Raw genomic sequence first — 288358 nt, 5'->3', positions numbered from 1 at the left:
TCAAAGACTTATTGTGCAAAGGTCTTGTATTTGCTAATATTAACAAACTGATACTCTGCCCCCTTCTGGGAGGCAGACTGCAAAAATAGACCAATATGTATGTTAGATTTTTTCTTTTCTTTTTTTAGCTGGAGACACAAATACAAGCAGTAGCACTAAGTTAGCTGAGCACTTCCATTTGCACTTACTAGGGTTCTGGAGGGAAGTTAACCTGAGATTTCTGTGTGAATTTGGGCTAGAGGTAGCTAATAACATGAAAGGAGTTAACAGCCCTGGACAGGACAGCTCATGTATGGAGAAACCACAGAGGCTTGGAGAGCCTGCAACCACCAGGCTCTTGGTGACAATGAAAGTAAACTTGTGTTTAAGGTGAAATACTGTAGAGCTAGAAATGTTCTAAAGCTTAATTCCACAGAGAATAAGAAAACTGTAATGTCTGTCTCTAGCAACAAGGAATCAGCATGAGCCTTCAGCAGCTCCTCACCAGAAGTGTGAAAAATAATTGTGTAGCTGGAATCAGCCTCTCCTGGAAGCTGAAAGTAAACAGATGCCAAAATAAACAGTTCTATAGTACAAAATGTTGAAAAACTCTCAACCTGAGAGTGAACAGCCTGTATAGAGATCAGTCACTCTAATGTCTTTTTGCTGGATGTGGGGATTAAGTGCATGTATAACATGGTGGGTTGGGGGATTGGAAAGCAATATGATGGGAAAGGAATTCTGTATCTTGGGGGATACATGGGGGAACTCATACCAAAGACCTGGGGCAGCATCAAGATACCTTTAAGGCATTTCTTCTCTGAAGGCACCTCTCTTGTGCTTCCCTTCCACATATTAAAAAATGAAAACTTGGAGTCTTACAGCAGTGACCCTGACAGCTCAGTGATCTTCCTCATAGCATCTCACCAGGACAGGTTCTGCCAGGAACAGCATACAAACAAGCCTGTCACTTCAGTACTGAAAATACTCTTGACTACTGTAAAAAGAATGTCATGTTAATGTAATAGTCAGCAGATAGTGATAAGATACAGCATCTTACTCCCAAACCATCAAAACACAGGGGAACTCTACTCGAAGAAGCTAGAAAATCTTGCATATTAACAACTTGCTAGTTTGAAGTGGTGTTGCCTAGTTTGAATCTGCAGTAAATGGCACTGCTGTAGCTGTAGTAATGCTTGACTTCCCCCCCCTCCCCCCCTTCAAGTTTGGTGATCAGCAGCTATGTTACTGCTGCAAGTCTGAAGAGGGATGCAAGTAACTGTAAAGGAATCCTGTCTGCAGAGGTGGAGAAATGTATTTACTCTTTAATGTGTACGGTAACATTTTTCTGAATGTAGTCTGTTGCTGAGGACAGATGGCAGAACTAAAGCTAACCTTGGAGGAGCTAACAAGGATCCTTCATTCTTGCCTTACACAAGCATTTCATCTTAGAACTGCTCTTGCTACTCCTGAAGCAGCTAGTGCATACATCTTGTCTGTCATGGAAAGCTTTTTGTTTTAGATCATATTAATACTGTATATGATTTGCTTTTTGAGATGGGAGTGGGGAGCAGGTAGTAAGACTTCATACTGGCAGAACTTAAGATCGTATCCTGAGGCTTCTGCACACAGCAGGTTCCTCCAGCTGTGGTCCAAAAAGACTTCAGTTTTGGGGAAATCTCTTCTGCTGCTGCCTGTGCTGTCCCAGAAGAAAGCTTTGACTGCCCAACAGTCCAAAGAAACATTGTCCAGCACTTAATCCATACAAAGGACTGAACTCTGTGGGTGGCTACCCCTACAAAACTGAGGGAAGCATTTGACTTAAGTTTACAGTATTTCCCTTCTTTCCACTTAAACACTGTAAAATACAATGCGAGCAATGGCAGAACAAAGCAGCAAAACAGACTCTCTCCCTTGGGGACTTGTGGGGAAAGTTTGCTTTTTCTGACTTTTGACAGGAGTTTCAGTTCTGTTTTGCATATGCTTTCCTGGTTCTTTCCCTCTTGCTCTGAATTCCTAGCTGGCTTGTTTCTTTCCTTGGTTGACAAAGATATTTCTTCATTCTGTATTTAAACCTTTCCTTAGATAAAGGCATCTTTTGGGTCACTGCGGAAACCACTGAGGTGGGTTTGGAACATGAAGCAGTGAGTGTTAAGAAGCCAAGCCTGGGATCTTCGCCAAAAATCAATCTACTGGAGCATGATTTTGAAGAGTCTCTGCCTTGCTTGCAGAAGCAAGAGTTAAGACTTCTAAATGGCATGTCTTTGAGAGTTGTCATTTGACTTCTAACAAAGCTGAGTCTCTGAAACTGCCTATCTGCAAATTGGACATGGGTGACTTTAGTGTCCAATACCTGCATGTGTGATTAGACTGAACATCACTGCTGAAGTGTTTCATAGGGGGAGGGAAGAGGACCTCAGAGCTATTAACTGAGCATCTAATACTTTTGCTAATGAGAACACATGTTTACTGTTGCCTCTTAATCCACAGGCTTAAAGTCCAGGGGTGATAAGACAGCCTCTAAGATCTTAGAAAAGAGTCTAAGAAAACCTTTAAGAGCTCTGGAATAAGGCTGGCCTTAAATGTGAGAAACCTGCTGTTATCATAGTATTGGCCAGATCAGCTACTCCCTATTTAACATGGGAGCATGATATTCTGTATGAGCAAGATGAACTTCCTGTCTTTTTGTTCAGTTTCACTGTTTTTGACATTTTAGAGGAATAACTGTAAATGAGGACAACCTCCTTTTGTTACTCTGTCTAGCTGATGGGGCCAGGATCCAACTCCAAGTAGCTCTCTGGAAATGCCAGGGTAGACTTTTTTTATAGAAGGAGATGTGTCAATATGGTTAATGTCCCCCAGACCAAAGTAGTAATAAATCTTCAGAAGCTTTAAAAAACTGAAGTGTTGATGACGGTATGTATGACATAAAATAGAATGTGGAGAACAACCTGCTACTCTGAGCAGCCACCTCTCACCCAGAGTTATCTTTGGTTAAGGATGATGTGAGGGTAAGCTTACAGTTAAGAAAGGTGAACTCTTTAATGTTCATAGTACCCTCCTTTTTTCAATATCCCTTCTGTGCAATGGAATTTTAGTCTTGGCATTCTATTAGTGTACCTCTACTGATGGGCGGTCAGCCCTTGTTTGGTTTTCAAGTAATGAGCTCAGTTATTTCTAATACCTGCTTCTTGGTTCTGCTGTTGGCAGCATCAGCAACAACCATAATGAAGGTTAGGTGCCAGCTTCAATGTGAATGCCTCTTTCAGCTTTTCAGAAGAATTGATTTAAGAAGGACTGAATTTGTAGGGCTATGGAGTTTTAATGGGTGGCATTTTCCTACCTGGAAGATCTACAATCTCAAAATATTTGAGCTCTGTATAAGCAGGAGTGCCCCTTAGATAGCTATATTTCCATTGGAGCTCAACGCTGAAGACAATTTGGCCCCCTTTAACCATGGTTGCAAGTTACCTGTTTAATCTTTACCTCTCCTTGTGTGATGATCTCCTAGCAGAGAAGGCAGCAGAGGGCTACCAGAGATGGTAGTCATCTTCACATATCTACCTTGTTCACAGTAATAGCATCTTGTACCTGTGGCCAATAACTGAAGTGATGCCCTGGACCGTGGGGAGAGGCTAGAGTGGAAGAATCATGGAAGGGAAGAGCAAAGTACTTTGAGGTTTTTGAAAGGAAGACAGCTCTTTCAAGGGGCTCTTGCAGAGTTAATGTCAGGTGATGAAGCCAATTTTTTTAGTGCTTTTGCATTTAAAGGGGAGACTCTTATAGCTATCAGGCTACTGACTTTCTTCAGGTAGGCTGGAAAATGGAAACTTAACTGAACTTGTACTTCATCCAACAGGCCATTCTTTGAAGAATGCTTTAACCAAACTTATTTGTAGTTGGACATGCTTGTAGTCAACATGTAGCTTCATATTGCATAACAGACTCATGTAAGAACTTCATTTAGAATACTCTTCTGTCCTTTGAAAGAAGATGTCATGCTGTTCAGTACAGCATGTTAAAAACTACTAGTGTAATGCTGGCAACTTCCCATTAATAGAAGCTGTGAGACAAATTCAGGGAAGGGTCTTTATTGTTGCTTTAGAGCAACAATAGTAATTCCCCTAGAGCTGGTGGGACCTAGGAAGTAAATACAGAAGGAGGGGAGGATGATGGTAGATCACACAGCTGGATCTAAAGTGGATTTCCATCTTCTGTCACTTCAAGAGCCTAGAACTGAGGGCCCCTCAACTTGCCCATTCTGTCTGCAGTACTCCAAGCTCTCACAAATATGGAAGAGACTTACAGAGGCTGACCTCACAGCCAATCCTAGAGTTAGCATTGGGGGGGGGGGGAAGGGGACCAAGAAAATGTTTTCATAGCCACTTTCTGTAAGTGGCTAAACTTTGCATGTGAGTGCACATAACTCTGCAGAGCCTGGAGTTGATGTTTAGTTATTTATACAGTGGAAGATGAGAAAGCAGGTTTTTAAATCTCTACCATGTTTCAAGGGAGTCAGGGGCGAGCGGATTTGCTCCAGATTGTGGAGAATATATGCAATGGCTTAAAGAACTCATGAACATGAGAACCTTTGTGTAGAGATAAGGAACACTTTTTCCCAGAAATCTTGCTGGAGATATTTGCCTTTATTAAAGTATACACCTGAAAATACAGCAACCCTGCTGTTTTCTTGAGAGCTATTTTTTGAGAGAATATATTCCATTACAGCGAGATAGCTGACTTTTCACCCTCTAGTGACAGCATGAAGTGTGATCCCTCTACAGTTTCTAGAAAAGAACATCCTCAGCTATCATTATGAAAAACTAAAGTAAGGAATATGATTACCCAGAAGAGACTAATTTGGCATGAGTTATACAGGATGATATTTTGAACTCTTTTCTTTTGAGTTATGCTGAATAAGCAGAGGACTCCCTAAACCAGAAGGACTGGATCAGGTTATTAAACAATACAGCTTCTTAGAGACAAGATTCTACCTTTATGGCAATGGAAGTTTTGCTGTGGTTTCCTTTGGGACGAGGAATTCACTGCCTGACTATGCAAACATCTATTTTCTATCTGGTTCAACACATATAGTAGCAAAGCTAATGAGAAGAAGTAGTCCAAGTTAAACATGCCTTCTCTTGGCAATGTGTTTGACAAACTAAATTAAATCTCAAATTTGTTCAAGGCTTGCATGTCATCTTGGCTGCAAAAATAATCTTTTGACTAGGAAAATTGAGCTTTGACAGAAGCTGAAGTATTGTTATTTCAAAGGAATTAAATCAGTCTCCATGTCAATATTGCTGAACTTACTAGAATGGTTTAGAAGATTTGTGTTAGAAATATGACTTTAGCTGGGACTTCTGTTTTGTGTTTAAAGCTTTGGTTTTTTCCATGGTTCAGTTGATCAGCATACTGATCTATGGTACAATTTACATGATGCTTAGACAAGCTGTATGTTATAAATTTGAAGTGACTTTTATAAAGGTGATATTAGTAAGTAGAATAAAAATCCTGTGAAAGAAGGGATTGTTTGTTTGGAGAGAAAAACAAAAATCTTTGTGCTTGATGTCTGTTTGTCATTTTTCTTCTTACAAGTCAACCGTAGTTAAACACTTGTACCTGTTGCATAAACTTACATAAAAGCAGTAGAGATATCATTTCACAGGCTCATTCACTCACTGTAATGGCTTTTTCTTGTTCTGAAGAAAATCAGCAGAGCTTCTCTGAGACTAGGTTAAATTCTAACAACTCTTCCTGAACCATTTGTTTTAGTTCAGGTGGGCTCCTCAAATAGGTCCTTAGGCAACTTTGTTGGATCTAGTACTTCATCTTCTAAAATCAGAGTATCCATCATATTTGAGGATCAGTTTGTGAAGAAAAACACAAATTACTTTGTAGCTAGAAGTCAGTTAGCAGATGAAGCACAATAGTTGAGCACTCTCCTCCCTTGGGATGGTTTATATAAAAGATTAAGGGAGAGCAGGAGGGGAAGGAGAATCACCATAGAAAAACAAGGTTTCTAGCCTGTAAGGGGAGAAACTTGTCTTGAATTGAACTCAAATACATAAATATGATTTGTCTGCTTTGTGGTATGGTCCCATACATTTGCCCAGCCTCCTCCATCCTCAAGCACAGGCTGCATGCTTTGAACCCATTCTTGTTTGCACAGCTGGGGGCCTGGAGTTGAAACATAAGTGGTGCTTTAACTGAAGCAAGAGTCTTCACTTTCCAGGTGTGATGACTCAAGGAATGAAAGCATTGCAATATCCTTTCCACAAGACCCTCCAATCTGGGGACAGAGATGAGCCCTTCTAAAATTTGTTTGGAAAAACTTAAGTCTAGGTATAAAACTGTAGGATGCTAGAAAACACCTAGGCAAGGACTGGAACTAGCTAAGATGCAGGCCTTTGAGCAACTTCACTTTAAAACTGCTTCCTGTCCAGGTGTGAATGAAATATAAACTTATGAAAGTTTCCTAAAAGGGAATATTGAAATAAATCACCCTTCCCCCCTGTCCCCCCACCCCCCAACCTCCTTCCCACACACAACATGCTTCCTAGAAAGCTAGCCCTGAATTTGTGTTTTTTTTGGGAGTGGTTCTGGCTGGCTGATATTTATCTGCATGTGGGAGACTGCAAGCTCTAATAGACCCATCTCTGCCAGAGTTTCTAAGGTTTTCAGACTTCTTTCTGCATTTACAGAAGCCTAGCATTTCAGGTCTCTGGCTAAGAGCAGTGTCTTTGACACTTTTGAAGACTGCTATGCCTCTGATTCCATGGCAGGAAACTTGGCTGCAGTCCTGAACCTATGGCTGAAGCTGAAGTTCTTGGGCTTTGTAGGCTCCCTGCCATTGGGCTGTGAGTCTAGCCATGATTAAACTGGGCCTCAGCTCTAGCTCTCTTGCAGAGCACCTGGAACCTCCAGTGTGGCTGGTTGCACCCATTTGGAATCTGAAAGCAAGGCAGAAGTCAGCAAGATTAAAACTAGGAAACGTGAAATGTTGCTTTCCAATAACAATGAAAACATCCAGAAGTTTATACTCTCTTCTAACATAAAAAATGGTACAGCTTTCCTGCGGAGAATATTTGTACTCAAGCTAGGCTAGTCTGAGAGCTTAGACAAGTGAGTGGGTGAACTGTGTGACATGAACATACCTAGGTTGATTTTTTTTTTTTTTTAAGATATATTCTAAGCGCCTTTAAATTAAAAGGCTGTTATATATTGGAATGAGGCATTGTGCTTGCTGTTCCCTCCCTGGTTTTGTTAGGCAGCAGCTTGTGCTACTAATCTGAAGTGAAGCTGTAAAATAGCTGAGGCACCTCTGTTGTGATCTGTGGTGGACCCCTGTCTTTTAGTTTTGTTTCTTAATTGACTTCTTCCAATTTCTCACATTCATGTCACTTGTGTCCCTCACTCCCTCTTTCCCCTGAAGTTTTGCCAAAGCACTTTGGAACTGCAGTGCCTTGGCCATTTCTTGTTGCCCTCATCACAAAGAGCTGTGCAGTTGTGTTTGTGCCTATAATGTACCCAGATGGTGAGTAGAATGAATGACCACCAAGCTCATTTTCACTTGTGGGGTCAGACCTTTCTCTGCTAAATAATACAAGTGTTCCCAGCTGCTGTGCAGCTGCAGGGAGTCTGCTTTCCTTCACAGGCATTAAAAACCCTTTAATCAGTGTTTGTCGTTTGTCAGCAGTGGTGTTGAGGTGTGGAGAAAAAGAACAGATATGCTTTGTTGGCAAAATTAACTTTATTCTGACCTCTTATCTTTCCTTTTTCTTTTCAAGTCTGAAGAAGCAAAAAGTAGTTTGGGAAGCAGGTACTGCAAGCACCTGTGTAAATGTATTTACTAAAGGAGGGGGCTTATATTCTTATACAGATACAGAGTTTGACATGAAGGGATGCTCTGAGAGCTGCATTAGACTGGATGCTCTTTAGGGCAGGGACACTTAAACTGATTGGTGTAGGAGTTGTGCAGGGTACCTTAATATACCTTCTACTGTAGTACAAATTCTACTATAATACAGATATTCTTTGAGACTTGTGTTACACTCAGTATTTGGTCTATGTTTAACAGATACCATTTGCAATCTGGTCAATTCTAACATTTCCCTGAAAAACTGGTTCTGATATCTTTGTGACAGTTTTTGTAGATGACTTTTTTTTTTATAGTTCTGCTTTTAACAGTTCTCCCTTAGAGTAAGAGGAGGAGAAAAGGACTGATAAGCGAGTGTCACCATTTCCAGTCTCATTGTTTTAGATGCAGTTTGCTCTGAAGGAAATGAGAATACAGATATCAAGAAGAGACTTCAAGATATCTTAGAGCTAAGAAAATGATTTCTCTTATTTCTAGATAAAGCTTGGAAACCCGCTGCTGCTATCCACATGCTTGCAGGGTTACTTTTACCCTGAGTCCAGAACTGTCACATTGTGTATTTGTTTGTACAGCACCAAGCGCTTCTCCACAAATGTTGATTTTGTTAGCACAGTCTGTGTGTGAGTCTTGAGGTTCTTAGGACATCAAGCTTTGATTCTAGCTTCAAGGGTCATCATGATGGGACATTCTGTGTTAAAGGCAAAAAACTTTCTTGTGCTCCTCTTCCACCTAGTACTAAAGGGACAAGAGAATCATGTTACTACTTTGGCTGTGTTTGGTGAAGGTCAATAGCCGGGCTTCAGGGCGCCCCATGCACATCACTCACAACCATCTGCCTGGGCCAGCAGTGACTCCTGCGAACTCCTGTGACTGGTGAGGTGCTCTTTCAGAACAGGGTTACGCTTCTGCTTGGAAAAGAAGTGCCTGCTTGTTAGAGATTGGAATAGAGAACTGGGAACAAGTAACTCCTGAATTGTAGTCCTGGCTGTTACAATGATGGATTCAGTTGCTCTTATCCCTCTCTGACTTGTTTCTTTCCCCAAATGAGCAGGAATATAGTTCAGCATTCATCCAGTGTATTACTCTTTACATTGCTGAGGCTACAGCAAAGGAGAATAGTTGTTGCACTTTTGGAGAGGCAAAATGCTAGCAAGAGAACTTTTTGCACTGGGCAGGAGTGGATAGATGCTTAAGATAGCTAGTATGTTAAATGTCTGAGGATGGTCTGTGTTGATGATTGCTTCTGTAGTGTGAACATTTATCAGCTAGAAAATGGATAAAGAATGACCATTTTATTATCTGAAAGCTGTCAGGGCTGCCAAGCAAAGATGAGGGCTCTGGACCGCAGCGGAGTGCGTATCTTGTAAGGGAGAGTTTTTGAAGCCCTTCAGTAATATCTCCAGGAGATCCAGTCTTTCTGGCAGTGCTGTCTGGTCACATGAAAAGAACCTTGATTAGACAGGCATGATCCTGGATCCTTCTGGAAATTAATGCACGCTTTTACAGTTATAATATAGTTGAACAAAACAAGCACCATCTTGTGCAACTATGTAAACTATAAACTTTTTTGGCAAAGCAGATGTGGCATCTTCAGTGCCTGGAAAGCACCTAACATGCTGTGTGGGCTCACTACTGTAATCCAAATTACAAATGCTAAAAAGGCTTTTTTTTTTTTTTTTTTTTTTTTTTTTTTTAATAAAGTGGTTCTTGGCTTAATTTGGGTAGGCAAGAACTTCACAGACTGCATTGGGGCACTCTACGTGTTTCCTCAGGCCCTCATAATTAATCAATGTCAAGCTGTTCCTCTCTATCCCTCTGTGAGGAGGCACCTAAAGAAAGCTGTTCTGTAGCTTTAGTTTTAGCTCTTTAGTATCAGCTGCCTGAGAGAGGCTTTCTGTTCTTCATGTATTCTCTTTCTGGGAGGAGGGGCTTTCCTGCCCCTTAAGGTCCTATCTGTACTCAGTATTTTGGTGCAGGCCACAGAAGGCTTGGGTGAGTTTGTGCGATACAAGCTGAGTTTTCAATAAGTTCATAATATGATTTGATGCTGGAAACCAGTATTCTAGCTTTTTAGGTGGTCCTCTGGATATCTCTGGTATGTAGAACTGAGTTTCTGACACAAGGAATTTGCAAAAACGAAGTTTCATGCCAGTAGTTCAAGCCCTCAAAGTTGTGATAAATGGTAAATGCAACCGTTCCTTCTAAAATGGAATGTTTAACTACTATAGGTATGCCATCCTGTACTATCAGGCAGGTCTGCTTTTAAAGAGTGTTTATATAGACAGTTGAAAAGTCTTACCAGTCTTTCAGGTTCTCTGACATCACATGTTGGGAGGAGTCTTCAGCATCTTCAGTCTGTTCCTTCTTGGTATATGTTTACAGTCACTGGTGAGCTTTGCACTTTGGGTGCTAAAAAAGACATTACTGCATCTAGAGCAATTTCAAGCAAACTTGTGATAGCCTGACCCCTGACAAGAACTGGGCAAAAATCAGGTCCAGCTTTACAATGTTTTTACAGTCTGGTCCAGGTCGCTATAAAACATTAAAAATTGCCTTCAGGTTTAAATTTTCCAGTTTCCCATTTCAAACAGGTGTTGCCAGATTATAGAAAGTGTAGCAGAAAAGAAACAAAAACATTAAAAAAACCTCTGTGCTGTTGCAAATTTTGGCAAGTCTCTGACATATGAGACTTAATAAAAGGTTTGCCCCACCCGAACTAAAACAAGTGCAGACTTTGCTTGCTTTTCCCAGCTGTCATGGGTTTTTAGTAATGCAAGAGTCCTCAGAAGATCCAGCAGTACAGAGCTAATATGTTTTTATATGAAAATATTGAACTTCTCAATTGTTTTTCATCTCATTTAGTTGGGGGTAAAAAAAGGGGATGGAGATTTTTTTTTTAATGTCAAAAAACAAATTTCAGGGATGCCTGTTTCTGGAGTGGTTAAAAACCAACACAAACTAGGCTTCAGGCAATGTTTTTTCAACAGCTTTAACCTCAAAGCATAGAACAGACAGCTTTGTAGGCAACTGTAACACTAAGGTGATTATGGCAATGACTCACACTTCCCTGTAAGGCATCCAGCCATCAACACGCTTGGAGAGCTATGGCTTTGTGCATGCAAGCAGGGTGTCAGTCAGTGCCCACTTGCCAGCCAGCTCTGAACTGCTGAGCTTGTAAGTGCTCTGGCAGCAAGCTGGGATGTTGGTGTGTTAGAGAGGAACTTGGATTCCCTCAGGCTCAAGAGAGGCTTAAGGGAGAGGAGCTTGGGAAGGGGAAGTATGAGATGGCTTTAACTTCCCTCCTTTTCCTTGCTTAATCCTCATGGGACTCATTTCAAGAGTCCCCTGAAATCTTCCTTTGAACAGGTGTTTGGATTTGGGTAGTAATTAAAGGCCTGACTAACTGCTAAGCAAGGTAGAATGGGGAGTGAGTGGAAAAGTGAAAGGTGCTGCTACTATAATGTCCTGCTGAAACTCTAATCCAGTGGTTATGGCAGAGGGATTTGTAGTCAGGGTTCCTGGGCAGAGAGTATGAACTTGAAAAAGAGATCCGGGTATCCCTGTGGGCAACTTAGAGTACAGCTGAGGGTTTAACAATAGGCCACCGTGGGATGTTGTCATTTGCAGGGAACAAGCTGACAGAAAATGGAGACCATCAAAACTCAGTGACTCACTTGTGTGGTGTTGGTTGCCCCATCTCCAAAAGATAAGGCAGAAGCCCAACTGACTTCAGGGAATGGAAACAGCAGTGATAGTGGTATGGAGAATATCTTCTGAGGGAAGAATGGAAAGATTGGGATTGTTTGCCCTGAGAGAGACTGACAAGAAAGGACAGGGTATGTGTATACAAAATAATGAGCCACATCTGAATTGAATACTCAAGAAGAGGAGACATTCAGAAAGATGGCAAATTCAAAACTTATAAAAGAAAATAGTTTTTCACATAGTGTTGGATTGTGGGATGGATGGAATGCAACTGTCAGCTCAGCAGGATGTCATCAGGAGGGAACGAAATGTGGCTTTGGGAGGGTGCAGGTATGCCGAGGCAGGTGGTATCCAGAGATGATACAAAGAATGCTTTAAAAACAAGCAACTGGGAATATAAAGCTGCATCTGTACTCAACTACCAGGGCCAATCTTGATAGGTTGTTTGGGTTCCTCCAGCCTCAGTGATAAGTTTCTTGCACCACTGACTAAAATGCCTGGTACTGGTTACTGTTTGTGGCAGGGCACTGGGCAAGCTAGGCTGATATGACTCAGTATTGCCCTTCCCGAGTGAGTTGTGTTTGGCTTTGCACATCTTATGTTTTCAGAGGTGAGACAGAGTGAGTAATGTTTCCATTCCATTAAAGAAAATGGAATGGCAAAGACCCTTAATTTTTTTTTTTTTAAAGACATACGTGTTTCATTTTAAGTTCCTTTCAGGCAAAGTTGACTTTGGTAGTCAGCTTAAACAGCATTATAGACCACGTTGCTATTGTCATAAAAACAAAATACACTATGCTTTGCTTTGAGAAACTAAACAAAACCAGTGTTTTTTTTGTCTCCCTCCCTCCCTTTTTCACTTCCTTCAGTTTTTAATAAGTGACCGTGATAGAGACCCTCAATGTAACCTGCACTGCTCCAGGTCCCAGTCCAAGCCCCTCTGTGCCTCTGATGGCAGAACATACGAGTCGATGTGTGACTACCAGAGAGCTAAGTGCCGGGAATCAAGTCTGAGCGTGACACATCGTGGCCGGTGCAAAGGTAGGTGGTTTTCAAATGCCTTTTTGGGGAGGAATGGGAGTCCTACCTAATAACAGACTGGATTCGCAGACCCTTGAGTTTAGTGCCATGCTTTGTGAATAATCTGATTAAAATTGTGCATTCATGTGAGAATGGGTATCTGAGTCTGGGGTTTAGATGGCAAGAGTAAGAACTGACTGGATTATAATGGAAAAAGGCCAAAGAGCCAGAGACATCACTGAAAAAGGGCCCAAACATGTCTATGGATCAAAAGGAGTTGGCTGCATGGAAATGCAAAATCAAATCATGAAAGAAGAGATCTTCTCACTACCTTCTGCAGTGTCTAACTGAGATACCTGTGAACGGTAGGAATGTGGAATAGGGAAGAAAGTGTGTGCACACAAGATGTATATGTCTGGGAAAGGACTAGGCAGCCTTTTTGTGCTGAGCTAATTAAGAAGACAAAATGCTTGCAAGCCTTTACACGGCCTCTTTTTTTTTTTTTTTTTTGCTTGTCCACTGTTACAGCTGCACTTAGAAATAAGAATACTATTTCCTTGTCATCTCAGCTTTTCTTAAGCATAGTCTGAAGATGAAGTTGCAACTTTTCTTAGGAATGTTGGTTTCTTGTCACATAAATGATTTGCTTCTTCAGTGAAGTGAAAAATCAAGTTGAGTGCATTTCCTGAGAGCACAGTTGGCTCAGAGGGCAGATGGCACAGATGTTTTTAGCAATTGGTTAAAGTGACAGGAGAAACTTGTTAAAATCCCTATGGAAGGATAAATGGACATGTGTTTAAACTTGACTACTTCTTTTTTTTTTTTTTAAGGATTTTTGTTATTATAAAAATGCATTTTTAAATCTTTGTCAGAATTGCTTGGTCTAAAATACAGATTCCATTTGAATGTAGAAATGAGCTTTATAGTTTAGGTGAAATATAAGCATGACCTCAAATACTGCCATTTTTTAAAATGATTTCTCATTGGAAGGAAGCTTACTTGTATGATTTTTCTCATCACTGCTGGATGGATCTGTGGCAACTTTTCCCATATAACATAGGAAAGGGCCTTTGAATCATGCTGCTTTCTGAATACTGGAAGCCCAGAATCTTGCTCCCAGGAGCCCCAGAAATAGTGTGCCTATTCATGTAACTGACACACTTCTGAGTATCACAGTAAGAAGCAGTAGGGTGGGAGTTCTGTCTTTGCTATCATCACTTGAGCACAGTGGCTTAGCTAAGAAACTCCATGACTGATATTGGCACATGAACTGGCACTCTTCAGTCACTTAAAACATGAGCCTTACACAGAAGAGTCCGCTTCTGGAAGTGGAGATGATGTTGATTGTGAAGCTGCACAGCCTGTTGTATATCATGATTGCAGAGTCCCAAAGAAGTAACTAACTTTTTTTTTCTTAAGCAGAGGTAAAATATATTTTTCCTTTCAGCTTTGTCAAATACAACTGAAATGTTTAGCTGAAACCACTCACATTCTCCTTTCCCTTTTCCCTGTGTTACTGTAATAGCCTGGAGGTGTTTGACTACTGCATGTCCTGCTCTTAACTCGCTATCTAATGCTTCAACTAATTCCTGGGAAATGGGAATATACTTTTAACCATCACATTCAAATTTAACTTTGCTGGTAACTTCCATGTGTGCTGCTATGGAAAAGTATTTTGTTTTTCTAGTCACATTAGAAATATGGCTTCTAGTTGAGTGTAAAGATCACTGTTCTTGGCAAATACAGACAGTTGCAAGACAGGTGTGTGTGACTACAGGTAGTTGGCCAGGTTTGTCTGTATCTTATACTCTCAGAAAGGAAGGTATCACCAGCAGTTTTTGAGCACCTTCTACCACGGCAGCAGGGCACCTGGTTCACACTGAACAGCCTTCATTATTTCTGCCTGACAAAGACACTCTGCAGGGGATGTCTCATAGAACTGGAGAGGATCCTGTGGGCCATTAAGCCATGTCAGCAATAATTGTGATAGACACCCTACCCAATAACTTGTAAAATGAGCAATTTTAGCTTGTGCTTCTCTCTCTGAGGAACAAAAAATGTTGGGTAATTAAAATAAGGAGAAGAGGAAGCATATTGTGGACAGCAAGGCATAGTTCTGTACCCCAGGCTACCATAGTTTTTCAATTTCATGTGCTGATAACTCAAGCTATACTTGTATCAAGACAAGCAGGATGGTTTCCATAGTGAGAACAGAACCTTTTGATTCAGTTTAGCTCTCTGCTCTCTCTCAAGAAATTAAGGACCTTTAAAAATGAAATCTTGCGAGCCCCTTGGGAACTATAACTCTTACTTAGCTCTTGCTCCTTGCTAGCTTCCTTAGGTACTTTTCAATGAAATTGTTCCAGCACTAAATTATCCATCTCCTCCCCACTTCACAAAGGGTTAAAAGTTGGGAGTAGCTTAAAACAATCAAACTTAGGGCATCCATGACAAATGCAGCCTCACTGATGAGATTCCAGAGAATAGTTCCAGATGGCATAGCTGTGAATAAAATAGGCACCCAAGCAATAATAGCTGGATCTTTTGTCAGCAGACATCTTATGATCTTATGTTAAATAACAGAATTCTGCCTCAGAACTTTGCAGTTATGAAGGACAAATACTTGTTAAATGAAACTTGGCAAACTGTCACAATTATGCAGTGGCTGTAAGAGTGTATTGGATATCTGTATATTAAAACACACTTAAATTTTGTGTTAACTGTTGGGTTTCTAGAAACATGCTTGGCCTATTTAAAAAAAGGGAGGTGGGGATGTTCTGAAAGTTGTTCCAATAGATTTATAGTAGATGGGTTTGAAACTCAGTTGGTTACAGAGCTTGTTCTTAGATCAGAAGTCACATATGTAGAATGAACCTATCTGTAAGTCACTGCTGGGAATTGTAACAGGAGTCTTCAGCCCATGCTTCTGGGACACTTGACTGCACACAAGATTTGGCTGATGTACTGAGGGGGAAAGTCTCATTATGACTAATGACGGGTTTATTTGAAGGTAATCTTTCTCCTCTATCTTCTGTTCTTGTTGGGAGATGAGATATTGAAATCACACTTTCTTAGTCTGCTTGCTAGGTCCATGTATTTTGTCTTTGAACTTTCTTATTCCTGGTCAAGGGAGAGGAAAATGGGTCCCTCATTGGTAGCATACTAGGCAATAAATCTGAAATGAAGCCTTCAATTACTTTGCCAATTTAAGCATGTTTTTAGATATGCTCCAAGTTGGTTAGAACTCTGTAATAGCAGTGGTGGCTGTGTATCAAAGAGGGAACAAAGTGTGTCAGCATGAAAAGAAAAAAGTTGGAGATCGCTGGTGTGGGACTTCTGAGAAGTGAAGTGGAAAACAAAGGGGAGAATGGAGAATGATCGATAGACCTTGTGGGACAGACTGGCACATTTTTGTAGTTTGCTCAGCTTCCATTTTTGCCTGTTGTATGCAAAGGCCACAGATCATTGGCTGGAGTACATGGATATGAATCAGCTGACTTCAGTGTAACTGGACTGCTTCATGCCTGATTGGGATCTGGCCTGTATGTGAGACAGTTACCTAATGTAACTATAAATAGTTCAAAAACTGTGTAGATCAATTTTTGCCCTTTGAGCTTTTGGTAAAAACAAAGTAGAAAACTAAATAGCTAGATTTTTGTGGTTACATATTATAAGCTTGCTGCTGGCGTAATGTAGGTGTCTGGAGATGTTTTACTTTGTATTACTAGGATAGTTTGGATCTTTACACCACTATGTTGTGTGGTGTCAAATTGCCACTACCTGGTGAAGAGAGTATGCTGGAATTCCTGGGACCTATTCATAGGTGCGCTATGTATATTATGAGGGACATGGTGGTCTCATTTGAATAAGCTTGGTGACTGTTCACGGAAAAGATCAATCATGCTGACTTCATTGCAAAATCCAAAATTATGTACACCTGAATTTTGCAGATTAGGCCCCATGTGTTGAGAGCACCACTCAATTTCCTAGTTGCCAGATACCAACTTCAGAACAACACATTTTCTTTAAAAGGCGGTTTTCTGAGCAGCAGTAATTTTGTCCTAAGTTTCAAGGTGTTTAAAGTCAAATTATTAAACAACGGAACTTTAGAAAAGTCATCTTGTTTTTTTCTTTTTCACCTTATGCAAGGGAGAGGAGGAGGTCTTATTTAGACTCAGTCTGGATAATGAAACTGGAATGCATTAATGCCATTCTGTTTTTGTTTGCTAGTTCAGTGAACATTTTTAAGAAAAGGAAAGGAAAAGTGTTAAAACACTCGGTGAAACACTCAAAACGTAGAGTAAGGTATGTGAACCCTTAGCATCAGGCTTTAGTAAAGTTTGTAATGCATCTTAAATTTGGGGTAAGCTATTTGGCAGCTACTCTTTAATCCTTGGCACTTATGTCATATTTTACATTTTCTAATTAACAAAGCAAAAATAGCAAGGTGAAGTCATCCCACTGAAATCACATGTTGATGCAAACATTATAAAAATACCAGTCTGTGGAGTGGGGAGAAGAAGGAATTTGACAGTCCTTTTAAAAACAAACTGATAAATGTTGATATTAAAGGCACTGTTTTTACTGGAACTGAATTGTGAAACTACAGACAAAAAAGATAACAGTATGCATACACCTCTCCAGCCACTGCGGTGTAGATGGCTGTTCCAAGTCAAGGCTGTAAAAGGACTAACATGACCTTTGTAGACCAATGAGGAAGAATGGGAGAAATAATTAGTGCTGAGTCTTCAGGAAATTTTATTTTTTTTCTCTGCACTTCAACAGCAATTTCTGGAATGACACCACTTGAGCCAAGGGTTGAAATGAGAGAGAGGATGTTGCAAGAAAAATGAGCTCTTAAACTTTGTGGTGTAGTGATAGTACGTAAGTGTAGTCTACTGAGTGCTAGTAGTTAGCTTGGTCTATAAAGGCCAGTTAAAATTTCCAGGAGGGACATTGTCACCTTAGCAATAATATGTTTATATTGTCTTCTCCTTCTAGTAAGACCTTGATTTGCGTGCATATTTGCATGCTCATTAGACAAATTGGACAAAGATCTGAGTTAGACTCCCTTCTGGCTGGACTCCAAACATCTCTGTGCTACAGGTGATACTACAAAATGTTGGTTCCTACCAACTGTGCGGTGAAGCATCCAGCCTCAGTCATGTAGGTACTACTGTGTATGAATGTTGTGAGTGCACTAGCACTGAAGTAGACACTCTGAGGAAATGCTTTATGCTTCTGCTTTATATTCAGAAGAGAGAAGAAAATATTGCATCTGAATAATGCAATTTTAACTAGACATCCTTGTCTGCAGTCCTGTGTCCTGAAGACTGGAAACCGCATGTGAATCTGTGCTTTGATTGTCATGTGAGAGACTTGTCACTCCTTCCTCTCCTTTTATACTTGCAGATCTGTATGATCTATGCAGGTTTTTGCTTCTTAGTTGTGTCCTGTGAAGCAGAGCTTGAAAGCCTCTCTTAGTCAGACAGCTATAAAACAGAAGGTGCAGCCACATCGTCTGGTTTTGTAATAATGTCCTATCTCATGCCAAGCAAGGTTATACTCTTAAGCTTGAACAGGAGATTTGCAGGTGAGAGTTAAGTGTTCCAGTTAGCAATATTGCTAGTGCTGCCTTTTCATCACAAAACTAGAATGTATTTAAATGGACAGTGCTGCTGACAGAACCATCATTAGTGGCTGTGTGCAAACATTTTCTGATAATATGGTCCCTTATGCAAGTGAAAAAAAGAAATTCCATCATATAGGTTATATCAAGGCTCATTTAATCAGAAGAAAAATAATGCTCCTCTAAATTCAGTGCAAGTTTAATTCATGAAAGTCTTTTTGCTCTGTGAGTAACAATCTCTGTTTGTGCTGAGCCCATGGTAGGCCCATCCGAGATCAAAGCCCCAAGTGCTAAGGGCGTTGTGCAAACACATACCCCACAAACAACTTATAATCTAAATATGAGAGTGACATAGGATCAGAAGGGGCACAAGGCCATGGGGAGGCTAAATAAATGACTCATATTCACTCAGCAAATGGGTCAATGGCAGAATCAGTATAGGTACTCTGGCTTTGTAACCCAGTGCCTAAGTGATCCATATCTGTGCTGAGTAGTAGTGTTGCTGTTAATATTAACTTTTTCCAAACAGGAAGGGGGTTGATTTACATAATTTCAGAGGACCTGTGAAATACTGCTTAGAGAGTACATTAATATGATACATTTAAAATGAACCTGCATAGTCAGTGTTAGCAAACCTGAAACTTGGTCTTTTAAGTCATTGGTTGCATAAATGAAGTACTTGGCTTGAAAGCTTTAGTGTGTATCTTTATCAAAACTGACTATTTACAGCATTGTTGTTTGTTTCTGCATCTAGTTATGCTTAGATGGAAATCACTTCTCATGCCATGCAGTGCAAATTCAATAGATCTGAGAATCCAGGTTGGCTTTCTAATTCAGTGCTAGTATTAATGATTCTGTTGTTGAAGTTCAAGTGATGTATGGAACAGAATATGGGATCTTCAGGGATCCAGTAGAGAACTGTTTGGTAACCAATGTGATGGAGTACCTGGCAGAATGGGGATTCAACCTTGATTATTCTTTATGGTGCTGCTGAAGGATCGGATGATCAGATTTTGCAGTTTCTGCACTGAAAATCTTCCAGTCAGTGGAGTGGTTTCGTGGGAAAAGGAGGAGGGATGCTAGTCCAGGTGTCAGAATCCCATAGAAACAGATGCTTACTATTTTTCTACTCTTTCCAGACTGAACAGCAGTACTCTTGGGCATTGTGTTTTTAAGTGTAAATACTGAGTGTATGCTGTATCTCTGCAGAACAGAACTTTCCTTTTGACCCATAGGTAATCATTGTAAGCCTTACCTGGGTCTATGTTCTGTAACAGTTAGCTGGACCTGGAAGGGGTTTAAGGTCATGTTAGATGCTAGCATCATCTGAAATGGATGCAGAGCTGAGATCTTAACCCCTTCAAGGTCTGCTCACAGAGCAAATGTTTTTCCTTGGCAGCAAAGTGAGTAACTGATATAAGGAAGTGTAGTGTATGTCTGGCCCTATCCATCGGGGCTAGACATGGGAGCTGGGGTTTCAGGAAAGGTGACTCACAGACAGTGTCACATCTACCTTGTGAAGGTGGAAGTTCAGGGGGGTGACTAGTTATGTTAGCATCTTACTGGGAGACTTCCTTAGGGAAGAAACTTTGTTTAGGGACTCCTGCTTCCATATTGCTCACTTCTGGGCCTGAATTAGTGGGCTGATGCTCAACCATCTGGTTTCAGACTGTTAATACCTAGCACTAACGTAACTCCCTCCAGGAAGACCTTTCACTGCGTGGAGCTTGTGCTCCTGCACTTGCTGGAAGAAACCTCCAGAGCCTTTGGATGACCTAGCCAGCTCTTCATTGAACTAGCTCATAGCTTGATTGACAGTCCCAAAAACAAACATGAACCCAGGCAGTGCTAACTCACAGCTGCCTTTTTAATGTGCAGGTAATGGTCCTTGATGCCTTGCATTTCTTTGTTTTTTTTTTCCCAGCTGCACAGTGCATCTGGTAGCTTTTGAAGAGGCCAAATTGTATTTGCAATCTGAGCGTGTTTTGCTTCTGTCTTTGTAGATGCTGGCCAAAGCAAGTGTCGATTAGAGAGAGCTCAAGCACTGGAACAGGCAAAGAAGCCCCAGGAAGCAGTCTTCATCCCAGAATGCAATGAGGATGGATCATTCACACAGGTAAAATGTCTATTGGCCTCTATCAGCCAGGTTCTCAGTGGCTGCAAGAGATTTGCTGTTAAGGGGTAAGCTCAGTGAGGATAGTAGTGCAGGTACACACTCAGGTTCACTTACTGAGGTGAAGGTGTTGCAAACTGAGGACTGTTTAATCAAGTGGAAATTTTGATTTAGTCACAATATGTACCTTAAAAGACACATATGCATGTGTATTGGCATCCACCTCCAGCATAGCATAGAAAATGTGTCATCTTTGCTAGAAGTTGCAGGGGAAGCCAAGTGTTTTCTGGAGATGAGCTGCAAACAGCATTGTGGCTCACAGAGAACAGGCTGGCTTCCACTGCTGTTACCTGTGCTTCATCTATCCCAGCAAAAGAGAGCTTCTCCCTAGAGCTGTCTTTTGAGCCTCTTACCTCTGCACAGCACTTGTTAGTGACAGACTCTTGCTTCCTGTGCTATTCCCCGTTATGCTTTGGGAGCCTGAAATGGAGATGATAAGACTGGTCATGAGATTTCTTTGGGTTTTTGATTCTGTAGTATTCACTTGCTGGAACTAAATGATATTCTGGGATTGTAGACTGTTTCATAATGCTGCTTCTCCTGAGAAACAGTTACTTCAGGCAGGGATAGCAGAGGAAGCATATATGTTTCTCATGGTTTGTTGGCCTTTAAGATTTATGTAAAATGAATAGTCAGTCATGGCCACTGAGCAGCCTTCATGAGTTGGGAGCAGTCCTACAGAATTCCAAAGAAGTTTAAGTAGTTGTGGCAAAAGGAAAGCAATCATGAAGGAGATTTTGGGAGGAAGAGTAATTTGTCAAGACAGGGTAGAAATGAATATTGATACTTGGCTGTCTTACTACAAACATACTGAATAGTGTCAAGTGGCCCATGTGCAGTTACCTAGCAGGTAAGAGGTATGTTGTCTGTTCAATTGGTGCAAGTCTCGAAAGCCAAAATCTGGCATCCCCTGTAACCTCAGATTTGTGGGCTTGGGTAAATCATGCAACCTCTTGGCTTTAGTTTCCATAGGCTTCCATATATCTAACACTGTTTTAGAGATCTTGTGCCTCAGAGAAATTTGAGGATTCATTAGTTGTTGTTTGCAAATTCTTTTGAAGGTTAAAAAAGAAAATCCAAAATATAATCAATATTGCTTCAAAAAGATGAGAAAGACTAGAAGCTTTGGGGCTTGTTCAAATGCTTTGTGATGCCTGGGGGAAGAGGAGAGGAAAGTGTGTGTTATTTTTTTTTTATTTTATTTTTTTGTGATAACCCACCAAAAATCTTTATTCTCCCCAGCTTTACCCTGCCATTATCATCTGGTGTGTAGGAGTGTTTTTGTTTTGTTTTTTTGTTTTTTATAGTGAGGTGGGAAAAGTTTTATCTGTCCTGCCAACTTCTTTGCATACTACTTTGGAGCAGCATCCTATTTGTGTACAGTGTGGACCATCTTGGGAAAGTGGGGGGTAAGAGAGGAGGTAAGTGTTCTGTGTTGAGCTTTATAGTTCAAGGAGAAAAGGGGAAGGAAAGCTGACACTTCAATATGTCTCCTGTCAGCAGTCCATCACATGTTGGAGGGTAAAGTATAGGGTGCAAGTGAAACTTTTATACTAATAAGCTGGAATGAGAGTGCAGCTGATGAAACTGAAAGAAAGCTTTATTTGGTAGGTTGGTGCTAGTGTCTGGGTTGTTGAGCAGTTGATGGGCTGCTTTTCTGCACATTCCCTGGCTGATATGGGTTGCCAGTGTTTTCAGTGAAGGAGCAGCATGAAAGCGCTTACAAAACTTGTGTGTTCTGAGCTGGAAGCCAAGCGATATTTCACATTCTTCCTACATTCGGTCCTTTTTAAAACAGATCTATGAACACCAAAATGCTTTTGTTTTACCTGGCATAAGGAAGGAAGCCTGCAATTCCTTTGTAAATGGCATTAACTGAAGTTCATATCATTCCCTGGATGATAATGAGCGTGTTCCACATACCTCAGGAACCAGTTTCATCATTTGTATTGCAGCATTTAAGGTCGTTGTCCCCACGTAACATGTGAATGGAAAACAGTGTCTGAGGAAGATAACAGGTTTCAACCTGTGTTTGAGACAAATGTTTCTTTTAGCTTCTGGTCTAAATTAATTTAACTTTGATTTGAAAGGGTGATTAAAAATCAGAATGTTGGTGAACAGTCTAAACTAGTTTTGCTTCCAGCAACTTAGATCTGGTCTGGCGGGGGTCATCTGGGTGCTGCATCTCCTGTCCAGAGAATTTGTCTGAGCATGAGTAAAAACTTCTTTACTGTGAGTGTACTGGAACAGGTTACCCAGAGAGGTTGTGGAGTCTCCTTCCTTGGAGATATTCAAAAGCTGTCTGGACAGAACCTGGGCAATGTACTCTAGGTGATCCTGCTTGAGCAGGGGGGTTGGACTAGATGATCTCCAGAGGTCCCTTCCAACATCAACCATTTTGTCATTCTGTGATTCTGCGAATTGGCACCTCCAGGTTCTCTTCTGCAGAGAAGCCACCTAGGCCAGTTTTGTGAAATGTCTGAGGCCTTGCTGAAGTCAGCTCTGTGCTGTTACCAGTTTATTCTGGTTTGATACCTGGAGAGTAGCTCCATGCAGAATCTAAAATCCCTATTGGGAGTCCAGAACAGAGCAACATCTCTGGACAAAGTTTCTAGGAGCAATACCCACCATGCTTTTCAACTTTGAATCCCCATCTCAACAAAAATCTAAGCAGACCCACCCATTTCAGAATATACCCTGTACTTAGAATTGGTTAGGGACGTTTTTTCAACAACTCATCCCTTCCTCTCCACCCTCATGCAGATTTATAGAAACATTCTGAGCAAATTTTATTTTGGAGAAGTCTTTTGGGTAAAAGAAAAATTCTGATCAGAGAGGAAAGAGAGAGAAAGATGTATGCACACATGTAGAGTATCAAATGTCTGAATTGTTATAGCACTAACCTAGAATGTGGATGACCTATCTTGAGCTGACCTGGGTCCAAAGCTAAGCCTCTGTTGTAGATGCATACACAGTAGGTTATAGGGCCCAAATAATCTTCCTTCTCATCAGACTTCAAAAGGTCTGGGGTTTCGTCTCATAATTATTGGAAATTCTTGAATTTTTCAGGAGTGAAAAGCATGAACAGTGCTCGTTTGGAAACTGCATTTGGTAGTGTAACAGTCTCTTCACAGAATCTGGTTGATCTTGACCAGATTGGACTGTTGATTTTGTGTTTTGTCATCATCCTGTCAATTAGAAGCCAATTGCAATCACGTGTGTAAGCATTAAGTGAGGCTGTTCCTCTAAGATGCTCAGGTCTGTTCTTACCACCTCTTAGAATTGCGTGCAGTACAAAACTGCATGAGTTTTGGGGCTGAATCCACCATTGACTGGAGAGGACTGATGGCTTGTGAACACAACATAGCTACTCTGCTGTTCTGTGACATGTACTGCATTGCGGGTAGCAAATGAGGGGAGACCATAATCACCTTATTTCCTCCTGCTTCCCTGCAGTAAAACCAACTCTGAGACCGGACAGTTAGATGTGTTAACAATGGTAAAAGTAAAAGGGAGGATGGCCTGAGGGCAAAGACCTTAGTTTGGTTTGCATTTAAACCCTGCTTAGAGGTATTGCGTATGTCTTGAGCACACGTATAATCTCTCTTTTCATAGTCTGCAAATCTAGAACAAAAAAAAGTGTTCCACTGGCTCTCTTGCTTGGATTGCCAATTTTCCTAGGCAGGGCTAGTCATAATGGGTTTTGTGTACTGCATCAAGGGGAACAGGCACCTGTCAAATTAGCGTTTTCCATTACTGTTTTTATGCACCACATCAGCTGCTTGCTTTATTCTAGGAGTTCATGTATTGCAAAGATCTCTTCAAATCCCCTTTTGATACTGCTTGTACATCTAAAAATGTAGCATGGATTTGCAGCATAGAAGAGGTGGTGGCATGGCAGGCATGACGGGATGACAGTAAGTGAGAGCAGACCTGATGAACTGTTCTAGAAAATGGAGCAGGGCTATTTCTTTGCATTTCAGTCCTGTGTGGGGAATACAACTTCCTATAAGAAAGGCTGTCTGCACTTATCTGCATGGTTATATTACTGTGGGTTAAAATGCAAGTTATTCACAACATAAGAGTGCTTGTTTGATATAAGTAATTTGATTAATCGTATATAACTGAGGTCGCATACTGTTGTGCAGAATTGTACATTGCTAAAACCAGTTTCTGTATCCAAGACTCACTCTCTCCTTTTTGTTATTATGCTGTATTTTGCATAAATGCCATTCCCTTTCCATGCTGCACTTAACCTGCTGTGATCTGTTCTTCATAAACAACAGGCTGTATTGGGTAATCTGCACACTTTCTTTTGCTGCTTAGTGCCATTGAGTTTGTTGCCATGGGCTGAGAGACTTGCATTCTTCACAGTTTTCCCCCAAGGAGTTTTTTAGAAAAGGTTGTTGAGCTTTTAAACAGCATCAGTTTCAGACAGATGATTATGAACATGTATAATCTCAACCCTTCTTTGGCAATGTAGTCTTGTGTGGCTTTTTGTGGTGTGTCTTGCTTTTTGCCACCTCCTTCCACTTGTCTAGCTTTGGTTTCTTTTCTTTGCAAGTTCACATGCAAGTAGCTGAGATCAATATTCTCCTTGGAGAGTTTCTTTGAGTTTAGGACTCTGTGTTGCAGTGATGCAGTTGTTATGCAGCACTGAGATTTCTCTTACAGCGAGTGCATCAGTCACACTTGTCTTCTGATGATGGGGTCAGTAGCTGTTTTTCATCATCAGACAGAAATCAGACAGCTTTCAGAACACTCTAACATCTGACAATGTAAGTCTGGTTGGAGAGAGTAATGTGTATCATGGCCTATAGCAATAGTTTCATTCTGTGATGCACTAATCCTTGTACAAGGTACCGTCAGTCCTACTTTCTCCTAAGCCCCACAGACAGACATCTTTCTGCAAAAGTGGGAGACACTCTGTTAGCATTCAGTGCCGTTTCACAATCTAAGTCTGTCTCTCTGCATGGGTTACAATAGCATGATGCTGAACAGACTTAGAAACTCATTCCTTAATGCAGTGGAGTGCTGCGTGGCATTGTGTAGACATGTCCCACATTCCCTGGAAGCTGTATATTATTCCATTATTCAGTGCTTGTACTCTAGCAATATTAAGCTCTCAAGGACTTACCTCTCCTTTTGGAAGGGAGGAGCACACTCACTCAATTAAAGAAACTGTTCCTTCATAAGGAATCTGGACTTCAATCAGTAGATAGTTCTGGCTTTTTTGATTATGGGAAGACATCCCTTCTGTAAAAGACAATAGCTGGAACTCTTTGTAAATACCAGAATTTGCCTGCTAGTTGTGAACTCACCTTCTTCCTCCAGATTTCATTTTGCCTTCCATCTGTACATTGAACTAAAGATAACCCATGGTAAGGAGGTGGCAACTCAAATTATATACAGTATTTCTTCAAGGAAGTACCAGTCAAGAGAGCAAAGGAAGAGACTCTTAAAACGAGAATGGGCATCCTTTATGGAATGGGACAAGGTAAGATCATTCCTTTCTAATTTTAAGGGTCATTTTCTGCACCTGAAGCAGAGGTCCCATGTGCATTTAGCTCAGGAGTCCCTTTTCTGAGTTAAAAATGGTATCTGTGCCAAAATGTTTGTGTTGGGAATACCCTAGAACATGGCTAGGATTCTTTCACCACAAATCACTTCTGTCCCTGGTTATAGTAATAGTGAAAAATTTCTGTGGAGCAAGCATTTCTTGACTGGTGCATAGGTGTGAGGAAGGTGGGTGCTGTGCCCTCACAGGAATATTTGTGTCTGTACAATGTCATTGGGAAGAATTAAATGTGAGCAGAGAACATTTAAAAAAAAAAAAAAAGTGACAAGAAGGATTTCAGGTTTTAAAAGCAATTCTGAGGGAGCTCGAACTTAAGATGCAGACTGATTGATAGTTTCCTAAAATTGTCTATAGAGGAAAGGCAGGCTTCTGATGATAGTTGGCTAACTTTTGATGTAGCAGAAAGAGTACAACAAGATCCAGGGTCTGTGTGGTACAGCAAGACATTTAAACTAGAACAGAGGTGTCACCGCTTAGAGAAGGATAAATAGCCATCAGGCCAGTGTGCAGATTATCTGCCACTAATTTGGGACTAGAGGACATTCTAGATGAGCCTCAATAGCTTGAAAAATAAAAGGCATGATTAAAGAGTTCTCATGTGAATCTCTGTTGCTCCTGCTGTCTGCCAGAGGACCTACTGGTTTTTGATAATTTATTTAGTCGTTTTTACAGTATTTACAAGTAGAAACTGAATGCAAATAGGCTTTGGTGCCTGCCACACACCCTGTGAGTGCAGGCAGTGGCTTGGCTGTGTGCCCTCACCCTCAGCAGCCTCCTTCCAAAACTGAAAATGTTTTCTTTTTCTCCTCTGAAATATTGTTTTGAATGCAGAAGGAGTGTTTTTCTTCTTCCCTTCTCCTCTCCACCCTCCATTATTAAAGAAGCCAGGAAACATTTGTTTTTCTCTGAGCTGCCATTGGATAGGAATCCTTTATCAAACTCTTTGTCTGAACAGCATTTACAGAATAGTCTGAATGTTGTTGTTATTGTGTTCAGCGCAGTGCTTGTCCAAGACCCCATCAAGCCTCTTACAGCAAGCTCCAGCTTTCTATAACCATAGAGACTGGTTTCAGCCATCACAGAATTACTGTTTTACCCCTGCTATCTCCTTCATACATGTTCATACAACTTTTCTCCCACTTCCAGTTTTCTTTTTTTTGGAAACGAGCCCAAATGTCAAATGGCTGTAAACGGATGATCCAACTAGCTTGTTGAGAAGTTTTGGACTACTGTGGAATCTGATTCTGGCATTGACAGCGAGATATTGAAGAAATCCCAACAATGGCAGCCTCTTCTCTCAAGAATTAAGAGGCAGAGGAGCCTGCCAGTGACTGTAGTTTTAATGTTTTCATATTTTAATGAATGTGATGAGGAAAGAGGTTCATTCAGTTGGTAGCATGTTAGCTGCTGTTTGATTTCACACGTTGTAATGCGGGGAACAGAGGAGCAGCTGTCACGCTCTTAATTTGGGCAATGGTGACAGAGCAATTTTTGTTGGATATGTCCCTCATGCTTTTCATCCTTCAGTTGTGGCATAATTGAGAGGATATATCCCTTACTCCTAAAAAGTAGAAATTGTCTTCCTGCGTCTTCCTGCATAATCACAGATTCGGGTGCTACAGGACTTCAAACTACACTTTGATTTTTGAAAGTGTAGCTGTTAATGGGGAATCAGTCAAAAACCCACAATGCTTTGCAGGTTTTATTTCTTTGATTCCGTGTTATAACTTAAAATGTTCAGCTGTTTGACAGCCGTATGTTAATTGGAGATGTCAAGCTATATCTGTGGTGTGCCTTTCCACCAGTAGCAAGGATTCTGTACCTGAAACTCACTTAGCGATCAAGTTTATTTTGTTTGAAGAATTGATAATGCCTTTCCCTGACACAATACTTAGCTTTGTGAGGCTAATGAGAGCAGACAAGGAGGAGCTGAACTCACTTTTGTTTAAAGAAAGAAAGAAAAAAAGCCTTTTGGAAAATCCCAAATAAGAAACCAAATAGCTAAGAATTAGATTTGTGCAGTAAATTGGCGTCACTTTCACATGATCACTCTTCTGACTATAGCAGTATTTAATAATTTTGCTACTCTGGGAGTAGGATAAGAAAGAGGTTGAATTTCAGGCAGAAAATGTAAATGCGGATTTAGCATAATAAAACCTAAATCCAAGTTCACTGGAAATAGTAAAAAGTCGTGATTTTTCAAGATTCCTTGCTACAGGAGCTGTGGAAGATGTTAGTCTCTGAGGAATAGCTGACACTGTAAACGCTCTGTGTAGTTTTAGAAATGATACTGAATCAGCTGGTATCTTCAACTTTTTCCAAGCCATAGCAGAGCTATGGAATTGATTAAAAAAAATACACCAGGTCCTTTTTTCAGTCTTAATGCTGCAAACTCCCTAGACTGTAAGCATCTCCCAACATGAAGACATTCAGGAAAGTCAACTGCAATGGTTTTTGAGGTTTCTGAAGTGTCTGTTCTTTGTGGGTAGTTGCCTAGTCTTTAGGAATGAAAGAGTAAGGGCTGAGTCCACATCAGCTACTGTTATCCACAGTAGGAAAGTTCTTTTGTGCTGCAATAGAACATTTGGTTGATGTGAAAGTGCTGGCAATCTGAGACTTATTGCTTGTTTTTTATGATGGGGTGGGGAGGGAAGAAGGGGCCATGGGATATCTGTCCATGGAAGACCAGACTTCATTAGTTTCATTGCTCACAAAATTACTTAGATTTTATGAGTGTGATGGGCTTGAGTTACATAATTGAATGGTATGTAGTTGGCAGCTCTCCCTTGGGATGAGCTGCATAACTTGCTCTTGGCTAATGCGTCTATCCTAAACTTATGTCGATATATTTCTTGGAGCACTTTGTCATGAAATTTGTACTTTGTTGTTTTCTGAAGGTTTGGCTGAAGGGCTATCATGACCTGGGTACACCAGGTGTTCCAAAAGTAGGTGATGCATGTATGTTTTTACATATTACTGCATAGAAAGAGTGCAAATATATAATTAAACAAGTGCACTTTGTATTTTTTTGTAAAACATTTGTGCCCAAATGCTGGGGTGTATAATGGCTTTTTTCTGAAAAAGTGGTGCAAAATACAGACAAATACTTTTCTGTAAAGTAACATGGAATGGTCTTGCCCTATGAGTTCCTGTCCTGGAATATAGTTTAACCTGTGGGTAAGATTTTTACAGTTGATGCTTTGGACATGAAGACAACTTCTTGTGCTCTTGAGTATGCAACAATGTGCATGTGATCAGCAAAAATAAACACTAAACACAAAAACCCAAACAGTTCCATCACACTTGTTTTGAATGTTCCATTGATTAGACTGAGCAATAAGAAATATTTTGCAGCTTGATTAATCACTAATTATATTCATGGTGCTTTTGAGTAATTTGCAATCAATTTTGTGGTGTATTGAGAGAATAAAAGTGAAAGTGTTCGGATAGCAGTGACAGTGACTCTAGAAACATGAGTACATGAGATTATTGTTGGTTTTGGCAACTAAATGTGAACTTGGCTCGAGGCAAAATGATTGCTTTGCAGGTTAGTAAAACCCAAGATAAACACGTGATGCTGTGTTATATTTGCTCTTAGATCACGTCTTAGGTGATATTCAGAGCCTTTAAAAAGACCATCATAAAGCCTCTGAACAAGCTCTGCTGCCTTTGGGAATTGGAGCCAGCTGTCAGCAAGGGGGAATACCTGGTCTAGCTCTGAAGGATCCGAAATGAAGGGAATAGGACAAACACCTCATCGCTCTTCTGTGTGGAAAAGATTGGAATGGGAAGTCAGCTTCAGTGAACTTGCTCAGAAAAAATCAGAGAATGGGCAGAATCCAATTTGAAAGTAAAATAAAAAGGTAGTTTCTGAAATGATCTTACTTCATGACTCTTTTGAAAACTGAGTAGATGGAGCCAGCTCTAGTTTTTAGTAATGTAGGCATTTCTATACTATTTCAAGATCCTGGAAGTCCTGCGTGCAGACTCGGTCATAGCTGAAGGTATGTTTGCTGGAAAGTGTTTCTGAAACTGTTAGTGTTTATACAGATATCTGTATCATGATTGTTTACTTTTGTCTTAAGGGAAGTCAGAAGGCATCCTGAATTTCACCCAAATGCTGATCATTTTGTGAAAGCTGAGGCAAAGGCTATGGTTAGAGGATTTATTAAACTGGATGGAACTATAATGCCACTGAAATAGTATCTGCATGGGCATGACTAAGAAGAGTCTGCTAGATCAGGATCCGTCTTTTCTTACTTTAGAGGTCCACAGTTGAACTACTCCCTGTGGTTTCCCTTCATGGTGATGGAAAGAACTGGGCAATTCTAGACATCTCGTTCAGATGCAGAGCTTTAAAGTTAAGCAAGATTAATCTTATGCTGTGTATTTTTGGCTTCTTATGGCCTTCATCAAATGTTCTTAAGTCCTTATCAATATGTGAAGAGCAAGCATGTTGGATCTTGCTCCTGCTGCCTGAGTTGACGTGGGGCCGGGAGAACTCAGATCTATCTGGAGAAGGTATGTTATCATAATAAGGCAGTGTTCCATTTTTTCTGCCATGTTCACTGAACAAAATGTTCTCAAAATGCCCACAGAATGCTCTTCTCAAACGCTGGTTGTGGAATCAGGGGCTGGGGTGGCCTTTCCTCAGCCCAGCTGGGATGCACTGGGAATCCAAGGAGAAATTTTTTAATGGTGAATAGTAAATAGGATCTAGAAAATGGTGGAAAAAGATGAAACACAGCTGCTGCAAACTCAAACTGAAGTGTTCTCAGCTGATTATCTGTAACTACTTTTGTATCCTGAGTTGGAAAGCAGCTAATGGGGTTGGAGTAGAAGAAATAATCTTTCTGTGTGTGTGTGTGTGTGTGTGTAGGAAGAAAGTCTGTTAAAACCACATCTACCTAAGTCAAAGATGCTCTTTTGCATGACCTTCTCACTCTGAAGCATTTGTTTGTGATGATTCTGAGCTGGGATTTCCACCAAGATGCTGGGTTACAATAGAAATAGTGGGTGATAGAGCAAGAAATGAAATGCCTTGCTCTTTGTTTTATCAAACAGGTGCAGTGCCATACCTACACTGGATACTGCTGGTGTGTGACACCTGATGGGAAGCCTATTAGTGGCTCTTCTGTACAGAACAAAACTCCTGTATGTTCAGGTACTGTGGGAGTGGCTTCAACAAACACTTATTTGGTAATGGAAGGGGAATGGAGAGAATGTGTCCTGTTCTGAGGGCTTAATCTTTTCAGGTGACCTAGCAGTTTACCCAGTTTAAAATTGCAGTTGTGCTTGTATTTCCCTGTTTGCTTGCCTGCATTTGAACCCTGCAAGGAAGCTTGGTCTGTGTCCCCTGTATCATTGCATCCTGCGGTTAGGCTACAGACGCTCCTGCAAGGCTGACTGGGAAAAAATCACTAAGAAAACAAAGTGGAACCACAACTTACAGTAGCTAAGCCAGAATAGCAGTATTGCCATATATATAAATCAAGAGGTTCCCATAAAAGTTGGGGTAACTTTAATCCTTTTCCATGAGCTGTATCAAGTGGACCATGAAATCATGTTGCCTTGCTTAGTGACTTCAGTTGAAACTTCGGTAAGGCTGTTCTGTGAGAAACTGGAAATTGTTGCTAGCCCCCAAATTTGGGGTCCTGCTGTTATAATGGATTTGAGTCTTCTAGTTATGCTGCTCAGTTCCAGGATTCCCCTGTTTGTGTTGTGGGGCTGGACAGCACTGGACTCGCGCTACAGCTCACATGAGGGAGGTGCAGAGGCAGGACAGGAAGGTTGTGAGACTATTAGGTCATTGGTTTTGTAACGCGAGATGCCTCAGTGCTCTCAGTCTGACACTGCTTTCTGTAGCTCTATGGTTTACTGAACTGTCAGCATTGCACTCGGGTATTCTAAATCCATCCTCTTCTGTACTTGAAGCAGGCTGATGTTGGGCATCCCTTTTTCTCTTTTTCTCCCCCCCCCCCCCCCAATTCACTGTGGCAGCCCAGGGCCCAAATGGGATGAGTTTGGGGTGGAATGCAAGCTCTAGACTTTCTGTATGGCCCTGATTCCTAGTGTAGCTTTTAGCTCTATGAGCTGCTGTGAGCAGAGCTGCTGTGGCAGTAGCACACTAGACACAAGGAAGGATGGGAACCTGTTTCGTGATGTTTGGCAGAACTCAGGTGCAGCACTGGCATTTTGCGCCCCCAGTGCCTCTCCCCTCCCCTGCCCCCCAAAAGAAAAAAAAGAAAGAGAGTGGGCATAGGAGTGTGTGTCAAACACATTCAGTTATGCCATGTAGGGACTGCTGCTGCCTCTGGCTTCATGCTTGCAGTGTGCACTCCCAGGGTATTTAATGCATTTCTCCTTTCACACCTTGCACCATTTGTCCTTTAGACTGCTGCCACACTCCCATCTAACTTTTTTCTTTTCTTTCTTTAATCCTCCTTGCCTTATTTGGAGAGCTCTTGGCTGTATTCATGATAATGAGCAAAAATAGTGACTTGAAGGAGGGTTCATGAGTTGAGCTGGAGAACTATCAAGGACCAGTGGGTCAAATACTGTAGTTTCAGGGGGCACTAGATGTTTCAGTGGTACATGGAAGGAAACTTAAAACTAATATCCTGTTTTTCCACAAGGCAAAATGCTACATTAATTTGGCTTAAGCCTTAGAATATGACTTTTCTCCACTGTTCCCTGTGTATAGTTTTGGTAGGGCATGTTTTAGGGTGTATTTTCCTGATTTGTTCTTTTAATCTTTGAGCCTTTTATAAACCTGTGTTACTAGGAAACTATTGTGGTTGGTTGGTTTGTTTTGTAGGACACACAGGTTTTAGACTTATGACTTATTGAAATAGTGTATGTGCTTATGCACTTCCTACTTTTAATTCAGCTGTAGATCTGTGATCAACTGATCTGCAAGTGAAAGAGCCTAGGAAATAGAGTTTTAGGATAGGGTTTGTCTGGACCAGACTAGTAGGCCTGTCAAAGCTGCCTCCTTTGGAACTGACTTGATCCACATATCCTGACAGATCAGTCATTGTAATTCACTAGCACAGCTTACTAAGGGTGCAAGGAAGAATCAGTTTCTGGGGAATAAAGCTATTCCAAAAAAAAAAAAAGTTTGTCATAAACTTTCACACTTCCATAATGGATTTGTTCAAATAGCCTTTATTATCTACTCTGCTTTTAATGGAAAACTGCTTGACAAAGCCCTGAAGCAAACTGCAGAAACAAATGCAGACTGTTAGTTGTATGAAGATTTAAGTGCATATTAAGAAACAGCAGATATGTCCTATTCAAGTACCTGCTGGATCTTATCCTATGTTCCTTTTCAAACAGCTGGGGATGTTCAGGGGTTAGTTGAAATTCATTTTCTGGAAACTCTGTCCCACTTAATCCCTTGCCTTTAGAATTCTGCCCCTTGCATGGCCTGCACAAACTCTCCCCACGTGGTTTTGATCTTCCTGACATTTGCAAATGGAAGAAGTGACTCTCTTTTATTTTTCCTTCTTGCTCTTGAATTTATTCCATGTTTCTTACTAATGCACTGCTCTGAGCTCTTTCAAATCACTGGATCCATCTACTAAAGATTTCTTGTTTGCTCTGACCCTATCCTTAGTGCGTAAAATGTCCTTATGCTATCCTAGCTGGTTGAAGCTACAGGATTTCTGAATCCTAAAATGAGTTGTTGGCAAGTAAAACGGACACTTTGTGTGTTGAAATTTTGATTGTGTTCATATGATTGCATGTCTTGTGTGATCATGCAGCACCTTAAAAGATCTCTCTTTTTTTTTTTTTCCTTTAGGTTCTGTAACTGATAAACCATCAAGTCAGGTTAACTCAGGAAGGAAAGGTGAGTGGAGTCCTGTGCTCCAGCAAGTTGTTTTGTAATAACAGTTGCCCTGCCAAGTCCCTTGAGATAACTCTAGAACTTGGGTTTCTAAACAGCTCTATGTGTGGGAGGCTTACGTGCCTCTAGACCTCCCCCATCAGCAGAAGAAAGAAGATGAAAGTCTGTTTATGCATCACCCTGTGGAGTACAAAACTATGTGCTCTGCTCTGCGCTCAACAGCTGAGATGAAGTATATGAAAGCAGAGCCTCCCAAAGGAATGGCTGATACAAGACATCTTTGCTTGTTGACCTTGATGTTAAGTACTGAGCATTGCTCAGTAAAATCCCTAGAGAGTAGGGAGGCCAGCAGTATGATTAGTATGTTACTGGGAGTCAGGAGTGCCAATGTCATGATTGTGGCCTTAGATGCACTGAAAGATTTTTTGTGTGTGTGTATGTATGTATGTGTGTGTATGTGTTGCATAAAATCCTCTGGACAGCTGGAGCAGAGTCAAAGCCTGGGTGCTTCCCAAAATCTCACCCTTTTGTGCATTAGGCATTGGTCCTCCTTCATTTTTCACTCTCTTTTTCAGTCCTTGCCTTTCCTGAGCAAGGCACTAGATGTGTTGCTCCCCTTTTCCGGTATGTATGTGTAGCCCTTCCCTTTGTCCTCTGATCTGCATTCATTGAAGTCTTGAGAGAGGTGACTGCTGGAGTATACACTGAGGAGTCAAGTTTGTCTTTAGGCCTTCTCCACACCCTAATTTCCACCGTGTCCTCCCCCTTCTCCCCCTCCACTGTCAACTTTTCAGTTTGTCTCCTTACTGCAGGAAAACTACATTGAGTGCATTCTCACTCCTCCCAGGAAACAGCCTTCACTCACACCAGCAGAAGTTCCTGTTTTGGTATCTGAAGCAGGATTTTTACTGTTAACTCTCTAAACCTCCTCCTGGCACTTCAAGTGCTCCTGGCACTTTGAAATGCATGAAAATGCCTACCTTGATGCCTAATCTTAATTTGAAAAACATATTCCATGCTGGGACTGTCAATCAAGTCCTGAAAACACTTAAAAGGAATTGTAGATTGTTGAGCTCAGGGCAGTGCTGTATTTTGAACGTATTTCCATGTCTGCTCTCCAGTCAATTGTTCGTGTGTGGTAGCTTAGGAAAAAGTAGGGAGAAGAAAGATACAAGGAAAAATACTTAGTTAAGACTGAACACTGAAACCTGTTTCTTATTTTAGGTAAGGACATGTCTCTGTAAACCTGTAATTATGTGTTAAACCTGACAACCTGTATAATTGGAACTTGAATGCATCATTATCATTCTATTAATACAATCCTTGCTAGTCTAGCCTGAAGTACAGGCAAATCAAGTAGCTCATGCAATCTGCATTATTTTTGAGTGGGGGTTGTTTGCAGGCTTCTTACCTGAGTTGTTCTGGTCTGTTCTGCTAGAATGAAAAGCAACTGACCCTGGATTCCATACAGAACAGGAGCAAAGGGTAGAATTTATAAGCTTGGTCTTTCCGTTTCACTCCTTTTATTAACTAAGAGGTTGGGATATACAGAAAAAGAGAACTGTAAATGGATGAAATTAGTCTAAAATTTGTAATATAAACTGACTCTCCTTGGTGTTGCCTCTGGCATCCTGTCTTGAGAATGGTGTGCTTGGCCACATGGCCACAGAAACATCCTATGCAGTAGCTGTCAGGAAAAGGAAAATATTTCCCTTTGGGCTAGCATTCTTCAAGCAAATCATGTAAACTTCCCATTATCTCCAATTCTGGCTCTGTTCCTGTCTGTTGGAAGCCTCCACACAAGCCACTTCAGCCTTTCTCCATCGTGTTGGAAAAAATCTGTGTGTGTGATTATTAAATAGTCTGTACATGTCTAAATGCCTTTTAAAATAGTGTTTTTTAGAAGCTGAAATAAAATCTGGTTTAAAATCTGAGGAAGCTAACGTTACTACTTCAGCTGCTGATGAATATCTAATCTAAAAACGGATTTGACTTCCTTGTCAGTGCTTTTTCTTGACTTACATTCCCTCGATTCAAAACTCCAGTATTGTGTCAGCCAGCCTGGCTACTTTGAAGGGTTTTTCTGGAGGTCTGGCTTCTATGAAGGCTGGTGGCTAGATAGCGTGGATATAACTGTCCATTCTAGCTGAGTGTCCAGGCTCTTTCTGCAAAGATTGCTCTTTGCGAGAAGATGAAAAAAGGTTGGAAGAGGAGGGATACAGCAGGAACTGGGTCAGTGATGACCTTTTCGTTGTACAGGCATATTTTGGAAGCTTCTGATATCACTTTGGACACCTGCCATATGACTTAGGAGCTTTTGGACTTTTCCCTGCACAGCAGACTCCTCTTTCCACCCCTGAATGAGCATCTCTGGGACAAGTAGCATTATCTGGCACAGAAAGGCTCTCTCAGGAGGAAAAGGAGTAGCTAAGACTCTCAAAAGTGATTTCCTTTGTCCTATTCATACAGAAATATAAAATATGAAGCTAATATACTTTGTGTGATGTTGGTGCCTTTCAAGTCTTTAGGGCAAAACAGCTCTTTGGACAGAGGCTGCTGTACCTAGGAAGCAGTACAGATGGGTAGGCTTAAGCTATTATATAAGAAATGAAAGGGAAGATTTTGCTAGCATATCTCCTACAGCAGTGACAAATTAATGCTGGAAGGAGAAAAGGGCTGGTTGTCAGTAATAACTGTCTTTCTCCAAATGTTTAGCCTCTTTTCCATCCTGTGTAGGCCTAGCTTCTGGAGGTCAATGGTTATGGTCACTAGATGGTGTGAAGTAACATGCACTTGCCTTTCATAGGCTTTCTCACTACTGATGAAAAGAAAATGAAATGGCTTTTTTGGTCACGTGGCTTGGCATGTAGTTCCAAAAGTGGCTCAGTGAAACCTTCTGCAGAGAACAGGCAAGAGTGCTGGCAAGAAATGCTTTTTATTTTTAAATCCCGTGCTCTGGTTGTCCAGAGCTCTGCTGCTATTACCATAAGATGCAATGCCAGTTACTCATACTGTTTGCCCTGTAAGGAAAATTTAAATCAAATCAAATTGGCACCAAACTTAAAACTTCAAAATAGCAAGTATTGGTTTATTCTGTGTCTGAGAAATGCTCTGCTGTTGGAATGCAGAGCAGACCTGTGCCTGGAAAGGAGGAGGTACATTCTTATGTAGTAGAATGGAAGCCCAGGTTGTCCATTATATACTTGGTGCATGAACTTGTAGTTCAGACATTTACTGCTGTTCCTCTTATGCTGAATTCAGCCTGGTTGAAGTTTATATAAACTAAGTGTTTGCAGGTTGGTCCCTCTTGCCCCAATTCTGTTAGGCTTGGGGGAGTGGGACGACGAGTGTGGAAAAATGCGACTACGTCAAGAATGCTGCTAGTAGTGAAGGGTATATTTGAAATTCTGCCTTGCGCAGGCAGAGCCAGAAAATGCTAACTGATAAATTAAATATTAAAATTTCATCATCACTTTTTTTTCCATGGACAAAAGCTGATTCAAAATCCTTTGGACCTTCTGCTCTTTATTTGATACTCTTAAAAGAATTCTAGTCTAGATCTGTTGTGCTTCATCCTTTGCTAAGGAATATCCTGTTGCTTTGCTTTTGCCTATTCAGTATTCAGATGTCTGTTCCAGCCCATTTGTCTCCTGAAAAGTGGCTGACACTACCTCTTCAGTCAAATTATTTTGGCATTGGCATTCTGTTTGCTTCTCGTATTGGAATAAAGGAGATAAGTTCAAATGTGTTGTTGTGGCAGCACTGGAGTCTGACCGTATAAGGCATCTCACCCTTTTCATCTCCAAGATTTTGTGCCCTAATGCAACACACGTCAATGTCAAATGTTTGTCCCAGGCTACAGTTTGTCAGATAGATGAATTGAAGCTTGGTAAGGTCTTTGTCCTTCCCGTGTCATTGCCCTCTCCTCGAACCCTTTAGAGCAGGCTCTAACTCTCTACTTCTCCCCTTTCTTGCATGGTGCCCATCACTGTGCTGTAGTAAGGACTAAGTTTTCCAAAGACCTCAGTCCATACCTTAGCAAGGTGGGGAGTGATGAGGGAATATTGCCTATTTTCCCCTCCCACCTTCCCAAGCTACAGTGTCTGTGCCACTGTGTTAATTCCTGTTGGGCTGACCTTGAAGTTTGCAGGTACCATGCATCACTGTTCTTAAGCAGGTGGAGGCTCAAGGAGAATGCATCAGCATGCAGGCTCTTTCCTGCTCTACAAACTTCAGGAAAAGGACCTGCTTGCAGCAGGTGTTGGCCTCTGTGTGGTGACTTGAGGGGGTGGGAGGACAGGGGAGGTGAAAGTCTTTGTGGTAAGCCTATGAGGCTCCAAACCATCTTAATACTACTAGCTGTGCTTGGATTGACACTGCTCAGCATCCTGCGTTTCTCCAGCACCCTCTGTCCTGGCATCCTTACCCGAAGAGTGCTGGCCAACTTGGGAGCACAGTGGTGCAGGAACAGCAGCTTATGGGCTGTTGCTGAATAGCCAGTCAGCAGGCGATGTCTGGCTGGCAGCTGAGCAGCCCTTCATACTGATTATGTTCTGTGCAGCTAGCCTTATGATGCAAATGGGCCACTCAGCTGATTGCTATGTTACATGAGAAGAGTGAAACACTGAACAAATGACTTTGCTTGTTCACGATATTAAGTTAATGTACTATAAACCCTTTCTGTTAAATTGGTTGGTTTCCCCTTCAAGGAGGACTGAGTAATCCTTTAAGTGAAAATGAGGAAGAGCACTCTTTATCTAGGAGATAAGGTAGCACAGCCAGGCTGACACACACTGCTTCTTCTTCAGCCTGGTGCAGAACAAGTTCCCAGGACCTTTTTCAGAGAATACAGTTATTGTTGTGTGGGATTAGAATATCCATAACCTGCAGGTTTCTGTTGCTATTTGTTCCTTATTCTTGCTTGTGTCTTGTACAATCCTGTCTCATAAGGAGCTTCTTGTGCTAATTTACTCCAGCTGCTGCTTAGTTTGAAAGGCCTGAGAGACTTGGAAGACGCACACTGTCCCCTAGAGTGCTGGATCTCTCCCCCTCTCTCCCACTGGGAAGTTGTTAATGTTTTAAGAAGCACTGAAAGGCATCCTTGGAGCCAGCGTGACTGGATTTCTTCCCTGCCTAGAGAATGCAGAATGCTGCTTTTGAGCCAGAGGGAAATTGTGCCACAGGTTTGAAACAAAACAAGCAAACGTGAAACAAAATAAAACTTTTTTTTTTCCTGTGGTATGTTGGGGCTTTAAGAGCTCAAAGCTGCAGATTTGGCATATTGCAGCCATGAGCAGCATCTTTCACAGTCACTAAACAGGCTTTAAAAATAGGTTGGTAAGGAGAAAGAGATGTAAAAAGCAGTCATGTTATTGATCTCCTTAAAATCACTCAGTCGTCTTGCTTAAAACTGGAAACTGAGTGAATTAGAAGTGGGGAGAGGGATTAGAGGAGGGATGAGTGAAGAAGATCTAAGCTGGGATGGTGGTTTGTTAGTGGTTGTTAACTGTTCTGGACATTGTGCAAAAGGTGTTTAGACCATTTTAAATCAATTGAGTGAAGGAAGCAGGAAAGGAGGCCCAATTCTATAATCAGGGATTAAAAGAATGCAACAAAAGGGCTGGATAGATTGTCAGTGTCAGTCAATATAAACTGTCAGTCAATATAGGGAGTCTTGAATAGTACAAACTCCCTTTTTCCTTCATAAGTTCTCTTACCAGAGTATAGTGTTCCAGGCCTGTTTTGACTAGCTTTGTTTCCCTGTTGGAATAGCTGGCAATAGAATTTTCAATTCCCTGAACCTGGGGCAGGTACAGTGATGTTAGTGGAATGTATGCTGTGGCCCCAGCAAAGGCAAAGCTGGGGATGAAATTGTTTTATGCTTACTATCTTATATGCAGACATTGAATTCAGTACTGTGGCACTTGTACAGAGTTATGAAAGGCTTTGGCCAGTAAGTTTGCAGTCTACAAGAAAATACTGAAGCAATTTGAGGAACCTAAGATGAATAACTTAAAATTCCTGTTAATTAAACATCTCGAATTGGATTCCTTTTTGTGGGTTTAACGTTAAGAAATGGACTTAAAGAGAACTTGGATGTGGGAAAAATCTCAGCTGCACTCATGGGCAAGTTGGCCCGTTCCATGGCTTTTTTCCTGCTGGTTTCCAAGGGTCTTGCCTCTAGAAAATGTTAATAGACTAGTTGCGCAGCCAGTAGACTGAGCAATTTGAATCGGTAATGAGCCATTTGTCTGAGTCAGTAATTAGGCTGAGCAGTAAAGGGTGAGTGCTCTCCTCAGGCAGTCTGAAGTGGAGGACAGCTTGTGCTAATGTAAATAAATGGAATCGTTTGTACATGGAGACCTGGAAGCTTCGTCTGCTGGTGGTAAGAAAGCAGGTGCAGCTGACACTTATTCACCTGCTGTCTGCTCACAGGGACAGTAGTGCTCTGCCTCCATGGTGGTTAGTGTGTCTCAGAAGTACTGACAGATAATATCTTGACAAGAACAAAAGTGTCCCAGTCTGTAGACAGGGCTATCAAGTAGAAATGTGACCAAAACTTGAACCTGAGACTTTGGTCCTTATGGTCTCCTGTACTTCTTGGATTCAACAAGGTAGTGATCGAATCTGAAACAAAACTGTGCTATTGCAAAAGCCAAGCTGCAAATGCTCAATTATTCCTGCCTCTCTGACCTGATAAATAATGGCAAAATGCTTTGTGATATCTTTAATGGCTTACGGTAGCTCCAAGAAACATAGACAAATATCTTATGGCCCACAACAGCAAGGTGAAAGAAATGCAAGTTTACTGGTTCAGTATGAAGTCAGGTGATGGTTCTAACTGGTGGACACCATCTTACAATGAAGTTCTTGCAGAACATTAGCAGATACTAAATTTGCAGTGCTGCCTGCACAATTCATCTGGATTGCTTGTATTATTCATTTATTTTTAAATAGATAACATCCAGGTCCTGGTCTATAAGTCTTGATGGTGTTTGTAGCACATAAGATTTTGATTAGTTCATAATTATATTTCCAAGCAACCTTTGGGGCAGAATTGAAGTTTGACTTCTCTGTTATAAAAATAGTTCTATAAAATTGTATTACTTTAATCAATAGTCTTTCCTGTTGGTAGATATTCATCTTATTGCTGTCCCTGTATTGCACCTATCTACAAAATTGTTGATTAAATTCCAGTTAAATATAATTGTAGAAAGCAAGTGAATTTCACAGGTATAATAGATTATAGTGTATCTTACAAAATCTGTAATATTGGTAGAGAGAGAACCCAGCTTTTAACAGAGGCTCCCAATTGATTTTTGTGAGAACAGAGGAATGTAATCTTACAGTATCATGTATCATGGATTGCTTTTCTAGAGTAGAGCAGTATTTTAAGTGTTTGATTTATGAGATGTTAAAATCTAAAAGAAAAATTTAACTTCAAATTAGTTACATGAAGAGTAGAATTAAAAACAATCCTTTTGGGTCCCCACATCCGTGACTCATCTGAATTATTTGGTTTTCATCAAGACATTTTTTGTGGGCCTCGGAACACGTGTATCAAATTTGAGGCTGAAGAGGGTTTCATTGGTAGGTTTAAGCAGAAGACAGTTGTTTTTAAAGTATATTTTGTTTGGTAGAATGCAAGAATTCTGCTTTCATCTATTACGCAAGAGTTCTAATCTCCAGGTTAGTCTATATAATATGATTTAATAAAATTGTAGCTTACAAGGTTTGTTATAGTAATCTACAGACTACTCATGTCTGTAATGTCTTAAGCACAGCCGTAAAAGTTTTAAAATGATTAAGTCATGGTATTGAGCAGCCTGCTGAGTAGATCTAATAAGCAGACTAACAATTGATTAGGCAAGGTATTATTAACTATTTATATGCTATACACAGATTTCTGGTGTCTGACCAGTTACAGATTGTGGAGAAATAGAATAGTTCTAGGGATTGTGGGTTGTTTTTGTCTTCATAGCTACCTGGTCTTAAAACCTTTTCTTATTTAAAGAGCTGTTAAACAAATTCCTCCCATGCTCTTTCAGTGTCTGGATGAGCATGCCGAGATACTATGCTATTAAAGGTTCTGCACAGATGCATAGCAAAACCCAGCATCATTTTAACTTTGAAATTAATAGTACTAGAGTTCTTGTTTTTTGTAGATGTTGTTTCTTAAAAATTAGAGAATAAGTTGGAGGAACTGATGGGTTTGCAGATAACTGAAGCTAGGAGTTGTTTTTTTGTACAACCATAACCTGACCTTGTACTGCTTGAGTATTTGTGTCCTGCAGAAGAATCTAGACAACTAAATGTTCATGCTGTGTGGTTTTTTTGTTTTGTTTTGTTTTTTTCAAATCAGAATAATGCAATGGGTAAAGGATTTTAAGTCTTGGGTGCAGGGATTCAGTTAGATGTGACTGGAAGTATTTTCCTTTCAGTTCCTTTACCCATGAGCTCTGTCAACGTTTCTCTATAAGGGAGATAAATCACAAAATTGTGATGGGAGAGCTTGAATGCACACAGAGCATGTGTGCCTGTAAAGAAGGTGCAAGGAAGCTGGAGAGGCAACTAGAATGCTTGTTCAATTTCCAGAGATGGCCTCTATGGGAATTAAGGCACCTTTGGAACAGATATAGCTGGAATAATAGTTTCCCTCTATGTGCTCATCTGGATCTTTGTTTTATATTGACAGCAAGGGAGCTGTATTGCAAAATGCTTGGATAGATGTTAGGGATGGAAGAGGTTGTCTTCTTGCTAGATTGAATTTCCCTGGGCTGGATCCATACATTTTATTACATGTTACTGTGCTAATCTCAGTGCTCAGATCCTGACAGGACCTTTAGATGTTGCAGCAAGACAACTCTTAAGTGTAAGGACTCAACAGATTTAATATGACATGCTCAGCTGATCACAGAAAAGCCTTCAGATAATGGTGGTTCTTGAGCTCTGTTGTCTTGGGCTAGTTTTGAAAAGTCAATGTATAGATGACTGGCTGTACTGTAACTTAGTGGAATGACCTTCTTCCTCTTAAAATGCAAAGATTTTAAGATCAGAAATGAAGTGTCACTTGTACGTTGCTGGATTTTCATAAGCCATGCTTTATTCCATACATACAGATTTCCTTCTGAAGCATATTAGAAGCTTTGGAGATCCTGCCATCACTTCTCAATTACTCTGCCTGTCTCCTCCCATTTGCACCCCCCTGCCCACCTTCCCTCATACAGAAAAATGACTCCTTCATTTTCATAATCAAATGTGAAAACTCCCTTAGACTAAATTCAGACTGGGGGTGAACTACCTGGGGCAATACAGTTAGAGGGTAACTTTGTACTCGGCGCCTAAAGCTCTGAATTCTACTCTTTATAGTCTTGGAGGAAAAAAAACTGCAAAAAGTAGTGAAAAAAATGTCAGCATTTTTCCCTTTCCCTCATCTGCACACATGCAATACAGACGTAGCGACGAGGTATCCATTCTTTTGCCTGCGAGGAAATGAAAAGGCGTATTGTAAGCCCAAGTCTAGTCTGGTTGTCAGCCAGGAATTAGTCCTCTAAAGGAGAAAGGGAGAGGGGCTGGCGAGAGAAGAGGCTGGGGGAGGAGAGGGGGCTGGAAGGGTGAAAGTACACTTTGAGATAGGTTCAATGCACATGGCTAGAGATGCAAGGGGTGTTCTGCTTCCTCAGCATGCAGGTGTCAAGGGAAAGGAAGGGAGCTTGTGTTCTTATACATGGGCATGTGTCTGGGGGAGCAGGGTCAAAAATTTAGACTATTTACTTAATCCTTTGGAATGGCTTTTTTCTCTTCTGTTTTCTTTGTGTTTAACAGACTGCTTTACAGGGGACACGTGTGGTAATTAACACATGCAGCTGTAGGGCTTCAGCCATATGTCTGAATTTCAAATGGCCATTGATCTGGGAACTTGCTGCTGTCTCCACCCCCCACTTACAGGCCTTATTCCTTGAAGATATGAGGGAATTTATGGAGCCTTTACCTTGAACAGACCAGAGCTGGAAGGAGAGGACTGAAAGGGGGATCATGTGTGATGTTGGGGGGGGGAGAGGCAGTATGAGAGTCTAATCACCCACCGTCATGTCCTCTGGCCCAAGGCTGCCATATATTTCAGGTAGCTACTAAAACATTCCCAAAGCTGTGGATCTGATCCTTACTCATATGAAGCTCAGGTAACGATTGTTATTTCTCTTTTCAGCAGAACAATCTCACAGCAGTATCACAATATTCTTCCTTGCCTGCTTTTCAGACAATGTGCCTCCCTTTCCACAGGTGCAGGTATCTGCCCTGTTATACAGTGCAGAAGTGGCAAGATGGTATTGATTGTGGACTTTCTGAGTAGCCTTTTGGGAGAGGGTAGCCAAGGGTGGGGATGTTGAAGGGAGACAGAAGACTTCACATTAAAGCTGAGGCTCATGAAAGAAGGCATCTCATGCATTGTAGGTTGAATCTAACCAGAGAGACTAAACTCGACAATAATACGGTTGTTGTTGCTTTTGCCTAACAGTGATCAGGTGGCTGTCAACAGTGCTACAGATCTTTGTGTGAGCTTCTTTCCAAGTCTGGGGTAATATCAAGTGCTAAAACCTTGCCAAGAGACATGGTGTCTTAAGTGAAATATTTCTTTGTGCAAAATTTTTTTGCTCCCTATTTTATTTCAAATTTCACTCAAAGTAGAAGTAGCCAAATGGAAGATGGTTCAAAATTAAGATGCTGCAGTTTAGAATCCTGTGGTATCTATCATACTTAGCAGTAGGGCTTTCAGGGTGAGATAAAAATGTATTTTCCTACCAGGTGGGAAGCTATAGAAAAGTAAGTTGTCTCTTCCTCCTCTTCGCCTCCCTCAATCTGTTTTTAAACTTTCTCATTGGTTTGTGTATTCAGAGAATGCTGGCTATTGCCGATTCATAGATCTCATCACTCGCTCCAAAGTGTAAGTAATGCTAGCACTTGGAGGTGTTTCTGCTCTGGGAGAAAAAGGAAAAAACATTCCTAATACAAAGTGCATACTTCAGCTCTTGCTGAAGAGGAACTGTGATTTATCCAGCCCTTGTAATATTACTGTTCTGTTTTCCTGTGTTCTGCCTGTCCATTTCACTTTCCCCTGCAGTTTAATGCAAGGACAGTCTGGAACAGACATGTACCATACTACCTGTTCTGACTTAACTCTTTTTTCTCTCTTTGTTACTGTGGACAGCACTCCTTCCTAAGGCAAGATGGTCTAACATCCCTTCTGTGGTTTGACATGATCTTTTACAAATGGTCTCAGTCTATATTGACATGCACGTGGGTACAACTTTTATTACACAAATACAGGGCTTAGACCTCCTTTATTTGCTTTCTATTATAACTGATTTATTTACTTTCAGTCATTTTTTTCCCTTAAAAAAGTTATGCCTATTTTTCCTCTCCTTTTCATTACATTGATGCTGTTTTCCACAGAAAAATGTCCTTTCGGAGGGAGGTGGCGGGAAGAAAGGGAAGTCCTGGACTTACAGCCATATAATTGCTGTGTTGCATTCGCCACAGTGAGGTTTTCTTAATGCCGTCTGACCAGTGAAGGCTATCAACTAATCAAAATAATCTTGGAGACTTCAGGTTTTGAAACTCTGAATGCTATCTCCACAGCCAGCTGCCATTATCCATAAGGAGATGATGCGACTCTTCAGCAAGCATCAGGTAGTCTTGATTTTTAGTAGCAGCTAACTTTTGGTGCTGTGTGTTATGACTGATTCCATAAGCCATCTAGTCCCCTTCCTTCTTTTAGCTATCCTTCTGTTTCTCCTTAGATATGTGTATCAGTAGGGAGGTGGCTTTAGACCTTTGAAGGACAGGTAAGTATGCAGCTGAATGAAAAAATTCTTTGCTTCCGTAGGGAGCCTGCTTCTATAGCGTACACTAGTTCTTTTGTTTTGAAGGTATTCTGATATCCTTCCTGCCTGTCACTGTAGTTGAAATTACACCACTGGTACTGGAACATAAGGAAAATTGCCACATTCAGTGGTGGTTGTAGGTTCTCTTGGCTTTGGTTGTCAAGAATGTTGGTAGAAGCTGTGAAACCTGGACTGTGCTACAACAAGCTGCAATTGTATCTGAAAACTTATCAGATGACAGAAGCAGATCTACAGAGCCTGGAAATTGTGCTGGGGGTCTGAGCTTTGTTCCAGTTCTGATTCCCTGATAAGTGGTTAAATTAGAATTCTTTAACCATGCTCATGTGACTGGTGAAGATGGGCTTGCAGCTTGCACGCTGCAATATTTTATGTTCTTAAATTATCTGCTGTGAAATGGAAGTTAGATGTAGAGGTTGTAGCCAGTTGTACAGCATTTATGTACAACATTTCTAGTCAGGCTGCGCAGTGGGGCCAATAGACTCTAGGCTAAAGAGTGATTTTAATGTTTTCCCTGCTGCTACCTAGTTGATTTCATCAGGTATATGAAAAATACAAAGGCGGATGAATTTTGACACCTTGTGTGGGATTGGGAATATGCTCATTTTTCAAGGTAAGGGTAGTGCATTGTTTATATATTCATCAAGAAATGACTTTTTTGGTTACTATTTCAGCTGAGTGGCAAGAAGAGCAGAAGGACAGATAAGAGGCAGCAATACCAGGAGAAATGTTACCTTATTCCAAAGAATTAGGGCACTTCACCTATGAGGGAAGCGAGGGGCTCTGCTCAAAGAGAGAGTGGTCAAACCTAATTAATAAAGTGGAAATGACAGATAAATAAGCATATCCATATGTGTGACTTGCATCTTAGCAGCTCCCTCAAGAGCCTTTGAGTGAATGATAAGCAGACTCTTTTAAGGTTTTTCTGGTGGTCTGAGACACTTTGGAAGTAAACTAAAGGTTCTGACTTAATAAATCAAGACAATTAAAACATTACCAAGCTAGTTATCATTCTCTTTGTGGCAGGGACATAACTGAAGGAGTTAAGGCTTGATTCTGTAGGTCAGGGCTAACGACAACAGGGTGTATTTCTAGGTCATCTGACACCATGTGATTTCTGTTTAGCGTCAGAAATGAAACTGCTGCAGGGGGTCTTGGGGGAGGGTGGGAATAACAAGTCTCTGAAGATGAACATTGAGTGTGATTCCGCCTTAATCAAAACAAAGCTTTTTGTGCAACTCTCTAAACTGGAGATGGTCCCAAACTGCCCTGACCTTTACTACTTGCTTTTCCTTTTTAGCACATTAGATTCAAATCTGCCCTTGGGGATTTATTTTCCCATTACTTCCAAAAACTCAAAGAGGCCTGTTTTGCATTTCTGGTAAGAATTTGGCTGTGGAATCTGAAAATGGTAAAACTGCCTAAGATAAGCCCAAGCACAGTGAAAGATCTTCCCCACCTAGGCCTCAAATATTCTGAGACAGCTCAGGAGCCCTTAGTAAGGCTAAATTCTTCCTTGCGTTTGACCTTAGAAATGCTCTATTAGATGAGCTGAAATCTGATCATTGGCTTCTGGGCCCATCTTGTATGGGCAAATCTGCTTGATAGAAAAGAAGACTTCAGTGCTGGATTTTGGCCCAAAAGTGAACTGAAACTCCTAGTTAAGTTCAAAATGGCAGATTGGGAGGGGGGTGTGTGTGTGCAAGTTCCATCTTTTGAATTACTTCTGTGTTCAGGCTACTTAAGAAATACTGCTGCTTCTTATCTAAAACTGCAAAATTGGATGAGACTGGGGCTTATGTTTCACAGTTTAGAGGGAAACTGTCCGAAAAACTAGAAATCTTATTTCACAGATTCCAAGGTTTTGAAACCCTCATTTATTATTCGCTGGAACAAAATGGAGATCATTTAAAATTGAGGATCCCTGCTATCCTCCCAAATTAGTTGATAGCATTGTATTTGAGATCTTTGCTTGGGAAATGAGAGAGCAACGTATGTGTTTCTAGTTTGAATTAGGTGAATGCTCTAAATGCTAGCCTGAATTATCTTAAGGTTCTTGCTTTCTGCCTTTTGCTCGGAAGTGTCCCCTTTTACCTGAGGATAAATATTATTTGAAATGCTACATTTTTGAGTGGTTTAAAACAAAAACTTTTCACAAGTGCTGAAGCAAACTTACTTCATCAGAAAGTTGACAACTAGCTCAGATTGATCCTCTGAACCTTTTTGGGTGTTGCTTGTTCCTGGAATAACATCTGTCTCTGTCTCTGCATCTGCATTGGCACCAAAATCCCCAAGAGTTATGTCATCAAAATAGTGAAATATAATGGCTGAATTTTCAGCTACATTGTCTACCATGCAGCTGTACTAGGAAGGTGGGGTTTTTTTGAAATGCGGATCCAGATGTGGACTGGGATTCTGAATCTTCCCAAGTATGAGACATTGAGGGCCACTTGTTTTGTTTAAATTGACTCCTTTTAAATGATACGTAATTGAAATAATGTAAAACAGGATCCAATTTGGGCAAAGGTATCTGCAGCATTGTCTCTCAGGAGTAATATCTTGCTGTGCCTTTATTTTTCTAAAGAAGAAGTTTGCTGAAAGCTACAAAGAATGAGAAGAAGCTAGAGGGCAGGTTTATTTTGGCTAATTACTGTAGAAGTAGCTTGAGAACTCACACAGTAAATGAGGACTTTGGAATTTAGAGAGATACTGTTTGAATCTCAGGATTCAACAGTTATAAAGCCACTGAATCCCAGAGACTAGAGCATTGCTATTAATACAGAGTGCTGCTCCAGGCCCTTTTGACACATTTGCTTTTGAAGGACCAGGACCAGGAAGAGAGAGCTCTTTGTTTGCAGTCAGAATAAACTCATTGTACACCCAGACAATTAACTCTTCAATCGACTTGCCAGCTTCTCTAAAGCAGTCCATTCCCTTTCTGCCTATCTCAAGTTCTATTCAGACACTTAAGCACACCAATGTTTTTTGTTTATTATTCTGAAAAAGTTCTTCACAAGAATAGTCCAGGCAGATCAACATTGTCTTCTCAGCAGCATTCATCTCCGCCTGGCAGCGAATGTGTCAATCAAGAATCAAAAAGCCAAACAGAGGAGGCTTTGAATTGTGGCATCAGGGGTCAGAGTTACTTCCAGCTGTCTGTGCGTGGGACAGGCTTTCTCACAGGAGGAAGAATTGTGCTGTCATACAAATGCACTGACTACATTGGACCACAAAGTCCTTAGGGCTTGAGTGTTTTTTTTCATGTTGACGCACCTGCAAGGGAGATGTGAGGAGGGAAGGGGAGGGGGTGGGGAACTAATGCCTTCCAGAAGGCCCAATGCAAGGCTCTTCTTTCTGTCTGGATGATTCCCGGAACACACTGTTGCAGTAAACACTGCACATGTTTGTTCAACATACCAGATACTTGATGTAGGAAATGAACAAATCACTGTAATGGCGGTGCATGTCAGCCTTTATAGTTAAAGCTCCTTAAGCCATAAAGGATCCTTTCATGTTCAGAACTTAAGCACATTTTCACCTTTATAAACAAAATTTTCCATATTTTAGTCTGTGTCCAAGTGAAAGTTGGTTCTTACATTTGAAGGCAGAACATTGTTGCTGCTTCTTAAAATGAAGACAGTGAAGAATGAAAACACACTTTCTCTAATTTGATTTGAAGAGTTAGTTGTTTTTTTCTTAACAGCTGTGTGATCTCCATGCATGGCAGTGGGAAGGGGTGTGAAAACCTGACAGGGAAGTTTATCTGCACTGATGCATTTCTATCTCAGCTGCTTGGAGAGAAATTATCTTGATTTGACTGGATTGTAAGAATTTCACATTTTTTGGTGTGTGCGCTAACTTATTGAATTTATATTGGCAATATTTGTCTGTGTGTAAAAGTTGCATAGACTATTAGATTAATTATGACCTGCTGGAACGGCTTCACTTGATGTAGGGAAGGATCATGAATAAAGTAGCAATTCGCCCCTGTGAATCTGGAATGGACATGTATTTCATATAAGATCCCTATCTAGTGCTGTCTAACACACTTTTTGGTTTTTTTAATACTTAAACCAACACCCTTAACACACCCCCAAGCCAAGTAATACATAGAAATGTAAGCTGTAAAACTGAATTTTCAAGATTCGGGAATTGCCCAGATATACAGAGCTTAAGTTGACCTGGTAATTCTTTTTTGGATCTGATCAGAGTTACTAAAGCCACACAGAGGTGTATTTATGACTTAATTTCCTTGGAAGTACTCAGGCTAGGAAGGCTCTTCTCCCTTCCATTCAATTTGACAAACTCACAAAAGATGGGCTTTGCTGCTTGGGGCCAGGACATGGTAAGAGTTCACTCATTGTCCTGGCTATCTGTGCTCTAACTTGCGTATTTAGCCTTAGCTATGCTCTGTAATGGCTCACCCAATATGGATGATGATAGTGTAGGAACCATTTGACACTGGAAGAAGTCTAACTCCTCCCAGGACTCAGCTATGCACTTAAAACTTTCATCCTCTTTTTCCAGCAGTTTGACTCAAAGTCTGTGAACCCTTGATGTTCAAGCTGTCTACTTACAGAGGATAGTTGACCCCATAAACACTCTAGTACTCTTTAAAATGTTAGAAATGTCCACAGAATGCGTCGTGGATTCCGGTGAGAACTCTCAGGAGGTAACAGTGAAGGTTGAGGTTGTTTAGGAAGAATATAGATCTTAGTCCTTTAACGTGGCGATGCAGACGTAGAGATGACTTTTGCAGCAGGTATTTTTTCCCAGATAGATGTGACATGAGGTTAATTCTATCAATTATCTTTTCCCCTCTTTTCTTCCATTAGATGATTCTTCTGGCAAGAACAGTGATTCACAGCCACAAGCAGTTACTTCATTTTTTTCATAATAATTTATACCTTTTCTATGTCAGGGGATTTACTCTTCCCCTGATGTTACTTGAGTCATTTGTGGCCTCTGTGCCTGTAGTTTGGAGTATAAAGATCACTTTAACAGTGTTCCTTCACACAAACTGAATCTCTTTGCCCCCCAGCTCCAGTGTACAATGCAGTTATTCCAGACGTGGATGCATGCCAGATAGATAGTCTGCAAGAACAAGGTTAAAGGAGGGAAGTATCCCCTTCCTAGTAAGACCATAAAGAGTTCCGGCCCACCACTTGCAATATATCTGTATGTGCAGGTTATTCATCCCTGTTTTGAGTTATTGTCAGTCTAACACAAAGAAAATTGTTCCCTGACAGTGTAAGTGAGCTGCAGACTGATAGCCATGGTATCTTAATGAGCAAATGGGTTAGGGAGAGATGTTTGAACCTACCTGTTTCACTCTTACCAGTGATAAGATAAAAGTACCATAAGATAAAAATACTATTCCTAACTTGATATCAGGTGAGCCAAAGAACTTTTAATTGAACCCTGGGAAGAAAGAGGCTTACTGGAAAGGAGTATGGCTTTAAAACTATGTCCCATAACAGGTATTCTTTTGAATGATGCTGTCTGAATTTAGTGGTTGTCTTGGAACACGTGCATATTCATACTGGGTTGTAGAATGTGGAAGAAAAGTATGCCAATGCACTGTTCAAGGGTCTGAGAATATTCTGCAAACAAGGGAAATGATCTTTGACAGTTCTGCAGTGAGCTCCTTGTCTGGAAGCATTGCCAGCTAGAGGGATTAGGAAGTACTCACTTGACCTCTGTGATGTGGTTTGCATGAGGAACTATTGCAGTTATGCACATTTTTTGAAACTGTAGGATTTGATAGCTTTTTGAAGAAAGGAATAGGTCATAGCTGATGAACACACTTCCTGATCTTTAGCCGCAAAGTAACAATATCCTGTACATCTTGTATAATACCATCCGAGATTCTGGGTATCTGAAATAGATTGGCTTTTCTGTTCTCAGTCAAAATGCTTCTTAAAGGAATACAAAATGTTTGTTCATTTGCAGATATACAAAGAACTTGCTCCTTGTTTACCAGGAACAAACTCAGCCTTCGGAACAAATGTTCAGTGTGATGAATGCTGTATTGAGGGAGAGGAAAAAATCAAATGAGAGTAGACAAGTATTAGAGTTGTTCTACCCAAAGGGAATGGCAGTGAAGCTTTTTGCCATAAGCTATTTGAAATACTGAGATCTACCGAGAATTCTCTGGTTTAAGAAAGACTTGGGTAGTTCCAGAGTCAGAAACCAGCAACTGGAACGTGAGCGTTGTGTTTTCAATAAAGTGTGATTTTTGTCTTTTATGTGACTATTTCATGACCTTTAAAAAAATAATCAGAAGTATCCTTGGCTTTTGATTTTTGAAATATGGTGGACTTAATTACAGGGCTCTTGTCTGTTGCATTTTTTCTTGTATGTGTGATGAAAGAAGGGTACTTGCTTGAACAACAGCGGAGTAAATATACTTTCCTCTATTTGGAAAACCTTAACACTGTACTGGGTGCTGCTATTGGACTTAGTGACAATTTGGCCTTAGTAAATAAATGAGGAAAACGTCTGGTTCATATATTCATTTTAATCAGATTATCATAAAAATAACCCCCACAGTTCAAAGGTCAGTTTGGTATATTTGTCTATTTGCTGCATTTATTCTGTCACGGTCTTATGCTCTTCAATAGCTTAATAGCTAACTTTATACAAAAAAACTGCAAACTTCTCATCCTTTAAGGAGAAAACATTTCCCAAATTGTAATAATTGCTACTATTTCTGTTCTTCACCACCACCGCTCACCCCAAGAGATGAGCCTAAAAAACTCCCTGAACCTGAAGCATACTGAGTTCTGCCGAAGTTCGCATAGGGGTCTGGACACAGAGTTTTGTGGCTCAGATCCACTTCTAATTTTTCTCCATTGTTGGTTCCTGGGTTGCTGCTTAAATCTGTAAAGCAATTCTGTAATTATTTGGTGCAGAACATTCATGGGAACAATAGCAATAAACTTATTATCATAATGGTAATTTATTATGCCAGATCTTTTCCTATTTTATCTAAGTTATGAATTATTCACCTTTCCAGTTGCTCTACACATACCTTTTGCAGTTTTGGTTTGGTTTCTCAATCTGTAAAGCCAATCATACTGATGATAATGTATTGCTCACTACTTCATTATACTGTGAAGTGTTATCCTAAACAAATAAAAAGCAATAGCTGTGGTTTCTGGGATCTTGTAGAAGCAAAGCAGTCTATTCTGAGAAAAAGTGAAGATTAACTATTTCCTTTTATCCAAAGTATTCTTTTAAAGGGCAAAATCAAAATAGAAATCAAGGGCAAAATCTTCCTTCTGTAAATTAAGTAAAATTCAGGGAATTTCTCCAGGAAATAACTTGCTCAAGCTTTTAATGAAAAATATTCCTTATCCATGTTATTGGTAATACCTGATAATAGGAAAACTGAGAACAAGTATTGACTGAGAAATGGTAAGTATTTTTATTTCCAAATAGCTTTTGCTATGCTTGCAGTCAAGCATAGAGACAAATAACTTGATCAAGAGGGCAAATGCCTTAATAATCTCTTGCTCATTTCTGTCTGTCCCCATTACTTCTGTACTTCAGTAATGGGGATGTTACCCCAGGAACTCTGGGGTTGAAAAGGAATTGCCAGCACATTTTTACTTTCTGTGAATTGGGTTCCCTTGTGTTAATAGCCTGAGGAAGAGGTGTTTGCTCACTTTATAAAACTGCAAATACAGGTATTGATGGAAATAGTCTACCTGCCTCTCTTTTTCCATCTCTGCCCTTGCCCTCCCCTTCCAATAGGCTTTTTCATTCTTTGCTGTAATCAGAATTAATACAAGGAAAAGGCTGAGGGCAGTTATTGCTACTGCTAGGAGGGCCTGTCCCATGTGCCTTTCCTCCAAATGGCTGATGCCCAGCACATCTAATGCAGTCTTGAAGACAGTGGCAAGCCTGGCTTTTCTGGCACAGACTCCTCTCTCCAACTGATTTTTTTCTAGTCCTATGTAAAGATGGGTACAAGTTGGGGCTTGAAATCAAGATCTCTTTGAACTTAGAGGAAATTGGACCCAACCTGAATCTAGGCTGGGCATGTAGATGTGATGGATAGGTATACTGATCCAAGTGGAGTGTAATCTGAACATTTTTCCATGTGGTCCATCTCTAAATTGAGAATTATTTTTCCTGCAGAATCTTTTTTTAGTTGAAACTTTTAATTGCGAGAGACTTGTGGTCCAAAGACATGGAGCACTCTTGAACATGAGAAGTCTAATCTAAGAGAATTTATTTTTCCATAACTTTGCAATTAGAAGACATTGCCACAACATTGCAATTAAAGAACAGCTTGATGCAGACATTGTAAGAAATAAGATTTCCTATTGACCATCCCTTTCTAACAGCTCTGCAGTGAATGCTGGTGCCAGGTGTCATATGGGTAAGTTTCAGAAGAAGAGTTTTTCTTTCCGACAAAGAGAATAGTGAGAAAGATGCTGTGGGCCAGCATTTTCCAGACACCTGCTGTCACAGGAAATAACTTATGTGGGATATACCCACCTGAAACTAAAAAGGCGATTGCCTAATCGGTGAATCAGGGGAAGGGGAAAATACCAGGTGATTCATACCAATGTTTAGTGGAGGGCGAGGGGAGGGAGGTTTCTTTTAAGTCTAAGGATAGTGCTCAGTGCATGCTTGCTGTGTAAAATGTTGTATTGCTGTCAGAGAAAACTCTGAACAATTTGTTTTTGTTCTGTCTGTCTTCTCTCTCTTCTGGACTTGGCCGGGCCATGTACAAATCCCAATTATTCAACAGTACTGGAGAGTAGATAGTATTTACCTCAATAATGGTAGTTTCTTTTCGATTCTTTTTAACTCTCAATTCAGATGATGGTTCGAAGCCAACGCCTACCATGGAAACTCAGCCTATTTTTGACGGAGAAGGTAAGAACGTCCCCTTAAAAAAACAAACAAACAACCCCTACTTCCCTCTCTTTTTTCCTTGGGAATTTATGGCTCAAACACTTTCCTTATCCAGCAGAACAGAAAAGCCTGTGAATCTTGTAATTTGTCCACATTTAAGTGCTCTTGGGACCTCAGGCATTTTCCCAAATCCTTTTGCATCCTCCCCCCTTCTCTGGAATCCAACACCACCACCAATTGAACAGAATCTTGAGATAGCCTTGGAGGAAAAGGTGTCTCAAGTGAAAAATGCTCATTGAATCAGAAATAGCAGCTTCCTCTAATCTGTCCTTACCCCCTCACGCTCTCCGCCCTCACGATAATGATGCTGGGAGTTTCATAACCTCTGCAATGCATAACAGCTTCCCCAAAGCGGGGGAAGTGCTAAACCACAGCTTGTGAATGTTGACTTGGAAGAAAATTGCTGTGAGGTTTCTTTATTTAGCAGTTACTTTCATTGATGCACATACTATTTAAGCAAGTGAAGTCCGTGTCCTAAGCCCACTTAATTCATGGCCCACCAAGGCACTTCCTTCTCAAATGGCTAATCTAGTGATTATATTGGTTTGGAGAGGGAATATTGGAACTCAGTCCACTGGAAGCTTTGAAACAAGGACAAAATGGCTATAATAATATAGGGTTTCCAGCCTTTTCAATGTGCAGATTTATAAATGTGCACCAGTGGAAATACTGGTCTTGTGGCAGTGGTTGGGCCTATTAGCCATTGGTTAGATTTTGCATACTGCTTAGACATATTGCAGATTTTCTGTAGGTTTAAACCCACTTCCATTATAATCAAGATATAGACTAAAGCTGAACTACTCTGTGGCCTCCTTGGAATTATGGGCCTTGTGGGAGTGGAAGAAAACCTATGCATTTTAATACTGAAGTGCTATACTCAACATTTTTTTTTTAAACTGGATCAAAGGCAGAAATGGAGACTACTAAGCAAGAGTAGATGGTGCTGTTTGATACCTCCAGCCTTCTTGGAAAAACAGGTGATGGGGTGGGTTTTTTGTTGTTAAAATAAACTGATTTAATAGCAAGATGCTGTAGTCCTGTCATTTCCATTTAGTGATTATAGGTTTGTAAGAGTCTTCTTATGAGCTTTAAGAAACAAAACAAAGCCCTCAGAGCAAACAACAGCACTCCCACATAAATAAACAGAGGAGACTAAAGCCTAGTTGACTATCTGTTGTTTATATCAAAAGAAAGTTCCTCCTGGCAGCAAGCTGATGTTGTATTAAATGACTGTTTGTAATCACAGCATGCTTCTGTCCTTTAAAATTTTCCCTGAGAGAGTGCCCATAGATATTGAAAGGAAAGAACGTACTAATAAAATGCAGGAGTTAGCTAATCTGGTTAATACGGCCCATTCAGAAGCTCCTTCTAGGAGACGCAACATTTTGGTCATTCAAACAGAACTGGGTAAAGTTCTTGAGAAATACTATAGTGAGCAGGTGTTTTGTGGCCCATCTGGTGACGGGGAGAGTCTAAAAAAATCTTGTCCTCTCTTCTATGAAAAACACTGTCAATCTCAAAATTTGGCATTAAAGTATAGATGAAACCAAATCTGATAAAGGGATTTGGACTGTATGATGAAAGACTGCCTCTTACCGTGAGTCTTGCAGTATATTATGCAAAACTTTATCTCCTAGACTTCTAGAGAGAACGACTAATTCAAAGGCCTCCTCTTCTATTAGCAGTGTCCCTTATGGGACTTGGGAGAAGAGAATGTGAGGCTGACAGGCAGGGTAATCAAGCTATACGTTGATGAATAATCTCTGATATGTTAGTCAGTCACTCTGTAGTTTTGTCATCCCAGTTAGTAAAACAGGGCTAACTAGATTTCAGTAGGTATGGTAGAAGTAAGCATAAGAAAATCTATTTGGGATCAGACCAAAGATTTGTGTAACCCACTACCATTGGAGCATCCTGTCTGTCTCCAATAGATACTCAAGACAGGTACATCAGAAATAGTGTAAGAAGTGTTTAGATGAGAAGAGAAGGCTTATGGGGGGAGGCGTAATAGCAGCCTTCCAATACCTACAAGGACGTTATTAAGGCGGTTGAGCCAGGCTCTTCACAGTAGTGCATGGTGGGAGGACAAGAAATAACAGGCATAAATTGAAATGAGCGGTTTGGACTGGATATAAGGAAAAATTTCTTCACCATGAAGACAGTCAAGCAGTGGAACAGGCTGCCCAGAGAGGTGGTGCTACCTCTTTCCTTTTCGACTGGACTGGATAAAGCCATGAGCAGCTTCGTCTGATCTCATAGCTGACCCTGCCTTGAGCAGAAGGTGGGACTAGATGACCTCAGGGGGCCATCCTGAATAATCCTTTGATCCTTGCTGAGCAAGCATGTCATACTTCACTAGAATACTCTCCCAGCTTCTTGGGTAGGTCTTCAGGAGGAATGGCTTGTACTTGCTGTCTGACTCAAATGTCAGATGACAAAAGGGCAAGACAGTTATCCATTCGCCTGTCAGGTCTGGACTATTCACAGATGTTTGAAGGAGTTAATGTCCCAATCCCATTCAGTTTCAGTGGGTCTGAGGTATCTATCTGAAAATTTGTATATTCAAAGTCAGGCAACTAGGATGGAGCTGATAGTAAGAGGAATGGATAATAAATTTTTTTCATGCTTTGTTTCTGGATGCCTCACTTGAGTACAAGGGACTGACTTTTTTCAAAGGGTATTTAATGAGTGTGTGGTACCTGTTGGAGCTCAGCATCCCTAAGACTAAGACTCATCTTTCTCGTGTTTTCACTGACACTAGAGGATAACCAAAATCCAAATTTTGGAAAGGCATTCCCCTCCCACTCCCCACCCTCCTCCCTGAGGGCATAACAGAGCAGTGCCAGAGCCAGAAATAATGTAGATCAGATAACCTAAACTCTCCTGTCAAAGGCTTAAATCATAAAGCAGCCATTTCTTTAAGAATTATTTCCTTTTATTACAGTGCAGATCTCAATGTTTATAGTGATTCTCATCTTAGGGTAAGATTCTCCCCTAAAGAAGAGTGTTTTATTAATGGTCCTTTCTATGGTTTTAAATAATTAGGAAAAAAAAAATCAGTTTTATCCCCTGCTGCAGTTCTAGGCTCTGTTTTCTTTGGATCCATGCTTTATTTTGTTTCAATGTGCAAGTCATACTCATTTCCTAAGGCCATAGCTTCTTTAAACAGCTCTTTTTGGTAAACTTCACCTCTTTATGCACTGGGAATCTGTTCTTTCCACAGATCTGCTGTTCAGAGGAGCAATTAATCTAGATTGCTTCTCTGTATTCCAGCAAATGTCCAGGTTAACTGGATGGAAAATACTTTTTTATGGTAGATCTCAAAGGGTTAGTTCTTTCCCCCCAAAAGGCACAAAGTATATAGCTTTATGTATATGTATTTGTGGGAGCAAGTCATGACTGAGTGATGATAAAATAGTGCGGTGAAACCTACAGATAAGACAATCGTCATTAAGCAACCTTTTACTACTGCTGGTATATCAATGTTAAACTGACATTTGCTTATGACATTAAAAAATGTCCTCAGTGTGGTTACAATAATGGCCAACATCAATGTAGCTGAAAACATTTAGAAGGGGAAAAAATCCCATTTAGTTTTGCTTTGTGCATTTAAAATATAATGTATAGTCAGTGTCTCTTGTGGTCAGCCAGCTTCCGTCTTGCTGAGCACATCCAATAAGTGTCAACAAGGGAGCAGAAAAACTCTTGTAAAAACTTCCTAGAGGAATGTCTGAAGACGAACTCTAGGTTCTAGTATTTAAAATGTGCTTCTGGAAATGGAATTTTTTAGTTTAAAAATATCCATGTTCACAGTGTCCCGTTAGGACTTGGCCCAGTTTCTATTCAAATGCTAATGTTGTGTCATTTCCTTAAGGAGTTGCTTAAGACAGGTTCTGCTGTGTTTTGAAGTTGATTGTAACACTTCAGAGTAGGAGCTTTAAGCACTTCTTTCACAAATTTATGTTTGGATGTGTTGGTTGTAGCGCATTAGACAGGCTTTTCTAACCACAATTTGTTTCTTTAACAGGTTTCCTTTTAAGCGTTTCCAACAATATCCTCATTTCTCTGCCTATTTATTTTGGGTTTTGTTGTTGTTTGTTTTAGGAAACTGACAAAGCTGTGGTCAGCTCCTCTTGGGCTGTTAAGGCAATATTTAAGGTCTGAATTGACTTTTTTTATCTAGATTTCATGTGTCCTTTGGTGGAAATCATTATATACTGTAGCATACAACATAATCCTTGAGTTCAAGTCTTGAGGAGAAAGGCTTGAAAATTTAGCAAGGAAATGGAAGGATGGGAGGAGAATAAAAATGTTCTGCCAATAGAGAGGTACTCTTTGGAAAGGAAGATGATGAGATAACCTTGTGACAGGTTGACAAAGTGGCTTATAAGAGATGGAAGGCCTCACTGGGGGGTGAGCAGTGGTATCTACAAAGACAATGCATCAGTTAATGCACGATTGTGGCAAACATGCCTTGTCCTCACAAGTAGCAGCCACATCTATTCACTAGATGCTTTAGTTTCTCTAAGGCACTTGTTTTTTGTCTTTCAGAAATCACAGCACCCACCCTTTGGATTAAGCACTTGGTCATCAAAGATTCCAAACTGAACAGTTCCAGTATAAGGAATTCAGGTAATGCTCCTTTTAGAAGAGGAAAAAAAAAAAAATTTTTTTTTTTTTGATTACACTGTGGTCATTCACTGTCTGTTATTGTTTCATTCTTTCTTCATTGTAGCTATCATGCTTCTTTTACAGTTTTGCAGAGCTTGAGATGCAGGCCATAGAACAATTTCAGCTGGTATCCTTTGTGCCCAGAACGTCACAGTAGATGCGTAAGGAGCAGGATTTCTGTCTCCCCAAACCAGAACCGGGGAAGCTTTATATTCACTTGATGCTTCATCTTTATTCTGTCTGCTGTTCAGCTGTCTTTTATGGACATGCAAACTGATGCCCTTCTGAGAATAACTTTAGTGCACTGCATTTGGCTCTGAGAGCTGGGCTGTGGTCTTGGTCTAAACAGATGAGCAAATGTAGAGAGGGGCTTCTTTTCTAGCAATTACAAGGTTCTTTGGTGCGGGGGATATTTTTGATACAGAAAAGACTGGATTATTTCACAAGAGAAAGTACTTATTTCTGGACCTAGTTGAACATTGAGAATTGAATTCTTGTGGGTAATAGAATGGGCGAGGGAAGACCCAAGCATAGAAAAGCTCATAAACATGAGTGGGGGGAAAAAAAGGGAGCAGCAAGATGTGAAGTTAGGATGTAAAACTTGAGATTGGAGACAAGGGTGAAATTATGTGGGGCCATTGAAATCACAAGAAACTGGAAGGATCTGAAGACAAAAGAGAGGAATTCTAGATAAGGATGTTTTCCATCTTCTGTATTTTGACTATAGTGGAAGAAAGCAAGAAAGGAAAAGGGATGTTAGAAAGGAGGAAATTGCCTGAAGATACCGTGGGTTTACTTTAAGGTTTGAACATGAGCTGCTGCTGTCACACATATTTTATGAAGCAATATATGCCTGGAATAACTGACTGTTATCACAGCCAGGTAAACTGTGATGGCATAAAGTACCTGGTCTTATTCCTGGATTAGCCAGAGAGCATTCATGGCATTCAGCAATTCTCTTAACCTCCCTGTGCCCCTTTCCCACTGCAGGGTAAAGTCAATGCTAGGTTAAGTGAGATTGCTGTCATGCTGCAAGGTAGAGAAGAGCTCTAAATTGGAGGAGATACGTCATTGCCCAGACCCCCATCTCTAGCCACTGCCTATGGTGCTTTGCCTCATGACTGTTTTTGCAGCAGGGTTGTCTGTGTAGGAACTGTCAGTGGGGATCATCCAGAAGTTTCAGATGATCTAGGAGTATCAGCATTCTTCATTAGCAGCCTTTTTCATGCTGAGCAAATGCAACTTGTGTTTTGTGAGCTGCAGGGGCAAGTGGTTTATTCACAGTACAATTGAAGGTGAGAGTTTCATATTAAAATCCTGTAATTTTGGCCCTGCCTGCCTTGGAGACCAACTTTCCTTCTTATGCAGTAAACTAGGTAGCTGCAATGGAAATAAGAGTTCCCAGATCTGGATTCTAGAAGGCTATGAAGAGACTTGAGAGTGGGAGGGTCTTTGACTTAAGAGCCTGTCTCCCAGCCTGGCAGAGCCAAGGTAGGGTGACTTTCATGCTCTAAAGGCAACTTATTTGTTCAAGCCTTTCATCAGGAAGCCGCCTCATGTGAGCAGGAGTTCTGTTTGTGGAAGACTTCCTTTTGTGAGTTTACTTTTGTCCACTTTTTTTCAATTAGTTACGATGTCTTTTCTGTTAATGAAACAAGACAAACCCAAAGAAGTGAGTGGTCTTCTGGAAAATTCAAGAGTTCCATAAGAGATGGTTTCTACAGCAAGCTAAAATGAGCTGTTTGCTTCAGCTGACTCAGCATTACTGATTGCCCTGATAGACACTTATTTGCTGTAGTACCTGATTAAGAGACTACGTTGCCGATTTTAGGCGCAAATTTTCATATTGCGCCATACAAATATGCAGCTCCCTCTGCTTCTTACAATGAATTATTGATATCAAGAAATTCTGCCTCATCAAAATGGGGGTGTGAGGTGTGGGCTATTTTAGTCTATTTCTTTTAACCAGCTAAGCCTAGTCCCCTTGTTAGTACCTTCCATTCCAGGCCCTTCTTACATATGTTAAAAGACAATGTAGGGTAGATGGGATTGAGCAACCAAGAGCTTGGGAGAAGAATTATCATTTAGTATGAGATTTTTCAAATGTCTGAAAGTCTGAAGTGCCTCTGTGTTTTGGTTGAAGATGATGAAACAGCTGTCATGAGAGGGGCATGCAAAATTAGGGAATGGTTTTAATTGCTTTGGCCCTTAGCAGTTTGAAATCTTAAGACTTAGCATGTTTCTGATTTTTTGTTTGGTTTTGGATTTTTGGTTTTGGCATTCACTCAGCTCTATTGCTTCTCTGAGCTTGCAGCTACAATCTTGAAGCAGATACAACTTCCTATCTTCTTGCAGCAATTTAATGGTATCGCTGAAATTAGAGGTGAGAAAAGACCTCTTAGGTCATCTAATCTAGTGCCTCAGGGCTAATGAATGTTTGTTTCCTACAAAGTACAGTTATTTTCTAGTGTAGCTTAGATGCCTTGGGCAATAAAGATTTCACTCCTTCCCACAGGAAGCTGTTCTGCTCTCTGATTGAAGTCATTCTTAGGATGTTTTTTGGTAATATTCAGTCTAACTCTTTTTTTATTCTGTTCTTTTTCATTATCCCTGTGTTCTGTCTCCTTGTATTCTTGAAAGCCTGCCCTATTCCTCGGAGTTTGTATTTTTGAGACACTTAACACTGATCTCTCTCCTCCCTGTGATAGTTATATAGACCTATCCTTTGCAGTAAGTAGAAGTCCAGTAGATACTACTGTCAGAGGATGTATGTGCTACTCTGTAATCTGCACTGCCATTAGACATCTTGGAAAGCCAGCACCATCACTGTATCAACATGTATGGAGGAGAATGTAAGAACTGCTATAACAGATGAGACAAATAGGCTCTGTAATTTCCTGTCATCCTCTATCTGGCTAATGTGCTTCAGTGGAAGCTTCTAGAATAACCTTAGAGTAAGTTATCCCATAACCATCCATTACAGGGAGATTTTTTTTAGCTGCCTTTAGAGCTTGTGGTGTGTCATTGAGTATTCTCTGAAGAAAAAGGAGCAAGGAAAAGGAGCTGAGAAGCTGGGAATGCTCACTTCAAACCTTTAACTCTCCCAAAGAAGAGCAAACAAAGTCACAGTGCCTCCAAGGTGGTTAATGACCCTTTACAACAAGGGTTCAAGCCTTCTCCTGTGTCTGGGTGTTTTATCTGTTAATAGCCAGCCCTTGTTTGGCAATGTATCTGAAGGGAGTAGGGAAGTCAAAGGAAGATTTGAAGAATTAGTTGCATCTTTTTAGGTAGTAGACTGATGGATATGGCCCCTACTCACTAACTGGGAGACCAAAGCTGAAAATGATCTCAGTCAAAATTTCCTATATGCCATCAGAGTGAACCAACCTGCAGATGGGATATTTTCATGGGGGCTCTGCAGTGCTCACCTATGTTGCTTACGCAATCTATATCTCACAACAGCTGCATTTGAATTTTGTGTCCCGTCTTCCAGTCAGCATTGACAAGCAGTAAGGAGGTTATTCTGAAACAGTCCTCTCTTGTGGAGCATTTACATTTTGCCTGGCATATGTAAATATTAATTAAGCTAGGGATCAGGAAAATCAGAATGACTATCCTGGTGATTAGAGCTCTTGGCTGAGAATCCATATGCCTCCAGCCATTTTGTCAGTGATTCTTTATATGCCGAGTAAAACAACATTGCTAGGAGGAATTGCTAGTGCTGTTATGCTAGTCCACCTTGTAGAATGATGATTAGATCACTTTACTGGTGGGGTGAAATGCAGGTTCAAATCCTCTCAGGCAAAGGCAGGAATCAAACATGTAAATATGCTATAACATCTGGACTGTTGGGTAGCAGAAGAGTTGATATTTTTCTACACTTACAAAGTAAGCTGTTTGCTTTTTTGTGGATCTTACAAGAGCCCAAAAGTCAACATTTCTTTTCATGACAAGTGAAAGACCTAGATCAAAACAAAATACTTTGTTTTTTATGGCTAGATGACAAAAACATTAGATGATGTTGGTTTGCTTTGAATTGATTTCCACCTTCCCTAAACACACACAAACACCCCAAACTAAGCCTGCTGTTTAGCGCTGCCCTCTGAAATGTGTCACTTCTTTTTAATGCTACCAAAGCAGGAAGACATATAGAAGTGACCTTTGCAATGGCCATTCTCTAATCGGCATGGTTGGGAATTCTCTTTTCATACTGTGTGTACTCCTTCAGCCTCCTCCTTTCCTACCTCTTCGCCACAATGCATTGCAGCCTGGAACAGTCCAAGTCACTATTCTTCTACAGTTCCTACTGTAGGGAAACACTTGATAATGCATCCTGCTTCCAAGAAAATAAATCTAACGGCTGCCTGTTTGGGAGTGCCCATCTGCATTGAGGAATCCGTGGTTGTTCCTCACTTCCGGATTTGGGCTATCTCCAAATCCGTTTGTGCTACTAAGTGATTTGGTTTTGTTTAGTAAGAGATTCCAGTCTGTATCCAGCTTTCCCTGACAAACTTTAAGAAAACCAAGAGTGATGTAATGAGCTCGTGCATGCAAAAATAAACGGCTCTAGAGAAACCAGCAGTAGCAGCCTCAAGTAAATATTTTGCAGTCACTGGGGTTTTGAACATGACGTTATTTAAAAGGAAGAATGAGTAATATATTAAGGTTAGCAGCTGAAGACAAGTTTGTGTGTGCCTGGTTTAAAAAAAAAAAAAAAAAAGTAGCTGTTTATTTCAAAATCCTGCATTTGAATGAGGACCAGCTCTATGTGGGCTATTCTGTTCAGCTCTGATACCTAAAGATCATATACGCATCTCATGTGAAAGCTTTCTGGTGACAGAACTTTCTGCTGTCTGAAGCTCCTATTGTACAGAGCTGTAAATGAGCTTTGAAAATGGGAATGGTGGTATTCACATTTCTGTAATTTAATTCATTTGGGGCTGAAACTTTAAGGCTTCTCAAAGAGAGAAACAGCTTGAAAACTGCACATAAGTATATATTTCTTTAAGAGAGTGGAAGCATCCCCATACTGCCCCTAAGGGAATCTGTGTAGTGTGAGGTGCAGCATGACATTGCAGTTTGTCTCCAAAGATCCTCACAGTGAGGCAGGATGTGATTATATCAAGGGTACTGCCAGGACCTGGATTCTCTGGTTTGTCTCTTTTCCTGTTTTCCTTATGGAGATAAGTTTTCCTCCCCCACACCATGTTAAAAAAAAAAGGGGGGGGGGTGAGAAAACTAGTATGGCACCCTAAAGTAGCTTTATATTTTTAGTACTCATCTAGGAAGTGATGCCATTTTGCTGCATGCCTGCCTTAAAGATCAGAGACAGTGATTACTCATAGTAGGAATATACGCAAGATGTGTTGCCTTAGCCATGATGAGTCTTTGTAGAGTCCCAGACTTCAACAAGAAGTATACTTTTGAGCCACCTACTTTGAGAGTCAGTGTGGTACCTCCTGAATAAGGTTGTCAGGTGATGCCAGCCAATGTATAACAGAACAGGGCCTGTTGATTTCCCCTTAAAGAAGACAATGGCAGCATTGGTGGGATACATCAAAAATAGTCAAGGTTAGACAAAAGTTTGTTTTGGTTATTAGGAATATCAGTTGTTTTTTTTTTGGGGGGGTGGGGAGAGAGGCACATATTTTTTGTGAGGATGGGGTCTTTTTTGGCAGTAATGACTAGCCCCAAGGAGCTTGGAGACTCATACTGTTTTCTAGGATGGTGAGGCACCGCTCCCATTCATGTTGAATGTAGTGTTATTTGGAGTTGGAACAAATTCCCTTGTGCCTTGGAAACCTGGAAGACTGCAGAGAGCAGGGAACCTGTGGTAGACTCAGATGAGGTTCTCAGAAAGCAAAGTACCATTTTGAATGGGGGCCATTTCTCACCTGTCTTTATTCCTTCCTGTCTTCTCAGCCTCATTCCTTAGCTATGCTATCCTACTCATAGGACACACCACTGCCCACCTCACTATTTAGACATGAGACCATGGGTTCCTGCTTCTCCTGCTACTTTTCTCCTGCTTTCTGCTGCTACCAGACTGGTTACATTAGTTCCAAGTTTTGTGGCTGTCTCCCTGTGCCAACTGTATTAATTTTACCATCCAGATAATTATTACGGGATAGTAGGCTCTTCCCCAAAATCTGTGGCTGATTAGTGCAAGTCAGGCCATCAACTGGATGAAATTGGTGGAGGCAAAGTCAATTTCACATTAGCAGGAAAACAGGTTGAGAAGAGGAGGTAGCCGGATGTAAACGTGATTTAGTGACATCTGAATAAGATGATATAGTGACATTGGAAGTGAAGAATTTCGATGTATGGGGGTGACATGCTAATGCTGACTGCAGTCCTGCTTGGTGAACATTTCAGTGTTTCCCTCTCTCCGGGCAGAGTACTAGGAGCAGCGGCTTTTGAACCTCCCTATAGCGCCAGAGGAAAAAGAGAAGTGTCAGTGATGATGTCAAGTACAAGAACTCACAGAAGGGGAAGGGAACCAATGGGTCAGAAAGCTTTTGCCTTTTCTGCTATCCTCTAGTCATGTGTCCTCCTTTGCTCTTGTCCTGCATCTTGAGTCAATGCCTCTCAACATAATGCTCCTCTGACATGTCATAAGTATTGGGGTAAAAACTTATCACTTTATTTTCCCACCTATCAGAGCTATTTAGCTTTTAGACCTTTGTAGTATTGCTCCCACTCCTCTTTGCGAGGCATTATTAGTTTGGGGTTTGAATTCCTTTTAATTTTGGTTCTGGCTTGGTAACAAACGAAGCAATCTCAGGTGAAGCTCCCACTGAGTATGATTTGAAAACTCACTAAGGCCATTTTATTTTCATTGCAAATCTCTGTGCTCTTCCCTGCTGAATTTCTGCTTTCTGGGAAGCCAAATGTGTGGTGAAACTTTTTCACCCTTTCTTTGTCTCTCCCTTCCTTCCTGCTCCATCTGTGGTTCAATCACTCCTTCATCTCTTGACTGGTGCTTGGGAGGACTCTGTCTCTTCCTCCCTCTTGGAAGTTCTGAGATGATGTGATATGTCACGCCCAAGCGTGATTCTCCCACAGTTTCCGTGTGACAGGTGTGGTCAAGAAGGGAGTATGCAGGGGAGAGCAGAAGCAGACATAATAGAAGAGTCTAGGACCAGGACCCTTCCCAGACAGCTGGCAAACAAAGTCATAAATACCTTGCCATTGGGGACTAGTTAATCTGCTCTATGAAAAGGTGCAAAGTGTACAAGTGGGAAAAATAACATCGTATAATAATCAGCATGCAACCGTAGGTGCTAAACCATATGCAGCTAGGCAAATAAATGAAGCTCCCCCTGAGTGCTGTGTGATAAATCATTCCCAAAGAATTCAGTCACTCCCCCCTCATCCCCCAAAGAAAGAAAACAAATTACTCTAGACATGGAGTCATAACTGGTACTCTGCAGCTGCCAGTTAAGGAGAGTGAACGGGGGGTAGTGAGTGGGGGGGCAATAGGCATCAAAGATATAAGGATAGGGGGTATAGGCCTTGCTAGAAGAAACCCCCCTACATTTAAGGTTAAAACCAAAACCACTGAGGATTTGGAGGGGGAAAAGGAAAGGAAATAGGCTCCAGCACCAGACACTTCTTGAGCCTATAGGGACAAAGGGAAAGTGGAGAGGTTAAATTTTTGGAGTTTGTTTTGCTTTTAGCAGAGGCTGGTTCATATTGAAAGGGTTACATTGATTTGCTGAAGTAATTCCTTAGCAGTGACGTGCTCCTCACTGTATATAACAGCAGCATTCAGCACAGTTTCTATGTGGATCTGCACTTCAGACATCCATTTGAGCAAATGCTGATGCCAGTAGATAGACAACATGTCAGGTGTTGACTCACCTTTCTGCCTCTCTTGGAATGTTTCTGTCAACTTTAAGAGAAAGATTATAGTATTTCTAAGGTGCCACAAATAAGGAGAAGCTGTTTAAATGTAATGGCCAGACCTGTGCTCCTAGATTCCCCCTGAAAAAGGATGGACCTGGATGCCTGTCCTGAAACCAAAAGCCCCCAATGGGGTTTGCGATTACAGAACTGAGAATGTAAGTGATTTGTGAGGAAACAACTGAATAAAAAAAATGGATTGAGTGGTACACAAACCAGGGTATCTACAAGAGCATCTGCTGCCCCCAGTGTTGTTCAAGCAGGCCATAGATGTGGCCTGGTAGAGCACAAGGCTATGAAGGAGCAGAGCTACATTCTAGAACTACTGAAAACTACCCTTCCCATGAAAGCTTCCTCCTCCTTGTACTAGGCTTAAGGTGAAGAAGAGGGTCTACACTTTTGTGGGCCTTCGAGATGGAGTGAGTAGATGAAAAGAAGGGAAACATGAAAGACCTACAGGAATATCAGTAGGGCTTGTGGAGGAGCAGCATGGGACATTGGAGGTAAATGTCTGCTGTGGTCTCCTTGCTTTCAAACAATCTTACGTCAACAGACCTAAGAGTTGCGTTGTAAGATTCTTATGCATATTTCTGTATGGGGGCCCATGAGTAAAAAACCTGCCATCCTCCTGTTCCTTTTCTCTTTGTGGTCCTCTTTTTTCAGTATTTTGTCAGACCACAAAGATGAGAAATGGTCTATGGGGAACAGCAAATACATGCAGATGTTTTGTGGTACAGTTCAGAGGTGGCTTAATTCTTGTTTTTCAGACTACTGAAGTGTCATGGAAGTAGCCGGAAAAATCTCTTGGGAGAATGTCCCAAGGGTTGCCTCTGGACAGTCAGAAATCAAGGTCGGGCAGAGAACCTTCAGAGCCAGGCAGAGAGGAGTATGCTTTTAAAAAGCAAGGCAGCCCTTGGTCTCCTGGAGCACATGAGGGAGATGTGTTGAATGGGCTGCTAGTCACACTGGGTGAACGGGGTGGCATCTCTTCATTTTCACCAGCTACAATGCAGGGGGTCTCTGGTCCTTTTGGGATTATCTGTCTCACACCTCACCTTAGGCTCACTGAACTGGTTCCTGTGATGATCTCAGGCACTGATAGCACAAAGCTGCAGCTTCTCTCTAGATCTGCCCCACCCCCTGCTACAGCTGATGCATGGTGTCCCAGAACTGGAGGGACTGTTGCCTATATAAGGCTGCAATTCAGAGAAAACCTACTCAGAAGGACACTAACCTCAGCTATAGTGCCACCCTGTAGTCCTTCCCTTGCCTTTTGACCTCTTGTGGAAAAGGGCTGTCTCCATCTCATGACACTGATGCAGAGGGAGCAGTTTCTCTGTCGTGTGGTCAGTGTCTGAATCTCATACATTATGTCATGGAACTTCTAAGGCCTGAGCAGTTTGCCCAGAGAGACCCTGGCTCAAGCTAAGTGTCCAGGAGTTAGTGCTAGCGGTCCTGTCAGAGGCAATTCCCTCTGCCTCCTCGTAAAGTGCTAAATACTACAGGAAAAAGCTGATCTGTCATTACATGAAAAGACTCATCACATTACCAACTTGTCTCTGACCCCTGCTATTACTCACCAGCAGTAGCATCAAACAGGAATGTTACTGTAGTTGGCTAGACCAGTCTGAAATATTTTTCTTACCTGCCTGTGTCAGTTTTCAAAAGTTTTCTATTTGGTGTCCTGTAATTATACCCTTACAATACTGTAAAAATAGTATGCTCCTATATTGCAGCCAGCAGAGGCAGGCAGGTTCTCCAACAATTGCCACAGCAGTTGTTCCAAGTACTATTAAAAACAGGTGTGGGAATGAAAAATAGTTTCCCAATAATGTTAAGGCTCCAGTGGAAACACCTATGGCTTCTCATTTTATTGAATTGCATTCCTTAGTGTGGAAAGAGTGCAGTCTGAAAGGAGTATAGGGAAAATGAATGAATGGGTTCAAAGACAGGTGGCTTATCTCAAAGCTAGGTATGCCACAAGCTAACACTGCTTAGAAACTATGTGGAATGGAAAAGAGTTGAAGAAGAAAAAGAACAGACTCTGCATAGCTTCCTCTCAAAATGACAAGGACAATGTCTAAGGTTGAAGGTATTTCTACTGCTGAGGAACTGTCCTGGTGTAGAGAGCTGAACAGGGTTGCATTTTGGAGCAAAACTTTCTCTGTTTAGAATGTGGAGACTGTTGTCATTGTGAAGGTACTGCTCAGCTACAGCTGTCATACAGTATGTGGAAACCAGAGTCATTAGGAAGATCAGATCCCCCAATCTGAAAACTTAAACCGGATCAAATCCCTTGACGATTTTAAGCTATATTTGCAGAGAGGTTGCCTCAGTCATCTAGGATCTGCTGCAGCTTATCAGTCTGTGTGAGGAGACTCGAAAAGACCTGAAGAAGTCTCATAGTTTCTTCCTCCCCACTTTAAGTCAGGGTCATATCCAGCTAGCAGCAGCTCTCATGTGTAACCTGTTCCTAATGCTGTGACAGGGATTCCACTGCCTCTTCTAATGAGTGAACAGTTAATCACCAGGGCTTTTTGTATCAAACCTAAATCTCCATTCTCCAAGTAAGCTGACTGCTACTTGAACTACCCTTGGGGAAGAACAAGAATGATCTATGAGCATCTTTTTTTCATATAACAGCTCTTATGTCTCAGAAGACTGAATGTCATCCCTAGACTAAACAAATGGAATTCTTTCAGCCTTTTCTCATAGATCAAATTTCCTAGACCTCTGCATGTTCCCTTTGCTCTCTTCTGCACTCTTGCCAAATGGTCCACCTCTCCATCAAAGTGCAGTGCCCAGAGAGGGACACAGGGTTGATTTAAAGGCTCATCACTGGCTAGTGCCTGTTTCTTATGTGTGATGCCCCTGCCAGTACATTCCACAACTAGATTTACCTGTCTTGGGTCTTGTTTGTTTGCGACAACATGACTTTGTAGACCTTTTTGTGGTCTACCTAAACTCCTGACCATTTTTTTCCAAGTGTTGCAGTCTCGCCAGTAATTTCCTCTCTATGCATTGGATTTCTCTTTGCTGGTTGTTATGCTTTGTACTTAAACTTATGAGTTGTGATCATACTGGTTTCAAACCATCTATCAACAACACTTTAAAATCTTTCCTGGATTTCAGTGGCTGTAAATTGCATGCTGTGTTCCACTAGCAAAATTGGTCATTTAATAGAATTTAATACAAGACTCATCTAATGATCCCCTTCAGTAGTTGAAGAACTGTTTCACTTGACAACTTTTGAGACCTAGTCTCTTGGATCATGTTTTTCCTAACCTGTGATAGAGGCAGCTATCTGATAGTAATTGTATGTAGTCCACGTTTCCCTAGGTTTCTTATGAGAATGACACATGTGTCATTGTGCTCTAAGGAACCAGAATTTAATCAGAGCTCTGTCTAATGCATTATATGGTCAAGCAAATATTTGCGCTATCTTTTGCCAGAATGATGTACTGAAACCATACAAATAATACCTCCTTCTTTCTGGCATCCTTCAGCTAGTCTAGCCAGAGCTCTAGGAGGGCTGCAAGACCAAGGACTGTGTGACTGACTGCTTAAGAGATGGGATGGTAGAAAGAGTCACAGCCCTGTCTGAAAGACGGTACAGAATTGCAGGGACATGTAGCTGTCAACCAGCAGGTTTCAAGATGTGCAGGAGTGGACATTTATTCCTGTGTGGTTTGGAAACTGTGTGGAGCAGACCCCTTCCCTAGTTGGGCGGCACCTAGTGCCCTTAGGTTCTGCATTGTTGAGCCCATGGATTGTGCATCAAAAGGTAGCCTCTACCTTCAGGAAGTCTGTTGCGATCTCTGGAACAGTACTTCACTCCTTCAGCCATTCCTCCCTATTTCAAGCTAGAGGCCAGGTATTGGCTTCTAATAGCTTTATGCTATAGGGAGTACAGTGCAGCCTTATCACTCCAAGCAGAAGAAAAAAGGCAGGGGAGGGATGTGTTCATGGATAGTTTAAGTGTAATGAGCCACTTGGAACATAGCAGTTTTAAAATTATAAGCCACCTGTTAAAACTTTGCATTGTACTTGTTCAGCACTGGAACATGTAGTAACCTCTGTTTCCTCTGTAGCCTATCCTTGAGAAATGAAATTGAGTGAGTACCAAGGTAAAGCAAGGACTGCTCAATTGGTACAGTGTGGGAGCACCTGTAAGGTTTGTTTTTCTCTTTACCTTTCATTAGCCAGAATACCCTGCAAGGACCACAGTCCCAGACAGAACAGGGTGGAGCGGGTAGCAGTACTGATGACTAACGGAGGTGTGGAGAGATTTATGCTATCCCCATGAGCCATATTTGCTCAGCTGTTATTGTGCTCCTAGTAAACACAGAAGGGGTTGTTTCTCTTCCTCCACCCACATCCCTGCTCTGGGGACAGGCAGCTAGTGCCTACTCACTGCATTGCTTTGGTAGTCCTGCCAGCCCTTGTGAATGTGCATACCCTAGACTTTTCAAATTCTCTTTTCCCCTTTGAAGTGGAAGGGATGCAGGTTTGGGCTGCTGCTATAGCCTGTACTGAGCTTTCTCTTTGGAATGAGGCTCGTTCCTTCTGCCCGCAGCTTTTGTAAGCTCCATACCTGAATTGAGGCACCTGTCCTTCTAGGGTGGGGCTGAGTCCCATTCACTTTACAGCTCCTTTATGCACTGGTGTATGTAGTATGCTAAAATAACAAGTTCAAGGTTCCTCTTCTCTGCCAGAGCAGTATAAAGAGAGGCCAAATACAAACAAGAGATCAACTCCATTGAATTAAGCTTCCCCGGGAGACAGAAAAACATTTCCTCTCAGTGAGAGGAAAACTGAGGCACAAAGACGCTTAGTCCTCTTTTCTGGGTTGGAACAGGATGTCAATAGGAACTTGGCATTATTTACCCCTGCTACTGCCTTCTGTTCTGTACTGCACTCATTCCTCATGCAGGGGAGAGCTGCATATGTTTGGGGGGTTTTGGGTTTTTTGTTTTTTTTTTGAAATGGTGTTTTGAAGTCAGGTCCCTGTTGCAGCACTAACAATGGAGGCTGGTCAAGAATCTTGGAGTAAAAGACCTTTTTCTCCCCTTCTGAAGAATGCTTGTTCATTAAAACTGAAGCTTTTTGTGGGAACTCTATGGGAAAAGTTTCTGGTCAAAAGAAGATAGGGAGGGAGGGAAAGAGAAGCAAATCTGCCCTGCTCTGGAACTGTAGCTCTGGGGTTAGGCTGTTCACATCAGTTCACTGGGAAGCAGGAAGAAGCATGGAGAGAGGTTATACCGTCTAATTTGCCTGATTTGGAAGAACTACTCCTGTCTTCCAAGGTCACAGGGATCTCTCCAAGGTGATTGTTTTAGGTGGTATCATAGTCAGTCTCCCTCTACCTTTTTTTTTCCTTCTCTTTTTTTAAACAAGAAAAAAAAATGGGTGCAAAAGACCGATATTTAAAAATGATCTGCTGGGTTGGACAGGAAATCTTCCTTCTGTCCCACCTTAGTCATCCACAACATCCTTGCAGCCGCAATGACTGGTGTTTCATCCTTTGGCTCTAATAGCAAAGCAAGTTGTTATGTGACAGGAGGGAAGTGGGGGGAGGTTGCCTAGTCTCCAGAGCAGAGCTTTGGCTGCGTCTAGCCCTGCAAACTGAGCATGAGAGCTTTGGTTAGAAGCAGTTAGACATTCTCTCTTCTCAACTTTCTAAGGTAAACAAACACCTCATCTCTTTAATAACCATCTAGTTTATTAGACAGTCAGATGAGTCCCTTACCTCGTCTGTCATTTTTATTTCTAGTGTGAAGGCACTAGATGTATGTTTGAATGTGTGTACTTACAGAACCAGGAATAAGAGACCTTTTTATGAATGTGATGATGTATTTCTCAGAAGGCCATTACTAGGGGAAAGTTGTTTCATAAATAAAGCGCAACTGTGGATGTCCTAGTCCTGTTTTACTGCAATAGTTCATGGCTTCAGAGACACTACTCTTAAAAATGTTTTAAGGAGCGTTAGAAACAGTCAAGGGTGAAAAATAACAGATAGTTAGCATTTTAGAGCTGAACAGTTAAGGTAAAATGGATATTTTTGCCAGTGATTCTGTCCTTTTGTGTGTGCATACATTCCCTATCTTTTCTCACTGTCATTGGATTTGTTGTAATTTAGATTTCCTGTCTCCCGAAGATTTCACTCCCCAGCAACAGAAGGCTGGCAGTGTTACTCAGCTTTTTGCTGATGGCTGTCATAAGTCACCAGAGAGATGTCAGAAAATAGCAGAATGTGACAGCACCTTAAAAAAAAGAAGTACAATATTATTGCTGGAACTGGGAAGGCTGTTGTCTGCCATTAACTTGCTGTCTTAAATATTCTTCTTTCTCTCTTAATGTTTAACATAGGGAAGAGAAGAAAGCCTTTTCTCTTTATCTTTCTGTGCCTGTAACCCTCATAAATTCAAACAGGGAATGGGCTTTTAAGTACCCCACACATACAATAGAGAAGATGTACTTCTTTCAAAGATGACAGCTTAATTTCATAGCTGGCACTGAACCTTCTAGTTTGGCTATACACTTTCACTATCTTCCATAAACCTGAGCTTAGCAGCAACAGCAAAATTTCCAGTAAGCAATCTGACTGGAACAGGTTAACTTCAGTGTACTGAGGCTGGGTCAGCATCTGATGGTCCCTTCATTACCAGTGGGACTATCTTTCAGGGCAGCAATGTGTGCAGTGCATGCCAGATCCCACACTGGGGAAGTTGATGGTACAGATTTCCCAGCTGATTTTGCTGACTGTCAGAATATATCCTATCTGTTAATATTGTTTATTTTTAAGGAAATTAAGTGCTGTTAGAGTGATAGTCTGGAGGAAAGAGCCTCTCCAGAGATTAGTGCTAGGTAGTACTCTCTGTCCACTTAGCAGATGGATGTCAATGAAGGAACATTCCACAAAGCTGTTGTCAGAGCCACCATTTAAAGCCAATGTATTTGTTGTTCTGAGCCTCTCTAGCTCAAGGAAGATATGGTAGATCTGGAACAGGTTCAGAGGAGGAACAACTGGGTTAGCTGGGACTCTTCAGCATGTAAGAGATATGAATAGGAATCTGTAAAGCAGTGAGAGGCAGAGGAGGAATGACTGTAAAATGATTGTCCACTGTCTCTTCCTTCAGAAGAACTTGGTTCAGCAAACAGAACTAGCTAGAGCCAGGTTTAGATAAAACCAAAGGATGTGCTGTGTTCTACACACAACATGCAATCGAGCTGCAGAACTGTCTGTGGGAAGTCATAGGCAATGGAAGTTTGTGAGGGGAGATGTGGTAAATTAGTGGAAAGGGGATCTATAGATATTTACTAAATAAGAAGTCTGTGCCTGTCTCTGCAAATTCCTGATCCACAAATGGTTGAGACTGGATGGATACATGGGAGAAACACTGTATATGCTTGTCCTGTTCCTCTGGTGTTCTCTAAGCACCTGCTTTTGTCCACTGTTAGAAACGAGGCAGAGAGGAGCTGGGCCTTTGGTTTGCTCCGGTGTGGCTGTTCTTGTGTTCTTCAGGATGCGATGGCATGGATGGGGCTTTTATAGTGGCTGCTTCTAGATGCACACTAGAGATGAGAAAAATGTCTACTCTCCCTGCTCTTTTGGCTGCGCTGCTATGATTGCTAATGAAGGGCCACTCGATACTGGTAAAGATGGTGGGTTTTGCATCTATTTGATGTCAGCTGAACAAAAACTGCAAAATTCATGGCATTCAGCCTTTAAACACCCTTCAAATAGGAGTGACTATCAATTAGCTCTGTATTTTGGTAGCAAATCCTTTGACTATTCCATTCCCACACATTTCTGTTAATATGTGCAGAGAAATTCTTGCCATTTTTATGGCACAGTACAAGCATTGTTTAAGTTGTACATTTGTTCTCTATGTAACTTGCATACCTTACTGTATATGAATGTGAAATAAGATACTCATTAAAAGAGAAGTTTTTCTTTCTTTCTTATAAATCACTTTGTCTTCAATAAGAAATGGCATTTTTTTGTTGTCCTAACCCAAAAAGAACTTTGGTATTTTTTTCTAGAAACATTTTTAGTGCTAGTTTTGCAAGACTCAAAGGACTTGAGAAATCGTGGTTTGAATTTGTACACTCAGGAAGCTTTGGGTATTTAGATAGAAAAATGCATGGAATGTAGTTTTCTTCAGTAGAAGTTTTTTTTTCTTTTGCTTATTACATAAAATGATGGGAGGCAGGGAATTCTGGCTATTATTTTGCTTTATCAAGCTGCATGAATGGTCCTGCTCACCTCATGGCCAAGGTGTAAATTGCTGTCAGGCAGAGCCCTTGAGCAAGCTGGCACCTCGTGATGTAATTGATTTGTTAAGAAGCCTGCGGGCCTCTTGCTGAATGACTTCTCTGTCCACATACAGCTTGGAAACAGTCATAGGGCCTTTATTTAAAGATGTGAAATCTGTCAGCAAAGTGAAGTCAGCTTAAATATCAGCTGAGGCTTGGGCTCCCTTTCAGTTTTTGTTGATTTTATTCCCTCCTGCTCCTTCCTGATCAAGTTTCTCTCTGCTTGAGTCAGACTTGCTGACACTTAGAAGTTCTTATTCCGCTTTTCAGTTGCGTGGATTTGTGTGTGGCAAAGTTCAGGTGCCTTTCACATTCCCAGCCTCAAGAAAAGTCTGAACTACTGAGGAGAGCAGACCTCTGTGGGTCTTTGAAACTCTTTACTTTAGCTCCTGCAGTTCAATTAGAAATCAACAGCAGTGTCTCTGGTACCCAAAGCACTCTGTACTCAGGTGACACTGTGCAGAACAGCTGGAGTTATTTGTGTTAGATCTGCTAGCACCAACCTGAAGAATTCTAGTTATGAAACAAGACCCCTTGTGTTCCCCATATACAGAACAAGAATTACTTCCTGTCCCAAAATTTATCAGCAAAATATAGGCGTAACTGATTGAATACAGACGGGTAGGCAAAATACACAGAAACAGTGGGAGAATGCTGGTGCTTTGCCTGTCCCCTGGGCAGGATGCTTATGTAACGCCATGTCTGCTGGCTGGCCATGGAAACATCTGCAGGTTCGGGATGAACGCCTCATTTCGTGCCACAGTGTTGAAGTGTTTTATGTACTGAAAACCTGAGGTGATTCTTGTCTGTGGAAAAGAATTTCAGATGCTGTGGCTTATGAAAAAGAAAGGAGGAGGAAAAAAAAGTGAACTGCAAGGGATAGGAAAGCTGGGGAATGAGAGCCCTTCTGTTCCCACTTCTGGTTTTCATCACTCTCTTAAGAGTAAATTTAGGAGTTATTCTCTTATTTTTTTACCCTAAACTTAGTCTCGTCTTAAATCCTGTGTTCATCTTCTTTGACTGCTTTCTCTCCCACATGCACGCTTTTTTTCTGCCTAATATCTTTGGTGGTTTTTGAAGCTGCAATCATCTTCTTGCTCCTCAAAGGACCAGAATATTTGAAGACTTCTAACTGAGAACTTCTGGCTGTTGAATATTAATGTCCTGTGGAGACTGTGCAACTCTTCCCCCTCTAGTGGCTAGTCCATTTTAGAGACAGCAGCCTGGCGCTTCCCTACATGTTACTCTTCTGTGGCCAGTGACAGAAGAAGAGGTTTTAGGGCAGAAGGTGCCAGGCAGACTCTAGAAGCCACTTTGTGGGCTTCTGTTCTTTGGTGCATGTCATCTGCGTGTGCTGTTCTCTGGTTCACAATGTCTTTGGGAAATAACCTTTTCTGTATAATAAGCTACTGAGGGATAGGGTCCTACCTTTGGTCCCTCAGGGTGGATGCTTAAGGAAGCAACACTTGGGTGCCATCTGTTTTCCAAGTGGGCCTGGGGTGGAGTGTGCTGGAGAGGTGATGGCAGTGGCAGGGAGAATAGCATCTCATTCTGTTCCCTGCGGAGGTGTGTGCAGGTGCCCTCTGCACTGGAAAAGGCAGTGTTAAAGGCAGTTGCTCCCTCAGGCTCATGCTGAAGGGACACTACTGAGAGGAAAAAATGGATCAGCCAAGGCGTTTTGGAGAAAGAGATAGGGGGAACAGGGAAGAGTGTTTACCTCCTTCTTTTAACTGGAAAACACAAGTCACAAATGAGGAGCTCTGAGTATATGTAATCATCATCTGGGAAATGCTTATCCCAGGGCTGAAGTAGTAACGAAGTATTGTTAGTCAGTATCTCTGCTCCAGAACCTGGGTTATTGGGGTTTATGGGAACACATGGTCATTTTCTTGCTGGTCCTAGCTTGCTAGGCACCTAGCAGCCAATGTCTGTAATCCATAATTTCGTAGTGTCACAACTGATTGTAGGAGGAAGTTCTCAACCCAGAAGTCCCCCTCAGTCCCTAGGGAGGGATTGGAATACAGGCATACTGATGTTTACTGTGAAGGAAACGGACACAAAGGCCTCCCAGGCCTGCTGGGACAAGGTTAATCCCACAGTCTGCTGAGCAGAGGAAAGTGATCTTGATTTGACTTTTTTTTTCTCTACCCCGCTCCAACCTCCCTACCATCTTCCAGAGAAAGTTCACTCGTGTGACCAGGAAAGACAGAGTGCCCTGGAGGAGGCAAGGCAGAACCCTCGAGAGGGTATCGTCATCCCTGAGTGTGCTCCAGGAGGGCTGTACAAACCAGTACAATGCCACCAGTCAACTGGGTACTGCTGGTGCGTGCTGGTGGACACGGGACGCCCCCTGCCTGGTACTTCTACTCGGTAAGAGCTGTAGACCTTGAATCTGACTGGTAATCTGGAGAGATGCCTGCCAGGAGAAAATGAGATATGAAGAAAATAAAATTGCTACACCAAATGAGTTCCTAGTTCCAGAGCAGTCAGCCTTCACTGTACTACCTTCCCTGGAGCTAGCAATGCCTTACATGATGTATCGTATTGAATGTCCTCTGTGGGAGCTGGTACAGAGTAACTACTGCTTTTGCTTTTTTCTCTGTTAAGTTTTCCAACAGAGCAGCCCTATCTTCTGGCTTGCTTGAGTGGTAGCAGGAACTAGGTCTTTCTTTAAAGTACAGGCCAGGGGCATGAGTGGTGTAAAAGAGAAGTGGCTTTGTTGTATTATCCTCTGCTTTGTATTTCCATGCTGCAGCCACTTGGATCCTGATCGGTACAGGTCTAGAATGCTTCCAGAGTGGGTCTTGGTTGTGTGTGGATAGATTTTAAGGCAAAGATAGATTTGGTCTTTAAGTGCCTCAGTATTTTAAAACTACCTGGGGAATCTTTTTTCTCTTGTTGTTTAGAAACAAGTTTTGGGTCTGGCACATTATAAAGATAGGCCAGCAGGAGCTGTTACCTAAACTCTGCTGGACACAGTGATTCTGCAGAACATGGGCAATTTTGAAAGAAAGCTCTGTGCCCATGAGAGCTGGATGTCTGTGGGCTTCAGCTGGTACTGGACTTCAGAGTATTCTCTCACTCCTCTCTCCACTTCCTCCTGGTGTTGCAAGCTGTCCTTAAGCAGCCTGAGGCTTGAGAAGAGTATTTCTTCTTCATGTTTCTGATCATTTGCTTCCCCCACAGTGAGCAGATGAGATGAACCCTTAGCAACCATCTGATGAAGCTAGAAGTATATCACATGGTTCAACATCTGTTGTTCTCCTTTTCAGCTATGAGACCCCAGTGTGTGAAAGTGATGCCAGATCGAAGAGCACAGAGATTGATGATCCATTCAAGGACAGAGAACTTCCAGGTCAGAGGGGAACGGGAGCCTGTCTCTGCCTTTTCCCTTTATCTCACCTTGGGACTCTTAAGAGGCCAAGAATATTGTTCAGGAGATGGGGGATTTCCCTCAATTGTCTATATTTTACCATGGATTTTATTCTATGTTGTTCTGGATCTCCTCCAGTTTCAGCAGTGTACTGTAAAAATCTGGGAGTGCCCTGGGGACTGGTTTATTGCCTGTGTGCCCTTCTTTGAAAATGTCTGAAATCAGAATTTTCAGGAAAAAAAAAAAAATCCCTGGAGATCCCCTGGGGAAGGTATGGGCTCAGCATTGAAAGATCCTCTTCAAAGCCTAGCTGAGGCAGGATCTTTTCCATTTAGCAGTGCTTTAATTTTCAGCAGCTTGATGCGTCCTGAGCAACGAGCGGGGATACAGCTGCCAATTGTCAGTGGACCAACCAGTGCCCTGCCACTGTGGGGCCCAGGCAGGGCAGCAATATCAGTGTGCTAAGGTCCCTTAACTAATGCTGGCAGCTCACTTAGCTGGATCCCTTATTTCCTGCTGGGACCCAGTCTTCCTCCCATTGCTGCTTGTTTCCTATTCTGTCTGTTTCCTGTTCTGCTTTCCCCTCTTTTAACCAAGCAACAAGCCAGAATTTACTGGTTGCATGCCTTGTTTCTGCTAGGAGGAGGTACTGGGCGTAGGTGTCTGCACAGCTTTTAAGAATGCCATCCTACCTGCCTTTGCTCTTATTTTTCCTTCCCTCTGCTTTTCTAAGGAGTAGAGTGAGGGACTCTCAGTGAGGGATCAGCCATTTCTCTCCTGGGTGGGAGTCTGACTGCTTGAAAACAGAAGCTTCAGCAGGTCCCTCTCTGCCATGAGGGAGTGGTAGCAGAGAGTGGGAGCACTGCAGAAAGAACCAGTAGCTCTGGATCCACTTCACTCCCTTCTAGCACCTCTTTCTAGGGATAGCATAAAGTGAATCCTCCCTGAGGAGGTTAGCAAAGTAAATCAGGTTTGTTCCTGATTTGCCTCCTATGTCTCCTAATTCTCCCCTACCAGCTCCTGACCTTGGGCCCCTTAGCTCTCTGGTTAGCAACTCTGCCCTCAGCAGAGCTCTCTTCTATCCAGCTGCTCATTTTCACAAGACTTGTAGGAATTTCCTATCTGCTTTCCTTTCACATTTGAGTGAAATTGGCCAATTGGTTCAAGTATCACTTTGTGGGGGATAGGGGAGGAAACCAGCAGACCAGTTAAATGATTGCATTAAGGCTCATTTCCTTAGGAAATCATGCTAGAATAGAATAACCTTCCTTTCTTCCCCAGCCCCTTCTCCCCTTGCTTTATTGCCTCTCTGTGCACTCCCCCCTGCCTCTCTAGAACTCCTCTTTTAAAAATCCTTTGTTTGGAGCTCTTTCTTTGAAACCCTCTTTCTGATCTCTCTAGAAGACAGAATGGTTTCTTCTTCCTTCTCCCTCACCTTCTGCACTGCAGCTGCAACTGCAAAGGTACAGAAACTACACGAGGTAGAAGAGGGCACATGATACTCTAAGTGGTCTGGTCCCAGCTTCAGGAGAGCTCCTCTCAGCTCAAGCCACTTTTCCATATCTGGGTAGACTTTCAGCTCTATGCTTGACTGCATTGGCTTGCATAATGGTCCTGCCCCAGAATATACTGGTCTATTGAGGGACTAGGATATGGAGGAGGAGAGTTACTGGTCCTGGTTTGTCTCCCTGAGAGGTGTTGTACTCCTTGGTCTCTTGATGGAGATTTGAGGTTTGCTTGATTAGCTGCACTTAGATGTGAAGATTCACTGATGAGCCAGAACTGCAAGGAAGGAGTGAGAGATGATGTTTTCTTTTACTTTTTCTGATCTTCTTTGTTACCAGAACTGAATTTTAAAAAATCCCCTTGAGACTGATCCTTCCATTTGCACTCAGCTGTGTGAGGGGGACCTCTTACTTTATCCCTGTTCTGGAGATTTCCCCATTCTTCAGACCCTAAGTGCCGCAGGCAACATGCTCCTTGTCCTGCATGAAGAGACCCTGCAGAGACCAAGGTGGGAGAGACATAAGTACAAATTCCTGCACACCTACACATACCCTCTTCACAAACTGTATCCTGGCTGTTCCCACAAGAGCCAGAAGAAAGAAAGAAAGAAGGAAGAAAAGTGTTGCTTGCACATAGCAAATGGCAAGCTGCTAATTCCTGCAGACGGTGAGATGCTGAGGCCCCAGGGAGATGACTTCTAGCAAATGGTTTTTCAACCTTCTCATTACTGCAACAAAAAGCTCCTTTAAGTGAATGGTCTACTCTGGCTGCCATAGCAGCTTGCCCATTACAATGCTGACATTTTCTGGACCACGTGCCAAACGAGTGCTAAGGGGTGTGCGTGTGTGTAATACACATAATATGGAGACAGACTAGGGACCGTTGGTTGGATATTGCAGAGAACAGAGCCTGTAATACTGCAAAGGAGAGAGTTTTGTCAGAGCAATTTGCAAGCTGCTTTCAGCTGTCAAGGATTGCACTAAGTTTCTGGTGCTCTGTTGTGTGGTGCATGTGCTTCTCTGCTTGTCTAGGAAAGACAGAAAGTGTTGACATTGCTGCTTGTTACTAGGGGGGCCCTATTCTCCTGATATCCATTTTCTTAATCAGGTGACTAATTGGTAGTGAACGGTGATTTGGGGAAATGGAGGTAAGGGATGTGGTGATGGCTTCTGTGTCCTATCAGAGAAGACAATGGGATTGCGAACCATAAAAGCAGTGACCAAAAAAACCTTTGTGCAGAATGAGGCCTGTTCTGGAGGTGATGGGGATAAGTATGTTTCTTGGTAGGCTAAAAGCGATTGTTACAATATTACTGTGGTAGTAAATGGAGCATGCTTATTGCTCTTTCCTCTTTTCATGCAAGGAGAGTAGGAAAAAGCAAGGAAACTTCATAGACTGCCTCATAACAGTGAGGAGATGTAGATATTCCTCTCAGCCCTCTCATAAGGGGCTAACACTGTTAAGGAAAGGAAGCTCTGTAAGTCTGTGGTTATGATGGTGGGGAACTGGATGTCCTCAGGACTAAGTAATGGAAATGGTTACCAACCTCCTCTTCAGACCACTTCATCCAATTCCTGCCTAAACCAGCAGTGACTGGAGGCTATTGCCCTGTGATGGCTTCATCTGACTTATTTCCCATGCAGTGTGATTGTGCAAAGAACTGAAGTATTGTGGAAGCTCCTGGCAGGCAACATTCTCTGTGCTCAAGGAGAGTACAAGCAGCAGTGCTCGCTTTGGCCCGTGCTTCAGGAAGCTTTAAGTTGTCAGTCAGAACCTCAGAACAACCATGTTTTCAGAGGAGGATGACTCAGGAGGTAGTGAGTTGTTTTGTAAACTTCTCTGCAAGTGTCACCATGGGAATCCCTGTCTGCCAGGCGCTTCCAGCACATCCCCATGGTTATGCTGGTAGGGAACTGGGAGAGGCTGTAAAGTTAACCACACAGTCTTCCTGCCAGATATTGTTGGTGACCCTGTGTGTGTCTGGATAAAAGCTGCAGGACAAATTGCCAAGCAGAGAATCCCGTGGAGGGATTCTTCTGCCTTTCTTTAGGGACTGTGCTGACGGCTGCCATGTTACAAACAAAGGAGGTTCTGACTGATCCTTGCTGAATTGGGATTGGAGACCCATCCTGCGCATTCTCACATTAAACATCCTCTTTTCTTTCTGCAGGCTGCCCAGAAGGGAAGAAAGTTGAATTTATTACCAGCTTACTTGATGCACTCACTACGGACATGGTACAGGCTATTAACTCAGCAGCACCTGCTGCAGGTGGGAGGTGAGTCTGGAAAGCACTGGAGCTTAACGTGAATAAGGTGGCTGCAGACCTCTGGATGACTGTGAGGGGGGCTGGGAGGGAAGTCTGTTGCCCTGAACTGATTCTGATTCAGCTGGATTACTGTGAGAGGAGCTAATGCCACATCTTCAAACTCTGTTCTGTCATCATAACCCTGCCTGCCTTTTCCCACCCCTCCTCCCTGGCAGCTGTTCCACCATAAAGGTTACTATAGCCCATTTGAAGTGTGAAATGAGAGCTCAGTGGGAGGAAGTAACTTGTTCTTTTGTCCCCTGGTGCATGAAAAGACCTAATAAAATGCAAATGGGTAGAAGGAGACTGTGTGGCCTAGTGGCTACCACAGGGAGTGAAGAATGTGAACTGAATTCTTGGCAGTGCCACAAGACTGTGGTTTTTCTGTAGGGCTGAAGCCAGTCTGCGGATGAGGAGAGAAGCTGTTTTTCATGACCTTCCCCTCTGACCAGTTGCCTATCCATCCTCCTTGGAAGGAGCAGCAGGTCAGGCCTGTCACAAGAGATGCACGAGAGTATGCTTTTCTGGGCAACTGGAGAAAAACTGAGGTCTTGTCTCCCCCTTCTGCTTGGTAACAGAAAATCCCCTTAGTGTGGCAGCCGCAATGCTGTAACATGCCAGGCTGAACGGGACATTGAAAAGGGACTGTGATGGATTTAAAAGAAGTACTATATTGGCTTAACCAGGCAATACTTCGATGGTTCTGGTTTCCCCTGGCTCTAAACAGGGACAGTGCTGGCTTAGGATGTGGGGATGGCACATAGCGTACTCATGTTCGTAGAGATGTGAAGATAAAGGAGGTGCCTTTGTGCACGTGTTCTTTTTATGGCTATTGTTCCAATCTATCGAGAGTAATGTTGATCCCATGCTTTCCTCTTTCAAAATGCAGAAGGAAGCAATGTCATCTTTAACTACTCAGAACAAAAACTTCCTGGGTGGCACCTTTGTGCCTCTTGTTTTCAGTATGGATTGCTTGTGAACCCATATGTTTTTAACTTTGCATTTGGACCTTACAAAATCAGGCCAGTGGCTGAATGCCTGCAAGCTGAATATTCTGTAACCCATCGAATTAGCAGTATATGCCTAGCATGTCTGTATTCATATAAACAGGATGAAAAATGTCCCAAGGATGGGAAACACGTTGTTCTCTCCCAGCCATAAGCATTCCAATGTCAATTCTGTGTAATTTGCATGGTTCAAATATAGTGGGTAGGGGTGGCGGGAAGCCCTGGAGAGTATTTGATATTTATTTGGCATCCTTGGCACAGAGACTGAAACCCAGCCAATGTAATCATCACTCTTAAAATAAAGCTTAGTATAAATCAATATTATAGAGACCAAAGATGTATGCCCCCACTGCACTTCTATAAACCCAGCAGGCATGCTTCCTAATGTTCCCCAAGCTTTGTGTATTTCTCAGCTTTCAATAGAGCCCTTTCTGACAGAATTTTTCACTGCCCAGCTCTTCACACAGTCGTCATGTTGATTTATTTTCAGCTCCAGTGTCAGTGGCCCAGTGTGCAAGGGAAAAAAGAAACCTTTTAGCAGGCCATCCTTTGTAAGGCAAAAGGCTACTACCACCGAAATATTCTGCCTGCCCACAGCCATGATTAAATTCAGGAAACTGCTCTGGTATAAACTTCCACGTGTATCAGTTAGGCTAGACACAAATGCCAAAAAGCATGCATCAAGTTTTTCCATTGCAGCGTGCCATCATGGAGCCATTTATTTTGCAGCAAAAGCATTTAAAGGAATCCTGGGTACTTAAATGAATATTAATCAGTACAGCTTTCATTTTGTATCCCTGAATTTGCAGCGTTGGGAAGCTGTCTCTATACAATGAGTTCTGCTTTCCAAGTTTCCCAAGGGGAGGAAAGTCTTGAGTGTACTCTTCAAGAACGTCTGAAAATTGTCTCAGTGGTCCAACTTCTCTTCAGCACTGGAGATGAAAGTTCTGTTCCAAGAGGAAGAGGTATTTTCCCTATAGGACTAATCAACTCATGTCCAGCCTTAACAGCTAACAAAGTACTGCATTTATGAGAGTGCTCATGCTGTTCCTCCCTGGCCCAGGTGTGCTGCGAATGTCATATTGAAAAGAAAAGCTAGAGATCTGGCTGTCTGGTTTTTCTTGATGTCAGCTGAGGCAATCATATTTGTAAGGCAAGCTTCACTTGCTGCAGACTCTTCTTTTTGTCATAACAATGGCGGAACCAGGCTCCGCATTTAAACACACACTAGTTTCCTCTCTAGCCTCCCTCTTTCTCTTCCTTTAGAGTGCTCAGCATTTCATCTTTCAAGTTGAAATTCTCAGGCTTGTGACCTTCACAACTGGGCCTTTTTAGTGTTTGAACAAATGCAGCCAATGATCTAAAGTAAACTTTAATGTATTACCAGAAAAGCTTGGGCCTGTTGCAGTGGGCAGGCCAGGCAAACAGCAAGATGTATCCCCGATGTCAGCTGGCCCCATATATTGCCCCATGTATTTTAAGATGCAGCAGGTGGGTAGATGGAATGTAGGGCCTCGCTTCCAGAACTGGGACAGAATTGAGACAGTACCCAAAAATGAATGGCTTCTGAAATGGATGTGAGCTTGCAGTGTGGGACTGGGGGAAAAATTTGAACCTTTATAATCAGAGTAGCAGCAAGTAGGAGTATTAGGTAAGGGAGGGGCAGGGGTTGATTTCCATCTCTCCTTGGCAGCAGACATGAATACTAGCATACAATATTCACCTTTGGTATCAACGTTAAAAAATGTGACCAAACACAGGGAAGAGCCTTGCTGAAGATTCAAGGTCTGAAAAAGCCCAACAGTGACAGTCTTAGAGCTCAGCCTTTCTTAGGGTATTAAAACAGAGGTTGAAAGATGATTTCTTATAACTGAGTATCTCAGGAGGTCCAAAAACTCTACAGGTTCTTTAGTTTAGTAGAGAAGAACATGACTAGCTGTATAGAAACCATCTTGTGATCAAAATTTCTTTAAAACGATGGTGATTCTAAGGCAGAACAAAGTAATGAGGGGGATGGTGGATTCCCTCTCTGCAAGACTTTCATCTTAGGCCTGATGCCTTTCAAAATGTCTCACTGTAGTCAAACCAAAGTTATTTTCTTAAGAGTAATTTGGTTCATGTTCTGTGAGTATGATATACAGGAAATCGGATTAGATGACCCTGTGGCCTTCAGTCTGAATCCAAATATGTAGAGTGAAAACCTCTTGCATTTGCTGAGTGTCTTCAGCTTCAAGACATTACCTGTTTATGCTGCAAAGCTATCTGTGGCTTTGCAATTGATGTCCTTATTGCTTTTACTTGGTGAGGGGAAGACAATGGGATAAATGATAGAGATCTGCATTTAAAATACTACATAGAGCTGTGCTAAACTGCACACTTTATACTTGGCGCACACAAAAACAATCTAGTAGCAGCACAGTGAGGCTGTACAACTTGGGTTGCTGCAGGCAATGTAAGTAAAACCTGATAAGACCTTTTTTTTTTTTTTATTGGGCATGCTTAAAACAACCTTGTAATCCCTTATAGGTCTTGTCTCGTTTAAGCAAGTTCAAAGCTATTGACTTTAATTGAGTTACTCTTGCTTTACAATAATGTAAATGAGATGAGAACTTCCCTTCCTCATGGCCCTGGTTTATATTACAGCAAAATAGCCAAGTAGACTTCATTTAGACTTTTGAAACAGAAAATCTCTGGTAAAATTCATTCTTAAGTTTATGTAATAACTCCAAGGCACATCTTGTTACTGTATGTTTTCAAAGCAATTAAAGGAGCGCTTATAGGAAATTGGTTTATTAACCAGTGTTTGGTATCCTTTTGAAAACACATATAGCTGAAGTTATTCATTTATAAATCCTGCATAATAGGAACAACTTTTTTTTTAAATTCAGACTTGGCTTTGGTACATTTTAGTCTATGACTAATTTTCTAAGTCAGATATTCGTATCACACAGGGCCTAAACTAAAACAGACCAAAGGGGATCCCAGCCTGGATTTCCCTGATCTAAGAAACTATTTTTGGTCCCTGCCAATTCAGAAATGAGTTTTAATTGCCAAAATGTGTGCACTACAGCTTGTTACTTGATCAGCAAAAATATTAATGCCCTGTGGAATTTTAGGTTAAAGGGGCAGCTTACAGCAGTCATCCCTATAGTATAACACACCAGCTGTGTCCCTTCATTTTAAGTTGCCAATTATTCCTTGTGTAATAGCCCTAAAAAGTCCTTCAGAAAATTGCCCCCAAGGTTCCCTTTCATGCTCTAGCTGAGTAGTTTGAAGCAGACAAGTAAAGCTCAGCACATCTCCGGGGTGTTCTGAAGTTGAGCCATGTTTTAATAAAGATTGACATTTTCAAACAGTATAGGGAAGTTAATGCCCAACTCCTATTGCTTTTCAATTGAAGTTGGATACCAAATTCTCTTTATGCTCCTATGGAAATTCTAGCCTAATTAAAGATTGAGAGAGTTAGTGTAAGAGGAGGCTCTTTGAAAAGTCAGTGAGGGGCATAGGGAGACAGTTTTTAAACCTTCTAAATGATTTTTTTTAAGCTTTCTAAATGATTTTTCCCCCAAACTTCAGCAAAGTTTTGTTCAGAAAAATTTCGCATACTTAGCTAGAGGAGAGGTTAAAACTGGGCCTGTAATAAGAAGTTAACTTATGTTTTAACTGTGAAAGAATTATAAATTCTCCATAATGAGCTTGGACTGTGTAGTACTCTTTTGTTTAGCTTATTTTTGTGTTAACTTCTTGATTCTTTTGCTTCAGGAAAGGGAGAGTGAGAAAACAAATAGGCGATCCTTTTGCAATTTCATTAGAGTAATCCTCTTACATTCAAGCCTTGTTCCACGGTTACAGCTTTTAACTTCGGGATAGGCAGCTGCAGAGAAGAACAAAAGGAGAGCAAGAAGTGGAAGCAGAGCAGGAACAATTATGAATTATACCTTAGGTTATTAAACTCATCACTTTCCACCTCTCACATTGGGGATCATCTTAGTCAATAGCTCTCATGGGCCCCATCTGGCAGAATCAGTCCTATCAATTCTTTAGCTTTGCTCACATCCATCTTTTGTTCAGCAACAGAACCAAACAAGGTGTATATACTTGCAAAGTGTTTTCGGGTCATAGAAACTTCCAGCTTTAAACCCTGTAGCCATCCTGACTAAACACATGCTTTGTGTATTAGGAGTGGAAGCTAGGCTCACTTTTGGCTATCCTGTTGCTGCGGATGCTAGCAGCTTCTTGTCCATCAATGTTCTTTCTTCCTGGAGTAACTCCCCCTGCTTTATAGTTAGCAGCCTCTGCGGTCTGGAGTTAGGTGATGTTATGCTGGTCTTATTCCCCCTCCTTCCTCCTGCCTCAGCTGCTATCATTGCTAAATAAAATTCGTATTACAAAATAATGAGTTTCCTAAAGCATTTCAAGCAGGTAATAACCTGCTGGATACTTTAGAGTTCACACCTCTGCTTTCTCTCAAAAGCAAGATTTTGTATTAGGACTTTGTCACTGCAACAGTGTTGTGAGTCACTGCAGCCTATTTCTGGATGCCGTGGGCCTGCAAGTGTGTAGGGAGCAAAGGATCAGCTTTGGTAGAAATGGACTTCAGTTTACTCAGTAGCATTTAGAGGGGCACATTACACTTTGACAGTGCAGTCCTATGGAGAATAATGTGATTGCACACTGTATGGGGTTCTGTATGTGGGTAGCATCTGACACTGCTGCTCTCTTCTACTTTACCCTGTATACATCTCCTTCTTTCCTGGTCCTTCCCACTGAGTTAACGCTTCCCATCTTGCTAGACTGGAAAGTATTACAGGCTTTATGCAAAGTGCGTGTTCAGAAAAACTGTCCATTTGAAATTTTGGCATATACTTCTCTATTTTCTCTGCTCCAGAATTCAGTACAGCTGCAAAGACCATGTGCCCGTGTTTTTTTCATAGCCTCTTTGCTTTCTGTCTGTACCCTGGTTACACCAGATGACATGAAGATGATCTGTGGAAGTGTGCCTCTGCTAGCAAAGTAGTATTGTTAAAAGTAATAGTTTGTACATTAACCTGGGTATCTCCAAGCATTAGTCATCTAAGAAATATTCTCCTCCTATGAAGGAGGTGATAGCACAGTATACAGGAGGAGGAAGAAAGGCTTACTTAGAGAAAACTATTTCCTTGATGCCAAAGAATGAAGAAAACTGAGAGAGCAGATAGCCTGTCCTAGGCTATTAATGACAGACCATGCTTCACTTCCCTGTTGGACTGTGGGTGGATTTATGCTGCATAGTGTGGCTAAATCTACTGGCTTGTATACCAGCTAGCTTCCTTAGATTTGTAAAATTAACTTGGTCAGAGCTCATTGCTCCCGCAGCACTGAGCTTCTTTTGGCAAGTGAATTAGTTCAAGTCTCTCTATAGTTTATAGCAGCCTACAGGATAGATAACCCTGTATTTGTATCAGCACCATGGGTACAAATCAGGGGTAGTGTCTCTGTGCTCTGCTAAATATTCCCCCCCCCCGCCCCCACCATCATGAAATATACACATACAACCCCTTCTGCTTCAAAGACTTGCTTCCATTGGCAGATATAACCATGTATGAGGGTGAAGGAGGTATTGCAGGGGGGTTTTTTCTTTTGGTTTCTTTGCTTGTCTGAATTATTAATCATCCTTTAGGGTGGGTTGTTTTGTCATAGTTTTAAAGAGTACAGTTAAAGGGAAAAGCAGGTACAGCTGAAATGTGGTCAGCATGAGAAGGCTGAGAAACTTGTCAAGTTCTTTGGTATGGTCTGCCTTTACTAGGTCTTCCAAAGTTTTTACCGCAATGGAGTGCGAGATTGGAATTCGGTGAATTTTAGTTTGACTAGTGGTAGAGCAAGAGATGTTTTCCTGCTGGGAGTCGAGAGCGTACAGAGCAGCTTTGCTCTCACTTTTTTTTTTTTTTTTTTTTTTCTCGATTCCTTTATGGTCTGAATGAGTGGAGAGGCAGCCCAACAACGATGTGTGCCTCTGAGGGCTGCTTTATTTCTCTTGCAACAGGATTGGAGAGACAATAGAGGGAAATTCTCCTGGAACACTCCAGAGAAATCTGTGCTTGCAGGACAATTAGAGTCCCCAGATACATTTCAGCCGACCCACTATGTATGTTGTCATGGTACATGATCAAAGCTAGGTGGGTTAGCAATGCTGTGAATTCTCATAAACTCATGTTTCACAGATGGAGCTCCAGTGTCTTGTAGGGACAGCTATCAAAGTCATGATATCTAGGTATTCTGTTGTAACCTCAGTCTTTTTAGCGTATCACCTAATTTCACAATGAACCAGGTAGATATGGCTGTACTGAGATGCTGTGGCTCCTCAAAGTACTTCCTGGGCTGGAATTCTGGATGATCATCAAAAAGGACAGGCAACCAACTCAGGAACTGCAGTACTGCTTAGCCAGCCAACAAGAAGTGGCAAAAACTCAATAATGGCAATGTCTTCCTTCCTCCTACAGTCACAGAAGTTCAACTAATTCCTTTTAGCTCCATTAACATGCTCTAGCTTTCAGCATGAGCACTCAGCATGTTTGTAATGGCTAGGATATATCTATCATCACCTCATGAGTCAAAGTATTTGTATTAACCTGTGGATTTTCTTGGTTTTCTTTATGGAAGTACTGAAGAGAGTTATATTCCCTCTCTTAGTCTGTCTCTTAAATAGAGGCACTCTTCCTTCCTGCTTTTGAGTGTCTCTTCAGCAGGTAAAGAGAAGCTTGTGTTCCTGTCTGTCTTTCTGCTGTTGGTTCTAGGGATGCTCTGCTATATTCTCCATTTCTGCCTTTCCAGTTTAGGACCTTCAGGAAATGGAGGTCAGAGCCAAGGGCAAACCAAGGTGTGGACAAACCACAGATCAGGTTGTGTTCCTATATCTCAGCAAAAGCAGAAGATCCTCCCTCACAGTCCAGAACTTCTAGTTCTTGCTTGCGGCTGTTGAAAACCAGCTAGTCTTCAAATGATAGCCAGCTTATTTCCAAAAGAGAGAGAGGCCAATGACTGTGTTCATAAATGTCATAAAAGCAAGCGACAGGATGTGTTTTTATTCTCACCTGTCATCCTGGTCTTCACAAACAGTTTTGAGGTTCTGAAAAATCTGGGCACTACTTTAGCTTTCTGGGGAGATCTTTGCAATTTCTGCTCTTTCTTAGGTTGCATGAGGGGCTTGCCTTTTATTTTGCTCCCAAAACTAAGCCAAACTCAGTCCCCAACCTCCTCTTCCTCACCCCCAGTGTTTATTGCACTGTACTCTGACCAGGTGCTGTGACTGAGTGCCAAGCTGCTTTTCAGCTAAGAAGTAAATGATGGAAACAGTCGCAAGTAAAACCTCAGGAAAAATGTTGTGCAGTTTATTTTCCTCTCTCCAGTGTGTATTTTTACTTGTGTCAGGGTTCCAGATATCTCTGGATAGGAACTACCTTTCTAAATTGTGTTCTCATTTGCAAAAGCTATCGGAGAAGATTACCAGGGATAGGTCTTCCACCTAAACTCCAATGCTTGCTTTCTGCCTCTTGCCGACTTTCCTTCACTAGTGATGTAAATTACTAAGGAGGCAGGGTAGGGTTTTTGTTTGTCAGGTACTGTAGCTGCTTTTTAGAGGCAAAATTGATCATCTTGGAAGGTCAAAAGGATTATCTCTCTTCTAATCCCAAAAAAGAATTTTTCAGTATGACAGTTTAAGTATTTATCCTATCATTTTCTGTAATGAGATTGATGACAGTCTTAAAATGTATTTTACAAAGTACACCTACAGTGAAATTGAATCTGGGTTTGTGTTTCCTCATCAGCTAGAATGCCCTGAACTCTCACCACAGTCTGGATGCTTGAAGCCTGCAACTGTCCCTCTTTCATTGCTGGGGAAGGAATTAGGCAGCAGCTGGAGGTATCTCCTAGAGTAAGTCAGAGGTGGAGCAACCACTGCCAGTGTAGCAGTTCTGGCTGCTGCCTATCCACTAATTTCCATGCACTAAAGTGTTTTATTCTTGGGAGGAAGAAGGCTCATGCCTCAGCCTCATTTCAGCATCATTTCAGCTTACTCTATTGGCACACTTGTTACAAATAGAGACAACTGACTGTCTTAGAGCAATTCTTGGAGAATTATTCTCCTTTAGAAAAGATTTCTTCCCTGGCCCTTCATATCACTGAGGACGAACTCCTTTCTCACTGCTGCTGCCGCAGAGCACCAGATACTCAGATACTGCTTAAACAGGATGACATAACAGTGCTTGTTCAATAATGGCTTGAAATCAAATGGCAGCATTCTCTACTCCGGCATCCTCAGCTGTTGTTTTTTCTCATCTTCTTTTCTCTGATCTTTTTTTGTTGTTGTCCACAGAAGGAAAATGTGAGCCAAATAACGTCAAACTTGTAATATCAGAATGAATAAGAAATGTAGCAGAATGAAGTTGCCAGTTCTGTAGTATTGCTTATTAATGGATTTGTGGTGCTTGTCTACTGTGGAATTCTTGTATATAAATCAACCATGTGAAAAGCATTAAATATGCTGCAAATACAGCACAGGAGTTAAGATCATATAAATAGACACAGTAAGAATGTTGCCTTATGCCAAGGACATTTTCAAATAGTAAATGTGTCTTGCATTAAATGAATTTATTCCCGTTCTGAAGTTTAGGTGGTGTTATTGCAGAATCTACCATGATAGCTGGCATTCATGGCTCTCCTGTTGGTAATTTCAGTGGGAGCCCCAGAGTCAAAAGGACCATCGAGATTGCCGCTTGTGCTTTAAAGGGGATCCTTTCAGAACTAGGCCTAGTTTCAGCAATGAATGTCGGGAGAACCTGAGCTGTTGAGGGTATCGGTCTCCAGGACTCTCTTGGCACCTCTTGTTAGTGTGAAAGGATATTTTTAGAAAAAGTTAATCTCTCTCAAAATAGCTCAACTAGAAGGAGGAGATTGTAAGGCATGCATACTTATCCTGCTTTAAATATGGCATAGTGTGTGTATGACTCAGGAAGCAGCTCTGGCTCCTTGGCATGTGCTTGACTGTTGATGAAAGCACCCCACTCCTCTGGGGGCCTGTGCTTCCTGTCTTCCAGGTTCTCTGAGCCAGACCCCAGCCACACGCTGGAGGAGCGAGTGGTGCATTGGTACTTCAGCCAGTTGGACAACAACAGCAGCAATGACATCAACAAGCGGGAGCTGAAGCCCTTCAAGCGTTATGTGAAGAAGAAAGCTAAGCCCAAGAAATGTGCCCGGCGTTTCACTGACTACTGTGACCTCAACAAGGACAAGTCTATCTCACTGCAGGAGCTGAAGGGCTGCTTGGGAGTAAGCAAGGAAGGAGGTAAGTGCTTTTCCTTTTCCATGAGAATAAAGGACTTGCATGGAGTTAAAGCAAACTCAGGAATCAGTTTCCTAGCAGGTGATTCAAAAGCACCACAGTTCACGTGAGAAAATAGGTGGGACTAATATCCTGCCATGCAAATGTAGTTCATTATTTATGTTATGGCTCTGTCTTAAAGCGAGTATCACAGACATTTGTGCTAAACACTATACAGATACAAGTCAAAAAACTGACCCTTGCCCAGAACTCTGCTTATACTCTATAAGTCCTTGGAAACTGTAGTTCAGATCAAGTCCTTTCGGAGTAATATACTGCTAACCATATTCTGTTGTCTGAAACACATAAGCTGGATGATGTATGAGCCAGCAGACGCAATCCTTCTCCAGAGATCCTGTTGACTAACAGAAATAATATTTATTTTCATTGCTAAATCTAGCATGCAGGAGAGTGGATGACGCAGAGAGAAGAGCAACTCAGAAAGAAAGTGCGGGACTGTACTGTTGCCTTTTTTCAGGGTTGAATTGCACCTTAAGATTGGGAGAGAAATAAGGCATGTCAATAACAAGGGTTTTTTTCTTCTGTTTAGTGTCTGAGCAACCAACCCACCCTCCTTCCTTTTCCTCCTCTTTCATCTTCACCTCATCTTCTGCTGGGATCTGGACCAAATCGATATTTTTGGAAGTTTTATGAATTGAAACTGTTCAACCCAAATTCAGTAATTATCAGTCCTTCTTGACTGTGGACAGATTTGCTTGGCAGGAGAAGGCAAACAGGGAGATTCCAGGGGACTAATTTCCTGTGCAGGTGTTTTGGCTCTGTGGACAGCTCTTGTTCTAACCATCACGTTGGTTGGGAAGGGTGGGTAGCTTTCTTCAGGTTTAACCTTTCCTGAGTTCCTTTACTCAGGTTTAGCACAAGTAGGAAGGGAGTCAGTGCATTTGGGTATTGGGAAGTTGCCTTTTCTAGGTGTTTTGCAAACATCTTAGAATAATAAACCTGGCACATTACTCATCAGCTGTGAGAAGCATTCAGTTTCCCTGGCTCAGTGGAAGCTTTTTCTTAGTCATCAGTACCTTACTGAGGAATGACATATCAAAATAGCAACTCTGTTCCTTAATTTTATTGCCTTCCCAATAAGATGAATATGCCAAATGAGTTCTGTTGCTATTTGGCCTGGAATAAGACTCTCTGGAATCTGATGCCATGGCTAACTGACTTTTCAGAATTCAGTTTATGGAAGGGGGGGAAAAAAAAAGAGAAGAAAGAAAATGAAAATCTTTGATCCAGAGTGAAGGGAAAAGAAAGCAGCAAGTGAGACATGTTGTTGTGTCTGATTGCCAAACTGTTTGCTGAGAACACAGCCCGACCTTTCATGATTTCTTTCACTGCATGAGGACAGGATTATGTGTGCAAAAAGGGGCTCCAACCTTGTATCACATGGTTTCACATACCTGCTAGGGACCCAACAAGCCTCAGGGATCAAAGATAAATGGACAAGTTACATGGGAGGGGAGCCCTCGGGAGAAATGACTGGGGAAAGTAATACAGAGGGCTAAAAAGCAATGCAGGGAGCAGATGCTAACAAGTAGAGAATAACTGAAGGAGCAGACTCTAGAGATGCAGTAAGCAAGCTTGTGATGGACCTTTTTAAAGGAGCCATGAATTTGTGAGGCGGTAGATGACATGTTTACCCTGCTTTCTATTCACAAGAACCTCTCAATTAAGAAATAGTCAGTAGCTTACTCCTTCTTCAACTTCCCCTTATCCCAAAACATGGATGCATGCAGTCCGTGTGTTTCCTGTCTATATTTCTTTCTCCATACCATGGCCTCCACACATCTGCTTGGGTTGTGGTTCAAGCCAAGAGCTGGTTGGGAATCTTTTTGATGACATACTTTCTGTTGTAAAGTGCCAGTCAGATGAAACCAAAACTTTTTATAGAAATGTTTATGGTTCAAAAAAGCTACGTTGGAAAGATTTTTCTGGTCTGGGTTGGATGAAGAGGGGTTTGAGGGAGGCAGAGGAACACCAACATTTCCCCTTGATGTGCTTCATCACTAGCGCACTTGCCTCAGCTGTTTCAAATCCTTCTTGGTATCCCACAGCATAAAGACTAGAATGGGGTGGGTCATCATTCCAAGTGGTTGTGCCTCCTGCTAGGCTAATTGAACACTTGTACTGATTTTGAAAATAAAACTTAAAGACAAAATTTGTAGGGTTTGGGATGATGAGAATTACAAATGTTAACGTTTCTGCATTTTTGTCAGTTTTTTACTTCTTGATTTTGTTTCTTTTTTTCTGGACAGTTCCATCCAAACATGGAAATAGTGTTGCTTGGTGGAAACACAAGACATAAATCAGCACTGTTATATGCCTCTTGGGCACTAGGTAGACTAAACAAATAAGATTTATGTGGGAGAATTCAGCAGGGATATTCATAAGGACAAACCTGAATCTGAGCTGTTTTCAGCTTAGGATCAAATCTGTCTGAGATGCATATTTCTATTGTTCTTCCCCTCCTCGGCAGGTACTTGATCCGTATGGTCACCTAATATGTTTGCACTGCCAGCCAGTGGCTCTTCAGTGAGGAAAACCTCTGCCCAGTCAGTCATCAGCCATTCCTCTTTTCCATCCTTATGATAACCCAGGAAATTGCTGAGGAGTCCAGTAGGTCTGGCCACTTTGCACAGCTCTTTCCACTCTGCTTAAATCAGATGCATTTCCATCCGGGGCAACTCTGATGGAGAAGTGTCATTCTCAGCAATCAGAATGGAATAGGCACCAAGAGTCAGCTTTGAATGGCTTGCAGAAACCTGCAAATTGTTCCTTAAACTAAGGCAGAACAGATGGAGGGCTTGTAGTTTATAGTGTACCAGAAGCAGTCTTTGCCTTCATTTGATCAACGATTATCTGTTTGAAGGATTGTGGAAGGAAAACAGACTGATTTACAACCTGTTAAAAGTTAGCATTCATCAATGCAGTCTGCACAGCCTGAGTCAAGGGGGGAACCATCTGTGATGAAAGGACAAATTTAGCTCTATGCATCAGTTCAAAGACATGGTCCTTGAGAGGAGATGGACACGTGTTGCAAAGCTTTGCTGGAAAGTTACTGAACGCAAGATTAATTGGAGTCTAGTGATCTCAGAACTGTAGATCTGAGCAAGGCTTATACTAATTGTGCTGGCTGCAGAATGTTGGAGTTCAGTTTTACCTCTATATTCTTCCAAGTTTAGAGGACAAAGTCAGCATGTTGTGCATGCCCAAAGAGCAGCTAAGGGATTAAGCAGGGAAGAAGTGTCCTTCTGCCAGATGAAGGGAAGTTTCCTTCTGCCAGTTCATATCCTATGATTCCTTTGCCATCCAAAGGCTTGTCAGACTGGAGGTGCTGGGTATGTTTCACAGGCCGTGAAGACTTCTGGGGTGGAACCCAACAGCTCTCTGTGGCAACAGCCAACCGTTAAGAGTGCAGTTCAAAAACAGGATCAAAATGTCTTCATTAAAAGTGCAGGATGGGTTGATTAAACAGCATGTCACTTTCTACTGGAGTTGAGCAAATACACCAGGAGGAAGAAAAAATTTTGAAGAATATAAACAGATTTAATTTGGTGATGTTCAGGACCCTTCTTTTTGGTCTCTGCAGTAGTGATAGATTTCTGTATCCTTGTAGGAAGGGTGATATTCTATCACTGTTATGCAAGCAGCTGTGAGGGAACAGTTAGCAAGGAGCGGTCATCTGGGAAAGGCCTCTACTGAAGAGATTTACTATGTGGCCTGGTGAATTATGAAGAACAACTAGTTATGGTAGATAGCTGATGTTAGTCTGAGAGGCCGTAAGAAAGCTGTAAAATACCATTTGTTGAATACAAGCAGGTAATGATTCAGTTAAACCTGTAATTCAGATTATATTTAATTAATGAATGTAAACAAGTTCACTCATTCAGTGCTTGTTTTTGTTTGCTTTGTTCAGATATCCCCCTTTGGAGCTCAGTTGGGGTGCTGTAGTTTATCATCTTTAATCTATCAGAAATTCACCTGAGTGTTAGTACCGATCAGGACGTCAGTGTTGTGTTGAGGACACAAGATATAGGGCTCTTGGTAGCGTGTTTCTGCACCTGCCCAATAAGTCAGAGGAATAGATTCTACCTATGGAAAACTGCTAGAGTGTCTTTGGGGCTTTTCCTTCTGAAAGATATCTGGCCTGATACAGTGTAGCTAGAATTGCTGCGCAAAATAGCATATCTGTGGGGCTGAGCAAATACTTTGCATTATGAGACTTACTAAATGATGGGAATGTGACTTGGCACTTCACTGTTATCTCTGTAATACCCAAGTGCTTCCCAGGCATACTTCAGTAACCTGCTGTCACTATCTGCCATATTTCTTCTGTCTCATATCATCTTTATGCTCAGTGCAATATTGTGTTTTGGTAGGGTTTTGTTTTCTGTAGATGTGCATGTTGGCCTGTGTTTATACTGAAGGCAGCTGACTGAAGATGATATTCTTTGCCATTGGAGTGAAAAGTGATGAGCTTCATGGTAGTCTTTAGTTTTCCTGCATGGATGTGTCTGGGACAAGCCCATAGAAAGCTCAGAGCTTTGTGATAGAAAGGTCTGTTGTCCCAGCCTTGAGCCCACCTGTCATTTCAGAACTTCAGTATCAATTTAGGTGAAGTTTCCCATGCCTTTCTGAAGACAAATGAGTCTCAGTCAAAGCAACACACAGTAGTCTTAGCTGCCTTGGGTGCAAAAGCTTTTTCCTGTTATGTTCTTGTTTACACGTGCAGGCTGCTTGAACTGAGAAGGGGATTAAGTACATTCCACCAAAACCTAGCCAAAGCCATAGCTTGTTTAAATTTGGAAGGGGCGGGAAGTAAAGCTTTGAGAGCTACTGAAGCCAGCTTTCAGCCAGATCTGAATAGTACCGTAGTGGCAGCAAAGATGAGTGAAAACCCTAGCAAATGAGGAGACATTTTGCTGCACGTATACTGAGTAAAAGGGAGATGGTTTTGTGCCAGGCGGCCTCTAACACCAAGCCTTAGTAGCTGTGAAAAGCCAAGAAGGAGTGAGACAATTTCTGGAAAAGAAAGCATGTGATGTCATTTTAAATTCATGTGGTGTTTCATGGTTGGGAAGGGGTGGGAGGGGGCAGGGAAGGAATTGGAAAGTCTGCTTCTGTGTGCACCCAAATATCGGGCGGGTGAGTGGGGGCCTGGAAAAGCACTTCAGAGAGCCGGTGACCAAAACTGTGTGTTACAGAGCAGCACCCTCTAGGGGCCTCTGTATTACTTGGCAGCCAGAGGAAAAGCCCAGATCTGCAAGTGTCCAATAAGCTAAAGGACAGAGAGACTCATAAAGATCCTGGACTTTTATTGCCAGACCCCTGAGTGAGTCCCAATTAGCTCTGGAAGAATCTAACTTTTGGCAACAGAGCCCTGTTTTTTATATACAGGCGCAGAAATAAGTTAGCAGTGGTTCCTCTGATCTTGCCAGGACAGATGGCTGATATGAGGCTGGTGTTCAGGGGCCTTGAAATAACTTACCACATTTATATGGTTCCTCTTATTAACAATTTCTAAAGCCAACAGGTTTTACTTTGTGATCTATTTTAAACTCAGTCACCACCACCTTTCTTCCCCCTCTTCTTTTCCTTTCCAGTGATTCCATTTCCTTCTTATAGTGCAGCTTCCTGTCTTCCCGGGATTCTTTCCCATTCTCCTACCATTTCTTTAAGTTTCTTCTTATCCTTCTCTTGCACAGAGCAAAGTGTTGGGTTTTTTTTTTTTTTTTTTTATTGGGTGTGAGCACCTGTATGTATTAGTGCAAGTAAAATTACTTAGATGTGTGAAGTAAGCTGTACGGTCTTGTCAGACGTACACATAAATCAAAGATAAGTCTTTTGCCTGGCTAGAGTAAAGGGTGGCAACATGCTTACTAGTTCTGGCCGGAAACAGTAGTTTCCATTTCCAGCTGATGGGCCCTCATCTGAAATCCAGACCAAGCAGATAGTAGGAAATATAACAAGCTTTCAAGAGTGCCAAGCCCCTCGGATTCCTGAGTTGCCTATACCTAGCACCTCCTAGGAACTGGTTTAATGTCAGGGTCGAAGCCCTTGTCATTAGCTCCATCTGGTGTAGGGTGCATGTTCCTACATCTCATGATGCAGTCCCAGCTGTGCAGTCTGTTCCTCCCCTTCTGCTTGATATGAGTTCAAATGTTGATTTTAGGCACCTGTTTGATCGTTTGGTCTAAGCTTTTGGTCACTAGAGAATTAGTAAATTTGGACTATCTGTATTCCCTACACCTTCACTTTACTTGGCTGCCCCCTTCTATAAGACATACACAAGGGCCTGCATTTTTCTTCTGTTTTGTTTGCCATTCACAAAAACTGTTTTTGGGACCTTCGTGTCACTTCTTGCATCCTTCCATTCTTCTTCTTCCTCCTTCCACAATTTAATTTAACTTTGTACTTGTTGCTTCTTACCCATACCAAACCTCTGGATTTCTTGAAGTTCAGATACTACAATGCAAGGTACTTAACATCTGACTTCTCAAACATGTTAGTCTGACTCTTGTATGTGAGTCCTAAGGAACGCTGGCAGCACTTGGTATGTGCGGACTCGAAGGAGCTCCTTTGTCATGCCATGGCATTTATTGCCTTTAACATGGTTCTTGGATTTTACAGGTAGCCTGAGCAGTTTCCCCAGTGGAAAAAGACAAGGCCTTAACCCCTTCAGTGAGTATCTTGTTAAAATGTTTGTTTCCTATTTCTTCTATGATAGACATGCATCCCCAAATTATTGCTCCCCTGCTCTCCTGTGTTTATGAAAAGTAATATAGAAACAGCTGGAACCCAAGGGTTCATAAGAGGTGGGAACATATTAACAGCCCTGCTGCATCAGCTCATAGTCCAGCACCATTTCTTCAGCTTTGGCAGATACTATATGGCTAAGGAATTAGCACAGGATAGAGGAACTATGGGATGAACATTCTCCTAGCCTATCCTCCCTGCTTCCAGCAAGTGATCTGTTGTATTTTTCAGGTAATTTGTTGTATTTACATTGTATTATCCTCATGGACAAGTTTGCATGAGGATTCCTCTCTGTCCCAGTTAAGGTCTGGTCTCCACCATATTTTATAGCAGTGATTTGGGCCCTTTCATCAGGCATGAAGAACAACTTTTATTTGTTTCGCTTTTAAACCTGCTGCCTCGTTGGTTTCATTGGGTGCTTCTCATTTTCTACTGTGAGAAACAGTGAGTAGTTCTTGCGCTCATTCCCCACCTGTCTTTCCCATGCCACCTGTTATTTTGTAGCCCTCCAACATATGTCTGCTTAGATGTCTTTCCATGTTGAAGAACTCCAAGTTGTTTATTTGCTTAATGATAGAAGCCTTCCCATACCTCTGCCCATCCTCCTTACCTTTCTGAGTACCTTTCTTTGTCCTGCTGTGTGTTCCTTTTGAGATGGGCTGAGCAGAGAGCTGAAGATAAGGATCAGCTAAGCCTTATGCATTGGTATAGTGATGTTTCCCGCTGTGTCCTCAGTTCTGAGCATGTGTTTGCTTTTTGACTGCCACTAAAAGTTGAGCAGAAGCATTGCAAGAGCTGTCTGTCTGCCATGGCTCCAAACTCTTTCCTACTCACTCAGAGTCCCTTAGTGTAACCCAGGTCACCCCTCTCCCCAACTCATGCATTTCATTGCATGTATAGACATTGAAGTTAATCTGCTGTTTTTATGACCCAGTCACTGAGCATTGTGAGAACAAAGTTCTGCAGTCAATTTCAGATATGATTATCCTGAATAATTTTGCACTTGTCAATATTCACCCCCCTTGGCAGGGCATGTCAAATAGCACTGATCCCAGTGAGGCCTTTCTGGTAAACTTTCTCCTTTGTGAAAGCCAAATCTGTACTTCTGCCTTCTGTTCATCATGTTTTCACCTCTTATTAATCTACAAAGAGCGCTTGCTCTGATCACATAAGAACTTTGGTTCTTTAAGAGCCTTTGATGAGGGACTTAACAAAAGCTTTCTGAAGAACCAGGTGTGGGGGGTGTGCACATCCATCTGACTGGCAAAGCGTTGCCTTTGTAGCCTCTACTGGGACACTCTAATAGCTTAGCAGAGCCCTAGAACTCCCTGCTCCAAGTATCCCCTCAGTAGATTCAGTAGCATGGTGGACTTCAGTGTGTATGGTGTGTGAAGGTCTTCAAGAATGGTTGAGCAGGGAGGCTGCTGCCTTTTGCTGTTGCAGAGATGAGGAGAGGCAGCTTGGACTCTCGTTGAATTCCTTCCTCCTTGAAGGCCTGCTTGCCTGTCAGGGAAGGAGGCCAGCTGGCTGCTGCTCAAGGGGGTCAATAGTTGCAGAGTTGCCTTAAATCAGTGGGATTCTGCATCAACCATAGCAGGAGGAAGAGGAGTGGGAGAGATGTCGGACTGGTTGTTTGTCCAGACTGCATGCCCATTCCCAAGAAGGGGGAGGGAGAGTGGTGGTTTATATTTTAAAATACATCAGTCCCTAGGGCTCTGTGTGACTCATTCAACACTGTTTTTTCAGCAAGGCTGTCTCATTAGCCCCTCGCTATTTTCAGCCTCACAGCTTACTTTGGGATCCCAGCCCTCTGCGGGCCATGGTCGCAACAGAGGCTGTACTGTATCTTACCTCAATTGGCTGTCATTTTGGTTTTAATTTGCCTTTCCCTCCCCTTTCCCTGCTTCTGTTTGTGTGTGTGTGTTTGTTTTGCCTACCCCATCCTTTTCAGTAGGCCGCCTGGTGTAGGAGCAGAAGAGGGGAAGGGAAGGCAAGAGCCAACCCAAAGGAAAGAAAGATACAGCAGCAGATGGACAGACACCTTGCTGCTTGTGAGCAAGCATGCAGCATCAGCAACATCCAACGTAGCAGAAGTGGCACCCAGAACATTTGCACTTTTTAATAATTGGTTTGGGTTTGGATATGTTTTTAATCTCTTCTCAATGCCATTATCTAATACTTGGGGGGGAGGGGGAACAACAGGATCAAGACTTTCTAAAATTGGAACAGCTACTGACAACTTAAAATTGAGTTCACTGGGACTCAAAGAAAGAGATTTTTATATACTGTATATAAATATATATGTAAATTGTACAGTTGTCTTGTACAGGGGTTGGAGTCACTGTTCTGTCCCTCCTTTTGCTTTTGAAGGCTGTTAGAGTTAGAGGGACACTTTGCATTTAATGGATACAGTAATGCAATGATTTCTGCCACTAAGCCATCCTTTATTTGCAAACTGATCTCCTTAACATCCCCATGCACATAGGAACAAGCATATCAGCATGACTTGTGTTCACAGATGTTCACACAGTGCCACAGACAGATATCAAATGCTTCCTGGGAGCAGCTGAACCCCATCAGTTCTAAGTGCAAAGCCCTTTGCAATGCGCAGGCATTGGGTTTTTGAGAGAGCACAGATTACACCTAATTATTGGTGCACTGTAGAGCTGCTTAAAGTAGGCATAGAGAAGGGTTGTATTAAGGAAATACAAAGGTAGTTTCTGCACCTGTTGCAATTTGGGCAGAAATGAATTGCAAATGCATTACTGTCCAGGCTCAGAAGACATGCTTAGCAAATATATGCCATGTCTTGGGAATCTAACACTGTAAGGACATGGGAGCTATAGGTCCTAGTAGAGTCAACAGAATGAAGTCACACATCATCTTTTCTGACAAGGTGTTCATCTATATGATGTATAACAACAAAAAGATTGAGAAGTCTGCTAAAAACAGCAAAGCCTATTGCTTTGCTGGAGAGCTAAGAATGTATTTGTCAGTGCAGAAAGACACAATCATGCTGCTGGTCCCTGAGAGTATGATTTACATGTGGTTCAATTCTACAGCTTGGGCCATGCTCACTGGTAAAGGATCATTTGCAGTAACAATTCTTGCCTTTGGTGGTTGTGAATCCCAAGCTCCTCTCCTGCTCAGTGGTATGCCTGTCTAGCTTACAGTATCCTTCACCTGATTCTCTGGAATCAGTACCTCCTGTGTTTTTCACTGCAGTGTCACTTTAAAATAGCAATGAATGCTTGGATTGAAGAGCCTATTGCTCTTGGAGGCCACAGATGCTGTTTCAACTACCAGCCATTTTTTCCTGAAGTTATTGCCTACTTAACCTTAGATGCAATTGTAAAATCCACAGTAGGGCGGGGACAGCCATATTAGCTGCCCTAGGTTTGAGCAGAATGGGTAGCGTGTGAGGGGAAGCACAGTGTTCTGCTTTGTGCATTTCCAGCCTCTGGCAGCACTTGCCCATTTGTAGGGGATGTTCAGAGCAGCTTTCCCCTTCCAGCCTGGGAATCCTTGTGCCACTCATCTCTGGACCAAGAACCTGCAGTCAGGGATGGCATCATGCCATGCTAATATGAGATCACTCCAGCAATTGCCTGTAACAGCACTGCATTACTGTAGAGATGGGGCTTGCCCCTGAAGGCTTTGCTGCTTTGGTAAAAGAAGTTGTGGCACAGCATCTTCATGCTGTGGGATGTCATTGTGATGATAGCATGAGAGAAACACATCACAGCAGGAGTGTCCTGATTCAGCAAGTTAGAGCCATGTTGCCAGAATTGAAAGTTTAAGAAAATTAACAATCTTTAAATAACTATTTAATAGTATTAATAACTCTTCCCCTGGGAAGGAGATTGGAACTGATTAAAGCATTTGACATGATTGAGAACACTCATGATCTGAAGTGTATATTTCAGCAGCACAATGTAAAGAAAAACTCTTCTTTAACAAGAGCAGCTACTGCTGCTGGATCTCCATGGTTCCTCACATACAATAGATGCATTTTTTGTGGCCTACCACCTCCCATCTTCTCAATTGCATCATCTCTTTTAAATACCTGGGACATATTCTCCGTGTGTTGAAATTATTTGGTTTAGTGTATAATTACAAATGTCCCCATCATTCACTAATCCTATTGTAGGAGGGAAGAATGAACCCAGCTGTATAAAAAAACAACTCACCTTTTCTTTATATGCTAGTTTTAGGAATTAAAAGCTCTGGCTTTTCTTTTTCTTCTTTTTTTTTTTTTTTTAATATATATGCATCCAGCCATTGGGGGAAGGCATTGCCCCACAAGACTGGGGGGAGCACAGACCTGCTAAAACTCATTGTATCTTTTCTTCTGGAAATGTCAGTAAAACAGCCAGCCCATGCTACTGTCTGTCATGTAAATCCTACTGCAGAGCTCCTCTTTGTTCATCCTTGCATCCTTCCCCTCTAAAAGGGCTGCATTCACATGTAGTTTGCAATTGAAATTGAGTAAGCTCTCCAAGGAAGCCAAACTAAGAGTGGCTGTTGATGTTAGCTTTGGCATTGGTGGTGAGGATCCATGTCGCTATGCTGAAACTGACTTTGCTAATGGATTGTGGTCCAAGGATTGTATTGTCTTCCTTTCTGCCCTTAACAGGAACAGTTTGGGTCACAGCATCCTCACTTGCTCAGTTTGCACAGTCCTCTGAGCAGCTTCTGGCAACATTTGTGCAAGGCCCAACCAGCATGATTGTGTGATGTCTGGACTGGAGTTAGGTTACTTGTTCTGTGTTTGTGTGTTGGAAGTTCACACAGACCGTCCTGGTCCCAATTCATAAAACCCATCCAATCCATTGTTCAAGCAATTTGTGCTGGTTGGCCTGCTTGTTGTCAGCACAGAGCAATGCCTCAGCTTCCCTCTTTTCTTATTGCTGTTCTTGCCAAAAACTGGCCAGTCCCCCTGGCTGCAAGGCAGGTATAATCAAATATATCCTTCTCTGGAGATGGCAAGTGTGTTCTGCTCTGCCTTGCACCAATAGCATCCTACTGAAGCTGGGACAGAGGGAGTGTCAGAGTTATACCTGAAAGCAGACCCTGGACATCTCTCCTCCTTCTCCAAGTCCTCCTGGCCTCTCCAGCTCTGCTTTGAGTGACAGCTGAAAGCAGCTGGGACAGAGAAGAGAACCAGGGATCCACGGTGCAAGTCATCTGCTCTTCCTGACAGAAGCAAAAAGCCTTCCTTTTTTTGCTGATCGTCCAAAAAGTAGAGAGTTGGAAGGAATTGCATTAAGATGGGATTCTTTTGTGGAAGGTGCTGCTTTCCACGGCCTTTTGGGGGATATGAGGGGAACTATTTCAAGCACAAGATAAAATTTATATTGAACTTAGCCTGCCCCAGCACATTTCTGTCTATGACATTGTTAGACTGAAAGGCATCTGTTTGATTTTGGTTTTGTAATAAAATAGATAACTTTGCTCCAGTGTCTTGTGGTGGTTTCTTTCTGAGTCTTGATTTCTGTCCTTCTCTCATGTCATATTCAGACTGTTACCTAGGCAGCGCTGTAGGAGAGGAAGGAAACTTTCCTTCTCCCAGGGGCCTGTGTCAGTCTTTGGTTGGGGGTTGAGTTCCTTAGAGGTTTCACTCATGTGTGTAAGCCTCCAGGTTGAACTGAAACATGCCTAGGAGTGCTGTTCTCTGTGGTTTGATGGCAGGTGCCTGAATCTGCCCAGGATGTTTTGAAAGGCTCTGAAGCTGCAGCAGGAGAGTAGAGGTGAGCTATAAAGGTGGGAGCTGCAGCCAAGTGGGATATCAGCCACAGTCTCCCTAAACTAGGGAGAGCAGGAAGCAGGGCTGCTGCCTCCTGTCTCCTCATCCCCTCTTACTTAAAAGACTTCAGATTGTACTTTTGCAGGTCAAGCCTCCCTGCATGGGAGCCTGGAATGAACTCCTCTAGGTGGTGACCAGAACATTTCATTCCTCAGAACTGCCAAATAACAATGCATGCTATAGGAAGCATCTATTACTGTAAAACATGCTTTTTCCTAGGCTACAGGGGGATGGCATTCACTGGAGGATGCAGGGCCAGGCCTGTGACAGGAGGCCACACACCTTTCCCATCAAGCAGATATGACCAGTTTTCTCATTACTGTCTATGTCATTTCAGTTGTTTACAAGTAAATCTTTTGCAATTAACAAGCTCTTGTCTATTATACATCAAAGGGTGAGGAATTACATAAGTATAGACAGTCCCAAAGGGAGGTTTTCTGCTTTTATAGTGGCAAGGAGCTGCCTTGTTTGTAGGTAGGTAGAGAGGGTTCTGTTGCCACTGTTGTCCTTAAATGAAAGTTAAATGATGAAAGTATTGCAAACATTAGGGAGAAAATGTGAAGATGAGTGACATTGGATTTGTCAAGAATAAACTGGTAAACCAAGCTAGTTCCCCTTTATTACCAGGATAACAAAATGGGGATAGGGGAGAAGCAGTAGATGTCATCTCTAGAGTTCTCTGAGGTTTGAAATTAAATAATTAAAAATAGAAAAAGAATTTCAGGAAAATGCTAATACTTCTGCCGTGCTTTCTTTTTCTAGGGTCAGCATAAGGCCCTACAAAAGGCCTCCCTCCCTGGCAGTGCAGTAATTCTGTAAGGAAGTAGAAAGAATTAAAAAGAGCTTGCTTCTGCCTTTGCTTCCAACAGTGATATTGCCAGAAGACTTGTCCTCCTCCCCCGCCTTTTTCCCCCTTATTTTCGACATAACTAACAAAATCCACATGCAGAATGCTGACCTTTTGACTTCTCAGCAGCCAGCCCTTACAAGCAATTTCAGGCAAAATAGCTTGGCAATCCTCCAAAAGCTGATGTTAAATTGGACAGCAGGATCTGCAGAAGTGGTGCTCTTTAGTTTGGAAAACACCTTGAAAACAAAGTGGGTTTAAAAAACATATCCCCTCGGGTACTAGGAATATAACAGCAAATACATTCCATGGAGTAGTTGCCAGAAAACCTGAGGCTGGCTGCCTTGGAAGGAGTGATACATTCTGCCATTCTGTATCTGGGGGCCTGCTTTCTTATTTTAGTGGTTGTTTTTGTTTTTTAAGGGTGCCTTGCCTCTGCACACCAGAAAGCAACTAGCTTTTGTTCAGAAAACAGCATCAGCTCTGTGCTACGTGTTCTAGCACAAACATATATCCCTGTTTCCTACAAAAGCAGGAATGAACTTTTATTCTGCATTATGTTGTTCCTTCGCTGCATGGGGACTAAGCTGAGGGTCTTCTGGCTCTCGGCCCAGGCAGAGGAGCTGTGCCCCTGCTGCGTACTCAGCCAGTCTGCATCCCCTTAAGAATAAGGCACTGGCAGTCGGTGGCTCACTGTTCCCTGCCTGAGCTACCCTGCTCTGTGTGGCAGGGAGAGGGCACAGGAGACTTACACAAGATGATGAGGGAGGCAGGTGTTTGTGGTTCCCACAGCGGCTGTGGTTTCCACCCCTTGCCTCCGCTCTCTGGTACTAGCAGGGGTAGCAAGTCCGCCCCTCCTGCACCCAATTCAGAACTATTTGCCTCTGATTTGGAACTAAAAGTAGTTCCTCAATGAAAGATACAGGAGTCTGTAATATAAGTGGATTCAGGTCACCTTATTAAGATAGACAAATTCAATCCCGGTACGAACAAGATCATTGCTCATTGCTTTTTGATATGTGAAGGACGCAGAACTGTGAATGACCATTGACCTCAGTTTGCAGTAGCTCAATGCTGTGCTTCAAGCAATAAAAACTACAGTGTTTGACTATCTGGTGCCCCATTATAGAGTGAAACTCTGGCTTTGCATTGCACAGAGGACCACTGCTATCTCTTAGTCATGATGGTTTTGGCTGGGACTGCACAAGTAATCCCTATTGACTTCACTATGTCAGAAAAGAGCTGACACAACATTTGGCTGAAGAAATGGAGCTATTTCTGAAGTGACTTGGATGTGCTCATGGTGAACTGGCAGGCTGTGACAGACAAAGCTGTGTGAAGGTAGCTGAAATTGGATCTGTTCACCTGCAGTCCAGCTTGAACATGCATTTTTGCATCCCTTGAGCTTCTATGAGTGTTTCAAGTGTTCAGATGTTTGTTACAAGCTTTTTTCTGCTCAAAATGCAGTTGGTCTTTGTAAAATGAGTTAATCTAAAATACTTGGACTCCAGAAGATAAAATATCAAATATTAATGAATTCAGAAAACTGCTGGGCAGCATCTGTCAAGAGATGTTCTAAATGATAAAAGAGATCGGAGAGGTGATGACAGAGTTGGGGGTCAAAGTCCCAGTAAGAAACTATCCTGCTGTAAAGAAAATGAAGGGAGAAAAGGTAGGGATCAATATGGGGAATCAAGTGCTCTTTAACATCCTGAGGCTTGAAAAGGAATAATACCAAAACCTGGAAACAAGGGCACTTAGCTAAGGCTCAGAATAGAGGAAAAGCATGAGAAGGTAGGCATAAAATCAGAAAGGTTAAAACCTAAAAGTACCTATAACTAGCAAGCCATCTAAAAGACATGGAGGGAGAAGACAGTTTGTTATAACATGGAAGATGACTCGAAACTGTGACTTAAGGGAAGATGGAGTGCTTAAAGCCTTCTTTGCTGAGTCTTCACAAAAAAAGTTAATCGTGACCAGATACTTAGTGTAATTCATTTTATTAAGGGGAAAAGAGCACAGTAAATGATGTTTAGATCACTGAGCAGAATGAAAGCAGGACCTGGGTGAAGCTCATTCTAGAGAATTCAAAACAAACCCCAAATTGTTTGGGTTTTCCTGAACAGGGGGAAGGAGGTGTGTGTGGCAGGGAGATGGAGCTGACCTCCTGTGACTGTACCCACCTTCAGGAAGCATTGCAGGATATCACTCTCAGGTCCCACATTTGGGAATGTGGGGATTAAAACCTCAGGCTGACAATCTGCCTGGAGGTCAGTAATGCTCCACTGATGCTTTATTTAAGCAGTTCAATATAATAGCGTCCCAACTGAAGTCCCTTCCCCGCGAGACCATGTATACTATTTAATATTTTCACTAGGACTTCTGTTTTCGCTCTGTCTCTTTGCGAGTACTGGAAATGTTAGCTTGTCACTGCCCCTTCGTGGCCCTTTGAAGAAGACCAGTTTCTCTGTGCAGGGAACGAAGAATCTGTGCTGCTCAAATTTATGTGAAGTTTTTTTCTTAGTTAGAGAAGGTCAAGAGAAGAGCTTCACCTTTAGTTAAAAGGAGTTTGCATCTAAAATAAACATTGTCCAGCAACACGATCAAGGTGCGTGAGAATAACGGAGACAAAAGTTATCACCTCAAGATGAGCGCAAAAAAAGGTCTTGTTTCCCAGTATGATGCAAAGAAAGACTCTTACCATTTGTGGGGACTGAGGGTTTCTCTTGCTGGCAGTAGGGGCAAGCTCCACACTACCACCAGACTAAGTGTGACTGAAATCCAAGCCCTGTGCCAGCAACACACACCCAGGCTCTGAACACCCAGCACCCTTCACTGCCACCTCCACACTGGGAGCCCTTCCACAGCTCAAGGTGAAGCACAGACCCAGCAGGTGGGCAAGCAGGGGAAAAGCCCTCAGGTGTGCCTTATCAAGCCCTTCATTTGGGATATCAGTGATTTAATCCCTTCTTGGTCTGTTGTCACAAGCCTTGGTTTGCTTCCTGGTAATCTCCTCTGTCTGGGGTGTTGGTATGCTCTGTATTGCTTTGCAAGGTGCGAGGGACATAAGCACAGCCTGGACTCAAAATGAGCTCTGATACAGATCTTCCTTCCCCAGATGACTTGACCAGGCAAGTGGTGTCCCTAACTCAAACCCTGCCCTCCCATGTTCATTAGCAAATGAAGATGTATGTAGGCAAGTGGATCTGTATGGACATGGTTCCTGAACCTCAGAGGCTAAGTAATTATACACAAAGCAGTTAGGAACAGCAAATGGCAGTCAAATCCAGGGACAACACTTGAGTTTGGTTTTTTTTTCAAAGCCAGGCAAGGGATTTGTCCACACAACTTCTGTTCAAATGGAACACCCAGGAAGGGAAGGTCCAGGTAGGCTATGGGGTGTGCATGGTAAACGCGAACTTGGTGTGCAGCTGGCACATGTAACCCAGCTGGACTGGGCTGTAATGGACAAAGGCAGAAGCACTTGCCTTCAAGTTAGTGTGTTCAAGCACTGCTCAAATTCCAGATGTGAATCTACCTGTATTTGGCAATGTCACACCTGACTATGGGAGAGATTTTAAATAAATCAATTAAGAAATCATAAGCTTTCAAATATAGGGCAAGGAACCTTTATTACTTAACACAAAACCCCACACAAGTGCACTATTGTTAGGGCTGCGTTACATCCTGGAAAGCCTCTTTTTTCTTTCTGTACAATTTTAAAACTACAGATAGAAGCACCTGTGAGAAGAACAAGCCCTCTAGCTAGAGGTCTGGCTAGATTTCTTTTGCATTTCCTGGATAGAAGAGAACATTTAAATAACTCAGATGCAATTTTGCATTGCTTTTTAGCAAGGCAGGGATAGGAATTCTCTGTATTTGTTTTTCATAACAGCCATGTGAAGTGTCAACAGCTCTTACGTTAAACCAATGAGAAATCAGGACATTCCTCTTGCGTGTTCTTTTTTTCCTCAATAAAACCTCAATAAAATAGGTTTTCTGGGGTGCTGAAGAACTCAAACTATACTCAAATATGATCACAGACCTATGTTCAGAGAGAAAGCAGTGACAAAAAAATATATATATATATAGCATCCTCACTGAGAACAGATCCTGGGCTCATTTCTGGTGGCAGCACTCAGAGATGGCAGCTGCTCTGATGTGGTGGCTTTCCCAGAAATCTTGGAAAGGAATAAACACCTTTGTGGTCTGGTTTTACTAAAGAAAAAAATTCCAGGAGGGGTAATGCTAAACCTAACCACTAGTCCTAAAAACGTCTCCACGTGATGAGGAGGAGTGGTTTTTACAAAGTTACGAGTGGGGAAGTCAGAAGACAGCATTTCTGAGTCACTTAGGGCAAAATTAAAAGCCTGACAGTTAGGTTCTCCATGGACCCTATACTGAGTTTACTCAGACTCGTTGCTGATTTTTATTCGTAAACCTGGAAATTTACTCTATCGCCGCTGCTGTTCTTCTAAGGCTTGAACACTCTGTTTTTCACTAGGTAACAAAGTGGTCAGCACTCTGCTGTCAGTGCAAAGTTGATTACAGCCTTAGCAAAGATGTTGCGGGGGGGGCACCAGTGAGCCAAAGCTGTCACACAGCAGAAGCTGTTTTCCATTCCCATCGCTGCATTGCTCAGAAACAGCGTTCCTGGGCACACTGGCAGTGTGGCAGTCCTGTAACCCTGTTTCCCACCAGATTTAGCCCTGCTGTAAAATTCGGAAGGAAAGCTGGAGGCCCAAGACAGCTGTGTCCCTCCCTCCTCTAGCCATATGCAAGGAACACTTGTAACAGGGTGCACTGCGTGCACTGGGTACACAAACCCTCCTTGCAGTCTCCAGTGACAGCTGTCTGGCAGAGTCGCCTGTCCCCACAGCAGACACAGAGACTGCCCACTACAGAGACAGTCTGCAGTACAGAGCTGCGTAAATGTACTCATGGTGTTAATTATCTAGATATTTTAAATAGTTCATTTAAATGCTGGGAGTCCTCTTAATCCCCTCCACTCCCACACAGACAAGTTAGGAGCACTGTCTTCTCTGTTGGGTGCTAAGTGGCACTGTCACAAATATCACTATTTTTAACAAGCTGGCTGCCTCTGGCACGCAGACACACACACAAATGACAATGATCATTAAAAACATTTTTTTTCCCTCCATATAATACTCCAGAGGTTATTCTGGGTGACAAGGGCTGATGGCCAGGATGGGCCAGGTCTGAGCACTCGCTGCTCCCATTCGTGCTGGCTGGCTGTTGCACCAAAGTTGGGGCTGCAACTCTTCCCTGATAACATTAACCCAGAAAAGTTTTTGTTTGTTTTTTCCCCAGAAGAAAGCCATTGCAGGTGAACGGTGCTAGGAATGCCCTGCCTCCTGCTAACAGCACAGACTCAACATGTGACAGAGCATGAGCTGAGCCATCACAACTTTGTCTGGTGGCACATTCAAACATGACCACATATCCTCCTGGCAGCTCTTCTGTTACCATCTGTTCTATCACATTTTTAAGGCCTGGATGATAGTCATTCCTCAAAGGTCTTGCTGCTTACACTTTATCTCACCGGAGTCCAGGTACTACAGTACTGGGTGCCCTCTGAAATGGCTTTCCAAAGCGAGACACTCAGCTGGTGAAGGCATCAGCCCGCCATGGTCAGGGGGCAGGATGGGTGAAGCAAAACATGCAGCTGATGAGGTGCTTCTCTTTGCAGATGGTGCTGTGAGGTGAGATGGCGCTGCTGCTTTGGGCCAGGGGCCAGGGGGTCCTTTGATGCTAGGGACAAATGATTTACAGATCAATCCAATAGCCACAGCTGTGGAATCAGAGGAAATGTGAATAACAGAACATTTTTGTGTTTGTTTGTGCTCATGCCAGAAAAGCCATGATCACACCGACAAAACAATAATTACCAAAAAGGTAACAAAACCCAAACCTAGAGCACTAAATGCCCTCATCCCTGGCTTAAAACCTTTGTTTAATAGCTCTAATGAATGTTTAATTTTCACTTGTGTATAACACCTAATTCCAACTCCCTTAGGGATGGTGCCCTTTGGATATGCACCTGAGCCTCCACACCTGTGCTGACTGGCAAGTGCTGGGGAAGTGGTGGTAACAAGCCAGGCCTAAAAGGCACCACAGCACTCCCAAACACTTACAAAAGCAGCTCTAATCCCTCCCCAGCCCACTCACTGAAGTCAAAGGCAATGGTTCAGTTTCTGTCCTTGGAGCCAGAGTCTGCTTGGCATTACCTCAGTTTCCCAAGAGCTGCTAATGAGTCTAGTGGTCAGTGCACATAACCCCCACCATCAGGAGCAGCATGCTCACTGCCATGGCCAATGGCTCTTGGAGAGTATGAAACAGTCAAAAGGGCAACACATGGGAAATAACAGAGGTTGTATCTCTGTTGCACCCCTTAGCCCAAGACAGTTTCTGGATAACAGTCCTGAAGGGCTTCCTTTGCGAAGCACTTAAGTGCTATTGGCTATCCCAGGAGCAATACAAAGGAGCAGGGAATGAGCATGAGACCTATGCTCTCCAGCTGGCACTGCAGGGAGATTATCATCCTCTTGGATTCAACAAGGCAATGGCCATCTCGTTGCAGGGATGTTCCCAGGCTGTGGGAGGCTGTGAGGATGTGGCAGACTGTCCTCACCCCTTGAAATGCAGCTCCCTCTGGTCATAAAGGCTATGAGTTAGTAATGGTGTTTGGCACCTCTATGGTGTCTGTCGTCTCAAGTGCTTTTGGTGGATATGGGGGAATGATGGTGTCTAGCATTGAAGCATCTGTCTTGGAGAGCAGAAGAGAGACAGAGGGAGAGTAGGTAGCAGGGAAGATTGGCCCTTTTGGGACCACGTTGGGTTTTGCCAGATCTCTGGCCACTGTGAGGAAGCTATGTGCAGAAGCCAGCCTCTCCGCAGCCAGCTCCACCAGGGGCTGCGTTTCCCACAGCACAATTCCCAACCCATATTTCTTCCCTCCCTGCCTGAGCACGCTGCACTGGCGCCATGAGTTAACCTTGCCCCTCGACTCCCTGCTACCCCTCCACCTTGCAGTGATCCCCTCGCACTCCAGTAAAGCGCCCGTCCCTGGACAGGGCTCTGCTCCCACCGGGGCTGCACACTGTGCCAACACTCATTGCTGCTGAAAGCCACTTCTGAGGCCGCTTCTCACTTGAGGTCCACTGTAAAGGCCACCACAGTGTCCTGTGGCCTTCATATGCTACTTTTGGAGTCATGGACCCAAATACAAGTGCAAAAAAGCAGAGAGGTGAGTGCTGGGTGACTGGGAACTGGGAAAGGCGGCAGTACAGCACCGGCTGTACCTATGACATGATTCCCTTCCATGTCGAGGAGTTCAGGAAAGGGTGACTTCTCTTCATACAACTGTTTTTTCACCTGATTTTGACTGGAATAGATGAGGCACTCCAAATTTACTCATGGGGGGAGGGGTGTGTGGGGGGGTGCTGTGCACCCTGCACCCCCAAAACCAAGGCCCCGCTCTGACCTGCCCGTCACACACAGTCTGTCTCTGAGAGTGTTATGCAAAGCACGCTGAGCCATCTGCTAGGAGAACAACGGCCGTGTGTCACCATCTTCAAAGCTGAGGCAAACAGCTTCCCCAGTGAAAACCCAGCCTGGGGCTGGGCGCGCTCTCAGCAGCAGGGAGCCGTGCGGCGGGGTGGCGTGGGGGCCCCAGCGGCTGCAGCCTCGGCGTGAGCCCCCAGGCAGTCGCGGTGCTCCCTGCCGCGAGCTGCTCCCAGCTTGCCCATGTGGCCCGCTGATCACCAGGAATAAAGTAGCACCATTGGTCACCTCTGCGTTTTCCCTCTGGATGTGAAGACCCACTGTTTAGCCTCAGCCAGCTCCAGCAGCGAAGGTGCCTCGGCGAGGAATTGTGAAGGACGAAAGAGGGAGCCTGTATGAATGGAAATGGAAAGACGAGACGTGTGCCTTGAAAGGCAAGAAGGCTACAGAAAAAGGAAAGCAGCTTTTATTACAGACTGCGATGCGAAGCTGACAGGAAAAACAAAGCATAAGGAACAATGACAATGAGAAGGGAGCGCTCTAAATAACAAAGCAGCAAAAGCTCCTGTATGCAAAACAGCCAGCATACAACTGCTGCTGGCCTCTTCCAGCAAAACTGAACCGCGATGGCTGGGGCAGAGGGGAGGAAAGCAACCACAGCTAATGCGAACACTTCCATGCACCTTCCCAGCCAACAAAGCAGGCAAACAAACAAGTAAAGCAGAAATCAAAAAATAAAAGCCTCAGAAAAAAAAAATTCCCAAAGGCACCAAATTTTTTTAAGTTTGTATATTCTTTAATGATGTAAAAAATGAAAATAAAATAAATGCTCCACTGATGTTGGTCTGGTGCAGCTCTCCTCAGCGCATGTGAGGGCAGCAAAGTTACTGTGCAGTTGGCAATCGCAGCAGCTGCTCCCTTCCCCTGCATCCTCTCCCCAGCAAAGTGAGCTTAAGAAAGCAAATGAAAAGCATGTGATTGATAGAGCACAAGCAACAGAACAACAGCATTTCAGCTCCCCATGCCTAGGTTTTAGCCAGGAATGGGTAAACTGGTATGGTTAAAATACAAACCTAACAGAATTTATATGTCCAAATTAAAAACAATGATGATTACAAAACCCCCTTGAGAGCTACACTTTAAAACCCCACAGAGACCATTTGAGGGCCTTTTTTTTTTTTTTTGGTGTCACACGTCTGTGCTCTGGAGTCCCAGCCTAGATGGCAGCAGAAGCAGTGAATGAAGTTGGCAAAAGCTGTTCTAGGTAGTTCTCAGCGTGGCTAGAGGCCAGAAAGATCGGCAAATTCAGCAGACATCCGGCCTCAAGATTCCTTTTCCATCTTTTCATGCCTTCCCCAAAAGCCCTGGTGAAGGGAGGATAAGGAGGCAGAAGGTTGGATGCTTATTGGCTTCAAATCTGATGATAGTTTTCAACCACTGCTAGCTTCAAAGGACAAAGCTTCCACTGCTCGTATGTGAAGGATCCTTCCTCTCTGCCTCACATTTATGCATATATATTATATATATATATAGTTGATAAACATTTTGTATGAAAATAAATATTTCATCTGTTTTTTTTAAGGATCATTGTCACTCTCTTCCATTTACCTGCTATAATACTGCATCTTTTTTTTTTGTCCATGACAACCTTGTTCCCATTGCTTTTTTTTTTTTTTTTTTTTTTTTTTAACCTGCAGACACCTTCTCCCTGCCCCTAAGGGCAACAGAAAGCACTGTTTAGACAGAGAAGTACCTTTTGCCATTCCCTTTTTTTTTTTTTTTTTTTTACTTGCTAACTCCCTAGGTTTGGTTTACTATGGTGAAATTTATGAAGAACATGTTTCCCTTTACAGCACCTAAGCTTCTTGATAGAACAAAGTATCCTTATCTTGAAAACATTTTAAAAAGACTAAGATTTTAACACCCTCTTCCAGTTCTCTCACTTAAGAAATATGTTTATAGATAGCACTGTTTATATAGATATAGGTATAGTTTTTATTTATTTTTATTACCAACCCAACATTTCAATTCACAGCCATTGATGTAATTCATGACATACTCTCTCTTTTTCTTAAAATGAAAAGGGTGTCTTTTTGTTTGTCTGTTTTTTCCTAAAACGTACTTCAGGTGATAACAGGAGGCCTGAAACAGGTGGCAGTTTTTAAGCTCATACCTTTCAATGGACTGAAGACCACTGGAGACATGGGCTCTGTGAAAATTAGGCTAGCAAACGAGTGAAATAATAGCAACCACAGCCCAGCTCAGGGCAGGAGTGTGCTAGGAAAATACAGTCACACTATTCGGGTTTTCCTGTTCTTGTCATTCATTTGGCCTTTGTTCTGTTGTTGTTGTTTTCTAAGGAGCCGGGTGCCATCTTTGTTCGGCACAGCAAATGCCAGTGAGTTACAGTAAGCAGCTGTGTGCCTCCTCCATGAGGACACAGATTTGGGGAGGTTTGGTTGTTTTTTTTGGGGGGGGGGAGGTGGGTTGATGCCAAGTGGGTGGGAGGGATCATAGGGAAGGACAAGGATCCTTTCCCTTTTGCAAACTCATGTGGTTTAAGAACGAACTCAGCCTGGTAACATAATGCTTAGAAACCTCTCAGAGACATCTTATGCCTTGAGGCATCTTGCTTGCACCACTACGTGAGAGCAACACATTATTTACATGAACTCGTTTTCACCTGCAAGAACAGGGACTGCTCCACTGCCCTCACAGCTGATCAAATACAACACCACTGTGATCACAAGGAACGTGTGCTAGTTTTCCGGGGCCCCTTTTCTCCCCACATGGCAGGCTATTTCTGTGTATCTGTTTATTTCTTTATCTCTTGTAAATTAACATAATTTCTCTCCCTGCAGTACCACAAGCTCAAAGTTAATTATACAAAGAGAAATGCCACAGTCAAAATATACATGATACATATTATAGTAGAGGGTTGGGGGTTTTTTCTTCCTTTTTTCTTAGCCCTGGCAGGTGATTGAGATGCTACATGCTCCAGCCTCCATCACTGAATTTTTCTCTCTGTGTACATCTGTGTATATATGTTTGTATTAAAAATATATCAGTATTGTTATGGTCTTAAAAAAGAAAGAAATGGAAGGAGGTGGCGGAAGAAATGGTAATAGTGAAGTTCTTCGACTGTGTCACTGTTTTTTTGTGGCTTCAAAAAAATACACATGTTCAATTCCAGCACTGATGACAGCTTGAAGCTTTTGATTTTAAATTTTTAACATTTTACCTGAAAGTAATAAAAAAGAAAAAAAGAAGCAATATGCCCCCTCCCTAACCAAAAAGCAATAAGCAAAAGAAAAAAAAAATAGAATTCCCACTCAGACTTCTGCAATTCCCAAAGAGTTAAAAAAAAAGATTATGTATCCTTACAATGGAGGGGTCTTCAGGAAAAAAAGGAAGCAAGAACCTACAGAGGATGTGACCTTCGAAAATGGCTGAAATTTCTGAATTTCATTGAATGGGGTCAGTGGGTGGGTTTATTTTGTTTTGTTTTATTTGAACACTTGCCATTGTTGCATTCTTTGTTTTTGTTTGATTTTGGAAGGGTTTGTGGGTTTTTTTGTTTTTTTTGTTCGCTTGTTCTATGATGATTTTTTGCCCTTCTCGATGCCCAGCTGTCCTACTGTCTGGGCAACAGCGGCACCTGACTGACAGCTGTCCCTTCTGGTGAAACTGCGCTTTGAGGACTGGTGTCCAGTGAGGTATCGGAGGAGGGGGATGCCTCCCCCCGGCAGCACCGTTCTTCCACCGCCTAAAACCCCTTGATGTAGCAGTAGGCCTCCAGGGTGGCAAAGAGGATGTACAGTAGCCACAGGCTCACGAAGAGCAACGTCGTGGCCAGTTTGCAGCCCCGGGGGCCTCCCAGCTCCCCTCCAAGGTGCGGCCGCCGGCGGTATAGCAGGACACTGATGCAGATGAACGCGAAGATGGTGAAGAGGGTGACGGAGAAGGCCAGAGTGCCCGCTGACACCTGGAACTCCTGCCCCTGCGATGCCCAGTAGATCGCCGCCACCGACCACGCCAGCCCAATGCCCAGGAAGACGTTGACTGCGTTGCTGCCTGTGACGTTGCCGATGGACGCATCGGCGTACACGTCCTGGATGGCTGCTGCTTTGCTGGCAAAAGTGTCTAGTGATGGGGAGAGGGAGGGAGAAACAGTTATCGGCAAATCAGGGAGCAGGGCATGCAGCAAGGTTCATGGTGAGACAGCCCAGGTCACTGGGTTGGGTCCAACAGGAAAAAATGGCCAACCCTTCACTTTGAGGGGTTCAAAGTGTGATACCAGAAAAGGCTGAGGAATGGGCCCGAACCCATGTTTTGCACTGCCTTCTCTGATGGGTGAGTGCTGGGCAGCCAGCTCTCGCTCTGGGTGCATCTCTGGCTGAGATTCCTGTCCCGGGCATGCCCTCACGGCGCTCGCCACCAACACCACACACCTCAGCAGCTCACCTCCCCCATGACGTGGCCGGGACCCCTTGCCGACACCGAGCAGGGATGAATGCTTGGAGGCAGGCACAGACCTTGCCCATGAACAGGGAGTCACTTCCCAGCCTCACCCATGTCCCAGCTAAAGGGCTGCTTCCCAGAGAGCTTGTCCAGGAGGCAGGAGAGTGAGAGGAAGGGGGACCCCGGACTCAAGCTTTGCTCTAGCCTTGTGTGCCAAAGAGGAGGGTGACATGAACCGCAGGGGACAGACAAGTGGAAGAGAAAAAGGGGAGATGGTCTCTTCTGAAGCATGAGGGATGCCTCCAGCATGGTTACATTAAGCAGGCTCAGGTAGCTGCTCCCCAGCCCCAGAGGACTTTGTGCTGGGGCATCCATCAGTGCTGGTGCCTGGGGGCAGCCTCTGCAACCTCGGGGGGATGGGGCTGCCTGTGCAGAGGGCCAGGACACAGCCAGTGGGGCAGCTGGGAACAGTGGGACGCCTGGGCTTTGTGTGCTGCCGGCTTACATGGCTTCCTCAGCGCATTGGCCTTGCACCGCTTGGCAGGCTTGTGGGGAGGCTCAGCCAGCAGGCCCCGAGCCCCCACCATCGAGGGGACTTGTGGGGCATGGGGAAGGCAACTTTCCTCCTAGCCCCACGCCTTCCCCCGTGGCCTCCTCACCTGGTACGGAGGTGCCGAAGGCTACGAACACGACGGCAGTCACTGAGTCCTTGAGGCCGATGGTGCAGCCGAAGTGTGAGGCGAGGTCTCCAATGACTGCGGTGAGCATGCCGATGATCAGGATGGAGATGACGAAGCAGGCCCAGCCGTTGCAGTACTCCGTGGGGGGCACGCAGGCAAACAGCACCTTCCAGAAGACGGTCAGGAAGTGCATCACGTAGTCAAAACAGGATGGCAGGCGCTCCTCGCCAGACTCATCCTCGTCTTCATCGCCTGCTGCAAACAACGTGAAAAGAGAGGGCCAGCTCTCATGACAGGGCTCCTGAGAGGCCGCCCATCCTGTGCCCCAGCTGTGTTGCACCAGCTGATGTCTGAGCCAGTGGGTGCAAGACATCCTTCGCAGGAGCAGGCTGCACCTTGTGCGTGGCCCCCCTGCTGCTGGGCTGCCGACTCCGCTGCTCCCTTGGGGCCTTCGGAAAGGCCGGTGCTGAGCCACACCAGCGCCACGCTGCTTTTCATGGCAGCCTCTGAGCTGCAGCCGAGCAATGAGCTCGTGAGCGGCGCTCTGCGTGCTGCTGCGGCCCCCGGCAGCAGCTGCAGGGGCTCAGCGGGGAGCCAGGCACTGCGCCGTGGCCTCCGCTGCCCAGCGACGCGGGCACCGGGATCTCACCGCCAACGCTCCCAAGCACCGGTACCTGCTGCCTGACAGGGACCACGCTCGCAAGCCTCCCCCACCCCACGGCCACTCACCCCTCCCGCGTCATGGCCGCCCACCACGACACATCCGAGCACGGCAGGGCCCGCGTGGCCGGACCCTGGGGTCCCAGGCCCTGATGTGGCATTGGCTGCTGGGCAGTGGAGTGGAAAATGGAGCTGTCTCCTCTTGTCCTAGTGTTATCCTAGTACCAGTACCCAGAGGATATGACCATATTTATCATCATAGCAACCTAACCCCTATCCTGAAAACAGTGAAGGCCAGTCAGGCATGCCTGTTTCCCCTTTCCCAGCGGATAAGAAAAAGCAAGTATCTGAAATCAAAAGGCAGGTCTTCTTAAAAGGTTAAAAATATCACAGGCAGTTATGTAGTATATATTTAATCTGTGCAACTCACTGTTGATTGGCATCATAAAGTCACACAGGTAAGTGAAATTTGGGGGGAAAAATAGTAGAAGGTTATGGAATTGAGTGTAATGACCGCAATTAGGAAAACTGGAATGACACAGTCTCTTGGTCCTAACTCCAGAGTATGGGCCGATCAACAGCGAGGCCCCAGCAAGAACCCTCATCTGTATGAGGGTAAAACGAGCAGCTGTGCAGTCCTTTGGAGGGGCTCCCTCCTTAACTTAGTGGGCCAAGCCATCCCCTGAGGCTAGATGTCCTGCTGGTTTTTCAGATGTCCGAAGCTCTGCAGTGAGGCCAAACTCTTCTGTACAGAGATTTCCCACTCAGCTCCTCCCCAGCTCTTCTTTTTCTCAGGACAAAACTGAATCACAAAACAGCGCTAATGAGAGAGAATTGAGCTCACGTGGGTTTGTTTCTGCCTGTCCCAGTGTGAGTGGGCCTGCTCTGTGCAAGGGTGGCTACCTCTGAGGCTCAGCCCCTTGACGGGACTCTGCACAGAGCAGCAGCACAGGTCCCAGTTAGAAACCCAGAGAGCAGCTTTGAGCAAGCTTTTGAGCGGGAAAGGCTAGAAAATCAGGTGCAGAGAGTGGAGGGGCACTTCTCATCACATTTCGAGCAATGAGAAGAGGGGAAACGTGGATTTTGGAAGGGTGGATACCAGACAAAGAAAATAGAGAAAGAGAAAGCAGATAGGAACCACAGGGTAGAGGAAAGGCGAAGGAGAAAGGAGAAGAAAGAGAGAAATAGGCCTGGAAAAGAATATTGCTCCAAGGAAGGAGTTACCATTTTCATGGAGCCAGTTTCACTTTATTGCTAGAAAGAAGAAATACAAATAGCCTGTGTCTCTTCTTTCGTGTCAGAAGAAGCCTTTGTGGCCACTGGCCCAAGCTGAGCTCCAGCTCAGCTGCCTGCCTGCTTACTGCACTTATGGCTAGGTGAAAACAGCGCTTCTTGGAAGATGCCAGACAATTAGAAAGAGGTCAACAAAGGTGCTGGAGAGCCTGAGTATCACTAATAGCACAGACATCCCTAAAATGTCAGCTCCAAGGCTGCCTGGCTCTGGAAGCCATGAGCTTTCCCAGGCTGCCCAGACAACAGCTCACAGGTCTCAGGGCCTTTCCGATGCCTCTGTAAGACCTTGCTGTGTGGCAGGGCTTAGCATCTGAGCCCCAGGAGGACTTCCCATGAGGCAGGGCCAGTCTGGAAAACTTTCAGCAGCAGGAGATATTTAAAAAGGGCAACATCAGCCACACCAACATCCAGCATTGCGACCAAGGACGGGATTCTGCGGTCTGCATTGGTTATTAGATCACTAAAGCAGAAGGAGCAAAGCCTGTACAAGTAATGTGTCTGAAAACTGGCCTTCAGGGAATGGTTTTTCCAGTCAAGATCTCCTGGGCTCCCTATCCGCAAAAGGCCAGTATATTTGGAGCTAATGAGCTCCTTGAACTGATTTAGCTGATGAGCACCTTGCATGCAACAGCTGAACATCACCGACTAGGCAGATGCTGTCTCAGGTGGCTCCTGAGTCTAGACAGACCTAATCCCAGGCTGTGCATGCCTCTGGAGTTGCTGTTGAGGTCAGTGGACTGCTGATCTCCCTCTCACCTGAGCTGACGGTAATGGCCTCCATGAACTGGTCCCTCCAGGAATGTGTCCCTACAACCAGAGCCAGGTTTGTCTTCTTAATCAGCTTGTCCACGGTGCTCTGTCATGGGAACAAAGATGCGGAAGATTAAACCAGCGTACCAAACACCAGGTCTTAGCAGTCAAGGCTGAGCTCACAAGTGTCCAGTGGAGGCCTCTTCCTTTCCCAAAGAGAGGTGCCACAGACACTCTCCTACCAGTCAGATGAGGCCATGGCTGGATTCAGGTCCACTTTCACCATGGACAGGCTGTCCTATACCTCAGCCACAGTCTGCTTGTTTGGCACTGCTAGAGACACCTTTGCTCCTGTCCTCTCCTGCATGCTGGCTTCTTCTGCTTCCAAAAGGAGGAGTCACTTGTCTTTCTCCCTTCACCTCTGTCTTCCACCAGCTACTTCCCTGTCATTTCTTGTAGGCTTCCCCCACCCTGTACTGTGTCAGATAGTCTTCCAGATGCTCTTTTCTCATATATACTGCTACCCCGTCTCCTTGGTCCTGCCCTCCATGACTAGTCTTCAATTACACAGGACTTTCCCTTCTTGGAGGACCCCTGGGACAACTACTGACCTTGAACTCATAGGACTCCTCAATGATGACTTCTAGTTTGGGATGCTCGCCAAGTATGGGTTTGCCCATCTCTGCAATCCTCTTGGCTTCCTCCTCTTCAACCGTTAGCTTCCTGTCAGCCACTTCTGTGAATGCAAGGTCAACACTAAGCTGCAGAGAGCGTCTTTCAAGCTCTAGGGAAACACCACGGTGGGGCTTCCCTGGACAGCCTGAGCACAGGGCCTTGTGCAACCCCTTCACAACTCGCTAAGTTCTCACAGAGATTTGGGTGACTGTGGTGGGATGTCAGACTACAGAAAATAAAGGACAAAGATTTCTGTATATCAGTTAATCACCAAGAACATATGAAAATATGGTTTTGATTAAAAAAGAAAACATGTTTCTTCAGCCTGCATTGGAGCTCTTTACTTGGATGACATACACCCTCCCATCATCCCTGCAGCAGCCACATCTTTGGTAAGACTGAAGTACCTTTTCTTTCTACCTTTTGGCATAAGTGTCCTTTAAGACAGCTTAGCTTTAATGTTCTGGTATGTTTTCTGGTTTCAAATGAAATTTCCCTTTGATTAGAAAATCACCATTGGCACTCTGTGCTATTCAATGCTTTATCTAACTCTCAGATATACATATACGGTCACAACCACACATGCACACACACATCTGTGTGTATGTGTGTATATATATATATATATATATATATATATATATATAAAACATACATATATATATGTGTACACACACACACACACACGCACAAACACACTTCATTCTTTCATTCTGCACTGTAACTACTTTTTTTGCCACACTGTGCACTTCCTGTGAGACTCCTGTCATTCGGAAAAAATGAGCAGGAAGAAATCAGCCAGTGGCCAAGTGGGTTTTTGTCTTCACATTATTGGATGTTTAATTTTTGCTGGAAGAAAGGTAAGTTTCCCAGGCTGGTAGAAGCTCACTTTGAGGCAGTGGAGGTGTCCTACAGGGCTGCCCATGAGGGGCAGCATGCAGAGACAACCCCTTGGCAGACTCACCTTGCTGATGCCCAGGGCAAACACAGCAAGGTGCCTGGGGACATTTTGGTTGCCTGGACAGGAGGGAGCACCCAGGAGGAAGGGTGCCCTGGGACTGTCCTTGGCCATGACCAATGTCTCCTCTCCCAACCATACACTCAGGTGCAGGCATGTGTCAAGGGGGTGGGGGTGAGAATAGCACTCACAGAGTGTTCTGCAAATGAAGGTTGGACATGTTATCTTTGTATCCCTTTTTTTCTTTGCCTTCCCACTGGGTTTTGTATCATCAAACAGGAATACAAATGTTTCAGAGGAACATAAATATCAGATCTCAAGAGCAAATGCATTTACTCATGTTCAAGTGCTCTCCTGGACTGACTCCACAGATATGGGTTCCATGAAGCTGGGGATGTGTGTATAAGGCAGTGAAGATCAATATGAGAAACTTGCTCTCTAAAAAGCAATAAATACAACGCCTGCCTGATGAAGAGAGCCCAAAGCACAGGAAGACAAGTTTGAAGAGAGGAGTATCTCATCTACAGATATTCTGCACACACTTCAGTGCCAGATGTCTGAAGTGTGAATAAGTTTTGAGGGTCGGGTGCTGTAAAAAAGCATCCTGCTGGTGCCCTGACACAACACAGTATGGCACAGCAAAGCTCTTGGTGAGAGGGCCATTGCTAATGTCCAGGTGAAATAGTAAGTCAGTGAGCAGATACAGCAAGACTGTGGGACTGGAGAGGGAACTAGCTGAAGCATCTTGGTTCCTAATTTTGCATTTAGCTTGAGGACAGCAACTAGACAGGGGTGGATTTTGCTTCAGAGAGCTGTTCTTGCTGGGACAAAGCAGAAACCTCACAGCAGGTGGAGGCACTAGCAGAGAAACCAAGAGTGCCTTCAGGGACAGTACCAGCAAACCAGAAAAGGAAGAGCTTGAAGTAGACAAAAGTGCTTCAGCAACAGGTATTTGCCCAGGTGGAAAAGATTCACTGGGCTAGTATAAGGCTGAGAATTCATTACTTGAATGATATCACCCAGCCCAAGCTGCCTTCTGCCAGTCAGTCAGTAGCTGACCACAGGTGGCTTGCAGAGGCAACAAAGTGACCTGCCAGCAGCTGAAGATTGTGCTGCTGGTCACTGACACAGAGGTAGTCCTGTGTAGGAGGAAGGTCACAGGTCTGGCAGGATGTAGGCTGTGGGTACCACCACTCCTCTTCTCCCAAGACTCGGGATGCTGCTCCAAGGAGTATGTATTGGCAGCTGCCTGCTGGGACAGAGATCCATCCCTGCGGTGGAGGCAGCTGCGAATCAGTGAGGACTCTCCTCCTTTATTAACAGTGATTGGGAATGTCAAGATCTTTGTGTTTACAAAGAAAAACATCTAGGGAATGAAGATGTGAGTCAATTAATACCTGTGCCAGGCTTTCTGGAAAGAAAGAAGATGGGTTTCCCCTGACTTCCTTGTGCCTGACCAGTTTGGCCTACCAAATTGCAGCACACCACCCAGCTAAGCCTGCATGGGAGCTCTGCAGAAAGAAGGGAGGTAGCACAAATGAGGAGCATCTTGTTCTGGCTGAGCAGTGAGTCATATGTTACCCAAGGTTTCCTGCAGAGTTTACAAACACCACAGGTAATGCCTCAGATGTTATTAGGTACCTCTGGATTGCTGTGGGGTTCATCAGTCCTATGTGGACTCCAACCTCTCTCATACTCTTCACCAAAAAACATACAGAAATTGCAAACTCTGCATGGAGTTTATAAACTGCCTTTCCTCATCAACCCTGCTAGATTGATTACAAAGACTGTAAACCTTGTAAGACCTGCACAGTTTATAAAATGTATAAGAACCCCTATGGCAGGTGACATTACTACAACCCATCAGAGAAGCAGAAACAACTACATCCATCATTTGAAATCACTGAAGTTCATCAAAATCGTCACTGCCTAGCCCAAACACAGTGTACTCTGGATCTGGGAATCCCCAAAAGTTTACAAATGCTGACAGAGACAGAGGAACAGCAGCACCTGGAGAAAAAGATGGCAGCAACTAGGCAACGCAGAATGCAAGAAATGTGGAGGACAACTGCAGGCAAAGGCCAGGTGACCCAAGGGGAAGAGATAGCTAAGCTGGAGAACTGCAGAAACAGGAGTGAACCTGGAACAAAATGTTCTGTATCGTGCTATATTTGGAGGCATGAACTGATGATCATCAAGAACAAGATTCAAGTTACTTATATCCACTTAAGCAGGGATTTAGATGAAATCTACATCTCTTTTTCCATGACAGAGATCTAGAAAGTCCAGTTTCTGCCTCTATCTATACCTGGAAGATCACAAGGTGTATACATCGTTAAAAATGCAGGTGCTTACACATCAGTCCCCCAGCCTTACCACATATGTCACTTGCTCCTCTTTGAGATCTACCATAATCTGAAGCTCAGGTGACAAGGTGCCTAGAGCTCTGCAACGGTCCAGTTTGGCAGACAACTCAAGAGCATGCTGACGTGTGCTGACAGCGCTGAGCTGTGGGAAAAGCACAGCAGTCATCCCAACAAGGTTGCAAAGCCCAAACTCAGGGACAATCTGGCTTACTACAACCTTCACTGAGAAGTAACCGCATCAGAAAAACTGCAGGTCACAGCTGGCAGCACAGTTCCTTGGGCTCTTGCCCACTAACTGCTGTTGTACAATGTAGAAACCAAATGTCTGGGATCAGAGGATATTCCCAGAAAAATGGGAATACCTGATAGAATTTCCTTGGCTTTACAAATCCAGGAGAAGCCCTAGAACAAAATCTCAGTCCCTGCATAGCTTTAACTGATTTATCTTTGACATTGTAAGACAACACAAGGTCTCAGACAAATATTAGCCAGCTAGGAAAGTTCAATCTTCACATGCTTCCGTAAGTATATGCATTACAGAATATATTTTCCTCCCCATAGTAAGCAGTATCAAATAAGGATTTAGCTCAGATCCTACCTTATTCATGCTGTTTTATGCACCTGTGCCAGACAGGACACTGTGAGATCTGAAATTCTCCTCTGAAGGGCAAGAGCTTGCTCAGTTTCTTCTGACTGTGTGCCTGAGGTTGTCAGACAGACTACACCAGAATACTTCTGTGTCAGTCACCAGCAGCAAGATCTTCAGCTGTTGGCAGGTCACTTTGTTGCCTCTTCAGGCCACTACTGATTTGATGAAAATGGAAACTATGTGCCAGGAGGCTCTTAGAAGAGAGAAAAGCAATCAACACTTCCATATCCAGGAATGGAAACAGAGCTCTGGCTGCCCCGGTCAGACACAGTGGTAGCAGTTGGGATGGTCGGGGCAACACTAGTAGAGAGGCCATCTAGAAAGTTGACCTGACTTCTGGCACGCTTGCATAGCAAGCGTGGGATTGGGCACTCAACCAAACTAAAGGTGTTTGTACTTATCACTGCACCAAATGGCTGTGGGACTTGAACATTTTCAGCGGGCACCTTGTTAGCTGAAGACGTGCCACCAGAGGCACCTTTGGGCCATATGCCACACAAGCTGAAGTGACAAGCTGACCAGCAATGGAGTCCAGCAGCCTGCTGACAGCATGCCTACTAAGACATTAATAATGGAGGCCTCGCTGTCATCAGGCAGAGCCTGCACGGGGAACTGGAGCGCAGAGACAAGAAACATGTTTGCCCAAGAATGCATATCAAGGATGTCCTATGGGGGCAGTTGACTGAATACTACTCCCAGGGTAAGTCTGTCAAATTTTAGCTGCAAACAAGCTGCAGGGGAACAGGCATAGGCAACACATCTAAAAGTCCTGCCTGTCCATTTTGATGGTGGTGAGCTCAGAAGGGTGTCTCACAGAAATGCTAATAGAAGAAGCTTAAAAATAATAAATAAAAGAAAGAGTTAATTCCTGAATGATTTGTAAAGAAGGTAGTTACATTTGTAAATGTGCAACAGGAAAGAGAACCTGCCAAGCAAAGTACAGAAACCTAACAAACTTCAAAGGTGAATCTGAAAACATTTAATCTATCCTTGTATTTTCACTGAGTCTCTGTCCTAAAGTAAGAGACAAACATAGTTTAATAAGAGTCACTATAGCTTATTCGATGTACTCATGCAAGTGATAGTGATACACAGATACCACATGCCAGGCTGCTGATTCTCCTCTGAAGATAAGCCAGTGGTGTTTGTGATAATAAGGACAAGCTATGACCTTAGAGGTCCAGTTAACATGTCTCTTGCCCAAACCTGCACTCCCCATACAATCAAGGTAAAGAGCTAAGCACTTCCAAAGAGCAATACAAAGCAGCTGCATGAATCTGCTACCTCTTCTCACTTACTCTACAGGGAACCTGAACACTGTAGCACGAATCAGTGTCAGCCACAGCAAAACACTAGCCACTGGCCTCTCCCTGCATCAGGCCTACATGCCGGCTCTATTTGTTCCCATAGGATTTTGAGTACTGAGTTGAGTGCTGTGTGTAGAGACCCAACAGCTGAGAGGTAACAAACCCTTGCAACATCCCAGTGACAGAGCACACATCAGAGAAGGGGACAGCTGGGTTGCAAGGCCCTTGCCTCATGGTTATATCTGTACTAATAAACAAGGCCAGGATATGGGCTCAGGCACTGGCCTGCAATCATCTATGCTACTAATTGTTAGAAGGCTCCATGGCAGAGTTTTGGCCAGTAGCACTCTCCCAACCAATACCCACACCTGGTCTGGAGACTAGCACAGTGTAGGGAGCCCTTCCCAGAAGGCAGCAGCATTAAGAGCCTCCATTTTGGAGACAGCAGAGGAAGTCTACCTGTATGGAAGCAGGCAGTGCCCTGCTGCTTACCTTTAGGACCAGAGGACACTTTCCGGCCTGTTTTATTTGTTAGTACAAATGTAACCATAGAGGTTGATCCCACACTGACTACTTTTCCCAAACACCATACTCTCTTGTGATAAGTGAGTATGTCATGACCTGTCCCACTTGCACAGAGAAATGCAGGGGACATGAGGGCAGGCAGAGACCCACCAAAAAGGAGGCTGGCTCTGCAACCCACTGCATGGGACACCCTTAGAGAGAAAGGAACTCTTGCTCCTGCTCCTGGTTTCCTCATTCATGTCTCTACATCTCATTTCTCTCTTTGCTACAGAATGGCATTGCTGTGGCACATTCTTGGGCCAGTGGCCCAGAGACAGTGTGGCCAGGAAGGACAGAAGTCTCCCGCACTGCTCTCAGTGCAGACTCCTGAACCCTGTGAGAAGTCAGAGGTGTCTCTCATCTGCAGCTGTTGAGAGGTCACAAATTAGCTGTCCCTATCACCAAAGTCTCCTACAAGGTCTGAAGTGCTAGACGAGTGCTCAGAAACATATGTCCTGTTTAATCATGTACAAGGTAGAGAACTCACCCAGGAAAACATGGACTTGGGTTTGACTCCTCATCAGTTTGAGATTTAAACTGACAGCTCCTGCCTTTCAGGGAAGCACTTCAGCCAGCAGGCACTGTCTCTGCAGAAAATGCGCAGCATGCTCTCATGTGGACTACTCTGACTGGAGGGCCCTGAACTTGTGAGGAAATGGGTGTAGAAATGGGGCGCTAGAGGGGTCCTCCAGGAAGCAGAGACAGGGCATCAGTAGGGTACTTCTGCTCTGCCCTACCCACTTCCATCCAGGTGTGTTAGGCATCAAAGAAGACTATCAAGAGCTGTCACACATAAATGAAAAGCAGGGGGGGGAAGAAAAGACAAAGTTTTAATTTGGAAGGTCAAGTCTGTCAAGGTGAATGCTGCCAAACTGCAGCTTAATTATTAACTAGCCCTGATTTCTGTTTGCATCAGCATCAGTACCTACCTTTCAATGCAGATCGCACCCTGGACTTCCAGCTGTCAACCCCAATTAAGCATGATAAGGTCTGGATATGTCAGGCAAGAAAGGGAGCTTGCCAGGGCCTCCTGGGCTGCCTCCACCTCCTCCCTGGAAATGGGAAGGTGGGGAAGGAGGAGTCCCCAACACCCTTCCAGCACTGGAACATAGGTGTGCACTAGCATCGGGCACTAACAATGCACCTACACCACAGCAGCACACACAGTTTGCTAAGGTTAGGCAAGCAGGGCCTGCTGTGCCAGGTACTGCCGAAATACATTCTGCTCCTCATCCCAGGTTGCTCACAGATCAGAGAGGAGATGTTACAAGTAGGGAAGAAGAACAGGTCTGATAAGATCAAAGGTTGGATGGGAGAAATGAGAAGGACCCAGTCTGTAGCAATGGCCACATTTCACACATGCTAGGTGCCGGACCCAACACTTCCCTGAAGGAAGTGACAAGAGGTTTCTGGTTAAATCACTCTGTGCTCTGATTCTGACGTATTCCGTCCCATTCAGAGATAATTCAGACAGACAAGGTAGGACAGGCAAAGGGGGGGGGGGTCAGCAGCTCCCAGTTATAGCTCTGCCACTGACATGCTCTGCAACCTTGGCCACATCCCTTTCTTGCTCGTTCCGCAGTTTCTTCATCCACATAATGAGAATGACTCTTACTCCTACATGGGCATCCTGAGACTTAATTCATTGCTATTTGCAAAATGCTTTCAGATCTACACGTGACAGGTAGTTTCTTGGGATCAAACTACTGTAAGGAGATCCTTTCTTGGTATTTCTTCCAAGAGAAAACAGAGCCGTGTTCACACATAATGTATGGCTCCTGGAAGGTACTGCATGAGTGCTTGCTAGCTCAAATGCCTTCAGATCAGGTGAAACCAAATGGGAACTGGACATTGCCTGTGGCCCCCCGACACATCATAAATCAAAGTTAGATAAAGATCATTTCTGTGGGGGTAATCTGGCCACCATACCTTTTGCACAGAAGCAGAAAACAGGAAGGCCCCATAATACTGCTAGAGAGGTAGATACCTATCACCTAGGAAATGCTGCAAGATTACCAAACAGCCACAGACCAGTTTGTATTCTCTGTTACTTGCTGAATAAATTGGATTAAAACCAGCAATGTATTCATGCAAGTCTGCTACGGAGGCCATTTCCTACCCCCTGAGCTATCCATTTCTAGAGTGGGCATGTATCTGCATGAAGGTCACCCCTTCTGGGGGCTGTGCTGCTAGGAAGAAATTAAAACAACAATCAAAATGGGATTTTTGTTGCAGTTCAATAAAATATAATCCCAGCTAAACAAAGTAAACATTGAGCATGAATGAGTTCCCCTCTCCAGAGTGCTGTCAGTCCATCAGTTACAACTGGGGAAGACTGCTGGCTAAAAGACACTCTGGCTCCTGAGGTTAGCATATTGATATGCCCTTTAATGAAACACGTGCACACCCACAAGCACCAACAGTCTATGCTGTTTTCTAAACAGGGAGGAATCTGCTTACTTAGCCCCAAAAGCTATTTTTGAGGTGTGATACATCCAGTATACATGCCCCAGTGTCCTTAATGCCAACTCGGAAACACTACACATTCATGAGGGGAAGACTAACGTACAGCTAAAACACAGGACTGGGAATTGTGCATAATTTCACTCCTGGCTCTGCCTCAAGATTATTGTTGACACAACCGTCCCCAACAGGGCAGTTGATTGGCATTTTTGCTCCAAAGAAAGGGCTGCTTGGACAAGAGGTGGATTTTAGCTTGGGTCCATCTATATGCCTGCGGTGCAGTCAGGGTCCGAGGGCTCCTGCGAAGAGGATGGTCTAGTGGCACGATCCAGGGCTGTGCTGCAGCTGGCCACAGGCTGCCAAGGTGCCAGACACGGGGCAAATGCCACAGGGCCGTGCTCTGCATTGTAGGTGGGAGAGGGAAGAAATCTGGGTTGTAAGGGCTACTGGCTCCGAGTGGCTATGTGGCAGATGTGAAACGCATGTGCACATGTGTGTGTGAACAAGTACGCACATGCCACTGTCTGAAACACTGGAGAAATTGGAGACCCCTAGGAAGACTCTAAAGGTGGCTCTGGGACAGAACAAAGGTGTCACTCTGGTGCAGAGCCAGGTCCGAGAGAGGCAGCCAAAGGGAAATGGGGCATTGCCCGGGAAAAGGTGGTGTGAGACGCTCCTGGGAGGGAGGGATGAGGAGAGGGACTGACAGATTCCACTGAAATGTTCAATAATGCAGTTTTTACAAAGATTCCTGCATTTCTACGTAATCTAAATCTAACATGACACAGACTAAATGAGAACGTCATTTCTATCTCTGCTTATTAGCCATGGTTGCTGCTGAGTGACACTCCAACATGTGTTTCTGTGGTGGGATGGCATGCATAGCCTTGCTAGCATTCGGGCTGGCTGCTGGCTTTAACAGTGCACCCAGTCTGAGCGCTGCAAGCCCAAACCACAGGTCAAGCACACGCCATTGGGCAGGTAGGCCACTCCAACCAGCCTGGCAAAGGGGGTGGTAGGAGGGGACTCGCACCCCAGGGACCTTCCCCCTTCCTCATAGGCAGAGATATGGCCTTTTCTTTTTTAACTGAAAAGGGACTTTTTTTAACTGAAAAGGGACTTTCTATAGCTGGTGACCACGTTATCCAATAATACCTGCCAGAAGCAATCAGTTTGGATCACAACAGAGAGTGAAAATTGTATTATTCTAATACAAATTATTTGGTTCCTGAGGTTCTGATCAAATTAGGCAGCTACTGAATTAAAGCAATGAAATTACTGTGAAGAAGGCTGTGGTCGACTTAATTTCAGTCCTCCTGGACCTGAAGAAGTAACAAAGGAAAACGTCTAAAGTGGTCAGAGGAGTTTTCCATAAATACCCTACGCTGATACTTGGGGAACCTGGGACTTCTGCCTGCCACTAGCAATTTCCTAATTAGCCCAATATACTGTGGTCTCAAGCCATCCTCTGGACAGCAGATTTAGCATACTCTTTAAAAGCAGCAGAAACTGAAGCTTGCACAGCAGGGATACTGCTCCTTTGATTTGCAGCACAGCTCAGGCATATGAACATACATAACCAGTGCCTTAATTTCATGTAGAGCAAAGACTTGCAGTAAACTTTGTGGCCTATGGAGACCCAAAGGGTTACAGAGCTCTTGTAAGAGGGCTTCTGAAGCTGGAGCTCAGCCTGCAAGCAGCACTGCTGCCTCATCATTGCAGGCCAGTGCAGGACCAAGAACTTCTAAATTTGAGTTTTTATTTTTCAACTCTACTTACAAACCTGTCAGATTCAAGCTCCTCTCTGTACCCTGCATGCTGGGCTTAATCTTTTGACAAATGTTTCTTTAGTGCAAATTCAACTATAATCATATCTGGAACTGGAGGAATAAGAAAAATACAGGAAGCATAAATCATACCGCAATGTGATCAAGAGAAACCAGAATAATGGGGATTTCAGGCAATGAAGGAGGATTCAGTATTAATAAATGTAAAATACTGCCACATGGAAAGGAATTGAAGAGTGCTGAGCCAGTGCTGAGGGTGAAGAGAGAAATGGTGTTTATTTTCACCACATCCTCGTAATACTGCCCTCATGTTGGGCCCATTTCTGTGTGCCCTTGCCCCTCAGATGGAAAGGGTCTTAAAAATATTTAAAAGTGCATTGCCGGAGCACAGCAACGAGCTATGCCTAGGGACGAGACTGCTACCAGACTCCTATACGGGAAGAGGCAGGCCTGGCCCTGCATCACGCTGTACAGCGCTGTCATGAACACCTTGCCCCACTCGGACGGTCGGGAAACCACCACGCTCACCTGATGCAGGTAACATCACATTCATGTCCCAGGAAGGACTCCTGGAGTGCCATTATGCTGGTCCCAGCACCACCCTCCCGGGGTGACAGGTGCCACTGTTTCCTGCAAAGTTTGCAGTAAACCCCTGCAGCTCCTGGGTGCTTCAGGAAAACCAAAGCACCAGAGCTGCCTGAAGAGAGATAGTAAAGTGATTACCCCAAATTAGCCCAAACTACATGTTCTGCTTTGCAATCCTGGTTAGGTCATTTCCCAAAAATGCGACAAAATGCTAGAATTTGAGGAAGGCTTTTACATATCAATCACTTTGATGTTCTTAAGACATTTCTCTTAAATAGTTCCTGCTAGACATTAATACCTTGAGCTGGGTTTGTCCGTCACTACTGCAACAGAGCAAATACAAACACAGAGGGCCTGACTGAAGAGGACGAAAAGAGTCAAAGCAGGTAGAGGAAAGGAGAAAAGCAGTCTTACCTTGAGTGAGCAGTAGAGCTGTGGGGAAAGAAGAACAAAAGAAAGACAGGAAGAAAGAAGAAAACAGGGAAAAAGTTAATATCTCATTGGGAAGAGCTGTAAAAGCTGTTTTGCAGATGGCAACTTTCAATGAGCAATGAATGTGGCTTAATGCAGTGTGTGAGCTCTCTGTAGCCACATGCTAGGTGCAGGTTGGTGAGCAGGCCCAGTAGCAGCAAGATGGAAATGAGGCTGGAGAGAACAGGTGAGCATTGGGGCTCTGGGTCCCAAAAGTATCCCCCTGCCCCCATGAGCAAAGGCAGAGGTATGGGATGTGGGAGGGAAGGAGCAGGGAGGGGAAGGAAAAAGTGGGAGGAGACAGTCACACTTGCCATCAGGGTCTGACATGACCCAACCTGACCCAAAGGCATTGGAGGTGTCCCTGCTTCAGGCAGGAGTTCGTGGCTGTGGAGGGAAGGCTTGGCAGAACCAGGAGGGTCTTGGTAAACCGATGCAGTGTTGCTAGTCACTTGTGTGGCCAAGAAGAGAGAGGAAGGCCAAAGATGATGGGGAGCCCATCAAGAACTTCATCAGGGGTAGGTGTTTATAAAGTGGGTGCTGGCCTCAGGACCGGCGTGAAACAGAGCAGGGGGTAATGCTGCCATGCACCATCCCCAGGACTCCCCAGGGATGTTCTGACTTGTCTGGGTCTACCCTGCATCCCACAGGTATCATTCACAGAGATTCAGGGTGCCAAGTTGGGGTACAGGCAAGCATAAAGCATCACCACTTTGAGTCTTCACAGGTCTCTTTGCTCCCAGTTGCATGTCTGCCTGACAGTATTGCATGGGCATGTGCTGTGCAATGTCATCACAGCAGGATGCAACTGCATTTACACAGTAAATGTAACTGCATGGTCCTGTGAGATCAGAACATGAGTTGGGATGGAGGGAGGAGAAGGGGGAGAAGATCCTTGTAAGGAACAACCTTACTTTGACTTTCCATAAAGGCATAGCACAGCCCTCTGGCTGACTTGGACAGTGGTTTCATGACCCTTTTCTGCCTTGATTTCCCCACTCCCCAAAAATGTCACAAAGAAACATCCTGCTGGATTCCTCTTAGGTGATATCTGTAGAAAGCCACGGCCTGCATCCAACTTTCAAACTAACCATAAGAGAGTTTGCATAAGGTATCACACAGCAAAAAATATCAAACCTTCTTTGAGAGGGGCTAAGCACCAGTTCCATGCCTTAGCTTTGACTTTTACCTGTCCTTCAAACAGCAAACTGGTCTCTCAAGACTTGTTTGTGTGCTATGATGGTATTGTAATTACTAACACTTATTATCATACACTTTTAGTCTCAGAAGCTCAAAACTCTGTACAGTATTAACATCCCCATTTGACAGATGGTGAAACAAGCAAAGAGAGGCTAAAGGGAACATTTTGCATACTCAGAAGTGGGATGGATTCCAAAACTGCTAATTTACCAAGGCTTGCCGGTTCAGGCCTCTGAAAAGCAGGCACTTTTACAGAGGTACCTAATTTTATCTATGCTGGTCTGAAAGTGATTTCCTAAGCAATTCGTCAAAGGTCACACAGCACATCAGTGGCAGAGTCAAGAAAAGTAATCCTGACTCCTGGCTCGCAGTCTCTTCTGTGCTCTGTTAGACAACACTCATGGGCATACCTTTTCATTCAGACTGCGAAGAGGCATCAGACCAGTCAAGATCAGCCACACGATCTGGCACTATGAAGAAAATGCCAGTGGCCCTCCACATCATCCCCAAGACACTGTGGAGCCTGGCAGCAGTTCAGCGTCCTTCTGTGTCTATATATATTAACGTGCATGCATATTTGGCAAGAGGAGGGCTACAAACAGGCAACAAGCCTCTGAACTCACTGCATCTCTATTAGCACCTTCACTGCATCTCTATTAGCACCTAGGAACTGTCTTAATCAATCTAACGATCACCTCAACTGAAGATACTAAGGGCACTCAGGGGAACACACTTGTCCACATGCACAGGTACTGGGTACAGTGAAAGGAGATTGAAGGGAAGGGAAGATGAAAAGGCCACTTGCTGAGCATCTTTAATGTTTTTGAGAGTCAAGAATCTCTTGGGAACATGGTCATGAATAAATTCTGCAGCAAGTAGCATGGCCACAGATCCAGGACAAGCAACAGGGTATTTGCTCTGTCTACATAACCTCCTGCCCTCACACAGCTTTGCCAGTAGGTTTCAGGTCTGCCACTTCTCCTTGTAGAGCTAATCTGACTCTCCTTGTAGCTCTGTCCTATCACATCTCCATGCTTCCTTGTAGCCTCCTTGCTCTTCCATGGTCTTCTGGTCCTCCAGACAACATGGGAAAATTTAATTTACATTTTTGCAATTATAACCATTAGTACAATGTGTCGATTCGGTGTTCAAATTTAATATAATGAAATATTGCTGGGCCCCTAAGCTACAGTGGTTATTAAAAAAAAAATCACTCGTTCCTCATGTATTTTAAAACTGTTATTCTAGAGCTCTGGGATTTGAGTTTATTTTTTTCCCCATTTCCTTTTGAGCCTGCAAAAGAAGTATTTTTCTCCCTTTCACTTATGCTATGATACATGAATATTTGAAGAAGCCTATAAAGCTATGAATGAAACATCAAGAATATGGCATGCAGAAAGCCAAGGGATTATTTTATCTTTATATTTCTGAGTGAATGCTGTGCATGCAAGCAAGAAAATGATTTCACGGACTAAAGCTTCCTTCCTGCACATGCATCTGCTAATATGCCCTTAGTCCTGACCTGTAATGTTTCCTGACAATCCATCTGGGGATGCTGTACCTGCACTGGCCCCTTGCGACAGTTCCTGTGCTGTTCCCATCCTGCAAGCTTCCCTCTTCTGCCCCCAGCCCAGGCTCCCTCGCTCTGTCCCCAGGGTACATCCTCTCCTCCATTCCTGCTCCTCAAGTCACTCCTTTTGAGTGGCCAAGTCAGTTCACCTCAGCTCTGTAGCATGGCCTCATTGCTCTGGCACCTCCAGTACTCTCAGAGGCTTGACAAGCATATTGTTACAGGAAGTTGCTAAAATTAGCTCAGTATTCAAATCCAAAATAGCAATCCCATGTATCCCTTACCTAAACCTTGCACAGCGTGAGTGCAGACAAATACATGTACCTGCAGACAAGGCAAGTGACACTAACTCTGCTTTTCACTCAATTCTCAGGAGACATGAAGCCTTGTCTTCAATACAAAAAGAAGGCAGCGGGCATTTTAAATGCTAAAAGGAGGAAGCACATAGGAGCGATACACAGAAAAAAACATGCAAGCTCAGTGTGACTTCCAGTGTTGCTGTGAGTACCAAAAGGATGGGTGTAATACATAAAGGTTTCCTATCTAAGCCTGGCCTCTGCATATTAATTAAGCCACTGCCTTGCAAGAACTAGTCTGTTAGCATGAAACATTGAACATGTTCACGTGCAAAGTGCCAAATGCTGCCTCACTCATTCTTGATTAACATAGAAGGAAGTAGGAGCTGGTCATTGAAGATCGGGAACTCCAGAGGCACAAAGGGGTCCGCACAGGGCAGCCGGCAACAAAGGCATCGTCGCAACAACTGCAGGGATGCTTCCCTCATACGCGTGCCTGGGTGCCCTGGGTCAGCACCGGGGGAAGAGGTGACGGCTGGTTGGACTCCCGGCAGCAGAGGGGGAAGTCACTGCAGCGTAGCCGTGCGGAGTGGCAGGGTTGCGCTGGGAGAAAACAGCACTTCACATGTGGGCACTTCCCAGATGCAGCTTGGCTTTCCCCTTTATGGAAGTTGCCTTCCTTGTGCTGCTCTGTGATACTGTATTTGGCTGGATCCCAGCTTAAACTCTGGATCCCATTTTCTCCTTTATTGGGATTTCTCTGCCCTGCAGACCTGTTTTTTAATTAGGCAAAACTGTATGTATGAACTCTGCTTCCCCACCACCCCTGAAACCCTACAATTTAGACCTCAATTTAGCTGCTAAAAAGCCAATGACTAATAAAAAATTTCATCTGCATGTTTTCTATATGCTAAGGGGTCAAATTCTGCGGCAACACAAATGTTGGTGTAGTTTACAGGTCAGGATTTTAATTCCCTCCTGCTTTAACTCTACTGAGGCCAAAGAAGGTTAAAGCAAGAGGAACCTGGCTTGGCATGGGCAGAGATCATAAATCAGGTAATCCTGTAATTTACACCAACCTGGGATGCTAAATGTGCATCCCAGCCTCTTTCTAAACAATGGAATACCCTTTTCTACACTTTACCTCAGAGAGGGATCTGACCATGCTATATCCTTTATTGTGGACTCTTTCTTGATTAACATAACATAACATTAACATAAATCTTTTCTAATCAATACACCTAAAGATTCTAGGAAGGCACTGTATAGATAAGAGGATTCTCCTAGGTTGTCAAATGTATGTTATTTACATACATTTAGAGTGAACATATACACTCTTTACATACAGAGTGAACTGATATTAGGGAGGGGGAAGCTGTGGTTTTTGAAGAAAGCATTTACCCAGCATAATCACAGAAAGCAAAAGGAAAGGAGAACACATTGCCCAGATCCCATGCACATCCAAAGGAGCTCAGTAACCTTGCAAATTGAGGGGTGAATGACTAACGTTTTTAGGCTATTATTTACTGCATCTCTAAAGAGTACGTCCACACTGCAGAGCATGGACCTCTAATACAGATCTCTGTGCCAGTGCCAAATGTGCCGGGCAAAGCTAGCTGCTTGGCTCCTGGAAGCACCTGGCACCACACCAGAAGTGATCCATGCAGCCAGCTAGCCAGAAGCAGGCCTTGTTTTGGTTCTGCAGCCAGTCAAGGAGCATTAGCATGGGGGTCCTGGCAAGGTGCAAACACACACTCTGGGGCTCAGCTCCCTAAAGGGGTAGGGGCCACTCATCTTCCAGATGCAAGTATCCACACACTCCGACTCCATACCAAGCTGAGGTGAGCGAACAGTTTCCCTAAAGGACCGTGGAGAGCTGTAAAGCTGTTTTTTTTCATAGGCTAAACAAGCCAGAGATTTTGCAGCATTAGCCTGAATCCTATTACTATTGAAGTCAATAGCAAAGCTCTTACAGACTCTGAGAAACAGAACCAGATGCATTCTCTCCATCAGGAGAACCAACATCATTCAGCTTTATCACAGTGCAGCAAGCAAATGGTTATACCAACAGGGAAAAAGGTAACAGAAATCTAACATTTCTTTGATATTCCCATTTATAGCTGATGGAAGAAGGAGCTTCTCAGAATCTGCCCACACTTCAGAAACTGCAACCATGTGTGTTCTTACATATTGATGCAGCTTATCTTATCTGGGCATGAACTTTTGTACCAAGTTACATCATCTTCATCAATATTTTGAATTAGATAACGTGGTTTGATCAATCCAACCTAGGAACCCATCTTTCTTTGCAGTTTAATCCTTACTCTGTGAATCCCAGCCACATCGCCCCTCTGGGGTGTGCAGCTTTCCTGTAAGCAGTGTTGACACGTGATTAAACAGAGGTGTGTCGAGAGACTTGTCTGCACCAGGTGACTCTGTGCTGGGAGGGTTGAGGGGACTTCAGACAAAATCTTCCCAAGCCAGGTCATACCATCTATTTAATAGTGTTCCATGGGGCAACTGTGTTCCCACTTCCAGTAAAGTCATATCTTATAGGAGACATGCTTTCTGAAGCAAAATTTTGCAAGAAGGATGTCGGTCCCTTTTACAAAGTGTAACAATCCAGAATCAGTATTCATCAGTATGCATCATCCCTGAGGCTGAATCTCCTACCACTGTACCACTGGCTGAATTCTCACGAGTAGGCTCCCAACTACCCTCATGAAACATAATTTTCCAAACCTGATTTTCACCATTATCTGCTATCAGACGAAATCTTCCAAAGTAGCCTCACTTGTCATTCTGGCTTTATCAACACTAAGGCTAACCACAATTTAAGCAGAAGACTGACTTTTTCCAGGGAAAGCAGAGTAAATTTTGCTCCTGTAATCCAGGACTGCATACAAAGTGTGAAAGCTGATGTGTGAAGACAGTAGAAACAGTCTGGATTTCTCTGAAATCCTGCAGGGCTGAGATAAGCAAAAATCTAGATCTGAATTGTGAGCTAAGTGATACCAGAGCTGCCATGAGAGTAAGAGTCAACTCAAAAGACAGCAGCTTGTACTAAAAGAAAAGTCTTGTTTCACCACAGGAACACTTTAAAAAGGTGTTGAAAAAAGGATGGCCAGAAAGGTGGCTCAGAGTGCTGTGATGTTTTGAAGCCCAGCACTATGCTGTAGACAGGGATTTGTTTTATGTCACTGCACATACAGAGGAAAGATGAGACAAGAAGGATCCAGAGGTTAATTCCTTAGAAAAGGAGAAGACAAAAAAATCAGGAAACCTGGGAGACAGCCAGCACGATGGAGAAAAGCAGCACACTCTTCACTGTCTTGACAAGCAAAGAATGTGGTTTTCTTTTTGGTTTCTTTTTGCTTATTCACTTCAACTTAACTAGCTTGAAGCAAGCACCATCTTTGCTAGCACTCTTTGCATCTAATGTGCCACTACTGAGTCAATATCGGGTTTCATCACAAAATAGGTTGGCAAGACACCCATCTCAGATCTATTCTAATCTCTCTGAATTATCTGAGCACATCAGCTGGTAAAGTAAAACTATCTAATGTGACTGGTTCAGATGATCAAACTACTTTGAAAAACTCCCTTACAGAAACCAATGGGTGAAAAAGAATAAATGGACCGCAAGATGAAGTTTAGCATGGTAGATGTTACATTTACGTAAGGGAGAAAAAGCAACAAACAGGCATAAGTGTTCAGCTCCTCACATAGCAAAGGATAAATAACTGAGTGCTCCAAGGCTCAGAGCAGGAGTGGTACTGATATAAATGGGGGTAAGCAGTAAGGTAGCAACATCTGTGGATGATGCAAAATTTTTCAGTTGAAAGGCTATCTCAGATATTCATACAGATAAGAGGAACAACCATATTTACATTGAAGAGGCTGTTATGTGTTGTGTGGGCCTTGAGCAGCCTGCAGATAGGAATTTGGTTTTGGACCACCACAGGTACCTTCCTGAGCGGAGATGTTTTTCCTCTGATAGTGGTGCTGGTGGGTGCCAAACAGAAAGAGCAATAGGATGAATTTCCTGCAGATTTCTGGCCCTCACCAGAGACCTTTCTATCGATACACAGTCCCAAGCATGCCTCACACAACTATGCAGCCCAATATTGCCTGCTATAGCAACCAACAGACCAGGCCATTCCCCTCTACACCACAGCTCTGGTCAGGGCCAAGCAGACACTCCTTTGACTGGTGGTGACTGCTTTGTATAGGCATGTGCATGGGACAACCAAGCCAATAATTCAAATCAACCATACGGTATTGCACCCTGCCCACCCATCCTTGTCCTGGGTGGTATCCTCTTCAGTTATGTGTCTGTCAGAAACCACTAAAGCCAGTCAGCAGCAGCATAGGTCCCCTCTGAAACAGCACAAGGGATTTTTAAGAATACAGGGCTCTAGACCAAGACCTGAATCCAAAATAAACTGTCCAATTATTGCCCCAGCATGGTTTGAAAAGCACACATCTGTTCACCTGATCACTGGCTCACCCTTGCTGTCAGCTCTGCCTTCCTCCAGGAAGAAGGGACACCACACCAAGCCATGGGCACATTTCATCAGTACTCCCAGCTTTTATCCTTAAGAGGAGCTAGCAGCTATGCTCTGCAAAGCAAAGTCCTCGGGCAAGGGCAGACCCCTGGCACGAAGCTATGACAGTGCAAGCATGATTGAGATGGACTGTCTGTCTCTGCATGACCCTGACAGGAGATTACTTCAAAACATGCCTTGCCAGTCCGCTGAGGCGAGCAACACACTCTTGCTCCCAAAGGAGCAGGAGGAAATGTTTTGAAGACAATATGAAGAACAGCCTGAAAACATCAGATATTCTTACAGCACCCTAGGCACAGATTTAATATGAGAGAGCTAAGTGGGGAGCAACAACAAGATGAGGCCACACAATCAAGAGAACCACATCCTTTGTGGTGCTAGGAACAAATGTATGGGCAGCTGAAATCCAGAGAGACTGCCTCATCAAAAGCAATCTGGCCTGAACCTCCCAAGAGAGCCAGGAGTTGTGCTTTGCCCTAGCCTCCTGAGTTGTGTGGAGGCCCATTCATCACCATGATAATAAAAACAACAGAACTCATTGCTAAGGATATTAGTGGCTGTTTTATGTTTTTTTTCCCCCCATTCTGTGGCTGATGGTGCAATGGCAGAATCCATGAAGTGTCACCAAGAGCCTGTTTGCACAGAGGTGGCCAGTCTGACCTCAGAACCAGTGGGGTTGTATTGGTTGTACACGTGTTATACGCATCTTGGAATGATGCAACACTTGTAGGAACATGCGTCTGCTTCATTGTTGGTGCCAGCATGAAAATCTATGTGTGCTTCCCTTTACACGAGTGCACATGACACTGCCTGTACAGCAGTGTGGGTGTGCACTGCCTCCATGAGTGCATGAGAGCCAATGTACGCCCTGAGCCTCCTTATTTCTGCCAGGATCCATCTGCTTGCATGTGAACCTGTGTCAGGGGCAGCCCTGTAAAGCTGCTGGCTACAGTGTCTGCTGTCTATCGATCCCGAAGTGCTGTATCTGGAAGTATCATGTAGCTCCTTGTTCTCCATCCCCAGCACAAAATAAGCTTCTGGGCGATGCCATAGTGGGCATGCAATACAGAGCAAGGATCTTTCCAGAGGACCTGCAATTCATGTAGTGACTGTGCCACCTTTTGTCAGGAACATTTACAAATACATTTTAAACTCCCTCTTAGGATTTTAAAAGCACAGTGCTCTTGCTCTGACTTTTCTCTAATGAGGCTAACAAGTGCTCTGTATCTTCCCCTCTTCATGATTTTTGATCATGTTTCACTTCTTACCAGTAAGCAGAGTCTGATGAAGAGTTTCCCCTTACTTCTGGTGGAGGAAGGGGTTGATCTCCAGGCTTTTTCCTGAAGACCGTTTAGTCTGACTTGGATCTCCTCTTTGTCTGTTACACTGACTCCAATTTATGTTGGTGTAAATGAGACAAGCCCAATATCCACTGCAAACTGGTGTTATAGTCCAAATAACAATGAGGACAGGACAATTGTACAGACTGAACCATCTTAACTGGCTATCTAGATTTGTTCAAATAAGTGTTTTTGTTCAGCCAGATGCAACAGGCATATATAGGAACATGGAATGCAGGACGTAACAAAAACCAGCCCAATCCTGGCTCTGTATCCTGAGGTACGCATATTTAAAAAAGGATTCAGGGCTCACAGAGACCACAACCAAGCAGAAACTTCAGTGTGATGCTATAGACTGCTGAGAGTATAAGCAGGAGAGTGAGTCAAAAGCAGGTGATTTTCCTTCTGTATTTGGCACTGGTGAGATGGAAGTGGGAGCCCTGTGGACAGAAAAGTGCAGAGAAGACACCCCAGGGTGATTCAAGAGCTAAAGAAAATACTTTGCAGTCACAGACTGAAAGGGCTTAATCTCCTTAATCTCCCCAAAAGAAAAATGAGCGTAATATGTATATAGTATGTAGGTACCTACACAGGAGAAAGCATGAGACACCACACAGTTCTTTATCCTAACAGAGAAAAGTATGAGAAGAACCAGTGGCTATAAGCTGAAGCCAGACAACTTCCTTCTAGAAGTCATGCCCACAACTACCCTGGAAGGCAATTAACTGCTGGAAAGTACCCTCATGGGATATGGCAGGCTGGTCACTTCTTCCGATCAAGAATCAATGCATTACTAAAAGTCAGACTTTGGTGAAACTCAAGGGCCTGTGCTCAACACACAGTGAAACCTAATGTCCCTCATTGCTTACAGGCCGCATGAGAGGGTCTAATGGCTTTAAATTATGAATTCATTTTGGCTTTAAACTTAACAAATCCATGGATGCAATGTGACACTGCCATGCTAATGCAAGCTGTGTCTATCCCGAATGTCCTGGAGAGCTGCGCACGGAAGCTAGGACGGGCTAGAGGATATTGCTGTGCACATGAGATAAGAGACAGAAGACATTCCAACAAGGGAAAGTTATGTGACACCCTGGCAACTGCCAGATGTTCTCACCACCTGCAGCAGTACATGGGAGTGAAAATAAGCCCTTAGGCACATACATCTGTCTTTACTGTGTATCAGACACTCAGAAGGTGGCATTCCTTTTTGTTAAGTGGTTCTGTTTAAATATTGTCCCTCCTGGGCCACCCCAAAGATGGTGAAGCCAACGGCAAGATTCAGCAACTGAGAAAGAGGACACAACAAGGACAAAGCTACATATAGGCAAGGCATGACTAAATGTCAGGGCTTCTTCACAATATGATTCTGATTTGCTACAGGATCCTCAACCTCACTGTATCCAACCCTAAATTAGGACATTAGCAGTGCTCCACACCCTCTGGATGAAAGGCTGTAATTATTTACAACACATTAATGATTTTTTTAGATGAAAGATGTTGAGAACTGTTTTTAAAAATATAAGCAAAACAAGTTAGCTCACATCTTCCCTCTTTCTGTGGGCTTTTCATCGCACCTCATAGGAACCCAATAGCACCAATGCAATGCCACTGGCAGGCAACAACAGAGGGAAGGACAGTAGGGTGTACAGGATGAGCTTAAGAGGCAGCCATGCATTATGCCCTTTCCTTGTCTATCACATTCCCTAAGGTCCTAGCAAAGGAGGAGGAAAGGGGAGAACAGCAAAGATGTGCTCAGAAAGAAACCAAACCAAAACAAAAAAAAACCAATCAAAATAATACACCCTCTAAGGCTCAAGCATTGCACAAAAGGAGGATCAGAAGTAAGCTAGGCTCTAAAAGGCAGAGATGACACCGAAACAGGGTGAGAGCGAGAATACAGGAGGGCAGAGAATAAAAGTCGATCTGTCTACAGGAGGAGGAGAAAAGGAGGGAGGGGAAATAGGAGAAAAAGGGTTATATTTTTAGAGTTGGGGTTTGGAGACTTGATTCTTTTTTTCTTTTTTTTCATTTGTTTTCATAAAGGATCTCACACCTGATATTCCTCGTTCCATCCATTTCGGTTCACCAAGGGCAATGAAGAAATTCTCCTGCCTTTCGTATTCCTCCTCATCTACTATTTTAACCCTTACGGTCTTCCTGTAGGGACAACAAGAGAGACAACCGTGTACAGCGGGTTGGCCAGCTGGAGGAGACGCAGCAGCAGCAGCACCACACGCTTCTCGCATGCAGCTCGTTCCCCGCTGCCTGGGGCAGTGTGCCGTTGGCCTGCTCATTTGACCTGGCGCATCGGTCGCAGCTGGTCTTTGGGGAGCGGGAGGGTGTTAGGGGCAGATGGGGCTGGCGAGGGGGGTGAGGAAGGGAGTGGAGAGGAAGGGGAAAGGGGTTCGGACCTTGCTGATGGTTAGTGGGAGGCGACTTCTGCAGCACGTTTTTTTCAGTGTCACATGGTAATAGAAAGGGTATTGGCTGACCGGAAATCACCAGGAGCCACCCTGGGGTACCCAGCACATTTTAGCTGAAAGGTCAGTTGCTTCTCCTACCCTCACAATTAGTAATAAATCTGTAGGTATTCTGGGCTCGGAGACTGAGAAGAAGAGAGAGAGAGATGCGTACTCACAGACATGCTCCCCAGTGGGGGTGCGTCAGGTCTTTGCAGTCAGGCTATAGCTCTGTTAGCTTCAAAGGATGCTGATATTTCTAATTTCCATTTTTAAAATGGCATATCTTATTGCTTCTGCTCTTTGATACTGTCTGCCTCCTCTCCATGACCTGAATGTTCCCTGACCGAGAGACTCAGCTTTCTGTGAGAGCAGACAGCTTTGCTGGGAGCTTGCAGAAGACAGAATGGTACTAAAATACCTCAGAGACTTGAATGAAAATACCCTTGACACTGGAGCGGGGCTGTCTCCTTCTCCCTGCTGCCAGGTTTCCAGGCTAAGTCTAGCACCCCTGCAATGCATAAAGCTACTGTGAGCCCTCAAACAAATCAAAGGTGGAGTGTCAGCTCTCTTCCCTGCCCTGATCAGTCACTCCCAGAGCTGCTCAGCAGCAACCGGACTGGAGGGTTCACAGCCTTTACCCAGTCCTTCTGAGAATTTATTAGGGGCTCTTACTCTGCCAGGCCTTGATTTCTGTGTTTTGCTAATGTGGGACTATCAGGATACCTCATAGGAATAGGGCAGGGTGATGATCTCCTAAGATGCTGGCCGTGTTTCTAGAAAGTGTCTTCCCACTGATGCTACAAGACTTGCTTGAGCAGGCTCAGTCCTTTCCATCAATGGGAATGATGGAAGGTCCCTCTCTGAGCCATTGCAAAAATACTGATGATTAGGACTGTACTATCCTTCTCTCTCTCCTTCCCTTGTCCCCTTTCCCAGGCCCCCCCCAACACAGTTCCCATCCCACTCATGCTCCATAGATACCATGTGACACAGGTGTGTGTGCACAGCAGTGTTTAGGATAGAGCAGTTGGAAACAAAAAGAAATCAGAGGAAAAGGAGAAGAGGAGAAAGGGCAAAAAAGAAAAGAGGAAAGAAGAATGTTAACATTAGTCTGCAGGGCCAGTACTACACCTTTCTGTAAACTCATATCCACCATGCGTGGGCTCATCAGCTCAATGAAGAAATTCTTGTTTTTTTCATACTCCTCATCATCAATTACCTTGATGTGAATTGTTTTGCTGTGGATGGAAAAATAATAAGTGTCATAAAGGGGAGAAGAGAATAGAGAAGCAGAAGTGGAGGAAGGCAAGGAATTGCATGGGAACATTAGACAGTCAAAGTTTTCTCACTCACTGAACAAGCTCAACATGGCGCTTGAGAAAGGCTAAAGCCCACTACTGCCAGTGACATTGGCCTATCTTCTGTTTAACCAGAAGGCCTGAAGACAGATACACTGTACAAAATGTAGTTGAACACAAATAGCTCTGGTCCCCTCGCAAACTGGCAAGGGGCTCAAGAGTTGCAATACAGATCAGCACAGTCGCTCATAACACAGTGTCCATGCAATGAAATCTGACTGACACACAGAGAAGCACGCTCTGCTCACACTGCTACTCGCTCTGTACACACATGCATAAAAACACATGCACAAGTACACACCACACAGGCACCAAGCTATTACTTCCATGTCGGGAACATTAGTCTTTCAGAGAGACACTAAGTGACCAGATGGGAAGATGCTGCAACCTTTAGCTCTGAGCTCTTCATGTTAAAATGAGCCATAGGTGAGGCTAGTCAGTCAGCTGCCTAAGGGAAAACCTGCCTTTGCAGCCAACTCTGAGTAGCGCTGGTTGCTGGACTAGCTGGGTGGAAAATCCTATATCTCTCCTCAGGCAAATTTCTTATGAGTTCCAGGAGCATTCTGTGGGAAAAAAATGAAAGAACCATGACGTGGTTTCTTTCACAGCAAACAGATGTCCTAAACAGAGGCCACAGCTCCTTGGCTCTCACTCCTACACACATGCACACACAAACACAACAATCTAAACAACTCGATGGCTTTGCCAATTATGCTGTCTCCCTTTCAGCTAGGGTTGCACTGATTGTCTCAGGCTGAAAATTATACCTGCACTTTGCTTGCTTTCTTATCAGTTGAAAGACTTGATAAAATTACATCCCTCACTCATGACAGAAAGGATTGGTGCTTTCACTCTGGGATGATCTCACACCCTCTTAAATGTAAAATTGTCTGCATATGCACCGATGATCATGTATAATTATATGCTCACATATACGCATACATTCTGAATGGGCATGCATTTGTTATCTCGGGGCTCCCAGACTTCCAATCAGCCATGACCCCAAACTGGAACTGCATTTTTTTAAATGACAAGTCAGTTCCACAGAAAGTGCATCTCCATTACCCCAAAACAACTGCTCCTGAGAACCAGGCCAGCTGCCCATCTCACCAGGGAATGACTTCCCCATCCAACAGCTTAGTACCCACACGCACATCTCCCCCACAGCCCTCCTGCAACGACCACTGCAAGTTACCTGCCCATCCTCAACATTTGGATCAGTCCCCTGGTGCATTTTGTATCTATAATTTGTCTTGGCTGTGTATAGAAAAGAGGAGAAAAGCAGGACTGGAGATCATAGAGCCCGAGCAAAATAGCCCCAGTCTTCAAATTACTGTATGTGTCTCAGTTTCCCCGTAAGTGAGCTGCTGTGCTAACATGCTCACAGGGTTGTCAGGAAGATGTGGATCTTTATGACTGTCAAACACAATCAAACCTACTGACAGGAAGTGCTGTAGACCTAAGAAATAGCATTACACTGTTCTACCCTTTGCCTTGTTGGGAAAAGGACTGATGCGCTACAACAGTGGTGTACATCAACAAACACATCTATTGCCAAAGTGAGCGGGATTTGGAAATCTTTCTCATACATACTGTTGGTTGGGAACTTGAGCTCCTCCCTTCACCGGGACAGTGAGAATGATTTCTTTTGCTCCCATGAGAAGCTGAACTAGTCCAGGCTGTCTGTGGAGGTACTGCTTAGCGCTCTTTCAGTATGGGGCTGGAGTCACTGAGCACTCTGCTGAATTCAAGAAGAACCACTGCAAGTTTAGTCTCAAAACTCAGTCAGTGGCCCTCACTGCTAATTCGTCACCAGTCATCCCAGAAATCCTCAGGGCGGGGGTACATATGAGGGCTTCAGCCCACTCACTCAGTGCCTTAGCCCATCCATTAGTGACCTTGTTATGAATAAAAAACTGTACATGGCCTTACTGTTTTGAATATCAGGCACTAAATGATATCCAGTACCTTTGATCCCATAGCGCTTCAGAGAGTAAGCACTCCGGTCCCGAATCCCGGGGATGCTGTGACTTCAGCTCCTGCCAGCGTAGGTGGTTATTAGAGGTTATTAGAGGCCCAGCTATGTTTAAGAGCAGAAAGTACAGACCTCAGACTGCCACCCCTTGGAGCCAGGCCTGGATGAATGCAGTAGCACTGACCTACGCTTACTAGCTAACACCTAAGCAACTGCTCCACTTAAGAGCAGCTGAGGAAAAGAGCATTTGCGAATTGTGTAATACCTGAGGAAGGCTTTTTGACCACCTGAAAACCACCATTTCATGACACGAAATAGGAAGGTTGATTAATTTTCGTTCCTGCAGTTTGCATGCCTACTGGTATCGTTAACGACCACAAAATTATCCAGCTCTCCTACAGTTTGACTCCTGAGTCATCTTTGGGTCTCCACTCTGGCTGTGGAAATCCTGCTCCCTGTGCTGGCTCTTGTTCTGACCAGATCCCAACCCTGTCTGTCAATGATGGCACAGGGGACTGGGGAAGAGTTTTAACAACCTTTGCTATATCCTTCAGTGTTATGAATATGCAAGAAAAATCACCTCAGATTCTTCTTTCTAAGCTAAATCATCTTTATTTTTGCCAGTGCTTGTTCTGCAAATAACCTGTACTAATGCTAGCAAGCCTCATTTCCCTTCTCTAGACCTTTTCAATCTCTACTAATCCAGACTGAAAGATTTTAAACAATGCGTCTCTGGTGTAAATGTTGGTACTTTGCTAAGACTTCATCATAATGATTTCATTGCATTTTCTTTGGAGAGGTTGACCGAATTTCTCTTTTGAACCACATGTTGTCTGGGTCCCCAGTATTTTGCAAAGGTTTTTCAATTTGCTGAATTAAATCTATATCTAATTCATAGCTCTGATCTCTTTCTTGCTCTTACTACAAAACAGAAAGTGGGATTTTTGAAAGTAGCCAGTGCTTCCTAAACTCCAGTTGCTTTTGAAAATCCCATTCACAAATAGCACTGCTTACATTTTTGAACTATTGGCAACTTTTGTTCTTTTTAGCTTTTGACTTTTCATGACTTTAAGTTGCTAATTTTTTCCTCAGCCTTTTTTCAGAGTGAAAATACGTGGAATAAGAAACAAGGAAGAAATCAGTGTTTCACTTTAAAAAGCAGAAAAAGTACAAAAAATTTTTTTTTCAAAAGGGGTCTTCAGTGTGAAGAGCCCCATTTTACTCAGTATCTGCAACAAAATTTATCTGCAAAGGATGCAGACCCTGTTTCCTGGAGGCCAATTTAGGTATCATGATAAAGCCATTCTACAGCTTTAGGCAATACCTATAAGGAATGCACATTATTTGAGTCTGTCTTTTTATAGCAACTGTTTTTTTATGAGGTGGCTCTCCCACTTCCATGAGTAGTGTATGTGCATACTGAAGTGGAGAAGAAATACCCATTTAATGAGAAAGTGTGCACGGAAGATGATCTCCATGGCTGTGTGTGTGGAAAGCCTGATTTTACACAATTCACTCAACCGCACAATGACTACTCAAAGCTGTGGACTCAAGGAAGTAATGACTCACTGTGTGCACATTTTGTTAAGTGCAGAGTGGTCTATAAAGCCTACTAAGTAGTTCCACAGGGGTGAGATTTCTTTATAGTTGTCATTTTTTAATTTAAAAAAAAAAGAGAAAGAAAACTCAGTGGATTTCTGTAGAGAAGATGCACTTTAAAATGTTGACATTACAAAAGGAAGCCCCCTGAGGTCAGGAAACAGTGTAGTTTCCTAAGACCACTGGGAAACCTTTACTCTGCCTGCTGCTTTGCCAGAGGCTGCAGTCCCCAGGCCCTGCCTCACCTCCCCAGGTGACACTGGGTCACTTCTCCTCCCTTTAGGGTGGCACTGCCTCATGCTTGGGGCCAAACAGATCCACATGCTAATCCTTGAATACTGCTGACAATGAAAAGGGAAGAAACTTCTTGTCTCATTTGCTGGCAGACTAAAAATAGTATACCAGTGAAGGTATTTTGAAAGCTGTCCATACACAGGGGCAGAAGTAAAATAATACAAATTTGGATTTCTGATTCTGGGTGTGTTTTTTTCCACTGAACCTTCTTTAAAATATGCCTGTGTATGATATGCCTGTATGTATGCCTTTTGCAACTGGATGTGTCCACATATATGTGACCAGAGCACAAGTAGGGGCTACAAACAGTATAAAGTATTCCCTGTCTGAATGGCTGTTGTTTCAGCACTCTTGGCAACTGGCCCCTTGACTCTCAAGTACACAAGGCAGAAAGTGAACAGAAGTTATTTGAGAGCGAACAGAGTTTTCTGCAAACTTTTGAGCCCTCTGCTTGCTATATGGCTGTATCTTAGATCTTACTTGTTTTGGGAGGACACAGAAAGATAGGGCCATGTATTAATACCCAGAAATAAATCCAAGTAATGTGGCACTGCCTCCAGTACCTCCAATTTTTTTTTTCTTTGGGCTTATGTGCATTCCTGTTCGCTCTCTGCTGATCTCTGCCTGGTATCACCGCCCCAGGCTGCCAGCCCTCCAGGCCACCCCCTTGCCCTAATTCTCTGCTGCACGGGAGGGACAGGACAACACCTCACACACTCTGGCTGGCTGGCTCGCACACCACAGGCCTGATTCACCCACCATATGAGCATTGTCTCTTCTAAACAAAAATTCAAGTCCAGTTCTCTGATGATCCCCCTTTTCCCACTGGTTTCTACAAGGGGAAAGTCCAACTGCAAAACTCTGTCCATGCCTGAAAAGCCCCCTTCCAGCACCAGAGCTCAATCAACTGTTTCTGACACATGCATGTACAGAGGATCACATGGTTCTGAATCCTGGTTGTATGTGAGTGGGTAACACGCTTTCCCCCCCACCGCCTGCATGTGGATTCAAGTCACTCTGCAGTGAAATAAAAATGTGTCATCCTGCTCACTGAAACGCAGCAAAGTTTAACACGGATGTAAAGGTGAGGGCCACTCGGTGGCTCAAAGGGAATGACAGCATGAGCCAGCATCCCCAGGACAAAACTGACCCACAGACAGCGCCTCGGTGGGAATCCTGAGGGGCTGTGCCAGGCCCCAGGGACACGAACAACACCTCCCGAGCTTGCCTCAAGGAGAAGGAAATAAAACTTGGCTGGAAAAAGAAGTAACTTTTGGCTATACTTGGGAGAGCTGAGGGGAACAAGAGAAACAAATTTTCAGATTTTCTCTTCTCTCTAAAGAGAAACAGATTTTCCAAGTTTTGCCCCAATATTAAAGTCTAACTCAAAGGCAGAAGCATTGCCTTCAGGATAGCTGGTAAAAATCTCTGTACAGGTGTAATCAACAGAGCAAATCCTCTGAACTCCTGCATCAGCTCAGCTCTGTTACAAACTGGATTGTTACTGCACACTCAAGCCTCACATTGTGCTTCAAAAAAGGGTCTTTGAATTTGGTGACAAATCCAGTGAATTGACATTTTCCCCCTTATTATAAGCTGTAGTGAGAAAAGGAACTTTTACCTGGCTCTTAAACAAAAGATGAAGGGCAAAGTTATTATTACAAGGAAAATCTTTGTTTTCAAGTCTCATGCAACACCTGTTGTCCTCCTGAACATGACAGCAGGACACTTCCTTGTGCCGAGCCCTTTGTGAGACCACTTAGCACCTCCAAGGGGACCAGCTGATCCAAGTAAGGGCAGCCCTTCTCACGGCCTCCCCCCTCAAGGCAGCACATCTCAGTTCAGGGCTCACCCTCCATCACAGCAAAGGGAACTCTAACTGGGTGCTGCTCTTTCTTGGCATTTCAAGAGAGCAAAGCATAAGGCTGATTAATGGAGGCAGAGTAGAGCGAAGTCAACACACTGACATTAACACCTAGGACCAAACCTAAGCAGAGGACACAGAGACTCCATAATATACACAGATCAGGCCAAAGTCACCTTCACCAGCTAATCTTCATACATCAAAGCTGAATGTGGCCTGTGCAGACAAAGGCAGCCTTACACCCCTTACCCAACCTATTTTAGGCCCAAAAGAGGATGAGCTGCACCAGGAGAGTGCTATACCTGACCTACATCGCTTTGCTGAGAGCCTGTGCTCATTTTCACAGCACTGTGGACTACACGGCTTCAGGGACCCAACCTTGCAGCCTTGAGGTGTGGGCTGTGTGATAGGGATCCTCTGGCTACTCAGGCACCCTGGCACCACACTCACTTGGCCAGCGCAGCCTGGAAAGCTCCAGCCACGCTCGCAGTCTCTGCCCAGTATCACTCCAGTCCCAGCGAGTTTCCAAACTTTACTGTGCAAGGGAAAAAGGAGCAAGGCAGAATGGAAAGAAGGAACAGAAAAGTTTCCAGGGACTGTGAGGTGGGTGACCACTCACAGAGCAAGCGTTGCATAGCGTGGAATATTTAACCTTTTGCTATTATTTTGCAGCAGTGGGAAGAAAGCACCTCCAGTCCCAGGGCCGCCCAGCAGACTGCAAAGAACGGGGCACCGGGCTCAGCTCGCTTCCTAGTGGGGAAGTGCCCTTATCTCAGCTGGCTCGCTGCTTTGGTGACTGTTGCTGTGGAAAGGTCAGCGCTGACAAAGGGCGTTTTGGTGCCCGTCAGGCCGGCGAGGCAGTTCCTCCCAGCTTGGTGCAGCTGGGTCAGAGTTGTCTATTCCCAAGCTCTGCAACTTCTGTAACTACTGAGAGCATTTCACTCCTCCCTAGTGCTACAAAAGCAACTGTAACTATGGCTACATCCTAAGCTGCAGTAAATCGTCTTGAGGCCAAAACACAGATTGCTCCCTTGCAACACTGCCCTTATATCTCACCTGCGACCACACTGATAGCTACCTCCTAAAAATGCCTGGAGAGCAGAGGAGATGGATGGGGAGAAGGACTGGAGCATAACACCACTCTGGGAAGACATCACGTTAATGTGAGAGATGTGACAGGAGGACAGCGAGAGCCAGAGGGCAAGCGGAGCAGGAGGCTCGGGAACATTTTGCTGCAAGAACATCGTGACAGTTTCCTGAAATTAATCGAGGCAGACGCCAGCATGAGAGGGTCTTGCAGCACAACAGGCCTGATAGGAACATTCCCCCTAATGGGAAGCAAGAGGTCTGAAACACACCTTGCTCAGCCGGGCAGCTTTCATTCCCCAACAGCTGATGCCTCTGCATCAGGGAAAGGAGACACTTTCCATCCTTCCTCTTTCTCTGACAGCTTCCTCATGGCCAAGACATACCTCAGACAGTTCGAAAGCTGAGAACAACAAAGGCCATCCAAAAGCCTGTCCTGGCAATCAACTGCCTTCATTAAATGCCAATGGGAGCTGGAAAGGAGGAGTCACTCTGCAGACAAAACCAAACCCAAAAGCTCCACAACCAGTACCAACCCACAGCTTAATTCAATATCAACATTTACATGGGTTGACTTGTGGAAATAGCTCTTTAATTCAGGCCTCAGTAGCCTTTTCAACAGGCTGAACAATGCTTTTAATTTGGAAAAGCATGGGTAGCTGATCCTTCTCCCTGTGTGTCTGGGAGTCAGACTGGGCCTGGAAGAGGCAATCGCCAGAAGTACTGAAACACAGATTTTCCTATCCTGACAGGGAGCCTCAGTCTTCCACGAGATCTGTTTGAGTGAGATTCCTGCCCAGATCAGTTAAGCTGACCCATTTTCATATTTTCCATAAGCTCCAGGTGAGTCCCCAGTCCTCTGCTGCCAAGTAGTTTGCACAGACACAACGAGAGGAGAAACAGGCCTTTCAATAGCAAAAGCATACAGCTGTGGCAGCTTCTGAGACTGCTAGGAAATAACTCTTAGAGGGCTGCTGGGGTTTCTTCCTGCTCTGGAGGCAGTCTTACTGTGTTAGACAAGGAGACCTATCTCCAGAAAAAAACAAAGAGCAAACCATTCAACTTCTGATGCAAAATCATAGGTGACCCACTGTTGCTACAGCTGTACCTTTGCTTCTAATTGGGAAGGACAAAGATAACTGAAGGACTGTGATACAGCAGGACAACACGAGATCTGTAGTTCCCAGGGATTACACGTGCATACAGAAGTCAGAATAGCTGCTCTCTCCTGTTTTCTCTGGGGACATTGCACACTGTCACCAATAGCCCTCAGATTGTGCCAGTCCAGGCTCTCCTTTAGACACATACTTAAAAATAATCACTGTTTTTAAAAGTTAGGGATGGGAAAGCTCCTCTGGGGAACAACATTAATAAGGAGCTTTCCCTGAGTAAGCACCAGAAGATGAAATGAATAGACATTGATCTTCTCCTAAAGGACTTCATGCACATGACGTTGCTAAATTCCCCATCTGGGGAGTACGGAGGATAATCTATAAAATCATTTTATTTGACAACACGTCCTCTTCCAATACATAAGGCAATGACTGAATGCTTATTTGATTAATGTGCTAGAAAATATTGAGTATCTCTCTGTGTGGAGTCTCTCATTTGCAGGAATTATTGCAGTGCAGGTTAAGAGGATGTGTCTGCATGACTTTGGAATTAAAATAAGGCTCAGCTCTAAAAACAGAGTAAGTCAGGAAATGTCACATAGAGTATACCATTGAAACAGGCAGGGCTGTGCAAGGGCAGGATTTACAGTCCCTGGTGGGATGCTGTTAGCCAGGATGGAAAGCAGCCATGACAGCAAGGTAAACATCCCCGGGACAGCGAGAAGTACCAGGAGATCTTTAGTAACTCATTAACGTGAATAATTACTGGACGCACATCAGGTCAAGCCATAGCATTCTCAACGCATCTCAATATATCTAAATCATCATCTGATTTGCTGCAGGTACAGGCTCTGCAGCATGAATTTCAAAATGTGTGATGCCAGTCTTGCTCTTCCCCAGAGCCCTGCATGTGATTGCTGGCATTGGACTGGGTTTTCAGCAAGGAAATATATGCATAGGACCTATTCTCTCTGCCAGAAGATCTCATTGAGAAGTCATGTTGCAGCAATGCTGACCATATAAGATGTCAAAATTTGAGGCAAATCAGAGGGGGTTAAATAAGGCTGTTGTAGAGTGGGGAGCTGGCTTTGTCTGGATCATTGGGAGGCAGACATTTAACAGAGCAACGCAACAGCGCTGGCAGACAAGGTGCCCTGGTGCAAGGCACATGGTCATATGGAGTAGCACATCAAGTAACCAAGGCTGGGACAAGCAGAGCCATTTTGAAGCAAAGGGTTATGCTGCCATGTAGCAAAAGATGAGGGAAGTGTTTGAGGAGGAAAAGCATTAAATCCCAAAGCAGATTCCCAGAACTTGCCAAGGAGATGATAAGTGATCTTCATTTCAATGGGGAATCATGGTAATTTAAGGACCCATCCAGAGAAAGACCAGGACAGACAGGATATACATTGGATTTCAGATCATGCCCATGAAAGGAGATTTCTGGCTCCCATGAGGACTGTAGTGAGGGAAACAGTTTTTGAAGCATGCTGCTGCAGTCACCAGTGATAGTCACAGTTTGTTCTAACAGCCAGGTCAGAATTTAAGGTGTCTCCAAGGTCAGAGCAGATCTTCGTACCAGTTACCTAAGCAGATGCCAATAGGATAGACAAACTCTCAGGATAGAGTTTCAGGCAGATCATCTATGTACAAGTCGCTGATGTATGTGTTACAAAAGAACCGGTGCTAGTACAGAAGCTCGAGACAAGCCACTGTGGGCTGATTTCCAGAAACTGGCTGTGTCATTCATTAGGACCTTGGAAGAGCAGCTATGTAAGGGACATCCCGCTCTGTGCAGCAAGCATAGGGAGAACAGCCTGGACCGTTTTAGACCAGTCTGTTGTAAAGTCACACAGAAGTCCAATAATAAATGGAAGGGGTTTTTTTAATCTTAACTTCAGGATGGCCAATGGAATAACTAGATGATCATTATCATAGGGCTGTCTGTAGTGTTAATCATTACATGACCTCTGTATTTCTCCAGGCAAGCCTGAGGCCATGCAAGCAATCACTTGATACTTTTGTGCTTCAGTTTCTATATCTACGCAGTGGCTGTGATCCCTGTTTCTCTCACAGGAGCCTGCGTAGGGGACAGTCATTACTTGCAAAACATCTGAGCTGCTCATTTGGTAGATGCTACAGTTATAAGCAGGGTGAGGGAAGGGAGCAGAGAGCGCTTTGGGTGGTGCTGGAAGTGGGATCAATACCAGCTTACTGTTTCATTTAATTTGGCTCTGATTTGAAGGGAGTTTTTCATTTCTTTAGGGCATCTCCTCTTCCTGGCTAAAGCTCCTTTATGTCATTGGGGAACCAAAAAGCCTCAGAAAACAGGGCTGGAAGCAACAGCTAGCACTCAGCTAGTTCACCCCTGACTCCGGGCAGAACCAGTCCCACCAAGCCACTCCTGACAGGCAGTTGCCCAGCTGTTTTTTAAAAAACTTTTAATGGTGGAGACTTTTCTGGACAATTTCTACCTGTCCTGGACACTCTTGCCCAATGTTTTATCACCTTACCCTTAGAAAGTCCTGCCTAATGTCTGACTTGACTCATAAGGTATGAACTTCCTCAGGAAGGGAAGGGGAAGAATCCTTCGGCACTGGTTCCTGGCACAAGTAGCAAAGGCAATGCCATGTCCCCTGCTGTCTGTCCCCAGCACAGGGAGGGAACAAAGAAGGTGGCACAGAGGGAGCTGGGCAGAGAAATTTTCTCAGAGTTTGCAGCTGGGACCTACACAGGCGACAAAGTCCCGCTGCTCTCCTTCACTACACAGGCAGCCCAGAGTGCTCCTCCGCTCTCTTCACCACGAGGGCCAACATCTGTCTCTGCCACAGGGGATCACAGCAGGGGAAAATGTATGCTGACAGAGATGCTTACTTTCCCAGCTGTGCCCAAAGTAGATGTATCAGGAGATGGAAACCAGGCAGCCTGGTCTGAAAACCTGGTTTCCCTCCTTCCCTGTCCTTCTGGTACCATGCGGGACTTCACCTGGGACCAGTGGGAAGTCAAGGGCTTAGTCTGGCTGGCTGTTGGTTGTGCAGCCACTGTTGATGTTGCACCATGTCTTGATAAGGGATAAAGAAGGAAATATTGACACAAAAAAGTGATTTCCTTTTGTGTATTCCCCATGTAATCTTGGCTAATTAGTAAATTGGCTCATTTCTGAATTAGAGCTATTGAAAATGCTTTAGTCACTGACACATGATAACTAAAGGGACATAGCCAAGACTAAAGCCATATTTCTTTTTTTATTTGTATTAGAAAACTTTAAAATGTTACCAGTAAGAGATTTATAATGATAGCTGGTAAAAAATGAATCCAGATAAAAATCTGCCTAAGTGTTATCCTTCCTGCATCCTGAAATGGGAAAATTAAAGTGGTCATTTTGTGCTTGTGGTCAGCTTCACTTTTCAGTTCATATTTCTTTCCTGCCACAGCAGCGCATCCCTCACTCTTCACTGCCATGCAAAGAGACATAAAATACTGTCAAATTCACATGACAGAATTTCATACCTACTTTGCAAAGGTGCAAATAACTGTACAAGCAATGAGAAATCAGAGCTGCTAAGTTACTAGACAGGCCGGTGAGCCCATTAAGCACTGTCATTCCTTGCTAAAAATCCTTAAGTACTTGATACGGTACATGTGTCAACCACAGGAATCAGCACTGGAACTATTAAACAGCAAATGTTACAAACACAACTCTGAAGCCATGGAAGAGCTGAAAAAGGCATGCTGGGAGGCACAACAAAATGCCTTGGGAGCTTCCTTAACACGGTCAGCCCTGCTAGACAAGCAGATTTCCAAAGCACTCTATTTATATTTCACTTTGTTCAAACATGATAGAATTCTCTAATACAGAGGGTTCTTTCTTCAGAAAAGATGCCACGATTTGGTTTAAGAATTTCTGCAAAGAAGGGAAGAATATGTTTTTTTTAAAAGCCCTTTCTCTCAGCTGAGTCCATATTGCTGATTGGCTGAGTTGAGATATTTGATTTGGGTTATATGATGAGCTTAATAGCCCACCTCCATAGGCTTTTTTTTTCCTCTATTCAGATTAATAAAGCTATTTTTAATATTGAACAATTTCAGGCCTGGCTATAATCTTTGTTCAAATTCCTCTCTTAAAAAAATAAATCTAGGTTGATTTGTGTGACACATTCTAGACTGTCAGCTCTGAAGACTTAAGTCCTGTGTGTAGAAACACAAACCAGCCCTTGCATGGCCTGCTGCAGGTCAACTTGTTCTTGCTGGCCCATTGAGACTCATTGCTAAAGGGCAAAAGAGGGAACAGTCTTTGTGATCTGTGGAGATATTTGCTGAGGTTTGTACAACAAGCATGTCTAGTAGAGGTAATAACTCAACTTGGCCAGTCCATGAAATGTCAGTTCTGGTGAGTATCAGCCTGGTGTAGGTGCGATGCAGTGCCAGGTGTGAACAGTTCCCTCCTCACTACATTAAGTTTGTTCCCGGGGACCAGCCTCTCTGAGATGATGTTGTACCCTTTCCTTTTAGAAAGTAACTCTAAAAAGAGCAAAACCTCAGCCACAACCCCACTGTGGTCACACAGCACAGAATTTAAAAAAAAGTATAGCACGGAGAAAGAAGAAAATAGGAGAATTGATTCCTTATTGAAGGCCTTTCAATTTTTCTGCTGCCAGCTTAGTCCAATGTATCAACAAGAGCCTCTGATGTCCAAACCCATCACAGATGTTGATAGTCAGATAAAGTACCGGAGTCATTTTTGTTTGCTGTGAAGAATGGCTACAAAACCCAATAGGGTGAAGGCATGGGAATGCCCCAGACAAGAGAGGGTAGGCTGAACTACCTCAAGATGTCTTGAAATGTCCTGAGCAAACACAAAACAAGCACTCAGCTGAAAATGACCCCAGTTTAACCAAATCACTCCTGAATCTCATCTGCAAGACGTTCTTTACTGACTGGTATTAGCAGTCTAGTGCTTCAAGCTGTCACCCCTGGTTTTAGGCTTTTAGCCGAAGGCATGGAGATTTGGAAGCTATATTTAGATGTCTTCTCTATTCTTTAGCAACACGGTGTTGCCATGGAGATGCTGGCACAAATGAGAAGGTGGGGATGAAGGGGGAGAGGAAGTTGAAGAATGAGAAGTGCCAGGTTCAAAACAACAGTCACCAGCCTGGGAAGTCTTTAAATTCTTTGTAGGACAAAAATTGCAGAAACTTGCTAGCTGAAATGATCCCTCTGGCACTGCCAGATTGTTACCTGCCGTGTATTGTTTTTGTCATGGCAGATTTTAAGAGACTAAACAACCGGCCTTTGGGTACTTCTCTTTTGGGAGAACGTTCTCCCAATGACTAGGGCTCGCTGTCAGCCTGAAGTGTGCTCTGAGCACAGCTCCCTACTCCAGCTCATCACCCCTGTGAGCGCTGATAACCAGCTACATCCTCAGGACCTCCTCTCTTGGCATAGCTCTAGAGGGCTGCATGTTACTGCTGTTGACTGTTGCTCAGCTGAGCTCTACCCTAACTTCTTTAATCTCTCCAGAATACAGATTCTCTGAACTCCCAAAAGATTTGCAGAATCCTTCTGCTATGGGGAGCCCAGAAATGTAATGCCATGGCTTCAATGGCATGTGATATCTCACTGGAGATATACTACCCACTGCTGCCTGAGTGCCAAAACAAGCCCTCTGTGAGCTCCACCCAAGTCTCTTAACTCTTCCATGCCTGCCATGATGAATTACAAGCTCATATTGATTCTGTCTCAGGTGTTCAGGTAGGAAAAAGAGGCAAGAAAATTGATTTATCAAAGCTCTAACAGAAGGACAACCCCATGTAATGTGCCTCAGTTCAGCTTGGGAACTGAAGACTAGAAAGCAGGAAGGAAGGCCAAAGTCCTGTGAAAATGCCACTAGCTATTTCTCAGAAGACTGATGACAGAGTGGGTCAGTCCTAACTAGCTTTGACCAAAATAAGGTGCCTATGGACATGGACTCCAGTTGTTCATATGTACATAAATTTCACTGAGGAAAGGAAGCGAGCAAGAAAAAGATGGCCACAGTGACCTCCTCTATAGCTATCAATGGTCTTGGCTGGCTCCTTGCATTGCTAAGACAGCTTTGTTGCTGCCAAGACAGAAGGGAAGTCCCAGTTAGGGACAGAGCTGGCCCAAGGCTTGCCAGCAGGGTAGGCAGCCTGCATGCTGGTGCTCCAGGGGTGAGCCAGGCAGCAGGTCACTTGGGACAGGAAGGGAGGCTGATGGCTATGGAGACCTGAGCTTGCAGATCCTACTGCCACGGGAGCCAGGCTGCGGTGGGAGTGAAGGTGGCTACCACTGGGAGGGATTACAGGTCCTTGACCTCCCACCGTGACATATCCACATCCCCTTTGCTGGCAACAGACACAGACAGACTTTCTGTGATCAGACTTGCAGTTTTGAGCAGAGATTGCACATACTGCCCAAAATACTAGTCCCTACTCTTTCCAGCATAGACAATAAAGGCAGAGGCCAAAAGTTCCTCTTAATGTGGCTGTTCCCAGGACTCTGTGCTCTAGGCTTACTTACATCTGAAATTTTGTTTACCAAGAGAGGTCAGAACGGTCACCCCAGTTTGCAGCATTGGAGCCAGCATATCTTAACTCTTCCATGCCTGCCTAGACCTCTTTCCTGGATCCTGCACATAACAGCATCCCCAGAGTTCAGTACTCCAAGCACACTGGAAATGGTGGTGAGCAAAGCAAACTCCGACTGGCTTTACAGGTCATGAAGACAGACAGGCACCAGGTATGATACATGACTAGCAAAACTTGTGGTTTCGTAAACACAGTTCTTCGCTGGAAAAAAATTACAAAATTGTGGCAGTTATAGGTCAGCTCACATCACATGCTGCAGGCCCATGAAGAGGCCCATGGGTGAGGAACAAATGAGTGTCCAGCAGACAGACACAATGACTACGAGAATTCTTCACACTTTGCAGCTTAGGAATAGAAACTTGCCTCTTCCATCACAAGTTGCTGGTGCTACAGGAAAACCTCTCTGCACAACAGCCTAGCAAGTCCCTCTTTTCTCTCCCTCCCCCTGCTTTTCTCACATACACATGCACATGGTGCTTTCAACTCAGCAGGGCAGTGTTCAGCCCAGCCGTTTGAGTTGCACTACATTCAATGGAGCAGCAAGGCAGCAATCTGCAGGAAATTAATGAGCTACAAACAACACTGTTCAGCTGCCAGTCTGAAATGAGTCTCTTCTGCAAACTTCAGATAGAATTATTATATATGAACAAAAGGAGCTGGAGCTGGATCAGGGGTGCTTGGGCTCTGGTCACAGACTTCTTGTGACCAAGATAAGGGACATCACACCAAATTGCCAAGGCAACATCAAAGTTACATACCCAATCATTTACACAGAGCCAAAATATTGCATCATAACTCCTTTCTTTGTCCAAGCCACTGTGCATTCAACCAGGTTCACTGTTTTCTTACTTCCCCTCTGTAGCACTGAAAATAGGGTAGAAGATACTCAGTTACACCATTTTATTTCACTCCTGGGGATTGCTTTCATTCTTTTTCTTACCAAATAAAAAACACTGAAGAAGAAACAGGGCCATTTGTTAGCTTCTTAGAGCTAGTGCCTCAGACAGAGTCCCCGGGAGGAGGCCAGGACTGCTGGGTTTGCAGCTGTGGGTCAGCACAGCTGACTGTGGGGCAATATAACGAGAGTCTGTGCTTCCAGGATCTAGAAATAGTGTGGGCTTTTAACCTTAAAAGAGCCACTTCATTGTTCATAAACTAAACAAAAACTAGCTCATCAGAGCCAACTTTGCAGCAAAAATGACTGTTTCAGAAGGATTAAATTTAGCAGCAGGGCATTGCTCAAGCCTTGCCTAATTTCACAGATGACCCTGCTTCGACTCCCAAACTGAAAGATGCCAAGCATCTTCTCTGCTTCGCCATAGCTAGTCCCGTCACAGGACAATCCCACATCAGTGAGGGGGGATAAGTCCTGCATGCAGGCACAAGCTCTGCAAAAAGCCAGATCAAACAGACCAAACAAACCACAGTTTGCACAGCCGTCATCCAGCCAAATAGGTCTCCTTTAATCTGCACAGTAATCTATCATCTTACTCCTATAATTTCCACCATAACACTTGCTCCCATCTCAGCCTTCACATGTGGATCCTGCTTTGTGGAAAGTGGCAAGCTTTTCTGACCAATCCACATCACAGATGGTTTGAATGTCTCTCCTGGTGTCCCTGGCTGAAGAGACAAGTCTCCTTCCGTCCTCTGCCTCGTGGCAAAAGATAGTGCCAAGACCTTTCGCCCTTCTTAAGAACTTGCCCTGCCCTCATCCAAACATGCTCCTCAACTCTTTTTCCCCATCTCACTGTCAAAACCCTCCCATACAACTCCCTCAGCCCCTCAGACCTTAATAAGTGATGCTGCTCTGTCTTCTCCCTTTCAAGTTTTGGCAGCACTGCTGGACAACTGTTTGACTTAAACTGTATGTAAATTCTGTCTTGACAAAGCCCAACCAGATTCCTGAAAAAGTTTGTTATATCAAACTTCCACTGAATTTTTGGTTTGCAGGTTAATCTCACACACTTCTCACCATCTACTTAGAACCATAACCTGATAATGAAAAGTAACAGTTCTTCCAACCCTGAAACTCTTTCACCCAACTTGGCAGTAGGTTTACACTTCCAGTTCATTGCACACAGGCCATCAGTCAGTTATCAGATAACAAACAATTACACCCCACGTTATCCTGTACTGGATTCAACTGAAACCTGTATAACTGTTGCTCTGAATTTTGTGAAGCCCTATCCATTGCTGCCAATCACTTACGAACATACTACTATGTGAAGAGGTAGTGTTTGCTGTGCTTTTTGCATGGGTACAAATGACCAGGCAAGGAGCAGACCCCTGAAGGCAAAACTTTGCTACGAGCCTTTCAGAAGCACAGGGAAGCAGCTCCATGCAACAGTGTGTTACTGCAGTACCCCTCCCTCCAGCCTCAGCAAATGTGTCCCTGGGGGATTAGTAACATGACACAACTGACTTTAGTGGGAGCTCTGAAGGCTAAAACCTCATGCAGACATTCACAGTGAATCTCTTGTTTTCGGTGGAGGGACTGTTGTCTAAATAGCTTTTACTTTTCTGCCCTCCAAGCCCTCCTGCCTTAAAAACATAACTCCCTGACTTCGTGAAGTCTTTTCTGTTTCAGGACCTAGAAGACTTCTTAGGACTGAAAATATCAAAGTTAAGGAGCTTCTGAAGAAAAGGGAAGAGCAGTGCTTGATTTTTTTCAAGCTGATTTTGATTTTTTTCTGAAAGAAGGGACCACACAGCTCCCTGCCCAGCCAGAATTCAATTGGGTTGAAATGCTTGAGCTTCATTCCCTCCCTGCTTCCCGCTCCAGCCTCCGCTGTCTTCCAGCTCGGTTCATATGTGCCCTGCAGTGAGTGTCAGAGCTCTTGCAAAGAAACTGCTATACACTGGGGAGAGTGCCAGGAATGGGAGCCTTCTGCTCTGTCTGTCTGTTTACTGGAGTATCTGTGTTTATCAGTGGCTTATTCTATTTTCCAGACTTTTTCCCTAGCTCTGTTCCCTGTCCTCATCCTCCCACTCCACTTCCTTAGCCATCCCAGAAAGGCTCCAGAGTAAATGTATGCTGAGAAATAAACTCTCTCTGCGTGCTAAACCCCTCCATTAGTGATCCTGATCAGCCACAAAGCAGATCTGGACATGCATCTTGTTGGTCTGAGGTTCTCCCATGGCTTTGCACCTACGGGTAAGCCATGTTTTCCAGAAGTAGAATTGAAGTAGAGGCAATATCAAAGACTTACTTGGCTTCATATGGAGCAACCAGCTGGAGCAGCCAGGAATGAAACCCAGGAGTGAGAGACACCCCCAGTCCTTCCCCACGCCTGGGCACTCATCCTGCCTCCCTGCTGCTTGGGAACACCCCTTGCACCTGCGGCTGCTGCCCAAGTGGCGCAGTGCTGGCTCCATGCCGAAACACAGCAGACTATTTCTGTCCGGTGACCCATTTACAGCAGCCTCGCTGGTGCACAGAGGCTGTGAGAGAGCAAGGAAGAGTGCTCCGAGCCTTCCAGGTCCCTGTCCCATGCTCACTCCCCTGGGTCAGGCAGGCAGCTCACTAGCTTGTGCGCTTTAGTTCAGAGTCAGGGCCTGGGCAAGAGTCAGAGTAAGATGTTTAGGGCTTTCTGACAGGGTCTGAGCTATATTTCCACTCTCATTTCATTCTCAAGCTGGGCAAGACTCAAAATCATGATATTGGACTGGGAGAGATGGGACTGTCCGGGCAAGGTCATTTGCCCTACACTCACACCAAGACTGAAGGAGAGCTGCACTTCCTATGCACATTGCAACTGCAAAGGAGATTATGTGAATGCCTGCAAACCAAATGCTCTGGCTTTTTCATGGTCCTAACGTTGAGAAGGGTCTGCAGAGCCAGCCTTACAGCTGCAAAAGCTGACTTTTTCAAGCACACTCACCTACAAAGAACCAACTCACATCTCATTTCCAGCAAATTATAAATAATCCTTTTTTTTTTTCTCAAATGTTTATTTACCAGTTGGTGCCTCCTGCTGAGACAGGAGTTTGGAGGTCTGTGACTGTGAGAGAAAAAAAGCCCAAAAAACAAAAAAAAACCCTTCTAATGATATCGCCATCTCTTTAAAAAGCAATGATAGTAACAACCCCTACTAGTCCTTGGAGCTTCAAATACAACTCTGCTCTGACAGAGCAGCTGTACAGGATGGCAGCATTGGGGTCTATTTTAATTTTAGCCCAACCACTTCAGATCAAATTTTCACAGCCTCCAAAGAAAGCGATGGCTTTTATTAGAGACAAGAGTTATTGGTTTACAGTCAAGCTGGACTCTTTCCTTCTCATGCCTCAGCACAAGTAATAACAGTTTTGCAGGCTAAACAAGGCTCTCCTGGCCATCTGTGAGGCCCACTGAAAACTGAAAGATTGCCCAGGTGTAATTCAGGATAAGATCTGGCTTATGGAACATTTAGCACTGCTGAGATTCACTGCTGAGAGAGAAAAAGGGCTCAAAACCAAGTGTTTTGAGCCAAGAAGACCTGATAGTGCTGACAGACACTAAACCTCCCTGTTCTTTGTCTCCCAGTGCCAGTAAATCTGATTTGAAATGACCAACAGGGAGCACACAGATTTTTTGTACAGCAAACAGACTTCAGACCCTGCAGTACCTTGTGTTCCCCAAGCAGGGTGACAGGCTCAAATTCAGTCCTTGCAAAAATGGATTCGGGCAAGATTGCACCCAAGAATGGATCTGGCCCTGAGCATCTATGACACTTTCTAGCTGTTTTCTGCGTTTTTGGGCCATGTGCTTATAGTACATCACCTCTCCTGAAACACGCATGGCTGTAAGCACAACACTTCTCTTTGGCTGAGCTCAGATGAATTTCTTCCTAATCCCTCAGGTGTTAAGTTTTTGCTTTGAATCATGAGAGGTTGTCACCTTTTAGTGTAATCTAAAAGGATCCCTGTTCTTCTGAGCTCTTGGGAGTAGGTACACTACCACCACGGGAAAGGACCATTTTCCCATTAGGACTAGCTCTGTCCATTATATCTGCCCCATACTCAGCTCTAACAACGCACAGGCACCACGGAGGACTACCTAGCCCGAGAGAGTTTTCCTGATACAGACCTATCTTTACTCTAGTACAAGTTGGCAGTGTTATCTGTCAAGATAGAAGGCACATCAGCCTACAGGTTTGGAGGGATCAGGGCTGTGGCCATCTCCAGCCTGAAGCCTGGGCTAGCACAAGTTTGGGCAGGCAGGGCCCCCACGCTCCCTGAGTGTGGCAGTGAGGCTGGGCATTAAGTGACCTCTACTGCCACGTGTCCCCTGAACTGGCCTTGCTGTTCTGTCCCCCCAAAGGCACTGCTGCCCATCCCAATCCCCGTCCTCATGGGACAGGACCAGGAGATTCACACTGCCAACTGGGCAACACACTCGGCACCACAAGCCACCCTGCCCCACAGGCGGTTGTCAATCATCTCCCCTGGATTAAGTGACATCCACTACCCAGGCTGAGCTCATGGAAAGGAAAAGCACGGGGACTCGCAGCCGCTGAGCGGGTGACATGCAATGGGGACAGCCGTGGCTCCCCGGGCCGCAGGAGCGCCGCAGCTGTCCCGCTGGACAGGGCTGGCCGAGTGGCGGCTGCGCAGGCAGCACGCAGGCAGCGCTCCCAGTGGAGCCTCCCTGCTCCCCCTCGCTCATTATGTAACCATCACGGGCTAAAAATACAACCCGCAGCCGTGATGCAGCCCAAGCTGAGCAAGATGCAAATTTAATGAGGCTTCCATGGTAACGAGCTTCATTTTGCCAGGCAAGGTGGGGGGGAGGGAAGGAGAGAGACAGGAGAAGGGGCTTGTTTGTGGGTAGAGACGCTCCTTGGCCAGAGGAAAACTGCACAGTTAAAAGCTTGTGAAGGTTGGGTTTGAGGTTTTCCTTACTGTTATTAAGAAAACGTTCAAGTGTTCAGTCAGCTGCAGCCAAAGAGCCAATCTGTGTAGTATTTTTAAGATACAAACCTGGATCTATTTCTGTCATGAGGATAAATATTTACTAGTCAGTCTTAATTAAATTCAATCATCCACAGACAGAAAAGTTAAAATAGGGATAAATCACAGAGCTTGTTTCAGTCTACCAATACTATAAAAAAAACCTTTTCAGTAAAGGCCAGCTCTTGTCGGCACTCACAGAATAGTGTCAGATCTGGCCAATACAGAGCCAGGAGGACACTTAAGGTCACTGATAAGTGGAATTGGTTGGTGTTTCATAGGTGGCATCCTCTGTGGTGGTGCAAGGAAAACTAACAAACAAAAGACACAAAAAAACACACACACCCCCCAAACACACACTTATTGATGAAGAATCTGGGATGAAAAGACACTGAGTCTGGCTTTCAAAGAAGAATAAAACTAAGACCACTGCCTCTTGTTCTCCACACTGATCCTCCTACACTATGTATAAGAGTATTATACATATACATACTGGCCAATATCCCACTTTGAATATCCCACTTGGTATGCATGCTTCTAAGTATTAGATCAACTGGTGTTGCTCTGTGGCTTGCAGGTGCTTAGGGGTGCACAGATTATTTCTAAGACATGTGCAAAAAGTAACTCAGAAAAGCTACCCTCATGCCCATTGGTTAAATTTGCTATTCAGAGGATGACACCTTTGCTGGAAAATGTTTAGGGGGTTACAAAAGAAAAGAAAACAAAACAAGAAAAACACACAGATTTCTTCCAGGGATTTCTTCTTATTTCATTTACAGAGTAATATAAACCTTGTACTAAGACACTACTTCCTCTCAAAGGACCAAAAAGCAACTGCAAAAGTAAGGTAAGCCTTAACTAACATCTTTACTTTGATGGTGGAGAACTGAGGCATGGAAAAACTTCAACAGAAATCATTGGGAAAAGAGAATATCTAGCCTCCCTCAAAACCTAGGTATTTAGCACTGGGAAGACAGAAATCAGGGCTCAGAACTGGAACCTGTTATTGAAATTTCTAGCTGAAATCAAGTGCCCCTAAAATCAAGTGCCCCAGCTAGGCACCCTAACATAGCCTGAAACCTGTATTTACGAATGTTTAAAAACAAATCATTGCTTCCTATTTCTTCTGACTCAGCTCCTCATTTTCAAGTGTCCTTCAACTCTGAGAAATCTGCCCAGTAAATTTCACCATTTTGAGCCAATCCTGTTGATGTGAAAAGTCTTCACATGGAGGCATCTAACTCTTAAATAAGCTGGGTTTGTATACATTAGCTCCCATCAGCTACACTTCTCCTGCTACAACAGGTCCATGTCCTGTTTTAAGCCTACTGCAGCACAATATGAAGCATTTCACAAATTACATAATAGAAAATCACCTCTCTGACCCATGGAAAGTGGCTGCTGCAGGGATGGAATGTGGTGTGCGTTAAACTATGCACAGCACTAAGGCTGATGGCACAAATTGAGATACTAAGACCACTAGAGAAAATTCAGGGACATAAAAGGTTGTTACCCATGCAGAAAACTGACCACTGCCACTCACTAATGTGGCAACATCTCCAGCACCACAGCAGCCCTGGTCCCAGCCACCTGTGGGTATGAAGCTGAAAAGAAAACCCTGCCTATTCAGCCATCCTCCTCACTTTCTGCTTCTCTTATCACAAGCCAGAGGCTGCTTGGCTGCAACCTCACCATCAATATCCATCCATGCTTCACATAGAGTGGTTAAAGAGGCTTTCAAGCCTCTGTGGCACAAGGGTTCAGGCAACTAACACAAAACACCCTGGTTCAGTAAAGCTGGTCTCTTGACCTCATGCTGGTCTGCTTGCTGTCTCCTCTCAGGAAAGGTGATAAATGTACAGGTCAGCTCATGCAGCTTTGCTTTCTCAGGAAACTTTATCTGAACCACTGAGGTTAAACCTCCTGAAAATTTTTCTCCTCTCCTTTTGGCAACTCTATTAAAAATATCAGACTTGAAATAGGCCTGGGCTATCATTTTGCATTGTACAATTATACAATTCAAACCCCAAATGCACCACTCCATTGAGTTATGAAATAAATAGACAGACATCAAGGCTGCATGTGTCTTTCTCTGGGGAAGCACAGGAAAGGCAGATGTGAGGAGCTAGTGCAGCATCCCCCAGCTGCAAAGGAGGTGTTGGGGCTGCTGGAGCACAGCACTGGAGGGGACATGGGAAGCCTGCCAGCATGCACACCATCACTCACATGAAGACCAAGTTTGGTTTAAAAATATGGAACAATCTGATATCGTTACTCATAATGTACAGTTAAATTATGAATAGCACAGAGTGAGAGTATAGAGGTCTTCCATTCGAAGCCCCTTAGCTTAACCTAGATTTCCTGATCAGAGAAATCACAGCACTGGCAGATGCCACCATGCAGTCCTTGTTCTGCCCCTGCCAATGTCCTTCTTTGCAACTTTGAGATGGTCACTTTCTCCCTTGCTTGTAAATTGGGAACAAGCACTCTTTTGCCTCTAAAGCACATCATAAGCATGAATGCATTCATATTTCAGGATTCTTTGATATTACGGTGGAAAGAATGCTGGAAATGTGTAAAAAAAAACAGAAGCAAGGTTTTTAAGAAGAGGTAATAGGCTTTATTAGTCTATTATTTATAAGGGATTTGTGTCCAACATGTACTCAGTTTGAAATTTAGGGCTTCTGTTTAAACCTGTAAAATGGTCTGCATGGTCCCAAATTGCTTTTTCTTGGGAATTCACACTAATCAGTTGGGCTTGTATTCCCTCTCCTCTAGAGACTTTGCCACTCTCACATCCTTAGACCATCACAGTTTACAACAACATAAATAGCTAATTAACTTTTTACTTAAAGGTAAGAAAGCAATCAAGCAGGCACCCTCATCAGCTTCTACAAACACTTCAGGTTTCCACCACAGTTCTGACTTCAGACAACTCAAATAGATGCAACCTCAAGTATTTTTTGCACAATATGTTCCACCATTGTTTCAACATACAGCTCAAATTGTAGGGAATGCAGCACATTCTGTCTACTTACACAGACAATTTGCCCTATAATCACAGGACTAGCCACATAAGTAGTACATCGTACAACATGGTAAAACAGTAACTTATGGGAAGTGGTAAGATATGATAAATGGTGTAAAAATATATGGAAAGAAAAAAAAAAGTGGAATAATAGTGGGCCACACTCTTAATGACATTCTTGAATGTGTATTCAGTCCTTATTAAGACTGATGAAAGTCTGCCTGAGAAAGGATCCTGTAAAAACTGACATCAGCACTGGTCTCACTAAGAACAGCAGGATAGGTGTTAGTTCCTTTTAGGAAATACAAAGGAGCTCCTGGACTTTTTAGAAAAAGAGAAAGAACCTAGTGGAATATACCAAGGACATAAGAAAAATGCAGCATATTTGGGAATAACTGATTATGCTGTGAGTACTGGAACCGCACATGCCATCAGAGACCTCCCTGCACTGCCAAGTGTTGCTCCCTGGAGAATGGGAGCAGAGAAGATGCCACAGAGCAGTCCCAAAGCATAACCTCTCCTGCCTTCCCTCCTCCAGCCTGTTGTCAGCCACGTTACTGACCACGTCATTTCCAGACTGACTGGAAATCTTTCTTTACTATATATACAAAATAAGATAAATCCTTTTTTGGTCTCAAAGCAAATCTCACAGGCTTTGCATGTGGGTTGTTTTCATGCTTTACAGCAAGGCAGATAACCCTGACAAGTTTCCATCTCACCAAGCAGCTCAGACATCTGGTCTCAGACACCCTCCATGCTTTTTTGTGTAGTCTCCCCTTCCAGGATTTTTGGGTCATCTGCCTTTCCAGGATTTTTCCTTAGGGATGCTCCTAGCAGGGCAGAAACAACCTTCTCTGGATAGCTGCGACTGTCCCATTTTCCTTCCCTTCCCTACGCAACAGTTTTGTGGAAGGGGTCTCTGGATACCCAGGCACCCACACCTGCAGGGAGAATCAATGTGAGACTGGCAAACAGAGCAAAGGCAGGGAGGACCCTGCCTGTAAGGGCAATGAAGCTGTCAAGAGCTGACAAGCTCAAGCACCACTTGCCTTCTCTCTCCTCTGGCAGAAGCATGGCCCACAGCACGATGCTGTGGTAGGGACACGTGGCACGTAACCTGAACGAAGGCTGAGGTCAGGCTTGCTCCTTGCTCTGTTCAGGACCCCTGCTGGGTCCCCAGCTCTCGCAACCCAAAAGTCAGCACTTCTGTCAAGAACGATAAAGTCTAGCCACAGACTCTTCAACCTGTGCATGTTATAAATTACAGGCCTGGCTGGCAGAGCATACAGGCTTGCTGCGAATAGGAAGGCCACAGTCACTTCTAGTGATTTGCTCTCTTACAGGACCCTTAGCGTCCTAAATGTCTCGCACACATTCATGAATGTACCACTGTACCATGCCAATGAAATAGGAGCCAAAGAATAAGGCACAAGCTACAGCTCCCACCCACAGCAGCCAGCCAGCTGCCCAGTGGCACAAGCATCACAGAGCTCCCAGCCACTGGTTTAGGTGTATGAGGAGGAGGCTCTCCACTAGACAAGGGTTCCTGTAATGGCAGCTACAAGTGGTAGAGGATGCCTGAACACTGCCATAGCCTGATGGGTCCAATGCAAATTGTCCAGAGAGATTTAGGTGGCTGAAACTCCCACTCCGTAAAGCAGAAGCAAGTATAGCTCCCCATGGTTGTACCAGCCCATCAGGAATGAACCCTTCTGAGTAAAACCAAGTTGGATCCTGGAAAGAAAACTGGTGTAACCAGGACCATCAGAGCTAGAGCCGAATGTATTTAGTCCTACCAGCTCTTTTTTGACCACTTACAAATATATCTCTACTACTTGACTGCTTTTAAGAAAGATCAGAAATAGGTGGGCAAGGAAGGGTCTTCAACTCTTCTCTGTAAGTGGTTCTGTCATCTGAGTCCTGGTCATCTCTGGAGAACAGACTGCCATCACTTCCAAAAGGTAATGGATTTGTAGTGTATAACTTGGGTAAAATCTCATTGTAACAAAGATAACAAATAACAAAGAGCAGACTGCTGAAACTGAGTGTCCATATTATTACCCCAAATGAAGACATTTAAAGGCAGAAGAGACCTGTTAACTATTGTTTTGTGAAAAGGGGGAAGGAAAAATGACCTCTGTGATGGAGGAGGAAACATCAGACAAAAACTAAAGAAACAACGGTAAAAAATCTACAGGCTGAATAAGAATCAGGACTTGGTCTATGCAAATATATGGCTCTCATCATGTTCTCTTATTTCAGCCTACTAAACCTTGAGTTTAGAGGGGAAGGGGAAGGTTTGCTTTTGTTTGTTGGGGCTTTGTTTTTTTGGGGTTTTTTAATCTAACTGCTTTGGTCAAAAGTGGCAGCATATATCTAAACCTTCAAAAGGAACAATCATTGACTTGGAGACTGAAAGAAGACATTCCTGAGGGCTTGTATATGCTCACATACTATTCCTAGTATGCCACCCTCACTTTCCTCCCCATGTTAGAAACCCACCCCCAGCTTTCAGGTAATTTTCTGAAGAAACTAAGTGTGAACTCATGTAAGAAACCCTCTCTGTTTAGCTCAATGGAAAAAATATATATCACACAAGCGTGGTGAAGTTGGGCCCACTCCTGCATGCGTGAGTAACCTGCCACAGTCTTAAGAGTAACTTCTGTTTGTTGCAAGGTGGATCTGCAGTCTCTTCTCTCCTAAGCTCTGAGACAACAGGCTGTGAGGCTCAGTTTATTGCTCTGTCTGGTGTCTTCTCATTTGGCTCTAATCCCCTCCAATATACATGCAGTATTTCAAATGCTCTTGCAGAGATGGGGCTCTTTTGAAAATCTGACATTTTTATAGTCCTGGCAAGCCATCCATTTCTATTTAATTTAGTTCTTGACACAAATAAATACACACACAGAGATTTACATATGAGTAGACTACACAATATTTTCAAGCTTGCCTGCTGAGGGCTGTGTCTATATTGCAATCACTGCTGTAACTATAAGTGTTGTTGAGCAACTCATGCTGGCTATCACCAGCTAGATTGGGGGCTACTAGTAATGTAGCCATAGCAGTGCAGAGCTTCTCACAGGCCAAAAGCTACCTGAAAATCTGGGTAAACATCCACTGACTATATTGCTCTGTAAGCTACCGCAACTGTTTTAAGGTTGCCTCAGGTCTCTTTCTAGGAGATGCAGTCACAGCACAGACACACCCAAAATGAAAGGTCTAAGAGAAAGGCTTTATCCTTTCTACACCCCAACCTCCCTCACCACAAGATGCTCAGTAGACAGTTCCTTCCTGCTCTTTCCACATATAAGTCTTTTTTACCTTGGTTGGGAGCTTTGGCCATGGCTCCTCCAGACTATTAGCTCTCACAGCACCCGACTCCCCTGCAGCACTACCCAAAGCTCTTAGCCACAAAGCAAAACGTACCATGTGAGGACCTTGCATACACACAGACCTAAGGAAGCACAAACCACCGACAGTCCTTCACAGAGGATTTCCTTGGTGCCGGGGCCAAACTGGTGTCCACACCACCACTACCTGTGTTCTTGCTGCTACAGGGAAAGGGGCTAACTGGAGCAAGCAGCACTTCAGCTCTCCCCAGCTGGCACCAGGGCCCTGCAGGATGGAAGCCAGCTGGCATGAGTTAAGGCAGCCCCTGCCTGCTCTAACCTGGGTTGAAAATCAGCTTTCAGGGGAAGTGGTGGGAGGAAGTGCTGCACTTCAACCTCTCCTCATCTGCTTTGCCCCTGGTGATATTTGAAAAGTCAGAGGGTGATCTCTGGATTGGTATCTTTGTTTCTTAACTGGATATAAAGTTGTTTCTTCACAGAGCTCTGTCATGGTCCCAGGTGCAGAGCTTTGTGGCTTACAGGCTGGATTTGACTTTCCTTACTAGCAGCTCTGCAATGGAAAGGGAAAAAGCAAAGAGGAGAGAGCAGGTTCACAAGGCTCACAGCTATGTGGAAGATGGGTGTGCAAGTGGATTCCTAGGAAAAGTACTAGACTGACTTTTAAGAAAAAAAAAAGGAAATAGAGCTCAGAGCTGTGAAAACAAAGGCCTAACTTCTTCATCAGTATTGTGTCCCTGTCAGCCAAGCCCTGGGGCTCCAGCCTTAACCTTGAAACCTTGTTGGTGCAATTCAGAGTTGCCTTTCTCCCACTGCTCCCAGGGGAACATCTGTCAGGCAACAGACGTGCACGGCACACTGGGCAGTGGTTCGTCTGGTACTAGCAACCAATTCCCTTTGCTTTGTGACCATTACTGAGGACAACAGTGTAGTGGAGGGTCACCAACTGACAAATGCTTTTTTTCTTACACACACACACACACACAAACACTGACTGTTTATACCTATGCATCCATCTCTGACAAGGATAAATGTACTGAACAAGACCAAAACCTGTGAATAAACTGGATGCTAAGATGTCAAGCACTGTAAAAATGACAAGAGTGGCATTCCTCCTTATAAAGTAATAATCATCCCCCAAAGGGCACAGCAAACCAGTATTGGCCAAGCAATGGTGGCATGTTATGTGAGAAAACCAATGCAAGCAGAGTATCTGCAAGCTAGTGCTGTGTCTGGGACTTATGCAAAGGCCTGTAAGACTCAAGCTCATGATAGCCGTAACGTCTCTGGAAATTTGGTTACACTGGCCTGCATGTATTTAATCAACACACTGATATCTATCTCCTTCAGTCTTGAAAACTCTTGCTGCTCCTGCTTCTTCTCTAAGGCTGTCCCCCTGAATAAAGACAGGTAACAGTCTCCCCCCTGCCTACCTGATTCCATGACATGTCCACAGGGGAAAGAGGTTTGGTGACCCCTGTTCTGAGATGGATTAAACAACTGGCTGGACTTCCACTAGCAGATTAAGGGAAAAGACTTCCTATCCCTCTGCTCTAAAAGGAAAATACAGCCTGTTTGTTATGGAGGCTGAAAATCGTTGAGAGAAAAGTCAAGCATTGCACTCCTGGGATCTTGAACTAGAACGGCCAATGCAGAGTGGTAAAAGGATGCTAAATAATTCAGTGATTGAAAGAACATGAAGGCTAAGTTATTAAAAATCCATATGGCAGACAGTGGTTCTTAAACTGTGGTCTGTGGGGCACCGGTGGCTGCAGAGTATTCCTACATGGTCCACAGAACAGCTTCTGTCACAACGGTAAAGCATCTGTCACCTTGCAAACAGTGACATGTCCTGCTCTTTCTACTCCCATCCAAGATTCACAGAGTTTCCTGGGACTATTTTTGACCAGCTGGGTGAAAAGAGAATCCAAGCCTGTCTGTCTGTACTAGGCACCAGGCTCTCCATAGGCTCCTTTTGATGGCCAATTTGAAATGTATAAAGGAAGCCATAAAAAAAAAAAACTATCAATAAAGCTAAATTAAAAGAAGGAGGACTGCAACCAATGCAAGGAGCACCGGAACTAATCTATGAAATGATCTGTCAAGAAAGTAAGCAAACAGCACAAATGTAATGTCGGTCAGGGTGGACTAACCAGGCAACTGAGCCCACCACACTGAAAGGATTGTCATCTCATACTGTTCCTAAAATGCTGGCTAATATTACTTTTCTGGGTAGTTAGTCCTGGCACTATAGTTGCCTCAGGGAAGGAAGGGGGTCAAGAACTGAGAGGATAAAAGAAGAGAATAAGAAGTTGGGGAAGTTCAAAATGTTGAGAGGTTCGCTCATGGAAATCCCAGTTGCCTGGTGGATGATTTTCCAAAAGAAAAGGAATTCCCAAACCCCCTTCACTTTCAGCTCACTCTGAAAATCTCCCCCACATGGTTATCCTGAATAGGTGCATCTCTTGCCTAGAAAAACCTGACCTGAAATCTTGTAAGAACAAGGTCTCTTCTGTCTTTTTAACTTCAGGGCCAGAAAATCCACATGAACAGTCTTTATCTATTTAGGGTGTGCAGTCTCCAAGTGCCTTCCAGCCGTTCATTAAGCAACGTGACTAACACTTGTCACATGTGCTCTGTTATCACTCTCATCCTCCCCGCAGGGGGAAGGCTCTGTATGCAGTACACAGTTTTGTCTTGGTAGGGTTTAGGGTTTTTCCTTTTTCAAGGCACTTGCTGCTGTGTAGTTATGTTAGCCACTGCAAGCTGAAGAAAGGTATCCTGCATTTAGGGAAGGAGGCAGTAAAGTCTGTGGAGGTCCTTAGCTCCTGCAGGAAATCACTCCACTGCCTGGCATGGCTGTGTCTGGCAGAGAAGACATCACAGTGTCTTGGCATTTGCTGTTCAAGCTTGGGGAGAATTAACAACAAGTATCACAATAAAATATTGTTGATATGAACATGGGATTAGAGTCAGAGACGAGTCTTACCTGAAGGGAGGATCTGTGGGGCTTATACCTGTGCCTACCGAGACAGAGGATATCCCTGAACGCTGTGCCGCACACCTCACACAGCCTGAACACCCTGCACCGGGCTCATCTCACTTGATGTCACTCTCAGTGTATCGAAACAGGCCAGCCAAACACTATAAATCAGTTCTGAATCTCCCTCCTGATACATGTAGTTTTAATTCCCATATCTGAATGAAGTCAGGGCTGTTACAAACATGACCTATTTGTGGGTAACATGTGGAGAGTTTGGGTTTTTTTTCTTCCATGTGGGGAAGTGACATAGTGCTAGTTTGATTTGGTGACTCGAGGCACTAGGTGACCTTATCTCCCAACCAATCTTTGCGAGGGCTCATTCTCCCTTCCCTCCGTGCGAAGGATCGCAGCACGGCGCCACTGGCACCCACAGTGAGTCAGCAGACCTGGCAGCATCTGTATCACGGAAATACTCCCACTCCCAGGGCCGCACCGGTCACAGCCTGGCAAGCACAACTGGGCACCCCAGCCTGAGTAAAGAAATGGCTCAGGAGGAGGCACGTCCTCTAATGCAGCCAACAAACCAGTCAAAATCGCTCAATTTGGGCCAGAGTGCATGCCAAGTAAGGCGGCAGGAGCCCTGGTGCCGGGTGCAGGCAGCCCGAGGGGGCTCTGAGCACCCAGCACACTCAGGGCGGATGCCCCTCTGCGGGCCCCTCTGCCTGGCCTCCCACTCGTGCCGCCCCACAGGCCTGTCTGCTCCTCTGCTACAGCATCCAGGTGGCTGTGGGATGGTCACTCAGTATTTCTGAGAAGTGGCATTCATTCAGTAAATGAATGGTATTTTTTGAATATCTCAGCCAATGTTCCTGGGAGTGAAGTGTTATTATAGTAAGAAAAAAAAAAACTCTCTGAACTTTTGTTACTAATATCTGAACTGAACCCCACTCCTGAGTTTTCAAAGGACTTTATTTAGCTTTTTAACTTTTCACTGCTCTTTGCATTTCCAGGTCCGGATGCTAAAAAGGCTAAGTAGACGAATGCTGTTTTCACAGTGTGCCTATCATGTTCAGCATCACAGTGGCAATGCCAGGCCTCTTTTAGTGAAGTTCCAGTTTCAGCCTCTCTGAAGAGGTCTGAACTCATTTAAACACTCACATTCTGGATACTTTTTTAATCAAATCTGTTGAGGTCACCTTGAGGGCTCACTGCCTGTGTTCTGCAATCAGGAGCATGTCCTGACTTTGTCAGTCCTTAAAGCCACTATGACTTCAGCCATAGTCAATGGCTCTTTTCAAACCGAACAGCACTATCCAATAAGGACAGAAACCAGTGCTTCTGTATTTGCTTTGTATGGTACCAGCTAGTCTTGCAATAATGAGGCCTCTACTGGATTTCTATCAGAGCTGAGTCACTGCACATCACTGGTCCTTTAATGCTGGCACCTCAGGGGGAAGAGGATATTTCTGAGAAAAGGTAGGCTGAACTCTGCCTCATCACTGATGGGGATGTGGCTTTTTGCCATCCCCTCTTGACCTCCCCTGCAAGGTCTAGCTGCCTCTAAAATGACTTAAAACCCCCAATGACTTCTGTGGCTTCATCTCCTTTTCAGGCTGGCAACCAGAAAGAGTCTTGTCTTCACCAGCAGAGATGTTACCAGGAAAGCATATTCCTTCATGTTTTGCATAGGACATGTTGAAAGTCTTATAACTTTGATTCAACCAAATATTCACCACAGAATTACAGATACTACTTGTGACAGCCAAACAAGTAGTGTGTTCTTTTTTGTAGTGGATTAATTAAAATGGGTTAAAATCTGATAGCCTTAAACTGGTGCAAACCACTGTAGAGATGCCCAGTAGATCCTTGGCTTACATGTATGTTTAAAAAAACAACATAATTAGTGAAAACATTGCTCCTCAGAGTACAAGGTACAAGGCTAATCCAATATTAATGGTGAGATCCACAAAAGACAATAACCTCTTTAAGGTTTAGCTGTGCCAGATCTGTCTCTTGATCACCCTTTTAAGATTAAATAACAGCATATTATGATCACTATTAGTGTAACTGGCTATAAGAAAATAATCCTGATCCTAACTCTATTAGTCTTAAAGAAGCCTGGATCCTAATTATACTTTTGAGATTCATATTGGACTCAGAATCAGACTCTAAATACACAGCCCCTGCTGTAAATTCACTCCTGAAATCAAATCTTTCAGTAGTACGGTGTTTAATTTGATCTTGTGACTCTCCCTGGTACTTGCTACTACGCTAACACATTACATTCTGGACAACATATTAAGCTGTGATATAACATCAGGGTCACACAGAGATGAGTAAGAACAGCAATATGAGAGTGCATGAGTACCCTGATCCCCCTCTGTTGTCTGTGCTTTGAGTTATTCATATTCTGAAAGGGAAGAAAGATGATACAGATTTCTACTTAGCAGCCAAAACTGTGGTGTGATAATCAGATGCCAAAGGATAGTTTTAGTCTAGCGCAGAGGTGACTGCTGAGAAATCACCCAGAAAACTCCTATGGCCCTACCTAGAGGGATGGGATAAGAAAGAGAGAGAGAGAGAGAGAGAGATGCACATGATGTTCAAGCACAAGCACCCCAGCGGGCTGCACGTACAAACCTTTGGCAGCTCAAAAAAGCAGTCATCTACACATACGCCTACACAGCCCTGTGGTACAGACTGCGAGATAACAGGTAGTGCTTCTCTATAGTACAAATGATAGGTGTGGAGATACACACAGTAATATATGTTAACAGTGTGCCAATAATGATACCTACATGCTTAAACATCATCCCCACCAGGAGACACAGGATCACATGCACACCTACGCCCTTTTCTCCAGGAGAGACGACGTGCCAGCGCACAACCTACAGTGCCTCAGCCTTTGACTGCAGTATCACTCACTGACAGAGAAAGGACACCAGGCCCAGCCTGGGGGAAGGGACGGACATTAGGCAGAATACTTTCCTTCCTTCTTGTTCATGCCCAGGAGGCCTGGGCAGGAGGAAAGGCAGGGGAGGAGGAGGCAGAAAGGCACTGGATCCAGCTAGCCAGGTGGTCTCGACAAGCCTGGCCTTGAACAGGTGGTAGAAAATTTGCATATTCAGAAAACTGCCTAATTGGCCTAAAGTATGGGGATTGAAATCAATGGTGGAAGAGAAAAATAAAGCCCCATCTAGGGGCTGCGGTTACAGTCAGATGAAAGGGCTAAAAGACAGCAGGTACCACCTGGTAGCCCCGTACAGATGGGGCTCCAGTGCCACTCAATACTTGTAATTGCAAAGGAGAGGGACAGGTCTGAGTCCATGCTGGGTAGAGCCACAGAAAAGGGAACTATACATTGCAAGGGCAACAACATCCAATTCCCATGGAAAAAGAAAGGAAAGAAAGGAAAGAAAGGAAAGAAAGGAAGAAGTGTCATCCCCAGTGTCTATATGTGAGAAGAGTTTAGGAGAGACTAGGTTATTAATAACTCTGAAAATGGGCTTTCAGAGAGCTCTTTCCACCAGCCTTCATCTGGGATACCTGCCCAGTAAAGGACAGCACTCATTCAAATTCTTCCTTCCTCGCACTGTTATTTATCTGGGAATTTTTAAACAGATCACAAATACCCAAACCACATTTCCTCCTGCACAAAAATGTTGCTATTTTGAAAGAGACAAAAGGTTTTGTTCCATGAGGAACACAGGATTAAAAGTTGTCCTTTATCCCAATGGCCTCCTTTCCCCTGAGAAGAGGGGAAACCCCAGGAGAAGAGGGCTCCACCTTGAACAATCTGTTCTCAGTCATCCAGAGAGCAGAGTACTCACAGAGATAACCAAAGTGCACTGTTTAAATGCCCAACTTACTGAAAACTCAAGAGACTGCTGATCTCATGTTCTGATTCCTTATTTCAGAGCAAGGATGCTCAGATCTGGATCTAAACTAGCCAGAAAGGAAGGGCTGTTGGTCTCTAGGCTGCTCATGTTGGATCAGCCTGTGACACCATCAGGTCACTGCACTATGAAGCAACCCTGGCATGAGCTGCACCACTCACAGAGACTGCTGGAGATCTGGGCCAAGCAGTGAGGGACAAACCTGAGAAAACTCTCCAGACTATTTGGCACCTAGAAAACTGAGAAAAAAGTTTCTTATCAAGCCTCTTTCTAATTGCTCCCTTCTGGACATTTTTAGATCTCATGAATGTGACATATGCCTGTCTATAAAGATGCAGATAAAGATGCAGCCACACCTGGCTGGTAAAAATCCTTCCTTAAACATGGTCAGGGAGAACTATTGAAAGGGAAAGAAAAGCCAGTTGCATGGCTTGCTTTGGTCCTCCCACCTCCCAGGGTCTGGAGCGCACTGTCCCACTTCCCTGTGCTCAAGGCCAGCTGGCTGATGAGCTCTGTCACCAGACCTGCTCTGTCTATGTCCCTCCTGGGAGGTGGGACTGCCCCCTTGTTAGCAATACCACTGGTGCTGCCCGCCTGGTTATCGCTGTCCCAGCTCCCTTCCCCAAGGGAGCAGCCGGCCCTTGCTGCACCCTGACACCACCCTTCTGCAATGCCTCCAAGCAACTCATGAGAGAGGGGGTGCAGAGCGCAGTGGAGCATGTGCTACAGAAACCACAAGCCCAGTCTCCATGCTTCCAGGGCTCAGCTTCTCCCACTAACAGGGAATCAGCCTGAGCAAGCAGTTGCAGGAAGGTACCTGGTCTACAGAGGGCCAAGCATGAGATTACTCTTCTCCAGTGCATCACATCTGTTCCACAGCTGGGCTATGCTCAGCCTGAGCAGCTGATGTTCACTGGAGTTATATTACACACCACCGAGCCATCAGGGTTTGGGTACGTGCAGCCAGCTTGTTCTGCTCTGTGAGTATCAGAAAGCAGGACTGTGAAGCATGTATCCACACACGTGCTTTCTACTGCCTCCTCACACATACCCTGTCAGATGGCAATCTGCAGCAGTAAGGCAGGCCTCATGACTTGATAATACTCATCCCTGGTTTCCAAGGGTGAAGTCCAGTTTGGGAGCAGGCTAGTCTAACAGGTCAGGATAGGTATCCCAAGATGCTTTCAGGAAAAAGGACATTTATAAAACATAACTGTGTGGAATATCAGCTGTATTCCACATCATCATGCTAGCTGCTCCTTGCTTACATCAAGGTAAACAAAGAAGCCAAGAATGCACAGCCATTTCATTTTATTAATTAAAGTGACTGGCATTTATACAGCACCAAAGCACTTTGCAAATCTTAATTAAGCTTTGCAATAGCCCTGTGAGGTGAAACACGTTCCCATTTTACAAACAGAAAAAATAAGACACAGTAAAGTAAGCAACCTGCCAGCGTGTTCAGGAGCTCAGTGGAAAAAATGGGAAAGAATCCAGGAACCTCCACTTTCATCCCTTTCTCTAACCACTACTCCACACTCCCTGCTATCCTGCTGACGGATGCTGCAGACGCTGGGCATAGTGACTTTAACCCTGACTGGAGACCACTGGGACCTCTAGCTTGCAGCAGCAGCACACAGGCAGGAGTAACACCAGCACCAATAAGATGAAAAGTATTCCCATGCCTAAGAGATGCCTTAGGGATCTATAAAAATTTTATTATTTTTCATATATTGAAACAGATGGAGAATCTACAGCCAGGGCTTCAATACACCTCCAAAGCTCATTTCATGCCCAGGGCCACTGATTGTTATTGCAGCAATACAGAAGTTCAATATTGGGTGTCTGGACACAGAACTATTCCCACTGACAAACGTCCCCAGCAGCGAGGGGAGATGCAGCATCTCCAGTACCAGAGAGACCCTGTCCCCACCAGGACACTTGCCTTGTGCCCTGCCCGTGGCACGCAGCATCCCTCCTGCCCGCTTCAGGGCAGGCCCCAGGCCCTGCACGGGGCTGCCAGGAGTGATGCTGCGTCATGGGGACAGGCTGGGCAGCAGATGGGCCAAGGTGTGGAGGAGTGATAGAAGAAAATGAGAAACTGAGCATGTGAAGCAGTGTTGCAGGGGGAGTCTAGTTGGTTTTAGGGCAGGAGGAGTGGGGAACTCATAGCTTTATGCTCGTACAGAGGCAGGGACAGCAAGAATTTTATCTATATGCAGTGTCCCATTGAGGCAGAATATTTAGTCGCATAGCCATGTGAAAAGGTTGCCTGCCTGTCGAGAGGGTTCAAGGCACAGGGCTGCTAAGCTGTCTCTGCATTCATCAGCAGGGATCCTTCCCCATCTCGTGCTCTTTGGGTGGGACTTTACGCTAGGAGAGAGGTGCTCTGGAAGTGAGCGTGTGCCTGAGGGCAACAAGCCTGAGCAATATTTTGCACAAACCATTGAATTATTTTTAGATGATCAATGCATCCACTCACAAGACAGCTAGCCACACAGAGATGAACAGATGTTGCAGCCCCTTACTAATCCACTGAAACAGCTAATCTCCTCAACCCTTGCAACTCACAAAAAGGGTGAGACACATGATTTCCTTTGAAAAGGCACTGCACCTTTTTATTTTTACCCAAGATGCTGTGCCCAAAGGAAGGAGACCTGCAGCAGATGTTTTTGAGGCGAAAGCATCTGGTGGTGCAGCCAGAACCATGAGGACATCAGTACAATGGGACCAGGAGAACCATGTGGGAAGGGGCTCTTACAGCGAAGAGACATTCCCTTCCTTCTCTCCTTTGCTGTTTCTTGCAGCTTGACATATGCAGAGGCATGATTCATCCCTGCTTAAGCAAAATAGGGTCATCAGTGGTCATCCCAAAAGCATGATAGCTGGGTTGAGGGAGGAAAGGTTATTGTTCAAGTGTCTCTAAGCCAAAGGCTTGGTTTGGCTAAGCATAGAAAAGAAACACCTGCAGTCACCTTCTGTTTTCCTTTGAGTTTTCATTACTTTTGCTAGAACATTATGAAGTATCTTATTTTGAAAGACAGTTCTCTCAGCGCTCTGCATATACCATTTACACTAAATTCTGCCTTCACCCTTCACAAGAGCAAGAGTAGGATCCTTCACAAGACTGAGGGTACCTGAAGGCTTCATCATCACCTTTTTATCTCCAATGTGTGCTTTAAATGGCAGCTCTGTAAAATTTTATCAATTTAAATAAACCTGTGAGAAAAACAGCACAGGAAAAAAGGATCCCTGACTACATGCATACACACACACACAAAGCTCAGGGGAAGCAAGGGCTGTATCTTAAGCCTTCTTTTCCTCACATAGCCAGGACACAAAGATGATACCTTGACATTTCAGCGCAGTTGAGGAAATATTCCAACAAATATGAGTTTGGCTGTATTTCAACCAGCACTATTAGCAAATCTGAAAAATTTCTGGAACTGGGACAAAAAGGAACATACAACACATTCACAGAGGCAAACAGATGTTGCTTGTCTAGAAGAGGTGCAGGAATTGCACAGCCATGGTTGCTGGTATGGCTGTATGAGTTCTGCTGCTAAAAGCTTTGGAAAAATCTCAACTACTGCTGCAAAAAAAGAGAGTTGGGCTTTTCTAAAGCACTCACTGCCTAACACTTTCACTTATTTGTACATGGTTGAATTTCTAACACAGCTAGGCTACAGAGGCATGGGGCGAAACATTTTTAAATCTCGTGAAATTTGTATAATCAAATCCACAAAGGGCTTTGATTTAATGTAATAGCATGGACAGGCTTTGGGTGCACTTTCATAAACCATTTTGCCAATGCACTCCAGTCCTGACTTGAGAGTCTCCCAGCTCTTCTGCTGGGAGAACCTGCACAGAGGTTGGCCAACCCAGCCCTGCAGTGGCCCAGCAAAACTAGCTACAAGCCCTGCCAGGGCACACCAGGGCACACCAGTGCACAGCAGAAGGGCTGGCCCTTCCCAACATCTGGCCACAGAACACTGCAATCCTGCAAAACACCCACTAGAAAGACTTAAAGTTATCAGAGTCAAAAAGCCCAATCCAATGTTCACTCAAGCTAGCACCAAAGTTAACCCTGCAGAGACAGCACAAGTCCCATCATTGGCAGTGGGTCTGCAGCAACAGATCTAATTTATAGATTACTTTTCCAAATTCAGCAACATTTTCAACACAATTACAGCAGTAGGAGGCCCAGCATCTAGGTCTTTGAAGATCTGTAGGCCAACGGTAGTGCCCTAGTATCCATGAATGTCCACAGTTACCACCACTGCTGTGGAGCATGAATGCAGTTCTGCTGCATGTGGACAGCCTCTTTGCCAGCAGGTGGGTTTAGCTGTTCTGGGAAGCTGGGGTGGAGAAAACTCCTCTGATGCTGGACCAGCAAATTAAACAGTTCCCTTAGGAATGACGACAGCTTTCTTTATAACCTGGAAAAAAAAAACCCACCACTACAAGGAGCTTTTTTTCAAAAGATCTTCCATTAGTCAAAGAATCATCAAAATAGGCTAACAATCTAATAAAGCACAGATCTTCCCTTAAATGTCTAGGTGCAGTCCCACCAGACCAGTTTGCAGGGGAGCACAGGAAAGTGTCTGCTCTGTCAGTTTTTTCCTGTCCTTTCCTTCTCAGTTTTGTAAGACTGAGAAGGGTAAGAAGATTTCAGTTGGCTGGGAGTGTCACAGTAGTACCTCCCACCAGCAACAAAGTCAAAATTAATGTTAAATTACTGTTAATATTTAAAATAACCTATGCTATTTCATGCTTCACTGTTTGTGAAGAAATCAGGATAATCTCTCTGAAGATTTCCATTCAGCTTCCTTGCCAGGGTATCTGCCAGAAGACAACTGATACTTTGCAACACTTGATCTTGTTTAATACTGCAGCGCCTGGAACACAGTCTAGATACAAGGTTTCTTAGAAGATTTAAGAATCTCAGACTTCCTTCAAGAAAAAAAAAAAAAAAAAAAAAAGTTTCTTGCTCTCATAGTTGCAAAAGTTGGCTACAAAATGTTAACTAACTGATACAACCCTGTTGTCCTGAGCCTGCAAGCAGTCTGAAACACAGCTCTGAGCGGCGTGACTGACCTCATTCATCATAGCCACAGATTTCTCCATCCAAAATACACTGTTCTGAGGAATCATTCCCAGCCTTATCCAGTAAAGGACTCTAATCCTAACAACCCTCCCCCACTAATCATCTGCTGGGAATGAAATCCACTCTCCCCCAGATTAGCTATTGGTTTCCCTAAAGCCAGGGAGTCATGAGCTGTCACGCCGCAGTCCCTGGCATAAATGTGACCCTGCATGGCATTTCTGAGCTCTCCCTTTCCTTGCCTTGGACTTCTGAGGGGGGAACATAGTTGGATTATTGTTTAAAATGACACAATTTGCAACAGAGAAAGGTGCCTTTCCCCTACCTTTTCCAGCAGAGGCTAGTACCAGAGCCAACCCACAGCCTGCTCTCCTCTCCATTCTGCAACTTTGCGCCAGCACTCCTCCTGCTCCTGCTCTGCAAAGGGTGATCCGACAGCTGTAAAACCCAGCCTCCTGCCTCCCCTCTCCCCGGCCAGCCCTGCTCCTGGCCCACACAGGGCTGCACCGAGGTTGCCGTGCAGAGGCTGGGCTGCCTCACACTGCAGAGGGCCAGCTCTCAGCCCACACTTCACAAGTCACAGGTCACTTGTGAGATGTTCTGACATTGCTTGCAGCCAAAGGAAATTAAAAAATAAAAACTGTGACTCATGGGGAGAGCAAAATACGATGCTGCCTGCAGCTCAGCTTCTCCACTCTTGATGTGCAACTGGGATCAGTTGGCACAAACAACTAGACATCTTCTCCCCTTCAGATCTCACCTCTTCTACAACCAGGTGTCTCCTCTGTGAGACTACAAAATTTTTCCCACTTGGTCAGCCTTGGCCACCAAGGTGGAACAGTGCAGGCACAGGCTGGACACTCCACAGAAGTGTCCAGAGACGGTTTGGCATAGGGACATATAGAGCATAAACTGCCCCATCCTTAATGTAGAGAAAAATACATACTTGATCCAGGCCACACAAACATCCTTGTAGTATAATTGCTCAGCAGCATCCCTAAAAAGGAAACCTACTCTGTATGCTGCATCTCCTCAGAGTGTGCCCTGAAGACAATCTCCCATCTCCACTCTGCTCCCCCTTTAGCATCCTAGGAAGGCAGCAGATGGTCAGCATCTTTCCCAGATATGGGAAACATATCCACAGACAGAGCTGAACAAAGGCCCCTGGCCACCTCTGCAGGCAGGACAGACCCCCCGCTCCCCTGCCTGCTGCAGCGCAGACACGTCCCCAGCCCTGGCAGGCTGTGCCAGCATCTGGCATGGGGCGACTGCTCTGCAGTAATTAGGTTGCCTTGCAGTAATTAGGATGGCCTTTGACTGGAGGCAGTGGGAGCCAGCTGGTAGATCTGTGCTAATGTACTTTTGCACACTGACCCTCTTTCCTGACCTGGCATTCGTGTGGCCCGAGCTCCCAGCTCTGGGTAGGTGAGACTTGTAGGAAGACCCCAGGGGAAGGCTGGGCAGGGAAGGGATTTTGTGTTTGGCAGCACAAAAATGGCAGAGGTCATAAGTTTTTCAGCTGACCAACATTTCCCATTTGGCTGCAGCATGGAGGGGAAGGAAAGAGGCTTTCACGGGTGGGGAGAAGCAGAAGAGCCTGGGGAAGTGCACAGCCACAAGCAATCACAGCTTATCACATCTTTCTGGTCCAGGCACCAGCATCCTGGAGCTGCCACCATTGCACAGGAGGGAACTGAGAAGCAGAGACATGCAGCTGTAAGCAGATATGAGCCCATGCTGCAACAACCCCTGTCCTTGTCGGCAACAGGAGTCTGGTGCAAGCCCTGCGCAGCTCCCTGCCTGCCAGGCTGCTGCTGCGATCCATGCCAGCACAGCTCCGAGCCCCAGGGCAGTGCTTCCTGCCTAACCTGCAGCACCCACTGCCTTGCTGGTCCCCAGTGACAGCACACTGCAAAGCAACACAGCGCCTTACATAACAGGGAGAACAAGCCCTGCAGGGCTACAGAGAGATCTCCTCTGATTCACATCCTTTTTCTCAAACCAGTGCATGACCTCAGGTGTCCAGAGAGGAAGCTGAAAGGCTCAGGGTATCACCACACTTTGTGGCAGTGTTAATCTAACTCTTCTTACACTGTACTGCAAATGTAAAGCCTCTTATTCAGCTATGCAGCGCTGCCTGTGACATGCCTGGTGTCTCCACATCCCAGATGTCCCATGTGAAAAACCCCAACACATCAGCTCATCAGGGTTGAACAGCACCAGGCCACCAAAGGGTTAAAACCAGAGAGGCTACTGCAAAGGAGATGCAAGGTGAGACAGACCTCAGCCTTAACACATTGAAGGGTAAAAACCTCAGGGAGGCTTTTGCTGAAAATCTTAGTAGGATCAGCCTATGGGATCCACTTTCATCCAGGGGTCAAAGACCATGTATCAGCTAGCAAATGTGCCAAGCGCTCTGCCCAATACAGCAGCACAGTCAGATTAGCTACGAGAGATATCTGCTCTGTAACCCCAGACAGCCCACAGCTTTGCCTGTCTCTTTTCAATCTGCTCTTTTTCAGTAGGACGCAGGTAGCAGGCTGCTCCCAGGCTCCTGGCTTTCCCAGCCAGCTCTCTGCTCTGCAGCCTGGCTGGAGGCCCGGTTCTCACCTTCTGATTGCCCAACATACCAGCTGGCTCTTGTATGGGGCACAGATGAAATTTCATTCCTTGCAATTGCTGTTAAACAAGATTTAACAAGGAAGCTCCACTCACACTTGTTTGGCTCCCTCTTCATAACCAGTGTGATTTTATTCCATGGAAATAAGCCTGCAGGGATCATTTCACTTACGCTGCTCAGCACTACCAACTCCAATAATACAATTCCTAATTTGCATCACTGAGAGATGCAAATTTACCCTAAAGAGCCTATGATCCACCCAAAAAATGGTCCCCTGAGCTAGAAAGAAGAGGAACAGGGGGAAGAAGATAATGGCTGGGACAATCTAGAATAAGAGGAAAAATTTTCACAGAAGAACTGTGAAGAAGAAACAGTGAACGGGGACAGGAATAATCTGAAAAGCCACCTTCCAGATTCTTCAAGGAAAGCTGAAAAACTAATTTTCAAGATTTCCCCTGACCTGGGTGTACCTCTAGCCACTGATTTTTGCTTCCGGACCCCTGCTGCATTCACAATGAAATGTTAACAAAAGCATCAAGAAGTGGCCTGTGGAGCTGGGAAGTTGGAGTGTCACAGCTCATCACAGGAAGGAGAAAAAAACACCCCAGAGCTCTGACAGCTCAGCTCTGCATGTCACATCAGTGTCCATTGAGGGAAGCAGGCACACTAGATGTCTCGGTACAAAAAACACTCTACACAAAAAAGCAAGGTCTGTGGGAGGGGGAGGGAGCTCATGGGGCCAGTAGAAATATTTCTGAGTGGAATGAAAGGCTGAATTTCCAGCTACCTTGAAGATTAAACCTAAAAAGACCACACCTAGCTATACAGCTTCCCACTGGGGACTGAATCCCTTTTCCAACGCATTCTCTCCAGTGTTCGTGGTCAATGTACTATGTATGATATTTGTGTTGCTATTAACCCACTTCCGGGAGGTGGGGAAGCTTTCAGGTTTGGAGCAGCAGACTGAGGGGAATGCTTACATCTGAATGGTGTCACTGAATTTTTGTGACCCAAGCCTGACTTCGAGACACTGAAATGATGAGTGCCTTCAGAGTCCCTCTTTTGCACATAACAACTGCAAGTGGGTGCATCCAAAACCCAGGTATGCTTGGCCCATGATGGACCTGATGAGGGAATAAGGGGGAAAAAGTGGGGACTATTCCTCACCACTTGCAGGCTGGGGACAAAATAGTTACAGAACCAACACAGTATATCTCAGCCTGCCTGCAACACCTAGCCTGACTTGATGCTATCACAACCGCAGTAGAAGGGGAGCTGTTGTCTCCTTTGAACTTCAGGCATTAATCACATAACAGTTCACCATGAGAACTGGGACAAGCTGAATGTTTCAGAACTGTTCCCAGGGCCTGGGTAATTCAGAGAGTTGCTAGTAGATTTGGGGGACTTTCATCTTTAAATTGCTAATTCCTGTGCAGCCCCAGTGGAGAGACTGACTAATAGCTGATGGCCAACTTACATAGTACAAAGACGGTCCACTTCATGTATGATAAACAACTACAGCATGTCCCCAAAAAGCATCAAGCTTCAAAAACGTAACAGATATGCTGAGTAAAACAAAGTTATGCAGAGTTATAAATAACTATTGTTAAAAACGCTTTGTAAAGCAAACATTAAACCCTTCTCCACAAATGAGGTTTTAGATGTTCATGGAAGCAGTCCAATATTTAGTCATGGTAAACTTCTTTGCACCTCCCTCTGACTCAGAGTGGTGGCAATGATACTGATATAGCTCTTTCTGAGCTTTGCTATCAAGGTAATGTCTTCTAGAAGTGCCTCCTGAAATCCTCAAGAGGGCAGAGAGAAAAGACATCCCAGGCACTCAGTCTACCTCTTCATCTGCAGTTGTCACCACCAGCTGCACCTGCTTTTCCACGGCAAAAAAAATCTGGAATTTCTCACTTCTCAGAAAATGTTGGATGGGCTCTGTCCTTCCCTTAATCCCCCACTACAGTGTAACAGACATTTGCCACACTGAACAGGTGACCTGTTTGATCCACCTCAACATCCTGGCAGTACCCAACTCTGGCTGGTTTGGACACAGGGCGTGGAGCACACCTACTACCTATGTTAGAGGCCTCTAAATAGTCTTCATTTTTTCCTGACCCTGGCTGGCATTCAGCTCATTCCTTGAAGCCTGAGGACTCTTTCCATCCTAATCTGTGCAACTGCTGATGCTACTCCTATTCAGAGAAATGTCTAATTCATACAAATGTTGTTCACAAAGGGCTGCAAAAGGCCTTGTGCACTGGAGGAGAAGCTGTTACCAAATAAGGAGTCACAGCAAAGCTCACCCTCCCTTGCCCACTGGAGCCCAATCTGTCACTGGTTTGCTACCCTGATGCCATTATCTGCCATGCCATATCTACCTCTCCATAAATCCCTCCTTCCCATCCTTTATATCTATTCTTTTTCCTCAGGATATCCCCAAACCCCAGACAGATACAAAGACTGATCTAAGCCATTTGGTTTGAGAAAGAAAATCTGTTCTCACCAACCCCTCTCCTAACAACTTATACACTCTCTTCAGTCCCTTCCCGTCTCAGTGTCTCTTCAACTGACTGATTATTATTAATGATGCACAATACTAGAGCCAGACTTGGTGCCTACAGACTCCCTCCATATCCAGACCCACCACCTCACACAGGTGACCAAAGGAGAAAACAAGACACTCTCTTGCTCCTTTCTTTGCAGAATTTCTGGAAGTTGTTCAAATGCCCTCTGCCCAACTCAGCAGCAACCCTTTGTGATTTAAAACACTCAGAGGATTTTCTCATCATATCTAGTGCCTCAGGAACTCTGCCTGCATGCAGCTTTTGTGGGGGTAAAGGACATGGTTAAGGGACTGCATCCCCATTTGAGCCCTCAGAAGATCTACACAGTTAAATCCAAGTTGTGTCAGCAGCACAGCTAAACCAGAGGTACTAATTAAGCCATCTCCTCCAAAATGCTTTTGAAACCTTCACAGACACAGGGGAGCAAGGGTAGGACAGAGCTAAACAGAGAGTAAAAATGGGAGGAGGGACTAAGGAAAGGTGAGAGCTGCGAGAATTTAAGGAGTTGCATTCTGCTGTTCCCTGAATGGAGCACCAAACTTGTCTGGGCTTATGTTACACTGTGAGGCAAGTGAGGAAAGAAGAGAAGACAGGTAATGCCAGCCTGTCCTCACATGCACCCACCCTCTACAGAGTACTGCTGGCACTGCTGACAAACTCCCTTGGCTTTGCTCAGTTGCAGACTCACACATGAGTACGTCATACATGGATGGAGAAGAACCCACAGGGAGGCACTGAAAGGGGACACATCCTACCAAGCCCTATGCGATGTATCAGCATCACCTCTGCGTGGGGAGTCACTGACAGCTCCACAAACACCCAAGGTGAAGGGCAATGCAGTGCCTCCCAAAGTCCTTTTCATTAATGACTGGGAAGGAGCGTGTTGTGAATGAACAAATCCCCGCCCTGTCGTGGGGTAGAGCCACAGCCCTGAGATCTTGTGGGTTTGTAAGGGAACTGAATATCAAGACAGTGCATGTGACAGCAGTGGAGGGCTTGTCTTATCTGATAATTTCACTCTCTTCCTCCATCTAGGGAAAGAGCATACCTCTCTCCTTACACCTATTACCCATCATCAAACAAAGCATGGTAGGAATACAATGTCCCCTCAGACATACCAGAAAGTTTCCTAATAGGCCAAATGACCTTCTGAAAATAGGATCAAGATGTCTGCCCCAACCAGTAGTAGCTTTCAAAATATTCTCCTGGTAGGTAAAGGGATAATCATGAGAGTGTTACAGACTTCACGGTATGTCAATAAGTATACAGAACCTGACAGATATTACTGAAGTCCTTCCTCCAGTAGCCAGAGGGATGACAAAGACAACTCAAATGCAACAGGAGGAGGAATGCACAGGGGTCATTTGCAGCAGCCAGTTAAGGCTGAATTCAGGGATGTCAGGGGCAGAGGGACAGCAGAGTGCATATTATCCAGTATGATAAACGGTCCCATCTCATAGTCTGGGTGTGTGTGATGTGAGTAGTCCTTAGGCCAGCAGTTGTGTGCTCAACAACCAGTGCACCCTGCCAGATGCAGGAAAGCAAATGTTCTGGTGAGCATCACAAGGCAAGAAGAGTGGACAAGGAGGACTTACAATGGCACAAAGCTGTGAGGAAGGGGTGAGAGCAGACACAGAAGGTGAAGCTTCAGACTCATCAAACATGAGAAGTTTTGCTGGCAACCATGCTAATTGTAGAGATAGATGAGACCCGCTTTTAACTAGCTAGGAAAGGAGGAAAAAAAAAGGGTTGGAAAGAAAGATCTGCTGCAGTGCCTGGCCCGGCCCAGGCTGGCAGGGTCTGGAGAAGATGGCAGAGATTCTGCAGTTAGTCACTGACCAGCTGTCCTGAGACCAGATCCATCCCCACACTCTGCCCAGCACCAGTAAGGCCTCAGCTGGAGTACAGGGTTGAGTTCAGAGTGTTGCACCTCAAGAGAGATGTGGACCAAATGGAGGAAGTCCACAGAAGAGCAAAGAAAACAACTGGAGAGCAAGGAGGGCTGGTTAATTTGAGGAAAGATTAAAGGAGCTGGGATTACCCTACAAAAGAAGAGAATAAGGATGGGGAGGTGCAACCTTCAAGCACAGTGTTCAAGGATATAAAAGCTTATCCAGGGGAAAAAATATATATATATCAATGGATCTTCCATGTCCCTGATGGACAGAACAAATAATAAGAGGCTTGAGTTGGAGCAGAGCCAACTTAGCTTAAAAATTAGGAACATCTTTCTAAGGGGTTAGGATAGTGAAGTCCTGCAAGTGACTGCCTAGGGATATTGTAGATGTGCACCAGAGATCTTTAAAAACAGGCTGAATAAGCATCAGTCAGAAATTACACAGGTACAGGGGCCCCGTCTTAGGCTGGGAAGATGTATTGTCCACGTTCCTATTTTTTCCATGGTGCATCTTTTAGATGGCCATGCTACTCTCAGCTAACCAAGCAAAAGGCAGTGTGAGTAGCTTGGGAAAGTGGAACACATTCCCCTCTTCTCAGAGGGGTCATCCCTCAAGCTTCGTAGACTGTCGGCTGCCCTTGTAACACTCCACATACTGAGCTTTTCCTCCATGGGGAATTTGCCAAGAGCACTCTCCTTGCCTGTCTTTCCTGTAAGACAGGACACTGCACTTATTGCCATTGGTGGGAGGCAGGTTGGTGCCAGGGAAATGAACAATCTCTTCCAAGTGAAGGCAGGCAATAATGCTGACTGATGGGACTGAAAGTACAACAGCAGAGTAGTGGCATTCTCCTCTATAAATACCAAGGCCAACAGAAGATGAGCAGCAAGGCTAATTTGGGAGCTGGCTAGGTGTGAGAAGAAAAAGCCCTTTGCTTACCAGGCTTTACCTCAACACACTAGAACGTTATGCTGTGTGCGCTGCGGTAGAGATGTTTTCAGTCTTCCCCCTGACAAGACATTTGGCCCAAGTGCTCAGGTGAAACAGGCTATGAATTAAGGATGTGAGAACTGATTTCACAGGGCTGAGATCCCTGCCCATTTCTGTAGCATCATCAGTTTTAGAGTATCGTTAAAAATCCGACAAAAAAAAAAAAAAATTGCCCCCTATTCCTTTTCATTTCCTCCTGCCAAGAAACTGCCAGATTCTGGCCAGGAACACAGTCAGCATGCTGAAATCTAATGTGAAAAGATCTTCTTGCTTCTAGCTGAATTGCTGTAAAAAGTATCCAAATTTCACATGAAAGACAGGAATGTCCCTTCCAGGTTTGGGACTGCATACAGGCTTTGTAGTCCAGCATTCCCATTTATCTATGGGAAGAAAGAAGAGATGAGCACTGAGAAGGGACACAGACCTCTGTGTGGGTATCTCCTGTCTGAGGATGCGGGGTCAGACTGCAAAGATGCTTTGTTATGGAAGCAGAGCCACGTTCTGAAGATTCCTTAACGTGATTCCTTAAGATGATAACTAAGGGGAATCTAAGGCAGAAGGATGAGATACTAGCTACAGCAATACCATTCATGCCACAAATTATAAAAGCTGGCGTAACTTGAACCTAGCAGTTGGGTGGACCATCTTGGCTCAGGCAGACCTTAGATTTTTTTTAAATCTGTATGTCTGTACTTACAGAGAGAGCAGAATATCATGACTAGAGGGGTCCAGAAACAGCATGCAGCTGTTCTGCCACAGCGGTTTCTAAAACTAAGAAGTTACCTTTAAGGGCAATCAATCATGCAGGGCTTCCTCAGGACAAGGATGGGTTGTAAATACAACATCTAAAGCCAGCCCTGTTCATCTAATTACAATTTCTGTGAGGGCTTGGTCCTGTCCCACGCTGAATACAGGCAGGGGCTTTCTAGCTTAAGTGAGCTCTCTAGCTTAGAGTGTCCCTCTGCTAGAATAATATTTTACTCCACTGCTCACTTGAATGACACTGGAGGAAGAAGTGCCTGTCACTGCAAGAGGGACCACAGTCACTTCAATCACTGCTCTGAGCTAGGATTTGCTCTCCCTTTAAAAGAGTAGGGAGAGCTCACAGAAGTGGAGAACTGAAAATTCTTATCTAACTTGCTGGATTTGCACAGAAAAAAAATGACATTCTTTCAAAAATCCAAGGAAAGGTTCTCTTATAGGCAGACCTCTGTATCTGTCTGACCTGGACTACATGCTAGAGATTTTATGATTTACCAGCAACTGAGAAGAACACTCTAATCCTACCCTAACAGCAGGATGTTGCTAGCTGTAAGGATCCCTGGACTTCAACTTGTTGACACAGCCTGATGTGCCGTGGGAAAAATAAAAGAGGAGAAACATTGCCATACTTCCCAACTTAGAGGAATCCAGGTGACACATACCCCACATTACATTCTCACCAAGGAGCCTGAGAAAGCATCTCTGAAAAAAGTCAGAGGGAAATGTAGTTATGTATGTGTGCAGTAAAGTTAAGAAGTGCAAATGTTACATTTCAACCTTGCATTTAAACATGACAAAGTGGGATGATATGTATTAAAATCCCCAGCAGATGTATTGCCTAATAGCTTTTGTTGGAAAAGGTATTCATAAGTATTCCAAATACTATTTACAACATTTTGGTGGGTATTAAATACTTATTTACTATGAAATCATACGATGTGCTCTCTCTGAAGGCAGCTGGGAAGGACTGTTAACACCTACATTCAGAGGTTACATCCATACGAAGGCCCTTAGATGTGACTGTAATAATGCTTTTTGAAAAGGTGGAGTCCTGGCCTTTGCTCCAGCTGTCGCACAGGAGGAAAGGCAGTTGTAGTGTTACATTTTGCGCAGTGGCCCCTTTCCCTTTGCACTCCAGCTGCCCTGGTTGCACTCAGCAGCCAGACTTCAGACTGCTGTCAAAGCCATAGCACATGGCCTTGCAAGGCTCGTGACTGCTGAGGCCCATGCTTTGGAAAGGCCTTTCCCAGCCCTGATGGTCCTCTTATCGTATTGCAAGAAGTGTGTGTCAGAGCACTGGTGTGGTTGAGTTAGGGCAGGATGTTCATGGAGACAAATAAAAAGGCATCCTCTACCAGTGCTGGCAATGCCATGCTGCCTGCCAGGCTCCCGGGCACCATAAAGAGGTGGGCATCTTCCCACCTCGGGAGCTGTCATGCAGGTGGAGAAAGGGCTAGAAGGGACTCCAAGAGGTCATCTGGTCCATCCCCTTCCTCCAGGCAAAGTGAATTTTACCTATGTCACTCCTGACTGACAGTTATCTAATCTATTTTTTAAATCCTCCACTGACAGAGATTCCACAAGCCCCTCAGGCTATCTGTTCTGGAGTTTAAATATCACAATCTGAAACAGGACAAGAACAGGGATTTCAGCACTATCACAGCACTGCTATCACCTATAATTAAATGCTGCAGCGTGCTGCCCCAGCTGCAGCTGCACTGTAGGGCTCTGAGGCCCAGCTCTGCTAGGCTTCATGAAAAGGCATTATACGCAAGTCTCATGGATTTCTTGTTATGCATGCTGCTTTTGAGAAACACAAAGAAGGAATTTGTAACAGGAAAAAATTAGTAAGCCTAAAAAGCAAAGATAGTTTGGGCTTTGGGGCTGGAGATGGAAAAAGAAAAAAAAGGCCTAAATTAAGTAGCTAGCTGGAAACACCCTGGAAGCCAGACATTCAAGCATCTCATTGGTGCCACTTAGAACATTTCAGGGTAAGTTTTTCTTCTGTCAAATTTACATTGCTCCCAGATTGCTGAAGATCTGCAAAGACACACTGACCCTAGCCCTGGAGAAGCATATGACCCGTCTTACTCAGCTGCACCAAGGATGTAAGCCCAGCTGGACGAGGGACGAGGCTGGATCCCCTGCTCTGCGGCAAGAGCAACAAGGCGGGGGCAGACCTGAACCCTACACACACCCTGCAAATGCAGGAGTGTTCCCCCGAGCATGCAGTTGGAAAGCTCTGGAGAAAGTGGGTAATATATGGAGGCAAAGCCTGCACGGGAAGTTTACACATAGCATGAAGTGGCAGGTGGAGTGAGCATGGCAAAGGTAGAAGTTTGTGCAACCCACCCACCCTCAGGCCGCTCAAGATTCACTGCCACAGCAGAATAGAGCCTTTAAAGCTCTTTTGCGGTAGTAACAAGCAATTCAAATCTATCCTCACCTGCCAGAGGCAATGACACTCAGTGCTCTGCTCATTGGTGCTGCGCCCACCTTCTGCTTCAGATTTACTGCTACTTTTGACAGTCAATAAAAACCTGGAATGCACTAGACAGGAAATCCTTCCCAACCCTCTGGTTGGAGAAATCTTGGAAGATTTATTACAGCAATAAAAACAAAAAAGAGATGGAAAGATCTGGGGGAGTCTCCTAGCCAGGCAGTGCTTCAATAAAGCCCAAGCAGGCTCTTTGGGGAATGCTGTTCTCCGGGACAGACCACACCAAATGCAAGTGAGCAATTCATATCCTGGAATGGGTAATGTCAACCCACTCTCACATAACACAGCTGTGGGGGGTGTGGAGGAAAGCAGAGACAACTCAAACAGGAGGGAGTATATGACTTTGGATTTCTTTAAAACCCTTCAGTGGAAGAGCAACCAGATGGGGAAGGGAGATGCTTGAACCAGGGAGCTGATACACACTGTGCCAGAGCACTTCTGCTGTCCTACTCCTGCCACTGCACCTGAGGCCTGAGCCACAGCAATAGCCATTGCTCCAGTCCCAAAACTTTGCCCACTCCTGCCAACACACCTTCCCAATGACACAGGTCTCGCTGCCATTCCAGGCAGGGGAATTGCCCAGTGACACCATATCCCTGTGCTGCTGCAGACAGAGGAAATTCCTCTGTGGTGGCCTTTATTCATCTCTGCTCCTACATGAAATGAGGGACAGTCAATAAAACTAAAACACCAATCTCTCCTTCCCAGGATCTGGGGTCCCTTACTGAGAGGCTCAGGTAGACAGAATGGCAAGACAAGGTCTCCCTAGCTTGAGGAAGGCACCATCTAAGGGCTGCAGGTTTCCTCCCTTCACAGACCTTGCATGTCCATGTGCGCAGCACTGATGCTCCCACATCAGGATTTAAGAACAGGCAGACCAGCTCCTGCACTCTCTGGCGCTGCTTCCAGCCAGCAGTCATTGATCATTCCCAAACTCACCAGGGGCACTAAAATTCACCAGGAAATACATTCCCCACTCCAGATCCCCACCTCCCTCAGCACTCAGCAGATTGGTTCCTTGCGGTAACAGTGACACCCACCAATATTCTCCCTGGACAGATGGGATGTGCTCTGCAATGCCACTGTAAGGGCTATGCTTTTATTTCTAAGGAGGAAGGAGAGCCATATTTTACAGCCTAAGAAAGAAAGAAAGAGAAGGAAAAAGGGAGGGTTTTGTGGCATGGAAAAGTCCTTAGAGCCTGGAGGCCTATGTCCTGTTCTCCCCTCTGCAGAGCTTCATGGTTCAACTTTGCGAAACTGCAATCTTGCCTTAGCTTCATTTGTGAAATGGTGCATTAGATCTATAAGGGATGCTGAAAAGGTGCCACTGAAGAAGAAAGTTGCTGTTGTTATGAAGACTGTAAGATACACACACACACCTGTCCCTCTATAGCTAGTTGAAGACACTGCAGACTCAGAGAAGCCAACAGGGCAACACTGATTCGCGCAAGCCCAGCTTCTGGCCTGTGTGCCCCATGTGCACCTCTCTGCTCTCTCACAACCTGCCTTACCCAGTTTCTTTTCCCAGAGCCATCTCCAAGGGTGAGCAACATCCCCAAAGTTGCTGATACTCCCCCAAGCCCTTGTACAATCCAAGGAGGGTCCACTCAGTATTTTTGACAGACCTGGGCAGAAGTGGCAGCAGCACTGGAAACTCGGTGAATGCGCTCTTCCCTCTGCACCGGGCCAATGTCTCTGTAAGAAGCCAGAAAGCACTGTGGTGCTGGGGATGATGTTCTTTAGCAAGACATCAAAAAAGGCCTCTGTGTCAAATGGAAATTAAAAACCAAAGCAAGCCACAGTGAAACTATGCACAGCACTCTTCCAGAGGTAGGCTAACACAGGGGTCATAGACAAATTCCACTGTGACCAGCAATCTTTGGGCTTTCTAAATTCCCTTGCAAATGCTTTTTTTTTTTTTTCTTTTTAAGAAAAAAGAGTGGTTTTCATTTGCTGCCTAAATTTGTGTGTGCTGTGTTCATGCTGCAGCACTTTTGTTGCAAACCCCTTGGCTCTGCCATGATCTGGTGCTCTCCCCACTGGTCCAAGGTGTCTACGGGGCTCTTGTCCCAGCGTTCAAGCATTAACTCCATAAGGATCCCTGCCTTGCTGGCTGCGCACCCAGGCTGGGTAGCCTCGTGGAGGGGCATCGCACTGGGCACTGGGATACTGTACAAGTGCCCCAGTACTTTCACTCCTAAGGATTATCACACCCACAGAAACAGAATTATCTCATGTTAGCCAGTTACTCTAAAATCACTTTTAACTCAAGCCTGGATTCCTCAGTCAGACAACATGCAAATCTCAGTAAAAACCCATTCTGTATCCCAAATTTTGCCACAGATACAGATGTGTATTCGCAACTGCATTTTCTGCCAACACAGAAGCAAGATTTATGTATGCATGTAACTGACTAGTACCTCCTGACTGACTCTAGATATAAGGGGTCTAAGCAACTATCCTGGGTTTGTGGTGACTAGCCCCCAGTCCCATCTCAAAAAGACACAACAGCAGTTTCACTTCAGCTGCATTTTGACAGGACAGGAGTGAACATACGGTACTTTGGGAAGAACAGCAGTAAAATACAGCAACCCCTTCTGACACTGATTTAGTTGGCATTGTTGACTAAACAAAAGCAATGCCCCAAAATCAGGCCGTGGTAGAGAATAAATAGAGAAAAAAAGTGATTTTCAGTCCTCATTTTCAATAAGTAAACACATCTGTGCTTGAAGCTTACAAATACTGTCTTGTGCTCTTAAATAATTGGTTAATTCTTTCCCTTGCGCAAAGCTCTTCGGTTCACCTTTAAAAGAAAGAGATGGATGATTTAGAATCCAGCATCCCAAAAGCAAATCTCTGCTCCCCATGCAAGAGACAATAATTCAGCAAGGCTATGCTGCCATCAGTCATGCTTCTCATCTTCTCAATGCACCTTTCCTGTCACTCCCTGGCAGGGGGAAATGAATGGCAAATGCTCCCCGGTATGTCAGTTTGGGGGGTGGGGAGGGGAAAGATAGGAGAGAGGTGACCTTGCAAATACTGCCAGTAAGATGCATGTGTCTTGCTCTGAGGTGGCTGGCGGTCTTAGTGACTGCCTGGCTTTGCTAATTAGATGCTTTGAATGTTTGAGGGAGACATATTTAGCTCCCTAGAGTGTGGTTAGTGTTAGAGGGACTCTGTAATTTGTTTTCTTGCAATACTTCCCATATGAAATAGGCTCAGTTTTCAAGTCAAAAGATTACTATTTTTTTAACTGCCACCTCTGCAAGTCCAGCCTAGGATCTGAGAGTCAGACAAGGCTTTGTCTCCTCCTGAAACTTTCCCCAGTAATAAAGGCCCTGTAATTATACAGGAAAGCCTGGTGCTGATGCATAAACCAGAAAGCATCCCAGTCTATTTTTCCATAGTTCTGCTGTTTCTGGAAGACTGAGGAAAGCTTATCCATATTGGCTGAATGAACAGAGGTGATTCACACAGAGAGACCAGGCCTTGAATAACAGAAAAGTTGTGAAGTTTGTAGAGAAAGGGAATGATCAGTTATTTTTGTTGTCCTGTATCCATTACATTCCCTCAGACTCTGATCAGGAAACATATCATATCTTTGCTCACCACATAGTTAAAATTGTGTTGACAGCTCTCTTAGAGCTACCGAGCCCACCTCTAGTGGCATTACACCACCATGGTGAGAAGGTAAGCTGTGGGAGCCTGGGAGAGCCACGGCATGATTTTCCACCACACTGTAGGCACCGGCACCTAATGGAGAATGGCTAGATCCCAACAGCTGAGCCTCTCCCTTCTCCCGTGAGCAGGCTGGAGGGGACCCCCCTCTGCAGGTAGGAGAATTCATCCAAAACTTGATACAGGGATTTTCATGAGGCTTCTGCTTGCCATGTTAGTCTTCCCTCTCACCAGAGATGGTCGGACCACCAGGGCTTAGAGGCCCCTGTCTACCCTATCTGTCCTGTCTATTTTAAACCAAGTACGGATGCTGTCCTTCAGCAAGGAAGTGCTCCTATTGATTAAGCCTCCATGTGAAGCAAAGAAAGAATATTCTACTCCTCTCATCTCTTTGAACAGACCCATTAACTTTACCCCAGCTAGCAAGAGACGCCTCTTGATAAAGATAATTTCACCCCTGTGGATATATTTGAGCTAGGCAGTATCCAGAGAGTGTGGAAAGTACAGGTCCTCACACTAGCACATGACCTCATGCAAGTGATGAGAAGTAGCTCAAATTTCAAAAATGATCTCCATTTTAAATATACGTGATGCGATTTATAATACAGGTAGGAACATTTGGATATTTGTCAAAACATTTCTTCCTTTTAGAAATACAATATGGAGATGGCTAAACTGGCAGTGCCCTGAAAGTAAAATTAAAAAGATCTTTCCTTTCAATCAGAAAGAAAATATGCTTCCATGTTTAATATATAAACAAATACATTAGATCTAGGGACCCAATACAGCAGGTGACTTCAACCCATTTAGTCTAATGCCACATCATAGGTTTTTTAAAGTATATTCAGCAAGCTACACATTGACTCACAGCTTAGCATCTTTCAATAGCAAAGCAAAAAACTATTTGGCCCCCAGCAAGAAAAAGGTGCTCAGTCCTGTCTGGACCATGACACTGAAGGTGCCCCATGTTACATGAATTTTGAATTCACTGTTCCCCTGCCCTCAGCCCATGACATTGGATACATCTAAGGCCTTAGTCCTACAAGGAGCTCTGCTGAAGTCAGTGCCATGCCATACTGGCACCTAATGCAAGACAGTTGCCTTCAGCCTCATTCTTAATTGTCTGCTGAGCAGGCTGGTAAGACAGTTGTCTACTCCCTGACTAGGTTCCAGCCTTCTTCAAAATCACTTTGACTCTTTCTACAAATCCCTTATTAAAAGACAACCAGCCACAACAAGTGGAAGGAAATGAGAATCCCCACTGCCTTCAAGGGCTTTATCCCTGTGCTGGAACTTCTGCTCCAAAACGTAAAGTCTGGGGCTCTTCTCTAAACAGAGGGAAAACAGAGACTGCATGTTTGTCTCTGGATGATGTAGCCAGGTCTCTGCTGGCCAAGGGACCAGACCTGCTTCCACAGCTTCATGACTGGGTGCTAAGGGTCACAAGGGAGAAGAGCTGCAACTGCCCAACTACCTCATCCATCCCCAAGGGGGATGTGCTGTGGAGGAAGAGAGCTCACAGGGGTGCATGGGGCAGCAGCCATGTGCAACAGAGTGGTGGGCACACACCAGTGACTCTCCAGGAAACAGGGAGCAGACAGTTTACTTCCATGGCACAGACACACCAGCAGAGACCAAAAATGGGAGCCTTGGTTGGGACACATAGGTGGGACAGTCAGGCCAGAATGGCTTAAGACCACACATATTTGCCTGTCTGGGAAACCCAGGGACTGCTGTTTGATGAAGCTAAAACCAATCAGCCCTGACACAGGCTCCCTCTCAGAAGTCCTTGGTGGGGAGGAGAAGAAAGGGAAAGGCAGGGAAGGCTCTCGCAGTTGGCACCATCTCTCCAACGCACCAGACTGCGCTCCGTGAAGCAGAGACATCCATGCTCTGTACCCAGCACAGCCCCTGAGGCACTTCTGCTTTAAAGAGACTTGACATGCCTCTAATTATCACCTCAGATGGGTCCTCCTCTGCAAGGAGGGCGATGGGGCAGAGATGCTCAGTTCTGGGTCTCTCTCAAATAAAGCAGTGATCAAGGACAAGATCCAGGGCAAGAGGCTTTCCATGGTAATGTAACATTAGAAAAGCTAATAGCTGCTACATTATCCCCATTTTACAAGCAGAGAAGCTGAGGCACAAAGCACTGATATGACCTCCCCATGGCTGCCCAGCAGATCAGAGGCAGATCCAGGAAAGGGAGCCAGCTTTCCCCATCTTATGTGCTACAAGGCAATGGTTGGAAAAGGGAACTAACCAGGCAGGTCTGCAGAAGCCATGGACACATTTGTAACAGAGTAAAACAAATTTTCCTCCTCCCAGCTCACTGCCAGTTCAGCAGGTCAGACTGCTGCTGCAGGGCCTTTATGCTAAGCTGGGAGCCTTGGTCCTCAGCTGGACTAGGTGCACTCACAAACTCTTTTACCAGTTTTACCACAAGGGCTGCTAACTAATAGCTGGGCAGAGATACTTCCTAAACTGCTCCCCTTAGAGCTGCCAGAGTTCATCATAAAAGGCTGTTAAGCATGGCCAAAAACAAAAAAAAGAGGCTCAGCTGCATCATCATTGGAAAAAAATCCCAACAGAAATGAAATCATGTATCAAAAAACACAATGTAAAAAATGATCCAAGCCTAGCCTACTGGATTACAGTGAATGAAGACATAATAAAGGCGTGACTCTTCTTTTACCAGTGAAGCTGGGTTTTGCCCTGGCAGTTTTGGGGAGTGCAACAGGACACAACTGTGTTCAGGATAAAATCCAAGCTGCACCTGTGCTGGATCCTCCACTGTTAGCAGTGCCAACAGCTCTGCTTTCATCAGATCTCTGAGAAATTTTACGTGCATCCAGGTCGAAAGTCGAAAGCCCCAGATGCTCTAGCGCTGCTGCAGCTGTGCAGCACTTCCAAGCGGTATTTGCAAATTTCCTTGATGGCTTCAGACTTGGTTCAGCCTATTTCCTCCCCAGTGCTCTAGAGTCAGCATGAGGAAGAAGGACCTGTGCTTCAGGCATCGCATAAGAAAACCGCAGTCCAGCAACACTGGGAAGGGCCTGTCTACCTGGGGACACTCTGGAATTAGGCTGAATTAATTAGGATTGTGAAGTTAAGGCAAGAGAAACCCCTGTGTGGACACTCTCACTCTGAGGTCACATCACCTCAGTTCAGTTTAGCTTAATCTTCCCGCAAAGGTAATTAGGCTAGAGTACAGCCACGGGAATGAGAACATCCACCCTAGGATTTAACAGACTTTAACTAATGTCTGCAGACAACCCCTTAGTCAACAAAAATAAAACAGGCCCAACGTGGTTTTGAGAGGCTAGGGCCTTTCTGACAGCCTTCAGTTGGTGGCTGCTAACCGAGGCACCAGTTGCACTGCCCTCCATTTCTGTTCCTTTTCTAAGTTTATCACAGATTGGAGGTTATCTTTCTCTCTAAGTTAAGAGCCAAATATTATAACAACTACCAGAAATTTCACATCTGTCATTACCATAGAGGCCAGAGCTACTAAGAGCGTCCCAGTCAGCCACACGGACAGAAACCAGCCTCAGTTATCCCAAGCACACAGTTCCCATTGCTTCAGTTAAAGGTTCTTTTTTTTGAATAGCTATTAACCATACAGACCAAGATCTACCCAGCTGATTCTGGTCAGCACAGAACATTTCTACATGCCAGCAAATTGCAATCATTTGGTTGTTATTTTATTATTTTGTTGCTCTAAGATAAGTACCTGTTTCATGAATGAGATAGTAAATCAACAGAAGGATGCTTGCACTGAACTGTTTGAAAAAATAACACCCATTAAAAAGCGTAATCCAATTTTGCTACGGAAAGTGATGCTTGAAACTGTGTTCTTAATTCACTAGTGGTCTGGCATACATACTACATCAACAAAATTAGATAAAAGTGCAACATCACGGAGAACATTATGATGGCAGAATTAATTTTGTCCCAGGGCATGACAGAGATACTTACCCAAATGTAATTCTTTCTCCACATATGGTGCAGACATTAAAAACATAACCACATCTTATTATTTAAATATCGTAATGTCACATTATATCCATAAGTACAATACCTCTCAGTACTGTGAATCCCTTTATGTACTACAGACAGAACTTCTCAGAGTCATTCATGAGAAAAGAATTCAATAAACTGCTCTTACACAACATACTAGAAATTAAATATAAGAGCACATAATAAGACAGAAATGCTGCAGGCATATTTAGGCCACCTAAGTTTTGCAGCTAAAATAGCTCTGAAGTTAACTGCTTCGCCCTCTAAAATGGAATGCTAATGGACAGGGAATGGCATAATATACAGCCATCAACTTGGAAAGGAAAGTTTTGCCTAAAAAGCTTAGAGCAGTGGCTTTCCACCTGCAGTTTGACTGCAGACTGTGGACTCTTCTTAAGGGGTTCAAGGAAGGTGACTGAGAAAAACAAGATCACTATACAGTATACAGCAAACTGTATATGAGATGTTTCTAAAGGGGTTCATGTATCCCCTAGGATATTCTGAAGGACCCACCAATCGAGAAAGGCTGAAAGCTCCTGTGCTAAGGGCCAGATCCTTATTTTATTTTGCCCAGTTTACAACAGTGTAACTTTCTTAATGCCAAGGGAGCACCTCCTCATGTATACCAGTGGCTCAGTAAAAATTAATAGAGAATTAGGCACAGGCCAATTCAGCTGCATGTGGCAGGATCAGGATAATTAAATTGGTGAAAGCATAGTGGGCTGCAAAAATATGACAAGATGTTTCATATATGAAGCTGTGAACATGGAAGACACAGAGAGTACATTTGATTATCAGATAAACAGTTTGTAATTGTGTAATTAAATATCATTTTATAAATACACACACTGGGGGCAGAATTTATGTTCTGCTTGGCATTATCGACTTTTAGGACTTAATCATGCAAATAGAACATTCTCTTAACAAGAATTTTAAAATAGCCTCTCTCGGGTTTAAATGGAGAATGCAAGAAAGAAAGAAGGAGCTGCATCCCAGGGAATAATTTAGCCAAATGGCACAAAAACACCCTCTGTCAGATGCACCACACACTTGCCCTGGGCAGCTCAACTCAGAAAACCACAGGCAGAGGTCCAACCCTGCAGATCCGAGAGTCGCTCGGCTCCTACCTCACTTAATATTTCACAAGGGCTCTGGTTCTCCTACAGAGCATCCTGCCCCAGCACCTGCTTCACACCTGTGGCAGGGGCAGGTTACACAGGCACGGTGAGCAGCTGTGGTAAGTTCAGCACTGGAACTGGTAGGCGCTCACAGTCTGCACACACATCATGCCCACCTTGGTGCTGGGGCTGGCACAGCCCTGCACTGCCCACAGGCCAGCAGCACCAGGACGCCCAGCCTTGCCTTCCCGAGGCTGCAAGTGATGCCACAACACTGCAGAATAAACTGATTTACTGACCTTGCAAGAGAATTGAGGATCAGCTCGCTATGGTTAAGTGACTGACAATATTGGCTTACTATGGAAAATGCAGTCTTAGCAATAGGAAGGAAGGAAAAGGAGATGGAAAGCAGGAACAGCTGGAAGACACAGTATTCATGGACATCCATCTCAAACTCAGCCATGTCCAAAAGTCTATGTTCTGTGTGGTTCCCATGGCTGAATGCAGTCCAGCAATTGTTAGTGCAGAACAAAGCTGTGTTCCCTGCCTGATGCCAAGAGTGCCATCAAATGCCTGTCACGCTTATGTGTACTGAGCATTAAACGCCATTTAGCTGAGTCCAGTGATGTCCCAATTTGCCACTAATGGCCCCGCGTGACAGTGCAGTGTTCCTCATTCCACACTGGTAACAAGCAATGGCAGGATACAGTTTAGCCCTGCCCAGCATCAGCTCTAACTCAGGAAAGAGCAGAAGGGAACTCTATTTTACATCAGGCAATCAATCACAGCTTGATTTCTGCTCCTGACATGCATATAAATTTAACACGAGGGAGGATGGACTCAGAGGGGATGAAACCTTGGTGGCAGGGAGGTGGCAGGGAGGCTGAGCCCTGAGAAACCAGGGTCTCCTACACAGCAGGAACTGGTATTACGAATGGTGGAGGAGCTGAATACGCAGAAAAACAGGGCCAGTGCCAGCAAGACTACAAGTGGGAAGAAGGGAGACATAAGTCTTTAAATAATACATTTCTCCTCTTTTGGTGGACTCAGAATAACACTTAAACCATAAACCCTGCTTTGAGTCAGATTTGGAAGAGCTGGTGATTGTTCCCACCGGCCAGGGAAAAGATTTAGCTAAGAAATGTAAGAAACAGTGCACTAGGACAGACCAAAAGTCACAGTCTGTACCAGCACCAGGTCTCCAATAATAGCCAGTGACACATGACTGGGGAAGAATATCCAAAACAGGGCATGAATAAAGTGGTCTTTTCCCTAGTAGTCTGGCTTCTGGTAACCAGTAACTTAGGACCATCTGTGCCCGAGTCTATATCCACAACAGTGTGTTGAATACAAGGGGCTGTAGGATAAACTGTCCTTTTTAATCTCTTAAAAGTCCCTTACTGAAGGTGACACTGATGTTATGTAGGATGTTCTTTGGCTTTTCTAATATTTGCATCACTTGCCAATCCTGCCTCCTCTCTTCAAGGACTTTTAAAGTGTAGGAACCAGAGGTGCACTTGGAGGGGAAAGCACAAGTGAATCAAGAAATGAAGTAGTGCTAGAGGAGAGGAGAGAAAGGATACATATAGAAGTATATGCAGAAAAAGAGAGAGAAAAAAAATGACAAAATTCCATCTGGCTTCTTTCAAGAGCATGGAGGCCTGGTCCCTTTCCCAGCTACACAACTCCCTATTGTTTACGGAAGAATCAGTGCTCAAACAATGAGTGCAGTCATCCCCACTGTACAGTGCTGCATTGTTCTTCATCCTCCCCGAGTATATATGATGAATCTAGTCAATGTTGCTAACCTTAGGCTGGAGCAGAGGTGGCTCTGTCACAGGATGGCACAGCTTACATGGGGCCAATGCCAAAGGCACTAATTTCAAGACTGATCTCTTCTCACATTGGTCTGATCGTACAACAAGCAGCCAGGACAATACCCAGCACCCAGAGCATCCCCACTGGGATTTGCAGGCTGCAATTAGCAGCTGAATGCACTGCCTTCCAGGGGACTGATGAAAGCACCTCAGTCCCTATTGATTGCCAATCAATAGCCACTTCCCATCTCTCCCTTTCAGTTTCTGCAGTACCAAGTGATAGTAATCAAATAAGAGTGGCAGCCTGATAAGATCCTGTTATCAGCACACCAGCAAAATGGCATTCTAGATCTAATCTCCTGTGTCACTTTTCCAACCCTGATCATTCTGATTTAACTCCTCTGAAGACTGAAGTATGTAGTCACAGCTGGAAGACTTCAGAGAAAACTTTCTGATCTCCATCCAGACAAAGAAAGCCAATGGAAGAGACCCAAATTCCTGCTCTCAGTGAAACCCAGGGAAAAAGTGGGAACAAATGCAGGAAAAGCCCTTAATGGTAGCTATTACTGCTTACTTTATCCTCTCATTACTTCCTATTGTACTCTCAAGTTACTGGATGTCATGCAGCCGAAGTGCATGATGCCCTCATTTCATTTTTAACAAAAAAACACTACCAAAAAATTTGAGGTTCTCAAAGAAACTCTCTCATTTTCTGGGCCTGTGAAATCTCCATCCCCTCTCAGCTAGGAAAAGAAAGTCTTGCCACTCCATGTAGGACTTAGATATTTCAATGTTTGCTTGCATTCCAGTTCTGGCGGATCTTCATTAAAACCATACCAGTCTCATGGCTATTTACCGATACGTTCTCATGGCACGTGGCCTTCTAGAGATGCTTTGACTGCCTGAGAATGGAAGCTTTAAATAAGCTGCCATGACTAGACGGATTCTGTTCTTCCAACCGATCAGGTCAAAATAACATCCAAGTGCTCTGTGCTGTGTGAAAACACATTGTCATTGTCAACAGAATAGCAAATACCAGCAAAGAGATGGTTAACAGAATTCTCTCCACCTGCTCCGACTGCAGGAGCCTTTCCAGTGAATGCAACAGGCTTCAGCTCAGGCACTTAGAAGACTACTCTTTTTAAAATTGAATGTTAACAGAAGAAAGAAGAAATGCAACCAGGCATTAGGGTCGAAAGACAGCCAGGCTGACTTTTGTGTTATTCTGCACAAAATACATAGCATTTGAGATCTCAAAAAGATGCCACTTCTCTCCTCCTTCCTGCCTTATTTATCATTAGCACTTTTTACCTATTCTTTCTGGAATGTTTTTCCTGCTTTTTCTCCCTTTTTGGAAAACCTCCAGTGTGCTACAATACTGGAGTCCAGAGCAGAAATCCGTTTTGGGGAATTGCCACTGCAGGATCAGCTAGTTCCACACAACTGTCTAGTCTGGTAGCAATGGCTTTTGCCCCCTAAACCTCAGCATTGGCCTTTTCAAATTTATGAATGCCACACAAAGGTTAAAGTAACAGATTAGTAGGAGCATACACTATTGTATTTCCTAGGCCATTTCCAGCAGCCAACAACATCTGTGTACATCTGTGCTGACAGATAATCAGCAAAACTTTGTGAGTATACATCACATGTAGCAATCATTCAGAAGAACATACTTTAACACCACCCAGGTTGTTAAACAATGAGGGCACTTGCAGAATTATGGCAAACTGCTACCCGCAGGGCTGTGTTCTCAAGGAGCTACAATTTAATAACCAGTATCTAAAGTGATCAGTGTGCATCTAAAAGCACTCTCCTGTTCCAGATGCAAAAAAGGCACAAAATGAACATTGACTGGGAAATTCTAACTCACTTAGCAATAAGGAACGAAGGCTCATACGTTTGCAGGAAAGTAGCTGGGTCTTCATCTGATCCTTTCCAAAACGTAATGAGAGATCAGTTTTATGTTCAAAATTCAAAACAAATGAACAAATCATAAGATTGGCACTAAACACACATTTTTTTAATGCTCTGATATTTTAACTCCTCCCAACCACAGGTTGCCTTCCCTCCCAAATTCATTGGATGTTTCTGATCCCTGCTGCTAGCACTCTCACTGGCTTCATGTCACAGCACAGAGTCCAGCCGCCCTAATGAACCTGTGCCCCTTCGGATGCCCACGACTGCCTTGCCTCATGCCCGTACCTGTTCTGACCTTAGGTCTTGACAACTGCAGCCATGTCCTTCCTTCCCCTCTTCCAGGTGTGAGGAGGGAGCAGGGGACAAGGGCTTTTTCACCTTCCCAGAACTCCTCAACAGAAGACCAGGGTGGAAATAGCTTATTTTTCACACACCAGAGGAAGGGAGAGAACAGCACCAGCTGCAGGTGCTGAGCTTTCCCTGCTCTTTCCAACCTCCCTGCTCTGCCAGCAGCATCTGCTGCTCCCACTTTCTTCCAGCTCTATCTGAAGACCCAGGGGGGAGATGAAAGTTTTGCTCAGACAGGCTATTTTTCCTCAAGAAGTGGGGAGGAGAAGGCAGGCAGCCAGAGGAGGTTTTCCCATGAAATTTGAGTGAGGGCTGCAGCTTCTTACATCATTTCCAGACTGGCTCTAGCAGGGATTAAACCTCTGCCACTGCCTGCAAAATTAAAAGTCAGTAACACCAAAATACTGGGTTAATATTTAAGATCTGTTACACTGCTGACTTGTGTTCAACCTGTTGTCCATCAGGACTGTCAGGTCTGTGGGGTGCTTATGGGGCCCACCCTGGGCAACACAGCCTGGGTAACAACAGCTTTCAGACAGGTATGCAAGGATAAACAGTGTGTATGAACAAAACTGTCTGAGGCGGTTGTTTGCTCCAAGCCAACAATGCTGAAGAGGATGGATGACAACCATCAGCCAGATCAAACAGTAATCAGGGCATTACAAAGGGACTTTTGAAGCAAAGAAGGCATCAGCTTGAGAAGAAGTATAAAAGAAGCATGAAAAGCAAGAAGCAGCAGCCAACTACAGCGGTGGGGTGCTGCAGGGAGCTGGCGCCAGCCGGTGACCGACAGCTTGGGACAACATGCAAGGACCCACCTTGGTGCATGCCCACAACCCAGTGGGGGCTTTCCCAGGGCATGCAGGGCACAGGGGGCGGCATGGGTGGCCGTGTGACTGGGGCACCCAGTGGACATGCAAGCAGAGAGCCCACGTCCCAGGAGAGGGGTCTGCACTGCTGCCCACACAGCCTGGGGCACCAGGTGTATGCAACAGTGTGCGTGATTACAACTTTTTGGGACTACTTACAGAAGGGTGTTTAGAAAATTGTATTGTATATTAACATTCTGTAAGTGTCTAGTAGTGAGGTTTATCCATCATACTGCTGATATTGATCCTGCTTATATAGTTCACTGATTGCTGGTTAATTGTATGTCACTGATCAATACACTGCTTCAGTCCTGATTTGGTTTAAACTGCATGAATTGAGCAGGTTTTCCCTGCAACACCAGTCCTTTTCTGGACAGCCAGCCTGTACCAGTGCAAGGGCTTGCTCCAGCCCAGGCGTGGGGCTTCACGTTCCTCCTTGCTGAGCTTCCTGAGGTCCCTGCCAGCCCATTTCTCCAGCTCGTTGAGGCCCCTCCGAAAGGCAGCCCTGGGCCCCAGCCACCCCCTCAGATGGCCACATCTGTGGGCTTGCAGAGGCAGGGCTGCACTTCACCCCGCCATCCCCGTCATGGATGAAGATGCTAAACTGTATCAGTCCTAGTCTTCATTGCTGAGGGTCTCTTCCAACAACTGGCTTCCAGTTAAACTTCCAGTCACTGACCACTACTTTTTGAGCCTGACAAACCAGCAGTTTTTTTATTCACTTTGTAGACCACTGATTGAGTCCATATCTCCCCAATCTGGCTAAAAGGATGCTATGGGAGACCATGTCAAAAACCTGAAGTCAAGGTAAATGATACACACTGCTCTCTCCATGCACCCTGACCCAGGCATCTCACCACAGAAGGCAATCAGGTTAGTCAGGCATCATCTGCTATGGTAAATTCATGCTGACTGTTCCTAATCATCTTCACATAGCTAAAAATGGCACAATCTAATGTATATCCACTGAAAGTTGGTTCTGTCTGTTACTGTACAAAATCTTTTCCTTGTTGGTTCTCAGGTTGGTCCAGGTCAAAGCTGTTACCAACTACAGGACCTACCAGTCTCTGGGAAGAGGCTTGGTGTGAGTAAGGACTTACTGCACAAATTCAAATGGGCACATGCCCCCATCACATCCTGTAACATCAGCTAACAGGCAGGTGGTGAGGAAGGCAAAGGCTGGGATATCGCCCTCCTGCTGCCTTTACAGATGGGACTTTGGTCTCCAGAAGTCACAGAGGTATTCACCAAGGTCTGTGGGAGCAAGTCCTTAGAAGAGACAGTGTTGCAAGGAAAAAAAAAATTATCTATCGCCTACCTTATCTATTACTTTCCCTCTTTCACACACAATATACATGGCTTGTGTGCATGTGTCAGAGAGAGGGAAAGCTATGTCCGATTGTGGCAAACACATAAAGTAGATAAATACTTCCACGGCTGCTAAGACGTTAGCAAGAGGTTGATGCTTTAAATGGCAGGGCTCTGGTAAGAAACCACATCCCTGCAGGAGCCTTGAAGCAATAACTGACATTTAGATCAACATCGTCTCCTCAGAGAGGGTAGGCACCAGTGCACTGTGGGAACACAGAGGTGGCAGGAGGTAACAGTGCTACATTACGACATTAAGCCCACTGACATCTCTGTTTCCAAGTAGGATCTACATGCCTCATCTGTCTGTGCTGACTGAAGCGTATCGGAGCCAATGCTGGACTGGCCACCCCAGGGATGCTTTGTCCCAAAGCCTGGTGTTACTCTGAGGTTGTACAGGAGGGCAGGCCATGATTTCCGTAAGAGTTGTTCTTTTTCTGAAGAAATGTGGGCATTTTAAGTTCCTGCATCTTAGCTGCACTGATGACCTTGCTATCCAGAGCCCATCTGAATTTTCAGTTGGATACCATCCTAATTCTCTCTGATAAATCCTTCCAGTACTGAAGCTTGCTCAGCTCCCAGTTGAACACCATGGGAATGAGATGCAGCCACAAGGAAATCTAAGCAAAAGAGCCCAGCCACCCAGAGGGCTCCTAACAAGTAGTGAGGCGCTTTGAGCCGTGTGGCACTCCCCAACACGCAGAGGAAGGAAGGTGCCTTGCACCTTCTCGGCACACAATATGCAGCAGGGACAGTCAGCCAGTGACCTGTGGTGTCTGTCCCCCAGAAACAGTGGCTGGTGTGGAGGTCAACCAACTGGCAATACGGCTACACGTCACGGGGCACATGAGGCTGTGGGTGAGCAAACCAGGCCAGGTGCAGCAAGGTGTCTTGGGTTAAGCTTCTTGCTGAGCAAACATGACTCTACTGTTTGTATTGCGAACATCTGGCTGGGGATAAGAGAAGCCCTCTAGCATCCTGATGTTGCCCATCCCTGACATACAGCAACTTATTCTCCTGGAAGAATGAGATATTTGCCTCCTAAATTCCAGTATGGCCTCATCTCAGATCCCTCTGTGTATGCAGAGGGTAGCAGCATTTGCTTCCTGCAGTGCCCAGGGGCTTCCTAGCCTGGGCTCAGCATCACACAAAAGCAGCCACTTCAGTTAGGATACAATTATAGGGATGGAGGTGTACACTGGGCATCATGATTGCTGCTGCCAGAATAGAAACCCTTGTCTGAGCTTCCAGCAAAGTCTGCTGATACCATCAATCACTTCCTGTCCTACAGTATCATATAGCGCCGCTGCAGGCTATCAAACAGCCGGTGCCTACAGGCAGTTGCTTTTGAGTTGTAAACTTATCCTTCTGCACAATTTGTTGAACAATTTGGCATACTTCCATATGAAAGGAGAAATACAAATGGAAAATATTTCTAATTGCTACAAGAAACTGCCTGAGGTAACCAAATAATATTACCTCAATATTCCTTAGGCAATCTCTGTGCTCTGCCTACAGAAGGTTGGATAACTCTGGGCTTTCTACTGTCCCACCATCTTGCTACAGAAAAAGCATTTAACTGTTTCTAAGAGCAAGTGAAGCATGAGCCAGCTGGTAAAAATTTACCTGGGAATAGAAAGCCAAGGCATTATTCCACCATGATTTACTTGTGCAAATGTAGGTGAGCACTGAGAGTTACTCCAGGACAGTGGTGAAAAGATAACCCCTAACACAATCAGGCAAGAGCAAAAGGCAATCAGGCAAGTAGAACAAACATTCTACTAAGTTTCTCACTTGTTCTGGTAATACAGGCTAGACCACGACATGGTGGTTGAGAGCCAGCAGGATTTACAGAATGATTCAAAAGTTTCTTTTGTGTGGAATCTCATCTTTTGCTGCAAGCTTTGGAGTTAGGGATTGTCATTATGAGTATCTGGATACCAAGAGGGAGAAAAAGATATACATAGGGAAGAGAGCTGCTTCTCTCTTCTCTTCTTGCTCCAAGCTATACTCAGTTAAAGGCAGTACTGGCTGAAAAAGGTCACATGGCTTCCCAGTGTGACCTGAAGTGTTTGTAAGCAATATACAGAGGAAGAAGGTAGAATCCAAAATGCTATAGTTTTTTGGGGGAGTCAGAGCAGAGACAGCAGCAAGGGGGGAAAAAACAAAAGAACAAAAAGAAAAGAAAACTGCCCCTTCTTCCCCTTGGCTTGCTTCTCCAGCATGTAAGGCTGAAAGTTTTTTCTCTGAGCAGCTAGTGGAGGGTGAACCAGGAGATAAATTTCAATCCACCTCAAAAAACATTTCCGACTGACTGAGAAATCCTGATTAAAGTACTGACCTTTCCATAAGAAATCAAACTCCAGTGCAATGTAGGAGGAGAAGAACAATGTCCAGTTGTTCTGCGCAAACATCTCTCCCTTCTCATTACAATCACCCTGTTCTCCAGCCGCTTTTCTTCAGAGTACTTAGCAATCCACACCGAAGCTCCTTCTTGAGCACGTAGACATCTCCCCACAGCCAGTGATTCCCCATGCAGTCATCCTCGAAGAGAGAACAACTCTGTCTAAATATGCTTCTGCTCCACCTTTAGTGCCTCACCCCCCGCCCCAAAATGCCAGTCAATGATGCACATTGGGATTCAGATCAGTTGCCTTCAAGGTCAACACAATGTTCTCCTGCCTCCTAATGGGAGCAAACCTCACTCGCTCCCTCAGTCATTTCTCAGACATCGGCTCCTTACGCTCTTCCCGGCTTTAATCTTGTATTCCAGAGGCATCCCACTTACTCAGATGCTTTGGGACTGACAGGCAGTAATGCAACAGCATTCACAGTAGCTACAGTCTCGTGACAGGTAGATGGGTTTAATTATTCGTGTGGGTGGAAGAATCTTCTGGGAGAGTTGTTTGAAGCCGCTGAACTACAAGGGGGTTGGGGGCAATTCAGTGAAAGTGCATCTCTCAGACCTGCACAGACTAGGGGGGGTCCTTTGATCACAAGGCAGCAGAAGTTAGCTAGCTGGGTTTCCCAGTGGACTTTCATTGTGGAGAAGGAAATTCCTCCACATGATTTCTTTATGCTACAGAAAGTCACTCTGAGACCCCACCTCTCCCTCCCTCCCTCTCTGGATTTTCTCTGCATTGATTTGAGTTGATGCCTCTGGTGAGAGTTAACTGAAATTCCAGTATCCTGTGGAAATTCCCTACCTTTCAGTCAAGTTCAGTGTTCCTCACTTTTAGCCTTAAACTGTTTCAAAGGCTGGAGAGTACTTGGTGACACTGTTTCACACCAGAGGTGGCTGCATTTCAAAAAGGAGTAAAACCATTTGTCTCCCCAGAACACACCCACTTGTATCAAAATATTACAGAGTACCAGTTAGGGGCAGGAAGGTAAGATACTTTTGCCTTTTATGGAGCTCACTCCCTTCAGCATACTCGTCATTACAGGCTGCATTACCCAACAAGGGTGAAAGAAAAGGTTAAAGAAAACTTCCTGTCCTTTAAAATCCCCAGGAAACTTCAGAGAACAAACTGATCAGAGAGGACCATGAGCACAGAGGCGAGTGGCCATGGTCTGAGAGGTCTGAGGGTAGGGAGCAGGGAGGTGGAGGCCATGGTGTGTGGTACCCGTGCACTTTTAACAGGTTTATTCCGCTGGCAGGGATTCCTTTCAGAAGCATTTGGGTAAGTGCTGTACACTGCCGAGTTCAATCTGTGTTAAGCAGATTAGTTCCTTACCGGTGAAAGGTTCTGGGCAGCAGTAGAGAGTTGCTCACCATGTGATATGAGGGGACTGTCATTACGTTTCACAGATATGATATAACTATATGCTCCCTGGAGGGTACTTCTAATTGAATTATAGGGTGTCTCACAAGTATTCTGGGCAGCGGTTAGAGGAAGCTTTCACCGCCCAGAACAAGATAGAGATACCCTTTAATTCCATTAGATGTACCTTCCAGGGAGCACTCCGTTCCTCTATGCAGTAATTTGGTTAAAAATCATATCCCCCAACAGTTTGAAGGAAAGTGTCTTTAGCATGAGTTTGCTGTCGCTGCATATTTGTTTCTTGGGACTCCTCTCAGCTCACTCAGCCCTGCAATGTCTCAACCCCGTGAAATTCCCATACCTGTAATGCAAAACAGCTCTGCACTGCAGGGTAGAAAACTCATCGAGGGCAGCTGCATCCCCTGCCTAGTCATGACTCAGGTCCCTTCCCTGTGTGGGTCAGGAGACATGGTGCTGCACAAGCTGCCACCTGCCAGCCTACTTGTGCAAGGGAGGTCTCAGCCTCCTCAGAAAAGGCCTTGAGAAGCAGTCCCCAAAGGCAGAACATTAATCCCAGTCCAGGCCAAGCATCAGCTTCAGTCATTGCATCCCATGCTCCCAAGGTTCCCCCTGCAGCACCAGGCACGCAGGCTCTCCACTCGCTCATCCTGCCCTCAACCACCACTAAGCTGCAAACACCACCAAGTCTGAGAGCTGCAGACAGCTACCACAACCCCCTCCAGTGACAGACAAAGCAACCCTGGGAAAGAACAGCTCAGCTCACCCAATTTCCTCACCTGGGTGCCCAAAGTTTTGCTCCCAGAAGCCTAATCAAGCCCTTGAATTTTGCTCTCTGTTTTATTCTGGACTCATTCAGTTTTTCCTCATGAATCAGATCTTCCCAGGGAAGCTGCAGCACTTGGCTTGCCAAATAAGCTCCCCTGATGACCCACTCCAGCCTGTCTATAAGCAAGCACATTGGGGAATAGCACCCGTAAATCACTAATAGCCATCTCTGCACTTCCGCAGCACACCTCCTTGACTTCCCAATCGGCCAGAAGAACTGCACATTGAGTCACCTGTGGGACCTTCCCCTGCAGAGCTCAGGGAAAGGCATGATAAGGCTGCATTATTCCTTGAGAAGCAGGAAACTGGCCAGCTACTGATGCTCTCCAAACACCTGAGAAACACCAGGCAGGCAGAGGGAGTACAGCCCAGGCAACAGGTCCTTTGCTCTTTACCCTCTCCTCTGAGGACTGCACACTAAGAAATCACCCCATACTACTGCTCACATGCTCTGAGATTGCTGTCTACAAAATACTGTCATCCAGGGCAGATGTCACATCTGTTGTGCCTTTTTTTGCTGTTCTGTACCATAAAAAGGATGGGATAATCAGGCCCCTGAGCCTATTTTTTTTGTCACCTCAAGGGGAAAAACAGCACCAGCTGCCTACCACAAATTCTAATGACCTACTGAAGCTGCCATCAGCTCTGACTCTTACAAACTGTGGTCACTTCCACGTCCAGCACCATTCCACCTGTCAGGCCACAAAAAGAGCAAGAAAGACTGTTATGCCAAGAACTTGCTAATTATAGAAGACAAAGAACTTCTTATAGGAAATGCACCACAGTTACCACCGAGATAAAGCACACAGCTGCTTAGGCTTCCACAGTGCTGCAGCCTCGTGTGTTAGCAGGAGTCTAATATACTTCACCCTGTTACATCTTTCAGGTACTGTGCTGCAACTGCAGTATACAACTGCCCAAAATTCAGGAGTCTGGCTGCTAGGCAAGCAGTTCTTGCTCATACATAGTACATTTGCTGCACTTCTGAATTATTCACCGCTCTGCCCACCTCGGGTGTTGTCAGCTAACAGGACACATCTGTGAAAAACTGCCAAATCACACATTTTTATTCCCCAACTCCACTAAAGAAAGAGAAAACTACTATGAATTATCAAAACTGACCATAGTAGACCCCAAAAGGGCTTTGGGCATTTTAAAAAAAAAGTGGGTTTGATGTCTTAGAAAACAGATGGCTCAGTGCTTATTTAGTCTTGCACTGACAGTATATTGCTCCTGACACATCCTTCCTAAACACCACTGTGGTCCACTCGTGTCTTTACTAAAGGAGATGGAGACAGAAGTATCAAGCCAACATGATCAAGCTGCTGAGCTACAGAAGAGATATTTTAATTCAACAGGAAAGACATGTAAGGCAGAGATAACTTATTAAATTAAATTAAATAAATATTGATGGTTTTATCATGCTTTTTTCTTATAGGATATAAGCAGAGCAGCACAGTGGTCAGGTGATGATTTTTATAAGGGTGGGAGCTGTTTGGCTTGCTTGTCTCATTGAAAGAAATACACAAAGGCACAAAAGGTAATTCCTACCACATTTCATTTTAACTGCATGCTTTTATACAGAGGACTAAAGAGGCCTAGCAGTAGACAAACCATCTATGACACACTCATCACAACAGAGCCTCAGCAAAGGCAGGAACAACCTCTCTTGGAAACTCCATTTGGATAGGTAAGCATTAAAGAGAGAAAAAAAACCACCCTCTTTTCTCCCCAGCATCATTTATAAACACCAAAGATCTTCAGTGATGCAGAGATCATGAGAACAGATCGATAGCTTTTACTTACATGTGGTATAGCATTTCATCCTGGGCTCCTATAATACCCAGAATGGCTGAACACCACCAGCATCTGGAAGGAGCTCGCGAAGGGAAAGGTTTTTTGTTGCTTCTATCAATCACTGCCTGAGCAGCTGGTGTGAAATTATTTCTGAAAGTAAAAGGAAAGAGTGGAAGCTGACACACACCCAAAGTCCAGAGGGAAGGTGGATTTCCAGGCACTCCCTTCACTCTGCCCTGCTGGGAGGCAGCCAGGCACAGAGGAAAAGCAGGCAGCCAAAGAGTAAAGGGAACCCAGGTGGACTGGGGCAGCCAAGCACAAGGCTGGGAGTAGGAAGGAAAGCTTTGGAAAGGGCAGGGGCACTGCAGCCTGGCCTGTGGCAGAGCCATTCAAGAGAGAAATGGCTCCGTAAGCAGAGAGCTGGCAGGCACTCAGGAAGAACAGGGTCACAGGGTACAGTCGGATACGACAAGGCGGTGCCGTGCTCCATCCGAGATTGCTCAGGCTTAGAAGCAGTCTAGCAGATGTTTCCTTTCGCCTCATAAGAACAGGCCTTGCAAACCCAGGTGGAAAGAACTGATCCTAGTTCAAAATCTGAGGCTTAAACTTCCAGCATGCTGACTTTCTAGCATAAATCATCCAAAAGGCCCAGTGTTCAGAGTAGCTAGTGCCTGCTCAACACTGGGACAGGCTTCAATTGAAATGCTAACAGCAGCCAGTACTGGGATCTAAGCAGAGACTTGAGGGGTCTCATCTGTCAAAGGTCCAACTGCCAAGACATCTGTAAATATGTATAAGGCCAGATTCCTCCCAGCTTTAAATGTGCTGTCTTCACTGCAGCTAAACAGAGGATGAATTTGGTTCACAGTGCTTATATTACCCAGCATGGTTAAATTCTCTTATCATTAGCTTTTATATTGACATGAATAAAGTATATATACCAAAAAAAAAAAAAAAAAAGCCACATTGCTACTAACAGGTAAAACATCTCTTATTTAAAACAGCTGCTATTTTCACCAAGTGCAGCTGCTGCTGTTTAGCCATATCAGGAATGTGCTTGAGAACCTCTGGTTTAGGAGATTCTGAACTCTGCCGTTCCCCTTTAAGAAAATGATACACTCGCATTTAACTTCGAAACTTTGCTGGGACTCTGGTATGTTAGAAACCACAGGCTCATCACAGTGATGCTGTAAGTAATACTCCCACTTTAGATTAAAAAATATATACTTGTGCTGGAGTGATGTCAGGTATGTCAAGCTTTGCCCAGATGGGTTAAAAATCCTGCTTTAAAAAGATAAATACCTCTACTTCATCTAAAAGAGGACTCGTGTAGCAGGAAGAATTTTTATCTATATGAATACATACCATCATGGAAACTATTTTAATTTGGTTTAATCCTAAATCGTAAGTATTTAGCAATTTGGTACTCGAGACCAATTTTGTGCTAGGGTATTTGTACCAGTGCATAAGTACATATTGCAAGGGATGTTAGCATAGTACACAAAAGCCAACTTCTGGTATGCCCCATCCAGTGTATCCAGACCTAGTAGATACAGACAAAGCATGCTGAATTTGGATACGCATCATGCTAGCAAAAACATACTTTGGCCACAGGAACTTATTCCAGTCCCCACACAAAATAAAAGGCAAAGTTTTGTTGGCACACCAGACTGTATCCAAAACAGGGCTTTTGTCAGGACCCCACCTAAGGTTTGCACAGCTTTGCTGGCTAGCACTTGTGGTTGGACACGGAGTAGCCACAAGAACCCGATTAAATCAGCAACAGTTGTCCCATCTGTCAGTGCTTTAGGACTTTTGGAAGCATTTCATTCAATTCCAATCTTTCTTCTTGTCCCAAATCAAAGCTCATGCGGTATCACAGTGGTTATCTTCCCAATATTGACAGGTCAGTGGGACATGAGGAGGAGTGAAGTATCTTGCTACTTCTCAGTTGCATAACAGGGAGGATGTGGGCAACACAAGCAAAGCATAAACACTCTGTGCCATCCTCTACACCTTTTGTTAAAGCCTGCAGAACTTTTTCAGAGTGCGCACTGAAGCACCCCAAAAGCCACTGCCTGCTTTTCAAGGGCAAATTGTCTGAGCCTCATCACAGACTAATATCCTACTTCTGTCACTGTCTCCACAGAGCAGAGTTGGTGTATGTCGGAAGATTTTGCACATCTTACCTCTGTTGTAATGCCAAGGACAACATATCTGCAAATGCATCTCAAATGCTAGCCCATCAACCTCGCTGCCTTATGCTACTCTTGCACAAATGCAAATTATGTAAAGCAAGTGAAGGAAGTATGATGCTCATCCCTAGGTCTTATTTATTTTAAGTGCCTTTCCTTCTTTCCTCCTTCTCCACACAAAGACAGATCATTTCTCCTGCCCAAAAGAGGAGGTTGCTGGTAACTCTGTGTGCAAATCCAGTTCTGTCTGCTTCCCATTTCTCTCCTTGGGTATCCAGAGGTGAAGACCAATGTTGAATCTTACCTTTAACATTCAGATGTGAGACGCATAAAAACGCCATCTCATCTCAGGCCTGCGGCTGCATTATTTGAACAATGGCCTTCTCTTCCTCTTTATAAGGGGGAATAAACGTGATCTCTGCCTCTGCCAACCTGTGTGTAAAGTACATGCCTACAAGTCACTCATTTGCTAAGGTGCTTCATGCAATAATACAGGAGTCAGAATGAGTAAAGGAGGCAAAACTCATTCAAGCCACAGTAAACTAGTTTTATCTTGGATCGGTATAAGTTTGCTTGTTTTTTTAAACCCCAAACCTGGTTGTTCTGTTTGGCACAGGGAATTTCCCTGTGTTTGCTCTCATTAGGAATATCCCTGCCCTTTACAATATTGCCTCAACACTCCCCCCCACCCCCCCACCCCGAATCGGGTCTTGTACTTCAGGCATCTGAAAGGTTTCTGGTGACTTCTCTGTTAGCTGAGACTACATAGCAGCTCTGAAAACTGACCACTACTGCATTTCTCTCTTTTGAGCTGGGGTCTCAGGCTCCCCTTATTTAATGCTGTTGCATAAACTCATACAAATGCCTCCTTTGATGGGCAACAAGTCACAGTCCTTCAGACAAGATGTCATTTGTCCTTCTTCATGGACAGATGACAAGTAACTCCGGTCAAAACCTGTCAACTATCTCAACTACCTGGGAAGGTAAAGGTCAGTTCAGGGCTTCTCTTCTTCCGAGGATGGTCTCACAGTCTCACATTTCTACGGGCTGATTTTACACACACTCCAGGAACAGTCCCCTGACACCTCATACTAATCCCCCATAGACTACTACACTACCTAGAACTCCCAGTAGGACTAAAGCAGAAACTCAGAATATGTATATGTAAAAATAACTTCAGTTAAATTAGAAATTGATACTGTTAAAAATACTAACATGAAAGAGAATTTCAGAGCAAGAACTAAATACAACAGCCTTTCACCACAACATGGTGAGGGAAAGTTTTTTAACTGGGACCAGCTCTGAGACTGTCAATACCAGTAACTAAATCAAGGCCTAGAAAGAACTTGTTGTCTGGAGCAAATAAGAATTCAGATGGACAGGTGGGCTAACTAAACATGGGAAATAAAATTGACCGTCTCTTGCCTCTTCAGGAAATCATTAAACAAGGCCACAGAATAGCCTTGGAGCTTCTCCTCTGAAGTGAGACTTCAGTGTTCTCTGTACTGCCACTATCTCCCTCTGGGAAGAGATGGTACTATTTTTCCTTAATTTGGATTAAAATAGGAACCAAGAAATTCTAATTTATGTGAAGGGGCAGAGAGAGAAAGCCAGAAGGAGCTTACCCACAGACGGTGACAGACTGAAGAAGAGTCTGGAGGTTTCATTAAAAGTTCAATCCAAAGAGAGCTCTAATGGGAAGGAAGCATGTCCTGAGGGAAGGAAACTGTCTGCCTGGCATGGCAAATTCTCACTGCCTGGAATCCCACTACTCAGGCTTGATTTTTCAAGGAAGGTTCTACTTCAAGCACAAATTGTTAGGATCAGCACATAATGAACAAAAGATACTGAACAAGAGTTCAGACTAGATTATAAAAACAGTCCCTTCACCACCTAGGTCATTAATTCAAGTCACCATGGCTGATAAAGCCAAACCAAGGTCTCCAGATTCAGCACACCTCCACGTTATGTGACCCAAATTTAATTTAAGAAAATAAGCACCCAAAATCATAGCTACTGTTGACAGTTTTGGGGAGGTAGGAAAATATTTCAGCTACTGCCTATATCTGTACAAGCTGCCTGGTGATAGCTGGGGAGAGGTCAATGAATCTGCCTAGACTCAGTGCAGTTTTAAATCATATGAAATTACAAGCTTAATGTAGGCAGACCCTCCTCTGGATAGAGCATTGGCCAGCAGCTCAGGGAGATATTTTTTATTCCCATCTTTGCCTCTGAACTGCAGGGTAATCCATAGGTAAGAGAAATCACTTTCTCTGCATTTTTCCCCTATCTATAAAATGGGAATAATGACCTTCAATCTCCTTTGCAAAGTGCTGTTAGATCTACTGATGAGATGCCATGCAAAAGAGCTAAATATCATTAATAGCATTCCTCTCAAAATGCCATAGCCATGGCTGTGTAAGTGATCAAATTAAAAAATTAAGCTGACAGTTTCCTCAAGCACTGAATTGCAAAAAGGAAGGACAATTAATTGCACCAAACTTCAGTACGGTTTCCTTCAAACAGGTAACTGCCAGTCACCTTTCTTCATTATCACCTTCATCAGAGCTACTGGGGCAAGTTAACAACCACCATATCAGGGTTATGAGCTAGGGGTTAGGGCCCAAATATTTCTGGGTCCAAGCATGGGTGGAAAAGAAGGAAGAACAGATACTGACCTTCTCACCAAACAAGTGTGGTAATACACCCAGGAGAGAGGGCAGCAGCAGCAAGTGGTGGCTGCATGGGGCAGTTGTCAGCCACCAGACTTGGGACATAGCTGCAATCTGAACTTGACACAGAGAGGTCCACCTCCAGCACAGCTCTGGCCTTCATGCCTTTCCCCACACCCTGCATTCTGAGTGAACAATGCTCCTGCCAGAAAATGTCTGAAGACCCAAATAGGAAGAAAGGCATGCAGTTTTCCATCACTTGGTGTTGTGGCAGCACTTTGCAGGGTCAGCCCCACTGAGCTAAGCATACACTCAGAGATAGGACAGGTCCCTGGCCAAGGATCATGTATCCCACAGGCACAGAGATTCAGTAGAGCAGCCATAGCCATGCACACAACAGCTTAGGTGCTCCTCTGGGGAAAAGCCATAGAAGAAGGCAGCATGTAACTTACAGAGAGCTTCCTCCCCAAACTCTGAAGACCAAAGGCAAAAAACATCTCACTGCCTACCAAGGTGGTCTTCATATTTTTGTCTCCAAAAGTATCCGTATAAATAGAGGAGTTTGCCCTTCTATCACTGAGAGCTCTGCATAACATACATAGAGAAATGACTATAGGTTTCCACACATTACCTGAAAGTTCAGCCATGCTACCTTTGCAGAGAGATTTTGCAGACCATTTAATAACAGTTTAACGCCACAGCTTCTCTCAACACCCCATTCCTTCTGAGTCATAGGCAATACTTAGAGAACTATGGACTCATGGCAGACGGCTAGCTACATCTCTAGGAGGCTGCAGATCCTATAAATGCTTGAGAAAACAGCAACACAGACAAGCAACTAAGTAGGTCTCTTGGCCTAAAATATAATTCAGTATAGCTTCAGCAAATGACATGGTCACAGCAGAACTTGGCCCTTTGTCTTCTACCCAGCATATCAATTCACTACTGGTACTTTATGTATCTTCCTAAAATTTCTAAAGCAAGACAGAGATCAATTTCCATACGAGTTTAAACAGTTTTCCTCTCCTGACTGGCTGAAAGTTCCTTTTATTATGCAAAAAGAAAATCCTTTAAAATCCAATTGACTTTTTGCTGTTGGCTCCTGATGTTTTCTGTATTGCTTGGACATGATAAAGCATCTAGATCAATCCCTCTTTTGCTTTTTCACATCTCCAAGAACCCAACACTTATTTCCACACAAAAATGTTTAATAGAAAAGTGTTTAGTCATCTTGCAAAAAATCTAAGTTTTGGACTTGATCTCTTGAGAGTTTCCTTTTAGTGAACAAGAGAACCAGGATCCTACTTCAGCTGCTTAGTTCATATCTGACCCTCACAGGAATTCAGAAATAACAAATGTATTGAAAAAGCTGCAGCAGAATCAAATATTTGAGATATGATCAATTCCATTCTCAAGAGATGACTGTACAGGATTACATGTTGTGATTTATAGCTACCCAACACCCATACATATCCATACACACACACATTGCATAAAACAATATTTCAGTAATAACTGCATTATTTCAAGCCTCCTCATTTCAGCCTGCTTTCTTTGTGCTCCCACCCAAACGTGAGTAAGGAAACTTTGACCATGTTAGTCTAGAAAGAATCACAGAGGCAGTAAGCAAGACCCGGTGGCAGGATCCATTTCCCTCTCATTCTGTAATTTATGCATCAACTCATCTGTTTTTAGTCCCACATTCCTTAGGGAAAGCCTCTTAAAAATCAACCCTCAGATAGTTTATTTTATCTCATTACATTTAAGTGAAGTTCCCTTTGCTGTTATTTTTCAGGGAAAGTGCCCGCTCTAAGCATCACCAGAACATTAGCCCTGGGAATTTGGTAGATCACAGTGTCTCTCCAACAGCTTAATCTCAAAGTTGCTGTGTAATTCAGTGACCCTCAGATTAATTTAGACATTGTTATACTTAAGGGTCTGCTGCTGCAGAACACAGTCTGAAGTTTTTAATGCACGAGCTGAGAGCGTAAACTGAAGTTTTTACCCTCCTTCAATTTACACTGATCAGGGCTTTCTTTGTGGCTGCAGTTCTGCAGTTCCTCAGCATACATGCATAACCACAGTAAAGCTTAGCACTGTCTTATGTGTTTGCAAGATGGTGTTAATTCACTTGCTTCCTCCATGGGTCAAAGATCTTTTAAAAAAGGGCTCCATGAGGAGAATGACAGTGAAGGAGGCAAGGAATCCATATCAAGTATGCGTAAAATCATAAATTGCTCCTGCACCAGAACAGAAACTACTGCCCAAGTTTCCCCTTTCCTATATTAGAGCCCAATCACTAGACTGAAGAGGGGAACACATACTTTTCATTGCTTTCTGGTCCCCTGTCCTTAGCATTGTCCACTGACTATTTTAAACTTCCTGCTTTTCCCTCTCTTCTGTGTTGGATTTTGTGGCTCCTCAGTTATCCCTTCAGCATGTATGGGATGTTAATACCTTGCAGTGGATTCCCCTCAGCAGCAAGGCATTTAAAAAGTACTCCCCAGAATATTCAACAAGGCAACCCCCAGGCTGTTCAGTGACCCAGTGTCTTCATACAGCCTTGAAGTGATACAGTGACCAGTCATTCACATGTTGTCATCTGGGTCAGCCCAGACTACCAGTAGCCTATCAGTCAGTATCAGACTATCCCAAACTAAGCCAAACTATCCCAAACACCATATCCACACATCTCTATAAACTAGAGGTGACCAAAACTAGACACTTATTGTAGGAATAGTGGAATATGGGTCCAAACTCCAAATTCAGATCTGAATTGCCTCTAATTTGTTTGTAGCCTGAATATGTTATCAAAATTATTTTTCCTCATTCAGATTTAGAAAACAAAAACGGAGGAAGAGACTAAACCCAAGCTTCAGTTCTTGCAAGTTTCTGTGTTTGTATTCACCTGCCTCTTGGATAGAACTTGTAAAGTATAGCAACTAAACGGTGTTTACTGAGTTTAGGGGCCAAAGGATAATTACTGAAAACTTCATATGCTTCTAGCTCAGGACTCCATTCCCAGAAGACCTGGCAAGTTGGAATGAAACCTTGGTGTGAATAAAGGTAGCCTGCTGAACTACATGGTCAAGCTAGTGTGTTTCACCTCCTTGTTAAGCTTATTAGTTTGATTAAGCACTATGCTCAGCTAGCTATACTAATTCTAGTTTCAAAAGAAACTCATCTCTGTTAGCAGCATGGTCTCCATGGTCACTGTGTCCTAAAGGGTAGAGTAACTCCCCTGTAATTAGGAGGCTTTGTTCCCAAAGGCCTTTTGAAGTAGAAGGGAAAGTCACCGTAATGCATTAGATGTGGGCACAATTTAAGTACAACACAAAGGCCTCAGCTGTGCTCCAGGACATCCTCTTTGGGTCACAAACCACAGCATTAAGCATCCTGCTTGTATCTGTTGTCTGGACCAGCCTAAATTTTTAAGAGTTTGACCTACAAGGATGCTCATGGCTCTACTGCACATCATTTATTTTAAGCCACGTAAGGCATCCATGTGGGTATGTTTTGTCACACTCTTCAAAGAAAAAAGGAAGCCTTCCATCAACAGGGAGATGAAAGAAAGGGAGCACAGTTTGGAGTGAAATGGCTTGTGGGGTTATTCTCTGGTAAGCCAAACCTGCTGGCCTTTCACTGCTGGGTCGTAAAGTCTGTTTTCTTGAAGACCTGTCTGGAGCATGGTAGTATCCACCATATTTTAGATAGTCTCCTCACAAGAGACTGTAATCACACAGCTAACATTCTTCTTCCCTTTCTCTAGAGAAATCAGCTTGAGGCTCAATTAAGGAGACTAACCTGCCTGACCCATCTTCCTGGAGAGGCCAGATGAGAACAGTGGATCCTTTTCCATCTTTGATCATGGCTGAATCCAGCCAAACAGGAACGGAAAGAACACACACTAGAATCAAGCATCAGGACTGTAGATATTAGCTGGATTAAGTGGTTTAGCGGTCAAGGCAGAAGTTGCTATTGAATTAGAACATCTCTATTCCATAGCATTTAAATATTAACATCTTTTGGGGTACTGTATAGGGAGGCTTGGTACAGAGGTTTCCTTTCTCTGATGCCAGTTGCAAGTCTGCACAATTCTTCCTTTGATAGCTCAAGTGATTAGGTGTTAACAAGAGGAACCTAGGCACTTAACAATAGCGATTTTAGCACCAGGTCCACACCCCCTCCCTCTCTCTACTCTGCTAAGGGATTTTTCTCCTTCCCCACTAATGTTAACAGCAGGTACTTAAAGTAATTAGACATTATCGCCTCTCTGGTCTTTATTACTTCCTACCAGCATATCAGCTACTTCGTAGGCAATAAGAGCTGAATTAACAGGACCAGTTCAGGCTATTCTGCTTCCCTTCTTTATTCTGTATGAAAACACTGGGTCATGGAGCTACATGGACAGTCTGCGAGCTGCAGTGCTTTAAGAGCATTATTGCCAACTGCCATGGTATTTTGTAAGGGGAAAAAGCCACAGGTAGCAAAAGAACAGACAGCCAAGGTTGGGGGGGGGGGGGGGGATATGGGTAGACCACAGCGACATAAAGGCTGGAATGATTGTACAAGTCCAGCAGAACAGCTTGCAACTGTGCCTGTGCTATGAATTAGCTACCACATCGACCTGCAAGTTGCACTGGCAGCCTAGGGAGACAGATATGATGTGTTGCTCTTGTGAAAAGAAAGCCCCCTGTCTACTAAGCAGCTTTTGCTTGCCTGGGAATACCTGTTGCACACTTTTCATCTGAGGTTATTAAGAAACTCCTGTGCCCTCTATGTTGGGTTTTCAAAAAGATTTTACTCACACATTTAGAGGCTTTCCCATATTTGCCCAGCCAGGTGAAAGCTTCACCTGTTTTCTTCTCTCTCTGCCTTTACTCACAATTAACCCGTTATTCTGAGTACAGGCTCTCAGAGGATAATATATTTTCTTCCCACTCCCACAATATTTCTAAGCCTTTGTTTGTTGTTCCCAAGAGGGAAGGGAGAAGAGATTCTGAGCTCTTGAATCCTGCTGTCGGTTCTTGCCTGAAAGAGGTAAGTAGGGAAACTGAAGGGAAGCTGAAGAAAGTAGCCTGTCCCTTGTCAGCATTCACCTGTAATGGAGGGAAAATGTAGGGTTAAACACTAAAACTAGACCCAGGAACAGAAATTAATGGGGTACTTACACAGTTTCATCATTCTTGAACTCCAGCTCCCCATAAGTGTCTTCAAAATCCTCTCCACCTCCTTTCGCTGTCCCTTCTACTGTCCTATATGGCACTATGACTGTACCCCGAGCACCTGATGTCCTTAGGACTTTGACTTCCATCACACCAATGCTCTCACTGACATGTATAACATCACATTCAAATGTGAAGATGCCAGCATGGTCATCATCCAGTATAGTCACTGTGGCCACACAAGGAGAGGCCAGTATGGCCTTTGTGTTTATGGAGTTACTGAGCTCTGGATGTTCCTCACTCTCCACCACACGCAGGTTACTGAGCCGCACAAAGAAATGTTCATCCTCCTCAAAGATGTCATCATCAATAATTCCCACAGAGAACTCCTTCTGGGTCTCCCCTGATTTCAGGACAACAGTCCCCTCTGTGAACTCATAGTCGGCACCAGCATTGGCAGAGCCATCCTCTGTTTTATAGTCCACATAGATGGTCTTGGACATGTCCCCTCCTTTCCGCACCACTGTCAGGAGAACGGCACCACAGTTCTCAAGACACTGGTAGGAACATGGGTCAAAATAAATTTTGGACATGAATTCTTCAGGCTCATCTGGCTGCACCTCATGCAAGCTGGTGCTCTTCTTGGCTTGCTCAGCTGCATGTTTCTTCAGAATATTTCCAGCTCCAGTCATCATTCTGGTAGCTTGAATGCGATAAAAAGCTCTGCTCTTTTGCTGATGAGACAAGGCATAGTAGTTAGCCATTTCTACTAGCTGGTCCAAGTCCTTTTCTGGGTACTTCTGCTTCAGGTCCTTAAGGATCCGAATCATCTCTTTGCGAGATTCATCTACCTCCTTCCCCTCCACAGTCACTAGGTTTCCATCCAGAAAGTGGGAGTTCATCATCTTGCCATCCATCTCAATTCCCTTAGGGTGATCACCTTCTGATTCTATGATAATGCCCCTGTGCTTGTCAGTACGGTATTTTTTGTGCATATACTTATAGAAAAGCAGACGTTTATCTGCTATCCAAGCCAGAAGGACACAAAGGGGAAAGAAGAAAAGTGTGAGCAGACCTTCCCAGACCTGAACCACACCTGGAGAGAAGACAGCAAGGATCATGTACAACCAAATGTAAGCAAAAATGCTCCATGCAGCTGTGACAAAGAAAACCCTCAGGTGTTTTATCTTTCTGGTTTCCCCATCAGGGATCACATAGACACAGATGGCAATGATGATAAACATATTGAAAGCAGCACTGCCAACAATCGTGGAAGGCCCCAGGTCTCCAGCTATGAATCCATGCCCACATACTTCTATCAGTGATAGAAGGATCTCAGGAGCAGAAGAGCCCAGAGCCATGAGGGTCAAGTTGGAAACAGTTTCATTCCAAATCCGAATGGTGGTTGTTGTAGTCTCTCCATTGGGTTTCTTAATTGTGATTTCTTTCTCTTGTGATGTAATGACCTCTATAGATGCCATGAAACGATCTGCAATGATGGAGACTCCAAGGAACATGTAGATCAGTGCTACAAAGTATACAATAACCCGGGCAATTTTGTCCCCAAGGGATGGGTTTTCTGGGTACCATATTGGAAGGATAACACCCTCCTTGCAGTCAAAAGATCCTGAACATGAACTGTTTTGTACTGAACTGGTTGAGTCTCCCGTCAGGCCAGCATCCACCTGCAAACCATGCAAAAACAGCACAAAAGTAACCAGCCCAAAATGGAGGAAGGCCGAGGAGAGAGGCTGCAAGCTTAACCACGCCATACACAAGATGCAACTTCCACTGTGTAGATCCAAAAAGGCCGAGAACCTGGAAAAAAAAAACAGAGAGGGTGGAGGGAAGCATGAGAGAAAAGGAAGATGCAACATTTGCCCATACGCGCTTCAGTATCTCACCACTGAAGAGGACTGGTAGAGATGCATGGGTTGTCTCTCTGTCACTTTGAAGAAGGTATTTACCGTTAGCTGGTAACTCTAACAAACTGCAGTATTTACAGGCCTAACAGATGAAGATGAATTGCTAAAAAAGTAGCTCGGAGGAAAACTGTACATAATACCCCATTCTTGGCCTACAACATATGTAGCTGGAATACTGAGCACTCAGCTACTAGTCATCTAATGATGCCACGGTGTTATCCAGAACATAGCTCTTGAACTCAGCAGAAGAAACCAAATCTAATGGCTCCCCTGTCTCACCATCCAGGGCATGAGACAAATCAAGGAATCACCAGCAACAAAAGAAGCACCATCTTTGGCCACTGAGCAGTCTCCAAATGAAACTCTGTTTGTAAGACATAACTCAGTTATGAGGTACCATGGTGGCCAAGGACTTACTGATCAGTTAAGATTGGATTCTCAGCCCTTCACCTTGTCATGAACCATACTATTCTCTTTCCTTTATAACCAGCCTCTGGAAGAACTTGGTCTCAGTATTAGTAACTGACAAATCACAAGGTTTGTGAGCCCAGACACAGCCAAGTATCTCACAGGAAACATCAAACTTAATAGCAGCATTATCTAAAACACTTGGAAGGTTCAAGAGTCTCAGCTCCCACTAACTGTCATTGAGATTTGTACTCTTAAATCAGTAGGCCTGGCATTCTTTCCCCCTACTGTAACTATCTAAAGCTTGAGCAGTAAGTTAAAAGAAGTCACCTAGTCTCTCTTTGTAGTCAGTGGAAAGAGACAGTCACTTCCAGGGGACAGTCCTTGTGTCCCACCCCAATCTGACCTGAAAGATGTATTTAAGACACACATCTCCAGAAGGGATTTAATCCTTTCTCCTCTCTTTCCTTGGTCTACAGAGGGTGCCCAGACAGCCAGTTTAGAGCACATGCCTAACCTTCAGATGGCTACAGTTCAAAGAGATGAAATGGCCCCTGAACACTTCAGAAGGTCCCTCCCCTTCCCCCTTGCACTGTATGTATTCCAGGCAGCATTTTAATGTTATCAGCATTAACAAATGCATCTCAAATGGTTATTTTATCATCATGTTGTGTCACTTGCATCTTCTCAAAAGCAGGTGCAATCTCCCCGACATCAACAAAAATGTTTTCAACTTTCAGATAAAAATCTATAAAGACAAGCAAAACAGGAAGAAAAGCATGAACAAGGACTGCAAATGAACAAAACTGTTCCTGACAAAGCCCAGCAGAGGGAAGAGAATTGATTATGCACTATCAGGATCACAAATCCATATCAAACACCCTTGATATGAAAAAATAATACATTTCATGTCACCTGGATTAATTCAAAGGAGACAGATTCTCCCACATTAGCTTTCTCAAATGTCTACTTATCTTCCTTTTCACCCTAGATGTGGTGCTTGATTGAACCCCCAGGGATCCGAGGAACCACAGTCCCAGTGAGCATTGTTAGGCTGCACCAGCACCAGCCCTGCTGTCTTTTTAAAATGCTTCGCTGTCTGCATAGCTCAGGGTGACAGGGAAGACTGAGCTATCCAATATGTACAACTTGGGTATAGTTTGACTCTGCCATTTTGGTTCCCTTTCCTTTTTGCATGATATTTTGCCAAATTTCTAGCAGTAGGATGTTGGGAAATCCCTGAGAAAGGGCCACAGTACACATGCAGAGTAACTGTATGCAGCAAGCCCAGGACATTCGGGCTGCAAGGTAGATGTGTGCACATGCACAGTAAAGAAGACATGTTCCAGGTGCCTCTGACTCAAGGTGCATGCACAGATCAACTGCATGCGCACAGTAGCTCCAATACACCCAGGGCACATCAGATCATCCTTTTTTTGCACTGCAATTGCTGGCAGGTATCCACCAACCTCTTGACTCTTCCAGTTCCCCGAGTCTAGTTAACTGTACAGCAGCCAGTAGGCATTGTGTCTTCCAAGGTAAGTCATGTAGAAAGGGCTGTCGGAAAGACAGGAATAATTTCAAAAACATCTATGTGACTCAAGTGCCTAAATTTGGCTTCAAAAATGACTTAAGAATCTAAGTATCACTTAATTCAGAATCTTGTCTAGGAAGAGTACAATGACTACACTGCCCTCTGAAATAAATCACTGCTACCACCAACTTCCCTCTCTGTGGTACAGCCACCTTTTGTAATTAACACTATCTGTCTACCTTATATAAGGCTGTAATGGTTTCTATTGCTAGCCATTCCTCAAAACACTCCAGACTTTGCCAGTTCTTTTTTAATTTTTAATTTGATTTTAAGCAGAGGGTAAGTCTACTGATTATTCCTCAAACTAATTGTGCATGATTTCAAAAACAACCTCTATCAGAGGTAGCTTCTGTTTATACTTTTGAAACTCCAAACTCAAGTTACGGGTTGTAGAGTAAAATCTCAGAATTTGGCAGCAAGTTGTTTCACTGGTTTTCATTTGCTTTGATGAACATCTCAATGTTAAGTGGAGGTCAAAATCATTTTCTAATACAATACAACAATGACCCATCCTGCAATTCTTTGACACTGATAAAATTCCCCAGTGAAATCAACAGGAACTTTGCCCATAGAGACACTGTCTGATAAGATTTTAAAATGCTTTCAGTAATACAAAAAGCATTAACCTAACCAATCTAAAAAACACAGTGGAGCATTCTTACCCCTGCCCCCCTTCCCTTGGGAATTGGTGTAAAAGAACTTTATAACACAGAACAGACTATTAGATTTTAACACTGTTGCTAATAAAACACTGAGGTAACAGTTTTAACAGTCAGAAGTCAGAGGATAGAAGAGTTAAAATTCACACTCTAACTCTAGGTCAGCCATGTTGCTTATACAAGATCCACTTTTGCCCTCAGATATATCTACTAAACTCAGTTCAGAAATCGCTGGAGGGGATCTGTGTAGCTCTGGCCTCCCCAGAATGAAGTAGAGACATTCCCCATCCTTCCTTTAAGTAACGGTATTGATCTCAACAGGGCTAACTGTAGCATGATCTACCCTTCAGCAGGAGTCCTGCTCTGAGGATCGAGCCTTCATCTGGCAGGCAGGTCTGGAGCACAGTCCTGAGTCACAGCAAGTCACCCAGGAGGAGTCAGTGTCATTCCTCCTATTTCAGTCCAACAAAACAGCAAATCCACACCTGGTACAGGGAGGTGCAAGTCCAACTACGTCACTGCCTTGGCTGTGTGGGATACAAACAACAGGAGACTGCAGCAATAGCGGAAAGTCAGTTAGTATTGAGTGATCTTCAGCTTGACACCATTAGGATCATGAGTCTGTTGATTTCTGCCACCTCTTTGATATCAGACATCTTCTGCTCACACAGATCTGTGCCTGCTATCACTATCCCATGGAGTACATGCGAATAAAGGCAGTGGTACAGAGGGATATTTCTCCTATCTGGTAGGATAAGTTATGAAAGCATTCAATCAATGCAACAGAGACAAAAAGCTGAAAGCATCAGTGCAACAGAACAAGCTAGTGTTCAGTAGGAAGGCTCTGGGGAAGATGCATAACAGCTATTTTAGCAGGGAGAATGCCTTATTCTACAAGAGCTGACAATGGCCAAGTGATCCATAAATCCATAAATAAAATCCATAAACAGAAAGGATCAGTTCTTGAAATACTTTTGGAGACAGTCCAGAAAGTAGCATGGTTTGCGCTTGGGAGATATTGTCACATTAGACCTGAGATGGAAAATGACTTCAAACAACTATCAAGCTAGTTATACCTCTTACAATAGCTGAGTTTCAGAATGCTGATGTTTTGTGTGCTCTTGGTCTATAAAGAGGTAGAAAGCTGGGAAGGTTATACCTTAAAATTTAGCTTTTTGTATACAGCTACCCACATGACTCTAATGGCAGGGATATTTTCAAAAGAAAGTGTTCACAATAAGAAATCTAATCAGGAGGTAGGATAACACACTGATTGCTGTTAACACATATCCTCCACATACCAAGTTCTGAAGATCACTGTCAATAAATACAAAATCAAAAGCAAAGCTCCAAGTTTCTATTCATTTCTTATTTAGCCAAAACTCCCCTTAAGCCACCATCAAAAATAGAATCTTTGGATTTTGTCTGCAAATAAAATCAGGTCATCTGGCATTTCCCTCTCCTTCTGCTCTCCCTCCCACCCCCCAAATAAATCAGACACACTGAGTATATTTGTGGTCATACATACTCTCTCTCCCTGACTCTGGACTAGCAAGGAAATGCTGCTGATTATGAAAGACTGCTGGGTTAGCCCCGCTCAGGCTTGGGCGCTGCACTAGGTACAGATACAGACATCTCAAGATCAAGGGTTTTGTCTGCTTGGCAATCATTTGTCCCAGAACAGGGCAGATACAGTACAGCTATTAGTGGTTATTGCAGCACTCCCCACTTCTAGGCTGGAGGAGACAGAAATGAGGCTCACCTTAATAACAAGGTTGGTCAGAAAAGGAAAAAATTACCTCACATTCCTCAACTCCAGAACACACAAAAGCTTTCTGATTGAGCACACATTTTTTGATAACCATCAGCAAAAATTGAAATTATAGCCTTTCTGTCAAAGAACACAAGTAATCTAGTTTTTGCAGAAGAGGTATTATTCCTAATTCACACTCCTCCCTCCCCCAAAATAAAACCATAACAAAATATTTAACGGAAAACAAAATATATTTTCAATTGTCTCCATTCAAATGTTATTTAGCCCTTTGCTCATCATTACAATAGTACCCAAAGTGTAAGTTAAAATTTACTCACAATGCAAAAGCCAGAGCAGTGTAACTATATCCATTTTGTTAGACAAATGAAAATTTCCAACATAGGAAACATGTTGACAGCAGGCACCTATCTGATAGGAACACAACTGATGACTCCCAAGCTCATTTTACATAGATTATTGTACAGCAATAGGTAGTTTTAGTCCCTAGTACCACATCAGCTATATTTCATGTGGAGAAAAGCTCCATAACTCATGCTCAGTCCATGATATACCTCTGTAGTTTGACTCTGCAGAAAAGTTATGGCAGGGAGCAACAGGTGCTTGTTGCTTTGTGCTCCACATGTTGAAAAACCTGGGAATTACAGCAACAGAATTAGCTGCCTACAGAATAAGGCCCTCTATATCTGTCAAAAGCAGCCTTGTTTCTCTCAAGATCATGCAAAAACCTACTGGAAGAAAACAGGCTCTTGCAGCAAGTCTTTTAATATTTACAAGCTGGAGTCTCATTTCTAGCATGAATAGTTCCTACCATTCTAGCAAGACAAATGGGTGTTAATAGACATGAAACCTGAGGGTTAGTAATTTCTTATAGAACTGCTGTAATGATGGGATGTAGCATCCATCCAGTTGCATTAGGTGATCCCAGAGGATGACATAAATGGAGCACAAGTCTATGTATGGTTAGAAGCAGTCTCAAAACACCCAACTTGCCATGGGAACTGGTCCGTGATGTTTTTTCTGTATTTTAGTATTCAAGATGCTTCTGGAAAAGCAGTGCCATTAATAGCTAACCTTTGTGCCTATACTTAATTGTTCTCTCCCAATTCCACACGCTCTGCACTTGACTGGCTGGGCATTGTATTTTTTCACTCTCACTCCAGCTGGAAAATTACAGCTGTCTTAGATCTCTTTAGATGTGCTGCAAAGACCAGTGCTCCCAGCGTCCATGCCTCACCTAAGCACCCAAAACACGACCCTGAGAGCGAGGACCAGCTGCTGCAGAGGCCAGCAGCAGATGATATGAAGGCCCAGAACAGAAGCCCGCTTCAGGACTGCAGCAGAAGGGTCCTGGCTTGGCCAGAGTCATGCCTAGCTTCCTGCATACTGGGCTGGGAGAAAGCTTTCAGCCATGCCAGAAGTCAACATGAACAGTGGCTGTCAACCTCCACAAACCTCAGATGGCAAGTTTAGGCCAAAGGAATACTTTCCAGCCCACCAGAGGGAATACCCATGCACACAGCTACCCCAGAAAGGTCCTTTGTGTCAATATGCATTTATATATTATAGAAGCTGCATATCCAAGGGAGTAACGGTGTATGCTCCGTGCACAAACTTGTAAACAACAGGGAGGCAGACACTGAAGGAAAACCTTCAGTGGGTGGACACAGCCATGCTCCCTAGAACAGCCCTTATTTACAGCATAGGCCATGCTGTGCTCAGCCAGCATGCAGTCTCCTTGGGAGCCACAGTGTGCTTGCAGTTCAATTTCCGACACGTGCTCATGTTTCTGAGATTCCTCAGTATAAGAGACAGCAAGAATGTAACCCTTTTCATTTTTCTCTACATAAATGTAGCATTGTTTATATCCAGAAGACAAAACCTGCTATTTAGGCTGACAGAAGGCCATCCTAATGCTTAAAAGGCAGTATTATCTGCTCTGATATGGATGTATTTTTTTGTTTTCATTAATATTAACAATCTTTCTGTTGTCTTTTTGAAGGTGTTTTGTATTACTTTTGAGAGGCCAGCTCACAATGGAGAGAGCAACCTGCTCCTTTGCCTTGGGTTTGAGAAATGCAGGTAAGGAGTCAAAGCCTGCTGATGACAACAGCATATGGTGCTAGCACATGGAAAGCCAAAATACTCACACCCCTGCTCACTCAGGGCATTCACTAGAAATTACACTGTGAGTTCATTTTAATGCTTCAGTGGCAACCGCACATACATTAGGCAAAAAGTCACCATTGTGAATTTCTACCATTTGGAAGTCCCTGGGAAGCCTCCATTACACACTTGGAACCAGATTTTCAAACAATGGCTTCCTCATTGCATTTACAGGTATCTCTAAACACAGTAAAAGCTTTTAGGTGTCTGAATACCAGAGCATGCCTGAAAACACAATTCCTCACCGTCTCAATGGCCCCAAATTGAGAGGGCAGGTACTTTCAAGTGCATTCTTCAGGTCCACAATTTTGTGCCTATGATGTGAAAGGCTCAGTTAAGAGGCTGAAAGTTTTTCCTTTGAGGTTTAAGAGGCTGAGAGAAAGAAGTGGAGTTATTGGGTCACCCATTCAGTGGCCTCTCTGTCGCCCTGCTAAGGGTTACTTTTCTCACTGACCGCAGTTCTTCTCACAGAACAGATGGAGGCAACACAGAGCAGCTACCCGACCATGCGCGGAGGTGCAACAGGCTCCTCTGCTTACCTTCAGCTGCAACCTTCACGCCACCAGTCTTCCTCACTCTGGTTTATAAGGAGCAACGACGACTTTTGAGGGGGTGGTGGGCAGTAGGAGGGAAAAAAATGATTCTAGTGGTGTGAGGAAAACTTCTTGTCAGTAAAAGACATTTTATGTACTGCCTGTGGTAGCACACAGTGCGTGTTATTTACTGCTCCTGTATCAAGGACATACTACGTTGCTAGCTCAGGTGCCACCATCAGGGTGCAACTTATCTAGCAGCTAACAGCAGCCTAGAGGAAAGATGACAGTGGCATCTTGTGACATTTTTCTAGCACACAGGTGACCAAGATCTGCAACTGCTAAAATTAAAGATTCTAGGATTTGTTCCCAATGGTGCATTTGTGCTGCAGAGCCAGTAGTTATTTGTACACAGAGGTGTGCTAAATGATAAATAAGAGAGGGGAAAAAGCATTGTAGTCATACCTCAACCTCTTTAGATGCAGGATTGGTTAAGAAAAATACAAGTTTGAACAAGTTTTCTGACAGAAAACACTGATTTGAAAAAAACAAAGCACACCATGTGATATGCTGGGTTTGATGCAACAAGTAGCCAGGCAGTGAGCCTTTCCCCTGCCAGCTAGCAGGCTCCTGGGGTAGCCACCAGCTTTGCTGGGAGCTAACCTGGGCATCTGGGGGAAGTGCTACTCCAGTTCACCTGGGACCAACTTGTTTCTTTCTTATGTCCTCCTCCAAGGAAAAAGAAAAAACACATTTCTGATTTATTTTTGGTCTGGATACAGCAAAAAATATGTTTTACCAAAAATGCCACATTATCCACAACAGAAAGTCTGGGTTCTGCACAACTCCACTCAGAAGTGCTCATTCCTGGCTCAGCAAGGAAGAAAGTATTGAAAAAGAGAATGGAGGCAGAAGCAGTATAAACTGGGCAGGGGAGACAGGGCAGAAGGCAACGAGGGAGCGGGACGAAAAGGCTACGCTTCAGAAATAATTTTCCCCACTGCAGCAGAGAACAAGAAGCTTGTCATTCACTTTGTTAAACTGAAAACTTTTACACTCCTCTATGTGACAGGCACAGAAAAGGAGGTGGGTAGGAAAAGTTCTGGCTTAACCCAATTAGCATGGATTTCACAGAATTACTCAAACTAGAGCCAGAAGAGTTGTCTAGTCCATTCCTAAGGGGCTAGTGCTAGATTGTTCCCTTTGTGAACATTATTTTCCAGTACTTTGTCCAGTCCTGCTTTAAATTACCCGAGTGATGGCATTTCCACAACTTCCCAGAGAGACTATGCCATGATGTAATTTATCTCAGAGGTTTTAGACGTCTTCCTTATATTTAGGATGAAATTAAGAAAATTTATGCTGCTAGTTCTTATTAGACTGTCCTTGGAACACTCTCAACCATTCTCCTCCCGTCCTGAGATTTACATGCTTCAGATATTTGTAAATAGCTATTCTCCTCTGCAGTTATTCTTTGGCCAAACCACACAAATTTATTTTAATCTTCATAAATTAGCCTAGGCAGCCCTTTAATCATTTATCTTCATCTCTTCTTGATCTCTCTAAATGGTCAGAACCAGCCTGGTATCTGGGAGCTCCAAATCCTAGCATCCACTCCCACCAAAATCAGCAGATCTCCTGTTCCTTTCGGAGCAGGTAATCAGAACCTGGGAAATTAAGTCTCATCCCTCAGATCTGTCATACAATAGTTTTTTATGAGGTACTGGACCATTCTGAAAATTAAATCTAGATTGATTTATACCAGTTCATTTTATTGCTCAAATTTCTGAAGATCTCTTCACCATTTTACTGTGTGTCCAGATTGGTGGTGCTTGCCATTGATGGTGGACTGCCATGTTGACTGAAATACATAGGAATAAAGTAGAGATTTCCAGGGTTTCACCCAAGGAGTTAGGTTCTTAAGCTGAAAGAAGTGTAATATATTGTAACACCCACACTGCTTCTGTGGATCTGAGTATAGCAGGAGACATGAAACATACACTGAACTACAGGTTACCCTCAAAATACTTCCCAATTTGTTTGGTAGTGCCAAAACCTGTAAATTCACCCAGGTGAATAAAGTTCTCAAGTAAGATTTCACAGAGCACTCTCACCCTTTCCTGACACAATATCCTTTACCGATGATTTAGATATCTTACTGCTTCAGCATTTATTCAGCTGTTAATTCTGCAATTGCTTTAAAAAATAAACCCTCACATCCAGCATGATTAATTCAGTCTTCATAAGTCCAGGCTGTTTATTGCTCTTTGTTCATTTATGCACTAGCTGTTTACAGATTCTCTCTTAATATTAGCTCTGTTATTTGCTAGAGACTCAAGTCATATTTACCATATGGTAATTGCAGAGATCACACGGACAACAAACAGTGGAAGTTGATCTGTTACAACAATTACAGTAAGTGGCAGCACTCTCTAGGCTATTCTCTGCCCCACCTTCATTTCTGCTCCCCCCACCCTCTGATGTCTTTTCTTGTGGGATGTATAAAGCCATATGCCATTCTGATCTCTATCGTGTAGGTAGGCAGAGATTTACTCTTCACTACAGCATCACTAGACAGGATTATTCACCTTTTTTTCTTTACAAGTCTTTCAACTGCAGGTCTGCTTACTGTCTGCCCTCCCTGGCAGCCTGCCTCCCTCTGTTCTTTCAAGGGTAGATAATCTGAAATACTGTCTGGAGCTAGTCACCATTACATGTCTTCTCTTTCACCATTACAAAACCACTTACTTCGTCCTTTGCCTCATCCATGGTCTCACCATGCTTTGTCTTGGATACTTCACCAAGGGAGTCGCATAGGGCCAGATTTTCAAAGGTAGTTAGAAGCTTAATGGAGCAGCCCTTTAATCCACTCAGGCATCCTGATCCCACAGAAATCAAGGATTTTCCATTAGACACCAAAATATGATTTAAAATTTCTGCAGGTAATCAAACAACTATGAGAGGTCACTGCCATCTTCTCCAAAGACAGACATCAGGTTTACTTCTTAGTTCTTATCAAGAGCACTGGGGAGGTCCTGCACCCAAAAGGTGTAGGATTCAGCCAGGTGAATAAGTGATTTTGTTCTTCAGAAAAATTCAAAAATCAAGACTTACTATGTGTATGTCAACTTGGGAGAGGTATGTACAAGGAGGCACCTTGTTTAGAAAGGGTGAAGCTCGCCCTTGCCATTTCTACCACGCCTATAAAAATACCCCCCTTACTCCCAGCAGTCAGCAAGGCTTAACTTCAATACCAATGAAGCACACTAAGAAACCCAGATGCAAGGCAATGTGTATCAGACAAATTTCCTAGAAAAGTACTAAACAATCATGGTATTACTTATCTCCAAAGTGGGAGAAGTACCATTTTGATTATATTCACGGCACTACTTACAACAGCTTCCCTCCTCTGACCCTCCCTTCCAAAAGTCTCCTTTTGTGCAAAGTCATCCTAAAAATGATGACTATCTTTCTAGCTTGGAGAACTTACATACAATCAGCTGAAGGCTGTTAGAGTGAAGAGAGAGGACCCTTAGGGCCAGATTTTCTTTGGCGTAAATCAGCAGAGGTCCAATGATCCCAAGTCAGCAGAGCCAGTTTATTCTCCTGGAAGAGCAAGCCTGAAGAGTTCAGGCAACATTTCATTTAATATAACACTCCAATAGGAAAGTTTCATTTACTTCCTCTTTGTAATTCATGCCACATGCATCAGTTTGGGATATCTTCCTGCTTTCTTCATACAAAGTGCACTTTTCTCCATCCCATCGCAGTTCCTTCATACTGATGCTCCATGCTGGCCCCAGATTTACTACACCTAGTCCTGCCAATAGGAAAAGCTGAGTCATGGGAGATGATTGCTTCAGCCAAACGCACTGAAACAAGACAAGGGAAGGAGAAAAACCTCCTTCCCCCACAACCCAAGACCCATCTTCTAGCAAACAAGGCCTGGATTCTCCCTTCTCCAGCAAGTACCAAGGGTCACCTTGGATCAGCTTCTGAAAGTACCCCCGTTCCAAAGGTACAATGACAGGAGTCACTGGCTTACCATAGATGCTTGGAAAACGTGCTTAGCTCATGCAACACCTGCTCTGTTCAAGCCATTGAGGCAAAGAGAGAGGACAGTCTCTCTTCTGCCATTGAGGGGCACAGCCTCCGCTATTGATGCTAGCCATGCCACACCTCTATTGGTTTTACTGAGGAGCTCAGAGTCCCCTTCAGGCACTGCAGAAATTATCTTTCCATCCATTTCTGCAAGGAGAATATTAAAACAGAGATGTGCTCTACTTGCTTTAAGTCTAAATTTCTCCAAAGACAAGGCTAAGGCAAGGAAATTGCAGGGTCCCTCTTTTACTAGGAATACCAGTGGAGGACTGACTTGCGCAACAGCAAAGGTAGGAATTAACAAAGGAATTAGCCTGTTTTCACAACCTTACTCCACCACATGCAGCCCGCACTCCCTTGCTCCCTCACCCACCCCAGAAAGCCTCTCCCTTCCCACAGCACTTCTGAGGCAGCACCCCAAATCCAGCTTGTGCTGGGTCCGCTGACAGTAACTCCTGTCATCTGGAAAGTCTGTCACAAGTGATGGAAAGAACCTGCTTCACTCAGGAATGGAAACAATAGTCCCCAAACACCAGCAGGTAAAGAATGGCTGAACAGGGAGAGCGTTCCCACCCTGGGGAAGACCCACCAGTGCTACGAGCTAGAGTCAGTGGTGCAAACAGGTAAAAGAACAACCACAAAAGGAAGCAAGTCACTTTTAAAGAGAAGCAAAGCCTCAAAATGCATCTACTTTGCTGTGGGAGCTTAATGAGCAGACAACTGAATAAAGGTGGCTTTCCAAGGAATTTGAGCCCTGTATCCCACCAAGCCTCCACTCTTCAACAGCCCTTCCTCTTCCCATTCTCCGTGCCCTCTGATCTCCTCACAGACATGCACACAAATACTCCCATCCCCTTCCCTGACCCCTCCTCCTGTCACAGCCCCTGTGGCCCTTCATAGACCTAGCCAGCTAAGCAGGAGGCAGCATGTCTTGCAGCTCGTTCTGAGCTGTATGTGTGCTGGCCAGCCAGTCAGCAAGCCACTGTCACCACTGAAGCACACTTCATGAAGTGTGTAAAGAACATAACATCTGAGAGACCACCACTCCAGGTGTGATCGCAGCCAGCCTGCAGTGCCTAATAGCTGTTGGGAACAACTGACAGAGTGATCATATAAGCCTGATTTTCCTAGGAAACCAGGCTAAGAACATCCCATCCCAACCCTGGAATCGCAAGCTCCACAACATTTGTTAAATTGTTCCAATGGTTCGTTACACCCACTGCTAAAATGCATCACTTTACTCCCAGTCTAAGTTTATCAAACTTCAGCCACTGAAATGTGTTCCTCCTTTGTCTCCTGACTGAACACTCATTATCAAATGTTGACCCCCATGCAGATACTTGCAAATTATGATCAGGCCATCTCTTAATGTTCTCTTTGCAACATTAAGTAGATGAAACTTCTGGAATCTTACACTACTAGGCCTGTTTCTCAACCTTGTCATAACTCCCTTGACCCCTTGCTCAGCCTTCTCCTGGAAATCAGCTGTGGTCAAAAGCCCAGCGCTGGTGAACCTGACAAAAAGAACAAAGAGGGTAACAAACAACTGACTCAGAGCTCACAAAATCAGGGTTATTTTATATAGTGAAAAGTGGAAACTTTTTTAATTCTATGCTGTGCATTTGTGTAATCAGTGGAACTCAATGCCCTAAGAAATAAACTAAGACAAACACTGGAAGGATCAAAGCAAAGCTAGATGCGCATGCAAATACTCAAAATATCCAAAGCTTCACCAGCCAGGATGCATCTGTCCTCTTGCTCCAGAGTATATTCCAACCATTGCTTACTGGTTTTTGTGAAACTCATTAATGTGCTCGCCAGAGCAAAACCTGAGAAGACCTTCCTAACTGAGCATCTGGTTCCTCACTGGGCCAACCATCTGGTTTGGCCCAGCAGCCAAGCCCATGGGCCAGTGACACAGGCAGCAAGCCACATGCACAGGAAAAATGAGGGGTTGGTTTGAACATGTGGGGGATGCTGCTAGAAGACTGCAAAGGTACAATGCACTGGAGTTGCTTTGTGAAGCGGCAAGTTGGGTCAGCTACTGGAGCAGCACGAAGGAACCTACAGATTTAAGAGGGAAGTGCAGAGGCGGGAAAGGGCCAGAGCTGGGGGAAGAAGGACTGGCCATGACAGAAGACCAAGGAAGCAAGGAGATAGGTCTAGGAAAGCAACAGGTAAGCAGGCAGTTTTCTAGGGAGTGACAGAGGCACACCAAGTGCAGATGAGCATCTTCTCACCTTCAGTCTCTCAGTGTAATTCCCCAGAGGGGAGGCAGCTCCTTCATGCTCTGAAGGTTAAGCTGCGCCTTCTGCCTGGCACAAGAGCACAGTGCAGCTAACGGGTAAAACTGCCTACCTACTTAAAAGCAAACCCCAACACTGCCAGGAGGGACAGGCTTTATTTTTAGCTGGGACACCAGCAGGGTCACTGCTGGTGCTGCATTTCCCCACCAAAGCCATGATTTTATGAAGTATGCTGTGCACTCAGGGTCACTGCAGGGGAAACATCTGTCAGGTCAGGTCTGGGGAGATGGATTATTTAAGTTAGGGAAAAGGAAACATTTATTGGAAGAAGTGAACCTGAAACTACTCTACAAGGTTAACATAGAAGGAAAAAATGATGCTTAAAGAATCAGAGCAGGTGGTAATTTATGTGAGGGCAACTTCTGATGCACCCATCTCCAAGATGCTCAGTCAGGAGAATTTCCCATGATGTCTAACTCCAGGGGCATCCCCTGTGCTTGCCTGGCATAACCCAAGTTTTGAAAGACTTATTCTCATCTGGGGGCTACCAAAATAAAAGCAATAGCATGTCCCTCTCCTTCGCCAAGATCCTTTTTGAAGAAAAACCCACACAGAGAGACAGAGCTTGCGTTGCATCTTGAAGGCAATGACACTGAGAACTCGCCTCACTCCTGGTACCCAGGTCGTCACACAGTGGCCCCAGTTAGCCACGAGACAGGCAGCTCCCCTGGGGCTCTCACAGCCTCACATCCTGGCTAAGCACGGCTCTCTCAGTGAGCGCAGCACAGCAGCACACACATAGCCCACTGTTGCCTTGTGAGGACAAGAAGTCATGGCCTCTTTGGGGTTTAGTGGGTGCAAACCTAATGAAACAGTTGGCACCACTCCTGTTTGCACTGCTAGGGAATGTAGTCTGGAGGCTTCAGCATGGAGTGTGAGTTGTCAAAGGAAAGCAGATGAAGTCCTGAGCACTAGCATGAGGCTTTCAAGGGACTTAAGAATTGAGAGAGGGGGGAAGTTCTTGTTTTTTTTCTGTTCTTGAAGAACTTTGAAGACATGTTATATCTGAGAGAGGCTGGCCTAGACTCTCTGTGTTTGATTCTTTATCAGAATCAAACTCTGTGCACATTCTTGGGAAGATTTTATGTTTAAAATTCTTTTGTCTTTTTTTTCCTACTGATTCTTGAGCCTCTTAATAGCTTAAAAGGTGCTTTGCAGACCCCATCAGTCTTAGGTTCTTTGCAAATAATTTGCATTCATGACTATCCATCTCATCAAGAGGAGACTTCAGGGCTGAACGAACTCCAAGCTTTAACTGCTTCAGGCAATTCAGGCAGCAGCTTTACAGGTGGAAGCAGGGCTACTTAAGCCAACTTGAACATTTTCCACCTCTGGTCATTTGTTCCCACTCTGCACTACACTGTCTTTTTCTGTTGGCCTGTTTGCACAGCTGTGCCATGAACCAGAATGGGGAACTGATCTGGCTGAAAAGTAATCTGAAATGTGACCAAAGGAAAAAAGACCTTTTTGGTGGACAGACTCCCTAGACCAACCTACCATGTGGTCACACATGCCATTGTGCCACCTTTCAGAGAGTGGAACAAGAGCAGGAAAAAAGCAGCTGGGGTGGGAAGTGTATAGAAACCATGTTACAAATGACAAGTTTGGCAGAGGCATTAGCTGTTGGGGCAGGGGCAGGTTTGTCTCTTGCAGCCATGAATTCTGCAGGGCCTCCTGGAACATTTAACGCCCTTGTCCCACTGCACAAAGACAGAGACAAGTGTGCACCATCATCCCCAACCAACACATGCATCCAAGGGTCACTGCATGATTCCCAGTCAAAGCCATGGAAGAGGATAAAGGCACTTACTAAGGTGGACTTCTAACTCAACATCAAAATGTTACTTCCCATCATGGAAGGTACACCTCAGGGTGGTAAACCAAGACTTTCAGACCTTAATGCCCTGAAACAAATATTCCTAACAGCAAAGAGAATGGAGGGTGAGACAAAGGGTTCCTCACACAGAGTGTTACTCTGAGTCCCCGTCTGTCACCAGCTGGGGTAGGCCTGCAGCGCAGGGCAGAGGCAGCGCTGCCTTCCCTTCTTTGGGTGTGGGGAGCTGCAGCACCAGGGCAGCAGGAGCTTTGTGGTGGATTTCTCAGCCTGCCCAGACCCTGGTGACAGACTGCTCTCTCCTATTGCTACTCGGATCAAGACAAGACACATCCTGACTGAGTTGGAGCCCAGTCTCTGAGAGAGGTGTAGACATCCTCCGATTCTCCCTGCCTTTGCCCCCTCTCTGGCCTGTAGAAGGAAACCAGCTTTCCCCTGCAGGTAGCACATGAATACATTGGCAGTGCGCCTTGCATCATTGGCACTGGAGGCCCATGTTCCCCTCAGCACAACCTCAGCAGTCAGATCTGAGTCCCTTCTCACAGTTATATACTGCATCACTACATTTCTTTTGTTTAAAACCATATCCTGCTTTATTGCTGGACAGAGCTGCTGTTTGCTGTGAGACAGCCTCCAAGTACCAGTCTAAAAGTGGGTGATGACGAAAGCAGCGGCAATGCGAATTCTTATACATCTGTGGTTTCTAAAGCTCTTTGGCACCTCCATGGATGCAAAACATGCCCAGCAGCATAGGATATTTAGTATTTCTGACTGCTCTTGACCTGGCTGTCTCTGCTGCTGTCCTGAGTTAGGAGGTTTAGGTAAAAAGACAGCAAAGTATACAGAGGAAGCAAACAGAGCAAGCCCAGCTTTGCAGCCTTGAAATAATCTGCTAGTGAATGGAAATGCTGAATGAAAACAGAATCTTTTGCCTAAATCTGAGTGCTCTGGAAAAGCTCCCTTTTTTATTATGATGGAAAATCCTCATTGGAGTGTTTTAGTTTGAAAACAAGCTACCATAAAAGAAATGTTAAGAGCCCTAAGCTCCCCTCTCTCCCATGATGTCAACTGTCAGAGACATCAATGACAGCTCAGCTGCATGATCAGAGGCTTCAGTGACTGGATTTAAAGACAATTACCAGAAAATTAAGAGTTGTAAGAGTTGGTGGGGGTGGGGGGGTGATTGTCACCTGGTTATAAATATGTCTTATGGGGTGAACTAATCACTTTACGATGTTGTATTGCAGGAATGATGGCACCTGGATCTTCACATTGTGACACTGGCCAGATAGGTGGTGGTGGTGGTGGTACCTTCAAAATGGCATGACACATCACTGCTGCTTGATGCCTTGCTATACATGTAAATTCCTATGACAGAAATCTCTAGAGATGAGATTGGTTGGCCATCGTGCTGAACCTCGTGCAAGCACATCTGTGATGGCCTTCACCCAAAGAGTTTACAATTTAAAAGCATTAGGGCATAGAAAGCAGTGGGGAAGGAGGGAAGCCAGCTACCTTTCCATGCCATGTCCGTCTCCAACCAGCCCAACAGTCCCTACAAGCTATAGGAGACTTGAGGTGGTGCCAGGATTTCATCCTGGAGGTAAGCAGGGCCTGCAATCTCATTTAATGCTGCAAACCTCTATAACCCCATGTCACTGAAATCAACTAATGTAGGACCATGACCTTAGCTGCACAGAAAGTGCTTTAATGGTGCCCCAAGAACAGCTTGTGATCCCATGTTATCTCTCAATGCATAAAACTCTCCAGGACAGAGACTACCATTTATTACACATTTATACGGCACTCAGAAACACAGGCCCCCAACTGGGCCAATGCCTTTAGGAGTTACTGTTGTCTAAACATTTAATCAAAATGGTATTAATCTCTGCCACAATACCTAAGCACAGTGAGTGATGGTAGACAGAGCACCACAACTATCAATTTCCTGGCTTCAGGGATTTTTTTTTCCATTTTAACATGAGCTTTTTTTTGTCTGTAATTTAATTTAATTTTTTAATACAGAATTAGATATTACTGCCTGATTGAAAAAAAAAAAGAAATTTGGCAGGCAATCAAAGCCATTTTTTAACTGTTGAAGCACATGAAAGGCATCTGAAACGCAACAACAACAAAGAACAAGGAACTATTTGTCAATGCTGCTTGGTCATTGGGGAAGCTTAGGGGAGGAGACTGATGCTGTTTGTTTAAAACAAGCAAACAAAAACCTGACAGACAGACCATTTATCTGTATGGTGCTCAATTTTTAAATACTGGTGTAGGGAATACATTTTAACTTGCTTTCTAATAAAAAGTGCTGACACACTCAGTTACGGCACTTCCAGGCCTTGGGGTGGAGGCTGCCGTTTGCAGGGAGGACCCTCCGCAGCAGAGGGATGCATGCTAGATCAGAGGCGACAAGTCAGCAGGTTGGCCCAGCCCCTCAGCAACCCCCTTCCTATTCGCAATACCACAGGACCTGCTACTCTCAGACCTGCCTCATCTGACTTCGGACCCTACTGCTCCAGACGAAGACAGAGGAAGAAGGCAGGCCAGGTTTGTTCTTGCATGCCTCCTTTCTTCATACAACATAGGCAAGAAGAGGAGCAGTGCTCCCACCACCCTGCAACTCTGCTATTGAGGTGCAGAGCAGGCTACCTGTGCTTCCCAATGAGCAAAGTCAATTCAGGGTGGACTGAGAGCTCCTGCATTCACAGCGGCCCAGCAAGACCCCAAGGAGCACAGCAGCGTGCTTATGAGACCCAGGTGTTGCCCACATCTGGATGTGCTTTCGTGCTCCCATTCTGGGCGCTGGCACAGAGCGCACCTCCTGCACCCACCAGGACAGTGCAAAGGACTGCCCCGCCTGGCCAGCAGCATCCGAAATCCCACGTGCCATGCTCCTGGATGGCACCTTTGCAGAGGAAAGGGGTAATTTGTCTGCAAAAGCACTATAGAGAGAGTCCCTGTAGGATAACTACACATCTAGCTTCCCTCTAGCATCCAGTCACCCACTGGCTGTAGCAAGCATATCCTCACCAAATCCCCATACAGATAGAAAAATATCATGAACCGCATTGTACGAATGAGACCCAAAGAGATGAAGTGACATGCCCAGCATAACACTGGAGGCTTGTCACAGAGACTGGGAGCCTACCTGCATTTCCACAACCCTCACATAGGACCTCAGCAATGGGATTACCACAACATGTCATACCATGTGCATTTGCGAAATGCTTAAATCACTTACTAGAATAGGATTCATATTTGGCTTGGAAAAAAACCAGACTGTTAGTTATACTGCACCTTTTACTTAGAGCTCTGTATCTATTCACATTAAATCCTCTTCTTCCACACCTAGTTAATATTACGCCCTTTTTATTTACATGGGAAGGGTGACTGACTTGACCACGATCATGTTATACACTAGTGGCATAATTGAGGACTCCTGTGTTGCTCTCGTTCTTCCCTAGCTAGCCCTCAGCTGTAGCTGGACATGCTCTTTTTTAACATTACCACTTCTGCTCAGGAAACACAAGTCTTGTTCACTTGACCACAGAAGCCTGATTGTAAGCACCAAACAAGAATTACTTTCTCAGCTAAACCATGATCAGGGCAAACAAATGTGTGCAACAGCAGTAGATGGAACAAGATTAGAAACTCCCTAGAAATGTTTATGCTGCATGAGAGTGATACCTCTCCCCACTGCACCAAACCTACCGAGCATCTTCAAGTATGTTCAAGCATTTTCACCTCTGTCCCAGCAGTTCCCCAAGCCAGCTCTGCTCTCGCTGGCCTCCCTCTAGGCTCCCAGAGGGCACAAGATGAACACTTTTGAATGGGAAGATGCCACTGACTATTACCTAAGTCTTGCAGCACTATCCCCTCCAAAAATAAAAAGCAGCTCAACAAAATCACCATTTTGCTCTGTGAAGAGATGTGAGGCATTGAAAAAATATACATATATACATACAGAAGGAGGGCAAGATGTTCATATGGCACCCCTTCTCACCCTCCTGGTTCCTCCAGTGTCTTGCCTTAAATTCAAAACATATCTTTAGGGTGAAATCCTCAAAACAAGCCTGGGAACAAACCAAGGCGCCAGGAACCTGATCATTACACTACAGTTCCACTTTTGGGGGTTCTGGGAGCGGGAGAAGAAATGGCCATACCCCCTTTTTTTTTTTAATAGAGCAACAATAAAAAACACTTACAACAGTTTCATCTCCCAGCCAGGGTGGTACTTTAGACACAGGTGAAAAAAATAAAGCTATGAAGAAAGGCTGGGAGGGAGGAAGAATATGAAATTACTCAACATTTAGGTCAAATTATATATGTCTGTGTGTGAGTGTGTAAATATATATACACACACATACTATATATATGTGTGTGTGTGTGTGTGTACATACACACACACATATATATGCATATATAGAATTTCTCTCTCCCTGTCTGTCCAAGGGGCTGTGGGGGGAGCCCGGCAGCCGGCCCGGCGGTGCACGGCCCCGTGCCCTATTTAGGGCAGAGCCTGGCGCAGCAGCTATATCTGAAACCCGGATAAACAAGCCCGGCACCGGCGGACGGAGCGCGACAGCTGCCCGGGACGGCTCGCCCGCCCCGGGGGCCCGGCGGCGGCCCCACGCCCCCGCCCCACCTGCCCCACGGCCAGGGCTGGCCCAGCCCCGCCCCCGCCCCATTGGCGGAAAAAAAATGGGGGGAAGGAAAAAAAAAGGAAAATTTATAGCACTGCATGCGCGGTGCTTTCCCCTCGGCGGCCCCGGGGCAGAGCCGCCGCCGCGCCAGCCCGCTGCCCTGCGGCCGCCCCGACCCCGCGGAGGGCCCGGCCGCGCCGCCGCCCTCCCCGTGCAGCCCCGCCGGCGGCAGCGGCGCGCTGCTGCGGGGCAGCCCCGGCCCGGCCCGGCCCGGCCCGGTCCGGCCCGGCCCGGCCGCCCCCTCCCCGGCCGGCAGCCTGCGGCGCCCGCTCCGCTCCGCTCCGCTCCGTAGGCAAAACCCTCCCCCGCGCTCTCACACACACACACACACAGAGCCATCACGGCTCCGGTAAAGCAGCACGAACGAATTTACCAAGGCAGCCTCCCCCCGCCTGGGCAGCGTTAAATCACCTTCCCCCAGGAGATGATCCTGCAACGAGCCCTCCCCCCTCCCCCAGCACTTCGGTTCCATGGGCTTTCGCATGCATGAAAGGAAGACCCACTTCATAGCAGGAAACTTCACCGCCAGCCTTGCATTTCCTACGGAGCAGGGGACAGAAGCCTCTTACTTACCCCTTCTGGTTGCTTTCCTGACTTTTTTGGAGGGTTAGGGGGGCTCTGCTTGCTCCCCAATACAAATCCTTCCGGTTCCTAAAGGGAGCTCATTGCATCTCGTGGTTAATCACTGACGATGTGTGTGTGTGCGCGTATGGGGGGGTTCTCCTTTGCATGTCAGTCCAACTTGCCTCGCTTGCTAAAAAGCCTGTGCTCTCTTTTGCAGCTGTCAGGGTGAATGGGGAGGTGCATCTGGAAAAGGGGGTGGGGGTGGTGGTAAAATGTTGATAAATCCACCAGCCTTGATCTTCAGCCCTGTGCAGTGTAGTTGGGCAAGGGAAGGGAGATCTGGCGAAGGGGGAGGACGAGGAAGGCAGAGATGAATGGGGGTCGAGAGAAAAAAAGAAAATGAATTGTACCCCAGATTGCAATTGAATCTGATGGGCTTCCCCTGCTCTCGCTCTCACACCATCAGGGCTTGGTCCAGACTTCCCAGCATTACGGTGCACAGCAAACCGCTGAGACTGATTTCTGGGAGACAGCGAGGTTTGCACAACTGCAGCAAGAAGCCAAATCAAAAAGCCAATCTGCGAGCCTCCAAACTCCACGTCACCCTATCAGCTGGGAGCAAGAACTGCAACAGAATTACAAGCCATGCATATTTATTCTTCCGAATCCGGGGGGGGATTTTCAGATTGTTTAAAGCAAGCCACAGTGAAACTAGAGCAAACCCTTTTCAAAATAAATACAGGCAGAACAGCTGTCTTGCCTTTAACATGCACACATCCACACACATATATCTCTATGTGATCTCTGAGTACATATATATTTATATACCTACACACTTTGAGCAGCAATCACTCCTGTATCCTCCAAGTATATAGACTTGACTTTGTGTATTTTGAGCGGGGGGGGGGGGGGGGGGGGGATACAGGAATTGAGCCTCAGAGCAGAAGATATCTATTGCATATCTTAAATTTAAAGGATCTGCCAAACGCAGAGATTAAATATAGAAAACAAATTATATAGGCAGTCAGTCCTGGTATCCATCTGAAGCTGCATGCTTTGGTTTGGGCTTGCAGAAACTACCTAGTCATTTTTTTTAACCAAAGTCAAATAACAACATGTAAGGCAGCAAGTCATTTTGAGGCAAAAATATATGCTGCCTCCAAAGTTGCTATTTTACTTTGGCAGAAGATGACTAGCCTGGTGGTTTCCATGGCCGTGGAACAGAATGGTTGCTTTGTGTCATGTACAGGACACAAAATGATATTTGCACACAGGTTTGTCTCTCCTTGTGATCCCCTCTATTTTTGGCGTTCACTTCCACAGCAAGTAGGGGCAGACATGCCTCCAAAAGATTCACCTTTTGGCATGGCTTTTCACTTATTTAAAGAATCACAAAGCCCACATACTGTAAGGCAATGATCCCTGACGCAGCTGCATACAGTAGAGCAGTTCTGCTGAAGGATGGGCTATTTCATCCTCCAAAGAGAAGCTGCCACTGCTCCATCATACGCCGGTGACTGGTCTCTCCCCTTGTCCTGTGACTTGGTGAGGGCTATTAAGCAGAAGCTTTCTGGTAACACTTGAGCATATGACAATGGGAAGAAAAGCTGCAAATGGGCTGTGGTTAGCTGCAGAAAATCCCTGAAAATGAACTAGCGTGCTCTGGTTATGGATCCAGAGAGCAACCCCTGGCCTCCACAGTCTTAATAAAAGGGATTCAGAGACCTGGAAAAACAGTTACTCATTCTGGTCTGGCTACTTACAGTTATCAGTCAGAGTGGGACATGGAATCCCAGAGACAATGGGGCAGCTGGAGAAGGCCATGAGGGGACATGATTACTGCCAGACAGGGAGAATGAGTAGGAGACGGCTGCGTGGAAGAGCGTAGAACATGCTGTGGGTCCAGGCCTTGGCACAGTATTGCCCCAAACATCATCTGCTGCTCCCTCTGTCCTCAGATAACCCAAGCAAGGCAGTCTCCTGGGTAGGAACGTAGCATGGATGTACAAGGGCCAGAGAGCAAGGTGAGATCTGACACATGATGAGGTGACTGAGCTCGGGAGTGCCCACACCAGGCTGGGCACACATGGCTGGCAATTCAGCATGACATCAGGGAGGGAAAGAGCTTCCCCCATGGTAAGCAGGGGTGTGCATGCGCACACACACACACACGTGTGGCCCAAGCCATTAAAATGCCCAGCTGTCACTTTGGAGCTGTGGAAAAGCCCTTATTAACATCGATGCATAGAAGTGGCAGCACAGTGTTGATCGTGGAGACCTGTGGGCATCGAGTGCTTTGCTTAATCCACTGCCAGCTGTGCATGTGGCCAGGTTTCATTTAGCCCATTCTGCTACATGTTGCCTGGCCGTGGCCAGTGTCAGCCACAGGGCCACTGCTGGTGGCATGAGCATTGCTCCTGTGCCATATGTGAAGGGCATTGGTGACAACGGGCTGGCCCGGCTACACATCCAGCGCTGGGCCCTCCCCAGGGGCAGTGGGCTCCTGGAGGAGGACTGGTACATACACACTTAAAGCCCTTGGGATCCAAGGGCGCTGGCGTGAATCTGCGCCACCATGTCTCCATGTGGCCACATCCACATCTCACAGCCTCTGTTATGGGGGGACAGTCCCTAGGGTAGCAGCAACCATCTCCTCCAACTCTGAGCAAAGGAGAACGTCTTTCCTGGCACATGAGGAAACTCTCCCAAGCCACAACTCATTGTTAAGTGGTTCCAAACAATCGTTTTTGTTTAACTCTCAGTGAGAGCAGGCCTGGAGTTGAGGAATAATGGTACAAACTGCTCATCAGCAGGAACAAGCCCTGGGGGCAACACACAAATTTACAGTTGACAATAACCTAAGACAGACACAGCTCTTTATTGTACACAGATGTTTCATTTCACCTCATCTCCTCAACTCAGAACATAAAATCATGCCTAATACGTTTAAGAAATGCTCCTAGGCATTTCCCTCTTTCCTTCCGTTCCATATGGGCCTGGTCTTATGTTGCTCAGTTCAGGCAGAAAATACTTATCACAGCAGGGAGTGTATGAAATTTTTTATCTCCTTAGTTTTAAAGGTGTGCTTGCAAGGTACTAACCTGGGATGAAAGCATCCAAAACCTTTAAATTAAAAAAAAAAAAACTTATTTGACAAAGCTAACATAAACAAAATACAAGGATTTCAAGCTACTGGACTGCTCATCACAGTCTGACTAAACAAACCGGGATTTCAACTTTTAATAAATAATAAGATCACAGGATGTTTCAGGTGTTATCTAACCTAAAATAAAACTACAGAAAGACTATCAAATACTAATATCTTAAAGGAACATATGCTATTTCTTTCATAAAAGCTTCTCTTGCTCTCTGGGAATGACAAGTTAATAATTATAACGTTCAGTAGTAGCAACAACAACAACAAAATTTATAAAGCAGAACTCATTCCCCTCCAGACTCCTCCATGACTGCCTGAAACCTGAAATAGAAACCCCAGGGATGCAAGATCTCTTGCAGACCAGAAGGGCATTGCTTGGGCATTTTTTCATGAGCTTTCACAACTTTAAACCAGCTCTCAAACCTGTTTTGGAGCTCTTGAGATTTTGGGCTGAGCAAGAAATGCAGGCTTGGTTCTTCCTTTCCTTGGCCACTTAAGAGAAGATTGTTCTGATTTAATTCATGATTTCAACATGCCATGGGTTCATTCTTCTGCTAGCAACCACACTGAAAATAAAGATGCTGCCAGTAGAAGTTAGCTGACAGCAGCACTGTCAATAAAGATGGCTTACGTAACAAGCATCCACTTGCTCTGCTGTGGCAATGTCATCTATTGACATAAAAATCTGCCAGTGCCATACAAATTCTGGAAGAAACTCTGGGAGCACATCAGTTGAGTCAGAAGACACCTGTTCTCTCCCTTCATCCACCAAATACACACTTAACACATAAAGATAAGAGTGTCACACAGCATCCATCCAAACTTTCAGACTGATCTGGCCATACTACTACTGTATTATGGTGGACACCAGAGCTCCAGGTTCATCTCCTCCCTGGGAAATTTCTAGTTGAACAAGTCCAGAGAAATTAAATTGCTCTCATCACCTTGCTGTCCTCCTCTGATCTTTCAACTCTTGTCCTAATGGCCCACGAATGGCCACAAACATGATCTAAGTTCTTGTTGCTTAAATACAAGCGGCCCAACTGCTCCTAATACATTTGTATCCAAGGGCCTGGTACAGCCCCCTTTTCTCATTCAAGAATTGGTCTTGATGCACCTGGGTTATGTGTCATATATTTTTTCATAGCTTTGCTTTTCATCCCTCATCAGCTTTCATCGGGTGCCTGCTCTCACTAGTGTCAGAAGAGATGGAATAATGTGACATTTATTAGTATGATGAATCTGCAGAGCCTTGAAATGAAGTTCCAGATCTGAGAAAAAGTTACTTTCTAGCGGAAAAGAAGAGAAGGAGTCACCATGTAGGAGGCAGTTTCAAGGCCAGCCATGGTTACAGAGCAAATGAAACAGCTTAAACACAAAATTTTGTGTTTTACTTTTTTCCTCTAAAAGCCTGCTCTGCAAACATAACTGGAGCTCTGATTGCTGAGCTTGGCTTTATGCACACATCCTCACTGGTGTGAAAGATCCTGTTGGACAAGCCAAGCACCTGGGCCAGCTCATGGTCTCTTTGTGGCTTTCAGTGACTAGTGGGCAATTCCTCCACATATCCCAGCAAATGGGATGCTGCTACTGATGCACAAGGAAGGATGAAGCATTGCTAATTCTTTGCTTATCCTTTGTGCACTAGTCAGGAAGGAATGAAACATGCATTTAATCTCTCTGATCCACAGATGTGGCTGTGACGTGCATAGGGAGGGATAATGTCCCCTAGTCAATGCTCAGTGCAGAGCTTCCTTGGGAGGTTTATTCTGGGGGGGCGGCATCTGTGTTTCTCAGGTCTGTCTCAGAAGGAAAGGCAGTTCTTTGTGAGACTGTCTTCACCATAGCAACTGAGCGCAGAGCAATGTAAAGACAAGCCCATGTGTAGGTTACTGATACCACAAACATGTCCTGGTCTGTGCTTGCCAAGAGTGTCCTATGTAAGCGAACATGGACCCAAAAGATGAACTTAATCAAGCATTCAGACACTGTGGACAACCAATTTGGGTTTAATTAATTGATCCTAGACCAGCTTGTGATAAATGCCATCTACAGATTCTCCACTGTCTCTCACAAACACCCTCTCATAGGCTGTGTGGATTGCTCTCCTGTCAGGGGAGGCAGTAGCTCTCAGAAGTATGTTGATGGGAAGAATAACCACACTCTCACTGCAAGAAATTCATGTATGCTCTTTACAGAAGACTTGTGGAACTGGGCCAGGCCTGAGCATATTGCTGTGAGTATCCCCATAACTCCAGCTCACCTCTCTCTATTGCTGCAACGTACATATTTTTTAAGATAAAATGAGCTCAGTGAACAAAGATGAGAGGACTACTTGGCAGGGGTGCTTTCTACGGCATGCTGCTGGGACAGGGCATAAGAATGTGTTGGGACATGTGAAGGACAAGGCCTGCAGGGACACCACTAGGAGACAGTCCCAGGCAGAGGGAGTGTACCATACTGTCATGGGAGCAGAGTCAGAAATAAACTGTCCTCTCTTCAGTATCCAGGTGTCTCTGATACACTTCAGGAGGACACTAACATGTAAACAACTGGAAGACCAGGAACAAAACATGGAATGAATCAAATGACAGTACAGATACCAGACACCAAAATTAAACCTCTATAGAACCCTCTGTATGGTCAGCGCCTTCAGTAACAATCCCACTGGCCATGTAGAGATAAAACTGGACTAATGCTTTCCAGCTCTTTATTCATGTACATCAAGGAAAAGGAGGGAGCTCACCAAAAGACTGAAATACTGCAATAGGCCAATATAAAATCCTTTTTTGGATTTTCCAGTGGAGACTCTTGTGCTACCAAAAACATCTAGAAGATGATCAGACTCTAGAAAGGCTGGGCTGGAACTTAGCTATGTGAAAGAAGATAGCAGCTAATCTTTGTGAATCTGCAGCAAGTCAACCCCCTGAAAACTGATGAGAAGAGACACCATCCAAGAAATCCATCTGAAAATAAATGAAAGTGAAGGCATACCTCAAAAATAGATTTTGATTATGGTGGAATCAAGGAGATATGTTAATTCTGAAGTTTTCCATTTCAGCATCAGAAATTGTGTTGGTCTGTCCATAGATTGACCACTGCAGGGCACAGAGAGAGGGGATATCTGTGGGGGAACATTCCTGCTCCAGAGGAACCCCCTGCAGTTGCCACACTGGGACAGGCCTAACAAAATGGCACATCATGGGGCAGAAAACAGACACTCATTCAAAGAGGGTTTTCCCAGCATTTCATTTGCCAGCTGGGGGTGGTGATCACGTGGACTGTCTCAGGGGGAGGAGTCCTGGGACTTTCCATCTTAGCTGGCATCTTAGAACAATAGCTCAATAGCTCCTCTACCACAAGCTAGGATATGTACTTTTGACACAGTTTTATAGCACAAGAATATTTTTCCAGGAAGAACTAATGTCTACAGCATCAGGTTACATGCCAAGCCAGAGGTCACTAGCAAATCCAGAAGGTCCCTTTTAACTGCAGGGACTAGTTACTAGCAACCAGCACCAACACTACTGGAGATACACCCATTTTCTTAGCTGGGGCACAAATACATGAAGGTCAGATTGTGGAAGTGTATTGCATCTGCTCCTCTCCCACTCTCCCTGAGGAGCAAGTAGCCTCGCCTAAGAGGAGGAGGTTTGGCATGACAACATTATTAGCATGGACAGAAGCCTACAAACCCATCAGCACGTTCCACTGGGTTCTCATACATGTCTTACAAAGCTCTAGAAGAGGATTTGGCTCCAAAACTTGTCAATTTATTTAATAGCTTCCCCAAATCATTTCAAATTCCAAAAAATCAATGGGAAAAGCTCATATTTCATTGATTTTGAAACCCAACAAAGACAAAATCAATTGTGCCTCTGCCACTCTGGTTTCCCTGTTAAACACTGGCACCAAGATATTTTCTGTTTCCTGTACCGCATGCTAGCTAATAACATGAGAAAAATCCCCATTTCTAAAACTAAAACAGCTCTTTATGGAGAGGATGATTTACAGAGATTCTGGAGCAGTGGCTGGTAGTTCAGCCACGTGGGCACAGGCTGGCTTTCTTACGCTTCTTTCAAAATCTTCCTCCTTCATCCTGTGTTCATCCCTTCAAATTCTAGGTAAGCTACTGCTTGGCCAGTGGGCTTACTAATAGGCTAAATTATGCTGCTCTTCTAATGAATAATGGTCATGGTCATTTTACATTGCAGATAGCATATAGGTAACAGGTACAGATATCCTAGATGGGGAGGAGTGAGAGCATGTTAGCCCCTGCATTGGCCTCCAGTTCCTAAGGGCCTTCCACAGCATTGGCATTTCAAACACTCCCACCTGCTTTGCAGCCCTGCAGTTTCTCCCCCAGCTCCTTAAAAATCAGAGAAGCCACAGCACACGCAGCCAAGAGAGAGGGAGCTGAGATGCTCTGCTGTGCCCCTCTGTCTGCCGTGACCTGGGTGCAGCGGGGAGGCCGAGCACGTCCCCCAGGACCATGCTGCTCCCACAGAGCTCAGGTAGTCATGCACATGCGCCCTCCTCGACGTGCCTCAGCTGGCTGCTGGCACGTGGCACAGAGGGGGCCTTCCTCCTCTTCTCACCTGTGCCTGTTTGACTTCATCATTTCTGAAGGCGGGTGACCAAAACTGGATGCAGCATGCAGGCACAGCTGCAGCCTGGGACTAAGGGGCCTGCAGTCACCCCTGCATCTACACATGCACTTCCTCCACCACCCACCTACGCTAACAGTTCCTGGCATGGGTTTGTGTGTGCTCAGCTGAGCATCGTCTGTAGGCGCCCCTGCCCCTTAACCTCATGGCTGTACCCAGAGGAGTTTCTATGGGACTGGGCACACCGTCTCATGCTATGGTTTGTTGCTGCTTTGAGCATGTGAGACTCCAGAGCTGAAGGCCCCAGACCTCAGGGGATATTACCAGACAGCACAACTACAGACCTTGATAGCATGGTCCAATGGGGATAACAATAAATGCTGGATAAAGAGAGAATAATATTTTACTATTCCCTTAAGGTCACTGTAATAATTTTCTTAGCAAAACAGCTGAGACCTACTGAAAAAGTGGTGTCTCTTTCTTTAAAAATATGGGACAAAGTGAATAGCGCCAGATTGTCTCTTCTCCCTGCGCAGTTAGATGAAAGCTGTACTTCCCTCCAGGAGACACTGATCCTGGTTTATAAAAAGGAGGGGGGAAAGGGCCTTTAAAAGTAAATTAACATCAGCTTTTAATGAAAGTTAACAATTTAATTAAAGGAGTGAAAATCTCATGCATGGAGGCACTGTAGATATGTGTCATTCTTTAGGATACACGTGGCCTTTTCCCCAGGTCTGGTTGGGTCTAGGAAATACAAGCAGGACCAGCACTCTTGGTACACAGTCTGTCCCCAGACCACCCTGACAACGTACAGGGGGCAGAGACAGTCCCCCAGGAAACAGCCCTGCCACGGGGATTCTGTGCAGGATCTGCCTCCGCTCTTAAAACTGAAGGCTTGACTTTAAGTCTTGTGTTACAGGGCTGAACTGTCCTTCTGACATGTGACAGGTTTTTGAATGAAGTGTGTGTTACTGAATAAAACATTGGCTATCCCTTAAAGTGTTTAGGTTCTCCTTAAAGTTGAGTTTCTAAGAATTGCTTCAATGTTTTGAAAAAACATGCACATCCACAAATGCACATAAGCGCATACAACATACACCTATATATGCTTAGGTATTCTTGAACACCGTCCATTTGGTCTAGACACAGTGTCATAGCCTGAAGTAATCACACACTGTTGCTCTGACAATAAAATAATAGCTTTCCACCTTCAAAGTAGTCAAAAGCATTTAGACAAAAGTGAGTTAATTTTTTGTGGAGAAGAAAGACATGCTCAGACATTCGCACAAAAGAAAGGGTGGTCTTTCATAGCCCAGATTTTGTTTTTAGAGGATTTTTTGCATTATGTACCTCATTTCTATCAATACTCTGTAGAGCAAACCAAAACAGCTGTACAGATGCAACTGTGGTTCATGACTCTGCCGATACACTGCTCTACGTTCAACCTCTGCTCTGTCCTCCGCTCCTTTCTGTGCACCGCTTCCCACTCCATCATGCCTCTGGCCCATGCGCCTCTCACCACATGCGCTCTTAGAAACCCCCCTTTTGCTGTTGCTGTAAGGATGTGAGTTTAGCCATTGCTCCTTGTTAACACATTACTTAAACTGTGAACTTGGAATTGTTAGGTCTGTCTCACCATGATAACTAATTTGCACCCCATTATATGCAGAAAGAGTTTTGCTCTGGAGCTAATGGATGAAATAACCTAGAATGGCAGAAGCACTTCACCTTGGATGGTCTCAAGCTGTAGGGCTGAACATTTCCAGCTCTCAGAGCTCCCCAGGTATTCCTGTCAGAGTGAGGCTGTGGCCATTTTGCATAAACTTTCTGCTGTTTGTGCATTTTTTAAAATTCATTTTTGTATTTTAAATGAATTTTAAAAACTCTTGCATCTACAGAGGAATATATCGCACTTCCAGGAATCTCCGTTCCCACAGAGAGCAGGGCCACTTACAGAATTACTCACCGAATGATCCAGTCTCACCCAAGGGTCCACGACCAGAAGCACTAGATGACAGAAAAAAAAATCACCCCAGTTCCACATACTGATGTGAGATTTGTTAATATTCACAGCTACAGCAGCAACTTGAACCAAGTTCGAGAAAGGAGCGGCCCAATATCCCTGAGCAGAGCCGGGCAGACAAGACGCTACTGACAGCGCACAGTAGAGCCCTAACGCACTGGGTGTTTGCCTCAGTCCAGCCATCATGAGGGTTTCTCTCTTCTCCCCACCCATCTAATTTCTCACAACTAGAAAATCAATATTTTGGGAACTGCTTCCCTGCCATCAAATTTCTCTGCAGTTGGCTAGTGGGTCCCAGAGCTACAGGAGGGGCCAACAGAGAAACTCAGACAGGTACCTACAGGCAGAGCACGATCACACAGCCTCATTTCCTCAGGAAGCCAGCCTGGAAGTCACAGCAGGACACTCAGTGAGTCTCATATGCGTGGATAAAGTGCCAACCCCACAGGCCCTTTACAAAGGCTAGAATACAAGAAAATGCCATTTACCTTAATGGAAAGAGCACCAGAACCTCATGCAAATACCATGCCTTAGAGGAAACCAAGCTACACGTGCTGAATGCCAGCAGCCTGCAAGAGCCGTGCTCCCCTTGGTGCTGGCAGGAGCTAAGGACAAGGTGTTGGGTGCGAGGGGCAGCCGTGCTCCCCTGCACAGCAAGGCTGGGTGCCACAGGACGCTGATGAGCCGCTGGTGGGAAGCAGCCCGGCCCGAGACAGCCCTCTGCAGCGCAGCACGGCTGCCTCCAGCATGGGTGGCTTTTAATCCTCTGGGTGTGCAGGAGAAAAGTGTACATTATAGCCAGGAGGTGAATCTCCTTTTGTCATGCCTTGAGAAAGGCAGAAAGCAGGAAACATCCTTTATTTGGCCTCTGCATAGATTAATTTTTGTTCTCATTTTTCTATTGGTTGCTTCCTGAGACAGAGAGGTGGTTGGGGAAAAGCTGCAATAGCAGCTCTCTTGCTGGACTTGTTTGGTGGGTTTATTAAGATCTCCAGTCCATTACGAGCTTCTGTGAACAATAAATGCATACTCAAAAAAGGGGGGGAAAAAAAAAAGAAAAAAATATATTATTACAAGGAGCAAAGCCTCAATGAGTTCCATCACTTTCCCCAGCTGCTGCTGTGTCTAATCATTTTCATAGTGTATTAGGAAGTGTGAAATCACCGATTAATTTTATGACTGTGATTTTCATCACAGAAAGTGGCGACCTGAATCCTCTCTCCCTCAGTGCATTTGCAGGTGCAGGTTCATTCTCAGCTACTGAGTCCACAGGTACCTCACCACAGGTACCGATGGGGAAAGCAAAGAGACAAAACACTCCAAACCAGCTCACCCCTTTGCTGTGATGGAAGCATGCAGGCCAGCTCTCATCCTTGCTATAAAAGTCTCCCAGGATGCCGAGCAGGTGAAGTTTCCTTCACAGGTTTCTCACCAGCACATAGTAAATAACACATGCACAGAGCTCCCCCCAGGCTCTGCTGCCTGGAAAGGGCTCTTGCACCCTCACCATGCCAGTCAGGGCACAGCTCTGCACTCAGACCTCCAGGCTGTAAAGCACTGAGCGCCCAGACCCAGCATCAAGGCACTTGTGCCCAGCAGTCATAACTTTCTGAGCAGTTGCATCACCCTTGGCCAGGTCAGCATCTGGTAGGACCAGTTCTAGAAATACAAGCTCCTGACCTGCAAGCAGTTGTCTCGGGCCTGTTAGCCAATCTGAGGACAATTCCACCTCACCCCTCTCCATGCCCACTGATTTGGGACCTCTCCCTTACCAGAGGCGTGTACCGAGGCAACTGCAATGATGTCCTGACCAGCTCAGTGTTACTGCAGTGCACAGGGGGAGATACAGACAGCTTTCAGTCACTTCAGCAAAGTGCAAATTATTCTGAGATAAAGCCAAATCCTGCTCCTATAGAAAGTAGCTGGAATTTCATCACCATTAGCAATATAGTCCATGTTACACTACAGCAGCTGCTTAACAGCCTGGAGAAACAGTGCGGAGCAACAGAGGGCAGTAAGCGAAGTGTGCTGTGTCCAACACCTTCCAAGGGGAATTCTCAGAAGCAGAATGAAATTTGGACTCTATCCAGAACATTACAGCTACCAACTCCCTTGTGGAAAATATCACCAGACCTTTAAAGACAACTGCTGAGCTGATGTCTTCTGCTAAAAGACAAGATGACAGACAAACAGGGCATCAGTTTGCTCCTGACCCTGAACTGGACTTGAGACTATCGCAGTCCCACTGGCATGGGCTCAGGCCCCCAAAGAGAAGAGTGCATCGTGTGTGGAGACCTCCAAGCACATCCTGCTCCCCCGGGTGTGCTCCAGGAATCCCCTTCTCACATACCGGCCAGGCACAAGGTCACTGGTGGCCCTGGCATTACACTCCGTCTGCTTAATAAGGCTGCTGGGGAAGTGGATTGCCTGGGAAAGCAACAATTCTGCTTCCCTAACATGAAGTGACATTAGGCAGCACATGTGAACTGACACTCCTGCGAGGCACGTGCCTCGAATGTGTGCAGCAGGGAAGGCTAACATGGGCCAGGTTAGCACACGTGACTGCAGGTCCTGCCTGGCTTCCCCAGTGTGCAGAACGGGACGAGCAGGTCAGAGCACTGGGCCAGAGGCAAACCTTTAGTCGAGATACAAAACTAAATGGAAGTTTTACAGGCTAAGATGAAAGGGGAAGTACTTCAAAGACTGCAAGGCATTAATTTTCCTTTTTGCTGTGGTTTTCCTTCTCCCTTGTTTTAATACGATGGATCACCTGATAATGACAGGCGGTGGCTCTGACTGACATGCACATCCAGGATAAAGGAGAACAGGAAATTGGATCTGAGGCTTTATACTGTATTTTAGTGAGTTCTGGAGTCACCAGAAAGAGACATTTGGTCATATTGCTAATGCCATCACATTCCCCACAGCTGCAGACATGCAGTCGTGTGTTCAATTTCCTGCTATCACTCACTGTGTCTACTGAGGAGCCAAAGAGCAGGAATATGAAGTGTATCTGATTTAGAGATGTACATGAGTGAGGCACAAGCTCTAGCTACAGTAGGAAATTGAACTGTTGATGAAAATGGTTTTCAACAGGGAGCCTCCTCCTCCTCTCCCTACCCACCCCATTCGGTTGTTGTCCAGGGCTTAAGTGCTAAAGCAGACTGGTCACAACTGTTGCCACTTTCAGCAAGAGCTCAATGAACTGTTTTAATATTTACTTTTCTGACCACACTCCTCCCTGCTGTGAGGAAAGCTCTCACTCAGCAAAGTTCATTGAGACCCTTCCCCTGTCCCTGGCTCGGCATCCCAGCTCCTCTGTGCCAGCGTGAAGGTAGTACATTGAGCACACAACCTTAGCTACCTTTGGTCTGATGCCTTCTGCATCCTGCAAGAAAAGCTGTTTTGCTGTTTTTAAAGAGGCCGGAGAAGGGAGGGGGGCCACAACAGAGCAGGTGTAGATTTGCTAATACATTTGGGTTCAGATAATGGATGTGGCCCTGCAGGAGCTGTCAGGACATCAGGAATCCATTCTTCTTGCAGACATTGCTGGGCCCCTAAAACCAAATCACATCACATGCTTCCTCAACTGCTAGACGGGCAGCACAGCACTCCCCCAGTGGGGACCATGAGACTTGTGGATGGAGAACCCACACCCTGATGGCATACTGGGGATGCTGAGCCCTGGATCCCACCCTGCTGACTTTTTGGAGGAGATGAAGCTTATGAATCCCAGCCTGGAGAAGGACTCAAACAGCTTCATACCTCAGAGGTTTGTAATCCAGCCCCTGGGCTATAGCCACCACTCATGTCTCTGTACATACAGCTATTTACACATCTAGATTGCAGCCTGGATAAAAGACAGATGCAGTGAAATATTCAGACAAGGTTTTTGCTCTAGTACAGCCAGATAGTCCTAAACAAAGTATCCTGGATATTTCATGAAAACTGTGTATTTTTATTTCAGATCTGTGGGCTGGACAAGCATCTGAATTCACATGCATTTAAATTTGTTTCCCAACTTTGTGGGGGGGGTCCTGCATTACATCTCCCCCAGCAAGCTATAACATAACTGCCACTCCACCTGAAAAACAACAGCAACACATATTCTTGCCTTGCTGGTCCATCAGGCTTGAATGTAATAGACAAGATATTGATGCAGCGACCTGATGTAATCAAGAGCTTTAAAAGACAAAGCAATAAATCATTTGGATGCAACAGTCTGTCTGTGCACTTAGTTGCTCTTTATGTTTTCTAAAACATCCAATAAACAAAATTGCATTTAACTATAAACAGTCGCACAGGAATTTTCCTTACAAAATTTGTGCTCTTGCAGAGGACATAGTGGCAGGGAAGGAACATGGCTGCAAAGTAGGTGAAGAAATGCCTAGGCATATTAAGAATTATTTTTCTTCTTTTTCTTTCCTGCAAGCAAGTCATCTCAAAACTTACCCCACTGATGAGCACAGCTCTTGGAAAAGCTGGCTTCACTGTTCCTTGGGTTAAAGAGTCAATTATATTCTTTACTGAAGTTTCCTCTCAGTGCTCTCTAGGATTGACTATCAGCAAGTTTGTAAGATCCACAATCAGAGCTGCTAGAGTTGCAGCTCTGAGAAGCTTGTGCAACACCTGCTGAAAATGAAGAGCTAGGTCTGTCTCTCAGACTTGAATTAGGAGCACAAAGACCTGCCCTGTTATGAAGGAGCTGCCTGGGCAGAGGTAGAAGCGCTAACTGCAGCTTTCCTCCTGAACAGGAACTGCTGTTCTCCCAGAGGTGCAAGTTCAGGTAAGCTAGAGAAATACACATGCATGTGCAAGCAAAAGAGGTTCTCACTAGAGAATGAGGGAGACCAGAATCTGACCACAGCATAGAAGTGGGTCACAGTCTTCCCCAAGTAAGTCCCCTCCCTGCTGAGGGCTCAGTATTGCAGCACAATCCATGAAAACACAAGCCTTCTTACAGATTTCAGATATGCAGAAGCACATTTTTATTTCAGCCTGTGAGACAAGCTTTTGCTTTTCCTCTGCATCTCAAGACTCTGGTTTCCAAATAAATAATCAGTCAAGATATACAGAGGGTAAATAAGATCAATAATTCCTATCAGCTTTTAAAGTGACTAAAGAGAGACAGCTCAGGAGCTGGAAAGAAGTGTAGATTAGGCAGAAATTGAGGCATTTTCTCAGCTGCTGCTTTTCCAGAATTCCCAAGAACCAAGGGAGGGCAGAGCCTTTCTTGCCTCAGTGCTAATATGAACACTGAAGCCTCAGGAGAGAGAAAAGAGCAGCAGGAGTTCAGGCTTTCCTTAAAAACTGCAGACCATCTCATTGGCCTCATCCCACCAAATTCTTTGCAGGTGAGCACTATTGCTCCTACAGAAGCACACAGAGCAAAACTTGCCAGAGGATACGGCCAGACTTTGAGATGGGTGGTTGGTGACCAAGTTTCACTGACAGCTGTGGAGCTACCTTCACTTACCCCAGCTGAAAATTTTCCCCATTGGCTGACATTTAACTGCCCTGTTTTGTTTTTTCCCCCCAAGATTTATCAAGAACCCAGGCACTCAAGGTGACTCATCACCAGCTAAACCAGTGCAAGCATGAGCTGTTGCACTGCACAGTATCCTGGCTGCCCAGAGGGACCTGTCAGTAGCACAGAATGACCGGATTACCCCTTGCCTTACTTGCTTGAGTATCAGCAGTATGTCACGGGACACCAGTCATGTTGGATAGTCCATGACCATGTACTAGAGATATGGATGATGAGGGTCCTCTCCTTGCATATTGCAGTGGGCAGCATTCATACTAATGCTGCTGCAAAATTCAGTTACAACAGGATACATATAGAGCAGTCCCACTGGCTTGCATGGAGCTACACCAGGATAAATAGGAAGAAAATCCCTAATTATAACCACTTGTCAAATAATTTCCACCTTCCCTCACTCTTCTCCACTTCCTTTATAGCCTGTCAGTCTCACTGTCAGCCTGTCCTTGATTTTCAATAGTTTTGCAGTATATTTAGACTGAGGATAAAGCTTACATATGAACAGGGTTATTAGAGACAGCAGAACAGCGTCCCACAAAGCCTGCAGGATAGGAGGCACGTGCTCCAAAAGGAGCCAGGCACTGGGGTCAGCAGCAGGTCTGTCATTGCTAGGGCACTGATAACACATCCACGTGCAAAATGTTTTATATTATGGGTCCCCTTTCTGTTCTGGTCCTAAATGCCAGGCCTGGATCACGGTCATTTCTCACTAGAGGGCAGCAAGATGCATTTAGATGCTCACAGGCAGAGCTGACCTCAGCCCAGGTCACCATCCCTCCAGAACAAGAAATTCCCCGTGGTACCAACCCACCACGCTGGCAGTCTGCAGGAGGCACGCTCCAGCACTCATAAGTAGGGGGGACCCAGAAGCTGTCTCAGCGCAGCATTGCTCAGACGGATGTTTAGGATGGAGGATTCTGTATTCGGTGTCACGGCAGAGTCAAGGGGTCCAGGGCAGCATTGCTTGTCATTAATATGCTTGGCACAGCATTAAAAAGGGGAGCAAATGGCATAGGAGGCCAAAGTGCAGCCTTGATGTAGGACATGAAAGGAAACATTTGCTATCAAAAGATCAGAGAGGAGGAGGCGCCTCTGTGTAAAAGAGAACAGTGGCGACACTAGAGGGTTCAGCTGCCGAACAACCGTACGATGGGCACGAACTTTGGAAAGAGCTGCCTCTCTCAGAGAGGCAGACACACACACTGCCCTGCTCTCCCTGGTTTATTACAGTGAGGGGAGCTACACAGGAAGGAGGTATGGGATGAAGCTTTATTCATACTGCAGAGACAGGGTTGCCAAAATCTGTGGAAAACTGAATTGAATACACAGGATGAACTGACCAATAACATTGAAGTTACACAAAGTTTGTCACTGAGATCTCTGGAGTGGAAAAAAAAAGTGGAAATTATTCAGTGTGGGCAAATGATCTTCTGTCTGAATAGTGGAAACAGCATTTTTAGGTTTATTGTGACAGCCAGATTAGTTTCAGAGTGTCAAATGTAGCACTCATTTTGTGGGCCAGGAATCTTCCATTTCACTGCAGTCTGGAACTGCCACCTGCTCCAGAGGCTTCTTTTCAGAGAAGTGGTTTGGTTCTCCTACAACGCTAGACATACTGTAGGTAACGCCATTAAATTATGTCCAAGCGGCTTGTGCTTTACTAAATAGAAAATGAACAGACAAAGATCTGTTCATTGCAGCAGAAAACAAAGATGTATATCAGCCATGAGCATATACATTGGTGCAGTTCATCTTCTCCAAAGGATCAAAGAAAATCTTTGCAAAACTACACAAACTACCCAGAGTCACTTCATCCACCACTGAAATGAAACAGTCTGGTAGAGCACAATAAAGATTTAATTAGCTACAGTAATGCTACTCACATTAGGACAGGAATTGAAGAAGGCAATTTCCAAATAACATTGTGGGATATGTTTATGCAGCTAAAAGGAAATCACCCTCCCTGGAACTTGGCTAGGAGGAGGCTCATAGGGTACCACGGGATTTTAGGCCTGGACATACCCACACAGAAAAATGGTATTCAGTACCATGGAATACTATACATCAGATAAAAGTTTGACAGGAGCCAAAAATTGCAGAGTTAAGTTAGGCCCCAAATGTTTAGTTATGCAAGCAATCAGATATTGGGACAATGCTTTCTGTAACTTAAGATTTTAAAATAAATATTGAACATTTTTAACTGATCTGCTCTATTTTAAGCCAAAGTTTTGGGCCTGGGGCAGGTGTTACTAGATGAGATTATATGACATGGCTTGTGCAAGAAAACAGTCTGGAGGAAGTACAGTTCCCTTCTAAGGTTTTTTGATGGTGTTGACTACAGAATAGACAATTCTTTAATGACCCCTTCCCCCCCACACACACACTTCTTGCAGTTCATGTACAAGCACTATTTCTCACTACTCTGCTTGGGTAGTTATGCTATGCAGCTCTGACTCAAATGGAATAAGATCTGCTTCCTAAATTTCACTATAGCTCTTAGCTTCATGTTGACAGGCCAAAGAAAAGCTCTTTGCTCAAAAATACCTGAAGTTTATGAAGATGAAACTCAGGTCAAATAAGTAGAGCAGCCTTGCCAGTGAACTATTTGTTTGTTATCAGTGTAGCAAGACATTTCACTGGAGATTTCCAGAGATTAAACAAAGTCACAGCTCATTTCAGTGAGGCAGATTAGGCATTCAGGCCCCCCCAAAAACACTGTTTTGCATCCTTTTGTCCCTGCAAAGCATGTAGAGATAGATCTGACCACAGGAGTTGATCCAAGGAGTGGATTCTGGCTTACCACCAAATCCCATCTGCATTACCTTGCTGAGCCCAAGGGGGAAGGCAGTGGTGCGAAAGGCACCTAGTCAGGGGCAAGGGAGAAGGAAGCATAGGACAAACAGACCTCTAAAAAAGAGAGGGGGCACATGAAAGAGTAAAATCACCTTCTCTAAGCTCTGGCAAATTGGCCCTGAAAAGGAAGTGTGAGTCATTAGAAGGAAAGAATAAGCTGCCACAGAACCTGTCTCTTGTACTTAAAATCACACAAACACTGAATGATTTTTAGTTCCTTAAACCACATTCCCCATCTCATTCCGTCCTTTCCCCATATTGCATTCCCTGCATTCCCCATACAAATATGGGTCACGTAGACATACTAATAAAGACAAAGGGGTGACAAGAAAAGTCAGTGGTAGGAGTTCCCAATGTGTTATTACATAGCACTCCTTTCCTTACAAGGCAATACATCTTAGCTCTGGCCTTAACTGAAGCGTGCTGAAGCCACATGGGGACTAAGGTCACTAAGGTGACCTCTCCTTCTGAAAAGCATTATTTGGAAGACACCAACATCTGGGAGCTGACTGATCAACAGGTGGCAGTTCTTGATGAAATTGTTGGTTCAAACTTGTTCCTGTTCAGGAGTTTGCTGCCTACTGCAGTCTGGATATTTAAGTGAGATTATCTTTTCAACCTCAGTGCTGCAGATGGGTCTCTCCAATGACAGGCTGTGGCTACAGTGGCTAGTCAGCTCTCGTTGTATTCTCCAATACTAAAGGAGAGGCAGTTTGTGTTCTTCCAGTGCTCTCCCTCCCAGACACTGATATCAATTTGGAGAAACCACCAGCAGGGGAGGTATGTGAGGAATTCAGTCTGCAAAGCTGAGCTTGCTAAACATCAAATATGCCTTGGTAGGGAGGTGATCTTGGCACATGGATTCACTAACAGCTGGACTGAGAACAACCATTGCTGGCTCCTGCCAAGCACACCCATGGAGGGAAGGATCCCTTGAAGAAAGGTCTGGGATTGGAGGACATCCAGGAGTTAGGCCTGTCCCTGTGCAAAATTTAAATAAGCCTGTCCAGCTATATTTGGATGTCTGAAATGCTCTTAGATTTTGAGATGACTTTCCAGAGCAACAAGGTATTCCTACAGGTCTCTGCTCTGGGGACTCTCCTCCTGTCTGTCTGTCACCCTCCAATCCCGGGACTGATGATAGGACCCAGGAGAAACAATATAAGAGCACATGTAATTTGCCTGTATCATTAGGGAAATGGAAGCAGGACAGAGAGCTCAACTCTACAAATGGTTATCTTTGAGCACATAATTTTTAATTACATACTTAACTAAGCTACTTTAGGCTTCACTTAAGTATCTAATTCCACTCTAACTGGTGGGTGAGTCCCTGAAGCAAATGCTTATGCGTACACAGGGCTAGTCCCTAATCCTGCCGAGACTCACTGGGGATCTAGCGAGGCCTTCTTGCTATGGCTGCGGTGGGGATGTTTTAGCAACATACCATATCAGTGTGGACATAAACAGACTCCAGAGCCATGCCCCAGATTGGTACCACAAACCCAAGTCACCCGGAGAACAACTCTGGACCATAAAATTCCACTTTTTCTAAAAGAAGGGTAGATGGAGGGACAGATGCAGCTTGATCTGGCTGGGAGGGCTGCCGAGCTCCAGCTATGCACTGCACCAGGCAGCCTGCAAGCCTCCAGGGTCTCCCCAATAAATCTGCACCTCTCCATCTGCCAGCACTGCTCCACCAACCAGCCAGCTTGCCTTTCCTCATCCCTGGCACACACAGCTGTGCTGGAAGGAGGTTGTAGCACAAACCTACCTACTTCTTATTTTCTCCATCTATAAAGTTAGGCTAAAAATAGATATCCACCTTTGGAAAATATCTGGGGATTCTTAGATGAATGCGCAAATAGAAACATTAACAACTAGGTAAGCTGAAGAAAGAAGAGGATAGGAGATTTGTACTGAGCCTCTTAATGGGTCCATTGCCTCAACTCCCCCCCCTCCCCCCAAAAAACTATTAAAGCAACATTTTTACTCTTTAAAAAAATTCTCATCTCTGATCGGGTAAAAAAAATGAAATTTTGGAAATGAGATTTCCAGAAAAATTTAGTCTTGGGAAAGGCCACAAGAAAAGGTTCCTCTTGCCAGCTGCTCCCCCAGAAGGCTTTGTGTATTTTGTTTTCTTTCCTGCAGACAGAAAGTGAAAACGAGAAACGCCTTTCAGGCAGTGTGCCTGGGGCTGAGTGCTCTGGCTCTCAGCCAGCCTGTCCCCATCTTCTCAGCTGCCAAAGGAGCATCTAGTCATCAGGACAGGTAGAAAGGTAAGTTTGGCCTCCCCACATCCTGCTCTGCCTATCCAGCTGTGTGCCTGCAAGGATGTTGTGCTCCTCCTTATTGCCATGAAATACTTGAGCAGAGGTAAGTTTTCCTTCCTGAGAGCTGCCCATTACTGTCAAGCTACTTACAGTTTTTGAATACCCTTTTATACAAGGACCAAAGGCACTATTAAATATATTAATTGATTTAAGCAGTGCTGAGACCCTGGAAAAAGTCCTGATGGTCCAAATGAAAAGAACAGGAGAGGAAATGGGAACATGTAGACCTGAGGTGAGTTGCTCAGGGTCTCATAGGAGGACAGAGGCAGGATTAGAGCACACATCTAGGACCAGTGTCGTGGCTCCCTTCCAACCCAAATCAGCTTCCTCTACTGATATTTGCTGACTGCATTTCACTGGGCTTGCTGCTTTCAGAGGGAGCGCCCCATACTCTTAGCATTAAGTTTTCAGTTTCTGGCTTCAAATTACACAGTTTTACATCAAGTGAAAATACACAGCTCCCAGGAAAGATGATACTAGAGATTTGACTTGAGTTATATACGTACCACTACTTCCTACCAGCTAGTTAAGGAACCCAGGTGATAGTAAGAGTTGGAGGACTGCTCTGTGTACATCTTGGAGAGCAGGTAGATCAGCTGGGAGCAGAGGTTCCTGGCCTCTATGTCTCTTGCTGCCTAGGTGAGGGGCCTGGTTAGAGATTGGTACCTACAGCACCACGGAAGCTTTGCCTCTCTTTTAGGAAGCAGTGCAATGAGTAGAGCTGGGAAATATTGCAGTATTTCACTTCTTAGAAAAAAAAGTCAGGGCAACTTATTTCATTTTTCATCACATACACCTCAAATCTTGGACTCTCAACAGCTTGTGAAAGGTACTGTGGATCATCAACTCTTAGGGGGAAAAAAAGGGAGAGAAAGAAGAAAAAAATCCAATATTGTGGCTTAATTACTGTTACAGGTGGGTGTCATGCAGCAGTAGCGTAGGGTAAACATGAGACTGAAGACTTGGCACACTGAAGAAACATCACACTTCAGATGGTGCCAATACTACAAAGAATGCATTTAATATAGTGTTCAAGGGAAGAAGCAGAGGAAGGGAGAGGGAAGGATGGCGAGGCATTGCCCATTCAACTGGTTGTCTGCCACTCTCAGGCACATAAAGGGAGGCTCCTTAACAACAGGACCTGTTTAAAAAGTTTACAGCCCTAATTGCACACCCATCTTGTTAGGTAAGAAAGGTCACCTGAGTGAAGGTGAAGGCCACAGATGGCACCTTTACCAGAGCACAGAGAACCATACTGAATGGCCTGGCAGATGACCATGAACCCTCCTTAAGCAGCTGTGTTCATCCTGCTTCTTTACCCTTTCAGAGGTGAGAAAATCCCACTCAGCACTGAACCACGTGCTGAGAAAGAGTGTGAAAGAGCTCATCTGATTCATGGAGCTGGTGCCAGCATGCCCCTACTGGAGCCAGTTCAGTGAGCAAAGGGCGAACAGCTCACATTTCAATTGGACTCCAGAGGGCACCTTCTTCCACCACTGCTGAAGCCATTTACTCACCTTGGACTGAAGGACATCTCCCCCTGCCCTCCCAGGCCATGTCACTACAGCATGGGAATTGGTAGCTCAAGCTGTGGGCTGCATGAAGAGGACACCTGCCTGGCAGTCACATCCAGCCTGCATTCTTCCAGCACCATCACAGCAGGTTGGTTTCCCCAGGGGTCATTTACTTTCCCTTTCTTGTCTCTTCTATATCTCTGCAGCTAAGGAAGACCACAGCATTGTTCATATCTGTAACATGACCCATGTTTTACTACCAACTACGAATGACTTAATGGTCGGAGTTGTATGCGCGTAGCACCAAAGAATTTATCCTGTGTGGATCATTGTTCTCAGTATTGTGTAAATGCAGAGAAACTAGTTTGCACCCTCTTACTAGTCTATGGGGGCTAGAAAAAGGGTGAGAACAAAGAGGAACTATCCCCTTTTCCTAGATGTAGCAGAGGAATGATCTGATTTATCCATACTTACAGAGGGAGACTGTGGCAGACTTTCTACCTCTTTTCTACCTCCTTAGAAAGTAGCGGACAATTTCTTCCAAGAGCAGCAGTCAGTAATTTCTCCAAGGTCAATAGTCAGTTCAAACTAGACATTACAAATGCTCATTGGCATTTTAGAGGTGAACAGCAAATAAGTATTCACTGTTGAACAGATACCCTCCTCTCTTCCTTGTGTTAGATCTGCTTTCTTCTTACAGAAGAAGATAAAAGAAATAAGTATCGCTAAGTAGCTTCCATGAAGGCATGTGACATCACCCTGCCAGGGCTGCCTACCCTCTGGGCAGGACAGGGAGCCACTTTGGGTGAACATTGCAAAGCATCTTGCATGTGCCAGATTTTATTCTGGTAGGGTGGAATCACATGGGAAAAGATGTGTGAGGAGACAATGAAGGGGGATGCATGAAGGAGGAAGCCAAGTGGAACTGAGGAGCTGGGAGAGGGGAGGAAAATGCAGCAAGGAGGAGACATATCAGCCCTGGCCAGTGCTAATATCACTGTGCCAAGCCTTCATGTGACTCAGTCAATCCACCCTGGGCATGACATTTCTCTTGGTAAAATGTGTCCTCTCTTCAATTCCTCTGCTCTAATGCATGAATGCTTCCATTTCAAAAGGTGACATGATTATAAGGGATGCTAAAAATACACATGGGCTTTCGTTCCACTCCTCATCTCTGGTGAAACAGAATTTCCAGCTTTCGTGTTAACCAACAAACAGTGATTTAATCTGAAAGGCATTCTGGGGGACAAGAGCTCTCCTTTCTTTTCACTCTCTCCTCCCTTTATACAATACTAACAAGGCCCAAATTTACAGCCCAGCCTAACTCTCTGGATGACTGTCATTCTGTAATGGCTGTAATTCTTTGGATGCCAGGCAAAGGGAAGGGGTGCTGTTCCCTTGCCCATCTTTCAGTTTGTCAGCCCTTTTGCATGGTTAAAGGTCTAGGCCTGTAGTGCTCGGGTCTCCCATGCTGTTGGCCATCTTGCTACTCCGAGACCCTCACAGCCCTTTCTTTGTTAAGACTGAATTTTTAGCAAACACACAGTGCTGAGATTCATCATACTCCCAGCAATCCTGATGTTCCCCAGAAACATAAGATTCCCAGTGTATACACACAACAAAACACTGCCCAGGAGCCAGTACACAGGCTGGGTAATTTGTCCATCTGGGGTAATACAGCTTGCAGATGCATAAATCTGCCACTCCAATACTCAGTCAGGACCTGAGATGAGCATCAAATCAATCTCTATTTCACACTCAAGTCAGCTCAGCATTTAAATACAGGAGTTTTTAGATAACAAAGAATTAATCTTAAAAATCTTAAACTTTTCTTGATCAAAATACTCAGTGTACTTGCAATTCTGCTAAAAAAAAAATCAGGCTATGGATGGCATCAAAAGCTGTTAGGCAGGGGCGCTCTTCAAACTGATGTGAAAGTATTTAATAAAAATCATAGTTTATTCATATAACATTAGGTCATTATAAAATTTCTTTAGCTTTACATTCTTTTACCCCACATCTGAACATTTTCTGCTATGGTTTGAAAGACATATAACAGTAGTAGGTTATGGTAATTCATGCTTGTGTGTAAGGTATTCAAAATAGAAGCTTTAATTGCAAGTTACAAATGCTATAAATGGCAGGCAATCAATCTCAGCAACAGAAGGTCAAAGGGAAGGGAAAACCAGCAACATGGTTATTTTTATCTAAAACCAGGACACATCAGACTGGTACAAGACTTCAGTTGTTAGAGGGAGAATTTTACCTCAAGTAACAGATTCTGCAAGCATTTCTGCATTAGGAGGATTAAGAAAATATAAGCATTTCTACTTAGGATCATTCTCAGTATCACAAAACTCAGATATTGACCTTGGCTTTCCTTCATTCTTTTGGAAGAAAATGCCCCTAATGCCTCTAATTTGTGCACACAAAATGCTAGAATTTATAGGAAGGCATTTCTTTAAATGAGCAGTCTAAAGTTTTCATTCTTGAAACTTTAGAAGAAGTTAATTGAATGGTTGAAGGCATTTTAACCACATCTTTTGTAGTCACCACCTTTTTGATTCACTTAAAACCAGACAGGTACTTACCTGCCTTTCAAGGTGGATGTTTTGTAGCTGTATGCAAGCCTCAAATAACTTCATAATGAAGTTAGATGAAGAGGACATATTTAAATACAAAAATAGTACAGTCATCTTATGATCTAGTTATTGATCAGAGATCATTTGAGTATAAAAGTTGTATTAATGGATAATGAATTACTCCTTTGGGAATGTGGAAGCCAGTTCTTTAGTAAACACAGAAACCTGAGTTACCTCTCCAGAAGAATTCAGAAAAGGGAAGAAGGCCTTCTGAATGACTGTTTAAGTTACAGAATATAGGAATTCATTACTTCTAAAAGATTATTTTAACTGAAAGACACTTTCATATGTGCTCAAACTAACTGAAGCAGATTTTCAGCTCCTAGGAAATTAAGTCACAGGTGGACTGAATATAAGAAAATGCTAAGAGAGATTTGAAAAGCTAGAAGGAGATTCTGCAGAGCTCCTGCTACAAGGCTGGGGCAGCCTGAATCCTCTCTGGACCTGTGAACAGACTGTATCTTCACAGTGAAGGAACCCTGCCTGGACCAACCCACAGAGCAGCTGAGCCAGTGAGGGACCAAGGGCAACGCTGTCTGGTGAATCCAGTCAGGCCCACAGTGCATAGGTATATTCCATTTTTGCAGAAACTTGATGAAATGAATGCTCTCCACGCACTGAGCAACCAGTGGTGTGCTGCCCTCCTGCCCCTAGCCTTACAGCTCCCTGCAGCACACTCACTGTGGTGCTCTCACCAATTTCTTACCCCAGTCTGTTTGCAACAGTGCAGCAAGCAGTGCAAAGCAGCAGCTTTCCAGTTCAGCACTATTTACTGACACGAAGACATTCCCAGACTGTGATACCAGAGTTGTAGGAAGTTGGCAAACATGGCCAGCAAACTAGGGTGATATTTTTCTAGTTCAGGTTCTAATGGGATAATGAAGTGTGATTTCAGGTACTAAAAGCTTCTGTTAAACATCACAGACCTGAGGCCATGTACTGGGGGGGGGAGGGGAAGAAGAAGCTATCCTTGGTAAACAGACAGATTTCAGTTGGATTGAAAATTCTCAGTGTCCATTCACTGATTTGTTTTAGGAAAGCTGTTCCAATGGCTTCCCTGCTATTATTGATTCAAATACTTTCACTAATTATTTGGAACATAGTTGAGATTTGTCCAGCTGCTAAGGTTATCCATGATTTACCAAACAAGATTCACCAACTGCTAAATGAAATTCTTCTGTTACTGAACCCATTGAATTACTTACACTGGAGTAGGGCTCACTGCCATGTATGAAACAAGGGCTTTGCTTCCCCTGAGGATAACCCAGCCCTCATGTCCGTTCAAAGCTCTCCAAAGAAAAATAAAGAAAGAGATTGCATCCAAAGTAACCAAGCTTTATTATTTATTTCTACCTTTTCCTTTTTTAGTAACGAAACATTCATCATTATTAATCATGATTGTTTTGATTGAATCTAATTGCAGCGTTCCCTAAAGCATAGCAACACTCCCTCCACCCCCATCCAACTGAAATAGAAAATCACATCCTGAAAATAGCCAGCAAGAGACAGTTATCAAGGCCTGGCCTCCCATAGCTTGTGTCATTAGACCAGACCGTTTTAAATCTTCAAGATAAAATCAGTTGGAAGACCAAGACTCTGAAAGACATTGCTGTCTTCCCACAAAAGCCAGCGAGGAGTTTACTGCAGAAGTATTCTCCTACATCCTTCCCTATGCCATGGGATGTAGAGCTGGCTGGTACTGCCCCTAAAGTGGTTTTGGAGCGCACTTTGCCAGCTCTCCTTAGGTGAAAGGTGAATTCACAACATCCTCCATGTAGCTTCTCTAGGAAGGCTAGCTGCAGAGACAAGTGTGGAGTTTTTAAGTGATTTCCCCCAGCACAAAGACTGGAAGATACCCTGTAATTACTGGGTTTGCTGTTGAAATGCTGGTGTGAAATTCTTTTATCTGAGTTATACAACAGGTTCCACTACATCATTTAGTGGTCCCTTCCAGGCATAATATATATGATTTCCTGTTCCATGAATGTCTGAGGGATTATTTAGGCAAAAGAAAGCTGTATCATGTAATTACACTGATGCAACTGCTCCATGTAATCCCAGAAAGCAAACCAGGGACCGCTCCAAGCAAATTTGCCAAAAAAAGATGCATAGCTCTGACCCAGATCTGCCAGAGGGGAACTCTTCATTTGGAAGTTTGACTGGCGCAGTTGCATCAGGATGAGAAGCAAACAGGGAAGGAAGGGGATATGCCACCTGCATTAGAGCATAGGACCTAATGTCCCTGTCACAGTCATGTGAGCAGGTCATAGCTCAGGAAGGTGACATATGGAAAAATTCAGTGTCCCAACAAAATCCCAGTACAAGATAGCATCCAAGGACTTTTACCTGGGACATCAGAACCCTCCCACTGTTCTGACTGCCCCGTCAAGTTTTTGTTTATTGTAGATTAACAGATCTGTGTATAAAAGTCTGGACTAGCTAAGGTCTTCAGGCACTCAGGCCTGGCTGATAACTATAGTGTCCCCTGAGGATACTGGGGTTTGGATTTAGGAAGCTTCCAACTATCAAAACTAGAAAAACATGGAAATATTATCACTGTACCATTCTAATGGCTTCCTTGTGTAAGAGATGGTGTGCCTGGTCCCAGAACCTCACCTGGGCATGGGTGCAAAGCTTTCAGAGGACTTACCTGTGTTGTCTTCTTCCAGAATTTTTGGTTTTCATATTTCACCTGAGCATGAAAAAAATTTAAAAAAGGAAAGAACTTGCTGCTATAAACAAAACATTCTCTTTGTTGGTCTTCAACAGAAAGAAATTGAGACCTCCAGCTGTACTAGATTTTTCTCCCACTATAGAAAGCAGAAGCCCATTTGCTTTCTGAAACAGAAGTCATTTAGGCCAATATGTATCAGCTGCACTTGCAAGGCTTGTTAAAGGTGACTTGACTTCTAAAAGCTGCAGGTCTCTTAAAAAGCAGGAATGACAGTAGTTACAGAGGTTAAAAAGCTAGCAGGTCACTGAGTCCAGCTTGCTATCAGGGCTGGACAGAGTCCCCAGACAGAGGACATGTCAAGACAGTAAACTGATACCGTACTTGATCTTAGCCAAAAGGCCAAAAAGTGATAATGGGAAGGGGATTGAGGATAAAAGCGACTGGCAGCTGCCTCTATGCACTTTGCAGAAGAGACTCGAGGCAAACTTCCTTGGAATAATACCTAGAATTTATCAAGTTAGGCAGATGGCATTTGACTTGCTGTGCTTAATACATAATCCTGAAAGGTCTGTGCCCAGTTTTCTAGTGTAATAATAATGCTGTTTTGCATGTTACAAGAAACCTGAAGTAGCATCAATTGAAAAGTCTCACATGGTCAAATTGCTGACACACTGTTAATCCCCACCCTGCACACCAGATTATCTTCAATGGCAGAAAATATCTTTTTACTGCTCCCTGTTGACCTGGAGGAGACTTGGAGCTTCTGGTTCTGACTTTATTGCTCATGCAACATGTGCTCTGGCTGAAGTCTAAGTAAAACTTTACTTTTGAGGTAGGAAAGATGTATTGCATTAGCTTGTTTCATCCAGTAGGCAGGACTGCATTCAGTCTTGCCCAAGCAAATCTATACTATGACTTCCCCTTGTGCATATCACGGCTCCCCTCCTCAAAAAGATGACTTAAATATGTTACTTCTGCAGTAAGCAATGCTAGGACTGCAATTTACATCTAAATACCAGTGTGACAGAGTCAGATCTTTGCTGACCTTTGCAGTAATAATTTACTGAGATCATCTTTATTTAAGTTGTCAAGAAACTCAGCAGTTTTCAAGAGAAACAAGAGATAATAAATTAAAAAAAATATGGCAATATCACAGATGCTCTAACTTTCAGACTTTGATCAGATTCCATAATCCTTTCCCAGAGGGTCCAGGGAGAGAAGCCCAGGGACACTAGCAGCGGAGCACAGGCCCTCACTGTTTTTGCAAACACTGATCAGGATGGAATTAACATGACTTTCATCAGAAGGTTTTCTCTTAACTTCTGTGAAAACCAAGAGTGGATTTCCACAGACTTCATACTAAATGAAGAGACATCCTGGGATCCAGCTGACCCAATGATAGTCCTATAAAAGCTAAGTGATCCAAGCTCATCAACTTAGCACCTTCTAAGATCAGTGGATGGAAATAAGCAATGGAGCACAATTCAGTACCTGCCTTGGCAGACATCTGCCTTTGAATGGGGTGATCACCATCTGCATGGGCCTAGATGACAGCCTTTGTCCAGACACTTGATTTCTACAGAGCTACATGTACGCCTGCCAGAAAATGAATTCCACCTTCTTCTATACTAGCAAACCCACCCTCACAGTAGCTCTTCTGTGTAACCTGGGCAGGCAATCACTGCACAGAGATAGTTCCTGCTACGGCAACCATCCCCACTCCTTAGAGGTGCTCCCTCCAAGTCCCTGCCCTGGCAGGGCTGTGATTGCAAGGGGAGGTTATGCTACATCTCTCTGCTGTGTGTGCATAGACAGGGAAATGCAGTCTTTGGGGCTGTCAGTTCAGCAGCTTTTACTAGTTGTTAGACTTCATTTCAAAAAAGGAAACAGCATAAAACTTCTTTATATTTATAATATATATATACATACATATATATTTTTCTGTTATGTATAATCCATACCCTCTAAAGAACAGCTTAAACAGTCATATGGCAACACACAAGAGATCTCTAAAAGTATCACATATTTTCTAAATATCAGATTTCCTGCTACATCTCTTGGCACATAAAAAGCACAGAGAAGGAAATCCTTTGAGAGCATAAGAAACTACTCCAAGGACATAAGAACAGGGCACAGAAATATCTTCGTCCACTGCTGCAGGAATTCCTGGATCACAGTATTTCTGGCCAGACAACACAGAAGGTAACACCTGTTCTCCCACTGGTTTCTTGGCATTACCCAAACACACCAAAAGGGAGATGCAAAAAGAATGTATAGAATATGTGGCAGTTAAGGTGGATATTGTTTGCCAGCAGTAGAAGTTTTTAAAAAAATTTGAAGAAAATATCCTTGCGGGGAAAAGAAATTTTGCTGAGAATATTATCAAGTTAGTTGGGCTCTTGGGGTTAGTCTGAGGTAGTAATATGCAAATCTGGCTTCCCCAGGAAATCATACCTAAACTTTCCAGAGCATGTGTAGTTTAGAAAAATGGACCTGTCAGATAACATTGTACATCCATGTGTAGATTCAAGGGGCAAAGATGAACAATTTCTAATTTCTGTTGTGAAGAACTCATCACAAGGGTAAGAAATCTCGAAGAGAGGAAAGATAAGAGATAAAGGTCTGCTCTTCTTATTAGCCTTCAAAATCACTGATCAGGCAACTGGGTCTGTCTGTAGGAAGTTGAGGTTCCCATATGCAGCTTTTCCTTGCAGAAACCGAATAACCTGGGTTAGTCAGAAACTTCGTGTCAGTTACCAAGACAGGACACATTCTGTGCTGGTCATGGAAGATATATTAAAACAGTGTCCAAAGAAGTACTTAAGACAGATTTAAGTTTGGGGATATTTACAAAATACAAGTCTTTTTAGCTAAACTGAAATATACTGTGCATGTTCCCAGCTGTTCTTTTGCAATGAATGGCTTCGCTAAGTCAAGTTGCAAAACACTGTCATAATTCACTTTTAAACTTTCCAAAAAACCTCCATCTCAGTTCCAAGGTGAACTTTTAAAATTTGATCAAATTGCATTCAGTCATCTTGACTTATAGGATGACCAAAAAAAAAAAAAAAAAGATTTTGCTGTTTATTATTCTAGCACAACCAATAAGGATGTTTGGGACTGCACAGGGAGCACACAGACCAAAAGGTCTGCTGTGAGAAATATGCAAGCTCAGACTTCTCTACTGAAAACATGTGCTTAACTTTAATCATCTGCAGTTCAGGCGGGGTGTTTGCAGGACAAAAAATCATATGCAAGGAGGTGAATAGCCAAACATGCACCAAAACCTGGATGGATTATAGTCACTCCAGATATACATGAATAATACTGAAGTCCTTCTGTTTTTGTTTGCCAATTTCTTGCTAGGCAGGTAACTCAAAATCATGGAAAACCTAAACCTATTACTTAAACAGAAACAGTGCCTTTTTTAGACAAGAAAAAAATGTTGGGTTTCTACTTACTAAATTACAGCATATGAGAATGTTCTTTGAATATTTAAGATGAACTAGCCAGAAATAAAGATATTTTGTTGTATCAGTGAATGCAGGGAGAAAAAAGACTTGTTTTCAGAGGCAACTTCGTCAGTTTATGATGTAAAAGTTACAGTGTCATTAGCTGCAATAGCTAATGGAGTAGATCTCTTCTTATGATTTATTGAGTAACAAAATGCTGTGTATGTTGTAAGCATGCAACTTACAAATACATGCATGCACATCTACTGGAGAAAGCAATGTACTTGTATACACAGCAACAGAAGTGGGTAAATAACCACTAGACGAATGTTAATGATACAGGTTCACAAATTGACTAATGAATTGATCGGTACAGCTGATAAGGATTTTTTACAATAAATTTTTTTGAATCCAGTTGATTGACACTTTCCAATCTGTTCATCAAGAAGGATCTATTTTGATAAATTACTCTTATTGAGAATGTTTTGGAGAAAAGTTCTGGAAACTGTTGAAACATTCTGTTTTGACAGTTTCTAAGTGAAAAATGTGCTTTTAAGATCACTGGTGGTTTTTCATTTCCAAAGTCAAGCTACCTGAGGAAAAAGAATCAAGAATGGAAAACATGAAAAGCAAAATCAAACATCTCAGTTCACCCAAATTAAAACATTTCTGAAACCACTAGCTTGCAAAATATTCTATTTGACTTTTCATTCTGATTTGGGACAACAGTAGTTTTTGAGCACAAAAATGTTTTCTGAGATGGAAACATATTTTCCTTCCCACTCTATCCAGAGGGAGCAGTCAGAAAGAACAATTTGTTTTCCATTACTATTTTTGTCCCTAAACTTTTTCCTTTCCACTTCTTTTTCCTTTCCCTTATTTCCTTTCTTTTTACTTTCATTTTCCTTCCTTTTCCTTCTTAAAATGCCCCAGGTATTGCAAAACAGAGAAGAAAGTTGAGACTAGAACTCAAGATTCTTTGGTCTTGCTCTCCTCTTTTCATCCCTTTATTTGCAAGAAGTATGAAAAGAGCTATATTAAGCTGAAATCTTATTCTGCTGTCCTCTGTTCAACAAAAGATAGTCCACTAAAGCCACTAAATCACAGATAACATTTTTCTGGGAAACGTTATTAGCAACTGACACCTAGTGATGGATGAAGATCTCATCTTTTAAAGAAAAAAGTACATTTAATTTCCTTTGTACATAGAACAGAGAGCACAGCATTGTGTATTAAGAGATAATAAGAAATCCAGTGTATGCTGGGTGCCATACATAAGGAAATATAACACTGGGTCTGTGTTTCTGAGCTTGCATTTTACAGGACATCTTCAAATTAATTTAGAAGCCACTATTCTTCAGCTCTCAGTAGACAATGAACTCTAAAAAAAAAGAGGGGGACACTTTACAGTCAGCTTCATTTGGACTGAGGAGCTCAGGAATTGAACTATCACTTTTTAGGAAAAGTGTAAGAAAGGGGACCAAGAAGGGAATGGAGTTACAGGGCACACAGTTGGGTTTCCTCTGTTATTTTTCCTGGGGTTAAGAAGTACTCTTGGGAGCCACTGGGTCTCCCTGAGGTTGAATACCATAATGGATTTGGTACTGAACCAGCACAATGGAGTTGGTATTGAACAGCAAAGATCGCATCAACTACCATCAAGTTTCTCATTCATATTTTACAGTCAAAGTGCAGGAGATTGGGAGATCACTTATCTGCACCATTAGTATACAGGTATGGAAGAACAAGGCTATAATTTTTGCATGTTGCTGTCCTTTTAACACTAAAAAGTCTGTAGAGACTGTTCCACTTTGTTGTTAGAAGTGGGGTCATTGCTCTCCCATACAGAAAGTTTTATTAGTGTTTATTTTGTGATCACTGAAATAAGAGCTACTCAGTCTAAGACAATTTGCTTTTTTTTCTGGGCAGCAACAGATGCGATTCTATGGATAGTTTCTTGATACAAAAAACTTACCCTTCATTTTGCAGACTGACTTTGCAAAGCTGAAGACCCTAATTCTCCAAAGAGCAAAAATGCTCAGAACAGGAGAAAATTAACATAAATTAAAAGCAAATTCTTTGTTATAATGATTTACATCAGATACAAATTTAGTCCTATCCTCTCTCCAAAATGGTCTGGGCTCTTTGCCTTGCTAATGGAATTAGTAGAAAGAAAGAAGAGATTACAAGTAGTATTTCTAAAAGCAATAGCTTGAGCTGGTATGTTTTTTAAAACAAGAATAGAGAAGACAAAGAGCTGACTCACTGGACCTATGATATATGGAAGAAGTGCAGGACGTTGAAGGTTTCTGATCAAAACTAGAAATATTCCTACTACAACCCATCCCTACCTACCTCCACTCCAAACCATAATTTAAGAAACAACCAGGGACCTGGCCTTATTGTCATATTTCAAGAGACATGTTAAATTAAATATGGTAATTTTTCCCTGAGCTGAAGCACACCAAGCCAGACTCCAAAAACGCTGGGTGAAGGAGCATAAATTTCCTGTACAGAAGCACTAGCAATTACTACTCAGTACTCCCCTATTTCTTGTTTTCTTTTTCTCCAATGACATGTGACTATGATACATATTCTAGTTTTCTTCTCACATTTGCAAAGTATATCTGTATTTTACATGTCCTTTTTTGCAGCACTAACAGCTGCTGCTTTGGTTGAATTTAATTTTAACACACCTCCCAAGCAGGATGGAGATGGCAAGCATGAAACTTTAATTACTTGTCTGTGGAAAATAAGACTTTAACTGTGCATGTTCAACAAGAAAATACAGTTGGTCTGATTCCAGTGGTATGAAAGACTGCTTTGGCCTCCTGAGGTGAGGAAAAGTTTAAGAAAAACATCTGTATGGAGTTTTTGTTTCTAAGTCTAGAGACTATTTGTACATTGGGTGAGTTTGACTGCAACTCCTTGTAGGTAAAGAAGGTCTAACGCTGAGCAAATACCTTCCTTTGAGTCTTAACTTCTAGTTTAAAATATAGTGGTAATTTTTTGCAAACCCTACCCAATGAAGGATGGCAATAAATTTTCCATTGAAAACACTGACAAAAAGTGGCCTTTTGAAAAAAAAAGAGTTAATGGAAAATTCTGTGACCATCTTCATGTTTTTCCTAAGGCTTTTGATCATTTCCTTCTTTTCTCTTTTCTTTCTTTCAAATTTTTCCAGTGGAGATAAGAAAAGGAGTTAGTAGCAGAGGATATTTAGGCTTTCCTGTTTCTTACAGAAAGAAAACACTCTGGAAAATACAAGAAATGAAAATGAAATTTGCCCTTAACTTATGCTGGAAATTCAAATGCAGCAACTTAGAGTAAATGAAAGATCACTGAGAAATACAAAAGACCGTGTAGTTATTACAGAAGGTGAAATCTACTGTTTAAATCCCACTTATGCACAGGTACATATAGTTCAGCAAGAAGTGTTCATACAAAAAATCCAAATGAGCAGTAACATTTAAATCCCTCCAAGTTGCTTCTTCTATGTGAAGAAATAGGTTTCTCTTGATCTAAGGACTCAGCATTGTGGCTACATATCCTTGTGCTCCCATTAGTGTTATCAAACCTGTCTTTGTGGGATTGCTTACCAGCTGATGATGGGATATATATCAGAAGCTTCTCAGAAGTTTCTCCATTCTCCATTCTGGTCTAAAAATTTCATCATTCCTCTCTCACTGCACCACAGTCTACCTTTTTTGGGTAGCTGGAGCCATTTTCAAGACCTTGGAGGATCCCTATTGGCAAGATTGTTCTCTGCATCTTGATTCTAAGTTTTATATACCCAGCTACTCATCCAGCTGTATTTAGGAGCTTTGAAACTCAACTGCTATGCTACTGAGCAGGTTTTGGAAGCCTTTTCAGATCACAGTAGCTTTAGCTAAATTTCTTCTTCATCTGTGCTACAGCTGAAGTAAGATATTGAGCATTTTCTCCTTTCGGTCATTCATGAGTCTGAAAATTTGAAGCACTATAGGACAAACAAACTCAATTAGCAGGAGCTACAGGGCAGATCTCATGCAAGGAGCTGGTTTCCATTTTGGGCTGCAGAAGCAGAGGCTGCAGAGAGCAGAGGCTGGGAACCCTCCAGATGGATACCCACTGGCAGTATACTGAGCTCTCCCCATCCTTGGAGGCAGGTGCCCCCAATTCCCACATAAACAGCTACACTTCTATGCCCTACTTGTTTTCTTGTTATGGAAGACCCCAGGGACCAGCCTTGCCATAGCTTCTCTGAAAGATAAACTTTCTCCTTTAGCACTGTCAAAACACGGATTTTAAAACTGATTTTTTAGTCCCTATACCCAGATAGACCTAGCCAGACTTCCTTCTGTCTTCTACTTTTAATTTCAACAACACCGAGCAGAAGAGCATGGCTTCTTCAGTCCTCTCCCTTTACCCCTTTAATACTTCACACCTCTCACTAAAGCCTTGTTTCCATTCCCCTCAGACTGGTATGTCACTTACCAAAGTGGACGATAAAATGTCAATCAGCGACTCAGACTGACAATTGTAATTCATTACCTCTGACCTCCCAGCCACAGGTCCTGCAAATCATCCAGAACACTCTCTCGAGGCTCTTAATTGCTTTCCTTTGTTCGATCTTTCTATTTCCCTCTTATCTTTTTGCTGGCTGCCGATGAGCTTCCATACTGACTTCATAGTGTGGCCACGTAACTGTGTTTAGGCTGATACTATTGAAACTTCCCAGCTTGATTTTAAATTTCACGTAGTGATTTTTTTTTTTTTAAATGACAATTCAGGAATTTAACAGGGTTGCCCACAAGTGCCTTAGAAGTAATCAGAAGTGCTATAACAGGGCTTTCAAAAGGATAGTTCAGATAAGCAGCCAAACTAAGAACAAGTCGTGAACCACTTGAAGTTTGCCTCTCTCCCCAGTGGCATGAACAACAATTCTCCATATTTCTGAAGTGCCTTCTACTTGAGGATGGATGAGAACTTAAAAAGACCTTAATTAACTCTCTCAAGACCCCTTCTATAAGCATTATTTCCAATTCTGTGGCTAAGAAAAGCACAGCATAAAAGTTAAGTAGTTGTTCAAGTGCAGGACAAGAGAAACTGCTGAAACAACTCTCCCCATTTTATCAAGTGCACAACCTCTGTACCTGCCAAAAGTTGTTGCTGTTCTTCTTAAATTATAAATGAGTCAACAGCATAAGAAAAAGGTGTACAAGAAAAAGGAAAGAAAAAATTTTTCAATCGACTGTCAATAAATAGTCTCATTGTGGGGTATCTCTCCATGGGGGAGTTGAAGAGACGGTGCAAGCTGAATAGATCTCCATTGCATATCAGAGATGCTAAGATAATTTCATCACTTTCCAGAGATACCATTTCAAAGGTAGTTACAAATATGCCCTCAGAAACTACAGGAAGTTTAGCACCCGGGTTTTAGAAGGGAAGCCACTAACAGCTGCATGGATTTTTTTCATGCAAAAAAAAGGGGGGGGGATAGAGAGGGACCCACAACCAGCAGGCAAGCAATGAAAAAATATCAAAGGGCAAAACTGGGTCCTAAGTTGCTACAGAAAAAATGCTTTTCATAGAACTAATTATTTACATCCACATCCTAAGATTGTTGAAATAAGATGACCATCCCCAAAATAGTCTTTGAAGGATATCAAATTACTAAAATACAGAAGTTAGTTCAGTGAGTGTTTTGTTCATCAAGAAAAGTGATAACCATCAGGGCTTCACAAAAGAGAAACAGGCAAAAACATCTTTGCTTCTTCCCCTACGGAGAGGGGTGATTTTGACCACAGACATTGTTTCTAAAAAGCTGTGTGTTTACTTCAGGGGCAGTGTTGGTCCACATTATGAACCGATGTTGCAAGACAGGGAGCTAATCATGCCTTTCTGTATAAAAAGTAATGGCAACTTCCCTTATCCTTTAATCAATGCTGGGAAAAGGAAGATGTGTATCCTTTGAGAAAGAAATAATGAATTTGCTGAATTCACACAAAATGGGTGTATGCTAGGTAGTTCAAAGAAACACTTCCAGCGGTCCAGCTTACCTTAACGGTAGCAGTGATACTGGCATCAGTGAGAGCCCTAATTCAGAGAAGACTCTGCCAGTGTAGTTAATGCATTAATGTCATTTGAGCAATCACCATGCTGCTGCCAGTGGCACTGCACCAAAATTTGAAATTTCTAGAGTTGAAAAGATGCTTAGCAAGGTACGTAGTTTTAATTGATCCTTATTTGTCCTATTTTATATGCTATTTGCTTGAGAATGTTGTTTTATCTTTTAAGCAAAAAGGAATAATAAACTAATGAAACCCACTCCCCTCTTCTCTAGTTCTAGCACAGCTTAATGCCTCCATATTCTAATTTTTCAATTGTTTCATTATAGCATTTTTGGTTACATTGCTGCTGTATTGTTTCTCTAGTTCCTCTCCAGAGAACAGTCCTGAATGTTATCATGGCTTCCTCTAACAGAAAATATTTAGCACAGAAAGCCAGAAATAAAAAGCCAAAGATTACAGAAGAATTCATCAAAAGGCAAAAAAGCTCTATGCATGTGTACAAATATATACGTAACAATACATATAGAAATATGTATAATAACAATACGTAAATAATACGTAAAGAAAGCTTTGCCACTAAATAGTGGGTCAAGAAGATGCTGATACTGTACTTGCTCACACAAAAACAGCACAGCTTTTACTGAGAAAGAATTCTTCCAAATCAAACTGAGAAGTTCCACTGCAAACATCCCTGC

At 44.0% G+C, this 288358-nt stretch overlaps 2 protein-coding genes across 4 annotated transcripts in view; one reads left to right on the top strand and one right to left on the bottom strand.

The window, feature by feature from the left end:
* The window catches only part of SMOC1 (SPARC related modular calcium binding 1), a 135288-nt gene extending 29975 nt beyond the window's left edge, over positions 1 to 105313 (top strand). Inside the window, exons 2-12 of the mRNA XM_067295676.1 lie at positions 12433 to 12604; positions 20216 to 20328; positions 31028 to 31127; positions 33768 to 33815; positions 54548 to 54604; positions 59195 to 59275; positions 77716 to 77908; positions 78811 to 78893; positions 82588 to 82693; positions 92805 to 93052; positions 104496 to 105313. Coding sequence (XP_067151777.1) covers positions 12433 to 12604; positions 20216 to 20328; positions 31028 to 31127; positions 33768 to 33815; positions 54548 to 54604; positions 59195 to 59275; positions 77716 to 77908; positions 78811 to 78893; positions 82588 to 82693; positions 92805 to 93052; positions 104496 to 104596 — 1302 coding nt within the window. The 3' untranslated portion in view covers positions 104597 to 105313. The remainder of the gene's footprint in view (positions 1 to 12432; positions 12605 to 20215; positions 20329 to 31027; positions 31128 to 33767; positions 33816 to 54547; positions 54605 to 59194; positions 59276 to 77715; positions 77909 to 78810; positions 78894 to 82587; positions 82694 to 92804; positions 93053 to 104495) is intronic.
* Positions 105314 to 114530: 9217 nt separating this feature from the next.
* SLC8A3 (solute carrier family 8 member A3) lies at positions 114531 to 250920 on the bottom strand. 3 transcript variants are annotated; one of them, XR_010884019.1, is made up of 8 exons: positions 250826 to 250920; positions 228250 to 230061; positions 144736 to 144839; positions 122492 to 122616; positions 121887 to 121986; positions 119157 to 119432; positions 116210 to 118179; positions 114531 to 114986 (listed from the first exon to the last, which is right to left on the bottom strand). XR_010884019.1 is itself a non-coding variant. In XM_067295566.1 (7 exons), the coding sequence occupies exons 2-7, from the start codon at positions 230013 to 230015 to the stop codon at positions 117803 to 117805; spliced, it is 2748 nt and encodes a 915-aa protein (XP_067151667.1). In that variant the 5' UTR covers positions 230016 to 230061; positions 250826 to 250920; the 3' UTR covers positions 115708 to 117802. The 3 variants fall into 3 exon arrangements, 2 of the variants coding, with proteins under 2 accessions (XP_067151667.1, XP_067151668.1); XM_067295566.1 differs by lacking the exon at positions 114531 to 114986 and having other exon boundaries at positions 115708 to 118179; XM_067295567.1 differs by lacking the exon at positions 114531 to 114986 and having other exon boundaries at positions 115708 to 118179; positions 119157 to 119429.
* Positions 250921 to 288358: the final 37438 nt, after the last annotated feature.

This window comes from Apteryx mantelli, chromosome 4, assembly GCF_036417845.1.
Source record: "Apteryx mantelli isolate bAptMan1 chromosome 4, bAptMan1.hap1, whole genome shotgun sequence".
In the NCBI taxonomy this organism is placed as follows: domain Eukaryota; kingdom Metazoa; phylum Chordata; class Aves; order Apterygiformes; family Apterygidae; genus Apteryx; species Apteryx mantelli.
Note: the sequence above shows the minus strand (reverse complement) of the source record. Positions and strands in the feature narration are given on the sequence as shown.

Bases quoted from the DNA above. Each gene is read 5' to 3' on its own strand.
- SLC8A3 (XM_067295566.1), bottom strand. From the start codon at position 230,015: ATGGCGTGGTTAAGCTTGCAGCCTCTCTCCTCGGCCTTCCTCCATTTT. The intron at 144,840-228,249 runs GTAAGTACCCCA...TTGTCCCTACAG, and splicing joins TTCAAGAATGATGAAACTGT to GAAGACCGTAAGGGTTAAAA. The intron at 122,617-144,735 runs GTGTGAGATCCT...TTGCATTCACAG, and splicing joins GATGGAACGAGGAATATCAG to AAGTGGCTGACAGGAAGCTA.